Source organism: Pelophylax lessonae (assembly GCF_965119305.1).
Source record: "Pelophylax lessonae genome assembly, chromosome: 10".
Taxonomy (NCBI): domain Eukaryota; kingdom Metazoa; phylum Chordata; class Amphibia; order Anura; family Ranidae; genus Pelophylax; species Pelophylax lessonae.
The window spans coordinates 240481912-240770269 of NC_138777.1; the positions used below are offsets into that span (position 1 = coordinate 240481912).

A 288358-nucleotide genomic window follows, 5' to 3' on the forward strand; every position below is an offset into this window, starting at 1 on the left:
CCATCCTTGGTTTTGACTTGCTGTAAAATATTGCAAAAAACTGGCCGATCGTTTGTCTGATATCTCTTCGTGTTCTCGGCTTTAGACACATCCTGACATTTTTATTCCCAGTTTGTCATTTTCTGTTGCACATCTGAATGTTGCCATCAGGCGATCTTTTTATTCCTTTTATTCCCAGATATAAAGCCTGTGGAATGACAAGCATGTGATGGGAAACAATTGTCCAATCACAGGCGTTTGTAAGGTGGTGTCAAACCTTTCCCTCCTCTGTCACCCAGTTATGTCACCCTCTGAAGTGTGGAGACATTTTAAGAGGGTCAAATATGGGCTTCCTTTTAGTGGTAAGGTAGATACACCCTACCTGCATGCTACAGGTCAGTGCCCATTTCCTGTATACCCAGCATTGTCCCAGGGGGCCATTGGTCAGTAGACCCGGCATTGTCCCAGGGGGCCATTGGTCAGTAGACCCGGCATTGTCCCAGGGGGCCATTGGTCAGTAGACCCGGCATAGTCCCAGGGGGCCATTGGTCAGTAGACCCGGCATAGTCCCAGGGGGCCATTGGTCAGTAGACCCGGCATAGTCCCAGGGGGCCATTGGTCAGTAGACCCGGCATAGTCCCAGGGGGCCATTGGTCAGTAGACCCGGCATAGTCCCAGGGGGCCATTGGTCAGTAGACCCGGCATAGTCCCAGGGGGCCATTGGTCAGTAGACCCGGCATAGTCCCAGGGGGCCATTGGTCAGTAGACCCGGCATAGTCCCAGGGGGCCATTGGTCAGTAGACCCGGCATAGTCCCAGGGGGCCATTGGTCAGTAGACCCGGCATAGTCCCAGGGGGCCATTGGTCAGTAGACCCGGCATAGTCCCAGGGGGCCATTGGTCAGTAGACCCGGCATAGTCCCAGGGGGCCATTGGTCAGTAGACCCGGCATAGTCCCAGGGGGCCATTGGTCAGTAGACCCGGCATAGTCCCAGGGGGCCATTGGTCAGTAGACCCGGCATAGTCCCAGGGGGCCATTGGTCAGTAGACCCGGCATAGTCCCAGGGGGCCATTGGTCAGTAGACCCGGCATAGTCCCGGGGGGGGGGGGGGCATTGGTCAGTAGACCCGGCATAGTCCCGGGGGGGGGGGGGCATTGGTCAGTAGACCCGGCATAGTCCCGGGGGGGGGGCATTGGTCAGTGTACCCGGCATAGTCCCGGGGGGGGGCCATTGGTCAGTGTACCCGGCGTAGTCCCAGGGGGGGGGGGCATTGGTCAGTGTACCCGGCATGGTCCCAGGGGGGGGGCATTGGTCAGTGTACCCGGCATAGTCCCAGGGGGGGGGGGGCATTGGTCAGTATACCCGGCATGGTCCCAGGGGGGGGGCATTGGTCAGTGTACCCGGCGTAGTCCCAGGGGGGGGGGGGCATTGGTCAGTATACCCGGCGTAGTCCCAGGGGGGGGGGGGGCATTGGTCAGTATACCCGGCATGGTCCCAGGGGGCCATTGGCCGTTGGTATGAACATCTGCCCTCCTGGGATGGTGGCAGCGATACACGACGTGATCCAATCCTATCCAGCACTTTGTACTTTCCTGTAACTGTCTACAGTGACGGTCACTTCACTCCTTCATGGCTAAGTGACAGTATTTGTATCTAGAGACCCCGTCACCAGACCATTAATTTCAACAATCTTCCAATGAGTTTTATGTGAATTTTATGTATTTTCTACAGGTTTACCTGTAAAATCTCAGAATTCCCCAAATTTTGCTTCTCGGTGCCACCATCTTGGATGGGATGTTGGCACCCCAGCAGACTCAGAGCTGTCAGAGTGGTACTCTATATAGCATTTCCCTTCACTCCATCCCCCCCAGCTGCTACATAAAGGTTATGTATTTGGTGCTGGCCCAGCTCCTCCGCCCCTAACTAAAGGACATTGGATACAAACAGGTGGAGGAGGGGGCTGTGTGTCGGGATGGAAGGGGGGATCTGTGGCTGTGATTGGAAATTGGCGCTGGAGCATAAATTCAAAGGTACATTATACAAATAGTGGAAGAAAAGGAAAAATATTGGAAGTGTTTAAAATATTTTATTTTCCTGTTTTTCACCTGCAATATTACATTGGTGACCGTGTCTCTTTAAAGCCCACCTTTGGCCGGCCCTTCCTTGTTCACGCTTTACCACCCCCCACCGGGCTGTGGCCCTTCCTTGGGTGCAGCCCTTCTTGACCATGCTCCACCACCACCCACCGGGCTGCGGTCCTTCTCTGACCATGCTCCACCACACCCCACTGCGCTGCGGTCCTTCTCTGACCATGCTCCACCACCACCCACCGGGCTGCGGTCCTTCCTTGACCATGCTCCACCACCACCCACCGGGCTGCGGTCCTTTCTTGACCATGCTCCACCACCACCCACCGGGCTGCGGTCCTTCTCTGACCATGCTCCACCACACCCCACTGCGCTGCGGTCCTTCTCTGACCATGCTCCACCACCACCCACCGGGCTGCGGTCCTTCCTTGACCATGCTCCACCACCACCCACCGGGCTGCGGTCCTTTCTTGACCATGCTCCACCACCACCCACCGGGCTGCGGTCCTTCTCTGACCATGCTCCACCACCACCCCACTGCGCTGCGGTCCTTCCTTGACCATGCTCCACCACCACCCACCGGGCTGCGGTCCTTCTCTGACCATGCTCAACCACCACCCACTGCGCTGCGGTCCTTCCTTGACCATGCTCCACCACCACCCACCGGGCTGCGGTCCTTCTCTGACCATGCGTCACCACCACCCACCGGACTGCGGTCCTTCCTTGACCATGTTCCACCACCACCCACGGGGCTGCGGTCCTTCCTTGACAATGAGTCACCACCCCTCCCTGGGCTGCGGTCCTTCTCTGACCGTGCTCCACCACCACCCACCGGGCTGCGGTCCTTTCTTGACGACGCTTCGCATACACTGAGCGGTGCTAGAGTGACCAGTGCTTTCAGTTTTGAATGGGACCCCTTCCTGAGGTTCAGACAAGGGCCAGATCTGACCTCTATCATGTGAGGAAAATGAGGACCTCCCCAGCCCTCTGTAAGCTCTGACATGGAGCTTTCACAGGTTTGGCTCCCAGGGTGATGGAGGAGCACAGAAGGTCGGATGGTGGTGGCCTTTATAGAGACTGTCAGTTCTCCCTAGATGAGTGATGGCCGGCGTGTTGAATAATTGTGCTGGCAGATTAAATGGAGATAGCGCAGACCATAGATGACGCCAGTCATGGGTGCCCCCCCCATAGTCTCGAGTCAATTAGTAAACACATCTGGACCTGGCATTCAAGGGTTACATTTCCATTTCCTGTGAGTGGACATTACAGGGAACTGTCCGGGGCTTCTGATGACGGGAAGCGGCTTAATGGATTCTCTGCCTCATTAACAGCAAAAATTACCTCTGAAGAAGCTGACGGAACATTCCGGGCTTAATGTTCTCCTGTCTCCTGGAAGCTCCATTCTATTTCTGCTGCCCATTAGATGGATTTTCAGGCTTTGACGCACAATTACAAATTATTGCTGAAGCTATAAAGTAATTTTTCGTCTAATTTGTTTTTGTTGTTTTTCTTTTAAGAACCTGATTGCTGCGGATAACGACCCCACGGCCCCCCCCTACGACTCTCTCCTGGTCTTTGATTATGAAGGCAGCGGGTCAGAGGCCGCCTCCCTCAGCTCACTCAACTCCTCCAATTCCGACCTGGACCACAACTATGACTGCTTGAACGACTGGGGCCCCCGCTTCCGGAAGCTGGCGGATATGTACGGGGGAGAGGATGACTAAAGGTCCCAGGACGGACAGATGGGACTTGTCCAGAAGGAACTCCTAACCAATCGCCTTACACACTCTATGGTCAATTTTTATTTTGTGCTTCGCAAGTACCGAAGAACACATGATGCCTTACTTTGTATATATGGCTGCCGGCATAAAATGTGCTTTTAGCGTTCGACATTCAGTCCTTAGCCAGCGTGATGCCACAAGACTACTAAACCGTACCAACTCCGTGCCTGCCGCCACCTCTGGACTCCATCAGCCTTGTTCATGATTTTCAGAAGAGAACATCAAGACACGTGCCTTCCTCCATCCCTTTATCCTTCCCTCCTTCCCTCCCCCCCCCCCTCCTTCCCTTCCCTTCCCCTCCCTCCCTTCCATCCTTCCCCCTCCCTCCCTTCTATCCTTCCCTTCCCTCCTTCCCTTCCCTCCTTCCCTTCCCTCCCTCCCTTCCCTTCCCTCCCTCCCTTCCCTCCCTCCCTCCCTCCCTTCCCTCCCTCCCTCCTTCCCTTCCCTCCCTTCCTTCCCTTCCCTCCCTCCTTCCCTTCCCTCCCCTCCTTCCCTTCCCTCCTTCCCTTCCCTTCCCTCCTTCCCTTCCCTCCCCTCCTTCCCTTCCCTCCCCTCCTTCCCTTCCCTCCCTTCCCTTCCCTTCCCTCCCTTCCCTTCCCTTCCCTTTCCCTCCCTCCTTCCCTTCCCTCCTTCCCTTCCCTCCCCTCCCTCCTTCCCTTCCCTTCCCTTCCCTCCCTCCTTCCCTTCCCTCCCTCCCTTCTATCCTTCCCTTCCCTCCCTTCTATCCTTCCCTTCCCTCCCTTCTATCCTTCCCTTCCCTCCCTTCCATCCTTCCCTCCCTCCCTCCCATCCTTCCCTCCCATCCCTCCCTCCATCCTACAAAGACTTGATGTTTTAATCTTGGAACTTTTTAAAACTGATCTTCACTCCGCTCCTCCAGGTTTGAATTGCTAGAACTTTGAACAGATATATTTTTTTTTTTTTTGTTTTTAAACCCAACCCCCTCCTCTCCCCCCTCCTTTTTTTGGCGTTTGACCTTCTCTTGGTTTTCTGTAGACTAAACCTTTTTTTACACTGGATGAACAGTTCAACCTGGAAGTTGGTTGTAAGCCTACGTTTCTGATGTTCCCGCGTGCCTTGGGATGTCTGGAGGAGGACGCATTTTGTTTTCCGGTGCTTAGCATTGGGGGGGGGGGGGGGGTGCAGTCACTGGAAATGCTTTGCACCTGTGAAAAATACAGAATCATTCATCAAATTTTCAAACTTACTCTGCTGGTGGACTAAATGAAGAACTGTGGGGCTGATTGACCAAATCGGGAGTGCCGAATCTGACGCAGCATGGGAGCCAATCAGCTTCGAACTTCAACTTGTTCAGTAAAGCTTTGACACTAAAACCTGGAAGCTGATTGGTTTCTGTGCAGAGCTGCGCCAGTTTTTTTGGGTGCTCCAGTATTAGTAAATCCCCCCCCTCCCCTTTGGATTTCCAGCCAAAAAACTTGGTGGTTGACAGTAGGGAAGGATAAGATTTTTGTTGCTGTTTGGCCCCATTAGAGAAATTTCCCTCAACTTCCTGTCCTGATGTCGCTCAGTGGGGAGTGAAAAGCTTTATGGAGATTGGAGCCTCAACCTTACTACAAAGGAACGTTCCCCCCCCCCCCCCCCCACCACTTCCTGTCCTGGCGATGTTACCGGAAGGGAGGAGAAATCTTCCTAACGGACACAAACAGTAGAAAAAGCTTTGGTCTAAACCTTCCCCCAACCGGATTGGCTGAAGTTTTACTTTACGGAATCGCTTTTCTATAAAACAAGTGCTTTTTTGGGGGTCCCTTTGGAAAAGAAACCTCCCCCTCCCCCTCCTCCTCCCTACAGATCACAATTTGGGTTTTATATTTTGATGATTCTTTTTGTTAATGTGTTATTTATAACAATAAATTGTTTTTGTACCTCCCATGTGAAAGGCTAAGAAAAGAGATGATGTAAAATATCCAAATTCATTTTATTAAAGGTTTGTTTTGTTCTATTCCGTGTCCGGAGTTTCTCTTCTCTGCAATAACTTCTACAAGATTCCATCCGACCGGTGAAATGCCACGGAGTGGAGATTCCTGGAAATGTCATTTGTAGAAGATTGTACAGACTGGATTTTCAGATCCGGTGAGCTGCGCTCCTGATGGGACTGGAGAGCGGCTATTGATTGGTTAATGGAATGAGAAGTAATGATGGAGAGGGTGAAATATGTGAGACACCCGGCTTGTATGTGCGTTCTGCCGGCAATTGATGTCAGTTGGATACAATTCAGTGTTCAGACAGGCGCACTTCCCCTGCTAAGGACTATCAGCCTGCTTTAGGCCAGACTTGGGTCCCCCGTCACCCGCTTTGACTTGGGTCCCCCGTCACCCGCTTTGACTTGGGTCCCCCGCCACCCGCTTTGACTTGGGTCCCCCGCCACCCGCTTTGACTTGGGTCCCCCGCCACCCGCTTTGACTTGGGTCCCCCGCCACCCGCTTTGACTTGGGTCCCCCGCCACCCGCTTTGACTTGGGTCCCCCGCCACCCGCTTTGACTTGGGTCCCCCGCCACCCGCTTTGACTTGGGTCCCCCGCCACCCGCTTTGACTTGGGTCCCCCGCCACCCGCTTTGACTTGGGTCCCCCGCCACCCGCTTTGACTTGGGTCCCCCGCCACCCGCTTTGACTTGGGTCCCCCGCCACCCGCTTTGACTTGGGTCCCCCGCCACCCGCTTTGACTTGGGTCCCCCGCCACCCGCTTTGACTTGGGTCCCCCGCCACCCGCTTTGACTTGGGTCCCCCGCCACCCGCTTTGACTTGGGTCCCCCACCACCCTCCCCACCACCCGCTTTGACTTGGGTTCCCCCCCCCTCCCCACCACCCGCTTTGACTTGGGTCCCCCCCCCTCCCCACCACCCGCTTTGACTTGGGTCCCCCCCCCTCCCCACCACCCGCTTTGACTTGGGTCCCCCCCCCTCCCCACCACCCGCTTTGACTTGGGTCCCCCCCCCCCCCTCCCCACCACCCGCTTTGACTTGGGTTCCCCCCCCCCCCCTCCCCACCACCCGCTTTGACTTGGGTTCCCCCCCCCCTCCCCACCACCCGCTTTGACTTGGGTTCCCCCCCCCCTCCCCACCACCCGCTTTGACTTGGGTTCCCCCCCCCCTCCCCACCACCCGCTTTGACTTGGGTTCCCCCCCTCCCCACCACCCGCTTTGACTTGGGTTCCCCCCCTCCCCACCACCCGCTTTGACTTGCATAGAAAACAAGTTTAATCAAACGTTGGCATGTTTTTTTACATTAGGCAAATTAATATTAAAGGTTAAAGTTTAAGGCCAAACCCTTTGCGTTTTAAATAGTGGGGAGCTGTGGGGATGAGCTTGGGGTTTGGTCTGAGCATAGACCAACTTCAACTATGACATTCCCTGCCCTGTAGCTGCACATAAATGGCCATAAATTCCTTTGTAAATGTGCCGCTGTGGGGGTGGCTAACACCCTAGCTGTAGTTGATTGGGTGGAAGTGGCAGCTTATTTCCGGGTTCTCTGTGAACCCAACTTTGGACCAAAACCAATCTCGTCCTTAGTGGGAAGTTGGAACCCCGTTCAGGTCTTATTGCTGTATGTCTTCCCACCAGGACGTTTCTCCTATTGGAGACCATTGTCCCTGGAGCTCAGTGAGGGGGAAATGGTCATTAGAGAATGGTTATGGCTCCTTTCACACTTGTCATGGGACTTTGCAGTCCCCAAGTCACAGGACAAATTGCACAAGTCGTACTCCATGATTTCCAATGAGTACCGTTCATATCTGTGACTAGATAAGTACTCCCTGCACTACTGGTCCCACTTTGATGATTTTTGAGGTCCAAGGACCTCCAGTTTACACAGGGATTGCTTCGTCACAGCAAAATCGTGTGACTTTCAGGTCGCACAAGTGTGAAAGGGGCCTGTGTGTGTGTTACCAAAAGTATTGGGACGCCTCTCTATATACTCTATATTACCAAAAGTATTGGGACGCCTCTCTATATACACTATATCACCAAAAGTATTGGGACGCCTCTCTATATACTCTATATTACCAAAAGTATTGGGACCCCTCTCTATATACTCTATATTACCAAAAGTATTGGGACGCCTCTCTATATACACTATATTACCAAAAGTATTGGGACTCCTCTCTATATACACTATATCACCAAAAGTATTGGGACGCCTCTCTATATACTCTATATTACCAAAAGTATTGGGACCCCTCTCTATATACACTATATTACCAAAAGTATTGGGACGCCTCTCTATATACACTATATTACCAAAAGTATTGGGACGCCTCTCTATATACACTATATCACCAAAAGTATTGGGACGCCTCTCTATATACTCTATATTACCAAAAGTATTGGGACACCTCTCTATATACACTATATCACCAAAAGTATTGGGACGCCTCTCTATATACACTATATTACCAAAAGTATTGGGACGCCTCTCTATATACACTATCACCAAAAGTATTGGGACGCCTCTCTATATACACTATATTACCAAAAGTATTGGGACCCCTCTCTATATACACTATATTACCAAAAGTATTGGGACGCCTCTCTATATACACTATATTACCAAAAGTATTGGGACGCCTCTCTATATACTCTATATTACCAAAAGTATTGGGACGCCTCTCTATATACACTATATTACCAAAAGTATTGGGACGCCTCTCTATATACTCTATATTACCAAAAGTATTGGGACCCCTCTCTATATACACTATATCACCAAAAGTATTGGGACGCCTCTCTGTATACACTATATTACCAAAAGTATTGGGACCCCTCTCTATATACACTATATTACCAAAAGTATTGGGACCCCTCCCTATATACACTATATTACCAAAAGTATTGGGACCCCTCCCTATATACACTATATTACCAAAAGTATTGGGACCCCCCTATATACACTATATTACCAAAAGTATTGGGACCCCCCTATATACACTATATTACCAAAAGTATTGGGACCCCTCTCTATATACACTATATCACCAAAAGTATTGGGACCCCTCTCTATATACACTATATCACCAAAAGTATTGGGACGCCTCTCTATATACTCTATATTACCAAAAGTATTGGGACCCCTCTCTATATACACTATATTACCAAAAGTATTGGGACCCCTCTCTATATACACTATATTACCAAAAGTATTGGGACGCCTCTCTATATACTCTATATTACCAAAAGTATTGGGACCCCTCTCTATATACACTATATCACCAAAAGTATTGGGACGCCTCTCTATATACACTATATCACCAAAAGTATTGGGACGCCTCTCTATATACACTATATTACCAAAAGTATTGGGACCCCTCTCTATATACACTATATCACCAAAAGTATTGGGACGCCTCTCTATATACACTATATTACCAAAAGTATTGGGACCCCTCTCTATATACACTATATCACCAAAAGTATTGGGACACCTCTCTATATACACTATATCACCAAAAGTATTGGGACGCCTCTCTATATACACTATATTACCAAAAGTATTGGGACACCTCTCTATAAACACTATATTACCAAAAGTATTGGGACCCCTCCCTATATACACTATATTACCAAAAGTATTGGGACCCCTCTATATACACTATATTACCAAAAGTATTGGGACCCCTCTCTATATACACTATATTACCAAAAGTATTGGGACGCCTCTCTATATACTCTATATTACCAAAAGTATTGGGACGCCTCTCTATATACACTATATTACCAAAAGTATTGGGACCCCTCTATATACACTATATTACCAAAAGTATTGGGACCCCTCTCTATAAACACTATATTACCAAAAGTATTGGGACCCCTCTATATACACTATATTACCAAAAGTATTGGGACCCCTCTCTATAAACACTATATTACCAAAAGTATTGGGACCCCTCCCTATATACACTATATTACCAAAAGTATTGGGACCCCTCTATATACACTATATTACCAAAAGTATTGGGACCCCTCTCTATATACACTATATTACCAAAAGTATTGGGACGCCTCTCTATATACTCTATATTACCAAAAGTATTGGGACTCCTCTCTATATACACTATATTACCAAAAGTATTGGGACCCCTCTCTATATACACTATATTACCAAAAGTATTGGGACACCTCTCTATAAACACTATATTACCAAAAGTATTGGGACCCCTCCCTATATACACTATATTACCAAAAGTATTGGGACCCCTCTATATACACTATATTACCAAAAGTATTGGGACCCCTCTCTATATACACTATATTACCAAAAGTATTGGGACGCCTCTCTATATACACTATATTACCAAAAGTATTGGGACCCCTCTCTATATACACTATATTACCAAAAGTATTGGGACCCCTCTATATACACTATATTACCAAAAGTATTGGGACCCCTCTCTATATACACTATATTACCAAAAGTATTGGGACCCCTCTCTATATACACTATATTACCAAAAGTATTGGGACCCCTCTCTATATACACTATATTACCAAAAGTATTGGGACGCCTCTCTATATACACTATATTACCAAAAGTATTGGGACCCCTCTATATACACTATATTACCAAAAGTATTGGGACCCCTCTCTATATACACTATATTACCAAAAGTATTGGGACGCCTGCCTTTACACACACATCAACTTTAATGGTATCCCAGCCTTAGTCTGTAGGGTTCAATATGGAGTTGGCTCCGCCCTTTGCAGGAGAGCTGCACAATTCTGGATAAAATGAGAATCGCAATTTTTAGTTTTAAAGTAAAGATTACGATTCTCGGCTGCCTTTTTTTTTCCTTTTTTTTTTTTTTTTTTTCCAAGAACTGTTGAATAGATGTATTGAGGAATATTCAATATGTTCTCTGCAATGTGCATTCTGGGAATGTAATTTATAATTTATATGTAGAAATGTATATAGTGAGGCGCTGCTACTGATTGATGCACCAAAATTGAAATAGAAATAAAACTGCTGAATGTTGCTACATGCAATCCTAAAATTAATAAACCTATTAAGTGCTTGTGCAATTATATATATATATATATATATATATATATATATAATGCAATTATTTATATAATTAATGCAATAAATGCATTAAAAAATTAATGCAATTATTTATATATATATATATATACAATTTCAATCAGTGCTGGATGCAATGTATTCAAGAATAATTGGTGTACCATCAAGGAGGTAATGGAGTGCAATATATACTGATTGTATACATATGATGTGCAATAAATGATTGATAATTAATGTCCATAAACAATTGTGCCAAGTGATGTTTTCTTAGTTTCCACCCTGATGCAAACTTTGGAAGTGATGTCACTCGGAAACCTCCATGCATTTCGCCAGGAAGTGGCGTCATCATTTTTGTGTTTTTGATTGTCTTGTAATGATTTTTCTATTTAAGTAAAAATTAATAATAAAATAAAGAAGTTGTAAAGTCAGAAGGTGTATTCTATGCATTAGACTAAAAAGCCTTCTGTGTGGCCCCCCAATACTTACTGAGCCCCCTCTCTATCTAGTGATGTCCACGAGTCCTTTCACCATCTGGGACTCTCCCTCCTGATTGGCTGAGACACAGCTGCGGTGCCCATTGGCTCTCGTGGCTGTCAGTTAGCCAATCACGAGAGAGCGGGGGAGGGGTTGAACCACAGCTCTGTGTCTGAATGGATACACAGAGCTGGGATTGGGCTCAGGTACCTCCTATAGCCTAGGAGGGAGGGGCCAGGAGCGCTGACAGGGCGAAATGTGTTAAGCTTTTATGTTCCTGTCATACCTGTGATGTGATTTTAATGCTTCAATGAAGTTACCAAGGAGTGCAGCACAATTGGGGATCTTTGGATGTCTCTGAATCGCACAGACGAGCCGTGCAGCACCACACCGGGAGAGTCGCTCACTCACCTGCAGCGCCATTTCTTTGCCGGTTGGTTGGCATGTGCCGACATCCCCAAAGTGGGGAAAGTTCTTGAAGGTCAATCACTGGAGCGCTGTCCATTCCTTATTGCTAACATTTACCCGAAATGCGTCCACTGCACCATCTGTCAACCACTTCTCATACGAAGCTTCAATAAAAAAGATGATTGGAAGCGCAGCCGTCGCAAATCATTTGGGGCCAATTCACACCACATGCAGTCTGGTGCGATTTGTTTCTTCATCAAAAACGCATGGAAAGTAGGTTATATGATTTTCAATGGCCTAGTTTACACCGGTGCAGAGTTCCAGTTTAAAAAAAACATGCTGCATTTTTTTTTTTTTGCAATGCGCTGTACTGGAAAGCAGGAAAAATGCCATGGAACACACGTCCTTATTAATGGTTAAGAAAAAAGAGGGGTAAGAAATGCACTGGACTGCATCAAAAATGCACTGGAACGCACCAAAAAACGCATGCAGAAAAGCACCTGAAACGCATCTGGACTGCGTTTCTATGGTGTGAACCGGCCCCCTATATTACACAGAATGTGAGCCGGGCTTCACCTGATTGGTGTCTGGAGATTTGGGGCCATGTAACACCACATGCAGTCCAGAGGATTTTTTTTTCTGCATTAAAAACGCATGTAAAGTAGGTGATATGGTTTTCAATGGCAAAGTTCACACCAGTGCTTGCAGTTCCAGAAAAAAAAAGATGCTGCATTTTTCCTGCACTGGAACGCTGTAAAACGCACTGGAACACACATGTCCCTATTTAAGGGCCAGTTCACACCATAGAAACGCAGTCTGGATACATTCCAGATTCTTTTCTGCATGTGCATTTTTCCCCCCTCTCTTCTTAACCTTAAATAAGGACATGTGTGTTCCAGTGCGTTTTACAGCATTCCAGTGCAGGAAAAATGCATGTTCTACTTTTTTTTTTCTGGAACTCACTGGTGTGAACTTTGCCATTGGAAACCATAGAACCTATTTTCCATGCGTTTTTGATGCAGAAAAAATATTCACTGGACTGCATGTGGTGTGAACTGGCAGCAAAGGTTAAGAAAAAAGAGGAGGGGAAAAATGCACTGGAACACACCAAAAACGCGCATGCAGAAAAGCATCTGGAACACGTGCGGACTGCGTTTCTATGCTGTGAATCGGCCCTAACTAGAGACTCACCTGGAGTTTTTTTTTTTTTCTATTGAACGTTCTGCACTGCCTGACCGAATATACAATGGCTTCTATTAACCCTTTCTCTGCCAGGTCCGGACATCACACAGACCTGACAGTGGGGGGAGATCACACACAATCCGGGGGGCTGCAGCTCCTCTTCCCCTGGATTGCTCACCCCCCGCCCCCCAGTCTTTTAGACCCTGCATATCATTAGAGAATCTGTCCCCTAAAAAACATCACTTAGAGGACTTTTTGTCCCCCATGACATTAAAAATTGTTACACCCAAGCACATAAAACCCCCCCAAAAAAATTTAAGGCCCCCCTCACTCCCACATAGGAACGTATACACGTGTCAGGGCGCGTGGAAACGTTGGTTGTTACATATGGCCATACACACCAGAGGGAGAGCGATATTTCTGGCAGCAGACCTGTAATACTCACCTGATTCCTGTAGGGGGCTTTTGAGGCGTCGCCTATGAAAAATATCAGGTACTGATATTTGTCGCCATTTCACGATCGCACACAAACTTAATGTTGGACATGTTGGGTATCAATTTACTCGGTGTAACCTCAGCTTTTAATCTTTACCAAAATTTGGGTCATTGTCTAAATTCACATTAGTGTGTTTTTTTTTTTTTTTTATACTGAAATGTTGCGATCCCTGGACCTGTGCAGTAATAATGTGTGACATAAACACTTGGAAGTAGGGATCGACCGATTATTGGCAAAGCCGATATAGCGAGGACCGATATGCACTTTACCCAATATATCGGAATCGGCCCCGGAGGTTACCGATATTGCCGATATATGGAGGGCCGATCTGCACTTTCCCTCGATATATCGGAATCGCCCCGGAGGTTAGTTACCGATATTGCCGATATTTCGGGAAAGTGCTGTACCGGAGTGATGGGTGCAGCTAGAGGCATCACCCCGGTACCGGCATCCATAGCCGACGGTCGGCTGTCTTGTAATGACAACCAATGGGTCTGAGAAGTCGCTCGGCTGTCATTACACTGAGCGGGAGGGGACAGCGGGAGCCTTCCGCGGCTCACCTGGGTCTCCCGTCCCACTGGGAGACCCGGGCAACCATCCTGCACGGCCGCCGAAGACCTTTTCAAAGCCGCATTCAGCTCTGATCGGATCTCCATGTAAAAATCCAGAAGTGATGTTCACAACAGTACCTGTCAAGAAAAAAAAATGTTAAATGTACAAAAATATCGGCCTATATCAGCCAATACCGATATTCAATGGCCAAAATATCGGTATTGGTATTGGCTTTAAAAAAAACGATATCAGTCGATCACTACTTGGAAATACCGCTATTTTATTCTCCAGGGTGTCTGCTTTCCGAATATTTTATGTTTGGGGGTTTTATGTAATCTTCAGGCTAAAAATGATTTATTAAATGTACGCAAAAACGGCTGTGGCAGTGATAGGGACTTCCTTGCAGAATATAGAGATCTGATATAAATGGGCATCTAAGAAGAATAAAGAGGGGGGGGGGGGGGGGATTTGGGACTTAAAATCGGTACGCGAGGACAATGGCACATAATACAGCGTAAGGAAATTCAAATATTTAGGCGGGTCCACAACATAACATTATAAAAAATGGCCAATTGTATCATGTCCTCAGTATCGGTCCCAGGTTGGGGATCTTCTCATGTCCTCAGTATGTGTGATTGTGTGGGTCGCTCTGGGGTCCCATGTATGAGTGATTGTGTGGGTCGCTCTGGGGTCCCATGTATGAGTGATTGTGTGGGTCGCTCTGGGGTCCCATGTATGAGTGATTGTGCGGGTCGGGTCGGGCCGATCATTCCATTGGGCTGCCCTGCCGGTTTCTGCAAAATAAAAGGTGCAAAAAAAAAAAAATGCAGTCACAGGGGAATTGTATCGAGTTTTTGACCATGCGATTTCCCTGCAGTTCCTGCAAGCACACAGTGGGCTGAGATGCGTGGGGGTGCCATCTAGAATGGGGTGCGCTGGGGTCATGGGAGGGGGGGATGCAGGCCTGGTCGCCGGCTGCGGGGGATGTCTTGCCTCTGTGCCTGCCAGTGGGGGTAAGTCATGTTTTGCTTGGGGATCAAATACTTATTTAATTTATAACGATTGTATCGTGTTCTTTCTGGATTGATATTCTGTCTCTGCATTAATGCAAAAAGTGAGCGCCTAGGGCAGGGATGTGCAAACTGGTGGCCCTCCAGATGTTGCAGAACTACAAGTCCCATGCGGTGAGTGTATATATATATATACAGTATATATTCCCCAGGATTTGTATTTCTATCCATCCAGTCCTGCGATTTTCACAGCTCTGCAGTAAATGGTGAGTTCATCTGTCTGTCACTCTGCTGTCTCCTCCAATCAGCATGTTCCTTGTTAGCACATAAACTGATCGGTTCCTTTTGCTTTGACCTGCAAAAAGGCGAAAACCAATCAGAGTTCGGTACTTCCACTGCTTGCCTTTTTATCCAAGATATAAAATGATGAATTCATGAATACAGAGCTGCATTCATTTTTTGTTTATACCCAGCAGGAGTCCAGCTTTACAAATATAATACTTGGTGATCCCGCCATGAAGGACTTTCTTCCGGCACTTCCAGGTATGGGGGACAACGCTCTGTCCCTGTCCCCTAATTGTGCTCCTGTGTTGTCACCTGACACATGGGCTTCTCATGGAGACTACAATGGCTGCCTTTGTGCTCAGACAGTCCACTCTTGTCACCATCAAGAACCCCGCCCTGAAAAATGCCAATCCACCATCCCCGGAGTGTGCCCAGCTTTCTACAGACAGGAAGTGGCAGCAAAGAGGCGGTGGGAGATCAGCAGCACAGTAATGATGAATAAATAGATGGTAATTGTTTGGGACACACGGTGCCATAATAACAAAACACCATTCAGTTGGAGCTTCCACCGGTAATCTGGCCGCTTCCACTTGGGCACATGGGTGATATTTGGTTGTACGATCAAACTAGTAAAATTGCCGGTGATTGATTGCTATTGATTAGGGATTGGTTTCTACACATGGCTGCCTGGGGAGTGCAGACTGTAGTTGCGATTTTTTTTTTTTTGCTTATGCTCAAACACAGGGCTCAAAATCTGAGCGATCAGTTGCTACCACGTGAATCATTGTGTGTTGAGATCGATCGATAACTGCTAAAGATTTCCTGTGTGCCTATCCTGAATCCCCTGAATCTCATATTATTATCACCACTGGCAGAGTGTTGGTCTTGCAGTTCCTCATTAAGGCAGTTTATTGGGCTCCAGAGGGGTTAAGTAGGTTTCAAAGGGGTTCAATGGCTTCCAGAGGAGTTTGGTGGGTTCCAGAGGAGATGAATGGGTTCCAGAGGAGTTTGGTGGCTTCCAGAGGAGTTTGGTGGCTTCCAGAGGAGTTTGGTAGGTTCCAGAAGAGTTTGGTGGGTTCCAGAGGAGTTTGGTGGGTTCCAGAGGAGATGAATGGGTTCCAGAGGAGTTTGGTGGGTTCCAGAGGAGTTTGGTAGGTTCCAGAGGAGTTTGGTGGCTTCCAGAGGAGTTGAATTGGTTCCAGAGGAGTTGAATTGGTTCCAGAGGAGTTTGGGGGGTTCCAGAGATCACCCGTGTGTGCCTATCCTGAATCCCCTGAATCTCATATTATCATCACCACTGGAGTGTTGGTCGTGCAGCTCCTCGGTGAGGCTGCACTCACTCCTGGGTGTTTCTGGAACGTGTGAAAAGCCACAGAAAATGCACTGCAAATGCATGTCACATCCGCAGTGCCAATCATTGTTAATGGCACCCCAAGAGCCAGGAGCAGCCGTGTGTTTTATCATGTGGCAAACATGCCACAAATACGGCAAAACGCGCAATGAAAAAACATGCCACTCCAAAAACGTTGGAGCTTCTTTGGGGTGTTTGTCATGCATAGGGCAACTTATTCAGTAGCCTCCCGAGAAGTTCAGTGGGTTCCTGAAGAGTTCAGTAGGTTCCAGAGGGGTTCAATGAGTTCCACTGGAGTTTTGTGGGTTCCAGTGAAGTTTGGTAGGTTCCAGAGGAGTTTGATGGGTTCCAGAGGCGTTTGGTAGGTTCCAGTGAAGTTATGGAGGAGTTTGGTAGGTTACGGAGGTTTTTGGTAAGTTCTAGAGGAGTTCAATGGGTTCCAGAGGAGTTTGGTGGGTTCCAGAGGAGTTTGATGGGTTCTAATGGAGTTTGGTAGGTTCCAGAGGAGTTCAATGGGTTCCAGAGGAGTTTGGTAGGTTCCAGTGGAGTTACAGAGGAGTTTAGTAGGTTACGGAGGTGTTCGGTAGGTTCTAGAGAAGTTTTGTAGGTTCCAGAGGAGTTTGGTAGGTTCCAGAGGAGTTTGGTGGGTTCCAGAGGAGTTTCATGGGTTCTAATGGAGTTTGGTAGGTTCCAGAGGAGTTCAATGGGTTCCAGAGGAGTTTGGTAGGTTCCAGTGGAGTTATAGAGGAGTTTAGTAGGTTACGGAGGTGTTCGGTAGGTTCTAGAGAAGTTTGGTAGGTTCCAGAGGAGTTTGGTAGGTTCCAGAGGAGTTCAATGGGTTCCAGAGGAGTTTGGTAGGTTCCAGTGGAGTTATAGAGGAGTTTAGTAGGTTACGGAGGTGTTCGGTAGGTTCTAGAGAAGTTTGGTAGGTTCCAGAGGAGTTTGGTAGGTTCCAGAGGAGTTTGGTGGGTTCCAGAGGAGTTCAATGGGTTCCAGAGGAGTTCAATGGGTTCCAGAGGAGTTTGGTGGCTACCGGAGGACTTTGGTAGGTGCCATAGGAGTTGGAAAGGTTTCAGAGGAGTTAGATAGTGTTTAAACTGCTCTGGAGCCCAACAAACTCCTCTGAAACCTATCCAACTTCTCTGGAACCTACCAAGCTCTGCTGGAGCCCACCAAAGTCCTCTGAAACTTTACCAACTCCTCTGCAAGCTACCAAACTTCTCAGGAACCTTCTGAACTCCTTAGGAGGAGTTTAATGGGTTCCAGAGGAGTTCAGTAGGCTCCAGAGGAGTATGGGTAGGTTCCAGAGCAGTGTGATAGGTTCCAGAGGAGTTTGGTAGGTTCCAGAGGAGTCAGATAAAGTTCAGAGGAGTTCAGTGAGCTCCAGAAGAGTTCAGTAGACTCCAGATGAGTTTGGACAGGAAGTATTTTGTGTGATGAACCAATAAAAGAATTATTACCCTACAGGTTTTTTATAGCACCAACAGTTTGCACAACGCTTTACAACATGAGGGCAGACAGTAGAGTTACAATTCAGGAGGAATCCGAGAGCCCGGCTCCTTAGAGCTTACAATCTAAGAGGAAGTGATACAAAAGGTAATAGCTGTGGGGGATGTGCTGATGAAAAATAAAAGTAGGGTTGTTAGGTGAGGGCAGGATAGGCTTCTCTGAAGAGAAACGTTTTTCAGGGATCCCCTAAAGTCGATAGAGTTGGGCATAGCCGGAAAGATTGGGGTAGGGAATTCCAAAGGATGGGAGGAGGTGACGAGGGAGCAAGAGAGCAGGAGGTATTGGGAGGAACGAAGAGAACAATTTGCTTGGTATTTTGAGACTAGGTTGGTGACATAGGGCACACCCTAATCACCCCATGTGGCGCAGATTCCCTGTTTAGACTTCCAATATTTCACTGAAGCCCCCTAACAGGGCTTCTAAAAAAATTGCAAAAAATAGAAAAATAAAATAATAAAAATAAAAACTACTGACACCAATCTCTGCCCTACTGACTATATATATATATATATATATAGGCACACTCATGCATATGTGTTTGAGCTTTGGAGTAGGCTGCGCACACCTATGGTTGGTGATGTAGCTGGGGGAAGAGTTGTGGATGGCTTTGTAAGTTATTGTTAGTATCCTGAATTAAATTCGTTGGGGGAGGGGAAGCCAATGGAAAGACTGGCAAAGGGCGGTAGCAGACGCTCAGTGGTTTGTAAGGTGGATGAGTCTGGCGGAAGCTCCTCAAAAGAATTAGAGAGTCAACAAAGTATCCTCCATCAGGTGTAGGTGAGACTCTGAGCACTAGGTGACGCTCTTCTAATGTCTCTGCACAGGAGCTCATTATTACACCGCCCCGAATTCCCCGTCATGAAACCAAAGGGAACCGGTTTGTTCTTGTCCAGAATTTGCTGAAACCCTCATTACCCAGGAAAAATGTTTGCTTTCATTTTCCATAGGACATGTAAGGACCGGTCTCTCTAGGGTTGGCCATGTGGTGGGACTTCTCTGTAAAGTACTTTGGAGGAGATTTACTAAAACTGGATCTGCAGCTCTACAAAGAAAACAATCGGCTTCCAGGTTTTTTTTTTGTAAGGCCCCTTTCACACTTATACGACGCGAGTTTGCCGCGATTTTGACGTGACTTTGCCGCGATATTGAAAGCAATGGCTTTGGCTCAAAACGCAATCAAATCGTGGCAAAGTAGTGCAGGAACTACTTTGAAGTCGGTGTGACTTCAAAACGCACTGATATGAATGGGGCTCATTGAAAATAATGGAAAACGACTTGTCATGCGATTTTGCGGTCCAAAATCACGGGACAAGTCGCACTAGTGTGAATGGGGCCTTAAAGCTTCATTGAAGAAGCTGAAGTTAGAAGCTGATTGGCTGCCATGCACTATGTACTCCAGTTTTTAGTAAATCTCCCCCAATGTGTCCAGCCAATGATTGAGTCCAAGCACAGGATGGCCAGGAGCTCCCTACTCTGTGCTTGGCTACTCCTGTAGGGTTGGAGATTTAGGCTGGGCACACAGGGGCCCATCAGTGGTTTATCACTATTGATTGCTACATATATGGTTGCATGTGGTATCAATTCATTGCACAAATTTATTCATGTTTTAATTCTTTTTATTTCGATTTTTATAGTGAAATTACAAACGTATAAAATAACAGTCAGCACTACAAAGCATCGGCTCCAGTGAACAGTGCAGCTCCCATACAATAATATGTCACCGCTTTCATCCAAAGAAGTGAACAGAAATCACACTGATCAGCAAAGAATGTATCAATTCTCACCACCCCCAATAATACCAATATTGATTATACCAAATGTGCACCAAGGCCCCGCCCACAACATGTGCTTTCTCTAGCGCTCATCGACAGACGTAGTCCTCGGTGATACACCACCTTCGGGTTATGTTACCTCCGCAGGAGCAGGACTAGACAGGAAATTAAAAAGCTCTGGCCACACCCTAGGGGCAGTCCCAGAGGGTATATCCTCTCTCTCTCTGCCTCAGCAAATCAGTTATTTTCTGTCTAGTTAGGAGTAAGGACCTAGATACCTTGCTGGGATCTTAGGTCCTGGCAAGAAATTTTTTTCTAAAAGGATTTTTGGACAGCTTTTTTTCTCCAGTGTTCCTGTGAGATCTTCAAGCAAGAAAGCTGAACTGGGCGACGGGCTGGATGTTGAGATCCGGTGGTCACCCCAGTTCAGCCTACGAGCGCGTGCAGGCCATAGCTCCGCGCTGAGTCGGCCGCGACAAAGTCCCATTAAAGGACTGAACCCGCGAGTTAAACGTCTCGCTGAAACGCCAAAGACCATGAGTCACGGCGTCTGTATCGGTCGACAGCCCTCCCGCCCCGGTGGAGAGGGGTACTGTCAGGAGTTGGTGCCCGCCTGGTTCCGGTATGGTGAGTAGTATGTTCCCCCTGTTTTCCCTGACGGGTTTTGTGGTGAACGCGGGCCCCTCTCTGTATGGTAAGAAAGAGTTCTTTCTATCCTATAACATGTCACAAATCCTCCTACTTTGAGTGTGATTTTATGTGTGCAAAAGCCAGGAGGCTTGGTTTGGGAGCTAACAATCTATTGTATACATGTTTCAAAGATGTAATCTGTGGCATTCTGGGAATCTTATGGGTTAAGTATAAGCTACCTACCAGTCAGAAGCCATGGACATGTAGACTGCCTTCCAAATCAGATCTCCAGCTAATAGCAGGCCTCCCGAACGGCCATGCGGTCCGCCAGGGCCGGTACCGCCAAACACGCCATATCCCCATGCAGAGAGAGTGTTGTGTGCCTGCAGCACACCGCTAGTCAGCACAGGCCGCCGCCATGTTTTTTGCTGGATCGCACGAGCCGCCATTTTGGCGTAGCCTCGTGTCTCCAGCATGGGGGCGGCCATGTTTTAGGTGATTCTACACCTCGTGGAGCTTGGGGGAGGTGCCGGAAGGCGTACAGAGGGGCGGAGCCGCCTCCTTTCTTCCTGGGCAGCCAGCCAAAAGACTTCCTGTTTGTCTAAGACAGCGCTGTAAGCTGTTGCAGTTTAACTCTGAGCATCAAGTGGTGAGCCTGGGGGTCTATCTCTCTCTCTCTCGATCGATAGGGATCCCTAGCAGGTAACACTAAGGGGTTTTTTGTGGCGCTGAGGGTCAAAAAAAAAAAAAAAAAAAAAAGTTTTTTCTTTACTTTGAATTATATCATCCAGGAAGTAACTGGAGTTATTATGGACCCTGCCACACAGATTCCCCCACCTGTTTCCCTCGAGGGGGCCTCGGGACCCGCCGGTGTACAGAGTATAGAGTCATTTACAGCAATTTTGGAGTCTATGGTGGCTCGGGTGGAGGCGGCCTGTCAGGGACGGGGGTCAAGGAAGCGACCCCCGCCTACCCCTATACTATCTGACACCTCTGACTCTGATTCAGAGATGGTCATTGCAGTTGCAGGTCCCTCTGCAAGGGCTGTTATCCCAGGTAAAGCCCCCTCAGACAGTGAGGAGGACGCTTCTTCTCCTGCTATAATTCAGGAAGAAGCATTGGTGGACGCACTAGTTGTGGCAGTGCAAGAAACCTTAAAACTTGAGGCTTTACCGGCAGAGGCAACTGAAACAGAGATGCCTTTTGGGACTAATAAGCCCATCAAGACGGCGAAGGTTTTTCCTGTACCTAAATGTTTTGGAAATCAGATTAAAGGAGAATGGGAACATTCTAAACGTACCTTTACTATTTCCAAGCATATTGCTAGACGCTATCCGTTTGAGGAATCCATCATTAAGAAATGGACGGTACCACCAGTCGTGGATCCGCCTATTTCCAGGCTGAATAAAGCCACGGTTATCCCAGTGGAGGACACTTCGTCCTTTAAGGATCCGGTGGATCGAAAGATAGAAGCGGAGTCCCGCACTATCTTTTCTCTGATAGGGTCAGCATTTAGACCAGTAATTGTTATTGGTCTAGTTTCCCAGACACTTACAGAATGGGCGAAGATGGTACGCCAAGATCTTAGGGGAAAAGATATTCCCCAGGAGACATCTGATTTGGTAGAACAGATCATACAAGGGCTACGGTTTATCTGTGACGCAGCCTTGGACACTACTCCCTTGTTAGGGCATGCATCTAAGTTAGCAGTGATCCTCAGACGTGTGCTGTGGTTAAAATGCTGGTCAGCTGACCTAGGTTCCAAAAAGACTTTGACCAATCTCCCTTTCCAGGGGAATCGTCTATTTGGAGCCAACCTAGATGAAATCATTAAGGATGCCACCGGGGGCAAGAGTACTTTTTTGCCACAGGCTGCAAAAGCTAAGGAACCTCGCAACAAGCGAGGACCTTTCTTTACCGCCCATAAAGGACGCCCGGCTGGTACTTCCGGGAAAGGCAAGACTCCTCCAGGAGGGTTCAAGAAGGGCTGGTCGGACAAGCAGAGGACCAACCCAGCCAAACCCGAAGTAAAGGAGTACACAGCCTGAAGGTGCGCCCCCACCCAATTTCAGGGTGGGGGGACGTTTTCACCGGTATTCAGGACATTAGATCGAGCATCAACCACTACTACCGGTGCGATTCTTCCCTTCCAACATTTAAGTACAGTAAGCGGTAGTTACCGTTCCCTGTATAGATCTTTTCCTTTACCTTTTCCTAAGATTAGTCCCGATACCTCACAGGAATCGGATCTGATTGACCAGATAGGCCAAGTAGCCTCTAGTCGGGTGACTTCGGTCCCTGAGGTTCAACCAGAAAAGATCACCTTGCCTGATAACTATCAGGTATCTGATAAATGTGTGGGAACAGAAAACGACCAGACTTTCTCGGATGGTCGGGGCCAGATACCTCTAGGGACGCCTGGTTCAGATCCTATCAGCGCCAGTGGTCCTAGAAATTCTAGGCTGGCCTCTTCAAGCCGGCCTGGCCGACTTGGACAGGTTAGTCGCAGACGTTCCGTGGGAACTTCGTCTCAGGGAGTGTCTGTAGTCTCAAGGACCTATTTACCTTCGTGCTTTACAGTCGCTGGTTTTAATGGCCTGGCCATTGAGACCCAAGTACTGAAGGACAGAGGTTTGTCTACTTCTGTCATTCCTACCCTTATTAAAGCAAGGAAAGCGACTTCCAGCAAAGTCTATTATCACACATGGAAGACTTATATTGCGTGGTGCGAATCTTTAGGATTTCCTCCACGTACCTATTCGGTGTCTCGAATATTGGCCTTTTTGCAACAAGGGGTTGAGCAGAAGCTAGCCTTGAGCACCATCAAGGGTCAAGTTTCAGCATTAGCAATCTTCTTTCAGAAACCTTTAGCTACCAAATCCTTGGTGCGGAATTTCATCCAGGGGGTGCGGCACCTGGCTCCTCCAGTCCGCGCGCCCTTACCGCCCTGGGATCTTAATTTGGTTTTGTCGGTTCTACAGAAACCTCCCTTTGAAAACATCAGGGAGATTCCCTTGCTTACTTTATCCCAGAAGGTGGTCTTCTTGGTGGCTATTACTTCTGCTCGCAGGGTGTCAGAACTGGCTGCATTGTCATGCCAGTCCCCATACCTAGTGATTCATAGGGATAAGGTAGTACTTCATCCTAAGCCATCTTTTCTTCCTAAGGTGGTTTCAGATTTTCATCTGAATGAAGATATTGTACTACCTTCCTTGTGTCCTCAGCCCAAGCATCATCGGGAACATGCGTTGCATTCCTTGGATGTGGTTCGGGCAATCAGGGTATACCTGAAAGCTACGGAATCATTCCGTAAGACGGATTCACTTTTTGTGATCACGGATGGCCCCAGAAAGGGTTTGCCTGCATCTGCCGCGACCATTGCCAAATGGATTAGACAAACGGTGGTACAGGCTTATTCTATTAAGGGTCAGAGTCCTCCGTTCCCTGTTAGGGCGCACTCCACTCGAGCGCTCAGTACTTCCTGGGCCTTTCGCCATCAGGCGTCAGTGGTCCAGGTATGTAAGGCGGCCACCTGGTCGTCGGTACATACCTTTACTAAATTCTATAAAATTGATGTGACGGCATCGGCGGATGCCTCATTTGGCCGCAAGGTTTTGCAGGCCGCAATTTGAGGAGACCGGTGGTCTACCTCGAGGGTTTTTTTCTGTTTGAAAAATTTTTTTGTTGAGTCTCATCATTAAGGATGAGCATTGTAAACTTCTAGTTGGCACCGGTTGGGCCTTCTAGATTGGGATTTGATTTCCATTTTCCCACCCCTCAGTTGTGATACTGCTCTGGGACGTCCCGAAGGTGGTGTATCACCGAGGACTACGTCTGTCGATGAGCGCTAGAGAAAAATGGATTTTTGTAAAATCTTACCGTAAAATCCTTTTCTCTTAGCTCATCGACAGACGTAGTCCCCGCCCCTCTGTTTTGGAGTTGGGTTGGGTTAAATTCTCTAAGCACTGCTTTTTCACATAACTGATTTGCTGAGGCAGAGAGAGAGAGGATATACCCTCTGGGACTGCCCCTAGGGTGTGGCCAGAGCTTTTTAATTTCCTGTCTAGTCCTGCTCCTGCGGAGGTAACATAACCCGAAGGTGGTGTATCACCGAGGACTACGTCTGTCGATGAGCTAAGAGAAAAGGATTTTACGGTAAGATTTTACAAAAATCCATTTTTAACCTATAGGCAATCAATCTGAAGCCGTAGAGCCTGCATTATTCCAGCCACCCCACACCTTTTCAAATTTGGATGGAACCCCTCTACTATGATATGTAGCTTTGTACAATGGTAGGGCGTTATTCACTATCGCAGTGATGGCGAACCTTGACACCCCAGATGTTTGGGAACTACATTTCCCATGATGTTCAACTACACTGCAGAGTGCCCAGTATAGGAGGCAAGGAGGATCACCGTCTATGGCCGCTCCAATCACCCACGACGAGTGCCGACCAGGAAGAGGACCCGGACGTGACGTCAGACTCTGGGGGAAGGAGGACCAAAACAAGGCTTGAACCGCTATAGAGCCGCTGGTGGTGAGCGGTATGTGCGGCGACCCAATGCAGGGGAGCGTGAGGAGCGCCGGCTTCTTCTATGGTTGTCCTGACAACTTTTCAATGTTCTTTTTACTACATTGGCATCATTCATGATTATTATTGCTGCCATCAGTAATCATCATCGGTGGGTTCATATAGCGCTTATGTGGTTAACCCTTGGGTGACTGATACTTCCCCCTTGGGTGACTGATGCTTCCCCCTTGGGTGACCCCCCCCGGTGTTATGCCAATTATAATGGAGACGGCGCCGGTCCTGTCATACTAGCGCCGGATTTATTTGTGTTTTTTAGTGCTCCCTAATCAGGCGAAGTCTGAGGCCATATTGAGCAAAGGATATAAAGCTGGCGGTGGCTGGCGGGGGCTGGCGGTGGTGGGCGGTGGCTGGCGGGGGCGGGCAGTGGGTGTTAACAATTGTGTATTCACAAGTAACAGGAAAAGCCGGAATTGGATGCAGCGGGCCGGGAGGGACCATCATTTTGAGTAGAAGTCATTGAAAACAGTAGCATATATAAGAGGATGTATAGGAATAATGGGAAAAGAAGTAATATGGCGTACATGCGGGCCGCGGCATTGAAAGATGCAGAGATCCCAGGGGCCCTGAGCAGCGCTCGGGATTCACAGGGGCCACAACAATCGATTTTTCCAAATGACCTGTGGGGCCGTATTAAAGCGACTTTGGACATGCCTGGCATAGACCCTGTAAGAGAATAGGGGGCCCACACCCACGGAACACTAAACGAGACAATGCCTGATAGGATCCTACGACAGCGACTTCCAATGTTACTGTCGCATCATCCTCAACCACCTATGGGCAAAAACAAATTGTCCGGCCAAGAAGTATCTAGCAAAATTGGGTACCGCCAACAAACCAACCACCCCCCGCCCCCAATCCCCCACGCTGCCAGCCCCTCCCCACCGCCAACCCCCCTTCCCTTCAAGGCTGCTGAAGCACACAGACGGGGGGGGGGGATCCTGGGGGGGGGGGGGTCCCCACACTCCAAAGGAAATCCGAGACTACTTTATCTATGACCTGAATAATAGTCCAGATGGCCGAGTTCCTAAAAATTTATAAAGTGGGGGAGGAATTTCATTTTTGACAGATTAATTTTCCCCATCAGAGAAAGTGGGAAAATTTGGAGCATTATTAGCAAAAAATTCACAATCCCACATTGCTACACTTTACAGGGAACCATGTGAAGCAATCGATTACTAATCAACAACGACCAATCACAGCCTGTAAAGGTCATCCAACCAGAAATCACACGCGTGTCCCTGGATGTCATGGGAGGTTATTCTGTTAATGTTGTCTGATTGAATGACATAAATTATATCAGCAGTGAATATAATACAGTAAATCCTTGGATTGCGAGCATAATTCGTTCTGGAAACATCCTTGTAATCCAGAGCACTCTTATATCAAAGTGAATTTCCCCATAAGAAATAATAGAAACTCCGTCAGATGATTCCTTCCACAACCATTTATTCATAAATCCTTCAGATTATAGTCCATATAGAAAGATTATAGCAATATGATTGGTTGTGTAACCATAAAATGTCCATCCACAAATGGCGCCTCCACAAGGGGATGAGAAGCAAAATCCAGCAGGAGATACAGAGAATAAAAAAGAGAAGAGGCGCCTCTAAGTGTAGCAATATGGTTACATTTAATGAAGGTTCAACATTTAGCAACTCACATGGTTGATGATTAAATGAGGCACATCTATGTATGCTGGCATCCGGGGTAAAGCTGTCCACATAGACCGTCCTCCACACCGCCGGCTCTCACTGCTGTCAGTCTGCAGTCATGACCGGGAAGACTCTCCTGCAGGAGAGCGATCTGAAAGCGAAGCTTGAAGCGCTCGTGGAGTGCAGCATGGAAGGGATGATGTCAATGGTGGTACAGAGGACGGTCTATGTGGACAGCTTCACCCCGGATGCCGGCATACTTAGATGGGCCTCTTTATCATCAACCATGCGAGTTGCTAAATGTTGAACCTTCATAAGATGTAACCATATTGCTACACTTATAGGCGCCCTTCTTCCAACCAATTTTTCAAGAACAAATTTTTGCACAAAGTTTGATTTGCACTTATGGACTTTTGAATTGTATTTATTGGTTTAATTATTTTTATGCATGCTTATCACTGATGTTTTTATTATGATACTAGCACTGTGATTATTAGCATTATTTGCACTCTTTTTATATATTATTTATTTGTATTTAACCACTTGCCGACCGCCGCACGACTATTTACTGCGGCGGTCAGCCCCTCCTGGGAAAAGCGACGTAGATCTACGTCACTCGCCCAGGAGCCTCTAGGGGGCGAGCGCGTGCCGCCGGAAGCGCGCTCCCGCCACGTTCGTTCACTGAGATCCCCGCGCGTGTGACCGGCGACTCCAATGTCCGCCGGTCACTCGCGATCTCCTGCTGGAGAGGGAGAAAGGCAGGCAGCTGATGGAAACAAAGCCGTCTGTCATTCTCCCTGGTGTAACTGCAGAGATCATACGATCCTGCTATGTAGGATCATATGTCTCTGTGGTTACATCACAAACCACGCCCCCCCACAGTTAGAATCCCGCCCCTAGGGACACACTTAACCCCTTGATCACCAATAAAGTTAACCCCTTCCCTGCCAGTGTCATTTTTACAGTAACAGTGCATATTTATAGCAATGATTACTGTAGTAATGTCACTGGTAACCCCAAAAGTGTCAAAAATGTCAGTCAAGGGTCCGATCTGTCCGCTGCAATGTCGCAGTCCCGCAAAAAAATCGCAGATCGCCGCCATTACTAGTTTAAAAAAAAAAGCAATAAAAATGACAAAAATCTTTCCCGTAGTTAGTAAACACAATAACTTTTGTGCAAATCAATCAAAATACGCTTATTGCGATTTTTTTTTACCAAAAATATGTAGCAGAAAACAAATTGGCCTAAAATGTTAAAAATTTTGATTTTTACATTTTTTTGGGAGAATTTCATATAAAAAATGTGAAAAATATTGTTATTTTTTCAGAATTGTCGCTCTTTTTTTGTTTATAGCGCAAAAAATAAAATTGCACAGGTGATCAAATACCACCAAAAGAAAGCTCTGTTTGTGGGAAAAAAAGGACGTCAATTTCATTTGGGTACAGCGTCGCACGACCGCGCAATTGTCAGTTAAAATCACGCAGTGCCGAATCGCAAAATAGGGCCTGGTCTATGAGCAGGAAAATCCTCCAGGGCTTCAGTGGTTAATTGATTGTCATATTATCGGTGTATCCTATGTGGGCGGAGACCTTTATGCGATGATCTATAATTTATCTTTTCCCTGATATTATATGTGGTGACACCGCAGGGATTGGCCGCGGTTTGCTGGGTTTATCATTTGGGATTTTCCTTTTCTATTTGGATTGGTTTTCTATAATAAAATCGCAGGTTTCATTCCCGGGAAACTGTTCTCAGGCCTGGAAGCAATGTCCGCACATCGGCAGGAAGTCATCACCATATAAGGAATTCTCTCATTGTGATGAAACAGAAACCCGACTGAAGTGTCTGAGTGACGTGACTCAGCTTGTGACCAGGAATCCAGGTGTGGGGGAGGGGAGGGGCATTTCTCGCCCCCCAGCTGTTTATTTGTCAGTAGAATTACAGAGACGGAGATTGAAGTGTAATCCCGGCAAATCAGAAATAATCAAACATTCTTCATTTATTTATTTATGTATTACAGGTGCTTCTACAGCGCCGACAATCTACACAGCACTTCACATATACATTCTACATTCCCATCAGTCCCTGCCCTCAGGAGCTTACAATCTAATGTCCCTAACTCACATTCATACATACATATACTAGGGCCAACTTAAACAGAAGCCATATAACCTCCCAGTATGTCTATGGAGTGTGGGAGGAAACCGGAGTATCCGGAGGAAACCCACGCAGGGAGAGCATGCAAACTCCATGCAGGGAGAGCTGTTTGTGTAAAACATGCCAAATGGATGAAACGTTCGTTCGTTCATCAGCCGGAAATCCGAGGAGCTCCGCCCCCTCCTACACCGAAATCCCCAGCAATAGACGTGAGATTTGTTTCATTATGAATTATAATTTGGATGAAATATTCAATATTTGGAAATTCGGATGATAACAATTCACAACAGTAACAAAATTCAACGAATCCAAAATAAATTCTAGCAAAACAACAAATACATTTATTTCATTCAGGATGACAGAAAGCGATCGTTCGGGATTTTTGCTAATGTTTGAAGAATCTGAAATAACGGAACGATATAATAAATGATGGCGGCCAATTCCTCGACTGAAGTGCCCTGTCAGCTTCGCAAACATTGATTTATAAATTGACTGAGCTGGCGGGAAATTATTGGACAGTAACAGCATCCTATCAGATGTCTCCTCAGATGTCTCCTCCTATCAGATGTGTCCTCCTATCAGATGTGTCCTCCTATCAGATGTCTCCTCCTATCAGATGTCTCCTCCTATCAGATGTCTCCTCCTATCACATGTCTCCTCCTATCAGATGTCTCCTCCTATCACATGTCTCCTCCTATCAGATGTCTCCTCCTATCAGATGTCTCCTCCTATCAGATGTATCCTCCTATCACATGTCTCCTCCTATCAGATGTCTCCTCCTATCACATGTCTCCTCCTATCAGATGTCTCCTCCTATCAGATGTATCCTCCTATCAGATGCCTCCTCCTATCAGATATCTCCTCCTATCAGATGTCTCCTCCTATCAGATGTCTCCTCCTATCAGATGCCTCTTCCTATCACATGTCTCCTCCTATCAGATGTCTCCTCCTATCAGATGTCTCCTCCTATCAGATGTCTCCTCCTATCAGATGTCTCCTCCTATCAGATGCCTCCTCCTATCAGATGTCTCCTCCTATCAGATGCCTCTTCCTATCACATGTCTCCTCCTATCAGATGTCTCCTCCTATCAGATGTCTCCTCCTATCAGATGTATCCTCCTATCAGATGTCTCCTCAGATGTCTCCTCCTATCACATGTATCGTCCTATCAGATGTCTCCTCCTATCAGATGTCTCCTCCTATCACATGTATCGTCCTATGACTGCAGACAGAACAATAACTCCAACTTTTCCTGTAGATTTCCTGCTCACAATCCGTTCTAAAAAGACCTTCAATTACAATCTGCCTTGCACATTGCATTCTGCGCCCTGATTGGGCAAAAGCTTTGCCCAATCAGGGTGCAGTGTAAGCTGGTTGCTAAGTAGTGGGGTTGCGAAGCCGGCTGCAGCATTCTTAACAACCGCTGAGTCCTCAGCTGTCATTGGGTTTCCCCGCTGACAGCGAGCGCCCCCCCCCCCTCTCCTGAACCATACCAGGTCACATGCCCTCAACATGGGGGGGGGGCTCTGCACCTTGTTCCTTTGTTGATGGGGGGGGGGGGTCTCTTCCCCACAACCCTGGGCTGTTTTTGACAATTCCTTTATTAAAAAATTAAAACATTGTGTCCCCCGATGTAATATCTATTGTCAGTCATAAAAAATGCTCTGCCTCCTGGGGGGTGGGGGCTCCTGCCTTCTCTGCTGCATGCCCGAATATGGGTCTAGTATGGATTTTGGGGGGGCCCCATGCTGTTTTTTTCCTTTTTTTTCCCAATACCTGGGTGTCAGTATTGTATCCGCGAGTCATTTTAAATGGGATTTGACTCATTTTTTGTTTTCTTTAGAAATGTCATTTTTGCTGCAGCAGGTTCTATACATGCTACAGATGCTCCACTTTACAGGCATCCCCAGACACTATGATTAAAGGAATTTGTTTTTATATTAATTGTTGCACTTTAAGCATCATTACAATTACTGCTCCTGAAGAAAACTATAATTTATTATTTTTTTCTTGATCCATGTCCCCCAGGGCAGTACCCGGACCCCCATACCCCTTTTATGAACAATTAGTTGCATAGAAGCCTTTACAATGGGCACTTTTGATTTTTCCTGTTCGGCTTCCATTGACTTTAATGGGGTTCACCATTCGAGTTAGAACTTTTCCCCTGTTCAGGAGTTCTGCTGCGAACCCAACAGGGGGGGGGGGGGGTGTTCAGCCCCTCCCTACTTCTGAGCGACAACATTTACAGGAAAAAAATGTATAGGTGAACGATGCACACCCCCCTCCCCCGCTGTACTGCCCTCCCGGGTAGCCAAGCGTCCACAACACCCATTCCAGCAGTCTATGGATTTGAATTCCTTCTTCTTCTCCATAAACTGTTCCAAGACAGATTGTGACACCACCGACCAATCAGCATCTATCTGGTCCATCCAGGAAGCAGTGACAGAGAAGAGCGGGAAATTCAAATCCCTGGAACGCTGCAAGGAGAACTTACCATTGAAAGTGTTAAAGGGATTAGACCCCCTGTCAGGTGTTTATTGCAGTCTATGCCCCCCGTTAGTGAGGTTCCTTCTCTCTATTTGTCATGTTTACCTTTCCAGGGCTTTTTTTCTCAGAGAATAGGTGCAGGAACTCCCCCTTTTCAAGTCACCCCTTGTCTCCGCCCCCTACCCACCCCTGAGCACCGTTTCTTGGTTCCACCCATTACCCACCTCCGAAGACCACCCCTTTTAGATAATAATTTGTGGTACTAACTCATTTGTATTGAGCTTGTTAATGATAACAAGAAAAGCAGTAGAATAGATCCCCTGCAGCCAGCAACAATGGACCACTCACAACAAAACACCCCCCTCCCTAGCAGTAACAACAGATCTCCTCGCAGCCAGCATCAGCAGACCCTCTGGAAGAATAGATCCCCCCAGCAACAATGGACCACTCACAACAAAACACCCCCTCCCTAGCAGCAACAAAAGATCTCCCCGCAGCCAGCATCAGCAGACCCTCTGGAAGAATAGATCCTCTGCAGCCAGCAACAATGGACCACTCACAACAAAACACCCCCCTCCCTGGCAGCAACAAAAGATCTCCCCGCAGCCAGCATCAGCAGACCCTCTGGAAGAATAGATCCCCCCCAGCAACAATGGACCACTCACAACAAAACACCCCCCTCCCTAGCAGCAACAACAGATCTCCTCGCAGCCGGCATCAGCAGACCCTCTGGAAGAATAGATCCCCCCAGCAACAATGGACCACTCACAACAAAACACCCCCCTCCCTAGCAGCAACAACAGATCTCCTCGCAGCCAGCATCAGCAGACCCTCTGGAAGAATAGATCCCCCCAGCAACAATGGACCACTCACAACAAAACACCCCCTCCCTAGCAGCAACAAAAGATCTCCTCGCAGCCAGCATCAGCAGACCCTCTGGAAGAATAGATCCCCCCCAGCAACAATGGACCACTCACAACAAAACACCCCCCTCCCTAGCAGCAACAAAAGATCTCCCCGCAGCCAGCATCAGCAGACCCTCTGGAAGAATAGATCCCCCCCAGCAACAATGGACCACTCACAACAAAACACCCCCCTCCCTAGCAGCAACAACAGATCTCCTCGCAGCCAGCATCAGCAGACCCTCTGGAAGAATAGATTCTCAAGCCCCCCCCAGCAACAATGGACCACCTACAAGAAAATACCACCCCCTTCCTCAGCAACAATAGACCCCTGGAAGCAACAACAGATCTTCCAGCAGCCAGCAACAATAGACCTCTTCCTCAACAGTAGATCCCTCCCAGAAATGACTGACACCCCCCTTAGCAACAATAGATCCCCTGCCAGCAACAACAGATCTCCCCAGCAACAGACCCCCCTGCAATAATAGATTCCCTCCAGTGACATTAGATCCCCAGCAGCCAGCATCAACAGACCCTGCAGCACACCTCCAGCACCCCTTCCCATTACATACATTCAGTCCTGGAGGTGCCGGCACTGCGTTCCCCCACGTTCCCGCTGAAAAAAAGCCCTTTATCACCAAAAGTGAAAGAAAATCCCAAATTTTGTGTTGTCACCAGCACAGGAATGGAGGGTAAACCTTACAATGGGGACACAGAGATCGGTTACTGTGGAAAGTTTCTTCCAGTTTCATAGATGAAGTCTGAGAGAAAGTCATGCGGGAGGGTGTCACCGGTCTAAACCTGAAACTCAGCTCTTGTGTTTTCCCTGATAGACTTCCCTCCACCTCCTCCTCTCTGATATCTCTACACACAATGAGGATGGAATTTTCTCCCCCCCCCCCTCTTATCCCCCCCCCAGGCTCTTCCAGCTCCTATTGCCTCCATTCCCCAAATGTGAGTCATAATAACCAAACTCCAATCATTCCCAATGTCTCCGAGGGGTATGAAGACCGCGCTGTCATCCTCCGAGTCCCAAAGGCTCCATTCTCACCATTTCCACAGCGACTTTCATGTGTGTGCGATTCCAATCCAAGTTTTCACTGCCTGGACCTACAGAGCATCCGGAAATATTCACAGCGCTTCACTTCTTCCACATTTTATATTACAGCCAACATGGATTCCATTCATTATTTTCCTCCATCCCCCATAATGACAACGTGAGAGAAGTTTGTATGAAATCTTTGAAAATTTATTAAAAATAAAAAAGGAAAAAAATCCCATGTACATAAGTATTCACCCCCTTTGCCATGTACATAAGTATTCACCCCCTTTGCCATGCACATAAGTATTCACCCCCTTTGCCATGCACATAAGTATTCACACCCTTTGCTCAATACTTTGGTGAAGCTCCTTTGGCACCAATTCCAGCCTCCAGTATTTCTGAGTATGATGCTACAAGCTTGGCACTCCTATTTTTGGGCAGTTTCTCCCATTCTTCTTTGCAGGACCTCTCAAGCTCCATCAGGTTGGATGGGGGAGGGTCGGTGCTCAGCCATTTTCAGATCTCTCCAGAGATGTTCAATCGGGTTCAAGTCTGGGCTCTGGCTGGGCCACTCAAGGACATTCACAGAGTTGTCCCGTAGTCACTCTTTGTTATCTTGGCTGTGTGCTTAGGGTCGTTGTCCTGTTGGAAGATGAACTTTCGCCCCAGTCTGAGGTGCAGAGCGCTCTGGAGGAGGTTTTCATCAAGGATGTCTCTGTACATTGCTGCATTCATCTTTCCCTCCATCCTGACTAGTCTCCCAGTTCCTCCCCACACCATGATGCTGCCACCACCATGCTTCACAGTAGGGATGGTATTGGCCAGGTGATGGGCGGTGCCTGGTTTCCTCCAGACATGATGCTTGACATTCAGGCCAAAGAGTTCAATCTTTGTTTCATCAGAGCAGAGAATTTTGTTTCTCATGGTCTGAGAGTCCTTCAGGTGCCTTTTGGGAAACTCCAGGCGGGCTGTCATGTGACTTTTACTGAGGAGTGGCTTCCGTCTGGCCACACCCATACAGGCATGATTGGTGGAGTGCTGCAGAGATGGTTGTTCTTCTGGAAGGTTCTCCTCTCTCCACAGAGAAATGCTGGAGCTCTGTCAGAGTGACCATTGGGTTCTTGGTCACCTCCCTGACTAAGGTCCTTCTCACCGATCGCTCAGTTTGGCTGGGCGGCCGCTCTAGGAAGAGTCCTGGTGGTTCCAAACTTCTTCCATTTACAGATGATGGAGGCCACTGTGCTCATTGGGACCTTCAATGCTGCAGAAATGTTTCTGTACCCTTCCCCCGATCTGTGCCTCCATACAATCCTGTCTCCGAGGTCTACAGACAATTCCTTGGACTTCATGGCTTGGTTTGTGCTCTGACATGCACTGTTACCTGAAGACTGGGCCACCTCTGGACTGGAGGATCACCGGTTGAGAAAGGTGGATCTATGTGGTGGAATGGGACAAACAGGCAGCATTGCATAGAATTATTTGAATGTTCGATTCAGAAGCACACAAAGAGGCCTGCTGAATGTGGCTGCGAGGGACATAAACTCAGTTCAGAACCAGACTAAAGTAACTTCTTGACTTTAGCACACATGCAGTATTATCGGGATTGTATCGGTATTTATATTGATGTCCCCTATTGCCTGGAGTAGCTCTGTAAATCGAATCTAAATCTAGAATTTTGAAGCAGAGGAGAAGACAGAGGCCTCCGTTCTCTCTGTGCCCACTGACAATAATTCTGCATGACGTCCAGCTTTTCATCTAGACTTAGAAACAATACATGACTGTCACATATTTTTAGTCCCACACCATGAAAAATGTGGCCCTATATAAAAGGGAGACATTGTGTTGAGCCGACATGGACTTTGAAGTTTGCCAGATGAAAGACGGGTAATAGATGGGACCCCCCCCGTCTGTGGTGTCCGGACTCCATCTACAACTAAGATAACTTAGAGAAGTCCAACCGTTACATAATAATCCACCTGCTGATAACCGGAGCAGAAACCTATTCTATCTCCTTCAACCAACCAACCAACCAACCAACCAACCAACCAACCGTCCAACCAACCAACCAACCAACCCACCGTCCATGGTCACCGAGGACAGCAAGAGCCACAGCGCTGTACAAGTCATGTAAGTAAATCACATTATGACCGTAACTGTCAAATGGCTGATTTATAACAATGGCGGAAAGGGTTAAATTATGGCCATACAATTAAATAATAACTCATGTATGTCATTAGAAGACCCTCATAAATCACATCCCTTTCATAGATGATTATCAGAAGATTGTACATTATTCATGGAGAAAAATGTCATAGATTTCAGTGGTTCACAGATTTGATAAGGATTGTATAATAGGGGGGCGGTATTTGTATAAGAGGGGGGCAGTGTTTGTATAATAGGGGGGACAGTATAAAAGGGGGGCAGTATTTGTATAATAGGGGGGCAGTATTTATATAATAGGGGGGCAGTATTTGTATAAGGGGGGGGCAGTGTTTGTATAATAGGGGGGACAGTATAAAAGGGGGGCAGTATTTGTATAATAGGGGGGCAGTATTTGTATAATAGGGGGGCAGTATAAAAGGGGGGCAGTATTTGTATAATAGGGGGACAGTATAAAAGGGGGGCAATATATGTATAATAAGGGGGCAGTATTTGTATAATAGGGGGACAGTATAAAAGGGGGGCAGTATTTGTATAATAGGGGGGACAGTATAAAAGGGGGGCAGTATTTGTGTAATAGGGGGCAGTGTTTGTACAATAGGGGGACAGTATACAGTTGACTTCCTCAGAGAATGTCATCGATCTTCCGCACGGTTGACTTCCTCAGAGAATGTCGCAGATCTTCCGCACAGTTGACTTCCTCAGAGAATGTCGCAGATCTTCCGCACAGTTGACTTCCTCTGTAGAATGTCACCGATCTTTCGCACAGTTGACTTCCTCAGAGAATGTAACCGATCTTCCGCACAGTTGACTTCCTCAGAGAATGTCGCAGATCTTCCGCACAGTTGACTTCCTCAGAGAATGTCACCGATCTTCCGCACAGTTGACTTCCTCAGAGAATGTCATCGATCTTCCGCACAGTTGACTTCCTCAGAGAATGTCGCAGATCTTCCGCACAGTTGACTTCCTCAGAGAATGTAACCGATCTTCCGCACAGTTGACTTCCTCTGTAGAATGTCACCGATCTTCCGCACAGTTGACTTCCTCAGAGAATGTAACCGATCTTCCACACAGTTGACTTCCTCAGAGAATGTAACCGATCTTCCGCACAGTTGACTTCCTCAGAGAATGTCGCCGATCTCCCGCGCAGTTGACTTCCTCAGAGAATGCCACCGATCTTCCGCACAGTTTATACAATTTAACTTTTTGTCTTCATGCGGTGGTCTGTCGGCCAATGGTTAAAGGGGGTTTCTGCTTTCAGGTCAGAGGAAACTCTGATGTCTGATCTCTGGGTGCGATAAATGTAGAACTCTTCCTTAAGCAGCCCATGGATGACTTCCCCCATGGGAGTAAAAAAAACTGGTCCATTCCTGAATCGCGGATACCTCCCGCAGCGCTATTGTGTTCAGAGGGGGAAGGGGCTGGGGGGGGCAGAACACAATGATTACTGCCAGCACCTACAGCAACCCGAAGTAATCGAATGTAAGGAATCCAACAGGCTGCCCATGCATGGATCGAATCTTGGCCCGTCTCTGCTGCACCGCAGGAATTTCGATCCATGTGTGATTGGCTTAACTAATGACCCCACAAAGCTACAATTTATTTCACTCGCCTACTGCAATTCCGTCCTCCTTTACCCCCCTATACACAGGCTGCCCCGCCCCACCCCCCTTTAGTCTGCTAACTCCACCTTCAATCAACTCTCATTACCAGACTACAGCTGCCGTCACTCTCCAGCAGGGCTTTTTTTCAGGGGGAATATGGGGGAACGCACCCGCACCTCTAGTACTGAATGTATGTAATGGTAATGGGCACTGGGGTATGCTGGCAGGAATTTATTTTTGTGTGGGGGGTCTATTGTTGCTGGAAAGGTCTATTGGTGCTTCGGGGGTCAATTGTTGAGGGAGGGGTCTTTTGTTGCTGGCTGCTGGAGGGTCTATTGATGCTGGGAAATCTGTTGTTTTTGCTGCTGGCTGTCTATTGTTGCAGGGATGGATCTATTGTTGCTGGGGTGGTATTTTGTAATGGGCAGTCCACTGTTGCGGGGGGGGGGGCGGGGGGTAATATGTGTGGGGATCTATTGTTGCTGGGGGATCTATTATTGCTTGGGGGTCTATTGTTTCTGGGGGATCTATTGTTGAGGGGGTGGATCTAGTGTTGCTTGGGGTATCTATTATTGCTGGGAGGTCTGTGGTTGCTGGGGGAATCTATTGTTGATGGGGTGGGCCTAGTGTTGCTGGGGATATATTATTGCTGGGGGATATATTGTTGATGGTGGGATCTATTGTCGCTGGGGGATCTATTGTTGTTGGGGTGGGTCTAGTGTTGATGGGGTGGGCCTAGTGTTGATGGGGGTATCTATTATTGCTGGTCGATATATTGTTTTTGGTGGGATCTATTGTTGAGGGGGTGGGTCTAGTGTTGCTTGGGGTATCTATTATTGCTGGGAGGTCTATGGTTGCTGGGGGAATCTATTGTTGATGGGGTGGGCCTAGTGTTGCTGGGGATATATTATTGCTGGGGGATATATTGTTGCTGGTGGGATCTATTGTCACTGGGGGATCTATTGTTGTTGGGGTGGGTCTAGTGTTGATGGGGTGGGCCTAGTGTTGATGGGGGTATCTATTATTGCTGGGGGATATATTGTTTTTGGTGGGATCTATTATTGCTGGGGTATCTGTTATTTCTTAGGGGGGGGTCTATTGTTGCTGGGGGTATCTGTTATTGCTGGGAGATCTATTGTTGCTGGGGTAACTGTTATTTCTTAGGGGGGGTCTATTGTTGCTGGAGGTTCTATTGTTGCTGACTGCAGAGGATCCATTTCACTGCTTTTCTTGTTATCCCTAACAAATACTATACAAATGATTTAGCAACACAAAATATTACCTGGTTCTGTATTCTGTAAAAGGCCCGGTACTGGGAGGTGGGTAGGGGGTGGAACTAAGGGACGTGTTCGGGGGTGGGTAGGGGGAGGAACCAAGGGAGGTGCTTGGGGGCGGGTAGGGGGTGAAACCAAGGGAGGTACTGGGAGGTGGGTAGGGGGTGGCACCAAGGGAGGTGCTTGGGGGCGGGTAGGGGGTGAAACCAAGGGACGTGCTCGGGGGTGGGTAGGGGGCAGAAGCATGTAGTGGCTTAGAAGGGGGGAGCTCCTGCTCCCTGCTCTCCCCTAACCCCTCCACTGCCTTCCACCAGCCCAATGTATAGAATTCAAGAACATACAAAGCCGTCCACAACTCTGCCCCCAGCTGCATCACCAACCTCATCCCATAATATCACCCATACCATCCCCCTCACTCCCTCCAACACCTCCTGATTTCTGGCTCTCTCGTCATTGACTCTCAGGCTCACCTCCAGGACTTCTCCAGAACCTCTCCCATCCTCTGGAACTTCCTACCCCAATCTATCCACCTATCTCCTTCTATGTCCTCTTTTAATTGCTTAACCACTTTACGACCGCCTGCCGCAGTTATACTGCAGCAGGCAGCCGCTCCTGCGTGAACCGCCGTTACTATATTTTGGTCGCATGCAGGAGGCTAGGGGGCGAGTGCGTGCCACCGGCGGCGCACTCCTTCTCCCACTCAGCCTGACACCCGCGATCGCTCCCCGCTGAGAGAGAAGGACGGTCGGATGTTGTAAACACAGCTGACCGTTCTTCTCTCTGGAATGAACACAGTCTTCTATATAGGAACACATGTCTCTATGATCATTTCACAAGCCACGCCCCCCCACAGTTAGAATCACACTCCTAGGCTCACACTTAACCCTTTGATCACCCATAATGTTAACCCCTTCCCTGCCAGTGTCATTAGTACAGTGACAGTGCATATTTTTAGCACTGATTACTGTATTAATGTCACTGGTCCCCCCAAAAGTGTCAAAAATGTCAGTTAGGGGTCCGATCTGTCCGCCGCAATGTCGCAGTCCCGCTAAAAATCGCAGATCGCTGCCATTACTAGTAAAAAACAACAAAACAATAAAAATTACATAAATCTTAACTTTTGCGCAAACCAATCAAAATACGCTTTTTGTGATTTTTTTTTACCAAAAATATGCAGCAGAAAACAAATTGGCCTAAAATGTTAAAAAAAAAAACTAGATTTATCTTATGAAGATGGAATAGTAAATGGATGATTTCTGCGCTCGGCTCTGCAGCCTTCCTCACATCCCAATAGAAGGATATGGAATGAAGGGGGGGGGGGGGGACGGGCAGTGCGACCTGAGAAGCTGAGATGTATCATAACAATATACTAATATATTTGGGCTATAATATGTAATAAACAAATATAAAGTGCTAATATTTTAGGCCCTTAATTTGTAAAAAAGTATCTATATGTATCTATAATGTATCTATAATCTATCTATAGGTATCTATAATTTATCTATAATGTATCTATAATGTATCTATATGTATCTATAATGTATCTATAATCTATCTATAGGTATCTATAATTTATCTATAATGTATCTATAATGTATCTATATCTATCTATAATGTATCTATAATGTATCTATAATGTATCTATAATGTATCTATAATCTATCTATAATGTATCTATAATGTATCTATAATGTATCTATAATGTATCTATATCTATCTATAATGTATCTATAATGTATCTATAATGTATCTATAATGTATCTATATCTATCTATAATGTATCTATAATGTATCTATTATGTGTTAATAAAGTGCTCCGGTTGTCAGGGACATCCTTGGACGGCTCGTTGGTCCTGGCCATGGTGGAGAGATTGGAATCTGATTGATTGATTGATTGATTCTGTGGACAGGTGTCTTCTATACCGATCATTGGAATGAGGAGGATGGTTTGGCTCTGTGAAGGCATTGCTGTTTGGGATAAAGTTTGGTGAATGGACGTGTGATGGAAACTCCCTCGGATCGAGTATATTGAAGTGGAAAGTGAGAGATCGCTGCTTGGTTGGTGTCTGCGACCCCTGCTGGGGGTTTTACCTTCTGTCCCCCTCCCCCGTGATCTGACACGTAGAGGTGGAGAAAGTGATTTACCGTTGGTTGTTGCCTGTGACCCCTGCGGGGGTTCCATATTCTGGTGAGTGTGGACCTTGGAGGGGGGGGGGGTGTACCCACTTTCATGGCTTTCACCAGAGATCCCGATCTACCTGCACTGCTTTCTCACTTTATATGGATTTATGAATTAATATATTGTTTGAGATGAATTTCTATATTGTGTGTTTTGTGTTTCTTCACGGTTTATCCCCAGAGATTGGGATTTCCCTGCACTCCTCACTTTATATGGATCGATGTATTCACCACGTATGGACACCTGCCGCGTATTTACCTCCATACTTTGATGTTAAATACCAGGTTTATGGTAGCAAATATGGAAAGGAAAGTCTCCAATAGGGGGGCCTTAAGCCCCGTACACACGTAGCGATTGTCGGCCGTAAATATTCGGCCACCGACCGATCAGCCGATTGTCGGCTTGTTAGTATGATGCTTCCGACAACCGACTGTGACTTTTCGGCTGAACAGAATCGGGTGTGCAGGCTTTAAAATTTTTGTTGGCCAACACCAGAATGGCCAATTGTTCCTCAGTCAGTACAGAATTCGGCCGACAAACAGCAGATGAGCAAGACTGGGCATGCTCAGAGAAGAAAAAACACACGGAAAGTTAACCATTACATGACATCACTTCTGCAGTCGGCTGTTGTTGGCCGACAAAATTCATGTGCAGTCTTTTGCACTTTTCAACCGACAGGACAGCCCTGGACAAAAGATGGCCGACATTCGGTACGTGTGTACGGGGCTTTACCTCAGCGCTTGCTTTGTGTGTGATTAAGACTTGATTCGCACTGCCGCGACTTCTCAGCCTGACAAGTCGCGGTCCCTCGCGGTCCATTGACTGCTACAGGACTGGTTCTAATAGGATCGACACAAGTCACCCCGACTTAGAAAAAGGGTCCTGTACTACTTCGGGGCGACCTCGGAGCGACTTGCATAGACATTCATTATATGAAGTCCGTGCAAGTCACGCCGAAGTCGCAGTGCGCGCGACTGACAAGTCGCCCCCGAAGTCATAGAGTCGTGCCGCCATAGTGTGAAACGACTCTATGGGCTCAGTTTATTGTTATTTCCTTGTAGTGGATCAATAAATAAATAAATATTATGTTGTGGTGCAGCATAAATATGGAAACAACCGCTGCTGTGCAAAATAAATTCATACATTTATTGTGCATTTCTACCAAAAATACAGAATATCACAATGTGCAGAAGCCAGTCAGTGCATTATAAAATGATTGATTCCACAATTATTGCCAAATATAAGCGCTCTGTGCAGAATTAGAAAATATTAGAAGCCGAGTCTAACCCTGAACAATGTGCTGTGACCCTAATACTGAAATTAGGGCTGAAATGTGCAAAAAAGTTGATGAAGACCGCTCTGCAGATGTCTTGTGTTATAAGGTACAAGTGCTTGTGATGTGCAGGGGATCCTCAGCTGGCTGCTGGGCTGAATGTGAGATCCACACATGAATAGATGAAATCACTCACCAGATATTGTGTGTTATATCGGTCATATGACAGTGCAACCTTTACCAGTAATGTGGTTTCCCCCGCTGGGTGTAGTGAAGCAGATCTGGCCGGTGTCTGCCGGCTTCCTGGCTGTTGGTTCCCGGCTGCCTGAGTTCTGAGTTTGTTGTAGGTGTTTAACCACTTAAGCCCCGGAGGAATTGGCTGCTCAATGACCAGGGCCAATTTTGTGATTCGGCACTGCGTGACTTTAACGGACAATTGCGCAGTCGTGCGACACTGTACCCAAATGAATTTGAAGTCCTTTTCCCCCCACAAACAGAGGTTTCTTTTGGTGGGATTTGATCACCTCTGCGATTTTTACTTTTTGCGCTATAAACAAAAAAAAAAGCAACAATTTTGAAAAAATAACAATATTTTTCACTTATTTTTTTTTTTTATATATGAAATTACCCCCCCCCCCCCCCCCCCCCCCCAAAATGTAAAAATCAAATTTTTTTTTTTTTTTTTTTTTTTTACATTTTGGGCCAATTTGTTTTCTGCTACATATGTTTGGTAAAAAAAATTGCAATAAGTGTATTTTTTGATTGGTTTGCGCAAAAGTTATTGCGTTTACTAACTACGGGAAAGTTTTGTCATTTTTATTTGTTTTTTACTAGTAATGGCGGCGATCAGCGATTTTTTTTTTTTTTTTTTTTTTTTTCTCGACATTGCGGCGGACAGATTGGACCCTTGACTGACATTTTTGACACTTTTGGGGGTACCAGTGACATTACTGCAGTAATCGGTGCTATAAATATGCACTGTTACTGTAAAAATGACACTGGCAGGGAAGGGGTTAACTTTATTGGTGATCAGTGGGTTAAGTGTGTCCCTAGGGGAGTGTTTCTAACTATGGGGGGGGGGGCGTGGCTTGTGATGTAACCACAGAGACATACGATCCTACATAGCAGGATCATACAGTCTCTGCAGTTACATCAGGGAGAATGACAGACGGCTTTGTTTACATCAGCCGCCTGCCTTTCTCCCTCTCCAGCGGGAGATTGTGGTGACCGGAGGACATCGGAGCACGCACTCGCCCCCTAGAGGCTCGTGGGCGAGCGATGAGGTCCTACATCATTTTGCCTGTAGGGGGCTGACTGCTGCAGTAAATAGTCGTGCGGCGGTCGGCAAGCCGTTATACAAAGTCTTCTAAATGACTACGGCAATGCACTGGGATAGAGAACCAATGATTATGATCGCTGCCATAATCCAAGGTTTTTTTCTTTTTTAAACAGTGGGCGGTCCTCTTTAGCATAAGAATGGTCCCAGTGGCAGATTTGCCGCAGTATCACTTTTATGGGTGGCGGGGGCACTTTATATTTCACCCCGTCCTGTCATTTATTCATGAGACGTATTGTTCATTGATATTTTTTTTTCACACTTTATTTGCAGCCAGAGCGCTTTATTTCTACATTATAGATACTTTTTTTTTTTTTTTTCCACAGATTAAGGGCCTAAAATATTAGCACTTTATATTTGTTTATTACATATTATAGGCCCAAATATATTAGTATTTTGTTTTGATACATCTCAGCTTCTCAGGCAGCACCACCCATCCCCCCCCCCCCTTTAACTCCAATTTCAAAGATGAAATAATGCCACCGCCATCAGGTGAGTTGTGCGCTCCGCTCACTCCTGATAATTCCATCTCCTGCCAGTCCGTCTGCAATGAATATTTTTCTCTCCTCTTCCTTGGATCCAATCTCCCATCTGCTTCACTCCTCCTCGCATGATCAACGGGGAATACAAATGCAACTAATAGTGTTCTCCATAAAACAATTTTAGTTTAAAAGCCCCAATTAAAAACACTCACAAGATTAACCACTTTAACACTGCTCACCCAGCCTCTACTGCAGCACAGTGGCTCGTTATCGTCTGGCGACGTAGACCTACTACCCTCACTCGGCGGCGCACGCGCGCCGCCGGAGGCTCGCTCCCGCTGTATTCAGTCACAGCGGTAGTCGGGCCAGGGGAGGAGATGTGATGATCACCGCTGCTCTTCCCCGATCGTCGGGGATCAAGTGAGGAAATCCACCCACTTGTGTAAACACAGCGGGCGGATCTCCTATGTGACAGATTGCAGGGTTCAGCATAGCTGTGCGATTAGAGGAGAAGAGATTTAACCTCAGGCTACTCAGGGGGTTCTTTACTGTTAGAGCTACAAGATTGTGGATCCATAACACAAAAGTGCCCAAAAAAAGGTATATTTAGAGAGAAATGTATAAACAGTATCTCACAAAAGTAAGTACACCCCTCACATTTTTGTAAATATTTTATTCTATCTTTTCATGTGACAACACTGAAGAAATGAGACTTTGCTACAATGTAAAGTAGTGAGTGTACAGCTTGTATAACAGTGTAAATTTACTGTCCCCTCAAAATAACTCAACACACAGCCATTAATGTCTAAACCGCTGGCAACAAAAGTCAGTACACCCCTAAGTGACAATCTCCAAATGGTCCAATTAGCCATTTTCCCTCCCCGGTGTCATGTGACTCGTTAGTGTTACAAGGTCTCAGGTGTGAATGGGGGAGGTGTGTTATATTCGGTGTTATCACTCTCACTCTCTCATACTGGTCACTGGAAGTTCAACATGGCCCCTCATGGCAAAGAACTCTCTGAGGATCTGGAAAAAAGAAATGTTGCTCTACATAAAGATGGCCTAGGCTATAAGAAGATTGCCAAGACCCTGAAACTGAGGTGCAGCACGGTGGCCAAGACCATACAGCGGTTTACCAGGACAGGTTCCACTCAGAACAGGCCTCGCCATGGTCACTTCAATGGGGGGGCAGAGAACACTGCTGGTTGGGAGGGTCCTCTACTTGTTGTGCCCTACCGCCCTTCACATCACCACTCCTACCCCCCCCCCCCCAATGGCAGTGTCCTCTACAACCCTTCACATCAGCCCCCCACAGTAGTGTCCTCTGCCCCCCTTTCTTCCCCTAGCTGTGTCCTCTGCCCCCCCCTTCCTTCCCATGGTCAGGTATTTAAAAAATCTGAATTTCCAGCAAGTGTCTGGGGATTTGGATTTTACCGACCCCCCCCCCCCCCACCCTGGCGATTAGGCAGCCACCTTGGGGCGCCAGGGTAGGGAGGAGGATGGTAAAATCCGAATCTCCAGCCACTTGCTGAGCATTCAGATTTATAAAACACCGTCTTCCAATAATCCTCTTTATTTTCCTCCTGCAGCTCCTTTTTACTCGCCCTCCCACCAGCATAGAGCTGCTGCAGGAGGAAAATCCAGGGGATCGGTTCCAGTAAATGCCCCCCTTGCTACCCACCCCCCCCTCTCCTGTCCTCCTCCTTCCTCCTATATTTTTTTTTTCTGCTGCCCGGGCCCCCCCATGTGCTCCCCTTTTACCAAACCCCCCCAGCAGGGTTCCAAAAAAAAAAAGAAAAATTGGGGAAACCAAATATAATTTGTAAAAAATTATAAAAATAAAAACTACGACACAAACCTCTGCCCTGCTGATATCATCCGCTGCTCTACCTACTGACCCCGCCCACTTTAGGGTACACCGCCCACTTTAGGGTAGGCTAAGTTTGTATTTTTACAGTTTGTTACATTTTGTTTAATTTTATTTTTCTAAGATTTCCTTACTATGTAGTTGGGCCTTGCTAGGTAAAGTGATTGTAAATTCTACTGTGTTTTTTCCTTTTCTATTAAAATAATAAACATGTTACACTTCCTCCTCTGGGCAGTTGGTTTTGCACAAAGCAGCCCGGATCCTCCTCTTCTCTGCTCCTGGCCCCTCCCTCCTGTTGAGCGCCTCCGCAGCAAGCACCATGCTATGGGGGCACCCCGAGCTGTGTCCATTCAGACACGGAGCTGCTGTTCAGCCCCACCCCCTCTCTTCTGATTGGCTAACTGAGTTTAATTGATAGAAGCTGGAGCCAATGGTGCCACTACTGTATCTCAGCAAATCGGGTGAAGGAGTCATGGAAGGCTGAGACACTCGTGGACATAGCTGGATAGAGAGGAGGCTCAGGTAAGTATTGGGGGATGTGGGGGGAGGGGCACACAGAAGGCTTTTTTTCTTAAAGCATAGAATGCACCTACTGCCTTTACAACCACTTTACTTTCTATAAAAATAAACATGGCACTGAATTCCGGAGATCTTTGATTTCTTTCATGTTGTTCAGGTAGATCTCCTCCTCCTCTCACAGGTTGCCTACTTCTGCTTTATGGTTTCCAGGGTCACTGGGGAAGCTGCCACCCCATGTGACTCTGGCAGCCATCTTGGGTCAGGCGGAGCCCATTTAAGGCCCAGGCTCCCAGGCTTGGCATGCATTTCATGTGTGGGTAGTGTAGGGACAGGTCACCCGTGGGACAGTGATTAGCAGTAGGTACGACGAGTTTCGGACGAGTAGAGAGAGAATAGGGACACCCCATTCTTCTTGGAAATCTCCCAATTTGGGATCAGGCCGGCCATGCTGCATTCCGCCCCTCAAGACAGATGCTGCCGGCACCTCGGAGACCTCGTCTGCTACACATTGCTGATATTCTAGTGCAGGGGTCTTCAAACTATGGCCCTCCAGTTGTTCAGGAACTACAATTCCCATCATGCCTAGTCATGTCTGTGCATGGCAGAGTTTTACAATGCCTCATGGGATGTGTAGTTCCGCAACTGCTGGAGGGCCGTAGTTTGAGGATCCCTGTTCTAGTGAGTGTTCCCGGTCCGGTCCTCCCCCCCCCCCCCCCCCCCACCCCCCCGGGGGTGTTGGGAAATACTGGATTCTGCATTAATCCGAGTTCTGTTCTCTGCCATCGGACTTTGTGTGTTTACTGCCCCCCGCACCTTCGTTCCTGGGAAGAGTTCTATCTCTAACAAAATACCCGATTTCCCACTCCTAATTCCGGGGAATCGCTGTCACAATTTATTTAGAGGAAGCTGAGATCAATGATGTGGATGGCGGGCAGACAAGTCCATTCACTGACTGCAAACCCGATATTCCATTCACCGACTGCAAACCCGATATTCCATTCACCGACTGCAAACACGATATTCATGTCATCACAACGTGATATTCATCAAAGATAAAGCGATTTTCTATTTCCTGAAAGGAAGGGGCGGGACTTTCCCCCCAAGGCAAGCAACATTACATCATCAAATCCAGAATATATTAGCAATGAAATAGAAAGTTCTCTTCTGTCACAATCGGAAACTAAAGTCATTGTAAAGTCTTGTTTGTTATTAAAAAAAATAAATCATGTCACACTTCCTCCTCTGTTTGAAGTGGTTTTGCACAGAGCAGCCCGGCTCCTCCTCTTCTCTCCTCCTGGCCCCTCCTTCCTGTTGAGTGCCCCCACAGCAAGCAGCTTGCTATGGGGACACCCAAGCCGAGTCACACCTCCCTGTGTCCTTTCAGATATGGAGCCACGACCTGGCCCCACCCCTCCCTCTCCTGATTGGCTGGTTTGCTGACTTTAATAGCAGCGGGAGCCAATTGTGCTGCTCTGCTGTCTCGGCCAATGAGGAGGGGAGACCTGGGCAACCGAAAAACTCCTGCAAAATCGCTGGATAAAGATGGGGCTCAGGTAACTAAGAGGGGGGGGGGGAGGGGCACACAGAAGGTTTTTTTTTTCTATCTTCATGCACAGAATGCACCTTCTGCCTTTACAATCCCTTAAAGTGGAGTTCCACCCTAAGATACAACTTTTCCCCATCTTCTCTCTCTGTCACCTGTAAAACAATTGGATAATCGAACATTTTTTTTTTTTCTTTACTTGCCTTATTTTAGAAGAAATTATACTCCCCTCACTTCCTGTTCCCCTCACTTCCTGTTCCTCTCTCCGCGGCCCGCGCCGTCACTTCCTGTTCCTCTCTCTGCGCCCGCACCGTCACTTCCTGTTTGCGATGATTCCTGGGAGATGAACGTCATCGCTCCCAGGAATCGATGCACTGCACCGGCCGCGCTCGTCACTTCTCAGAAGCTGTGCAGGAATGACGCGCCCACACCGGAAGTGACGAGTGGGGCCGGTGCAGGGCATTCTGGGACGAAGAGGACACAGAAGAGGATCGCGCTGGCTTCAGCTGCCCACATCTGAGATGGCAGCGCTGGAAAAGATATTTTCAAGGTAAGTATTTCTTCTTACAGGTAAGTGCAACCCGGGACAGTTCAGAGGCTATCCATTGTGGAATGTACCAACCCTGACTGTCCCGGGGGGGATTTTTATTAAAAAAAAAACTTTCCAAGGGTGGAACTCTGCTTTAAGTACAGCTCCAGCCACAAAAATCCCCCCCCCCCTCACTTCCTCTCCGGGTGTCCTTGTAACAATGTTACAATGTCTGGTAGAAAAAAAGAAACAAGTCCATCGAGTTCAACCAATTCAATACCAAGGATGTTCTCTTTCCTCTGTAAACTACTAATATCTCCACCCACTATGCAATGAAGATGAACAAAGACAGGTACAGTATCTTACATAAGTAAGTACACCCCTCACATTTTTGTAAATATTTAATTCTATCTTTTCATGTGACAACACTGAAGAAATGACACTTTGCTACAATGTAAAGTAGTGGCTGCATGAGTGCTCCCGGCACTGGGGAGCTACAGTTCATTGAGGGAACCATGAATGCCAACATGTACTGTGACATACTGAAGCAGAGCATGATCCCCTCCCTTCAGAGACTGGACCGCAGCATGATCCCCTCCCTTCGGAGACTGGACCGCAGCATGATCCCCTCCCTTCGGAGACTGGACCGCAGCATGATCCCCTCCCTTCGGAGACTGGACCGCAGCATGATCCCCTCCCTTCGGAGACTGGACCGCAGCATGATCCCCTCCCTTCGGAGACTGGACCGCAGCATGATCCCCTCCCTTCGGAGACTGGACCGCAGCATGATCCCCTCCCTTCGGAGACTGGACCGCAGCATGATCCCCTCCCTTCGGAGACTGGACCGCAGCATGATCCCCTCCCTTCGGAGACTGGACCGCAGCATGATCCCCCCCCTTCGGAGACTGGACCGCAGCATGATCCCCTCCCTTCGGAGACTGGGCCGCAGCATGATCCCCTCCCTTCGGAGACTGGGCCGCAGCATGATCCCCTCCCTTCGGAGACTGGGCCGCAGCATGATCCCCTCCCTTCGGAGACTGGGCCGCAGCATGATCCCCTCCCTTTGGAGACTGGGCCGCAGCATGATCCCCTCCCTTTGGAGACTGGGCCGCAGCATGATCCCCTCCCTTTGGAGACTGGGCCGCAGCATGATCCCCTCCCTTCGGAGACTGGACCGCAGCATGATCCCCTCCCTTCGGAGACTGGACCGCAGCATGATCCCCTCCCTTCGGAGACTGGACCGCAGCATGATCCCCTCCCTTCGGAGACTGGACCGCAGCATGATCCCCTCCCTTCGGAGACTGGACCGCAGCATGATCCCCTCCCTTCGGAGACTGGGCCGCAGCATGATCCCCTCCCTTCGGAGACTGGACCGCAGCATGATCCCCTCCCTTCGGAGACTGGGCCGCAGCATGATCCCCTCCCTTCGGAGACTGGGCCGCAGGGCAGTATTCCAATATAACGACCCCAAACACCTCCAAGATGGCCAGTGCCTTGGTAAAGAAGCTGAGGGTAAAGGTGATGGACTGGCCAAGCATGTCTCCAGACCTAAACCCTATTGAGCATCTGTGGGGGATACTCAAACAGAAGGTGGAGGAGGGGAAGGTCTCTAACATCCACCAGCTCTGTGATGTCATCATGGAGGAGGGGAAGAGGACTCCAGTGACAACCTGTGAAGCTCTGGTGAACTCCATGCCCAAGAGGGTTAAGGCAGTGCTGGAAAATAATGGCGGCCACACAAAATATTGACACTTTAGGCCCAATTTGGACATTGTCACTTAGGGGTGTACTGACTTTTGTTGCCAGCGGTTTAGACATTAATGGCTGTGTGTTGAGTTATTTTGAGGGGACAGTAAATTTACACTGTTATACAAGCTGTACACTCACTACTTTACATTGTAGCAAAGTCTCATTTCTTCAGTGTTGTCACATGAAAAGATAGAATAATGGGAGGGGTGTACTTACTTTTGTCAGATACTGTAGATCTGCCTGGGGCTCCCTCCATAGATACAGTGGAGGGCTGAGCGTAGCCCCACAGGAACAGAAAGTGTTGTTTTCAGGATTAGCGGGTGAAAATGAAAGGAAAAAGCCTCAAAAAGGGAAAAGGAATGCAGCTACCCCCTCTGGGGACCGGCATGCTGCGATATATTAACCACTTGCAGACCAGTCCTGTACCTGGTTGTATGTCATTGATCTTCCAGGGGTTGTAGCGGGATGATCTGCGGCTGCAGGCGTCACCTCGGCGCTGGTTCTTAGAGTGGACGGTCGGCTTTCTTGTAATGGCAACCGGAGTGGCTAAGCAGCCGCTCAATCACTACTACAAGCAGCTGGAGGAGAACGCCCAATCGGTGATTTCTATGTCGGTCTTCAAGTGGTTACATTGTTGGTTTTGGGTTTGGATACGCTTTAAAGGGGGACTCCACTTTTGGGATAAAAAAAAATAGCAAATAAAGAAAAAATAATCTAAAGTATGCAATCGCTGCAAAAGTCTTATTGTAACTAAATATTAAAAATTACTTTTTTCCTTTTTAACCTCTTCATAAATAACGGGTGCTTCCCCCCCTCCCCCCCCCTCCTCCTGCCCCCTTCCTGTCCAGGCCAATTTTCAGCTTTCAGTGCTGTCACACTTTGAATGACAAATGCGCTGTAATGCAACACTGTAACCATATCAATTTTTTTTTTTTTGGGGGGGGGGGGATGTATTTTTTGCTAAAAAAATAAATAAAATAATGAATAAAGACCAAAATTTTCAGAAAATGATGCAAATAAGTAATTTTTTCTCCTTCGCTGATGTGTGCTGATGAGGCTGCACTGATGGACACTGATATGCTGCACTGATAGATGGCACTGATATGCAGCACTGAGCATTGGTAGGTGGCAGTGATGGACACTGATAGGCGGCACTAATGGGCAATACGCAGCACTGATAGACACTGATAGATGGCACTGATATTCCGCACTGGTAGGTGGCACTAATGGGCAATGATGGGCAGCACTGATTGGCCTCACTGATGGGCACAGACTGGTGTCACTGATGGGCTCAGACTGGTGTCACTGATGGGCTCAGACTGGTGTCACTGATGGGCTCAGACTGGTGTCACTGATGGGCTCAGACTGGTGTCACTGATGGGCTCAGACTAGTGTCACTGATGGGCTCAGACTGGTGTCACTGATGGGCTCAGACTGGTGTCACTGATGGGCACAGACTGGGGTCACTGATGGGCTCAGACTAGTGTCACTGATGGGCACAGACTGGTGTCACTGATGGGCACTGATGACCTGTACATGTATTCCCTTATTATCTCTCCTCACCTCCCGCTCTGTCAGTGTGAGGAGAGGAAATTCGATAAACGGCACTTCCTTGTTTACATCTGATTGGCTGGGATTGGATCACATGGGTGAAGAGCCGCAGCCGCGTCTCTATGCTGATATGTGGGGGGAGGGGGGTGGCACTGAGTCCCAGGAACACGGCTCGCCTGTGATCCCATAAACTGGGCGCTGCCATATGAAGCTGTTCCAGAATGATGGCACTCTGCCAGGCAGGGGGGGGGGGAGTGATTAATCTGCAGCTGCTGTAATTTTCTGAAAATGCAATATGGCCACGAGGCACTCTGTATACAGATGGTTGATTGTGTGATTGGCTCACCGATTTTCCCAGAAGTCTGCACTAAGATACAAGTCAGATTTTTGGCATCCCCTGCAACACAAATGTCATTTTTGGTGAGATCCTCCCAATAGGAACAGATCTAAAGGGATGCAGACCCAGCAGATTTCATCATTAGAGCCCTGCAGGTGCAGCAGCCGCTAGATAATTATGAAACCACTCCCATTAGACTCAGCACAGAGGAACAAACAATGATTTCTTCAGAATAACAAAAGTTAGGAATCTGCAACAAAGTTTGTTACATTCCCTGCAATGTACAGAGATCACCCAGAGGGGGAGGGGGGTTCTTCTCAACAAAAGTGGAGACAGAAATTTTAACCACTTAAGGACCGCCCACCGCAGTTATACTGCAGCAGGTATAAACCGTAACTCACCCCAGCTCCACCGCACTGTGGGAAGATAGAGCGAAGTGTCGGTGCTCAGGCTGAACGTCCAAACCAAATGTTATATGAATAAAGCCGGCACACGAAAAGTCTTCCAAGTAAAATTCTTTATTCCAACATGGATAGCGGTGACAACAACATGAAAAATTCTGACGCGTTTCGGCTTTATGCCTTCCTCATAGCATACTGCAGCAGGCAGCCCCTATTGCACAAACAAACGTAGGTATACGTCAGTCGCGCGCCTGCAGCTATGGGGCGAGCGCAGCAGCGCGCTCCCGCCCTCGCTCGTCAGCGGGGAAGCCGATGCAGCGGCCAGGTGGCTCTGATTCCTGCCTGACACCCGCGATCGCTCCCCGCTGAGAGAGAAGGACGGACGGATGTTGTAAACACAGCTGACCGTTCTTCTCCCTGGAATGATCACAGAGCTCCTCCTTCTATATAGGATCACATGTCTCTATGGTCATTTCACAAGCCCCTCCCCCACAGTTAGAAACACTCCCCTAGGCTCACATTTAACCCCTTGATCACAAACAGTGTTAACCCCTTCCCTGCCAGTGTCATTAGTACAGTGACCGAGCATATTTATATCACTGATTACTGTAGTAATGTCATTGGTCCCCCCCAAAAATGTCAGTCAGGGGTCTGATCTGTCCCCCGCAGATCGCCGCCATTACTAGTAAAAAAAAAAAAATATTCTATTATCTTTACCCGTAGTTTGTAAACGCGATAACTTTTTGTGCAAACCAATCAAAATACACTTATTGCGATTTTTAAAAATATGTAGCAGAAAACAAATTGGCCTAAAATGTTAAATTTTGATTTTTACTTTTTTTTTTTTTTGGGAATGTTCTATAGCAGAATGTGAAAAAAATAATAATATATTAATTATTATAAATAATAATAATAATTATTATTATTTTTTTTTATCAGAATTGTCGCTCTTTTTTTGTTTATAGTTTGTTTGTTTGTGTACAGCGTCGCACGACTGCGCAATTGTCAGTTAAATTAAAGCAGTGCCGAATCGCAAAACAATGGCCTGGTCATTAGGGGGTAAAACTTCCAGTCCAGAAGCGGTTAAAGTAAAATGTGTCTGGGATTACCTTGCATTCTCTCTTATGAGATGATCCAAGTCAAAGGATTGGCCAAGCCCTCGGGGGTCCTGGAATCTCTTCCCCCGCCCAGGTTCAGGTAGCCTGCCAGAGGGTCATTCCTGATTAGAAGGGCGAGGCAGTAGATTGTCAGCTCTTCAGTAGCACGCTATCCCATCTATCCTTTTAAGTGGTTTTGTTGGTCATTTAGCCCCGGTTCACACTTGTGCGTGTGCGGGGTTCGCATGTAATGTCGGAGCGCACTGCTCCGACATTACATGCGATCGGCTGTGCGGTGCGAGTTTAGCCATACAGTTTGTATGGCTAAATTCGCACCGCAGCCGCTCCAAACACGCACAAGACCCTTTTTTCTAGCCGCATCAGGATCGGATCGCACAGCGGTTCACACTTGTGCGATCCGATCCTGTGCGAACTGCACGATCGCACTGCGATATGCGATCAAACTGGGGGTGTCGTTAAGATTACATTGACACCCCCAGCGTATCGCATATGGCAGTGTGAACTGCCGGGGGTGCGTGTGCGATGCGGGAACAGGCTGCGAATTCGCAGCCTTCCCGCATCGCATAAGTGTGAACCGGCACTCACTGCAGAGACAGTTAAAGGGCGAATTCATCCATAGAGTTCCTTACCCAGAATCCTCCGCTGTTCTCCTCCATAATCAACCTCCAGCCGTCCAATCAGAGCCCCGCTATCCGCATTCTGCAAAATATTAAATTTCCAGCTAAACGCATTGGAATCAATCGAGGCGTCAAAACAGAAATGGTTTTAGTGGTTAAGGGTGCGACCGGCTCCAATCACCGGCATTTTACATTTTTCACATACATGCTGCAGAATGACATTAACCCCTTCTGGACCAAAAGGTTTTCCCCCCTTAATGACCAGGCCATTTTTGCAATTCGGCACTGCGTGACTTTAACTGACAATTGCGCGGTCGTGCAACGCTGTACCCAAATGAAATTGACGTCCTTTTTTTCCCCACAAACAGAGCTTTCTTTTGCTGGTATTTGATCACCTGTGCGATTTTTTTTTTTTTTTTTTTTTTTTTTTTTTTTTTTTCCCCCCTCCCCCTATAAACAAAAAAGAGTGACAATTTTGATTATAATAATAAAATTCATAATTTTAGGGCAATTTGTATTCTGCTACATATTTATTTATTTTTATTTTTTAAATCCCAATAAGTGTATATTGATTGGTTTGTGCAAAAGTTATCACGTCTAAAAACTAGGGGAAAGATTTCTGTCATTTTTATTCATTTTATTTTTACTAATAATGGCGGTGATCAGCGATTTTTTTTTTTTTTTTTTTTTTTTTTTATGCGACATTGCAGCGGACAGATCGGACCCCTAACTGACATTTTTAGGGGGACCAGTGACATTACTACAGTAATCAGTGCTAAAAAAATATGCACTGTAATAATGACACTGATCGCCCCTGGGTTAACCCCTTCCCTGCCAAAGGGTTAAATGTGAGCCTATGAAGTGTTTTCGAACTGTGAGGGGGATGGGCTTGTGGAATGTTCCTAAATGGGGGGAGCTTTGTATTAATTCCAGAGAGAACAACGCCTGCGGTGTTTACAACAGCAGACCGCCGTTTTCTCTCTCCACGGGGAGCGATCGCGGGTGCCCGGTGGTAATTATGGCCGCTGGCCCCATGAATTATCTTTCCCGCTGGAACCGGTGCGGTGATTCGTCCAGCCTGCCCCATTATATATGCAGCGGCCCTCCTGTGCAAAATCCCATACCTGTAAGTGATTTCCTGCAGTGGGCCTGCCTGTGACCCACTCCTGCTGTGATTGGACACAGCGGGAGCCAATCAGCGGGTCCGGCAGGTTTGATGTCCACTGGGACCCACCAATCATTCTCAGGAGAGGCAGAACGGCGGTCTGTGTGTGTAAACAAGGCTGACCGCCATTGTGCAAGAGAGGAAGATGGAGATCTTGTGTTTCTGCTCAGCAGGTACACGGATCTCTGTCTTCACCCAGTCAATGCACCTCCCCCACACAGTTGGCAAGCACTACCTAGGAGCACCTTTAACCCTTTAATTGCCCCTGATGTTAACCCCTTCCCTGCCAGTGTCATTAGAAAAGGTGACGTTGCATTTGCTATTAGCACTGATCACTGTAATAATGTCACAGGTCCCCAAAAAGTGTCAGTGTTAGGGGTCTGATTTTTTTTTTTTTCCACTGCAATGTCGCAGTCCCGCTAAAAATCACTGATCGCTGCCATTACTAGTAAAAATAAAAATTCCATAAAAATATCCCATATTTTGTAGAAGTGATAACTTTTGCGCAAAACAATCAATATACATTTATTGGGATTTTGTTGTAGCAGAATACAAATTGGCCTAAATTTTTGAAGAAATTTGATTGTTACATTTTTTTATTGGATATTTTATAGCTCCTTCTTTTTTTTTTTTTTTTTGTTTATAGCACAAAATATAAAAATCGCAGAGGTGATCAAATACCAAAAGAAATCTTTATTTGTGGGGAAAAAAGGACCTCCAATTTGACCGCGCAATTGTCGTAAAGTAACGCAGTGCCATATCGCAAAAAATGACCTGGTCATGAAGGGGGGTAAACTGTCTGGGGCTGAAATGGTTAAACCTTTAACCGATGTTCCATTTTCTGAAAGCGCTGGATAATAAATTGGTGTCCGGTGACGTTTTTTATGTCACATGACAAAGATACTAAAATGAAGCTTTGCTTCCAAACACCATAAAATAATCCTAGAAGAATCGGATCTGCAGAACTCGGACTGTCCCTGATATCATCCAAAGTCCCTCCCTCCTTCCTCCTCATTGGTTTACAATTTCTCTTTTATTATTTTTCAATTTTTAGGTAAAAATCCAGAAATCCCAGAAATAATTTTGTAGAATTGAGTGGCGATTCCCACAATGCGGAACCCTGCGAATCCACTGCGCATCGCACTCGACTCGCAGGAACTTCACACTGCCATATGTGAATTGCTGGGGGTGTCAATACAAAGTTAATGACCCCCCCCCCCCCCCGATCAGTTTGCATATCGCAGTGTGAACTGTCAGTTCGGACGTGAATCAGATCGCTTACCTATGCAATCCAATTCTGGTGCAGACCGAAAAAAGGGTCCTGTGTAGTGATCGACTGATTTCGGTTTTTCATTGCTGATACTGATATTTTGGCCAATGCATATCGGTATCGGCCGATCTTTTTGTACATTTAAAAAAAAATGTATTTTTTATTTTTTTTATTTTTTTTTTTCTTTGACAGGTACTCCTTGTGGAGAGATCTGGAGATCTAAAAGACCCCAAACCCCTCCTCTGAACTTAAAAGCATTAAAAACGCCAAGTTTTGCTGTTTTGAATGCTGTCATTTTTTTTAATTTGGCGCAGAGTACCCGGAAGTGTCAATGACATCACCTCCAGGTTTTTACATGGAGACCCCGGTCAGAGCCGAATGTGGCTTTGATTGGGTCTTCTCTTCAGCGGCGGTGGAGGAGGGATGCCAGAGTCTCCTGGTGGGATGGGAGACCCGGGCGAGCCATGAAAGGCGGCAGGAGGGGGGGGGGACGTCTCCTCCCGCTCCGTGTAATGACAGCCAAGTAGCTTCTCAGCCCCATTGGTTGTCATTACAAGACAGCCGACCATCGGCTATAGACGCCGGTACCGGGGTGATGATTCTAGCTGCAGACATCACTCTGGTACAGCACTTTCCGAAATATCGGTAAATCCAAAGGCCGATTCCGATAGATCGGGGAAAGTGCATAGAGCGGGGATCTGACAGCTCCATCTCTAGACAGTAAGACAGAGCTGTCATCCTCCTGCTCAGCAGGGATCAGCGGATCAATCCCCACTCCGCAAAATGGAATCCATCGGGTGGAAAGCTGTGTGAAAGGATCCTTTGGCTCCATGCACACAGGGCGTCATAAAAACGAGCTCCAAAGCTGTTTACTTGACGCCGGGAAACAGCAGATGTTAAAGGTGCTTTCAGTAGCTTTTTCCATTTGCGTTATTGCACGTTTGGCCACAGTAGCTGTTAGCAGCGTTTTTTCTGCCTCCATTCAAAATCAATGGTTCTCTATGGGAGCCTATTGATTTGAATGGAAGTGGCACCGCAGGTCGGATCAGGATGATCCGACTTGCGGCGCGACTTGCGCTGTGAGAATCTTGAGGGGGAACTCCACGCCAAAATGGGTAAAAAAAACGGCGTGGGGTTCCCCCCCCAGGTTCCAAACCAGGCCCTTCGGGTCTGGTATGGAATTTGAGGGTAGCCCCACGCCGAAAAAACGTCGTGGGGTCCCCCCCAAAATCCATACCAGACCCTTATCCAAGCATGCAGCCCGGCAGGCCAGGAAAGGGGAGGGGACGAGCGAGCGGCCCCACCCCCCCTGGATCATACCAGGCCACACGCCCTCAACATGGGGGGGGGGGTGTGGGTGCTTTGGGGCAGGGGGGGGGTTCTGCAACCCCCACCTCAAAGCACCTTGCCACCATGTTGATGAGGACAAGGGCCTCATCCCCACAACCCTGGCCGGTGGTTGTGGGGGTCTGCAGGCAGGGGGCTCATCGGAATCTGGAAACCCCCTTTAACAAGGGGGCCCCCCAGATCCCGGACCCCCTCCCTATGTGAATGGGTATGGGGTACACTGTACCCCTACTCATTCACCACATAAAAGGCAGTGTATGGAAATAACGACAGGAGACGTTTTGGAAAGTTTATTAAAAATCTTCATCCGGCTCTTCTTGTCTTCTCTCCGGGGGTCTTCTGCTCTTCTGCTGTCCTCTCTTCTTGTCTGCTCCTAAAAGCTCTATGTGTGCATGAGGCCATAGAATAACATGGATGGGCGTTCTGCAGCTGCAAAAAAAAAAACGTCTGACGCTGCTAACAGCAGCTCCAAAAACGTCCAGTGTGCATGAGGCCTTTGGGTTGAATGTCTAAGCCCCGGTTCACACTAGGGCGACCTGTGAGATGACCTGGTCGCCTCACAGGTCGCCGCAGGTCGCCTCCCATAGGGAAGCTGCGGACCCGTTCTAATAGGAGCGACACAAGTCGCTCCGACCTAGAAAAAGGGTCCGGAGCTTCTTTGGGGCGACTAGGAGGCGACCGCCATAGACTTCAATGTTATGAAGTCTGTGGCGGCCGCTCCGAGGTCGCGGCGCGCTGCTCGCACCGCGATCTCGGAGGTCGCCCCTGAAAGTAGCGTTGCGCCAGTGTGAACCGGCGCTAAATATACTATAAATACACATCTAAATATTATACTAACTTTTACTGCTTACAAAATACACAATACCTCAGATCCCATTGGTCATACATAGATCCCGCCCACAATACCTGAGATCCCATTGGTTACACATAGATCCCGCCCACAAGAAACCTTCTATATCCATTTCTGTATGTCTTTTAGAAAGGGATTCTATCCTTCACTCCTATTCTATTCTATCTTATAGATCCATTATACATTATATTGTCAAAAGTATTGGGACGCCGGCCTTTACACACACATGACCTTTAATGGTATCCCAGTCTTAGTCCGCAGGGTTCAATATTGAGTTGGTCCACCAACCAGTTTTTTCCAGCTGTAAACCCTCCATATCTCCAGGGAATTGACCGGCCTCAGGTGAGACAAATCCATAAGTTGTACCTTTTTTTTATCTACATGATTTTCTTCTCTACACCTCTTCACAGTGCAGAATTTGCATTTCTTAGCTCTAGGAGGCAGAGGCAGTGATTGTCATGCACTGCACAGCAGAGAGCTGAGTGTAATCTGAGACCTGAGTGGAGGGAAAGGACAGCCCCCCCCCCTGCTTGACATAGTCTCATAGGGGATCCTGCACAGCTGAAGTTCTCAATCACCTGCTGTGGCTGGGGGGCGTCCCCTGGGATTGCTCAATGCTGGCATAGATCAGGGGTGTCAAACACCATTTCATCGTGGGCCGCATCAGCATTATGGCTGCCCTCAACGGGCCGGTTATATCTTTAAGATTAGATGTCCAGAGCAACCCCCCCCCCCCCTTACACCCTTACATGAGATGTCAAGAGCCCCCCCACCATCGTAAGTCAAGAGTCACCCACACCCTTCCTTACGTCACAATGCACCCCCTTACCTTGTGCTGCTGCCAGGAAGAAGAAAGTGCAGGGTCTGGAGGAGGACCAGAGGAGGGCTGGGGGTCAGCTTACAAAGTCTGTTGAATGCAGAGACAAGGTGGTGTTGTGGCTGCACAGAGAGGTGCAGGATCTGTAGGAGGAGTTCTGCACTCCTCTCTGCTGCAGAATGCTGAGAAGGGCGGGGGACAAAGATGAGCCTTTCTCCAGCAGCACAGAGAAGCGCAGGATCTGGCAAAGGAGTTCTGTCCTCTGTGCTCTGACTGCTGAGACAAGGTGGGGGCAGAGACAAGGGGAGTGCTGCAGCAGCAGGAGATGTCCGAGGGCCACATGGAATGGCCGGGGGGGGGGGGGAGGGGGCCACGGGTCTTGTGTTGACACCTGTGGCATAGACTATCCGGAATGACTGATGCGGATATCAGAGGGAGGAGATAGAAATCACTCGGGGTGCTTTGGATGAAGGTAGGTACACACTAACATGCATGGGTGCTTACCCTGCGGCCCTCCGGCTGTTGTAGAACTACAAGTCCCATCATGCCTCTGCCTTTGGGAGTCATGCTGGTAACTGTCAGCCTTGCAATGCCTCATGGGACTTGTAGTTCGGTAAGATCTGGGGGGGCCGCAGGCTGATCACCTATGGGGCTATGCTTTGTTCATTTGTCATTCCACCCACTTAGAGCCGGCCACGCCCACAGATCTGCATACAAAGTCCTTCCAAATTCTGTCTGTTTTCATCATTTGACTTTGGAATGAAATCCTCATTCGCTGTTAGAAAAGCGTTCGTTCGAGAAAAGATTCCTCATCCCGCCCCTTTAAATTTTCTCTTTACTACAATGGAAAACGATCGTCGATTTGTCCCTACTAATGAAAAGAAAATCGAACAAACGTTCTGAAAATGAATATTTCTGACGATCGTCCTGCAGGTGTACGGCCAGCTTTGTGTTCTCACCTTCCTTCTCCTGATTGTTCGATCGAAGTCCACCAACAGTAAACATCGAGCGTCAGGAGATCTCTACCAATCAGAGAGTTCATAGAAAGCCGAGCCCGGCGGTGACTTCCCATACAGATTACCAGGGATGGGGGGTCACCTGGGACAATGCCTCTACCAGTGGGAGTGGCCTATCCTGGATGTGTAGGCGGTTCCTATATTCAGCTTTGTATAGAACTTCCCATGTTCTCCGAGTGATCGATGGTTCTGATCTCCATGGAGACGCTTTTATCCCGGGGTGAGCGATGAGGAGCGCCCGCTTTTATCCCGGGGTGAGCGATGAGGAGCGCCCGCTTTTATCCCGGGGTGAGGGCTGAGGCGCGCCCACTAGAACACCTCATGGCACTTCAAGAGGTTTAGTACAAATTGTTTATTTGACAAAAAGTATCGAAGCCGACGCGTTTCAGGGGGAATCCCTCCCTCTTCATCAGGGCTCATACATGAAATATGATATCAATGTCATCAACATCAAGGCCATTCCTAGACAGAGAGATACATAGTTTCAGGTAGGTGAGCAGGGAGGGGTCACCCCAGTTTCGGGTAGGTGAGCAGGGCAGGTGAAGGGTCACTCTAGTTTTAGGGAGGGTGAAGGGTCTCTCTAGTTTCGGGTAGGTGAGCGAGGAGGGTGAGGGGTCACCCTAGTTTTGGGTAGGTAAGTGGGGAGAGGCTACCCCAGTTTTGGGGTAGGTGAGTGGGGAGGGGTCACCCTAGTTTTGGGTAGGTGAGTGGGGAGGGGGTCACCCCAGTTTCGGGTAGGTGAGTGGGGAGGGGGTCACCCTAGTTTCAGGTAGGAGAACGGGGAGGAGCTACCCCAGTTTCGGGTAGGTGAGTGGGGAGGGGGTCACCCTAGTTTCATGTAGGGGAGCGGGGAGGAGCTACCCCAATTTTGGGTAGGTGAGCGGAGAGGGGGTCACCCCAGTTTCAGGTAGGTGAGCGGGAGGGGGTCACCCCAGTTTCAGGTAGGTGAGCGGGAGGGGGTCACCCCAGTTTCGGGGAGGTGAGAGGGGAGGGGGTCACCCCAGTTTCGGGTAGGTGAGGGGTGAAGGGTCACCCCAGTTTTGGGTAGGTGAGGGGGGAGGGGTCACCCCAGTTTCGGGTAGGTGAGGGGGGAGGGTGAAGGGTCACCCTAGTTTCAGGTAGGAGAACGGGGAGGAGCTACCCCAGTTTCGGGTAGGTGAGTGGGGAGGGGGTCACCCTAGTTTCATGTAGGGGAGCGGGAGGGGGTCATCCCAGTTTCGGGTAGGTGAGCGGGGAGGGGTCACCCCAGTTTCAGGTAGGTGAGCGGGAGGGGGTCAGCCCAGTTTTGGGTAGGTGAGCGGGAGGGGGTCACCCCAGTTTCGGGTAGGTGAGAGGGGAGGGGGTCACCCTAGTTTTGGGTAGGTGAGGGGTGAAGGGTCACCCCAGTTTTGGGTAGGTGAGGGGGGAGGGGTCACCCTAGTTTCGGGTAGGTGAGGGGTCACCCTAGTTTCGGGTAGGTGAGCGGGGAGGGGGGGTCACCCCAGTTTCAGGTAGGGGAGCAGGAGGGGGTCACCCCAGTTTCAGGTAGGGGAGGGGGAGGGGTCACCCCAGTTTCGGGTAGGTGAGCAAGGAGGGGTAAGAATATCGAATTTACTGATTTCACTGTGAGAGACAATCACACATTTTGAGTTGTCCCCAATACAGCAATAGAGGGGAAATCTTCCCATGGGGGGGGGGGGTTGTGGTGATCTGGGGGGGGGGGTCCCCAGGGGATTCCCTCACTTCCTGTTGTGTCTCTGGGACAGGAAGTGAAGGGAAATCTCCCCAATGAGTTGCCTTTAATTTTCTTTTCAGGATGGAAATCGGCTGATTGGAGGAGATCCGTGTATGGGGGGGACCCCAGAGACCCCACAATTATTCCCCTCTAATAATTCTCTATCTCGGATATACTCAGCACTGCGCACCTCTGACAGTCTCATATTTCACCTCCTCTCCAGGTGACAAAGCTGCAGCCGCCGATACTCCGTGACGTCACCCGGCGGTCACCTCTTCACCTGGACTCCGCCCCTTCTAGGTGCCGCACCTGAGGTGGCCCCGCCCCCCCTGGAGAGAGGAGAAGGAGAGGAGAGCGGAGGAGGGGAAGTCACATCGCTCAGGACTTTGTCCGGGACTGACAATGGGGAGGAAAGAGAGACTGGACTACCTGACACTGCTCTGCCTTCTGATACAGGTGAGTGAGGACCCCCAATGGGGAACAGGGACCCCCCCAACCTGGGGACACCTACCTGACTTCTACACACTTACCTACACATCCTGGACACCTGTATACCCTTCTCTCCTCTGTATACTCTTCTGTATACCCCTCTGTCCTCTGTATACCCCTCTATATACCCCTCTGTCCTCTGTATACCCCTCTGTCCTCTGTATACCCCTCTGTCCTCTGTATACCCCCCTGTCCTCTGTATACCCCTCTGTCCTCTGTATACCCCTCTGTCCTCTGTATACCCCCCTGTCCTCTGTATACCCCTCTGTCCTCTGTATACCCCTCTGTCCTCTGTATACCCCTCTATATACCCCCCTGTCCTCTATATACCCCCCTCTCCTCTGTCTACCCCTCTGTATACCCCTCTGTCCTCTGTATACCCCTCTGTCCTCTATATACCCCCCTCTCCTCTGTATACCCCTCTATATACCCCTCTGTCCTCTGTATACCATTCTGTCCTGTCATCTCCTACCCTTCTCTATATTACCTACTGCCCTATGGACACCTATCTAGGACTGCTTACTAAAAACCTTCCTCACCCTATAGACACTCAGCAGCCAGCACATGGACCCCTCCCTGGTACTTCATAGACACTTACCTAGCATACGGTAATATTTCCCCTCCTCCACTTCCTTCCAAATCCTTCCAAATCCTTCCTTCTCCCACACACTGAACTTCTGATGGCTGTTATTGATCTCCTCCGATATACAATGTATCCCCATTACTGATATCTCCTCAGATATACAATGTATCCCCATTACTGATATCTCCTCAGATATACAATGTATCCCCATTACTGATATCTCCTCCGATATACAATGTATCCCCATTACTGATATCTCCTCCGATATACAATGTATCCCCATTACTGATATCTCCTCCAATATACAATGTATCCCCATTACTGATATCTCCTCAGATATACAATGTATCCCCATTACTGATATCTCCTCCGATATACAATGTATCCCCATTACTGATATCTCCTCCGATATACAATGTATCCCCATTACTGATATCTCCTCCGATATACAATGTATCCCCATTACTGATATCTCCTCCAATATACAATGTATCCCCATTACTGATATCTCCTCCGATATACAATGTATCCCCATTACTGATATCTCCTCCAATATACAATGTATCCCCATTACTGATATCTCCTCAGATATACAATGTATCCCCATTACTGATATCTCCTCCGATATACAATGTATCCCCATTACTGATATCTCCTCCGATATACAATGTATCCCCATTACTGATCTCTCCTCAGATATACAATGTATCCCCATTACTGATATCTCCTCCGATATACAATGTATCCCCATTACTGATATCTCCTCCGATATACAATGTATCCCCATTACTGATATCTCCTCCGATATACAATGTATCCCCATTACTGATATCTCCTCCAATATACAATGTATCCCCATTACTGATATCTCCTCAGATATACAATGTATCCCCATTACTGATATCTCCTCCGATATACAATGTATCCCCATTACTGATCTCTCCTCCAATATACAATGTATCCCCATTACTGATCTCTCCTCCGATATACAATGTATCCCCATTACTGATCTCTCCTCCGATCTACAATGTATCCCCATTACTGATATCTCCTCCGATCTACAATGTATCCCCATTACTGATATCTCCTCAGATATACAATGTATCCCCATTACTGATATCTCCTCCGATATACAATGTATCCCCATTACTGATATCTCCTCCAATATACAATGTATCCCCATTACTGATATCTCCTCCAATATACAATGTATCCCCATTACTGATATTGTGATTGGTGCTCTTCCAGAACTGTATTGTATGCAGTATGCTGAGATATAGAGAGATATACATATATACAGATATAGAGAGATATACAGATATAGAGAGATATACAGATATAGAGAGATATACAGATATAGAGAGATATACAGATATACGAATATAGAGAGATATACAGATATAGAGAGATATACAGATATAGAGAGATATACAGATATAGAGAGATATACAGATATAGAGAGATATACAGATATACAGATATAGAGAGATATACAGATATACAGATATAGAGAGATATACAGATATAGAGAGATATACAGATATAGACTGTCTGTGTCCTAGGAAGTAATCATAAATATATAATATTTGGGAAAATATTGTACTAAACAAAACAAACAAAAACAATCTATATTTATTTATTTATTTATTTATTTATTTTTGTATTTATTTTAGTTTTAAACTTTGAACAATACTTTTGTAGGAGGAAGTGTTTATTGTGAGAATTCCTCATCTCTGCCAGATATATATATATATTAGTATATTAGTATGTAGTATGGTAGTGATAGAAGTCCTCTGATTGGTAGATGAGCTCCTGATATCAGAGGAAAGGTATTTCCATGGTAGGGAGTATTGGGGGAAGTGTTATTGGCTGATTCTTCCAGATAGCGGGGGAATTGTAAGAACCGGCCAATTGGGTGAGAAGTCATAGAAACCAATCAGATGTTCCAGATTCATTTTCAGTTCTTCTCTGTAATATCTATGTACATAAATAGGGTGAGGTGCAAATATTCGGAAATTCCCTAATTCTCCCTGTTGCAGTGAATGGGGGGGGGGGGGGGGGGGGTCCAGGTCGCTCCTCAACCCATCAGAAGTGAAAGTGAATGTTCATCATAGTCTGGAGCCGTCCAGTGAGGAGCGAGGTGTCCTTGCAAAGATCAATGTTCATTTTCCAATCTTTATTTCTTTCACAGTCATTGGTCCAGGCAATTGGCATTTTCAGGGGGTGAAATCTCTCATAGGGCCCCATTTACACTGGAGCTGAGCTCCTTTGATTGTTTTTGTGGGTGATTGTACAGGCAATTTTGCACACATTTTAGTTTTTTTCTTTTTAGCCAATGGAAAGCCAGTTTCGATAAGGACCAGATTAGGATTAGATTGGATTAGACCAGAAAACATGCAAAAATCACACAGATTTCAGGTGTTCTCGTTGGCTTTGTAGCCAGAATTGTCTGAGAACAACCTGGGACGGATCTGAACTCCATAAAATGTCGCCACAAGAATGAGTCAGAGCCTCGACTTATTAATAGACATGGCTCTGACTCATTCTCCTGTGTGTAAGTTTCAGCTTGAGCTATTGAGTTCTGTAAACAACCTGGTTTCATCAACAGAGGTGCAGAGAGATAGAGGAAAGCCCATGTAAAAATCCTCGTGCACATGATGAGAATATTGGACGAATGATCGTCCTTTTTTTTTTTTTTTACACGCTAGTCTCCTATAGAAAATGAAGCGGTTACCGAAATGATGAAAATTCTGGTAGGACAGAACTTCAGTTATGTATTCTTTCACTTCCGAGCATGCGCAGCCTTGCTCTTCCTAATTTTTTATTTTTGTACTTCAATGTTTTTATTAAAGTTTTTAATTTCACAACATAACCATACAGGTGAGCAGTATGAAACAAAGAAGCACATGAACCATGAAATAATTAGAACTGACTTCAGTAACACCGAAGGGGCATACAGGGGTGGGGCCTATTATTATATTTGGATGAATACTGTACTGATTAAACCAAAATTGTTAGTTCTGGTATCTTACGAGAAGAAATGTTTTGTGTTTTTGTCCCTTTTGGATAATTTTCCACAAGAACCGTCCTGATTGGCTCTGGAAAGCTGTGTAGTAAAGATCAGATTATCGTACGATTTCTCTGACCGCGGTATTTTTCCTCCGATTATCTGATGGTGTGTACGAGGCATTAAAGGGTCTAAAGCCACAAACAAGTCGAATTGTGGCCGATTCCTGCTGAATCAACCAAAATTTTGCTGTGGATGGTCCTATTGGATACACCCCCAGATGTCTTGTTAGATGCACCCCCCAGGTGTCTGGTTAGATGCACCCCCAGGTGTCTGGTTGGATGCACCCCCAGGTGTCTGGTTGGATGCACCCCCAGGTGTCTGGTTGGATGCACCCCCAGGTGTCTGGTTGGATGCACCCCCAGGTGTCTGGTTGGATGCACCCCCCGATGTCTGGTTGGATGCACCCCCCGATGTCTGGTTGGATGCACCCCCAGGTGTCTGGTTGGATGCACCCCCAGGTGTCTGGTTGGATGCACCCCCAGGTGTCTGGTTGGATGCACACCCCCAGGTGTCTGGTTGGATGCACCCCCCCCCCGATGTCTGGTTGGATGCACCCCCCCCCCCGATGTCTGGTTGGATGCACCCCCCCCGATGTCTGGTTGGATGCACCCCCCCGATGTCTGGTTGGATGCACCCCCCCGATGTCTGGTTGGATGCACCCCCCCCGATGTCTGGTTGGATGCACCCCCCCCGATGTCTGGTTGGATGCACCCCCCCGATGTCTGGTTGGATGCACCCCCCCGATGTCTGGTTGGATGCACCCCCCCGATGTCTGGTTGGATGCACCCCCCCGATGTCTGGTTGGATGCACCCCCCCCGATGTCTGGTTGGATGCACCCCCCCCGATGTCTGGTTGGATGCACCCCCCCGATGTCTGGTTGGATGCACCCCCCCGATGTCTGGTTAGATACACTCCATCTACATCTAATGATTAATATTCTCTTCTGTAGACCAACCAATGTTTTTTCTCTTTCCCTGACTCCGCAGATTACGGGAGGATTGGCAGACTGGGACATTTGTCGCTATGATTTTGCTGATAAGGAGTACCATTTCTCTGTGCCCAGATCTCTGGAGCCCGGCACCGTGGTGGGTCAAGGTAAGAGTACCGGTCATGGTTTCACTTTGATTTGACCATAATCCAGATGGAGTGATGGCAAGCTCCTGTGACACAGATAATTCTGGGGCAGCTATCCTCCTCCTATCTTTTGTTATCTTGTTGAAAGGCCGTAGAAGGCTATCAGGATGGCTGACTGGGTGGGCTCTATAACCCTTTCAGGTGGTTGGTTTGCATTCTTGAAGATTTGTTTACCTTCTCCTTTGTATGTGAATGTTATCAGTGAAGGAGAGGCTCCTTCTCACACAGAAGTGGCCATAGAAGATTGGAAGGCGGGGGACTTCCAGTATTGGTGAATATTCATGGCGGTTGTTAAAGGAAGACTTCAGAGGAAGGAGTATAAAGTATAACGCCAGCTGTATACTGCTAGAATCTCCTTCATCATTTTTCAATTTAAAATCTTTTGTTCATTTTTTTAATAGTGAGATCAAATCAGTTTTTGACCTCTGGGATGAGAAAATTGGAAAAAAAAATTGTAACAAATTAATTTCTAACAGTTTGTGATTTTTGTTAGTGAAAGTCCATTCATTCCAAAATCGAATGTTAAAAGCAAATGAAATTTTGAAGTACTTTGGAAATAACATTTGTCAGGTCTTTGAATGTACCGAGAACTTTTGTATGAATGTTAATGCAAATTTCTGTAAAAATGTTCGTTCGAAAATCTACAAGTATATGGCCGGCTATGTAATACCGGGCTGTGCAGGGTTGGGGCGGGGGAGGGTTGATGAGGAGGGAAAGGGTGGCAGATTCTTCCAATGCCAACCACGGGACAAACCAAGTTTTATACTAAGGCTCCATTCACATGGGTGGTGCGCCCGACGGACTTCGTTTTGCTCAGCGGGGAGCAGGCGGATGACCAGTCCGACTCTGCTCTGTGTGCAGAGAGGGAGGAGTCAGAGCCCCGCTCTTCTTTATGGGTCCTTTCACATGGGCGATGCGCCCTGACTGACTCCGTTTTGCTCAGTGGGGATCGATCCCCACTGAGCAGGTGGATGACCACTCCGTCCCCTTTCTGTGTGCAGAGACAGAGCTGTCAGATCCCTGCTCTTCTCTAAGGGTCCTTTCACACGGGCGGTGCGGTCCGTTATGCTCAGTGGGGATCGATCCACTGATCCCCGCTGAGCAGGTGGATGACCACTCTGTGTGCAGAGACGGAGCTGTCAGAGTCCCGCTCTTCTATATGGGAGATGGGATAAAAACGGGCCGCTTGTCCTTTTTCATCCAATCTGATCCTTCAGACGGATGGGAAAATAGGGTTTCCATCCGTCCGGATTTCACGGATCGGATAGCGGCGGGTGTCAGTGGAGATGTCTCCACTGACATCCACTGCCCCATAGGGCTGCATAGAGCATCCAATCTGGTCTGCCTGAAAAATTGACAGGGACTGGATCGGAAAGCCCGTGTGAAAGGGGCCTGATAGTTGTCCTCCTAGCATGAATATCGTTGTTCAGAAATTGCAACGTGTCGGATAATATGGACACAATGTTTCCAGCCTTATGAAGCGCATCTTAAAAATTATTATATAGGATTTATGACGCCGACAGTTTACGCAGCACTTTACAACTTGAGGGCGGACAGTACAAATACAATACAAAGTACAAATACACTTCATTACAGTAGGAATCAGAGGGCCCTGATCCCGAGAGCTTACAATCTAAGAGGGAATCGTATTATACACCATTTTGTTAGAGGATGCAAAGTAAATGCTGTGGCAAAGCGTCGTTCTTAGAAGGAGAAAACGCCTGAAAAATGAACTTCCACCAACCATAATATAAATGGGGAATAATATTTATAGGTAAAATTTATCCAGGGAATATCAGATTGCCTCTCGGGGGATCAGGAAGGAATTTTTTCCCCTGCTGTAGTAAATTGGATCATACTTTGCTGGGGTTTTTCACCTTCCTCTGGTTCAACTGTGGGTATAGGATGGTGTATATGGGATTGTATGGTTGGGGAGGGTATAGGATTGTGTATATGGGATTGTATGGTTGGGGTGGGTATAGGATTGTGTATATGGGATTGTATGGTTGGGCGGGTATAGGATTGTGTATATGGGATTGTATGGTTGGGGAGGGTATAGGATTGTGTATATGGGATTGTATGGTTGGGGTGGGTGTAGGATTGTGTATATGGGATTGTATGGTTGGGGTGGGTATAGGATTGTGTACATGGGATTGTATGGTTGGGGTGGGTATAGGATTGTGTATATGGGATTGTATGGTTGGGGAGGGTATAGGATTGTGTATATGGGAATGTATGGTTGGGGCGGGTATAGGATTGTGTATATAGGATTGTATGGTTGGGGAGGGTATAGGATTGTGTATATGGGATTGTATGGTTGGGGTGGGTATAGGATTGTATATATGGGATTGTATGGTTGGGGGGGGGGGTATAGGATTGTGTATATGGGATTGTATGGTTGGGGTGGGTATAGGATTGTGTATATGGGATTGTATGGTTGGGGAGGGTATAGGATTGTGTATATGGGAGTGTATTGTTGGGGCGGGTATAGGATTGTGTATATGGGATTGTATGGTTGGGGAGGGTATAGGATTGTGTATATGGGATTGTATGGTTGGGGAGGGTATAGGGTTGCGTATATGGGATTGTATGGTTGGGGCGGGTATAGGATTGTGTATATGGGATTGTATGGTTGGGGCGGGTATAGGATTGTGTATATGGGATTGTATGGTTGGGGTGGGTATAGGATTGTGTACATGGGATTGTATGGTTGGGGTGGGTATAGGATTGTGTATATGGGATTGTATGGTTGGGGCGGGTATAGGATTGTGTATATAGGATTGTATGGTTGGGGAGGGTATAGGATTGTGTATATGGGATTGTATGGTTGGGGTGGGTATAGGATTGTGTATATGGGATTGTATGGTTGGGGGGGGGTATAGGATTGTGTATATGGGATTGTATTGTTGGGGAGGGTATAGGATTGTGTATATGGGATTGTATGGTTGGGGTGGGTATAGGATTGTGTATATGGGATTGTATTGTTGGGGAGGGTATAGGATTGTGTATATGGGATTGTATGGTTGGGGAGGGTATAGGATTGTGTATATGGGATTGTATGGTTGGGGAGGGTATAGGATTGTGTATATGGGAGTGTATTGTTGGGGCGGGTATAGGATTGTGTATATGGGATTGTATGGTTGGGGTGGGTATAGGATTGTGTATATGGGATTGTATGGTTGGGGGGGGGTATAGGATTGTGTATATGGGATTGTATGGTTGGGGTGGGTATAGGATTGTGTATATGGGATTGTATTGTTGGGGAGGGTATAGGATTGTGTATATGGGATTGTATGGTTGGGGAGGGTATAGGATTGTGTATATGGGAGTGTATTGTTGGGGCGGGTATAGGATTGTGTATATGGGATTGTATGGTTGGGGAGGGTATAGGATTGTGTATATGGGATTGTATGGTTGGGGAGGGTATAGGGTTGCGTATATGGGATTGTATGGTTGGGGCGGGTATAGGATTGTGTATATGGGATTGTATGGTTGGGGCGGGTATAGGATTGTGTATATGGGATTGTATGGTTGGGGAGGGTATAGGATTGTGTATATGGGATTGTATGGTTGGGGCGGGTATAGGATTGTGTATAGGGGATTGTATGACTTCCTTTTTTTTTTTTTTTTTGGTTGAACTGGATGGACTTTTTTCAACCTGACTAACTATATAACTGCTTTTCGTTTGTATTTCTGGAAATATCAACCAGTTGACAATCATTTGACTAAGAACGCGCCATTCTCCTGATTAATTGGCCATCCTGTGCTTTTGAAGACTCTAATAATGTTTGTGGGAAGCCCTATTCTATTCTATTCTCAGAAAGGGTTTGGCTGTCTTTGAGCCATAAACCTGGGAAGACCCCATGCTGGTAGACGATGGGTTGGGCGCTTGGTCTTGTGTTGGTCCCACCTGACCCCAGGGACAAGGCGCGCCTTTTGTTTGTTACTCGGTTGGTTCTTGGTTTCTGTTATCCACATTTTGAGACCGAAGCATTTTTCTAATTGCATTTTACCCACTATAATACGTCGGAGCTGCCGGGCAATTGCACATAATTATATCAATAAAAGTTCTTGAGTGCAGCTCTAAAAGACCTTTCCATGTGATTGACATCCATAATTCAGAGAATGGAAGTGTCGCCTAGACATAATGATCCGACGTATGCTTCCTCATTTTGGTCTAATCTATAGAGTTGTATATAAAATGTACTTTTTATCTTTCAAAAAAGTGTTTCCCAGTACTAAACCTTTCATCCAATAGCCAGTATAAAGGAATAGTAATGGTAAAAAAAAAAACAAAAAAAAAGAAGCTGGTTTTATTCTTTCTTTTTTTGGCGGAGTCCCTCATTCCCATCTCAGAAGGTTGGGAGGTGTGAGAATTGTCAGAGTTCCACTTTAAGGGGTCGTCCTCTCACTGACCCCCCCCCCTAGTACCCCATTCTTTGGAAGGGGATTCCCTGAGACCTGAAAAGGGGCGGCTTTGGAATTAAACGTTTTTTTTTTCTATGTCTGGTGTGTAGATTTAGCCGACCTCTCCACGTACTTTTGTGACATTTGATGGTTGGGTATTGGGTAGAAGGATGAGGAAAGGCTGACATTTGATGGTTGGGTATTGGGTAGAAGGATGAGGAAAGGCTGACATTTGATGGTTGGGTATTGGGTAGAAGGATGAGGAAAGGCTGACATTTGATGGTTGGGTATTGGGTAGAAGGATGAGGAAGGGCTGACATTTGATGGTTGGGTATTGGGTAGAACGATGAGGAAAGGCTGACATTTGATGGTTGGGTATTGGATAGAAGAATGAGGGAAGGCTGACATTTGATGGTTGGGTATTGGGTAGAAGGATGAGGAAAGGCTGATATTTGATGGTTGGGTATTGGGTAGAAGGATGAGGAAGGGCTGACATTTGATGGTTGGGTAGAAGGATGAGGAAGGGCTGACATTTGATGGTTGGGTATTGGGTAGAAGGATGAGGAAAGGCTGACATTTGATGGTTGGGTATTGGATAGAAGGATGAGGAAGGGCTGACATTTGATGGTTGGGTATTGGGTAGAAGGATGAGGAAGGGCTGACATTTGATGGTTGGGTATTGGATAGAAGAATGAGGGAAGGCTGACATTTGATGGTTGGGTATTGGATAGAAGGATGAGGAAGGGCTGACATTTGATGGTTGGGTATTGGGTAGAAGGACGAGGAAAAGCTGACATTTGATGGTTGGGTATTGGGTAGAAGGATGAGGAAGGGCTGACATTTGATGGTTGGGTATTGGGTAGAAGGACGAGGAAGGGCTGACATTTGATGGTTGGGTATTGGGTAGAAGGATGAGGAAAGGCTGACATTTGATGGTTGGGTATTGGGTAGAAGGATGAGGAAAGGCTGACATTTGATGGTTGGGTATTGGGTAGAAGGATGAGGAAGGGCTGACATTTGATGGTTGGGTATTGGGTAGAACGATGAGGAAAGGCTGATATTTGATGGTTGGGTATTGGATAGAAGAATGAGGGAAGGCTGACATTTGATGGTTGGGTATTGGGTAGAAGGATGAGGAAAGGCTGATATTTGATGGTTGGGTATTGGGTAGAAGGATGAGGAAGGGCTGACATTTGATGGTTGGGTAGAAGGATGAGGAAGGGCTGACATTTGATGGTTGGGTATTGGGTAGAAGGATGAGGAAAGGCTGACATTTGATGGTTGGGTATTGGGTAGAAGGATGAGGAAGGGCTGACATTTGATGGTTGGGTATTGGGTAGAAGGATGAGGAAGGGCTGACATTTGATGGTTGGGTAGAAGGATGAGGAAGGGCTGACATTTGATGGTTGGGTATTGGGTAGAAGGATGAGGAAAGGCTGACATTTGATGGTTGGGTATTGGATAGAAGGATGAGGAAGGGCTGACATTTGATGGTTGGGTATTGGATAGAAGGATGAGGAAGGGCTGACATTTGATGGTTGGGTATTGGATAGAAGAATGAGGGAAGGCTGACATTTGATGGTTGGGTATTGGATAGAAGGACGAGGAAGGGCTGACATTTGATGGATGTGTATTGGGTAGAAGGATGAGGGAAGGCTGACATTTGATGGTTGGGTATTGGGTAGAAGGATGAGGAAGGGCTGACATTTGATGGTTGGGTATTGGGTAGAAGGCTGACATTTGATGGTTGGGTATTGGGTAGAAGGATGAGGAAAGGCTGACATTCGATGGTTGGGTATTGGGTAGAAGGATGAGGGAAGGCTGATATTTGATGGTTGGGTATTGGGTAGAAGGATGAGGAAAGGCTGACATTTGATGGTTGGGTATTGGGTAGAAGGATGAGGGAAGGGTGACATTTGATGGTTGGGTATTGGGTAGAAGGACGAGGAAAGGCTGACATTCGATGGTTGGGTATTGGGTAGAAGGATGAGGGAAGGCTGACATTTGATGGTTGGGTATTGGGTAGAAGGATGAGGAAAGGCTGACATTTGATGGTTGGGTATTGGGTAGAAGGATGAGGAAAGGCTGACATTTGATGGTTGGGTATTGGGTAGAAGGATGAGGAAGGGCTGACATTTGATGGTTGGGTATTGGGTAGAAGGATGAGGAAGGGCTGACATTTGATGGTTGGGTAGAAGGATGAGGAAGGGCTGACATTTGATGGTTGGGTATTGGGTAGAAGGATGAGGAAGGGCTGACATTTGATGGTTGGGTATTGGGTAGAAGGCTGACATTTGATGGTTGGGTATTGGGTAGAAGGATGAGGAAAGGCTGACATTCGATGGTTGGGTATTGGGTAGAAGGATGAGGGAAGGCTGATATTTGATGGTTGGGTATTGGGTAGAAGGATGAGGAAGGGCTGACATTTGATGGTTGGGTATTGGGTAGAAGGATGAGGGAAGGCTGACATTTGATGGTTGGGTATTGGGTAGAAGGATGAGGAAAGGCTGACATTTGATGGTTGGGTATTGGGTAGAAGGATGAGGAAAGGCTGACATTTGATGGTTGGGTAGAAGGATGAGGAAAGCCGATCTCTGATCTATAATGGATACAATGTAAATATTTGAAGTGACATTCACTCTGGAGGAGATGACCTCGGATACATTCTGCATGCAGCGTTGTAGCGAAGGAGATTACAATGTTGATTGTCCATTATCCAGCTATTTCTGGATGGGGGAGGGGGGTTAGTACATGGCCTTGGATGTTCCATTATACAAGGCTGCCTGTGCTGTATGGTAACAATCTGTAATTAGGAATTCCACTCGTCAGCAGCTACAAAGCCTCTACAAATGCTGCAACTGCTGACTTTAAAGCCTCAAACCCCACAGCTTCTTCGTCGCTCATCAGATCCCCAGTGCCGCCATCTTGGCTGTGGGGGCCGAATGTGACTTCCTGCTATTTCCAGCCGGCTCCCCACTGCGCATGCATGAGATCATGCTGTGCTTCCAGACTGGTCCTGGGACATGTGACGTCTCCCAGAAGCACAGCTGGACCAAGACATTGTGCTGCCTGGGTCCAAAAATTAAATGCTGCCCCCCCCACCCCCAAAAAAAGAAAATCACGCCCACGAAAAGGCCCACACAATTTTTTATTTTATATCATGATGCATTTAATTTTAGTTTTATATATCAGGAAGTCAGATTTCTATGTCTTGTCTAGATGCACAATTCTATGACCAACCATTAGATTTTTATTTTCAAATCACAAACTCCGGTATTATTTTGTTTGTCTGACGTCATTGTGCACATTACAATCCCATAAGAAACGTTCCCCGGAGGAGAAGCTCCGCCTCCTCATACTCATTAGTTTGCACCACGGACAGCAGTATGAGATGGGGAAATGCCGCCTGTAATGTGCCGCCCCGTAGTGTGCCGCCCCGTAATGTGCCGCCTGTAATGTGCCGCAAACTGATGACACAAAACTGCTGGAAAAAAATCTTGGGCATTTAATTTTCTGCCCCTCTCATCAAAGTGCTGCCTGGGTCCATTGGATCCAGCGGGACCTATGGTAGGGCCAGCCCTGCCCAGGAGGTTGCTGGTAGGAAAGGGGGAGTGGCAAGCATTTCGCCTAAGCAAGAAATGCGGAAGTGGCAGCGGATAACTGTCAGAAAAAAAGGCTCTAATGCAATAGGTGTGGGGGGCGGAGTTCTGCTATCTAGCCAATGTCTGGTATGTGAATTTAGCAGAACTCCGCCCATGCTTTGCACTGTTGGGTTTTTGGGTATTGTATGTGGGGGGGATTTATGTCCTTTGTCTGCAGCGTTCTCTAACCCCCCTCCCCCCGAGCGTCTCGTCTGAAGTCTGCCAGGAAGTATTTTCTCCTTTCTCTGATATTTGCATTTTCTCCTCCATTCTTCCACGAACAATAAAATCGATCTCTTGCACCATAATGTTGGGTTAAGCTGCTGCTGTATTGAAGACTTCGGGGCTTTCATGATTCCAGGTGCAATTACACACAATGCGATTCTGTCCCAGCATGCAGCAGCTAGAGGAGCCCCTGATGGATTCATAGATCCATGAAGCTAGGATGCCGATCGTATTGGGTTCCGTGTGCGTCACATCTGTACACCACTCTACAATCCTTCTACAAGAATATTCCTCAGGGTTTTTTAGTTCAATGCAAATAAATATAAGGAGCCGGCAAATCGAATATCCGTGTTCCAATCTTTATTGGCTACGACAGATGAAAGCAGTTCACACGTAGGGCAGTCTTTAGTATTGATTGGACCCTGGACAAATATTTTCCAAGGCCCTACCAAATGCACTTATCAACTATTTGTGGGCAGTGCGGGCTCAAGGGGCAGCTGCTTTGGATCCCACAACAATGGCTGGGCCCGGGGCAGCTGCCCCTTTTGCCCTGTGTTAAAGACGGCCGTGTTTTGGCCAATGGCCTTAGTCATTGCTATGAATGAAGGTCTGAACATGGACGCTTCGAGTTTCCGGCTCCTGATACTTATTTGCATTCGGTAGAAGTGATGAAGAGGATGCCTGGAGTCGGAGCGCCGATATTTCCACACTCCCTGCGTGGATTTATTGGGGACTGCGGAGGACTACCGGCACTGTCACCTGTTAGTTGTCACATAGGTAACCTCTGACCATGTATAGAACACTCCTCATTCTGCTTGTAATATATTAGTAACAGACTGTGATGTCATCGTCTCAGTTTACAGCTTTCCTCTGAACACTTCAATGGACGCTTCCAATAAAGGGGAACATATAGAATGAATCATGGATAAATCATGGCTGTAATTCCGGTCAGACTGAACACAATGCATGCACCAGCTATACACATTGTACCGGGGGGGGGGGGTTACTAAGACTGGAGAGTGCAGAATCTGGTGCTGCTCTGCATGGGAGCCAATCCGCTTCCAGGATTTATTGTCAAAGCTTCATTGAAGAAACTGAAGTTAGAAGCTGATTGGCTGCAATCAGGGCCATCTTTAACACAGGGCAAAAGGGGCAGCTGCCCCAGGCCCAGTCATTGTTGTGGGGCCAAAAACAGCTGCCCCTTGAGCCCACACTGCCCACAAATAGTTGATAAGTGGATTCAGGAGGGCCCAAGAAAATGTTTGCCCAGGTTCCAATCAAAATTAAAGACGGCCCTGGCTGCAATTCAGAGCTGAACCAAATATTAAACTGCAGTTTTAGTAAATAAATCCCCACCAATCACACGGAAACAATTCTAACAAAGATTTACACCATTTAGGAATCGAATGAAAACCGAGGATAGAAGGATTCTCCATTTACTGCAATGGATAATCCAGTGAAGTTTGGGCACATTGGTTGTTATTTCCTATAGGCGACCTTTTGGAGCAGCAGGTCATTAAAAATTATCAAATTTTATAATCGATTGTTTATCAGCATGTGAATGTTCAGAGATCACGGCGCTCCAACTGTTGGGAACTACAGAGCCCAGCGTGGAGGCACAGAGCCCAGCATGGAGGCACAGAGCCCAGCGGGACCTTCCAGTTTCATAGCTGTATACCGAACGTTCTGTCCTGAGAGTCGGGAGATATCCGGATGTCTGCCCGGCCTTCCACTCCTTCTTTCCTCCTGACTTGTGGTGTCAGCGCTGTGTTATCACAGGCCCGCCGCACTCAGGGGTGTGTCCATGGGCCGCAACCGAAAATTGGGAGAAAACCAGTTCTGTGACATTCCCTTCCATGGGATATAGAGAAGAATCCCCGACCATACACTAATACTGAGAGATCAATGGATAGATACAGGGAGGGGAAAAACTGAGAGATCAATGGATAGATACAGGGAGGGGAAAAAGTATGTGACCCCCCCTGCTGATTTTGTAGGTTTGCTTACTTACAGAGAAATGATCAGTCTGTAATTTTATTGGTCGGTTTATTTTACCAGTGAGAGACAAAATAACAAAAATATCCAGAAACATTATAAATTGATTTGCATTTTAATGAGTGAAATAAGTATTTGACCCCTTAGTAGTTGGTGGGGAAACCCTTGTTGGCAATCAGAGGTCACAGAGGTCAGACGTTTCTTGTAGTTGGGGGTCACAGAGGTCAGACGTTTCTTGTAGTTGGGGGTCTCAGAGGTCAGACGTTTCTTGTAGTTGGCCCCCAGGTTTGCACACATCTCAGGAGGGATTTTCTCCTCTTTGCAGATCCTCTCCAAGTCATTGAGGTTTCCAGGCTGATGTTTGGTAACTCCAACCTTCAGCTCCCTCCACATATTTTCTATGGGATTAAGGTCTGGAGACCTTAATGTGCTTCTTCTTGAGCCACTCCTTTGTTGCCTTGGCCATGTGTTTTGGGTCATTGTCATGCTGAAATTCCCACCCATGACCCATTTTCAATGCCCTGGCTGAGGGAAGGAAGATCTCACCCAGGATTTGATGGTACATGGCCCCGCCCATCGTCCCTTTGATGCAGTGAAGTTGTCCCCTTTAGCAGGAAAAAAAACCCCCCAAAGCATGATGTTTCCACCTCCATGTGTGACGCTGGGGGATGGGGTTCTTGGGGTCATAGGCAGCATTCCTCCTCCTCCAATCATGGTGAGTTGAGTTGATTTTGGTCTCATCTGACCACAACACTTCCCCCCAGTTCTCCTCTGAATCATTCAGATGTTCATTAGTAGACATCAGACGGGCTGTGCCATGGGATTTCCTGAGCAGGGGGACCTTGCGGGTGCTGCAGGATTTCAGTCCTCCATGGGGTAGTGTTACCGATTGTTTTCTTGGTGACGATGGTCCCAGCTGAGATCATTGAGAAGATTCTCCTGTGTAGTTCTGGGCTGATTCCTCATCGTTCTCCATCATCATTGAACCTCCACGAGGTGAGATCTTCCATGGAGCCCCAGACTGAGGGAGACTGACAGTTATTTTCTGTTTCTTCCAACCAACTGTTGTCACCTCTCACCAAGCTGCTTGGCGATGGTCTTGTAGCCATTCCAGCCTTGTGTAGGTCTCCAATCTTCTCCCTGACATCCTTGGACGGCTCTTTGGTCTTGGCCATGGTGGAGAGATTGGAATCTGATTGGTTGATTCTGTGGACAGGTGACTTCTATACAGGTAACAAGCTGAGATTAGGAGCACTCCCTATAAGAGTCCTAATCTCAGCTTGTTACCTGCCTTTTACAGGAGCCAACCAGAAGCAAGGGACTAACCCAGGGCTACAAACCCAGAGAGATCCCATATGAAATATTAATAACAATGTAAATACAAAGATCGAACCGGATCCATACCGTGATAAATATCAGATAGGACCAGAAGATCGGAGCCGTCCTTATGGAGGAGATCGGAGCCGTCCTTGTTATGGAGGAGATCGGAGCCGTCCTTGTTATGGAGGAGATCGGAGCCGTCCTTGTTATGGAGGAGATCGGAGCCGTCCTTTATTATGGAGGAGATCGGAGCCGTCCTTTATTATGGAGGAGATCGGAGCCGTCCTTTATTATGGAGGAGATCGGAGCCGTCCTTTATTATGGAGGAGATCGGAGCCGTCCTTTATTATGGAGGAGATCGGAGCCGTCCTTTATTATGGAGGAGATCGGAGCCGTCCTTTATTATGGAGGAGATCGGAGCCGTCCTTATTATGGAGGAGATCGGAGCCGTCCTTATTATGGAGGAGATCGGAGCCGCCCTTGTTATGGAGGAGATCGGAGCCGTCCTTGTTATGGAGGAGATCGGAGCCGCCCTTGTTATGGAGGAGATCGGAGCCGCCCTTGTTATGGAGGAGATCGGAGCCGCCCTTGTTATGGAGGAGATCGGAGCCGCCCTTGTTATGGAGGAGATCGGAGCCGTCCTTGTTATGGAGGAGATCGGAGCCGTCCTTGTTATGGAGGAGATCGGAGCCGTCGTTATTATTGAGAACGATTTAGAAAGTTTCAAGAGAGCAAAAGCAGGAAAAGAGAAGGGGGACGAGAATATTTATATATTATATTTTGGGTGCAGGGAGGAGGGGTCACTCTCTCACTTATTACATTTTGTGTAAATTTCAGCTTGAGCTACTGAGCTTCATAAACCTGAGGTTTTTTTTTCCAGCCAAACGGGAGAAGCTGGGAAATTTAGGTAACAGAGCCATTCAGCACATGTGAGAATGCGCTGCGTATACCTATAGTGGGGGGCATTAAAAATGAATGAATCCCCCCCCCCCCCCCCCCCATGCATCGCCTAAAGTTCAGCACATTTTTCTGCAGGTTGGGAACATGCGTAATTCCTCTCGCTCGCTCCCCACCTGTAGAAAGGTGAACTGCACCTGCTGGCTGTAAATGAGACTTGTAAAACTTTATGATTTTGTTTTTTACTCTTTGTACATAAAATCTGTTTTTTATATATTGGTTGGAAACCCAGCTGTAGCCTTCTGCCTGCATGAGGATGGGGTGGGGGAGGGTGGAAGGAGCGGCTGCAGCATACAGGTAGTGTCAGGGAGGCATTGGAGTGCGGCTCAGGTTCCTGGGATTGCCGTCATTGACGCGTTTCTCCTTCGATAAGACAAACCAGTATTGTGAGTAATAATTCAAATCTCTCACCCCTACATTTCACTGAGCAAACACCCAATCCCCTCCCTCCGACTGTCACCATTTCCAGGCATTGGAAGGAGGAAGGTGACTCTATGGCCTGTGATGGGGACGGTGCCCCCCTCTGGTTTACTAAGAAAAGGGCAACAGGGGGAATTTATCAAAACCCAGAATCTGGAGAAGCTGTGCGCGGCAGCCAATCAGCTTCTAGTTTTAATTTTCAAGGCTTAACTGAAGAAGCTCTCCATGGGGTGGCCATTGGGATGTGTATACAGGAGACAATTACCTCCCCCCCCCCCCCCCCCCATCTCCTTATTACCCCCCCCCCATCTCCTGAGGGCTGTGTCTGCCCGGACATTCCTGAGCATTAGAAGTGGTGCAGATTGCCTGGAAGGTGGCTGACGTGTCCTCACTTGTATCCCATCTGGAGGACTTTACAAGGAAGAAGAAACATTGCAACCGCCAAAGATATCACCGGCCGGGCAGCAGTGAGAATTCTCTGCGGGGTAAAATTCGGATTCTTAGACATCAATTCTAGACCAGCCAGTGAGAATTGGGCACTGCGTTATTTCAACTGACAATTGCGCGGTCGTCTGACGCTGTACCCAAATAAAATTGCTGTCTTTTTTTTTTTTTCCCCCACAAACAGAGCTTTCTTTTGGTAGTATTTGATCACCTGCGTTTTTTTTTTTTTTTTTGTGCTATAAACAAAAAAAAAAAGAGCGACAATTCTGGGGAAAAAAAAATAATATATATATATATATATATATATATATATATATATATATATAATATATATATATATAATTACTTTCTGCTATATAACATTCCCAAATTGTTTTTTATATATATATATAATATATGGAATGTTATATAGCAGAAACTAATAAATGATATATTTATATATTTTTTTTTTTCCCAGAATTGTCGCTTTTTTTTTTTTTTTTTTTTTTTTTTGTTTATAGCACAAAAAAAAAACTTGATTTTTTAATTTTTTTTTGGGGGATGTTTTATATAGCAGAAAGTAATAAATATATATAATATATAATTTTTTTTTAACTTTCTGCTATATAACATTCCCAAAAAAAAAAAAAAAAAATAGTTTTTTTTTTTTTTTTTCCATAATTTTAGGCCAATTTGTATTCTCCTACATATTTTTGTTAAAACAAAAATCACAATAAGTGTATATTGATTGGTTTGCACAAAAGATATCGCGTCTACAAACTAGGGGAAAGATTTGTCTTTTTTTTTTTTTTTTTTCTAGTAGTGGCGGCGATCTGCAATTTTTAGCAGGATTGGGACAGACAGATCGGACCCCTAACTGCCATTTTTGGGGAGACCAGTAACATTACAGTAATCAGTGCTAAAAATTTGCATGGACCCTAAATGACACTTTTTTTTTTTTTTTTTTCTTTTTTTTTTTTTTGGGGACCAGTGACAGTAATATAGTAATGAGTGCTAAAAAAAATGTGCTAAAAAAAATATGCAGTGTCACTGTACTAATGACACTGGCTTGGAAGGGGCTAAATGTGAGCCTAGGGGGTGTTTTCTAACTGTATTGGGAATGGACTTATGGAATCAACACAGAGACCTGTGTTCCTAAATAGGAGGAGCTCTGCATTAATTCCTGAGAAAACAACGATTGACCGCCGTTCTCTCTTCACGGGGAGCGATCGCAGCCGTGGATTGGCTTCCCCACTGGCGAGCAGGGGCACGCATGCGCCCCCCAGGATCGCTCCTGCGAACCGCTGTACAGGTGCGGGGATTCGCGGGAACCTGCCGCTGTATATAGGTGGCGGCTGGCCGGCAAGTGGGTAAAGGGCCGGCCTGTAGAGCCCCTCCTGGAGTCCGGGGGGTGGACATCCCATGGGCCCACTTTTCAATTCAGATTCCATCTTCATCTTCATCGCTCTGAGCTTCACCTTAGGGCCTCCTACACACCGAACGTTCTAGAAAAGCCAGGAACGTTCCCTGTGGAATGACTTTTTCAGCGTTTTTTAGCAAAACTATACAGTACTCCCATAAAGGTTATGGCTCAGACGCTGAATAGACGCATTTTTCTGCGTTTTTACAGCTCAAAAATTCCTCTTAAACTCGCTAGTTCTGGGTTTTCCAGCCAGAAAACGCCTCTGCCAAAAACTGCTGATAAGATAGTGGAGTTACCCTTTAGGTGGAGATATGTTGAGCTTGGAATGCTGGGAGTTGTAGTTGCTTAGCAGGTGGTGGTTGCCCTGGGGGGTGCTATATATATATATATATTATTTATACACCATTTTGCTGCGTTGAGTATCCTCAGATGATATTGATGTGACAGAAGCAGAAAGGAATGATGCCGGAGGCGCAGGGAGGTCCTTTACCCCGGCCAAGCCCATTGGCAGCCGATCTGCGGTAATCAAAGCGCCCCACATGAAAGGGCGACACTCCCAGCCATTGGAATAATCGCTGTGTTCAAAGCCAGGCAGCCGTCACATGAAAAGGCCGGAGCGTGCGGTTAGACTACAGAGCGTTCCTCACAGCCGTCCTTAATAATTATCACCGGAGGTGTGAAGTCCTCCAGGTGAAATGTTTACTGGGATGTGGACTGGTCGGGGTCACCCCATACTGGTGATCTTATTGGTGGGTTGCCCCTGTGCAGTGCTGGTGCTACCTATAAGCAAGGTAGGTGCCGGCCTAGAGCGCACATCAGTCAGGGGCGCCACACCAGCATGCCGCCTTTTGGTTGCACGGAATCGCATGACAATGGAAATCCCATTGCTTATAATCAGGGTGGATTTGATTTATATCACTAGTAAAAAGGCTGGATTTAACTTTTCTAAAGAGCAACTGTTCTCTGTCCAGCAGCGTCTCCTCCTTCTTCTGTCCTGCAGCGTCTCCTCCTTCTGTCCTGCAGCGTCTCCTCCTCCTTCTGTCCCGCAGCGTCTCCTCCTTCTTCTGTCCCGCAGCGTCTCCTCCTTCTTCTGTCCCGCAGCGTCTCCTCCTTCTTCTGTCCCGCAGCGTCTCCTCCTTCTTCTGTCCCGCAGCGTCTCCTCCTTCTTCTGTCCCGCAGCGTCTCCTCCTTCTGTCCCGCAGCGTCTCCTCCTCCTTCTGTCCCGCAGCGTCTCCTCCTTCTTCTGTCCCGCAGCGTCTCCTCCTTCTTCTGTCCCGCAGCGTCTCCTCCTTCTTCTGTCCCGCAGCGTCTCCTCCTTCTTCTGTCCCGCAGCGTCTCCTCCTCCTTCTGTCCCGCAGCGTCTCCTCCTCCTTCTGTCCCGCAGCGTCTCCTCCTTCTTCTGTCCCGCAGCGTCTCCTCCTTCTTCTGTCCCGCAGCGTCTCCTCCTTCTTCTGTCCCGCAGCGTCTCCTCCTTCTTCTGTCCCGCAGCGTCTCCTCCTTCTTCTGTCCCGCAGCGTCTCCTCCTTCTTCTTCTGTCCCGCAGCGTCTCCTCCTTCTTCTTCTGTCCCGCAGCGTCTCCTCCTTCTTCTGTCCCGCAGCGTCTCCTCCTCCTTCTGTCCCGCAGCGTCTCCTCCTTCTTCTGTCCCGCAGCGTCTCCTCCTTCTTCTTCTGTCCCGCAGCGTCTCCTCCTTCTTCTGTCCCGCAGCGTCTCCTCCTTCTTCTGTCCCGCAGCGTCTCCTCCTTCTTCTGTCCCGCAGCGTCTCCTCCTTCTTCTGTCCCGCAGCGTCTCCTCCTTCTTCTTCTGTCCCGCAGCGTCTCCTCCTTCTTCTTCTGTCCCGCAGCGTCTCCTCCTTCTTCTTCTGTCCCGCAGCGTCTCCTCCTTCTTCTTCTGTCCCGCAGCGTCTCCTCCTTCTTCTTCTGTCCCGCAGCGTCTCCTCCTTCTTCTGTCCCGCAGCGTCTCCTCCTTCTTCTGTCCCGCAGCGTCTCCTCCTTCTTCTGTCCCGCAGCGTCTCCTCCTTCTTCTGTCCCGCAGCGTCTCCTCCTTCTTCTGTCCCGCAGCGTCTCCTCCTTCTTCTGTCCCGCAGCGTCTCCTCCTTCTTCTGTCCCGCAGCGTCTCCTCCTTCTTCTGTCCCGCAGCGTCTCCTCCTTCTTCTGTCCCGCAGCGTCTCCTCCTTCTTCTGTCCCGCAGCGTCTCCTCCTTCTTCTGTCCCGCAGCGTCTCCTCCTTCTTCTGTCCCGCAGCGTCTCCTCCTTCTTCTGTCCCGCAGCGTCTCCTCCTTCTTCTGTCCCGCAGCGTCTCCTCCTTTTTCTGTCCCGCAGCGTCTCCTCCTTTTTCTGTCCCGCAGCGTCTCCTCCTTTTTCTGTCCCGCAGCGTCTCCTCCTTCTTCTGTCCCGCAGCGTCGTCTCCTCCTCCTCTCTCTGTCCCGCAGCGGCGTCTCCTCCTCCTCTCTTCTGTCCCGCAGCTAACAGGCGATGCCATGATGGATCTGAAATGACAGGCGCTCTTTCAATGTAAGAACTTATTATTGCTGGTAGTTAGAATCTTTAATATTGGCAAACAAAATTAAGAGTTTCCTATTTAGAATAATAAGCGGTCAGATTAGTAAAGCAGCGATCTCAGAACCGATCCAGTCATACAGTTTGTAGTGTACATAGAGCTGCGGGATATTCCTGAACTTTTTGTATCTCATGGTTCCTGTGACATCAGTACAGAGCAGAGATTGGATTCATTGAATGTAAATATTGCAGAATATACAGCCTCATAACTAAGCTCCATTTCATGCTGAATAAACTCCATTATTAAAACTATCTTTAGATAGATTTTTACTCCAAAAGCATTTTATCAAAATAAATTTGATAAAAATCAAAAGAATTAAAATGAAAAAAATCTGATTATTTTGATTAAACAAAAAAATAAAATCATTGGTTTTTATCATTGGCAGCTCTCAGCGGGCGGCGTTGTGCGATTTTCCTCAGCTGCTTCCCGGCAATGTTATGGTGTGGCCTTCAATGGCGGCAGAGCCTCAGTGAGGTTTTGGCTCGGCCTGCAATCTTCAGCCTTGTATTCCTATATTCTGATAAACCCGCAGCGCCTGGCGCGCCGCCCCCGCCGCCCTCACCCCCCCCCCCCCCCCCGCCCTCAGCCCGCCGCCCTCGGCTCTGCGCTGCCAAGGTTCCAGTTAAATGTTAACTCGCTTATCTGTAGTAACCAAAAATTCTTCTCTGGATGATTGGGAGACTTTTTTTCTTCCCAGCAGAGAATCGCCCAGCAAAGATCATCAAAATTCTGATTTATCACCGCCTGGCGCCTATCCCAGTCACTTCTAGAGCCAGTTCATGAATGATTCCCTCCCTCCTGCTCATCGCTTTATATTCTACATATATATATATATATATATATAATCAAGATGGCCGCCTGTCAGATTTGTGTTGTTGGAACTTGTCTGACCCCCTGAGACCCCCCCCCAGGGGTCAGGGGTCACCCTTCCATCTAAATGTCCTCTAAAATGCCTTTTTTTTTTTTTTTTTTTTTAAGACTAAATTTACAAAAGTCGGGTGTCATTTTAACAGCGAGAAGTCAGAAGGTGATTGGCTGTGCAGAGTCTGGCACAGGACGGTAGAAATGGTGGACATGACGCTACTGTAGGTGGATACAGCGGGGCGCGACAAATCCGCTTTGAATCTTGGAGCTAAAAAAGAGGAGCCCGTTTTTTTTTTTCCTTACAAATCTAACCGGTGTAACGTGTTACCAAAGGTGAACTTCTCCTTTAGGCCCCTTTCACAAATGTGTCGCAATTTTGCCGCAATTTTTAACGTGACTTGAAGCAATGCCCTCGTAATCTGAGGTCTATAGAGACGATGTGATGCCCCCGCTTAGAGCAGACATGACACCCCCCCCCCACTTAGAGCAGACATGACGCCCCCCCCTCTTAGAGCAGACATGACGCCCCCCCCCCCACTTAGAGCAGACATGACACCCCCCCCTCTTAGAGCAGACATGACACCCCCCCCCCCACTTAGAGCAGACATGACGCCCCCCCCCCCCCCACTTAGAGCAGACATGACACCCCCCCCCCTCTTAGAGCAGACATGACGCCTCCAGTGTCTCTCCATAAATAAATGATGAAGTCGCAGAGATGGGGGTGGTGCGATTTGTCCGCCATGTTTGGCAGTTGGCGGAGGTGTATTGTTGTGTCAGACACATAAATATCTGCAGAGAATGGCTGACAACTTCCTGCATTGTTTATGTCAGAATGTGAGCGAGGAGAGCGAGGAGTGCGAGGAGAGCGAGGAGCTGACTCAGACATCCATTAATAAATAATGGCGGCTCTCTGTATGGGAAGGGAGCGGCTCCTCTTCTTTACTTCTCCTGACAGGACCCGAGCCGTGACTTGTACACAGGGGCCCGCAGATTCGGGGGGCCCTGAGATTCAGGGGGGCCATCAGATTAAGGGGAAAGCAGTGTCAGTGAATCTGACTTTTGCACCACCTTGGTGTTCATTATTTGCCATCACATGTTTTCCTGACTGAACGGTGGCCATTTTGTTTGAGGAGGCTCCATAGAATTTATGGACTTCCTTGTTGGGGGGCCACCGAGGAACAGTTTGAGGAGCCTATGCGGGTGAGGGGCGTCTGCTCAGCGCCAGCTGCAGATCTCCAAATGACATGGCTGGGAAGGGAAAACGATCGGTTGGTTTGGGAAAAGGAATGGTGGACATTTTTGTAGGTTTGTATTAGGTGAGAGATTTTCCCTCCAATTTCTCTTCCAGTCACACAATAAGATGTGAGGAGATCTCCCTACAGGCACAGGAAACCCCCCTTAGGCCTTGTTTACATTTCTGTGATCGCTCTTCAGAGGGAAATTGAGAGACGGTGAGGAGGCGTTGTATATCGCCTAATTTACTGCCAGTGTAAACAAGGCCTCAGACAGTTATCACTTGGAGGCGTCCATATTGGATCTCCCCGGGTTCCAGTCACAACCGTAATGTTTTGTGTTTCCTATCACCGCCCGGCACACATTCCCCGGTGACAAATCACCGCTCTCCATCTCCATCATTGGATCTGTGTCAGATAAAACGATCGTCTCCTCATTGCATTCCCCCCCGGTGACAGATCACCGCTCTCCATCTCCATCATTGGATCTGTGTCAGATGAAACGATCGTCTCCTCATTGCATTCCCCCCCGGTGACAGCTCACCGCTCTCCATCTCCATCATTGGATCTGTGTCAGATGAAACGATCGTCTCCTCATTGCATTCCCCCCCGGTGACAGATAACCGCTCTCCATCTCCATCATTGGATCTGTGTCAGATGAAACGATCGTCTCCTCATTGCATTCCCTGGTGACAGATCACCGCTCTCCATCTCCATCATTGGATCTGTGTCAGATGAAACGATCGTCTCCTCATTGCATTCCCCCCCGGTGACAGATCACCGCTCTCCATCTCCATCATTGGATCGGTGTCAGATGAAACGATCGTCTCCTCATTGCATTCCCCCCCGGTGACAGATCACCGCTCTCCATCTCCATCATTGGATCTGTGTCAGATGAAACGATCGTCTCCTCATTGCATTCCCTGGTGACAGATCACCGCTCTCCATCTCCATCATTGGATCTGTGTCAGATGAAACGATCGTCTCCTCATTGCATTCCCTGGTGACAGATCACCGCTCTCCATCTCCATCATTGGATCTGTGTCAGATGAAACGATCGTCTCCTCATTGCATTCCCCGGAGATTTACATAATAAATGTGATAATGAAATGAAGAAAAGGCTGCAGGGAATTTGCGGCGTCGTTCCAAGTCTGATTGAATGCTCAGTCCGTTTTTATTTATTTATTTTTTTTCAGAATTGTCGCTCTTTTTTTGTTTATAGCGCAAAATAAAAATCGCAGAGGAGATCAAATACCACCAAAGAAAGTTCAATTTGTGGGAAAAAAGGAAATTGATTTTATTCAGGTACAGCGTCGCACAGCCGCGCAATTGTCTGTTAAAATAGCGCAGTGCCGAATCGCAAAAAAATGGCCTGGTCATTAACCACATCTGGACCGGAAGATTTACCCCCCTTCCTGACCAGGCCATATTTTGTGATTCGGCACTGCATTACTTTAACGGTACAATTGCGCGGTCGTGCGACGCTGTACCCAAATACAATTAATGTCCTTTTTTTTCCCCACAAATGGAGATTTCTTTTGGTGGTATTTGAGCTCCTCCTGTGCGATCGACTCGGATTTGCACTATAAAAAATAAAAGGGCGACCATTCTGAAAATAAAAAAACGAATATTTTTCACTTTCTGCTATATAACAAAAAAAAATAAAAATTATCAATTTTTTCATCATTTCAATTTGTTTTCTGCTACATATTTTTCATATTTTTGGTAAAAAAAAATTCCCAATAAGTTTTATTTTGATTGGTTTGCTTAAAAGTTATCGCGTTTACAAACTCGGGGAAAAATTTATAGCATTTTTATTTATTTGTTTTCTTACTGGTAATGGCGGTGATCTGCGATCTTTAGCAGGACTGTGACATTGCGGCGGACAGATCGGACCCCTGACTGACATTTTTGACACTTTTGGGGGTACCAGTGACATTACTGCAGTAATCAGTGCTATACATATGCACTGTTACTGTAATGACGACACTGGCAGGGAAGGGGTTAACCCAGGGGTGATCAAAATGTTAAATGTGAGCCTAGGGGAGTGATTCTAACTGTATGGGGGCGTGGCTTATGGAATGACCATAGAGACATGTGATCCTATATAGAAGGAGCTCTGTGATCATTCCAGAGAGAAGAACGGTCAGCTGTGATTACATCATCCGACCGTCCTCTCCCCGCGGGTGGCCGGTGGCAATCAGAGCCGCCTGCCCCATGCATCGGAGTCCCCGCTGCCTAGTGTGGATCGGAGTGCGCCGCCAGCGGCACGCACTCACTGCCCCCCCCCCCCCCCACCCAAGCACCATGCGTGCAACCGACGTGATACTACATCAGTTTGCGCAGCCGAGCCAGTCTGTTGCAGTAAAAGTGCGGCGGGCGGTTGGCAAGTGGTGAAGGGGGTAAATATTCCGGTCCAGAAGTGGTTAATGAGTACCTGACGGTGACACCGATGACGCCAAACCTTAAAATGAAAAGACGGGGACGCGTTTCGCTCAGTGGATGGGTCAAGCTTCAGCTGGCCATTCATGGCTCACGATTGGGATTTGAAGTGTTGGGGGACCGCCCACATCTCCCCAAACTTTGATGAACAATTTAGAAGTTGCCGGAACAGCGACTCTCCAATCCGATGCACTCGCTGTTGGGGTGTTCAGGCAGCTGCGGGTGCTTGCTGGCAGTGGGAGGTCCTCCATAGATGATGATCAGTGGGGGAGGGGGAATCTTCCCATCTATGGCCAGCCTGAAGCTGGATTCGCATTATTGCGATGCGGGGAATCAGTGCGATTCCTGTGTGGGTTCCCACATCGCATGTCTGATCAATACGAGGTTATTGACACCCCCAGATCGATTCACAGACTCAAGTGTGAAATGGTGCAGGAATCGGATTGGATGAGTGTGAACACCTATGCGATTCGATTCCAGTGCGTACCAAAAAGAGTCCTGCACCATTCCGGTCCAAATTCAGCCATAAAATCTAAAAGACTGGATTCGCATCGCACTGACATCGCATGTCTCTGTCAGGCAGTTCACACTGCTCTATGCGAATTGCATACGGTGTCAATACAAGGTTAATGACCCCCCCCCCCCCAGATTGATTCGCTGACCAAAGTGTGGAATGGTGCAGGAATCGCAGGAGTGTGAACATCCATGCGATTCGATTCCAGTGCAGACCAAAAAAAGGGTCCTGCACCATTTTGGTCCAAAAGTGATGCAAATTCACATCGCATCGCACAGACATCGCATATCATCTGCGCCTCAACGCTGTGTGAATCGCATGCGATGTCTGACTTCCCAATACTGTGAACTCCATTCACATCTGTGCGATTTTACTGCGTTTGCAGATCCGCAGAAACGCACTGCAATCCATGGAACTTTATTTCACATCTACGCGGCTTCCTGCGTTTTCTGGATAGGCGCAGGGACTTTTGTCTGCGTTTTCCTGCATGACCGCCCTGTCTGCACAGCGTCCTTTATGGCGGGATCACCGGGAAGCTGCAGGGGGATAAAGATATGAAATGTTACTTTTCCCTGTGATGGGGCAATAATCTGATATAACATTACAGATCGGAACTGTCACTTTTCTGGGTTGGAACTGTCCCTTTTTTTGCGGCTCGGAACTGTCACTTTTTTGCGGCTGGGAACTGTCACTTTTTTTGCGGCTTGGAACTGTCCCTTTTTTGCGGCTGGGAACTGTCACTTTTCTGGGTTGGAACTGTCACTTTTTTTGTGGCTCGGAACTGTCACTTTTTTTGTGGCTCGGAACTGTCCCTTTTTTTGTGGCTCGGAACTGTCCCTTTTTTTGCGGCGGGGAACTGTCACTTTTTTTGTGGCTGGGAACTGTCACTTTTTTTGCGGCTTGGAACTGTCACTTTTTTGCGGCTGGGAACTGTCACTTTTCTGGGTTGGAACTGTCCCTTTTTTTGCGGCTCGGAACTGTCACTTTTTTTGTGGCTCGGAACTGTCCCTTTTTTTGTGGCTCGGAACTGTCCCTTTTTTTGTGGCTCGGAACTGTCCCTTTTTTTGCGGCGGGGAACTGTCCCTTTTTTTGCGGCGGGGAACTGTCCCTTTTTTTGCGGCTGGGAACTGTCACTTTTTTTGCGGCTGGGAACTGTCACTTTTTTTGCGGCTCGGAACTGTCACTTTTTTTGCGGCTGGGAACTGTCACTTTTTTTGCGGCTGGGAACTGTCACTTTTTTTGCGGCTGGGAACTGTCACTTTTTTTGCGGCTGGGAACTGTCACTTTTTTTGCGGCTGGGAACTGTCACTTTTTTTGCGGCTGGGAACTGTCACTTTTTTTGCGGCTGGGAACTGTCACTTTTTTGCGGCTGGGAACTGTCACTTTTTTGCGGCTGGGAACTGTCACTTTTTTTGCGGCTGGGAACTGTCACTTTTTTTGCGGCTGGGAACTGTCACTTTTTTTGCGGCTGGGAACTGTCACTTTTTTTGCGGCTGGGAACTGTCACTTTTTTTGCGGCTGGGAACTGTCACTTTTTTTGCGGCTGGGAACTGTCACTTTTTTTGCGGCTGGGAACTGTCACTTTTTTTGCGGCTGGGAACTGTCACTTTTTTTGCGGCTGGGAACTGTCACTTTTTTTGCGGCTGGGAACTGTCACTTTTTTGCGGCTGGGAACTGTCACTTTTTTTGCGGCTGGGAACTGTCACTTTTTTTGCGGCTGGGAACTGTCACTTTTTTTGCGGCTGGGAACTGTCACTTTTTTTGCGGCTGGGAACTGTCACTTTTTTTGCGGCTGGGAACTGTCACTTTTTTTGCGGCTGGGAACTGTCACTTTTTTTGCGGCTGGGAACTGTCACTTTTGCAGTGGATTCGCTGGAAGGAAGGAGATTGGCTGTCCGGATCTCCCCCCTCCCCCTCCCCAGGCAGCGGTGTTGGGAGGTGAAGGGGTTAAATGTCTTATCAGGGTGATAGTTGAGTTTCGCCCAGGTGGGGGAGGAAGTGAAATTCCTGCCTGGCAAGGTGAGCGGCTCCCCTCCCCTCCCCCTCCCCCATTGCAGTGACTCACCTTTGCTCAGCGCTGGTGATGATGTCATCCTTTCACCTGAAACAGCGACTGAGCGACCTGAGACATGACAAACATCCTGGAGGCTTCACCAAACCCGAGCAACCGGCCAGCCATGTCCTTGTATGGAGGTCCCGCCGCAGCCGGCCGCCATCTTTAAAGGGCCTCACTGCGTTTTTTCTTTATTATATTTCCAGCAAAAAAAAAAATAAAATTTTGGATTATTTTTGTGACAGAATATTTAATATTTGCTACATTCAGCGTTCTTCACACGGCGCGGTGCGATTCGCTTCTCTGAGGTTACCGGGGAAGAATATCCAACTTTTACCCCTCCGGGATCTCTTCCTGCGTCTCCATCAGACGTCACACGGGATTGGGGAACAAAATCTGGGGTTTGCGTCACGGTAGCCCCCCCAATGTCTGTTTACCCCCCCACCAGATGGCGCAGTTCAGTTTGTGTCGCTCTGTGGTGCGATATTTGTATCTTCACACCGGCCAAACCGCACATTGAAGTCAATGAGACCGACCACAACCGCGTGCAGCGTGCGTTCCCCCGGGGGATGGAAAATCAGGGGTTCAGGGGGGGGGGGGGGGGCAGTATTAGAATCTGAAAAGCGATCCACTGCGCCTGTGTGACAGAAGCTTTATAGTGGATTTATTTTATGTTTTATCATTATTACATTTCCTTACATGAATATATACCGTATACTGTCATGTATACAGCACCATAAAACTTATATTTAACCTGGTAAATCTTCCCCTCACAGTCCAGTTACAGAGAACAAAACTTATATTAATGTCAAAATCCAAGGAGCCCCTGCGGGAAGGCATCCGACCAGGAACACTCGGGGAACGTACCAGCAGGGGGGGTCTCAGAGAAGCCGACGGCATCTGTTTTAAGGGGCGGAATGCAGCCAATGGGGAGGTCTCCAGGATGGATGGCATGTCCCTATCCTTCCCTGCTCATCAGGACTCCATACCGCTATTTACTGTTCCTACCAGACAGGTGACTCATCCCTACACTACCCACACGCAAAATGCACGCCAAGCCTGGGAGCCGGGGCCTTAAATAGGCTCCGCCTGACCCAAGATGGCTGCTAGAGTCACATGGGGCAGCAGCATCCAATCGGTCAACTTCCCCAGTGAAAGAGGAAGTTTGTGGTACCATTCATATCACTGATTGGAGTTTCACTTGAAATATTTTGTTTGTTTCTCCTTCCTTTATTGTAACATTTATTTTGATTCACACAATGATTCCCTCTTTTCTATCGGTGAGATTCACACAATGATTCCCTCTTTTCTATCGGTGAGATTCACACAATGATTCCCTCTTTTCTATCCGTGAGATTCACACAATGATTCCCTCTTTTCTATCCGTGAGATTCACACAATGATTCCCTCTTTTCTCTTTTCTATCGGTGAGATTCACACAATGATTCCCTCTTTTCTATCGGTGAGATTCACACAATGATTCCCTCTTTTCTATCGGTGAGATTCACACAATGATTCCCTCTTTTCTATCCGTGAGATTCACACAATGATTCCCTCTTTTCTATCGGTGAGATTCACACAATGATTCCCTCTTTTCTATCCGTGAGATTCACACAATGATTCCCTCTTTTCTCTTTTCTATCGGTGAGATTCACACAATGATTCCCTCTTTTCTATCAGTGAGATTCACACAATGATTCCCTCTTTTCTATCCGTGAGATTCACACAATGATTCCCTCTTTTCTCTTTTCTATCGGTGAGATTCACACAATGATTCCCTCTTTTCTATCGGTGAGATTCACACAATGATTCCCTCTTTTCTATCCGTGAGATTCACACAATGATTCCCTCTTTTCTATCGGTGACACTTTGCTAGTGGGACAAATGATTTACTGGTCGTTGTTGTGGGAAGGCAATCTGTGGTTGGAGCAGCTAAAGGAATCTTTCATTTATCAGAGGGCCATCGCTCATTAATTGGTCATTTTTTATATAGAGGAACCGTTTTCCTTTTGAATTCCTCTCCCCCGCAATGCCGCTGAGCTGAGCGCCACCTACAGTGGAGGAAGTAGCCTGCACCCTCCTATATGTTACCCCCCCCCCCCCCCCCCACTGCTCTGTGATTCCTTTCTCCTGTGTGCAGTGCCTGCACCCTCCTATATGTTACCCCCCCCCCCCCCACTGCTCTGTGATTCCTTTCTCCTGTGCTCAGTGCCTGCACCCTTCTATATGTTACCCCCCCCCCCCCACTGCTCTGTGATTCCTTTCTCCTGTGTGCAGTGCCTGCACCTTCCTATATGTTACCCCCCCCCCCCCCCCCCCACTGCTCTGTGATTCCTTTCTCCTGTGCTCAGTGCCTGCACCCTCCTATATGTTACCCCCCCCCCCCCCCCACTGCTCTGTGATTCCTTTCTCCTGTGCTCAGTGCCTGCACCCTCCTATATGTTACCCCCCCCCCCCCCCACTGCTCTGTGATTCCTTTCTCCTGTGTGCAGTGCCTGCACCTTCCTATATGTAACCCCCCCCCCCCCACTGCTCTGTGATTCCTTTCTCCTGTGCTCAGTGCCTGCACCCTCCTATATGTAACCCCCCCCCCACTGCTCTGTGATTCCTTTCTCCTGTGCTCAGTGCCTGCACCCTCCTATATGTTACCCCCCCCCCCCCCCACTGCTCTGTGATTCCTTTCTCCTGTGTGCAGTGGAGGACATGGGCAGCCAACGCTCCTGGAAATCTGGAATGCCCGATTGGCCGCACTGATCAGCTGACTGTAATCTTTGGGTCTCTACCAGCGGGAAGGTTCAGCCTTTCCCAGCCTACAATGACCTCCGACTGATTGTCAGCTTCGGTGGTCTCCGGGTCTCTCAAAGCTCGAGGCCTTCCACCTGGAAGTCGGTTCTATGGAGGATGATGGACTGCGATGAAGAACTTCTCTGAGCTCTGACTTCTCCTGCAGTCAGGGTGTGTCTTCTCCTGCAGTCAGGGTGAGTCTTCTCCTGCAGTCAGGGTGTGTCTTCTCCTGCAGTCAGGGTGTGTCTTCTCCTGCAGTCAGGGTGAGTCTTCTCCTGCAGGCAGGGTGAGTCTTCTCCTGCAGTCAGGGTGTGTCTTCTCCTGCAGTCAGGGTGAGTCTTCTCCTGCAGTCAGGGTGAGTCTTCTCCTGCAGGCAGGGTGAGTCTTCTCCTGCAGTCAGGGTGAGTCTTCTCCTGCAGTCAGGGTGTGTCTTCTCCTGCAGTCAGGGTGAGTCTTCTCCTGCAGTCAGGGTGAGTCTTCTCCTGCAGTCAGGGTGTGTCTTCTCCTGCAGTCAGGGTGAGTCTTCTCCTGCAGTCAGGGTGAGTCTTCTCCTGCAGTCAGGGTGAGTCTTCTCCTGCAGTCAGGGTGTGTCTTCTCCTGCAGTCAGGGTGTGTCTTCTCCTGCAGTCAGGGTGAGTCTTCTCCTGCAGTCAGGGTGAGTCTTCTCCTGCAGTCAGGGTGAGTCTTCTCCTGCAGTCAGGGTGAGTCTTCTCCTGCAGTCAGGGTGTGTCTTCTCCTGCAGTCAGGGTGTGTCTTCTCCTGCAGTCAGGGTGTGTCTTCTCCTGCAGTCAGGGTGAGTCTTCTCCTGCAGTCAGGGTGAGTCTTCTTCTGCAGTCAGGGTGAGTCTTCTTCTGCAGTCAGGGTGAGTCTTCTCCTGCAGTCAGGGTGAGTCTTCTCCTGCAGTCAGGGTGAGTCTTCTCCTGCAGTCAGGGTGAGTCTTCTCCTGCAGCTTCATTATCAGGAATGGTACAAATCAAACAGGTTTGTCACCTTGACGGCATTCTACAGCTTGTGTAACTCCGAGCGGGGGAGGGGAGAGCCTGTTCCTGTCTTCCTTTTGAACCACAAATGTCTCACCTGCAACATTGTGACTTTTTTTGATCTGTGCGATTTGCATGGATTTGTTTTATTTCTAAACTTCTGGCATTCCAGCCTGACAGTCCGGGTACAGGGAGACAGAGAAATGTCCTGGGGACTGTGGATGCAGAAGGTCCCCCTGGGGTCACTCGGTGATAGAAGCCCATAGGTTGGGCATGTGAAGAAGAATGCATTGTTCTACGGTAATCCTCCTAAACAGTGGAATGTTCCGGATTTGTGTAAACATAGCTTAGAGGTGGCAGCCAGAGAGGCGGCAGGGGATTGGGGGCAGCCATGGAGGTGGCAGCCAGAGAGGCAGCGGGGGACTGGGGGCGGCCATGGAGGCGGCAGCCAGAGAGGTGGCGGGGGACTGGGGGCGGCCATGGAGGTGGCAGCCATAGAGGCGGCGGGGGACTGGGGGCGGCCATGGAGGTAGCAGCCAGAGAGGCAGGGGGGGATTGGGGGCGGCCATGGAGGTGGCATCCAGAGAATTGGCGGGGGACTGGGGGTGGGCCACGGAGGTGGCAGCTAGAGAGGCGGCGGGGGACTGGGGGCGTCCATGGAGGTGGCAGCCAGAGAGGCGGCGGGGGACTGGGGGTGGCCATGGAGGTGGCGGGGGACTGGGGTGCAGCCATAGAGGAGGCAGCCAGAGAGGCGGCGGGGGATTGGGGGCGGCCATGGAGGTGGCAGCCAGAGAGGCGGCGGGGGACTGGGGGCGGCCATGGAGGTGGCGGGGGACTGGGGTGCAGCCATAGAGGAGGCAGCCAGAGAGGCGGCGGGGGACTGGGGGCGGCCATGGAGGAGGCAGCCAGAGAGGCGGCGGTGGATTGGGGGCGGCCATGGAGGTGGCAGCCAGAGAGGCTGGGGGCGGCTATGGAGGTGGCAGCCAGAGAGGCGGCAGGGACTGGGGGCGGCCATGGAGGTGGCAGCCAGAGAGGCGGCGGGGGACTGGGGGCGGCCATGGAGGTAGCAGCCAGAGAGGCAGGGGGGGATTGGGGGCGGCCATGGAGGTGGCATCCAGAGAATTGGCGGGGGACTGGGGGTGGGCCACGGAGGTGGCAGCTAGAGAGGCGGCGGGGGACTGGGGGCGTCCATGGAGGTGGCAGCCAGAGAGGCGGCGGGGGACTGGGGGTGGCCATGGAGGTGGCGGGGGACTGGGGTGCAGCCATAGAGGAGGCAGCCAGAGAGGCGGCGGGGGATTGGGGGCGGCCATGGAGGTGGCAGCCAGAGAGGCGGCGGGGGACTGGGGGCGGCCATGGAGGTGGCGGGGGACTGGGGTGCAGCCATAGAGGAGGCAGCCAGAGAGGCGGCGGGGGACTGGGGGCGGCCATGGAGGAGGCAGCCAGAGAGGCGGCGGGGGACTGGGGGCGGCCATGGAGGTGGCAGCCAGAGAGGCGGCGGCGGGGGGACTGGGGGCAGCCATAGACATTAGTGAACGCTCGGAGAAGCTCATAGAGTTTTTGTTACAATGATCAGGATCTTTATTCTATCCATGTGACATTAATATTCAAATCTCATTGCCTGAAAATAACTGTCACTGTGGAAAATAAGGGTACTTTTCCTGGGCGTTGGCCTTGTGTTCCGGTTCCTCCTCCTGTAATCCGTGGAAGAAAAAAAAAAAAAAAAAAACGCAGAGGTGATGAAAGAAAAGAAATTTCTATTTGTGGGAAAAGGCCAATAATTGTATTTGGGTGCAGCGTCGCACGACCGCGCAATTGTCAGTTAAAGTAACGCAGTGCCGTATTGTAAAAAATGGCCTGGTGATGGTAAATCTGGAGGTGAAGAGGTTAAAAAAGCACTTTGCTTGCACATAATTGGATGATAGAAGTCAGCAGATCTTCACCTCATTCGCTCAGTTCTGGGGGAAATGATGCAGCTGCTCCTGCAGCCCATACAGTCTATTTGCCTTTAGTTAATCTCCCGCCCCCCATTTGGTGGGACTCTAATGGCACTGACCGATGCGGGGTTGGGTGTGAATGAGCCCCAATAGTGAAAGCAGATGTGTCTGAAGGTCACATGACTCCCCGCTTCCCCCTGTAATGGGTCCGGGAACACGCCGGCCTCTCTTTTCTGTGTCAGACCTCATTCAGAATGGAAGGATTCGGACAATCCGAGGAATTTAATGACCAAGCAGCCGGATAAACAATTGGAATGCCGGATTCCTCCCGATGCCAGGAAATGCGCATTGTCTGATGTGACTCCATGGGAGGATTTCAGGTCTGCCCCGGGCAGAGTTTTCATTACTAAAAAATGTGCATTTCACCTTCAGCCGCCCCCAATACAAACACTCGCTCTTCTCTTATCGAATGTAACAAATAAAAGGTGCTGGGAGGGACGTCACGCTCCGAGCGCGCTGCGCGGCTCCTTCTATGGCTTGTGTACACACGCCGCCGCCCGCTATGTAACAATGAATGGGAGAAGCGGCTGCACACTGCGCCGTGTTATTTCTGCTTCACACGAAAAGACCATTTCATACTTCTGAATATTGTATCCTCCCCACCCCCACTGTACACAGCCTTGTAAAAGTATTCACACCCCTTGAAATTTTCCGCATTTTCTCATGTTACAACCAAAACCATAAATGTATTTTATTGGGATTTTATGTGATAGAACGACACAAAGTGGCCATAATTGTGAAGTGGAAGGAAAATGATAAATGATACAAATAAATCTGTGAAAAGTGTGGCTGCATTTGTATTCACCCCCAGGAGTCAATACTTTGTAGCTCCGCCTTTCCCCCAATTACAGCTGGGAGTCTTTTTGGGGATGTCTCTACCAGCTTTCACATCTAGAGAGGACATTTCTGCCCATTCTTCTCTGCAGAATATCTCATCTCTGTCAGATTGGATGGAGAGCGTCTGTGAACAGCAATTTTCAAGTCTTGCCACAGATTCTCAATGTGATTTAGGTCTGGACTGTGACTGGGCCATTCTAACACATGAAACCATTCCATTGTAGCTCTGGCTGGATGTTTCGGGTCGTTGTCCTGCTGGAAGGTGAACCTCCGCCCCAGTCTCAAGTCTTTTCTTCTAAGATTGTCCTGTATTTGTCTCCATCCATCTTCCCATCAACTCTGACCAGCTTCCCTGTCCCTGCATTATTGGGGGGTGAGCGGGGAGCTGAGTGCATTATTGGGGGGGTGAGGAGCTGAGTGCATTATTGGGGGTTGAGCGGGGAGCTGAGTGCATTATTGGGGGGTGAGCGGGGAGCTGAGTGCATTATTGGGGGGTGAGGAGCTGAGTGCATTATTGGGGGGTGAGGAGCTGAGTGCATTATTGGGGGTTGAGCGGGGAGCTGAGTGCATTATTGAGGGGTGAGCGGGGAGCTGAGTGCATTATTGGGGGGGTGAGCGGGGAGCTGAGTGCATTATTGGGGGGTGAGTGGGGAGCTGAGTGCATTATTGAGGGGTGAGCGGGGAGCTGAGTGCATTATTGGGAGGGTGAGCGGGGAGCTGAGTGCATTATTGGGAGGGTGAGCGGGGAGCTGAGTGCATTATTGGGAGGGTGAGCGGGGAGCTGAGTGCATTATTGGGGGGTGAGCGGGGAGCTGAGTGCATTATTGGGAGGGTGAGCGGGGAGCTGAGTGCATTATTGGGGGGTGAGCGGGGAGCTGAGTGCATTATTGGGGGGTGAGCGGGGAGCTGAGTGCATTATTGGGGGGTGAGCGGGGAGCTGAGTGCATTATTGGGGGGTGAGCGGGGAGCTGAGTGCATTATTGGGGGGGATTTATTTCCATTTTTGTGGGACCCATCCATGGCTGTGTGCCGGTGAGCGGTGCTCTTTATAATCTGTAGCTGGGAAGGATCTCTTCCCTCAGGGGACAATGGGCCGGGGCCGTGTTATAGAAGGACGCGCTCTGCTTACTCCTCACAGCTCCACATACAAGAACGCGCTTCTCTTCACGCTAAAGCGCCCCTCCACCTGGATCTTATTACCTTCTTCTGTGCCGCCTCCAATGCAGCTCTATTGCACCATGGTGTAAGCCTAACAAAGCCAAAACAAGTGGCGTATTGTCAGCCAATGAGCTCCGGTTACAGCGAGAAGCTTCAAGCGTCCCACCGCGGCAGCTTGGATGTGATGGAACGATGGTGGCGGTATCAGATCACCGGATTTCCCACCGTCCTCCACACCTGCGACTAACTCTGAGATTTGTGAGGGAGACGATTACAGCCATGTCTGTGGCTGCACCTGATTCCAGGCCCAGAATGGCAATTTGGCAAAGCCGGCATTTGCTGGAGAGGTTTCTATACTGGCGAGCCATTGTCAGAGGTTCTGTTTATATCAAAAGCATTTCCAGGTGCTGCATCTCTGTGCTTCAGAGGTCGGCTTCTCTGTTCTCGTACCTTCTCACTGCGGCCCTAATCGGTGTGATGTTCCTTTGGTCCCTGGCCTGTCTCCCTGTTCCACCCATACCCTAATCCCCCCTGTTCCCCTGGACTCGGGCCTGTCCCGCTGTTCCCCTGGACTCGGGCCTGTCCCGCTGTTCCCCTGGACTCGGGCCTGTCCCCCTGTTCCCCTGGACTCAGGCCTGTCCCGCTGTTCCCCTGGACTCGGGCCTGTCCCGCTGTTCCCCTGGACTCGGGCCTGTCCCGCTGTTCCCCTGGACTCGGGCCTGTCCCGCTGTTCCCCTGGACTCGGGCCTGTCCCGCTGTTCCCCTGGACTCGGGCCTGTCCCGCTGTTCCCCTGGACTCTGGTCTTTCCCCCTGGACCCTGATCTGCACCCTGGCTTGTTCCCCTGGACTCTGGTTCCCCCCCCCCGGACTCTGGACCTGTTCCCCCTGGTCTGTCTCCCTGGACCCTGTTTGGTCTGGTCCCCTGTTCCCCCTGGACCCTGTCCCTTACTCTGGACCCTGGCCTGTTCCCCCTGGACTCAGGTCTGTCCCCCTGTTCTCCTGATCTCTGGTCGGTCCCCCTGGCCCTGACCTGGTCCCCTGTACCCTGCCCTGTTCCCTTGGTCTGTTCCCCTGAGCCTTGATGCTCAACATAAAAAGCAGACCCCATCCATCATCCAATAGCACACTACGAAAATAATTGCTTGACACAAGGGGCGGAGCTTCTACAAAATGGCGTCACCATCTGAGTGTGCATAGGGCAGCATGGTGTCTCAGTACAGCTCCAGCTTCTTCTACATACCCGCTATGCCCCGCCCTACACGTCACCCTATACTAATCCATACGCTTATATTTTTTTTTTTATTTAAAGTGGTGGTAAACCCACCATATCCCCAGTACAGTGACCGGCCTCAGATAATACACAGGGATGAAACCAATCCTCCTGCATAAGTTGTACCGGTTTATCTGCTGTCTTCTTTCTTCTACATCTGGTTAAAGTCGAGTTTAAAAACCTTGTCTGAGAGTTCAGAAAAAAGGGCGGAGAGCTGAAAAGACATCCTGCAGAGATCAGTGAGAGCTGATTGGAGGGAAGGGGCAAACCCCCCCCCCCCCCACCTTTCACACAGCACACAGAAACAGAGCTGGAGCTCCTCCTCTGTCACCCTGTATCTCTTGGTGTCAAGAAGTGAACTATCACTTATCAGAAGTGACTCATGCACATAGCAGAGGAAGGAGGAGTAGGGGGAAGGGGGGGGTGAGGGGGGAGGAGACTCGTGCGGATAGCAGAGGAAGGAGGCAGCAGAGAGAAATGACACTCAGTGCTCTGGACTGAGAGAAGTACACACTATAGGGGCTTTGTTCATGTCTGAGATTTACAATCACTTTAATTGTTTGTTTTGGGAAGAAGATGCTGAATAGGCTGAAAAAGATACAAAATGTGTTTTCTCTTTGTGTTTATTAGTGATTTGAAGAGTGGGTTTAGGGTGAGCTCAGCTTCTCTTATTTGCTTTCAGCTGTTTGTTATTGACATCTGCATCGGACTTCCCGTTCATGGAGCACAAAGAGCTGAACATTAATATTTCATAGCAGATTATTCCTATACAAAGTGTTCCGAGCCGCTCTCCACAATGCTTTCACCTGTAAACTGGAACATCACAAATTGTAACAGAATAGCGCCCCCTGTGGTTTGGTTGCATTGTTTCCTTTATTTTGTTGTTGTTTAGTTGTATCCGACTTGTCGTGACCTCATGGACCGCAGCGCGCCAGGCTTTTCTGTCCTCCACGAGCTTCCCTAACTTCATGTTCATTGTTTCCATGATACTATGTATCCATCTAGTTTTCTGTCGTCCTTCTCCTTTCCTTCCATGTTTCCCAATGTTTTCCATTGGTCTTCTCCAATGAGTTCTCTCTTCGCATTAGGTTGCCAAAGTATTCGAGTTTCAGGATCTGTCCTTCCAGTGAATATTTAGGGTTAATTTCACACACCTACACAGGGGGAACTGGATGCACTGTTCTCTTTATTCAACCTCCACTACTATGGAACTATGGAACTAGATTTCCTTCAGGATTGACTGGTTTGATCTTCTTGCCCTCCAAGGGACTTTCCAGAGTCTTCTCCAACACCATCGTTCAAAAGCATCCATTCTTCGGGGTTCAGCCTTCCTTATGGTCCAACTTTCACAGCCATAGGTTACTACTGGGAATAGCATAGCTTTGACTATACGGCACTTTGTCTGTAGGGTGAGATCTCTGCTTTTTATAATGTTGTCCAGGTTTGCTGTTGCTTTCCTCCCAAGAAGCGTCTCTTCATTTCATGGCGTCTTGGAGCCTAGGACGATAAAATCTGTCACGGTTTCCATTTCTTCTCCTTCGATTTGCCAAGGAGTGATCTGATTGGTTGCCATGATCTTAGTTTTTTTTTTTTTAATGTTCAGTTTCAGGCCAGCGTTTTGCGCTCTCCTCTTTCACCTTCATTAAGAGACTCCTCATTAGTTCTTCATGTTTTTTTTTTCATCTTCAATGTTTGAAAACGCACAATGTGGCCGGATGTTTGTGGAAACCAGGCCATCACAGCTCTGAGCTTGTTGGAGAACCCATTCCTAAACCATGGGCATTAATGTGAAATTGCCCTCCGCATTCTGATGTTGGATGAAAAACCTGGCTTGCCATCAGCGTTCCATTCCAAAGGTCTTCAGTAGGGTTGAGGTCAGAACTTTAGCAGCCTCCACTCTCTTCGGAAGGCTTTTCTCAAAATGTTGGTGTATCTGTAGCAATTTGTTTTCTCATGCAAATAGAATTTGTGAGGTTAGGTACGGATGTTGGATGAGAACACCTGGCACATTATCGGCATTCCAATTTATGCCAATGGTGATCGGTAGGGTTGAGGTCAGGGCTCTGTGCAGATAACTGAAGTTCCTCCATACCAAACTGGTCACTCCATGTCTTTATGGAGATGTTGGTTGAGCAGACCTGACTCATTGCAGTTCATCCCAAAGGTGTTTAATAGGGTTGGGGTCAGGGCACTCTGTGGAGGCCATTCACAGTCATGGTCCGATTCATTTCAAAGGTGTTCAGGATAGATGAGGTCAGGGCTCTGTGCAGGACACTTGAGTTCCTCCACACCAAACTGGTCACTCCATGTCTTTATGGAGATGTCGGTTGAGAAGACCTGACTCATTGCAGTTCATCCCAAAGGTGTTTAATAGGGTTGGGGACAGGGCTCTCTTGGACTATGACTGTGAATGGCCTCCACATTCATCCCAAAGGTGTTCAGAAGGGTTAAGGGCTGGGCTCTGTGGAGGCTATTCAGTCATCATGGCCCAATTCATCCCAAAGGTGTTCAGAATGGAAGAGTTCGGGGCTCTGTGCTGGACATTTGAGTTCCTCCACACCAACCTGGTCACACCGTGTCTTTATGGAGATGTTTGCTGAGAAGACCTGACTCATTGCAGTTCATCCCAAAGGTGTTCAGTACAATTGAGGACAGGGCTCTCTGTGGAGGCCATTCAGTCACGGTCCAATTTGTCCCAAAGGTATTCAGTAGGGATGAGGTCAGGGCTCTCTGTGGAGGCCAATCACATTCATGGTCTGATTTATCCCAAAGGTATTCAGTAAGGATGAGGTCAGGGCTCTGTGCAGGACACTTGAGATCCTCAGCAACTAATTGGTCACACCATGTCTTTATGGAGTTGGCTTTGGAGGGCTTCTCACATACTTTAGACTATATAGTTAGGTGTGATGGTCATATATCCAAAAACAACTTTGGCCATCGGTAGGAGGAAGGTAATAGATACAAGCGGTCCCCGGGTTACAAACATTCGATTTACAATCGACTCCTACTTACAAATGGAGGGAGACAACAGGAAGTGAGAGGAAATCTCCCCCCTAGGAAGGGAAATTCACTTCTGTAAAAGTTCTCATGGGAAAACGGCATCTCCACTAAAGCTTTATCACCAATCCTGGTTTCCACACTACCCCAAAATTTCCAAAATCCAGTCGTCCTAAGGACAGAAAGTGAGGTGAAATCTTCTGAACAGGGGTACAGACAGCCAAACAATTGGTACCGGGGTGTTAACCCTTCCCTATGCTATCCAAAAAACTTAAAAATTATTCTTTTGACAGAAGCTACACTTAAAAATATACCTGTTCTGATTTACAAACAAATTTGACTTAGGAACAAACCTCCAGTCCCGATCTTGTTCGTAACCCAGGGACCGCCTGTAGTAGGAAAATACATGATGTCCCCGTGTGTGTGTGTGTGTGTGTGTGTGTGTGTATGTATGTATATATATATATATATATATATATAATGTGTATATATATATATATATGGAACTACATTTGTTACAGGTACATAAACCCGTCACTTACAGAAAGTAACAGGAGAACCTATAAAGTTCTTTGTATCTTCCTGAGCGGCTGTAGTCAGAATTGAGCCGTCCCGGATGGATGGGGGATCTCTGTTTTATCTTTGGATGGTGGTTATAGCTTCGCTATAAATTTGCCATAGACCCTCCATGTGCAGAGCTTCCACAGAGAAGATTCATTATAGTGAAACCTCTGGAGCCCCGGAGGGATCGGCCCTGAGAACTCCTTCTTCTCTCTCTTTTCACCTGACCATTAAATATAAATGAAGGATTAGCAGCGAGCAGAAAACACAAACAGCCCTCATAATCCTTTGATTTGAGGGTTTTAGCTGCGGTGCGTAGGTCGATCTCATCAGACGATCGGCTTCTTCTCTAAATTGGTTTCTTTTGTAGATGCCATATGTTGTATTTTGCCTTTTTAACTTCCCAGGTTGTCACTTCAGCTAGAAGAAATGCGATTCTTATCAGAGGAAACGTTTAGTAAGCCCCGAGTTCTCATTTGAGGGTTCCCAATATTCCTTGGAGGCATAATAACCAAATTATGGGAATATTGGATGGGATCTGAATTATAACAAAAAGTTAAATGGGATTCTCGGCATCATTTACACCTTCCTATTGGCATCACACACACATGCAGCACCATAGAAGTGTAGAAGGGGGCTTCCTTCCATGGTGCCACAAATAGGTGGCATGGTTTGGTCCCGAGGGCACCAGGTGACCATGCTACCAGCGCAGTGACAGTCGCCACCATTGGCTCTTGGTCACAGTTTCTGATTGGGAGCCGGGGATGGCTCCTGATCATGTGATTGCTGTCACAGCTGATCACATGATCACTAAGCACACCTCCAGCCTTAACCCCTTAAAGGGGCGGCAGCATGGGTTAAACCTGAGATGAAAGTGAATAGATTGGCATAATGGGTCAGGTGACATGAGGGTAACATTGCCAACATTCCATGTTCTGATTGCACAAAAGTCTTCATAGTTGTAGCTAGTCGGTGTATTTGGGATTTGCCATTATATTTATTATATTTCTTAGCTGCCCTGATGAGAAATAAAATGAAATACAGGCTGACATAGGGGACAGGGGGGTATGGGACATGGGGGACAGGGGGGTATGGGACATGGGGGACAGGGGGGTATGGGACAGGGGGGTATGGGACATGGGGGACAGGGGGGTATGGGACATTGGGGACAGGGGGATAGGGCACAGGGGGGTATGGGACATGGGGGACAGGGGGATAGGGCACAGGGGGGTATGGGACATGGGGGACAGGGGGGTATGGGACAGGGGGGTATGGGACATAATATCAAGCAAAAGGACAGCCAGCAACTCTGTATATCTTCCTATTCTTTGTCACTCAGTGAGAGAAAAGACAAGGTGGCTTGCGCGTTTCAGCGCTGTGCCTTGATCACAGGGGTTAAGGACATCTTGGGCAGTCCATTGGGGGTCAGTAATTGTTGTTCACCCCTGTACGCAACTGTGTTGTGGTCAGCATTTCCTCCTGGCAGCACTGGGGTCACCGGCTTGAGATCCCAACCACGGCACTACCTGCCTGGAGTTTGTATGGTCTCCTTGTGGCTGCGTAGGTTTCCTCTGGCTACTCCGGTTTCCTCCCACTCTACAAAGACATGCTGGGAGGGTAATTGGTTCCTGTGTAAACTGGCCCCTAGTATGTGTGAATGTGAGTTAGGGACCTTAGATTGTAAGCTCCTTGAGGGCAGGGACTGATGTGAATGTACAATATGTACTGACTAAGTAACTATTGGTGTTGAGTTGTTCACTTTAAGTTTAACACAGAGGACAAGGGGGCGCTCTTTACGTCTGGAAGAAAAGAGATTTCATCTCCAAATACAGAAAGGTTTCTTCACAGTAAGAGCTGTGAAAATGTGGAATAGACTCCCTCCAGAGGTGGATCTGGCCAGCTCAGTAGATTGCTTTATAAAAGTCCTGGATTTTTTCCTGGGTGTACATAATATAAATGGGTACTAATATTTATAGGTAAAGTTGATCCAGGGAATATCTGATTTGCCTCTTGGGAATGAATTTTATCCCCTGCTGTAGTAAATTGGATCATACTTTTCTGGGGTTTTTCACCTTCCTCTGGATCATCTGCAGGTATAGGAATGTGTATACTGTACTGTATAGGATTGTGTATATAGGATCAGTGGCAGCTGGTGCTCCATGGGGGGGGGGGGGGGGGGGGGGGCGGGCGGATAGACAGACCGCACCATACACCCCCCCCCCCCCCCCCCCGGACCAGGCTGCACACAGTACACACGGCATTACAGTACAGGACCCACAGTATAGCATAGCAGGACATGGCAGTACAGTAGAGGCCCCCCCCCCCCCCCCCGCTCACTCACCCATCTGCAGCAGGCGAACGGCGACGACGGCTGTGGTGGCTTCTTCCCTATCTTCTGTGTCTCCTCCTCCCTCCTCCTCCATGCCTAATGGCATGGCTTCTCCTTTCGGCCAATCGGGAAATGGGTCTCAGAACCCGCTTCTTGATTGGCCAGGAGGAGGATCCGTCTGACAATAGCGAATTTTCATTCGCTATCGTCACACAACTGGGTGGACACTGTGCCCGAGCCCACCTTTTTTTTTTTTTTTTTTTTTTTTTTGCCTATTCGAGCCTCTGGCTCTAATCACATGGCTAAAAAAAAAAAAAAAAGGTCCATTGAAGTCCATGTGTCTGGCGCCCTGCATGTAGATTAATTAGGGGGGCGGACGCATGGATAGGGGGGGCGGCGCCCCATATGCACCAGCCGCCACTGTATAGGATTGTATGATTTTTTTTTTTTTTTTTTTTTTATTGGTTGAACTGGATGGACTTTTTTTTTTTTTCAACCTGACTAACTATGTAACTATGGGATTTATTTACTAAAGCTGGAGAGTGCAAAATCAGTCTCACTTCTGTATAGAAACCAATCAGCGTCTAACCTCGGCTTGTTTAATGAAGCTTCATCAATAAAACCTGGAATCTGATTGGTTCCTCTGCAGAAGTCAGACGGATTTTCCACTCTCCAGCTTTAGAAATAAAATCCCCAGTGTAACAATGTAACATACGGTTTATGTAAAGTGCGGCATACATTGACAGCGCTATAGAAGTACCTGTAATAAAATATATATATATATCATTGTAGGGGAGATTTTGAAATAGAAGTCCATAAATGTATACACCCAGGCAGGTGAGGATTTAAAGGCATACTACCCATGAATATGTGTGAGAGTCGCACCTCGGCATTAATAACCTTCGTTTCTGCACCTTTGTGAGGAGCTGATAATCAGGCGGACAGGAATTTGGAGGTGTTTGTAATGGACGGGTCTCGGCTTGTGCGTACCTGACACCGGGCGCACCTCTCGCAGAGTCTAATGGAGCTGATTGCACAGAGCGCTCACGTGATTTCCATGTATGATTAACAGGAAGAATTTAAAAAAAAACAGAAATTTCCTTTTTAGTTCACTTTTCTGTTCTTTCAACGGTCCTGAAATAATTTAGGCGATTAGCTGGAATCCATCAAATTATATTGTTTTTTCTTTTTTTTTTTATATATTTGTATTGTAATATTAAGAATAAATAGAAAACCGCAAATAGAAATCCCCTCGTTGGAAAAATAATGAACGGATGGCAGCAGACAAACTTTTTTTTTTTTTCTTTTTTTTTTGTTTTAAACAAATGACTAAGTGCTTTCTCATGCATTCTACCTCCATTCTTTATGCTGTATATCAGAGGTCTGCAGACTACGGCCCCCCCAGTTGTTCAGGAACTACAATTCCCATCATGCCTAGTCATGTGTGTGAATGTCAGATTTGTACAATGCCTCATGGGACGTGTAGTTCACCAATAGCTGGCGGGCCGTAGTTTGAAGATCCCGGCTATATATGAAGAATTTAGTGTAATGGCGCTGACATATACCATAAAACAGATTCTGTTTGTTATAACAAGCTGTGACAGTGACATCTGCAGGAGAGTTGTGGTACTGCAATTAGTGGTTAGTATACTGTAGCTCAGGGGTCTCCAAACCTTTTAAACAAGGGGTCGGTTTACTGTCCTTCAGGCTTTAGGGGGGCCGGACTGTGGCTACTGGGAGTAGAAAATGCCCCATCAATAGTTTTAATGGGAGGAATAGTGCGCCATTGATGGCTTCAGTAAGGGAAATGAATTCAGCTGTTTAAGCATTTCCACCTTCTCACATCCCAGTAGGGGGAATTGTGCCCCATCGCTGGTGTCAGTTGATGTATTAGTGCCCCAGGGGCCAGGTAAAGGCAAGCAAGGGGCCACATCTGGCCCCCGGGCCGCAGTTTGGAGACCACTGCTATAGCGGTTTTATTATACAGTATATGGGTGTGTGCAGGGCCGCTGCTAGAAATCATGGGGCCCCCATACAGCCCTCCTGACAGGGCCCCCCCCAACCATGCCTACACCCTACCTCAGTGCAACAGAAAAGCAGAACTGACTTTATACACCCTGAAACTGAAAAAAAAGTCTCTCCTTTGCTTCCACCTCCTTCGCCCCTCTGTTAAGCTGATGGGGCCTTGGAAATTAAGCCCTGGTAAACCAGTAGGGGTGAGAGTGGGGTCTAGTAGAGTTTTAGGCAGAAATGAACAATAAAGCTGCCCTGGGCCCCCTGAATTAGCTGATGGGGCCTGGGCCCGGTACAACAGGACTGGTTGTACTGACTTATCAGCGGCCCTGGGTGTGTGTACCATATGTAATATATATATATATACTGTATACACACACACTACCCGTACCATGACACTTGGATAAACTATGGTGCATCTATTTTGTAAGGCATTGTATTTATTTAAAGCCAGGGCTGCTTTGCAATTGATATTTTTAGTAAATGGAACTGCGAATTATTCCGCCCTTCCAGTGAACGGCCCTTTGTGTCGGCCTTGTAATTAGAGGCGTGGCTTCATGTGGTGCAATGAATGGGCCCAGTTCTTGGAGAGGGAGGTGCAGGTTTCAGGTGAAAACATTGGGTATTAATAGAAATGCAGCACATGGCTCTGACACGCCTATCACCCGGTTATGGCCCCATTCACACGTGTGCGACTTGTCCTGTGATTTGGGACTGCAAAGTTGCATGAGAAGTCGTACTCCATGATTTCCAATGAGTACCCCATGATTTCCAATGAGTACCGTTCATATCTGTGCGACTTCAAAGAAGACTCTGCACTACTTGGGTATGACTTTGATGCGACTTGAGGTCCATAGACCTGCAGATTACACAGGGATGGCTTCAAAGTCGGGTGACTTTCAGGTGGTAGAAGTGTGCAGGGGACTCGTATCCCACAGATCAGCGCCATTTAATATTTGGTGGTCGAAGATTATTGCACTGATATTTCTCCTCTTACAATACCTTTTGAGACATTGGGGTGGATTTGCTGAGGAGAAATGGACTGTGCGCTATGCAAGTGCAGTAGCTCCAGAGCTTAGTAAATAAGGGGAAGCTCTGCTGACTTCCATCATCCAATCAAGTGCAAGCAAAAATGCTGTTTTTTTTTTTTTTTTACTTTTCTTGTATGTGATTGGGTGTTCTTTGCAAAATGAAGCTTCCACTCATTTACTAATCTCTGGTGCAAATACCCCTGCAGAGAGCAACTGAACTTGCAAAGTGCACAGTCTATTTGTCATTAGTAAATGAACCCCATAAAATTGCAGCTCAATAAAAATAAAGGGTTATAGGAAACAAGTAGTTAAATACTGTATATCAAAAGTTTATTTTTTTTGGGGGGGGGTTGAACTTTTTTTTTTTTTTTTTTCTTGGTCTTGTTGGGGATATTTTTATTAATTTCCTGTTCTGGAGACATGGCAGAAAATGAAAGGAAATCTCCCCAGAGGGAGAGCAGGAAATGAAAGGAAATCTCCCCAGAGTGAGAGCAGGAAATGAAAGGAAATCTACCCAGAGTGAGAGCAGGAAATGAAAGGAAATCTCCCCAGAGGGAGAGCAGGAAATGAAAGGAAATCTCCCCAGAGGGAGAGCAGAGGTCTCCACTGGCCCCCCCCCCCCCAATTGTTCTGATGACAACTGTAATAGTTTGGTTCTCCCCTCATCTTTCTCCGCTCCCGGTGACATACAGGTCGCATACAGGGGGGGTCCCTCCAGCACGGACACAGATAGCAATAAAAACCTGACAGAGGTCCAACCCTTACCCTCTCTATCATAAAGTTAAAAGAAAGTTTTGGCTTTAGATATATTAATTACAACACACACATTTTGTTTTTTATATATCAGTGAATCTCTATCTCTATATATTGGCTTTAGATATACTCTAATGTGAAATCACGATTGCGGTTCTACACAATATTTATTTTAGTGAATATTCGTTTTGAAGAGAAAATAGAGAATTCAATAGACGTGACCGATGCCTCCTGGTGGGATGACCTCAATGATCACACCTCCCCCTCTTTTATCTTTCAGTGGTCTTCATTACCTGCGGCCTGAAATCGAACGTTCGCTATGAATCCAAAGACTCTCATTTTGAAGTTCAGGCTGACGGCTCCATCGTAGTAAAGGAACATCTAAAGCTTCATGGACACAAAGAGTTCGGTGTTGTGGCATTGGAGGGGAATAATGAGTTAACTGAGACCACCGTGATACTGAGAAAGCAACATCCCCACCACAAACAGGTGAGTTCTCCAATATACCGTGCTGTATGAATGATGGGGGTCTTCCTTCCTACAATAATACCATTGGTAGAGGAAGTGCCAGACTGATTAGGGCTTATTGATGCTGAAAATACTCTTCCTGAGCTGTACAAAGTTTGTGGGGGTTGGGGTGTACATAGTCAGGGTAGCTGCAATGGGGCCCAGCAGGGGCGTAACTGCAGGGGTTGCAATCGCAACCGGGCCCCATGCTCCTGTGTGGCTCCCCTATACACCTGGATAGGAGGGGCGGTGGTGGGGGCAGCATGTAGAGAAATCACGGTTCTCCTTTTTCCTCCGGTAGCTGCAGGAGGAAAATGGAGGAGATTGGTTCCTCTGTATTCTGCCCCCGTCACTCCTCCTATCCAATTCACTTGTGTTCTGCTGTCTCTGGGCCCCTGTGTGCACCCCCTCGCTGTGCTCTCTCCCCTCTCCTGCCGGCTGCTGCAGGGGATGTGTCACAATAGCAGGAAGGGGGCCCACTGCAGAACTTGTGAAAGGGTCCCGCTGCGGGACCGTAATAGAGGGCCCCACAACGAGAGTAAAGGGCCCTAGGATCAGTGGGAAGAGCCCCAGGCTTGAAGGGAAGGGTCCCGGCCAGGGGGGCCCTTCATGGTTTCTTGCACCTGGGCCCTGAAGGTTCTAGTTGCGCCTCTGGGGCCCAGGTTAAGATCTACACCAATATACCCTTTACTGTAAACTCTCCCAGAGAGGTGCTGGACTGTCCACAGCAGAACTACACAGAGGAAGTAGTGGGACAGTTTGATACCCCTGCTTTAGATCCATGGGTCCTCTGCACTTGGTCATTTGACTCAGATTCCATGACTGACAACAGGGGACCCATGGAGAATTATCTTTTGCTCTTCCAACCTTTCCACAAGGTTGGAAGAACACAATTGTCTACAATGTCCTTGTATGATGATTACCAGGACCCTTTAGTGGAAACAAGTGAAGTACTGGGCAGGTCCACAGATACTTCTCCATGTGTCCCCTGTGGTCAGTCATGGAATCTGAGTCAAATGACCAAGTGCAGAGGACCCATGGGTCTAAAGCAGGGGTCTCAAACTGGCGGCCCTCCAGCTGTTGCGGAAATATGGGAGTCATGCTTGTGACTGTCAGCCTTGCAATGCCTCATGGGAGTTGTAGTTCTGCAACAGCTGGATGGCCACCAGTTTGAGACCCCTGGTCTAAAGGTATTGTTCTCATCTTCCCTTGTATGGCTATAATGTGGTGGATCCATCCAGTAATGGGAAGAGGCAGCAGCCAAAGAGAAGAGCACAGTGGAGGACTCACTCCGAGCTGTGCCAATGGAAGTGATCGATGAATTGTTCCATGATGTGAGTAGATGAGAACTCATGGAGGTTCATATCTAACTGATGATACCAATAAAACAAAAGGGAAATATGTTTTGTACTTCTCACAGCAGCTTGCATTGATGGTGATACAAAAAGATGGCAACCAGCCTTTGCAGTAAGGTGCACATGGAAGGGCAAGGCACATCCCAAGCAGAAATATTTCCCAGCATGCTTAGCTACCAAACTGCAAAAAAAAAAATGCAAATTGACTGCCTAACAATTTTACATTAAAAACAGAGGTTGTAGTTGCACACATTGGCAAATCTACGGGGAAGCCGCAGTGCCTGGCCTGGTAGCAGGGTAGCTGCTAAGTGTGCTGGGAATTTCGTGTTTACATTGATGGTTAACCTGCTGGCACCTGCAGTCGTTGGATAAATATTCCCGTGGCAAGAGGACATCAACCTACAATCCAGATGTGACAGCTGGGAGAATGCACAAGTTGGGGGCCCCCAGCCATCAAACCAAGCGGTATCTGGCAGCTCGGGACTCCGCTTACTGTCAGAAATCAGTTTGCATTGTTTCCAATCATGTGACCAACATAATAGCCAATAACAGCCATGATCACATGAGGTTTGTTTGTAAACAAACCTTAGATGCTGCAGCTGTGTTTACTCCCGTTTGTCCAAATTTGGTCGGGCAACAAAGAAAAACTGCTTTGTGTTTTACAAACAATTTTTGTCTGGTCATCCCAGGGAGGACTCGTCAAGGGTTTCCAATATTTGTTGGGTGGTCTATTTTTTTTCAAGGTGACAGGTCAGAGATTGGGGAGCTCCAATGGGGAGACCTGGTTGGTCGAATCCCAGGATGATAGAAGTAGAAAGCAGATGATTTGATCTGCCTTCCTTCAATCCGTATGAAATGTCATCCCTGGGTGTCCTTTTTATTTCTAGTTATAAAGTATTTTACTTGACTGATTGTTTTTGTGTCCTCTGCAGGGTAAAAGTTCACATCCATCACATGAGCTTCGGAGACAGAAGAGAGATTGGGTCATTCCACCAATTCAATGTTCTGAAAATGAAAGAGGTCCATTTCCCAAAAGGCTCATTCAGGTACCTACAACACAAACCTTCTCCTTCAGTACAGAATACGTCTTATGTTGGGTATTAGCACAGAGTGCTCAGCATGTCTTCCTTCTGTGCATGGACTATATGGCCCAAATGTTGAGGAGCGTTGACCAGGAAACCTATATAAGTTTGTTCGATGTCCCTTTCCAAAATAATGGGCAATAATCTGGTGTTAGCCCCACTTCACAGCTAGAACAACCCCCACCTTTCTGGGAAGACTATCCAGAAGATTTTGGAGTGTCTTTGGAAAGTTGTGCCTATTCAGTAAAAATAAAATTTGTGAGGTTGGATAAGAAGATTCACAATCTGTGTTCCAATGAATTCCAATGGTGATCAGTAGGGATGAGGTCAGGGCTCTGTGCAGGACACTTGAGTTCCTCCACCCATCACACCTCTATGAGTTGGAAATCCCTTTCTAAAACCATGGCCATTAGTATATTAGTATAGAGTTTCTGCCCTTTGTAGCTACAACTTCCTCCACTCTTCTGGGAAGACTTTCCACAAGATTTTGGAAGATATCTGTGGGAATTTGTGCCCATTTATGAGGCCAGGTACTGATGTTGGATGAGGAGACATGGGTTACATGTTGGGCACCATAAAAAATACCTGGCTCCCAACTGGTACTCCAATTCACTCCAAAGGTGTTCAGTAGGGATGAGGTCAGGGCTCTGTGCAGGACACTCGCGTTCCTCCACACCAAACTGGTCAAACCATGTCTTTATGCAGTCCCCCCCCCCCCTTTCCCTTCCTTTCCTTATGTCTATTAGAGCCTCCACTCTTCTGGGAAGACTTTCTCCCAGATCTTGGAGGGTGTCTGTGGGAATTTGTGCCCATTTATGAGGTCAGGTACTGTTGGATCAGAAGACCTGGCTCACTATTGGTGTTACAATTCCTTCCAAAGGTGATCAGTATGGATGAGGTCAGGGCTTTGCAGGACACTCAAGTTCCTCCACACCAAACTGGTCACATAATGTCTTTATGGAGCTGGCTTTGTACACGGGGATGGGGGGGGGGGGCACAGTCATGTCTTTATGGAGCTGGCTTTGTACATGGGGATGGGGGGGGGGCACAGTCATGTCTTTATGGAGCTGGCTTTGTACACGGGGATGGGGGGGGGGGCACAGTCATGTCTTTATGGAGCTGGCTTTGTACACGGGGATGGGGGGGGGGGGCACAGTCATGTCTTTATGGAGCTGGCTTTGTACACGGGGATGGGGGGGCACAGTCATGTCTTTATGGAGCTGGCTTTGTACACGGGGGGGGGGGGCACAATCATGTCTTTATGGAGCTGGTTTTGTACACGGGGGGGGGGGGGGGGGCACAGTCATGTCTTTATGGAGCTGGCTTTGTAAACGGGGGGGGGGGGGCACAGTCATGTCTTTATGGAGCTGGCTTTGTACACGGGGATGGGGGGGCGCACAGTCATGTCTTTATGGAGCTGGCTTTGTATACGGGGATGGGGGGGCACAGTCATGTCTTTATGGAGCTGGCTTTGCACACGGGGAGCTGGCTTTGTACACGGGGACAGAAAAGGCTCTTCACCAAACTGTTACCACAAGGTTGGTAGAGCACAATTGTCTACAATGTCCTTGTATGATGGATGATTACCAGGACCCTTTAGTGGAAACACCTGAACTCCATCATTTGGAGGGCTGTCCTCATACCTTAGGCCATATAGTGTAGTTATGATTAGATGTCCACATACTTTTGGATAGATGGTGTAGTCAGTATAGGAGCAATCCTACATATCATCCATGGACATCAGAAAAATAGAAAAATGAAAGTGTGAGGGGGTCACAAGGACAGAGCAAAGTTAAGAATCATGAAAATGAAGAAAGCCTCCACCCATATCAAATAAATAATGGGGACTCATGTGTCTTTATGAAAGCGTATCATTCTTCCTATTTCCCATATTGCTTCCTTCTAGGTCAAGTCCAGCCGGGCGTCGGAAATTGCTGTTTTCTACAGCATGACAGGCCAAGGGGCCGACTCTCCGCCCGTGGGGACATTTGTTATAGAGAGGACTACTGGATGGCTTAATGTGACCCGGCCTCTGGACAGAGAGACTATACCCAAATATACGGTAAGAAAAACATTTATTCTGCTATATAATGCAAATTACCTCTGACACCTGCCTGTCTCTGCCCAGTCTAAGTCTGCCGGTAAATCAATTTGTCACGTGACTGGCCATTTTATTTATTTTTTTGCTTTTAAAATATTTATACCATTGTATAACTTTGGAAGTCATCATTTATTACTGCTCACCTATATATACAATATAAATAATAACAATCAAGGACTGTCCGTGTGGTCTCCTGATTGGGTACCTTAAGCTTTAGCCCTGCCTACACGGAGCTGGGATTAATGAAATCCCATGTGCAGAAGCTGCATCACCAGTACCAACCAATCAAGACGACAGAAGAAGCCAGGGATAAAATGTTGGCGGGGGCGACTCACGCATCGCCTTATAAGACAATAGAACAGTTGGTGTGTTACTGGGCTTGGGTCAGTATTACCGGAGGACGGCTTCCGCCAAAGGCCTGTTGGTTTGTGGTGCACTGGGTCGGCCTAATGCTGCTGGGAAGAGCCCCGTGTTACTATTCCGGTTATTGGGATGTTCTCTTTCTGCAGGCGTTCTCCCTGTCTTGACCCTCCTCGCTAAGAACCTTTCCCTCCCCAGCAGGGTCTCTGTCCCTGACCTTCTACTTGCTCCAGGTGCTCCTAAATGATGTGGGTCTCCCCATTATATAGAGTCATTCCCTAACCAAGATGGCCGTTTGAGGTGTCTAGATCACATCATCCAATCAGAGAGACTGATGGCGTCCATAAAAGGACATTTTCCTTAATGGACTCCACTCCACCTGCGACAATGGCACAGCACCACCTACAGGTTGAAGGAAAATCAGCACCTGCCTACAACTGGGGTGTGCTGAGAATCTACCCCATGTTTCACATGCTCAGCTCAGTGTAAACTGTGACTGGGTATAAGTTTGTTTTATTACAAAAGAAGCGCATCCTTCCTACAATAAAGAGCCTGCTTACAATATAAAATTTTTAACTTTAGTTCCACTTTCACGTGGTGCCCATCTCTTGTAGCGCGGTGTCTGTCTCTGGTAGCGCGGTGTCTGTCTCTTGTAGCGCGGTGTCTGTCTCTTGTAGCGCGGTGTCTGTCTCTTGTAGCGCGGTGTCTGTCTCTTGTAGCGCGGTGTCTGTCTCTTGTAGCGCGGTGTCTGTCTCTTGTAGCGCGGTGTCTGTCTCTTGTAGCGCGGTGTCTGTCTCTTGTAGCGCGGTGTCTGTCTCTTGTAGCGCGGTGGCTGTCTCTTGTAGCGCGGTGGCTGTCTCTTGTAGCGCGGTGGCTGTCTCTTGTAGCGCGGTGGCTGTCTCTTGTAGCGTGGTGGCCGTCTCTTGTAGCGTGGTGGCCGTCTCTTGTGCCCGTCTCTTGTAGCGCGGTGGCCGTCTCTTGTGCCCATCTCTTGCAGCGGGGTGGCCGTCTCTTGTGCCCATCTCTTGCAGCGGGGTGGCCGTCTCTTGTGCCCATCTCTTGCAGCGGGGTGGCCATCTCTTGTGCCCATCTCTTGCAGCGCGGAGGCCATCTCTTGTGCCCATCTCTTGCAGTAGTTTCCTATAATGTGACACCTCTCTGTAGCGCAGCGGGTTAGAGCCACAGGGTAAGAGGTAAAAATGGGTTTCCTTTTGGGGCACGTCGTTGGGTTAAAAACAATATTTCCTCCCGGTTTGTGTCATACGTCAGACAAGATGATTCTAAAATAATAGATTGTTGCTTCCTATTTCAGGTCTTGGTCTACGCCGTCTCAGGAAATGGGCAACAAGTGGAGACCCCCATTGAGATTATTATTAAAGTGACCGATCAGAACGACAACCGTCCGACCTTCACACAGCCGGTGTTTGAAGGGACAGTGACCGAGGGGTCCAAACCAGGTAAGTGGTCTTTTTTTTTTTTTTTTGTAGGACTGGAATCTAAATAGATCTTTTAGATCAGGAGTTGGCAGCCTTTGAGAGGAGGAGATCTACCTGAACAACATGAAAGAGATCACCGGGGTTTGGCTTTTTTTTTTTTTTAAGAAATTAACTAGCAACACTAGTTAACAAAACTAAATAATGGAGGTGGAGAATACAGGAGATCGCTTCCTGTAATGCCCCCCCTCCTGTTCAGGTTGTGGGGTCGGTAAGGAAGGAACGCGACATCACCTGCCTGCGATCAATGGGTAGATTGCGATGAAGTTGCGGACCCCCCTTTTTAGAGTGTCGGGTTTTTAGTACGGTTTCTGGTTGCTTTAGAAATGCGGCACCAGGGGTCTGCAGCATTGAAGAGAAGCAGCTGTTGGGTGACAGTGCTGGACTCCAGGGACTGGTAAGTACCTGATGTTTAAAAAAGGTGAAGTTCCTCCTTAAGGTGACCATACACTATACAATCCGATCGTACAATTCACTTTCCATCTACCATCAGCTATGTGGTGCAAGGACCGGCCTGGTTTGATGGAGATTGTACAGTCAGATTGTGTATTTTATGGTCGGCTTTAGACTGGATTGTGCTTTAAAAGAATATTTTATTTCCTCTGCATCATCTTTAGATTGTTGGGGGTTATGGGTGGTGGGGGGAGGTTGGGTTTTTTGGCAGTGGGGGTTGAGCTGGATGTTCATTTTGGCTTTTTTATCAAATAATCTTCCGGGGTTATCATGTAATGAGTTTAGTGAAGCGGCACTCCCTGTGGGCACTCCCTGTGGGCTCTCACTATGGGCACTCCCTGTGGGCTCTCCCTGTGGGCTCTCCCTGTGGGCTCTCCCTGTGGGCACTCCCTGTGGGCTCTCACTGTGGGCACTCCCTGTGGGCTCTCCCTGTGGGCTCTCACTGTGGGCACTCCCTGTGGGCACTCCCTGTGGGCACTCCCTGTGGGCACTCCCTGTGGGCTCTCACTGTGGGCTCTCACTGTGGGCTCTCACTGTGGGCTCTCACTGTGGGCTCTCACTGTGGGCTCTCACTGTGGGCTCTCACTGTGGGCTCTCACTGTGGGCTCTCACTGTGGGCTCTCACTGTGGGCTCTCACTGTGGGCTCTCACTGTGGGCTCTCACTGTGGGCTCTCACTGTGGGCTCTCACTGTGGGCTCTCACTGTGGGCTCTCACTGTGGGCTCTCCCTGTGGGCTCTCCCTCCGGATACTTCCATTGTAACGTCTCTTCTCTTCTCCCTTCTAGGGACTCCTGTGATGAATGTCACGGCAACAGACGCAGATGACACCGAGGACACCAATAACGGCATTCTCGGATACTCTATCATAAGTCAGGATCCCCCTTTACCAACCCCTAACATGTTTGCTATCGATAGCGCCTCCGGACTGATTAGCGTTGTGACCGCTGGATTGGACCGCGAGGTTTGTGATTGAATGAAATCTTCTTGTAGCTTCAGTGGCGAGGAATTCCCCACCACCACTCACAGTCCCGGCTAACCATTCCCATCATTTCACTTGTGGGGTCTTTGTTGCACATATGCTGAAAGTATGGTCAATAATTCCAATGTGCGAAGGGGGCGGGCCGGGTAAAACCAGAAGTGTTTTTATTGAGAAGTCTCTGCAATGACATGAGGTATGACCTTTAGTCTGAGGGACACGGCACAGCAGCTACTATTCTGTTCCCCCAGGAACAAAAGGTCTAACTTTTTAGTTCCTCCCATGCCTTGCTGCAGTTGAACTTTGTGCTGCCATCTACTGGTGATTTAATAGAAATGCCATGAGTTTTTATGGGGTACCTGATTTTGAGATCCCTTACATCTTCCTCCAGTGATGGATTCCCTGTAATGTAGATTCATTGGGAGATACCACCGCTAGAAAGTGGGAGATTCTATTCTGGTGTTTGCAGGAAGGGGTGGAAAGCTGTGACCGCTGTCCAGAACTAACATGATAGGTGAGGATGGAGAAGTCCAATAAGGCCGGGGTTCAAACTTAATACGGATGCGGCTCACAGTCGGGGTGCATCTCTCTCTGTTCCCTTTTCAGGGACGATTTAGGCCTGAATTTTTGTCTGAATTCGGACCTGAAACTGAGCTAAATATGCACCGCACCCCTGTGCAATCCGCTCCGCAGCCGCCCAGCAGATGTGTGAAGCGGCTCTATTGAGTGAAGATATATACCTGGACACCAACTGTCAACCAAGATATCTCTGCGCTTATTGGAGGAGTCAGTTAGTTAACTGCTAAAATACAGACTGCTGCTACTTCACCAAATAACGAGAAATATTTGTAAGTACATATGAATAAAAGAATAGTAGCACAAAAGTCAATATGACATGACTCAGAGTGTAAAATAAGTACAACAGCAAGCACTCAAACATGGTGCTTAATTAACACTGTAAATGAACCGGGTACAAAGTCCTTTTAATGTCCATAAAAACATCCAAAGAATCGTGATGCTGGATCACCTTTCAACCACCACCAAGTGTCACACCGAGGGGGTCAGTGGAAGTGACAACTCACCAAATGTAGTTGCTGAAGTGTTCTCACACAGGAGCAAAACAGGAGGCAGGGTTCAATAGCTGGAATGGCGGGTGCACAAGGAAAACCTGGAATAGTCACCACTGCTGCAAACACACTAAAGACCTCACAGACTCCTGTACCTTCATGTCTGTATTCGCTCTATTGAGTGCCAGCAACACTCGCCTGTCATGTGAATTGGATGTGTGAATTGGATGCAAAGGAAACCCTCATCCATTCACATCAGTGGGAATCCGGCCCAAATAATTATTTTTTGTGATCTCTAACCCCTTCAATACCGGGCACCTTCACCCCTCCCCCTTCCTGCCCAGGCCAATGTTCAGCTTTCAGCACTGTCACACTTTGAATGACAATTACGCAGTCATGCAACACTACACGCATATGACATTTCTATTATTTTCTTCCCACCGATGGAGCTTTCTTTTGGTGATATTTAATCACCACTGGGGGGGGTTGGGGGGGGGGGGGTGTTATCATCATTTTGCTAAACAAACAAAAAAAAGACAGAAAAGTTTGAATTAAAAAAAAAAGGTTTTTCTTTGTTTCTGTCAGTAAATTTTTTAAATAAGTAATTTTTCTCCTTCACTGATGGGCTGCACTGTTTGGCTGCACTGGTGGGCACTGATAGGTGGCACTAATGAGGAGGCCCTGATATGCCACACTATTAGGTGGCACTGGTGGGCTGCACTGGTGGGCACTGATTAGGTGGCACTAAGGAGGCACTCATATACCACACTAATAGGCACTGGTGAGCACTGATAGGTGGCACTGATGAGCTGCACTGGTGGGCACTGATAAGCTGCACTGATGAGGTAGCACTGATTAGGTGGCACTGATGGGCTGCACTGATTAGGTGGCACTAATGAGGAGGCACTGATATGCCACACTAATAGGTGGCACTGGTGGACACTGATAGGTGGCACTGATGGGCTGCAGTGGTGGGCACTAATGAGGCGGCACTGATGAGGCGGCACTGATTAGGTGGCACTAAGGAGGCGCTGATATGCCACACTAATAGGTGGGCACTGATAGGTGGCACTGGTGGGCTGCACTGGTGGGCACTGATTAGGTGGCACTGATAGGCAGCACTAATAGGTGACACTGATAGGCAGCACTAATAGGTGGCACTGGTGGGCACTGATAGGGGGCACTGGTGGGCAGCACTGATGAGCAGGTGCTATTAGGCAGCATTGACTGGCATCACTGATGGGCACTGATTGGTGGCACTGCTGGCACTACATTGATAATCAGGGCACTGATTACCCCTACACAATTTGCTACAAGGAGATTTCACTGATTGGCTCTCCTCACCTCACACTGACAGAGTGTGAAGCAAGAAGAGTCGAAATACAGCACTTCCATGTTTACATGTGATCAGCTTTGATTGGACACAGCCGATCACATGGTTAAAGAGCTGAGTCATTGGCTCTTTACCCCAATTGGGGTGGCACCTTGTCCTAGGAACATGGCATGATCGCTGCGCCGCCTGTTGGTGAGTCCTGGCTGGACATGGAATAGAATAATTGATGATCAGGTAGAATGGAAGGAGGATCTTCAGATGATATTTTGTATTTTCAGGGACACAATGATTGTATTTCAGATACAGAATAATTAATGACTTTTATTGTCATATTCTTTCAGCTGTATCCGGTGTATACTCTGACTGTCAAAGCCGCGGACCAGGAGGGTTTTGGATATGAAACCACCGCCAAAGCTGTGATCACTGTAACAGACGCCAATGACAACGCTCCCGTTTTTGATCCCATTCAGGTGAGTGTGAAACCCGCATTCTGTCATTATGTGACGCCCCGCGTAACACCGGGAAAATGTTATAAAAGCTGCTAAAGTGGAATCTAATATCCCTTATTCGGGGTTTGCACAGCGGCCATTTTGATGTGGTCCTGAAGTGCAGACGTATGACTTCCAGGGGGATATCTGAACCCAACAACAAAATGTCGTCCTATATTGCAGCTTGCCAGTCCTTAGATGTGACGGACGAATTTATTCTGAACGATCAGCAAGAGCAAAAAATTCCTGTTCTCACCAGAAATGTCCTTGTCCCTCCCTGTGAGCTGAACAGAAAGAACCAACAATGTTATCTTCCTTCTGTACGCTTCTGATCCCTCCTTCCCAATGTAATGGACATGAAATGAGGAAGACATGTTTGTAGTCCAGCCTGGGTGACAACCTTGGCTCCTTTCATTGATACAGTGGGGGAGGGAGCGTAGCCACCAGGACAGGGAGTGTGGGGGGGGGAGGGAGCGTAGCCACCAGGACAGGGAGTGTGGGGGGGGGGGGGAGGGAGCGTAGTCACCAGGACAGAGAGTGTGGGGGGGGGGGGAGGGAACGTAGCCACTAGGACAGGGAGTGGGGGGGAGGGAGCGTAGCCACCAGGACAGGGAGTGTGGGGGGGAGGGAGCGTAGCCAAAAGGACAGGGAGTGGGGGGGGGAGGGAGCGTAGCCGCCAGGATAGGGAGTGTGGGGGAGGGAGCGTAGCCACCAGGACAGGGAGTGTGTTTGGGGGGGGGGGGGAGGGAGCGTAGCTACCAGGACAGGGAGTGTGGGGGAGGGAGCGTAGCCACCAGGACAGGGAGTGTGGGGGGGGAGGGAGCGTAGCCACCAGGACAGGGAGTGTGGGGGGAGGGGAGGGAACGTAGCCACCAGGACAGGGAGTGTGGGGGGGGGGGGAGGGAGCGTAGCCACCAGGACAGGGAGTGTGGGGGGAGGGGAGGGAACGTAGCCACCAGGACAGGGAGTGTGGGGGGGGGAGGGAGCGTAGCCACCAGGACAGGGAGTGTGGGGGGAGGGAGCGTAGCCACCAGGACAGGGAGTGTGGGGGGAGGGGAGGGAGCGTAGCCACCAGGACAGGCAGTGTGGGGGGAGGGGAGGGAGCGTAGCCACCAGGACAGGGAGTGTGGGGGGAGGGGAGGGAGCGTAGCCACCAGGACAGGGAGTGTTGGGGGAGGGAGCGTAGCCACCAGGACAGGGAGTGTGGGGGGGGAGGGAGCGTAGCCACCAGGACAGGGAGTGTGGGGGGGGAGGGAGCGTAGCCACCAGGACAGGGAGTGTGGGGGGAGGGAGCGTAGCCACCAGGACAGGGAGTGTGGGGGGAGGGGAGGGAGCATAGCCACCAGGACAGGGAGTGTGGGGGGGGGGGAGGGAGCGTAGCCACCAGGACAGGGAGTGTGGGGGGGGATGGAGCGTAGCCACCAGGACAGGGAGTGTGGGGGGGGGGAGGGAGCGTAGCCACCAGGACAGGGAGTGTGGGGGGGGGGGGGAGGGAGCGTAGCCACCAGGACAGGGAGTGTGTGGGGGGAGGGAGCGTAGCCACCAGGACAGGGAGTGTGTGGGGGGATGGAGCGTAGCCACCAGGACAGGGAGTGTGTGGGGAGGGAGCGTAGCCACCAGGACAGGGAGTGTGGGGGAGGGAGCGTAGCCACCAGGACAGGGAGTGTGGGGGGAGGGAGCGTAGCCACCAGGACAGGGAGTGTTGGGGGGGAGGGAGCGTAGCCACCAGGACAGGGAGTGTGGGGGGAGGGAGCGTAGCCACCAGGACAGGGAGTGTAGGTGAGGGAGCGTAGCCACCAGGACAAGGAGTGTGGGGGGAGGGAGTGTAGCCACCAGGACAGGGAGTTTTTGGGGAGGGAGCGTAGCCACCAGGACAGGGAGTGTGGGGGGGGGGGGAGTGTAGCCACCAGGACAGGGAGTGTGGGGGGGAGGGAGCGTAGCCACCAGGACAGGGAGTGTGGGGGGAGGGAGCGTAGCCACCAGGACAGGGAGTTTTTGGGGAGGGAGCGTAGCCACCAGGACAGGGAGTGTGGGGGGAGGGAGTGTAGCCACCAGGACAGGGAGTGTGGGGGGGGGGGGAGCGTAGCCACCAGGACAGGGAGTGTGGGGGGGGGAGGGAGCGTAGCCACCAGGACAGGGAGTGTGGGGGGGGAGGGAGCGTAGCCACCAGGACAGGGAGTGTGTGGGGGGGGGGGAGGGAGCGTAGCCACCAGGACAGGGAGTGTGGGGGAGGGAGTGTAGCCACCAGGACAGGGAGTGTGGGGGAGGGAGCGTAGCCACCAGGACAAGGAGTGTGTTGGGGGAGGGAGCGTAGCCACCAGGACAGGGAGTGTGTGGGGGGAGGGAGCGTAGCCACCAGGACAGGGAGTGTGTGGGGGGAGGGAGCGTAGCCACCAGGACAGGGAGTGTGTGGGGGGAGGGAGCGTAGCCACCAGGACAGGGAGTGTGTGGGGGGAGGGAGCGTAGCCACCAGGACAGGGAGTGTGTGGGGGGGGGGAGGGAGCGTAGCCACCAGGACAGGGAGTGTGGGGGAGGGAGCGTAGCCACCAGGACAAGGAGTGTGGGGGAGGGAGCATAGCCACCAGGACAAGGAGTGTGGGGGGGGGAGGGAGTGTAGCCACCAGGACAGGGAGTGTGGGGGGAGGGAGCGTAGCCACCAGGACAGGGAGTGTGGGGGGAGGGAGCGTAGCCACCAGGACAGGGAGTGTGGGGGAGGGAGTGTAGCCACCAGGACAGGGAGTGTTGGGGGGGAGGAGGGAGCGTAGCCACCAGGACAGGGAGTGTGGGGGGGGAGCGTAGCCACCAGGACAGGGAGTGTGGGGGGAGGGAGCGTAGCCACCAGGACAGGGAGTGTTGGGGGGGAGGAGGGAGCGTAGCCACCAGGACAGGGAGTGTGGGGGGAGGGAGCGTAGCCACCAGGACAGGGAGTGTTGGGGGGGAGGGAGCGTAGCCACCAGGACAGGGAGTGTGGGGGGAGGGAGCGTAGCCACCAGGACAGGGAGTGTGTGGGGGGGGGGGAGGGAGCGTAGCCACCAGGACAGGGAGTGTGGGGGAGGGAGCGTAGCCACCAGGACAAGGAGTGTGGGGGAGGGAGCGTAGCCACCAGGACAAGGAGTGTGGGGGGGGGAGGGAGTGTAGCCACCAGGACAGGGAGTGTGGGGGAGGGAGCGTAGCCACCAGGACAGGGAGTGTGGGTGGAGGGAGCGTAGCCACCAGGACAGGGAGTGTGGGGGGGGGGGGAGTGTAGCCACCAGGACAGGGAGTGTATTAGCTGCAGAAATACCAGGAGAAAATTAAGGGAAAACCACCTGAAAAATGAACACCAATGCAGCAGCCACACCTGAGAACCGGTAAGCTGCAATATAGGACGGTTTTTGGGGTTTAGATGCACTTTAATTCTTGTAACCAGGGGCCATTTTGTCATAGTCCTGTATACTGTGTCCATTTTGTAGAGCTCTTAGGGCCCATTCCAATTTAGAGGTTCCTGAGATGCTGCCACCTTTCCTCTAGGAGCCCTTTACACAAATACCATTTAATATTCATTTTGTACACAGAAGCAGTTTTGTAGGGTTTGCATAGACAGAGGCCATTTTGTTATGGTCCTATACATGGACGCCATTTTGTTATGGTCCTATAGGCACCGACCATTTTTACATGGTCCTGTGGATGGAGGCCATTTTGTTATAGTCTTGTATGTGGTGGCCATCTTGTTATGGTCCTGTACATGGAAGTCATTTTTTTATGTTCCTGAACATGGAGGCCATTTTGGAGAGTCCCTGACATGTAGTTCTTCATTCAATAATAACTTTATGTTGTAGTTCTGACATGAGATCTCTTATTTTCAGTACTCAGCGAAGGTCCGTGAAAACGCTGTGGGGCTCGAGGTTTCACTCCTGACGGTCACAGATGAGGACACCCCCAACACAGACGCCTGGACAGCCGTGTTTAGGATTATTAAAGGCAACGAAGGAAACCAATTTGGCATAACTACGACCCCGGATAACATGGGCCTGCTGACAACGGTGAAGGTAAGCTCCTTATGTAGAGCCGGACTCCAGGCATCAGAGAAATACAGATTACATTTCTACATGAGAGATACTTTATATTTGTCTCTACTGATTCCTGAGATTTACACAGCACAGCCACCCCAGACACCCGACTATTACTGGGTCTTGTCCCTCCCCCAGCCTGTGATTGGACAGTAAATGAGAAACTGCAGACTGATGCGCTCATCCCTCTGTCATAGCTGGGGTTCCGGTTGGGTAAATTTCCATGGGTATAGTTGAGTATAGAAGGGTTTACTTGGGGTTCTGGTACATTTCCATATGTATATAGTTGGGCATACTTGGGTATAGTTGGGTATAGAAGGGTATAGTTGGGGTTCTGATACATTTCTATATGTATAGTTGGGCATACTTGGGTATAGTTGGATATAGTTGGGCACAGTTGGGTATAGTTCTGGATATCTTAGTATAGTTGGGTATAATTGGGTATAGCTGAGGTCGGGTTGGGTACATTTCCATATGTATAGTGGGGCATACTTGGGTATAGTTGGGCACATTTGGGTATAGTTCAGTATAGCTTAGTATAGTTGGGAATAATTGGGTTATGTTGGGGGTTCCAGTTGGGTACATTTCCATATGTTTATTTCGGTACAGTTGCATATAGTTAGGCACAGTTGGGTATAGCTAAGTATAGTTGGGGGTCCGGTTGGGTACATTTCCATAGGTATAGTGTAGTTGGACATAGTTGAGTATAGTTGGGAATATTTAGATATAATTGGGTATAGTTGGGGGTACAGTTGGGTAAATTTTCCATGGGTATAGTTGGGCATAGGGAGATATAGCTGGGCATAGCTAGGTGTAGTTGGTATTGGGGTTCCAATTGGGTGCATTTCTATAGGTATAATTGGGTATGGTTGGGCATAGTGAGATATAGTTAGGCATACAGTAGCTAGGTATGGTTGTTTACAGTTAAGAGGTCTGGTTCCATAGGTATAGTTGGGCATTGCTGGGTATAGTTGGTTACAGTTGGGTATAGTTGGGGTTCTGTTGACTTGTTTTGATTGCAAAAACAGATAGAAGCCAATAAGGACATGTAGACTTAAATTGGGATATAAAGAATCACTGTGTAGCGCCAAAAAGCAGGAAGCAGAGCCTGTCTATGTAATGAGCAATAAAAATTGTCAATCATTTCCTCCTGATTGCAGGGACTGGACTTTGAAGCGAAGCGACAATACATCCTATTGGTAGCGGCCACCAACAAAGCCCCCTTTTCTGTAACGCTGATAACTTCTACCGCCACTGTCACTGTGGATGTGGAGGATGTGAATGAGGCTCCAATCTTCGCACCGCCAGTGTTGAATGTCACTGTCCCAGAGGATCTCGCAAGTGGCCAAGTGGTGGCAACCTACACGGCTCAGGACCCCGACAAGGCTCAGATCCAAAAGATCACGTGAGTGGTGATTGTAAGATTTCTGTCACTAAAACCCGACAACCTTCTACATCTGCATCCATCACCCTTCATATTTCTACATCTGCATCCATCACCCTTCATATTTCTACATCTGCATCCATCACCCTTCATATTTCTACATCTGCATCCATCACCCTTCATATTTCTACATCCATCACCCTTCATATTTCTACATCTACATCCATCACCCTTCATATTTCTACATCTGCATCCATCACCCTTCATATTTCTACATCTGCATCCATCACCCTTCATATTTCTACATCTGCATCCATCACCCTTCATATTTCTACATCCATCACCCTTCATATTTCTACATCTACATCCATCACCCTTCATATTTCTACATCTGCATCCATCACCCTTCATATTTCTACATCTACATCCATCACCCTTCATATTTCTACATCTGCATCCATCACTCTTCATATTTCTAAATCCATCACCCTTCATATTTCTACATCTACATCCATCACCCTTCATATTTCTACATCTGCATCCATCACCCTTCATATTTCTACATCTACATCCATCACCCTTCATATTTCTACATCCATCACCCTTCATATTTCTACATCCATCACCCTTCATATTTCTACATCCATCACCCTTCATATTTCTACATCCATCACCCTTCATATTTCTACATCCATCACCCTTCATATTTCTACATCCATCACCCTTCATATTTCTACATCCATCACCCTTCATATTTCTACATCCATCACCCTTCATATTTCTACATCCATCACCCTTCATATTTCTACATCCATCACCCTTCATATTTCTACATCCATCACCCTTCATATTTCTACATCTCCATCCATCACCCTTCATATTTCTACATCCATCACCCTTCATATTTCTACATCTACATCCATCACCCTTCATATTTCTACATCTGCATCCATCACCCTTCATATTTCTACATCTGCATCCATCACCCTTCATATTTCTACATCTGCATCCATCACCCTTCATATTTCTACATCCATCACCCTTCATATTTCTACATCTACATCCATCACCCTTCATATTTCTACATCTGCATCCATCACCCTTCATATTTCTACATCTGCATCCATCACTCTTCATATTTCTAAATCCATCACCCTTCATATTTCTACATCTACATCCATCACCCTTCATATTTCTACATCTGCATCCATCACCCTTCATATTTCTACATCTACATCCATCACCCTTCATATTTCTACATCCATCACCCTTCATATTTCTACATCCATCACCCTTCATATTTCTACATCCATCACCCTTCATATTTCTACATCCATCACCCTTCATATTTCTACATCCATCACCCTTCATATTTCTACATCCATCACCCTTCATATTTCTACATCCATCACCCTTCATATTTCTACATCCATCACCCTTCATATTTCTACATCCATCACCCTTCATATTTCTACATCCATCACCCTTCATATTTCTACATCTCCATCCATCACCCTTCATATTTCTACATCCATCACCCTTCATATTTCTACATCTGCATCCATCACCCTTCATATTTCTACATCCATCACCCTTCATATTTCTACATCTCCATCCATCACCCTTCATATTTCTACATCCATCACCCTTCATATTTCTACATCTCCATCCATCACCCTTCATATTTCTACATCTCCATCCATCACCCTTCATATTTCTACATAGTTACATAGTAGGTGAGGTTGAATAAAGACAATAGTCCATCCAGTTCCCCCTGTGTAGGTGTGTGTGGCTGTAATCATCTCTCATATCCCTGAATGTTCTGATCCTTGAGATGTAAGTCTAAGAGTCTTTTGAAAGCCACCATACTTCCCGCAGAAACCACCTCTTGTGGTAGAGAATTCCACAATCTTGTAGCCCTAACAGTAAAGAACCCCCCACGTTGCCTGAGGTTAAAACGCTTCTCCTCTAATCGCATTGTATGCCCTCGAGTCCTCATGCAATCCCTTCGAATGAACAGCTTTTTTTCTAAGCTGGGATCGCCATTAAGATATTTATAAATTGCTATCATGTCCCCTCTCAGGCGTCTCTTCTCCAGGGAGAATAAATCGAGCGATTGTAGACGCTCTTCATAGTCAAGGTCCTCCAATCCCCTAATTAGTTTAGTTGCCCTTCTCTGGACTCTCTCCAGCTCCAACACATCCCTCCTGAGGACTGGTGACCAGAACTGGACAGAATACTCCAGATGCGGTCGGACCAGAGTTTTATAAAGTGGAAGGATTATAGTCTTATCTCTGGAATACATCCCTTTCTTTATGCATGCTAATATTCTGTTGGCTTTGGCAGCTGCCGCTTGACATTGCATGCTGTTGCCTAATCTATCATCAACCAAGACTCCCAGATCTTTCTCCATTTTTGATTCCCCCAAGGGTTCCCCTCCTAACGTGTATTGTGTTTTTATGTTTTTAGTCCCCAAGTGCAAAACCTTACACTTCTCCACATTAAACCTCATTTGCCATGTCGTTGCCCACTCCGTAATTTTGTCCAGGTCATTCTGTAGGATATCTGCTTCATGCTGTGCAGTTATTGCCCTGCCCAATTTTGTGTCATCAGCAAAAACTGATAACGAACTCCTGATCCCGTCCTCAATGCTGTTTATGAATAAATTGAACAAGGTTGGCCCCAGGACTGAGCCTTGGGGGACCCCACTTACAACCTCAGACCAGTCTGAGTATGCGCTGTTTATTACCGCCCTTTAAGCCAATTCCGTATCCAAGAGCAAACTCTGCTGTCGATACCTGCAGACCTTATTTTATAAATTAAACGCTTGTGGGTAACTGTATCAAACGCCTTAGCGAAATCCAAGTACACCACATCCACTGGTCTGCCCCTATCCAGGTACCCCACATCCACTGGTCTGCCCCTATCCAGGTACCCCACATCCACTGGTCTCCCCCTATCCAGGTACACCACATCCACTGGTCTGCCCCTATCTAGGTACACCACATCCACTGGTCTCCCCTATCTAGCTCACCTCCTCGTAGAATGTTAAGAGATTGGTTTGACAAGAACGCCCATTTGTAAACCCGTGCTGAATACTGCTGATGATGTTGTTGTCTTTAGCAAACTCTACGATATAGTCCCTTATCATCCCCTCCAGAAGTTTACATACTATTGATGTCAAACTGACAGGCCTATAATTTCCCGGGATATCCCTCCTACCCTTTTTTGAATATAGGAATCACGTTCGCTTTCTTCCAATCCCCTGGTACATCTCCTGTCCTAATACTGTCAGCAAAGATCAGGAACAGTGTTCTGGATATAACCTTACTGAGTTCCTTGAGTACTCTCGGATGTACGCCATCCGGGCCTGGTGATTTGTTTGTGTTAAGTTTATCCAGCCTTTCCCTGATCTCACCCTCTGTTAGCCATAGTGGCAAGTCCTGTGTATTACTACTAACCATACAGTCATGGTCAGTGTACCCCATACAGTCATGGTCAGTGTACCCCATACAGTCATGGTCAGTGTACCCCATACAGTCATGGTCAGTGTACCCCTCCTTTTCCTGTGTAAAGACTGACGAGAAAAAAGCATTCAGCACGGTTGCTTTTTCAGTATCCTCTGTAACCATCCTCCCATCATCGTTAATTATGTGTGCAATATGCTCTGCCCTAGTTTTTTTTGCTGTTGATATATTTAAAGAATTTCTTTGGGTTTTTTTTACTATCCTCCGCTATTTGTCTCTCAAAGTTGATTTTAGCCATTTTGATTTCGTGTTTACTTTTCTTATTTGCCTCCTTGTATTGCTGGAAGGCCGATACTGTGCCCTCTGACTTTTATTTCTTGAAGGCCAATTTTTTTCCCCTAATAAGTTTTTTAACGCTACGGTTTAGCCAGCCAGGTTTGGCTTTGTCTCTTCTAAATTTATTTCCCATAGGAATGCACTGCAAGATGCCTTTGCCTAATATTGTTCCTAAAGCATTCCCATTTTTCCTCTGTGGTCAGGGATCCCAGGGTTTGGTCCCAGTTTACCCTTTCCATTAATGAGTACAATTTGGGAAAGTTTGCCCTTCTGAAGTTTAGGGTTCTTATGTTCCCCACTTGCCTTGTTATATTGTTATTTATACTAAATGTGATCATCCTGTGATCGCTAGAGCCCAGGTTGTCCTGAACTCCTACCTCTGAGATTAGGTCTGGGTCATTAGTGATCAATAGATCCAGGACTGCGTTTTCTCTAGTAGGAGAATCCACCAACTGTGACATGTAATTATCCTGTAAGGTTTCTGTGAATAGACGGGCCTTCTGTGAGTGTGCAGTCCCCTCATCCCAGTCAATACATCTACATCCATCACCCTTCATATTTCTACATCTACATCCATCACCTTTCATATTTCTACATCCATCACCCTTCATATTTCTACATCTACATCCATCACCCTTCATATTTCTACATCTACATCCATCGCCCTTCATATTTCTACATCTCCATCCATCACCCTTCATATTTCTACATCCATCACCCTTCATATTTCTACATCCATCACCCTTCATATTTCTACATCTCCATCCATCACCCTTCATATTTCTACATCCATCACCCTTCATATTTCTACATCCATCACCCTTCATATTTCTACATCTACATCCATCACCCTTCATATTTCTACATCCATCACCCTTCATATTTCTACATCCATCACCCTTCATATTTCTACATCCATCACCCTTCATATTTCTACATCCATCACCCTTCATATTTCTACATCCATCACCCTTCATATTTCTACATCCATCACCCTTCATATTTCTACATCTACATCCATCACCCTTCATATTTCTACATCTACATCCATCACCCTTCATATTTCTACATCTCCATCCATCACCCTTCATATTTCTACATCTACATCCATCACCCTTCATATTTCTACATCCATCACCCTTCATATTTCTACATCCATCACCCTTCATATTTCTACATCTACATCCATCACCCTTCATATTTCTACATCCATCACCCTTCATATTTCTACATCCATCGCCCTTCATATTTCTACATCCATCGCCCTTCATATTTCTACATCCATCACCCTTCATATTTCTACATCCATCACCCTTCATATTTCTACATCTGCATCCATCACCCTTCATATTTCTACATCCATCACCCTTCATATTTCTACATCCATCACCCTTCATATTTCTACATCCATCGCCCTTCATATATCTACATCTCCATCCATCACCCTTCATATTTCTACATCTTCCCAGTTATAAATTGCCCCGCCACGCAGCTCCACCTAAGGCCTCACCCAAGAGCTCTCAAAAGCCAAAAGCCACAGCTGATGATGTCGGTGGGCGCGGATCTGCCTGCCCAGTAAGGCCAACGCTGACCAACACAGTTTACTTTGTTTTGGATAGAGTGGGAAAGGATTGGAGCCTCTGCTGGGTTTTTATTGCTGTCTGTGTCCCAGTTGAGGAGATCCCCCCCCCCCCCCCACTTCCTCTTCCACAAAACAAAAATTACACTTTTAGTAGAGTGAAGGACTGAAACTCCTGACATTATTTGTATTCCTGTCCTGGTGACAGCCACACTCCCTGATTTTTCTGTATGAGTGTCACAAGGGACCAGAAGTGAAATCATTCCTTGCTTTATCCAATTTATCTATAAAAAAAATGTCTGATGTAAAAGATTTAATCCATTTGACCATCTTACGTCTGATATTTGATGAAGTGATCTGTGAAATGTGTACAACCCTAATGCCTCAACTTAGACGTTGGTCATGACGAACTTTTTAAATGTTTTATTGCAGCTATAGGATAGGAAATGACCCGGCCGGCTGGCTCAGCGTGAACCCGGAGAATGGAATCATCACAGGAAACGGACAATTAGATCGAGAGTCCGTGTTTGTGAGAAACAGCACTTATAGAGCCATCATCTTGGCTGCGGACAATGGTGAGTGTTCCTCAAGTCTCCGATGTCTCTGAGAACATCTGATGGTTTCTGGACGTTGGTTTCTAGATTTGCTTTTCCTGTATGTTATGTGGTTGGGATGACATAGAAGAGAGCACACGGCTTCATGGTAGAAGGGGTGTATGGTAAAGGTGGTGGCACCAAATCATCAGTTTACCCTCTCCATCTGTCTGGGTGGTCATTGTCTCCGGGATAGAAGGTGATGAGTAAAAAAACCACACAATGACATCAGCTATGGAAGGTTCCGGAAATGTATAAAAGGCAGAACTCCTCTGAAGACGCTCTCCTTACTTCACCCTAATTGTTTCCTTTTTAAAGCAGCACTCCAGCCAAACCAAGCATAAAAACCTCCCTTTAGCCCAGTTATGCCGTTATTTATAAATCGTTGTGTATGATAAATACAGATAGCAGTCTAAAATCTGTACATCCCATAATCTACCGTGCAAGAACACTGCGCCAACTAGTCTCTGTTCTACATGTCTAACATATTTCAGGCATTGGAGGCCAGAAGGGCAGCAGTTGTTTAGTCTGGTTAGAGGAAGGAGGGAGCACATGGAGGGTGTCACTGGAGGATGAATTATTATGGTGGTGCTCACTGACCGTCCAGCAGCAGACTGGAGATGGCATGAAGAGCTGCAGGAGCAGAATAGCGGGGTCACTCTCTGACCGTATAGGAATGTACACAGTTACAATGTTGCAGATTCTGTAATCCAATCACCATACAGAATGTGGGTTTTATTATGGAGTTCTTTAATATATATTGTGGTTCTTCCTCCAGGTTCATTCCCTGCCACCGGGACGGGCACCCTTCAGATCACACTTACAGATGTCAATGATAACGGACCGTATTTGGAATATCGAGACGCCGTATACTGCCAGAAGAGTCCAGACCCCGTATCTATTAATATTATTGACAGAGATCTGCCCCCCTTTACATCCCCATACCGGGCACAACTGAGCCGCGAAGGTCGTGACAACTGGACCATCAGTGTGGTAGATGACAGTAAGTTTCTACACATGGGTTATGTCACATTAATCATCAGAGAATTTGTCAGCATGGGAAAATGTTATTGAAAAAAAAAAAATACCTCTTTCTTGTCAGAAGATATGACTTAACAATTAAACCAGGGGCATTATGGGTATTTGGTGTCATTAGAGGCTAGAACCTGTTTTCAGTCAGTCTGGCCTTGAGTCTAAATGATCCCCAGAAATGCAGAGATAGTGTCTGTCCGTGGTGTCCAAACTGTGGCCCAGGGGCCAAATGCGGCCCTTGGCTTGCCTTTATCCAGGCTCTTGGGGCACTATTCCTCCCACTGACACCAAAGATCAGACATTATTCTCACTGACACCATGGATGGGGTTCCATTCTTCCAATCGCAGAGGTGATCAAATACCACCAAAAGGAAGCTCTATTTGTGGGAAAAAAGGACATAAATTCTATTTGGGTACAGCGTTGCACGACCGCGCAATTGCCCGAATCACAAAAAATGGCCTGGTCATTAAGGGGGTAAATCTTCCGGTTCAGAAGTGGTTTTGCTGCTCTCCCTTATTAAATCAATTAAAAGACTATAGTTCACATTTAAATCCAAACTCTGGCTAAAATATAAAGATGAAATAAATAGGAAGCTCTAACTGCAATACCCAATCTGGAGCTGACCTGCGCAGTACTTCCTTTACACCACAAGATGTCCTTGGTCTTCCTGGCTGAATTATGGCCAGTGTCATTTAGCCCACTTCCTGTGGGCCAAGGCTGTCACGGACCCCCCCACAGCCCGGGCTCAGGTAAGTATTGCAGCACACATGCGTATTGATGTCACAGCATGAGTCCTGTTCAGTTCAGCTATAAGGATGGCCCATGCCACCGCTGGAGAAGAGGAGGAGGGCCCGTTACATCAGTCTTGGAAAAAATCTATCTATCTATCTATCTATCTATCTATCTATCTATCTATCTATCTATCTATCTATCTATCTATCTATCTATCTATCTATCTATCTATCTATCTATCTATCTATCTATCTATCGTGTGTGTATGTGTATATATAACAGGGATGGGCACCTTAGCGATCACAATATGCAGGGATATACAATGTACGATTGACATAAACTCACACACTCATCATTGGATGGACTGGAGTCTTTTTTCAACCTTACCATCTATGTAACTGAGGATGGTGATGGGTTCTAACATACTAGAATTTTGCGGTAATTTTATATTAGGCACTGTAGTTTGTATATTGGTTTCCTGTTTTGAGTAATTGTTCCTTTTTTTTGTACAGAATTTCTGATTAAGCCAATCAGGGAAATGGCAGAAGATACCTACATTTTTCCCGTCACCCTCGTCGATGGCGGGGATGTGCAAAACATAACTATGCTGAGTATGCAAGTGTGCCAATGTACAGCCGAGAATAACTGTGACAGTCCAAAGGCATTGGCTGGAGGCCTGGGCATCCCTGTCATCCTGGGCATCCTCGGGGGTATCCTGGCTCTTCTCAGTAAGTAATATTAGTGCTCGGGGGAGGGGCAGCCCACACGGCCTAAATATTTCCCTTCATCTGCTGGCCATAGATATTCACATAGGACTGTGTCACAGTATTGCTGGAATATCTTCTCCTTACTTTTGCATAAATTACTGCATGTGATAAATAAAGTCCAATTCATAAAAAAAAAAAAAAAATAGCGATTTTTCAGTAAACAACAAAAAAAAAATTGTCGGTAACTATGGAAAAAAATTGTGCGCTAATCTGTCCAATTAACAAATTGCGTTATTTAGCATCACCCTTTTAGTGGCGGTAACCAGAAAAGAGGGACCTATTCAAACCCTCAGAAAGGGGCGTTCCACCCATCGAGAGCTTTAGAACACCCACAGAACACCCACAGGAAGGGGTGCAATACTACCCCTGGAGAGGAGTGCAATTCCAACTCCGGAGAGGGGTGCAGTACTGCCTTCAGAGAGGGGTACAGCGCCACCCTCAAAGGGGTGCAGCACCACCCTCGGAGAGGGGTGCAATACTACCCTCGGAGAGGAGTGCAGTACTACCCTCGGAGAGGAGTGCAGTACTACCCTCGGAGAGGAGTGCAGTACTACCCTAAGAGAGGGATCTAATTCGACCAACAGGAAGGGGTGCAATACTACCCCCAGAGAGGGGTCTAATTCTGCCCACAGAACGCCCACACAAAGGAGTGAAATACCCCCCCACACAGACATAGGGAGGCAATACTACCCACAGAGAGGGGGGCAATACCAGAGGGGTCTTATTCCACCCACAGAGGACCTACAGAAAGTTGACACAATTCCACCAGCAGTGGACACACAAATGTGGCATTATACATCCTGAGTACATAAGTATTTTTTTTTTATCAAATAAATGAAAAAGGCACGATGTGCAGTGCAAATTAAATGCAAACATCGGCTAAAATTTAACATAAAGAACTGTAAAAAAAGTAAAAGTTTACAAAAGTGCAACAATGGAATATGTCAGCCATGAAAATGACTCCAACTACACTCTGACCGACCTCTTGAAGTGGCCACTGTAATACTTTGGTTATATTCACCATTACAAGAAGTTAAACATGGATAGGAACATGGAAAATAAATAAAAATGTTTAAAAAATGTATTCCAGTTTTCTTTAGTTTCCATAATATAAACTTAGGCAGCAGCACAGAATTGTGACGAGAAAAGAGCGCTTTCAAAAACTTTAGTAGGTCGTTCATTTGCAAAAAAACATATTTGACTGTGTGAGCTGATGAATTTAGTGAAGGATGGATTTAGTAAAAGGTGGGTTTGGTAAAGGACGGGGGTTTGGTAAAGGACGGGGGTTTGGTAAAGGACGGGGGTTTGGTAAAGGACGGGGGTTTGGTAAAGGACGGGGGTTTGGTAAAGGACGGGGGTTTGGTAAAGGACGGGGGTTTGGTAAAGGACGGGGGTTTGGTAAAGGACGGGGGTTTGGTAAAGGACGGGGGTTTGGTAAAGGACGGGGGTTTGGTAAAGGACTGGGTTTTGGTAAAGGAGTTTGGATCACCAAACCTCAGGAGAGATTGGAGAAGGCCGTTCAATCATCAGTGCCTTCAAATACAGATTACTGTAAAAAATGTTAGAATAAAAAATAGTTTTTTGCAAAAGAGAAAAACCAAACATGCTAAAACGTAAAATATTACAAGGAAATGACATTAAAGAAGCATTAACCCCCGACACCTGCGATAAATTACCCCGTGAGAAAATGCGGTAATTACTGAACAATCAAAAAAATATTGCATTTCTTTTAAAAAAGCTAAATTCTTAGTGAATTGAGCTTTCAGAATCAATAATCGATTTTATTTGCAGTTATTTTACTCTTAGAGATGCAATATGGATGTGCCGAATAAAGTCCTCGGTGATCATAAGGGAACGTCTACTTTAAATTATCTTCCAGGGCTCCAAACACAATTTAGAGCACGGGCAACTTCAAAGTAGGGGCGACTTTGAGTTGGATTAGTGTGAACCGGCTCTTAAAGTGGACGTTCCCTTATGAGCACCGAGGACTTTATTTGGCACATCCATATTGGATTTCGTCCTTCTACATTCATATCACTATTCTTGATTTGATGGACTTTATAATTTGATTATTTATGACCTTATCAGACATATCTTTCATTGCTACATCTGTAGCTGTGTATTTCTTCTTCACTCTTTGTAGTTATATTTGCATTCGCACACATCTTAATTTCAGAAGGCAAATAATTATTTTTTATTTACAGATTGTATGGCTGAATTTGCATTCCGACCAAAGTCTTGCAGGACCCTTTTTTTGGTCCGCACCAGAATCGGATCGCATGGGTGTTCACACCTATGCGATCCGATTCCTCTCCAAATTGACAGTTCCCACTGCGATATGCGAACTGATCTGGGGGTGTCATTAACTTTGTATTGACACTCCCAGCAGTTTGCATATGGCAGTGTGAAGTGCCTGAGAGTCGGGTGCAATGCGGGAACCCACAGTGGATTTGCAGGGTTCCCGCATCACACCAGTGTGAACCGGCACTTAGTCCTGCATGGAATGAAGTTCCTTCTGAATCTCATTAGCTGACTATGTGCATTTACATGGGGGGGGGGGGGAGAGTGGTTATAGTTCTCTGGATCAACTGTGGGTATAGGATTGTGTATTCATTTTTTTTTTCCTTTATGTGACAGTCAGTCACATAGTCACAATGTGACTGTGACTATGTGACACTGACTGACTGTGACTATATAACTATGTGACACTGACTGACTGTGACTATATAACTATGTGACACTGACTATGTGTCTGTGACTATGACTATCTGACTATGTAACTGTGACTATGTGTCTATGTGACTGTGACTTTGTAATTATGTAACTATATCAAGTGTTGAGGTCAAATGAAAGAATTTGCCTCCAGCTGGCCGAGTGTTTGATGTTTGATTCTGTGTGTTTCTCTCTTCATAGTCCTGCTGTTGCTGCTTCTGCTGTTTATGAGGAAGAAGAAGGTGGTGAAGGAGCCATTATTGCCTCCTGATGATGAAGTGCGTGATAATGTCTACTCCTATGATGAAGAAGGCGGCGGGGAGGAGGATCAGGTACGGCACATTTAGGGCTTATTATTATTAAAAGGCCCCTTTAACCAGCAACTGTCCTGGAGATCTATGGCAGATTCCTGGTGGTGCAGTGTTGAACCACTTCAGCTCTCCCTCCTGTACACCCCCCTATGGGTCAGAGCTCTCTCTCTCCAGCCAAGTTCTTTCCCACCCATCAATTTTTAGATCAGCCATTCTTTCTGTAAGCCTGATTTCAGCTTTCAGCTCAGTGGAATTACCAGGTCTTTCCCCTAGCAGAAGTAAAAAAATAAATAATAAAAATCTCACATCTTCTAGATCCCAGGTGTCAGACACCAGACCCGCGGGCTGAATCCCTCGCACCCAGGGCTTTTTTTCAGCTGGAATGTGGTGGAACTCTGTTCCGCTATCTCCGGCTCTTGCAGATCCCTGCCTAACCTGCATGCACTCACAGCAGTGACCAATGATCTTCCTTAAAGTGAGAGACACGGGGCCACCTATACTGCCAGGAGGTACTAGAGGCAGGTAGATCGATGTAAGGAAGCTTTTTTGTGGGGGGGGGGGGGGCACTCTGTACTCCTCACACTCCTGAACTCTGTGCTTCGTACCACGTACTTCTTATCTCTGCACTCTGTACATAGCGCACCCCTGAACCCTGCGCTCTGTATGTCATACACTCATACACTCCAACCCTGCATTCTGTGCATAGCGCACCCATAAACCCTGCACTCTGTATGTCATACACTCCTCAGCCCTGCACTCTGTGCAAAGCGCACCCATAAACTCTGCACTCTGTATGTCATTCCCTCCTCAGCCCTGCTCTCTCTGCATAGCGCACCCATAAACCCTGCACTCTGTATGTCATTCACTCCTCAGCCCTGCTCTCTCTGCATAGCGCACCCATAAACCCTTCACTCTGTATGTCATACACTCCTCAGCCCTGCACTCTGTGCAAAGCGCACCCATAAACTCTGCACTCTGTATGTCATTCACTCCTCAGCCCTGCACTCTGTGCATAGCGCACCCATAAACCCTGCACTCTGTATGTCATACACTCCTCAGCCCTGCACTCTGTGCATAGCGCACCCGTAAACCCTGCACTCTGTATGTCATACACTCCTCAGCCCTGCACTCTGTGCATAGCGCACCCGTAAACCCTGCACTCTGTATGTCATACACTCCTCAGCCCTGCACTCTGTGCATAGCGCACCCGTAAACCCTGCACTCTGTATGTCATACACTCCTCAGCCCTGCACTCTGTGCATAGCGCACCCGTAAACCCTGCACTCTGTATGTCATACACTCCTCAGCCCTGCACTCTGTGCATAGCGCACCCATAAACCCTGCACTCTGTCATACACTCCTCAGCCCCGCACTCTGTGCATAGCGCACCCATAAACCCTGCACTCTGTATGTCATACACTCCTCAGCCCCGCACTCTGTGCATAGCGCACCCATAAACCCTGCACTCTGTATGTCATGCACTCCTCAGCCCCGCACTCTGTGCATAGCGCACCCATAAACCCTGCACTCTGTCATACACTCCTCAGCCCTGCACTCTGTGCATAGCGCACCCATAAACCCTGCACTCTGTATGTCATACACTCCTCAGCCCCGCACTCTGTGCATAGCGCACCCATAAACCCTGCACTCTGTCATACACTCCTCAGCCCCGCACTCTGTGCATAGCGCACCCCTGAACTCTGCAATCTGTACGTAGCGCACTCGTGAACTTTACACTCTGTACACTGCATACTTCTAAGTATCTATCTAAGTAGATGCGTAGTCTTACAGATACAACCGGCCCTTTGAGGACAACACTGATGCGGCCCACAATAAAATTGAGTTTGACACCCCTGTTCTAGATGAACAATAACTGAACTTTGTTTTTACCCTCCAGGATTTTGACCTTGGCCAGCTTCACCGTGGTCTTGATGCCCGCCCTGAGGTCATTCGTAATGATGTCGCTCCAACGCTCATGCCGGCTCCTCAGTACCGGCCAAGACCAGCCAATCCCGATGAGATTGGAAACTTCATTGATGAGGTAAGTATCACCATATTGCCAACTTCATCTGTAGAAGTGCATGGAGAAGCAGTGCAGCCTTGTGTTGGGAATTCTTATAACTTCCTGGGTCAGAGGGCAGGGAGTGGGCAGCCGTGTGATAAGCTGCCCATAGATGACAAGTCCGTCTCCGCTTACTTTGCAGAGATGGAGCTGTCAGATCCCCGCTCTCCTCTATTGGAGATTGGATGAAAACGGACCGCCTGTCCCCATCCGATCCTCCAGATGGATTGCAAATAGGGTTTCCATCCGTCCGGATTTCACAGACCACATCGGATTGGAGAGCAGCGGGTGTCAGCGGAGAGGTCACCACTTGACATTCGCTGCTCCATAGAGGTGCATGGAGGATCCGATCCGGTCCGCCTGAAAAACTGACAGGGATCGGATCGAAAAGCCCTTGTGAAGGGGGTCTAACTGGAGAGTGCAAAATCTGGTGCAGCTGCATATGACAGCCAATCAGCTTCTGACTTCAGCTTGTTCAATGAAGCTTTGATAATAAAACCTGGAAGCTGATTGGTTTCTATGCAGAGCTGCACCAGATTTTGTATGCTTCAGTTTTAGTAAATCAAAAAAGTAACACTTTTTGGGGACCAGTGACACCAATACATTAATCAGTGCTAAAAAAAAAAATTACTGTACTAATGACACTGGCAGGGAAGGGGATAGCATCAGGGGGTGATTAAAGGGATAAGTGTGCTCCTAGGGAGTGCTTTCTAACTGAACCGAATTTAGCAGTTGGCAAGCGCCTGTCGGCCATGCTCTGCTGTCAGGCCAAATTGGGCCAAGGAGGGGGGGGGGGTCACAACTGCAGGAATGCCTGTCTGCCTCCAGGGGAACAGACAGGACAGCCGAGTCTGACTCCCGTCCCGTGTGTGTTCCCCGGACCCAGCCGCCCAACTTGGAAGCTGTCATTAGCCTGGCACTGCTGTACCAATAAATATCGCCTCATCCATAATTTGCTTTTTTATTCTCGTGGGTGATTGTGTAGGCGGGGCCCCAGTGCACTGCATTGCCCGGGGCCCCTTTTTAATGCTCTTAAGATGGCACTGGTACAAGTAAGTGATTTTGCTCTTAAGGGCCGCTCTGCCGCAGTATATGTATGTGGGGGGTCCTTAAAATATGACGAGTCTTAGTAGCTGGCAGTGTGCAGGAGATGGGGGTGGGGGGGGGGGGAATGTACTCAGAATCTGGTGCAGCTGTGCATGGCAGCCAATCAGCTTCTGACTTCAGCTTCTTCAGTGTATTGTTGGTTTCTATGCAGAGCGGCAGCAGATTTTGCACTCTCCAGTTTTAGTAAATAACGTCTGAAAACTTTGTTAGTACATTTGCTGATTATTCTGACCGTTTCTTTCTACCTCCCCAGAATCTGAACGCGGCTGACAACGACCCCACCGCCCCCCCATATGACTCTCTCCTGGTGTTCGACTACGAGGGCAGCGGCTCGGATGCCGCCTCTCTCAGCACCCTGAACTCCTCCAGCTCTGGCGGGGACCAGGATTACAGCGCTCTGAATGACTGGGGGCCGCGCTTCACCAAGCTGGCGGACATGTACGGGGGAGACGAGGACTAATCTGCACCCTGTAACCCTTCAGGAACTGTCAGTGCCGCCATCCCATAGCACTGTGTACAGAGCCAGTATGGAGGACCATCAATTCTTCATTTCCCATCACAGGACTCCAGCTTATTGGGTGTGAACCCCGATTTATGTGACTTCAGATGCGGCCTTCCTTGCTGCAGGAAATGCATTGATTATTATTGTCATTTTTCTATTGATCGCTCCTTTTTAAAGCAGACCTGTCACCCAAAGTCCTTACACCAGACAATCGGTAAAGAATTCAAGAAGTGCTTTATATAAAATCATTCACAGGCCGAGCCAATCAGAGTCGGAGATGTGAATGAATGAAATGAATGGGACCATAGAGAGCAGTGATGGCGAACCTTGGCACCCCAGATGTTTTGGAACTACATTTCCCATGATTCTCATACACTCTGCAGTTGAGCATCATGGGAAATGTAGTTCCAAAACATCTGGGGTACCAAGGTTCACCATCACTGATCTAGAGGGAGAATTTTTTTTAGGTACCTCTTCAGGAACCCATATTAGGGTGTTGTCATCGGAATGTCGAAAACGTCTGCAAATGTAAATCAATAGACTCGTCTGCATTCACTTTTCATAAAGAAAATTTGTTACGTCTTCATTTATTGGTCCTTCAGGGCCTCTGTCTGATCTCCTGGTTGCAGTGTGTAGTCAGTCTGATATGAACATTCCGACAGAGGAATCCATAAAGAGTTCCTTCTCTTTTCTGATACACCACGGCAAGAGCTCCAACACTAAACATCATGTGACCGGTCATCATGTGACACGGCTATTCCCTGCTGCTGAAGCCGAGACAGTGAGCGTGCTCGGAGCCGGTACACAGGCACACTTTCTTGTCCATGTTCCTGGGTGGCAGCTTCACATTATAAGATGGATATAGAAGGAACTCTTCCTCCATCAGTATTGGACACAATTGGCTCTACAATGTGTTTGAAGGAATTCTGCACTGAAGTCAATGCAGGGGGCCGCCATTTCTGCCTTCAGCTACTTCTCCTTTTCTGGTCTGAGGTCCCAGCAAGTAGCCAGGGATGTCAGGACTTACAGTCCGCTTATTTGTTCCACATCAGTCCCTAAGAGAGGACTAAAACCACTGGATAAGTGTGGCAGCCAATGGTGGCCTCCATGTCCGATCTGTGCAGCTTTGGGTTCATGTTCTGTTTGTCCCGGTGACCGGTCTGCTTTAAAGAATGGTTTTTGCCAAAAGAATTCCAGTCTTTTATGTTGTGCTTTATATATGATTTTTATATACATTTTGATTTAATCTTTTCAGAGCTTTTTTTAATTTATGGCTGGGGTATCGGTCGGGTATTTTTGTATATTGACAACTGTGAGGCGAGTCGTAGGAAAGTGCGGGAGAAATTTACATAGATTCAGTGAAATGACAAGAAAACCTCTAAAATCCCAACGCTGGCAGGGGGCGTGTCCATTTTATTTTTTAGTTTTTTGTTGGGAAGAGTGTCATAGAGACCATCTATGGAGGAAACGGAATTCCCAGCTCTTCTATTACCAGAATATAAAATTTATAGAATTTTCACCAAAACCCTGTGCTTGTCTCTTTTTAATGACATATTCGGGAGAGAATATTAAAGCTCAACTCCAGCCAAAAGTTGACTTTTAACTTTGCACAGACAAAGGCATAGAACTCCCATCAGATATTTTATGAAGAGAAGCAGGAGTGCCATGTCCAAAAGTCTGAGTCCAAAAATCAGTTCCATTAAAGTGGAAGTAAACCCTCCTATGGTTTTCAGCCAAGAAAGCCGCCATCTTGGTCTCCGTTTAATCTTCAACTGCCAGAATGCTGCACATGTGATCAGTTATGACACTGGCCATTGGATGGTGTGACCGTCTGGTTGAGGACACAACCACTGTGACAGTTATATTTTCGGCACGTGCCGGGAATGTAACGGTTTTTTGAAACTGTTAAATTGATTTACTTTCGATTTAAAGTGGAAGTAAACCCATCGATTAACAGTTTCCAAAAAGCAGTTATATTCCCGGCATGCCGGTTATGCTAGCTGTCACATTGGTTGTGCTCTCAACCAAACTGTCAAACCATCCAATGGCTGGTGTAAAAACTCATCACATGTGCAGCATCATGGCAGTTGAAGATTAAACAGAGGCCAAGATGGCGGCTTCCTTGACTGAAAACGATAGGAGGGTTTACTTCCACTAACCCAATAACCGTTTTGGAGACTCAAGAATGCCCCTTCACCAGGGCCTAAAGTATTGGTAGGTGTCAGTAGGTGGCAGGAAACCAAGTATTAATGTATTCATCTCAGGCATGTTGTTGCATCAACAATAGATTTTTATTGGGGTCTCTGTCCCTATTGGGCATCTGTGTCCCCATTGTTGAATTTTCCCCTCCCCTTTTTCCTTGTTAGGTCTAGAAGTGATGGGAAATCTCCCCAATGGGGGTCACAGATTATAATTAAAATATGGCAGAAGTATGAACTCTTCCTAAATGTTATAAAAAAAAAAGGATAAAGGTTTTGGCTGGAATTGGGCTTTACATAGAACATTACCTCCTGGAAAGCTTCCCTCAACAACCAATCAGCTTCCAGCTTCCCAGTGCAGTTATAGAGGAAAAATAAGCCAATAACTTGTCTGGAAGATGATATAATTATATTTTTGCATCTGAAGATGAGCCGACGGTTTATCTGCTATCGTGTGCCTATCTGTAAATTGTCTGAGCTGATTGCATATCAAAGTCTCTCTGCTGCGTATTTTATGATCTCCAAAAAAGATGTATTTTTGTATGTTTTCATTACTTCTCTATAAAGGATGTAATGTTCCATGAATTGTGACATTAAAAGGCTGTTTTCATGAAATGTTGGGTGAGGAGTGTTACGGCAGGTGTTCTTTACCATTTATAGAAGCAGAAATGGCGGTCGTGAGGGGGTGGAGCTTAAAGATAAAGAGGAACACCAGGAGAAAAAGGGGCTTCAAGACTCAAGGATGACACAATGTCCGTTAAGAAAATATTGGGTGAGAACCTTATTGGAGGGCAGAGACCTCTAGGGACAGTATGAGGCGAGGACATCCTCTTCACTTTGGCCCCTCCTCTTTCCTGCTGATACCAGTTAGGAAACATTTCCTGGGATGTAGAAGCCAGGCATGGAAGGAACAATCTCAGGATTAATTAAGGTGCTGATATATTGACCAGCAAATATGAACATCCACTCTCCATTATTCCCTCTCCTTCAATTACAGAACTGTCTCTGTAGAGGACTCTGTGATTGGAGGAGAGGTACGGCTGTGTAAATGTACCTCCTAGTGGTGGGTCAGCTTCAGCATTCAGATTGGAGATATCAATGCCCCCATCAAGATGCTCTTCAAGGGTTCCTCAGCTTATAATTGCCTCCTCAGAACCTTGGTGGGACATCTACATCTCGTGTATAAATGCTTCAATCCTTTAAATCCTGACCTCATTGTCTTTTTCTCTGTCAGAGGTATCTTCCATGTCTTTAGAGGTATCTTCTATGTCTATACTATAGAGGTATCTTCCATGTCTATAGAGGTATCTTCTAGAGGTATCTTCCATGTCTATAGAGGTATCTTCCATGTCTATAGAGGTATCTTCCATGTCTATAGAGGTATCTTCCATGTCTATAGAGGTATCTTCCATGTCTATAGAGGTATCTTCCATGTCTATAGAGGTATCTTCCATGTCTATAATACTTCTGCTTGAAGGAACTCTTCCCTGTATCTAGATCTACATCAGACATTATAGTGAAAGCTCCAGATATTTGTTGTGTTTATCATCCTTGTTGTTTTTGTATAAAAGAAAGTTGTTTATATAAAATAAAGATTTTAAAATTATATTTTGTGTTGTATCATATTTTAGTCATCGTAAGTCATTTTTACTCATTAGGGGTTACTTTACTCAAAAAATGGGCAGGTCTGAGAGGGAGGAGCAAGGGGTGGAGAGTCAGTTCTCAGCAGCCCAGCCCCTGAGGAGTCCCATTTTAGACTTTTTTTTTTTTTTTTTTTTAATTGTTCTAGTTTTACTCTTATTTCTGCGCTCTGGTTTTGATTTAGACTGGCAGTGCCGACCCACTTTCTGTGCTATCATGTGTGGCTATTGAACATCCTATTTCTCTGATTAGTCAAGATTTGAAGTTTTGTATTTTGGGGTAAACACACTCTATGAATTGAGATCCTTCAAGTAAAAGTTGCCATATTTCCTGTCACTTTGGAGAAGCCAGCCGATGATTCCTGCGCACATTATCAGAAACACAAATTTGCATTTCACATAACTGGAAAAGTTATAGGACCCATTTGCTTTTGGAAATGTCCATCCAGGGTTGTCTATCGTCTTATCATGGGGACCCTGGGACAGCACTGGTTGGTGGGGACCCTGGGGCAGCACTGGTTGGTGGGGACCCTGGGGCAGCACTAGTTGGTGGGGACCCTGGGGCAGCACTGGTTGGTGGGGACCTGGAAGGGTTTGGTTCCTACATTTACACCCCATCTATATATGTGATCCAGTAAACGGTAAACTAACAGTACAACGGTAAACAGTAAACTAACTTGTCTCTAGCAGAGAAAACAATTTCAGAAGTTATAGAAGTCTGGTATCACACCTCCCAACTTTCTGACATGGGAACAAGGGACACCTATTAGCAAAAGTATGTAGGCGTAGGACACACACCCTGTCACGCCCCCTTAAAGGAGAATTGTAGAAAACAATTCATTGGTAAACTCACAAGTGCTTTTTTTTATCACTATTATTCCTTTTATATTGGCTTTTGGAATTCACAAATGCAGCCATTTAGAAGTTGGATGAAATGTTTAGGAACCTCTTTTTGAAAGATAAGAAGTGTGTTTTATATACAGCTCTATAGATCCGAGCAATATGAGGGACTAATGAGGAGGACAGAGGGACTTTGTTCCTTATCCGGGACAGTTAAGCGCTATGTGGTATATGTAACGATATCCCGCACTGGACACACAAAAAGTTGTAGCAAGCGGCCTTGTTGTTCTGTCATTATAGGTCAGCCATGCCAGTCTTGCAAAACAATTACACACAGCAATATTCTCCCACTTCTCCCATCCTTTAAGTTATGGAATGCGTAGGTTTTACACTTCAAAAGAGCTGTTCTCTCCACTCTGAGACATCAAACCAGCACTTAGGCCTGTGCAGAGCTGTAAACTGCTAATTGAGTCCTGACAGGATGCCTGTCCAGGCCTATAGTAAAACTTTGACCAAATCCATTAAGATTAACCAGCACTAATGGGGATCATAAAAGGCAATCTGAGAGCTCTGCCCAATTCAAAACTTAACAAATACACACACTATTCATAAACTCAGATAGGAACATTACACATTAATAAGTATATATTTGGATGAGAAATGTCTTATTGAACTAATTAAGGTCATACATGACTACACTAGCACATATAGAAGGGAAGATAGCTGCCAGATATTCCCTGGGTGACACGTTTATCTGAGATATCCCGTGTCTAGTATCCCTCGATGTGAAATTACATGCTGAATGATAAACTATCAGTTTAAAGAATGTAACCAATACATATTGGAAGATATGAATAGTGGTATAAAACTGTCCAAAGAGGAGGGTCCTGAAATTGTTATGAACTCAGGACAGCCCATGGCCACTCAGTTTTAATTGGTCAGGAGCATCTGTGATCCCAGAGAAAAAAGGAGACCCTTAACCAGTGATGAGTTCTACTGGTAACATCAAAGCAGGAACATCTATCAAGTTTGAGAACCGATCACACCTTGCTCATTGATTGAACTCTGATAACACCCAGGACATTGACTGCTAGTATTCTTCCTCCTCAATTCTACCTTATTAGTCTAAGTGCTGAATTATGTGTCTATTTCTTTGAAACACCTTTTTTCTGCAAATATTTTATTTGCACCAACTTTGAAGTTTTCATTATTAAAACCTTATTTTGAAAAGTGTTAACTTTGTCCCTAAGCTCTTAATGCAAGCTAACAAAGAACCTGTCTCCTGAAGAGTGATACTGTATAGAATAAATCCTCTGAACATTCCTGTCTGTGGTGACAGTGCATGTTACAGATGATTATTCTAAAATAATAATTGGTATTTCTAAAATTACGAGCTTCCTCCCGCTCAGATCAAATAAAGGTGGTGGAATTGAAAGGGTTAATTGCTTAATTAGCCCAGTGACAATCGCTCTGTCTGCTGGCACCCAGATTGTGGTCCCGCGAGCCAGCGGCTTTATTCCCTCTACATTAAAAGAAAAAAAAAAAAAGGTGCATGTGCAACATTTGGTGCAATGAAAGGGAGGAGTCCGTCTGCATTTGCTGCTCGATCGGTGTTGAGAATTTTGGTTGTTGTGGTTCGCTTTGCCATGCGACTGGTGGGAGGCTTTTTGTGTAAACCTTTAGGTAATATGGGCACAGAAGGTTCGGTGTAGGTACCTGGATGAGGTTGGGACGTGTATCTCTGAGTCAGTAGTTTTGCGGCTGGAGGCTGGATGAGGTGATACGCAGGTATTGTCTTTTATTTGATGCCAAATAGGACCTCGGGCTCCTTTCTTTAATGCACTTTTATGTGATTGTGGTATTTATATTATATTTTCTCTTCATCCCTCCAGGACGGCCAACATACAGTGGGTACGGAAAGTATTCAGACCCCCTTAAATTTTTCACTCTTTGTTATATTGCAGCCATTTGCTAAAATCATTTAGGTTGATTCTTCTTCCTCATGAATGTACACATAGCACCCCATACTGACAGAAAAACACAGAATTGTTGACATTGTTGCAGATTTATTAAAAAAGAAAAACTGAAATATCACATGGTCCTAAGTATTCAGACCCTTTGCTCAGTATTTAGTAGAAGCCCCCTTTTGATCTAATACAGCCAGGAGTCTTTTTGGGAAAGATGCAACAAGTCTTTCACACCTGGATTTGGGGATCCTCTGCCATTCCTCCTTGCAGATCCTCTCCAGTTCTGTCAGGTTGGATGGTAAACGTTGGTGGACAGCCATTTTTAGGTCTCTCCAGAGATGCTCAATTGGGTTTAAGTCAGGGCTCTGGCTGGGCCATTCAAGAACAGTCACGGAGTTGTTGTGAAGCCACTCCTTCTTTATTTTAGCTGTGTGCTTAGGGTCATTGTCTTGTTGGAAGGTAAACCTTTGGCCCAGTCTGAGGTCCAGAGCACTCTGGAGAAGGTTTTTGTCCAGGATATCCCTGTACTTGGCCGCATTCATCTTTCCCTCGATTGCAACCAGTCGTCCTGTCCCTGCAGCTGAAAAACACCCCCACAGCATGATGCTGCCACCACCATGCTTCACTGTTGGGACTGTATTGGACAGGTGATGAGCAGTGCCTGGTTTTCTCCACACATACCGCTTAGAATTAAGGCCAAAAAGTTCTATTTTGGTCTCATCAGACCAGAGAATCTTATTTCTCACCATCTTGGAGTCCTTCAGGTGTTTTTTAGCAAACTCCATGCGGGCTTTCATGTGTCTTACACTGAGGAGAGGCTTCCGTCGGGCCACTCTGCCATAAAGCCCCGACTGGTGGAGGGCTGCAGTGATGGTTGACTTTCTACAACTTTCTCCCATCTCCTGACTGCATCTCTGGAGCTCAGCCACAGTGATCTTTGGGTTCTTCTATACCTCTCTCACCAAGGCTCTTCTCCCCCGATAGCTCAGTTTGGCTGGACGGCCAGCTCTAGGAAGGGTTCTGGTCGTCCCAAACGTCTTCCATTTGAGGATTATGGAGGCCACTGTGCTCTTAGGAACAGCTTAGTGCAGCAGAAATCTTTTTGTAACCTTGGCCAGATCTGTGCCTTGCTACAATTCTGTCTCTGAGCTCTTCAGGCAGTTCCTTTGACCTCATGATTCTCATTTGCTCTGACATGCATTGTGATCTGGAAGGTCTTATATAGACAGGTGTGTGGCTTTCCTAATCAAGTCCAATCAGTATAATCAAACACAGCTGGACTCAAATGAAGGTGTAGAACCATCTCAAGGATGATCAGAAGAAATGGAAAGCACCTGAGTTAAATATATGAGTGTCACAGCAAAGGATCTGAATACTTAGGACCATGTGATATTTCCGTTTTTCTTTTTTAATAAATCTGCAATAATTCTGTGTTTTTCCGTCAATATGTGGAGCTGTGTGTACATTCATGAGGAAGAAGAATGAACTTAAATGATTTTAGCAAATGGCTGCAATATAACAAAGAGTGAAAAATTTAAGGGGGTCTGAATGCTTTCCGTACCCACTGTATGAGAGATGGTAGCTCCTCCCAAACAGGAAACACACTCCCCTTGCTCTTCTGTTAAAAGGCCCCACCCTTCCCCTTGATCCTCTGTTTAGTGTGTGTTTCTCCCACAGCAAAACGTTTATTTTCTCTGACCCGAAACAATGCTGGCTTGGATGGGTCCCCCTGTAAGCCAGGTTCAGGCGGGCCGAGGTTAGGCTTCTCCTTAACTGCCGCCTTCTAGGCTTCTTACAGGTGGCCAAGAAGCCCCAGGCAGGCGTTCCTATGAGGTGGCCTAGCCTGGGCCCTGATGGGGTGCAGGGGTCTCCTCCGCTCTCCCAGAAGATCGCAGCGGCTTGAGGAAATTTTAAAAAGCCGGCTGCAAGTGCGCTCCAAGCCTCGCTTTAGGACTGGAACTTCTGCTGGAAACGGATAGGCGTAGTACAACGCTAGAAGGAAGGGAGACATCCGGAGGAGATGCTCAAACCGCTTGGCGGTAATATGGCAGAGCCTTCAGCCTTTCGGAATGGTAAGGCTGCTAAGGAAAAACCAGTTGCTACTTGCCTTATGGAAGAGGAAAAGTCGCTTAGGGTGGCTACCACAAAAAGCAGACCAGATCCCGGTAAGACCGTAGGTTTCCTTTATCTGCAAGGGGAGAGTTGTGTACCAGTGTCAACTTAGTTCCTGGTGAATCCCGCTTACCCCCGAATTCATGTAGCCTAAAAATGTAAGCCTTCAAACATGAAAAGGGAAGACTACCAAGGAAACAAAACCTGCTGCGACGCGCCTCATGGAAGAGGAAAAGTGGCTACCACTAAAAGCATACCGGATCCTGGTAAGACCGTGTTTTTTCCTCGTCTGCAAGGGGAGGGGTTGTACCGATGTCTGCATTAGGCTCCGATGACCCCCATGTTTCCCCCAGGTAATGTTGCCTATGCATCTGAACATTGCAGGAAGAGTGATCGGTTAGTAATCTTCTCTTCTCTTGCAGAAGTCCCTATCGGGACCCAGGAGGCCTCTATAAGATCACCCTCTAATGCAGCTATCACTAGCTCCCCTAAGAGATGTGTAAAACTGCGGGGATAGATCATATACAAAGCCTCTTTGTTACACCTGTATTAACAAACTGGCAAGTCAAGAGGCCTCAGGGTTGACATAAGAATGCCTCCCTTCCATGTGTTCAGGATTGGAAGCAAACCCTATGGCTATGGTCAGGGCCACCATCAGGGGGGTACAGCCAGTACTCCAGTATGGGGCCCCAGCACATAGGGGGGCCCGGACAGCAGGAAGATCGGTAGGATGACAGCATACCTCCCAACCTGGACAGGACTGTCCCGCTGTCCAGAGGCTTTGTCTGGCATAATTCTGGTGGTAAATGTTACCTTCTAGCTCAGAAGGAACTGCAGCAGTGGGAACATTTAGAACATTCCAAAAGAAGATGAGTGCTATATAGCACCCCCTTTTTTCCTGCGCTCGGAACCTGGTCCTCAGGCTGCCTCAATCCCGGAACTCGTGCTAATATTAGGCATCCATGATGGCTAGGCTTTGCTGCCCCTTACGACCAGGGCGGTCGACCAAACACTGAAAATACAAAGCAAAGAAGAGGGCGCACCAGCCTAGCGCATTATCCTCAGCGAGTTTATTTAAATAAAGATAAAAATCAGCTACTCACAAACAATCGTAAAATTCAGGCACATCAATTCCATACATCTGGCTCTTGCCAGAAGATCAACGTCCTTTACTGGAAGCAGAGGGCTGACGCGTTTCGAGGCCGTGCCTCTTCCTCAGAGCCTGGAGGCCATGGTCAAGTCCGTAGTTTAAGTATGATGTGGAAGGCCAGGCCTCCACATGGCCCTTGGGGATGTGGGAGGAGATATCGCCCAAGTGGGCGTGACTACACAGCTGATTGCCCAAAATTATTGCAGAACACAATTATAATTACAATATCACTTCACTAGCCCTAAGCAACCATTAATTCCACTGGTGAACTGTCCAATCAATCAAAACTTCCCATCTCATCGTAGACTGTACTGCACATATATCATACAGGCCAAATGTTATATTTAAGCTGGTGTAGTGAAACAGACCTGTGCATGTCTCGGTCCAAACCAATCAGAACATCACATCCTCCTCATGCAGTGACACAGGGACAAACCAGCGCATAGTGGAAAACAGACCATTGCTTATGTATATCCAAAGAGATGTGCATGCATACACTCTTTGTAGGTGGATAGTGTATGAAGTTACTATAATCATACACTACAGACTGTTAGGGGTTACTGTGGTAAACTACAACTGTCAAGTGTGATCGGGGAAGGTATTCATACTAGGCACATTACCTGGTGGTCTAGTGGTGTCCACCACTGGCTTGGCTATCCGAATATTGGAAAGAGTTTACATCATAGTAGCGGAGCGGCGGTGGAACGCACGCCGCTCGTCCCGGAACTGGCTTGCGCACCACCGTATGACGTCACTTCCGCCCGTCCAGGCAGTGACGACTTCCGCCCGTCTCACTATCCGGGCAGTGGAACGCAACTTCCGGTTCCGGAAGGTAAGGGGAAGCCATCCAGTCAGACGGCGCCCCCAGCAAGCCGTTCCTACGGTAACCACAAGGAGAGGACGAGTAAATGCTCCGCCCATAATGCATGCAGACTGTACCATACGAGCCAAAATGGAGCAGATCGGTGGACCATATACAGAAGAATTTATATTTAGATACACAGTACAGAGTCTACTCTGGTGGAAATTACTTGGAGAGCTCACCAAAAGTGGAAACAATGGTGGTCACACATACTTGTAGTAATAGAAATATTCATACATAACATCAGATTAGGTAACCTGAACCAGTGAAATTAAAACTAATTAGTAATAACAATAATAACAATAATAATAATAATATCAAAATTATTAGGTACTTGTGCACCAATGATGTGACTTGCTGAGCCAAAATGAAATCACATATATAGATAAATAGGTAAAGAATTGCTCAAAATCCAATTACAATATATACAGTAATGAGTAAAAAATATATATATATATAAAATATTAAATTTATATAGATACTGGACTAAAATAATACATTGTATAAAATCTATATTAAAACCATATATATATGTGTACATATAATGTGACTCGTTGAATATGGCGTGTAGAACCTTCCACGCGAATTTGCGCGTGCTATACCTCCTCTACAAACAGACCTTGGAGAATTTGGGAAACTTAACTCAGTAAGCCTGTACAAAACATTAGGTATGGGACCTATACTAAAGGCTATACACTTCAAACAAATTGAGGGGGGAAAAGAAGATGGAGTATCAATCAGTGTGTGTATGTGTGTGCTTAATGCTGTGCACACACACACACACACACACACATATGGAGAGAGGGAGAGGGGGGCGCACACCTACACATACGCCAGCCTAAACCTGTGCACACCAGCACATGCGTGTGGACCCCGAAAGAAAATGAGAGTAATACGATACTAGGATGGAGCCATAGGAAAGGGGCAGTAGTAGCTAGAACTGGTGCCGGGGGGACAGGAACACATACAGAAAGGAGGGAAAGGAATGCGCTGTAAAGAACTACAGTACGCCCTGGATTTCGAGATCTTCATTCAATCCCCCAGGGGACATAGACCCTAGGGTGAAGATCCAGTATGACTCCCTTCTGCACAACTTCTGAAACCTAGCCCCCTCATCAGGGTCCTTAGCTATTAACTCAATGCCAAAGACCCGTAGGCCCGTTGGATCCCCATCATGATGCTGCTCAAAGTGGCGAGGTATCGAATAGCTATTGCGGTCCTTCGTTCCTGTCTTCGTTTTCCTGTTCAGTATGCTGCACTTATGTTCACCAAACCTTACTCTAAGGGGCCGTATGGTACGGCCTACATAGAGTAGGTTGCACGGGCAGACTATACCGTAGACTACAAAGTTGGTGCCGCAATTAATAAACTGCTTGATACTCCTACTGCGGCCATCCAACCCGAGGACCTCACTCTTTCTATGCCACATATATGAACAGGTTCCACAATTCCTCACTCCGCACCTAAAACTGCCCTTTTGGTCGAACACAGTGAACCACGGGTTACTCGGGGTAATACCACCGCGCTCCTTGATCTTCCTAACTTTACTGGGGGCAATCTGACTCCTAAGATCCCTAGGTTTTCTAAAGACCACCTCTGGGGCCGGGGGGAGGAGGGAACCTAAGACTGGGTCTTGTTTCAAGATGTTCCAATTGCGTTTCAGAGTACGCTGTATGCTAAAGGCTTTGTTGTTATACATAGTGCTAAACCTGGTGATCCTTGTTCCAGATGACTTAGCAAGCAATTTCTTGGGCTTGGCACCTAAGCATGCGTTCCTGGCTTGGATACCACCATCATTGGTACCCTCTCCCCCATAGTTTTGTAAATATTTGTTGTAGGCTTCGTCAATAAGACTAACCTGGTAGCCCTTTTCTAGGAATCTGCTTTTCAGTACCTGGCCCTGCTCTTCATAATCTGCGACCAAAGTACAGGTTCTTTGTAATCTGCAGAATTGGCCAAAAGGAACATTTCTAATCCACCTCGGGTGATGATTACTCTCCGCGTGGAGGTAGGAGTTCCCTCCACTCGGTTTGAAGTGTGTTTTAGAGATTATGCCTCCGTCCTGAGTAGCTCGCAGTTCAAGGTCCAGGAACACCAGATGGTTATCACTTACAACGTGGGTGAAGGATATCTCAAAGGGATTGCTACTGCAATGTGAGATGAACCCGTCCAACTCCTCACTAGTACCGTCCCAGATGATCAATATGTCATCAATATATCTGGAATATAAGGCCAAATGGGCTCTATAGGGATTATTATTCCAGATATACTGGTCCTCCCAGTACCCCATGAATAGATTGGCATAGCTTGGGGCAAATCGAGCTCCCATGGCTGTGCCTCTGGTTTGCCTGTAATATTCATCCAAGTATACGAAGTAATTGTGATTCAACGTGTATTCTATACAGTCAACCACAAACTTCGCTTGGAGGGGGTGTAGATTGCTAGTTTTTAAATAATGCTCAACTGCTTCAAGGCCAAAATCATGTCTAATAGACGTATACAAAGATGATACATCCAATGATACCCATTTATAGTGTTGCACCCATTGTATAGGTGCCAGGTTATCGAGCATGTGTCCTGAATCTCTAACGTATGACGGTAGTGCCATCACTAGATCCTGCAGGAAGGAGTCGATGTAACTACCCAAATTGCTTGTCAAGCTATCAATGCCAGCTATGATCGGTCTACCGGGGGGATTGGTCTCATTCTTATGTATCTTGGGGATATGGTAAAAGTGAGGGGTTCTGGGATGCTGGACATACAGGAAGTGATATTCACTCTTCGTGATGATGAGTTTTGGACCGTGCATCATCGAGAAGGACCTTGAGCAACCTTTTGTAGTCGCTCAAAGGATCCTTCCGGAGCTTTTCATACGTTGCTTCATCGCCCAATAGCCTGAAGGCTTCTGCTAAGTATGCAGACCTATCCTGTATTACCAGGCTGCCCCCCTTATCAGCTTGTCTAATAATGACATCATCCCTGCCCTTCAGTTCTTTAATCACATCCCCCACAGTAGGAGCCTCCTGGGTCAGGATATTACGCCTGAAATTGGACCTACTGTGGTCCCTTTTGGTGCATAATTGTCTAAGTTCCCCAAGGACTACCTCGTAGAAGACGGGAATAAAATTGCCCTTAGCCCAATGGGGAAAAAACGTTGACTTAGGCCTAAAATTAGTGTGGATGATGTCCTCGCCATCTTCAGATACGGGAAGTTCCATCGTAAAATCCTCACACCCCCCTTCCTGGAATAGGTCTTCTAAAATGGCGAGAGCTTCATCGTCTGTCACACAATTCTTAGGGGACTGAGTTGGTACTCTAGCCATTTCATTGCTACAGGGTTCCACCATGTCCTTTTTCATAGCATAATATCTTTGGACTGTTAGTCCACGGATGTACCTGTTCAAGTCTACAAAGAGGTTGAAGAGGTTAGGCTGGCTGTCTGGCGCAAAATTTAGCCCCTTTCGTAACAGGTCTAGTTCAGTCTCGGAAAAGACCGAAGCAGACAAGTTAAAGATCTTTATAGTTGACCTGCCAGCCATCACCTTCTTCCTCCCCTGGGCCTTCTTTCCTCCCCTCGTACCTCTCTTTCTCTTTCCCTTTGTTCCATCTTTCTTACTGACTGTCTTACAGGGAGCGAGTTTTGATATTTTGCTGCCGTGGGCGTGAATCCCCCCACAGCTCCTCTCCCTAAAAAACGGGAATCTGGCTGTTGATCCCCAACTGGTAAGTGGCCAGACTGGCGTACGGGCCCGGGTCTATCACTGGTGTCTACCCTATTGGCCTCCAAACTAGCGAGGGGAGGTTCTGTGATCATATGATCAGGGACACCTCTATCCTCACAAGGGGCTAAATCAGATGTACTCTCTATATTGTTCCTTAGGGGGGCCTGATTACTGGACCCGACACTACCAACTTCTCTAATATCGTTAGGGTTACCATATCCCCCATTATAGACATTATTGTGCCGTTGGTAGTGGCGTTTGTTCTTTTTCTTTTTCCTCTGGGATCTATTGGGCCTAAAGTGATTCGCATTATCACCTGCTCTGAGATCGTTATCTGGGGCCCTATTAATAAATGAATCCCTTTTCCAGTTTAACTCTCTCCCCTCCTGGTAATCAAGTCTGTCCCTCTCGAATTTACCTGATTTGCGACCAATTAATTCTGTTTCAAAATTGACAATCTGGTCATTTACCTTGCCATCCCAACTACTAAAGGATGGCAAATCTACAAAGGGGGCCAGTTCTTCTTGTATGTTTTTCAACTCCTCACGGATGTTGTCCAGATTCCTTTTCCTTTGTGTCACAATAGATTGGAGGAGGATTTTATTGCACTCCCTTAGCTTATTGAGCCAATTGGTTTGTAGGTCCTCGTCTAACCAGAAGCAAGTCTTGGTAAGTCTGAGGCCTCTAGGAATCCTATTAACCTCAAGATACTTTTCTAATAGTAGGATGTCCCACCACTGCGTCATTTCCTTCTCCAAGGAATGTTTGAGTTTGTAAAATAAGGACACCATAGTGTCTTCTCTGTCCACAACCGCTGGAGCTTCTTTGTTCACCGTACTAGGTGCATGCTGCTTTTCGTAGGAATCGATGCTACTGCTGAAACCTCTAGCTAGGGATTGCCTCCTGAGTTCCCTTTCTTCCATTGAGAGGACCATCTTGTAGAGTCCTTTTACAACACAGCCAATCCAATGGATCACCAGAGTGCCTATTCCTCTGCTGCAGGAATCCCACTTGTGTATATTCCAAAAGAAGATGAGTGCTATATAGCACCCCCTTTTTTCCTGCGCTCGGAACCTGGTCCTCAGGCTGCCTCAATCCCGGAACTCGTGCTAATATTAGGCATCCATGATGGCTAGGCTTTGCTGCCCCTTACGACCAGGGCGGTCGACCAAACACTGAAAATACAAAGCAAAGAAGAGGGCGCACCAGCCTAGCGCATTATCCTCAGCGAGTTTATTTAAATAAAGATAAAAATCAGCTACTCACAAACAATCGTAAAATTCAGGCACATCAATTCCATACATCTGGCTCTTGCCAGAAGATCAACGTCCTTTACTGGAAGCAGAGGGCTGACGCGTTTCGAGGCCGTGCCTCTTCCTCAGAGCCTGGAGGCCATGGTCAAGTCCGTAGTTTAAGTATGATGTGGAAGGCCAGGCCTCCACATGGCCCTTGGGGATGTGGGAGGAGATATCGCCCAAGTGGGCGTGACTACACAGCTGATTGCCCAAAATTATTGCAGAACACAATTATAATTACAATATCACTTCACTAGCCCTAAGCAACCATTAATTCCACTGGTGAACTGTCCAATCAATCAAAACTTCCCATCTCATCGTAGACTGTACTGCACATATATCATACAGGCCAAATGTTATATTTAAGCTGGTGTAGTGAAACAGACCTGTGCATGTCTCGGTCCAAACCAATCAGAACATCACATCCTCCTCATGCAGTGACACAGGGACAAACCAGCGCATAGTGGAAAACAGACCATTGCTTATGTATATCCAAAGAGATGTGCATGCATACACTCTTTGTAGGTGGATAGTGTATGAAGTTACTATAATCATACACTACAGACTGTTAGGGGTTACTGTGGTAAACTACAACTGTCAAGTGTGATCGGGGAAGGTATTCATACTAGGCACATTACCTGGTGGTCTAGTGGTGTCCACCACTGGCTTGGCTATCCGAATATTGGAAAGAGTTTACATCATAGTAGCGGAGCGGCGGTGGAACGCACGCCGCTCGTCCCGGAACTGGCTTGCGCACCACCGTATGACGTCACTTCCGCCCGTCCAGGCAGTGACGACTTCCGCCCGTCTCACTATCCGGGCAGTGGAACGCAACTTCCGGTTCCGGAAGGTAAGGGGAAGCCATCCAGTCAGACGGCGCCCCCAGCAAGCCGTTCCTACGGTAACCACAAGGAGAGGACGAGTAAATGCTCCGCCCATAATGCATGCAGACTGTACCATACGAGCCAAAATGGAGCAGATCGGTGGACCATATACAGAAGAATTTATATTTAGATACACAGTACAGAGTCTACTCTGGTGGAAATTACTTGGAGAGCTCACCAAAAGTGGAAACAATGGTGGTCACACATACTTGTAGTAATAGAAATATTCATACATAACATCAGATTAGGTAACCTGAACCAGTGAAATTAAAACTAATTAGTAATAACAATAATAACAATAATAATAATAATATCAAAATTATTAGGTACTTGTGCACCAATGATGTGACTTGCTGAGCCAAAATGAAATCACATATATAGATAAATAGGTAAAGAATTGCTCAAAATCCAATTACAATATATACAGTAATGAGTAAAAAATATATATATATATAAAATATTAAATTTATATAGATACTGGACTAAAATAATACATTGTATAAAATCTATATTAAAACCATATATATATGTGTACATATAATGTGACTCGTTGAATATGGCGTGTAGAACCTTCCACGCGAATTTGCGCGTGCTATACCTCCTCTACAAACAGACCTTGGAGAATTTGGGAAACTTAACTCAGTAAGCCTGTACAAAACATTAGGTATGGGACCTATACTAAAGGCTATACACTTCAAACAAATTGAGGGGGGAAAAGAAGATGGAGTATCAATCAGTGTGTGTATGTGTGTGCTTAATGCTGTGCACACACACACACACACACACACACATATGGAGAGAGGGAGAGGGGGGCGCACACCTACACATACGCCAGCCTAAACCTGTGCACACCAGCACATGCGTGTGGACCCCGAAAGAAAATGAGAGTAATACGATACTAGGATGGAGCCATAGGAAAGGGGCAGTAGTAGCTAGAACTGGTGCCGGGGGGACAGGAACACATACAGAAAGGAGGGAAAGGAATGCGCTGTAAAGAACTACAGTACGCCCTGGATTTCGAGATCTTCATTCAATCCCCCAGGGGACATAGACCCTAGGGTGAAGATCCAGTATGACTCCCTTCTGCACAACTTCTGAAACCTAGCCCCCTCATCAGGGTCCTTAGCTATTAACTCAATGCCAAAGACCCGTAGGCCCGTTGGATCCCCATCATGATGCTGCTCAAAGTGGCGAGGTATCGAATAGCTATTGCGGTCCTTCGTTCCTGTCTTCGTTTTCCTGTTCAGTATGCTGCACTTATGTTCACCAAACCTTACTCTAAGGGGCCGTATGGTACGGCCTACATAGAGTAGGTTGCACGGGCAGACTATACCGTAGACTACAAAGTTGGTGCCGCAATTAATAAACTGCTTGATACTCCTACTGCGGCCATCCAACCCGAGGACCTCACTCTTTCTATGCCACATATATGAACAGGTTCCACAATTCCTCACTCCGCACCTAAAACTGCCCTTTTGGTCGAACACAGTGAACCACGGGTTACTCGGGGTAATACCACCGCGCTCCTTGATCTTCCTAACTTTACTGGGGGCAATCTGACTCCTAAGATCCCTAGGTTTTCTAAAGACCACCTCTGGGGCCGGGGGGAGGAGGGAACCTAAGACTGGGTCTTGTTTCAAGATGTTCCAATTGCGTTTCAGAGTACGCTGTATGCTAAAGGCTTTGTTGTTATACATAGTGCTAAACCTGGTGATCCTTGTTCCAGATGACTTAGCAAGCAATTTCTTGGGCTTGGCACCTAAGCATGCGTTCCTGGCTTGGATACCACCATCATTGGTACCCTCTCCCCCATAGTTTTGTAAATATTTGTTGTAGGCTTCGTCAATAAGACTAACCTGGTAGCCCTTTTCTAGGAATCTGCTTTTCAGTACCTGGCCCTGCTCTTCATAATCTGCGACCAAAGTACAGGTTCTTTGTAATCTGCAGAATTGGCCAAAAGGAACATTTCTAATCCACCTCGGGTGGTGATTACTCTCCGCGTGGAGGTAGGAGTTCCCTCCACTCGGTTTGAAGTGTGTTTTAGAGATTATGCCTCCGTCCTGAGTAGCTCGCAGTTCAAGGTCCAGGAACACCAGTATGTGTAGGTGTGCGCCCCCCTCTCCCTCTCTCCATATGTGTGTGTGTGTGTGTGTGTGTGCACAGCATTAAGCACACACATACACACACTGATTGATACTCCATCTTCTTTTCCCCCCTCAATTTGTTTGAAGTGTATAGCCTTTAGTATAGGTCCTATACCTAATGTTTTGTACAGGCTTACTGAGTTAAGTTTCCCAAATTCTCCAAGGTCTGTTTGTAGAGGAGGTATAGCACGCGCAAATTCGCGTGGAAGGTTCTACACGCCATATTCAACGAGTCACATTATATGTACACATATATATATGGTTTTAATATAGATTTTATACAATGTATTATTTTAGTCCAGTATCTATATAAATTTAATATTTTATATATATATATATATATTTTTTACTCATTACTGTATATATTGTAATTGGATTTTGAGCAATTCTTTACCTATTTATCTATATATGTGATTTCATTTTGGCTCAGCAAGTCACATCATTGGTGCACAAGTACCTAATAATTTTGATATTATTATTATTATTGTTATTATTGTTATTACTAATTAGTTTTAATTTCACTGGTTCAGGTTACCTAATCTGATGTTATGTATGAATATTTCTATTACTACAAGTATGTGTGACCACCATTGTTTCCACTTTTGGTGAGCTCTCCAAGTAATTTCCACCAGAGTAGACTCTGTACTGTGTATCTAAATATAAATTCTTCTGTATATGGTCCACCGATCTGCTCCATTTTGGCTCGTATGGTACAGTCTGCATGCATTATGGGCGGAGCATTTACTCGTCCTCTCCTTGTGGTTACCGTAGGAACGGCTTGCTGGGGGCGCCGTCTGACTGGATGGCTTACCCTTACCTTCCGGAACCGGAAGTTGCGTTCCACCGCCCGGATAGTGAGACGGGCGGAAGTCGTCACTGCCTGGACGGGCGGAAGTGACGTCATACGGTGGTGCGCAAGCCAGTTCCGGGACGAGCGGCGTGCGTTCCACCGCCGCTCCGCTACTATGATGTAAACTCTTTCCAATATTCGGATAGCCAAGCCAGTGGTGGACACCACTAGACCACCAGGTAATGTGCCTAGTATGAATACCTTCCCCGATCACACTTGACAGTTGTAGTTTACCACAGTAACCCCTAACAGTCTGTAGTGTATGATTATAGTAACTTCATACACTATCCACCTACAAAGAGTGTATGCATGCACATCTCTTTGGATATACATAAGCAATGGTCTGTTTTCCACTATGCGCTGGTTTGTCCCTGTGTCACTGCATGAGGAGGATGTGATGTTCTGATTGGTTTGGACCGAGACATGCACAGGTCTGTTTCACTACACCAGCTTAAATATAACATTTGGCCTGTATGATATATGTGCAGTACAGTCTATGATGAGATGGGAAGTTTTGATTGATTGGACAGTTCACCAGTGGAATTAATGGTTGCTTAGGGCTAGTGAAGTGATATTGTAATTATAATTGTGTTCTGCAATAATTTTGGGCAATCAGCTGTGTAGTCACGCCCACTTGGGCGATATCTCCTCCCACATCCCCAAGGGCCATGTGGAGGCCTGGCCTTCCACATCATACTTAAACTACGGACTTGACCATGGCCTCCAGGCTCTGAGGAAGAGGCACGGCCTCGAAACGCGTCAGCCCTCTGCTTCCAGTAAAGGACGTTGATCTTCTGGCAAGAGCCAGATGTATGGAATTGATGTGCCTGAATTTTACGATTGTTTGTGAGTAGCTGATTTTTATCTTTATTTAAATAAACTCGCTTATTTAGAACATTTAGAACAGCCAGGGATTGGCTAACAAACCAGCTGGGTGTGCACTATGCCGCCACAATGAGAGACTGCACCTGTCAAATTCATGCTGTGATGTCGGTAATGGGCGGGACTGCTACTCAGACCCGCTCCCTATGTCAAGCAAACACATGCATAGGGAAGAAGGAGAAGGAAGATATGGCAGCCAGCAACAGAAAGGTATATTAGAAAGGTAATCATGTGGAAGATGGGGGACCTTTGGGGAAGATAAGTGCAGAGGAGAGGTGTGTGTGTTGCAGAGGTTGTAGCAGCTGGGAAGAGGTGCAATACAGAGGCATTTACATACATTCGCTACTATGTACAGCTTGGTATGGCACTACTCCCGATTTTTAACATTGGTCTCAATGGAGAATCTTGGTCACCTTGGTATGGCACTCCTCCCTGCCTAACATTTGCATCTATGGGAAATCTTGGTCAGCTTAGTAAGGCACTACTCCCTATCTAGCACTCTCCTGAACCCTGTGCATAATGCACTCCAGAACCCTGCATTCTGTATCTAGCATTCTCCTGAACATATTCCTGACCCCTGCACTCTGTAGGGGGATGGGGTTGTCAATTTGTGGAGGGATTTGGGGGGTAGCGCTGTGAGGGGTGATTGGGAGAGATTTCTGCTAGGAAGAGGGATTGGGGGAGGGGGTGATAATATAATTTTGATATTTTTGGTGGAGGGGGGGGGGGGGCCCTGTCAGGTAGGGGGCCTGTCAGGTAGGCTGTGGTAAAACAGGAGGAAAAACAGTAGTGGTGCGTACTCCCTTTCTTACCTGGGAAACTTTGCAGCAGTATCCCTGATAGCAGCCAGGTGGGGTTTTGTCTCGTTATAGTACTCCCTCCTTTAATGAGGTTACTACTATCCTTCCCCTTAACACTGGGGTTAAGCAAGCCAAAAAAGCTTCAGCAGACCCAGGTCCACAGCTTTCTTTTATTATCAGGACAGGCTGTGGTCATTGCAACTTTGCCAGTTGCCAGTTCCTCATTATAAACCCTGTCTGCATCAATAAGGGTAATTCTAGTGAAGGGGTGACACCTGTTAGACACAGAGTCTATTGCAGGCTATTTCTGCCATTGAACAGCTTAGACATTCCTAAAAGGTTTTTCAATGGGAATGTAAGGTGAAGTCCAGTAACCTGAAGACTACAGGTGTAAATTCCATAATTGTTTTCCCTGGTCAGCATTACACGACAGATATTTTGAATATACTAGGCCAGCTGCTAGGATTCCACACGCATCTCCAAGATGGGCGATAAGAGCTCTGCATCCAAAAAAAATTGTGCGAAGTGCTGTGCGACTTTGCAGTGTGACTTTGTTGCACCGTTTTTTAGTGCAATTTTTGATCTGATATTGCACTCCCTGACTAGAGGTCTTATCAAGGTAGTGCAGCCACCTTTCGAGAGTCGCTGCAGCCTTCAGTCGCAGAGGACCAGGCAAGGTCGCAGGATAAATCGCACCAGTGAAAACCAAATCTAAGAGTTATTTGGGACCCCTGGTGGTTTGGGCTACTGCCCACCCCGTGAGGAACTAGGTGCAGTATTGTCTGCAACTCTAGTTGATGATATTTTGGGTACAAAAGCCTCTATACAACAGTGTAACAAAGGGTTATTTTCATGTTACATATATTCATTTATTGGCAGGTTCAATATATTTACCCTTTCAGATATGTGGATAAAGTACAATAATTAAGAACACACACAAGTAGTAAAAGCAGTGGCGGCTGGTGCTCAAACTTTTTGGGGGGGCTGTTAAGGAAATTTTCCTAGTCCCCTCTCTTTTCCACTTATTAGTCAATAACCTTTTTTATACAAAAATCTAGCCAATGTTGTTTAGGCTACTACCATTAAAATAAGTAATGAATGATAACTGCTAAAAATAAAGATCTTATTTATTTTACAGAAAATAAACTTTAGATGAATCAATTATGACATAGATAATAAAAATCTTAAGAAACAGTGATCTTTACAAATAGTGTTGCAAATGGACAAAGTTACACAGAACCATACACGGGACAGAGGATACATGACCAGATATAGATTACCCCACACACACAGAATTTCTACGTTACCATCTTGTAGCTTAGTCAGCCTTCAGTGCAACAGAGAGGGATGAGACCCCCAGCTCAGGCTTATATCTACCCCCTCTCAGGGGAAGACCCCCTCCCTTTGCATACCTTGTATGGTCAAGGACTTAAAAAGGTTCAATTACAATTTATGGTCACCTTTACTATATAGTCAAAAAAACCAGATGGTCAGCATCCTTTGTGGTTCATCCAGCCCCCAGCTAGGTTTGACCATGAAAGGAAAGGAATGGGGAAATGACTTGATCAATACATTTTAAACATTCTCCTAGTGAAACCAAAACCCCCCTCCCCCTTAGCATCTCAGTAAAAGAGGAATTGGGACAGCTGTGTATGGCACCCATTTGGTGTATCAGAATGTCCACACAGCCTTTCACTGTCATATTAATAATCAGAATAATGTCCATTTCAGTTAAAAAAAACACTAGAATTCAATATTTCCATTACATTTCCCCCTGAAGTTCATAACTTTGAACTTAAAATGTTTGTACCCACCCACAACAGCCCAGAAGGTCCAACCCCCCCACCACCACCACGGCGGCCTCCACTTCTTTTCTTGAACACGACGAAACTCTTTATCTGTTCTTATGAACACATCAACATAGACTTGAGACTGAAAAGTCATAGAAATCCTGGTGTCTCTGAGAACTCACATCCGGACCATGAGTGCATGTGCAACGATGTTTACTCACTCCTCTGCCTTGGAAGAGTGGAACTCCAACATCGATGGCGGGATCCTGGCATCCTTTAACCCCGTAACAGGGAATGTTGTGCGATGTTTGCAAAGATTGGATCGGACCGCGAGATGGCACTTTTCAACATGGTTAAGGAAAGTTCAGTCTTGCACCTTTGTCTCAAGCTATGGCATGGTGGTAGTTGTTGCTTCTTCAGGTGGTGGTAGGGAAGGCCTCCGGACAGTTGTGCATGAATACAAAAAGAAAGGAGTTTATGTCAGAATACAGTTATGGGGGGGATCAAGATTGTTACAGTTGTGTGGCCAATAAGGATTATTAATGTTAACAGGTAAAGCTAAGGTTACAGCAGTAGGCAGGTCGAGGGATGTAAAATATAAGACCTGGATTTATAGGGATACTCTTTTTTTTTCTCATTGGTTGTTAAATATGGTTCTGTGGGTTCCCACCGGACTCTTGAAGCTGAGTCGGGAATAATGTTATAATTCACAACAAATAATTATATGGCTGGTGCCTTAGTTACATTATCTAAGAGAATAGAAGATAGAAATCAAAAGAACAACTTAGAATATTAAACTAGGAAAGGGAAGAAAGATAGGTAAGTAATGAAAAATTAGTAAAAAGGGATGAAGGGAAGAAAGATAGATAAGTAATAAAAATGAGCAGAAAGGATAATACAAATAAAAATGAAAAGAAAAAAAATTAAAAATATAAAAATTAAAAAAAATATATAAAAACTACAGATTTTATGCTGCTCCAACTAAGATTTTTATTTACCACCTTCAACTTTGGATAGTTACAGAGCATTTAATCTGTATTAAAAGAAAAAAAGAAATTCACTAATACGTAGTTGCCCTGAAATCTATTGTTGACTGCACTGAAAAAGGAGAAAAAAACAAAAAGCGTTGCAGCAACTACTTTACAAAAAGGGCAACTCCTCTCCCGCACTAGTGATCAGCAGTACGAATTTGCAGGTCAGGTACACAGTAAGGAGAGATTAACAAAATCAACAAAAAGTTGATCAAAAAAACTTTTATAATTTAGGTAAACCTGACTGCACTTAATTACTCCAATTTAGAGGCTTCTCCCGAAAAACAAAAATTCAAAAATGTAGTTTGTTTTTCCTGTAACTTTATATTGTTTTAGGGTCCTCTATTAAATTCGCACAATCCCCCACATCGGTCTCCTAATAGTTACCCAAATCAGGACAGCTACAGGGTGGAGTTCACTAAAGCTGTGGCCCTAGGACTGTATACAGTATGCCCATTAAAAAACGTAACCTGAGATATTTGGATTAATCTATTTTGATCTCAAGATATCACCCAAATCATCCACTCTTCTCCTCTTAAGGCATCCTGATCTCCAGCTCACTTGTTACCTCCTCCCAGACTTACTATCAGGACTGCTCCAGAATCTATGGAACTCCATACTCCAGTATGTCCAGCCAGCTCCTACTCCCCATCCACCACTAGGTGATCCCTGAAAACTCATTTATTCAGGGAAGCCTACTCTGCTTCCACCAAGAACTTTACTGTAGCCAACTCCATCAGATCATTTCCCCCTGCAGCTATTATCTTTTTGTACAACCACCTCCCCTTGGATTATTAATCCCTTAAGTAGGGCCCTTTTATTAACGCATGGCAGAAACTGCGGGCGCTATTCAAATCCTGTTGCCCAACGTCTAACTACCAAACTTTTAACTTACCAAACTTTTAACTCTGCCCCAAATCCCAAAGGAAGTTTCTGCAGATGTAAAGGGATGTCATGTTTGATATGAAGTATTTTCTCTGGGGTAATAGGGGTACGTCCCGGTGTTCCTGCTATATCCATGCCAAGGACAAGAGAAGATGTGCAATAGATCCCCGAGGTAGTGTACCCCGCTGAGTACAATTTAACCTGATGCTGAACACAGTGCATCACTAGATATTTGATAGAAGCACCAGTGCCCTGGTCTCAAATAATTTTAACTTTGTTTAGGACAGGTTGGGACAATACCTCGGCATCTATGATACATGACCCCTTCCTTTTCCAGCATTGCTGACTCATGATTCTGTCCGGTTTCCTTTGACATAACACAACACTTTCCTTTCTCTAGCACCCGTCAACATCAATCATCTGAGGTGGTCCAGACTCATAAACCATCAGAACATAATGGACTCTGGGGTGTAACACTGTAGAGTCGGATAGGATAGTACCCAAATTGACCAAGGTATACGCACGATGTTCAGTCCCTGCAATCAGGGATGAGAACAGTGCAAATCTGATTTTGACAGCCATGGAACGGAGTCATCCACCAATCCATATGACTCATAGTAAACCTGGATACTACCCCTACCTGCCTGTCTTTGCGACGTGGAAATTGTCCCACTGAGGAAGAGGCAAACACTTTTCCTGGGTCCTGGAACACCTCTCATTGTACCTGGGTGCTGGACAGAGTAAGTGAGATTTCCTAACCCCTTCACCAACATGTAGCTCCAGACTCCCCAATGTGTTCCTGAGTACCTTCCGGTCAATAGTGTTTAAAGCACCCAGTGCCATGCCTCCAGCTCCTGCAGTCTCCAATAAACCTCTCTTCAACCAAACTATGGGAATAGTCTGAATATCCGGATTGAAATTAACCTTCCAACATGTACACCTGATTCTTTACAAAGGCTGCACACCTTGTGACCCGTTTGTCAATCCGGTAATCAGACAATGTTATCCTTCACCCATACAACATAAACTGCGTACACTATTCCGATAGGACTCACATGGAAGGCAGGACCATAGTACAGCACTGGGGCGCTGGTCTAACTGGCATGCAGGACACAGAATACTAGTTAAGGTACAAAAGGAGTCTAGGACAGGAAGGACAACTATGGGCACCAACTGAGGAGAATACAGCATGTCCACCCATATAACAAAAGTGAGGGTCCTTTGAATGGTCAAGGCACAAAGTCCGAAGCTGGCAACACACCATACAATTCACATACAATTTTCCCATACAATGCTTCTTCAGAGTCATCAAAACCATACAATATGAGGCCAGACCTAAACACTCTCAAATTGGATGCAACCAGGCAGGCCCTTGTACCACATATCTGAAGGACAATCCAAAAGAAATTGAATCAATAAAAAATTGCGTAGTGTGTATCCAGCTCAAGAAAGCTTCTGCTACTGGGCACAGATGGCCAATAATGAATAGCCATGTAAAAACAAACAGGAAACTTTAAGGGCAAATAGTTGTATGGTGTCACTGGGCAGGAAATAAGGATTAAATTACACTTGGGGACACACAGAGAGACTGCTAGGAACAAAGTCACATTAGCCCAACGCCCTGAGGCAATGAGCGAAGTTTGAAAAGACCGGACTGGCTTGGTGTGTAACTAATTCAATTAACAGCAAGGTGTGAACCAGTCGTAAACACAAGTATAACAGCAGACCCTTACAAGTTAGATCCATGGAGCTACAAGTACCATCTGTTACTGAACAGATCTATTCAAACTCTGGACAATTCCAAAATACCCTTACCAATAAATGCAGTAACATTGCCAGAGATTCATAACACTTCTTCAACCTAATATAGGTATTTAGAGTGACAATTATCCACTGCAGTCCTAATCAAATTTTCATCTATAGTACCTAAGTAAGACTGAAGATGACCAATCATATTGTCAGTGGAAATATGGCATAGCAGACTTAAACTAGTTGGTTTTTGCTTACCAGTTTAGGAAAGAAACTCATTAATACCAGGGCTCTACATATGTCGGATCAGAACATACACTACACAAGGTCTAGTACCAAGCACAGCCAAATGGACTGACATCAGAAGCCCCATCCAAATAAACCTAAAAAGGAAAAATTAATTTTATATAAAGTTGTCTCTGAAGGCTGTGATCTCCTTTGGTTCTGAAAGCCATGAAACCCAATTATGGAATCTGAAGGATAAAACACCAATAAATTTAGAACTACAAATAAATATTACATTTTTTTTTTCCTCCTAAAAATAAACCAATGGTTAGGTACATGTGACAAAAAATTAGCATATGAAACACACAATTATACAATACATTACATTCCATAAAGAAAGACTTAAACATTTTTAATTACCACGTGGATTTTGTTTAAGGTATACCATTAATTTCCAAAAAAAAAATTTTCACCATGGTCAAAAATGAGCAGCTCGTAAAAAAATATTTAGGTGTTACCATATATTCACAAATCATAATACCTCACAATGACAATCTTTAGAACTGTCTCTCTGGAAAACAAAACACATGTTAGTGAATACACATCTCAGTTCACTATTAGAGATCTCACCTTTCACTGTAATGAATTACCAGGCAATTTACATGACAATACACTCACAGATCTGACTAGAAAGGAGGGGGGTCGTGGGCTGTCAGCAGCTGTGACAAAAAAACTTCAGAGGACACAACACACAGTTCATGTATTTCACAGACCAAACTTACTCTCACAATTAGCTAGGTTAAAACTCTAGACACCACAAATACCGGCAGGTTTTCTATAATAACCTGTACGTCTTCCTTTCAATTCCTTAAAATCTGTTTTGTAAGTTTGAAATTCTTTCAAAGACCCATCCCGAATCATTTCATCATTCTCATCCTGTATGGACGCGTTCTCTAATTTAGGATTTTGGAATGGGACCCATGATCTAGGCTGTTCATACTTATTACACCTAGGCCATGTTGCAAAGCGTGCGGAGTACACTTCAAAATCACGTCTCGTTGTCCTGTATGGATTTTGTTTCACTACGTTTTCAATGGGACGTGATAGACAGAATCGAGCTATGTGGCCAAATAGTCCACATGCATAACATTTTATCTTATCTAAAGTTGTACAGGATCTCTTAACATGAGGCTTTGTTTTAGATGACTGAGAATGTTCGATGGCTACGACTGGAAAGGTTCCAACTGGATTAGACGCTTTTTCAAATACTTTACAAGATATAGGGGCAATTTTGTGAGAACTCCTACCTTCCATGGATTTATCCCTGTTGGTACAAACATTAGGTGTGGATGTCCCACTGAATTCGGACATAACCAAATCAGTTGCTTTGTTATCCACTCTTTTTGAAGACTGAGCAAGCTGCTCCTGGCAGCTGACAGATAATGATTTTACTTCACTTTCTGCATCCTTCAGTCTTTTTACCAGCTGATGAACTTCTTCCTGTAATCTCTTGTTTTCTATTACTAGGTGACGGTAGCAAGCATCAGAATTTGACTTAGAAACTTCTAAAGTACTGATGTTACTTTTGGCTATATCTAGAGCTTCTTTTAGGGACGTGTTTTGCAATTTCAAATGTTCATACTGTCTACTTATCCACCTGGCTGCAAAGATCAGCGGAGTCTTTCCCGCTCGCTTACTATAACATTTTCCAGTAAAGTTTAATTTCATATCCTCTTCCATCAGAGGAGCCGAAACGGCTCCTTCTGCCTGAAGACTTTCCTCCCTTAATTCCAGCATGGCATCCGTTCCCTGCCTTGCCGTTCTACTTTCCTCTTCCGGTTCCTGTGCCTCACAATCTTCCAGTAATTCACCTTTTACTGGAGTATCAAACTTGTAGCTTTTTTGTTGCTCTCTCTTTTTGTTGAAAGGTGACAATTCAGATCAGCGCTTGAGCATTTTGCTGACAAGGACTGGGCAATTGCAAGACAAGGCCCAAGTCCTGACAATTGCTTATTGTCCCCCTGTTCATAACTGCCACAACTTTGGGGTTGTGACTTGTTGGACAGTTTCTGCTTGTCCCTACTTTGAAGTGTTGCTTAGAAAGATTTCTTCTTAAATCCCAAAGCAAAAGCATTCACTTCCTCTGCCCTGTTCAATGATTCTAGCATCCGTATACTCCAAGCATCTCTTTCATTTGGGCGTGTCATCTTTTTATGATGAGCATACCACAGCTCCTCCCATGCTTTAACCTTAAATGTACCTTTTTTAGAATACTTCTTTCCGGTCCAGCGATCCCAATCACTAATATATCGTACCACCCAGGGTCCATATTAATCAATCATCTCTTCCCTAAGGGGTCAGTTGGTAGGGTTTACCACACTTAGACACCCTCTTTGAAGAGATTTCATTACCCATCCTTACGGATTATGGACCCTGAATTGATTTCCCAACCTTAAGCGGTTGCCCCCCAGAGGTAGCTAATCTCTGGCCAATGATTGGGTTGACAGGTACCGCCCCTGTCACCGTTGCCGAATTTTCACTACTTGTCAGAACAGGAATTTCCCTATCCTGACTATAGTCCTTCAAACCGACCTGGAGACTTCCCGAACTCATTAATAGTTCAATCTCCCCCCGTGGACTTTTCTGAAGTATTCTGAAAGATTTCTCTCTTTTTTTTTTTTTTTTCTTCACAGTGCACAATGGGGTATTAGCTGGTGAACTCACTTTCACCAATATGCTCTATTTCCCTCCAATTGAGCCAATTTCAATGGATACTGAGGTAACCTAGGGAGGATAGTATCTGGTTTTAGTTTTATCTTAACAAGGGGGCAGTGGATCATAATTCCTGTGTTCTCCTCTTTTAGATTTGTGCTTTTGGATAAATCACTGGGCAAGCTCTCTGCAAAACTTGTGTCTGGTTCCAATTTACATAAGGCGATTATGCTGTTTCTACCATTTGGTGCTGGTCAGGATCTGAAGGGATATTTACTTCCACTCCATCCTCAGTAAATTGTATTTGTGCTTTCATTTGGGAGAGCAAATCTTTTCCTAGCAAATTGCAAGGAACTGAATCGCTCAAGAGCAGGAAGGCTTCAGTTTGAAAGGGTCCAATTCAAACTTTTGTGGGAGTGGTTTCCAGTAGGGGGATATGATATACCCCCTAGACCAACTCCCCTAATTGTATTTTGAATGTGAAGATTTACCTCACTGGATTTCAAAACTGAACGAGCTGGCCTGGTGTCTACTAACCAATTTAGGGTCTGATTATTTAATGGAATTTGTACATAAGCACTTCCTTTCTCATTTGTTGAGATTACAGGTAACACCGGGAGCTCTCCACATCACTTAGAGATTCCTCTTACAGATTCCCTTTTAGGTCGTGGTGGCCTAATTTGTCTTGGAGCTCTACACTCCCTCTTGAAGTGTCCTGGTCTGTTGCAGTTGAAGCAGACAGGCTTCCTTTTTGGTTTTAGGCCAAGATCTGCACTGTTCAATTGATCAGTGACAATGCAGATCCTTTGAGGTTTCAGTGACTCCCAATCAGCTATATTTCTTTCAATAGCAGTTGCAAGTGACAACAAAGAGGAGAGGGGCTTATCTCTCCAGTTTGGATCAATTTTTGAGTACTTTGCTAATAAGGCCTGGGCAATTGCATAAGGCCCCAATCCTGACAATTCTGCATCTTCCCCCTGTTCATCACTCTCACTACTCTGGGGATTTGGCTCTAGTAGCTCCTCCTGCTTTTCTCTAATCCTTAGCGGCATTTGGTGTGTTTTCGCCTTAATTCTCACAGTAAAAATATTCACATCATTAGCCCTATTCATGGATTCTACCATCCATGCACTCCAAGCATCTCTTTCATTTGGGCGTATCATCTTCCTGTAGTGACTATACCACAAGGCCTCCCAGGCTTTAGGCTTAAAAGTCCCTCTTTTAGAATACTTCTTCCCAGTCCAGCAATCCCAATCTTGAATATATTTCACAACCCAAGGCCCATATTTATAAATCATCTCTTCCTTCGGGGTCAAGTGGTAGGGTTCACCACGGTTAGATGCCCTCTTTGAAGCAATTTTATTACCCATCCTTACGGATTATGGACCCTGAAATTGATTTCCCAACCTTAAGCGGTTGCCCCCCAGAGGTAGCTAATCTCTGGCCAATGATTGGGTTGACAGGTACCGCCCCTGTCACCGTTGCTGCCTTTTTCACTACTTGTCAATATAGAATTTTTCCTATGCTGACTATAGTCCTTCAAAGTTAGCCTGGAGATTCCTGAACTTTCTGCGAGTTCAAATCCCCCCCCCCCCCCGTGGACTTTTCCAAAGTATTCTAAAAAAAACAATGACTATTACTTCTGTTATCTCAAGAAAGATTAGCACAAACTTGGATGATCAGAGCCCTTTGAGTGCTTGGAGTACAGAAGGCAGTTATAATATAAACAGTGTTCACAGGTCTAATTACAAAGCTTACAATCCCCAATTAGTAGATTACAAAGAAAGATAGTTTCATACACATCAAGATTATTCAGTGCGACTTCGGCCCACAGTTGCATTTCAATCACGAAGATTGGGAAGCGTCTTGACCAAAATCTCTTTCAAGGCTCAACTGAAACTGCTTTTTGGCAGAAAGAACACAGATTGTATAGCCACTGCCTTCAAGCGTCCCAATCTGAACCCTTATCATTCACCCTTGCACCCTCCTGCAATGAGGCGCAACTTAGCAGTTAGGATGTTTTCTCATTCACTCTCAGTACAATTTTATTTTAATTATACTGTTCATATCAGTCTCATCAAGGTATTAGTACAGACAATAGGAGAAAAAGAAAGGCTAAAAAAAAATGAAAGTTCTTTTAAGAGCTTGCTAATCTTGAGACAGAGATGAGTAAAACAAAGACAATTAGCACTTAATAGATCAGCTCTGTCTCAACAAACTCCTCACTTAAGGGGCACCATTTGTTAAGGAAATTTTCCTAGTCCCCTCTCTTTTCCACTTATTAGTCAATAACCTTTTTTATACAAAAATCTAGCCAATGTTGTTTAGGCTACTACCATTAACCGGTTGCCGACCGCCGCACGACTATATACTGCGGCGGTCAGCCCCGGCCAGGCAGAGTGACGTATCGGTACGTCACTCGCCTGTCACTGACTTGCGAGCCTATCGCGGGCGGGCGCGCGCCCGCCGAGGCGCGCGCCCGCCGCGGCTCGTTCACAGGCAAGTCAGTGCGTGTGACCGGCGGACTCGATGTCCGCCAGTCACACTGCGATCGCTCCTGTGAAGGGAGAAAGACAGAGCAGCTTGTGTAAACAAGCTGCCTGTCAGTTCTCCCTGTGTAAAAGTAAAGATCTGACCGTTCTACTATGTAGAACGGTTGATCTTTGCTTTTACACCAATAGGAATGTCCCTACACAGTAGAAAGCACGCCCCTAGGACACACTTAACCCCTCCCTGTCCAATAAAGTTAACCCCTTCCCTGCCAGTGTCATTTTTGCAGTAACAGTGCATATGTATAGCACTGATTACTGCAGTAATGTCACTGGTAACCCCAAAAGTGTCAAAAATGTCAGTCAAGGGTCCGATCTGTCCGCCGCAATGTCGCAGTACCGAAAAAAAAATCGCAGATCGCCGCCATTACGCGTTAAAAAAAAAAACACCAAAAATGGCAAAAATCTTTCTCTTTGTTAGAAAACGCGATAACTTTTGCGCAAACCAATCAAAATACGCTTTTTGCGATTTTTTTTACCAAACATAGGTAGCATAAAACAAATTGGCCGAAAAATGTTAAAAAATTTTGATTTTTACTTTTTTTTTGGGGAATTTCATATAAAAAAATGTGAAAAATATTGTTATTTTTGCAAAATTTACGCTCTTTTTTTGTTTATAGCGCGTGATCAAAAAATCGCACAGGTGATCAAATACCACCAAAAGAAAGCTCTGTTTGTGGGAAAAAAAGGACGTCAAATTCGTTTAGGTACAGCGTCGCACGACCGCGCAATTGTCCGTTAAAGTCACGCAGTAAAAAATCGCAAAAAAACCCCTGGTCCTTTAGCAGCCAAATCCTCCGGGGCTTAAGTGGTTAAAATAAGTAATGAATGATAACTGCTAAAAATAAAGATCTTATTTATTTTACAGAAAATAAACTTTAGATGAATCAATTATGACATAGATAATAAAAATCTTAAGAAACAGTGATCTTTACAAATAGTGTTGCAAATGGACAAAGTTACACAGAACCATACACGGGACAGAGGATACATGACCAGATATAGATTACCCCACACACACAGAATTTCTACGTTACCATCTTGTAGCTTAGTCAGCCTTCAGTGCAACAGAGAGGGATGAGACCCCCAGCTCAGGCTTATATCTACCCCCTCTCAGGGGAAGACCCCCTCCCTTTGCATACCTTGTATGGTCAAGGACTTAAAAAGGTTCAATTACAATTTATGGTCACCTTTACTATATAGTCAAAAAAACCAGATGGTCAGCATCCTTTGTGGTTCATCCAGCCCCCAGCTAGGTTTGACCATGAAAGGAAAGGAATGGGGAAATGACTTGATCAATACATTTTAAACATTCTCCTAGTGAAACCAAAACCCCCCTCCCCCTTAGCATCTCAGTAAAAGAGGAATTGGGACAGCTGTGTATGGCACCCATTTGGTGTATCAGAATGTCCACACAGCCTTTCACTGTCATATTAATAATCAGAATAATGTCCATTTCAGTTAAAAAAAACACTAGAATTCAATATTTCCATTACAGGGGCGCAAACAGAAAAATGTAATGGGCATCGCTTTGCTGCAAAAAACGCTGTAAAAAATTGCGTGACTTTGAGGTCACAAAAGTGTGAAAGGGGCCTTCAGTAATCAAGGTTTGTATGCCCCCTTCAATGCAGAGTGACCAGCGTGCCCCCATTCAATGCAGAATGACCAGCGTGCCCCCATTCAATGCAGAATGACCAGCGTGCCCCCATTCAAAGCAGAATGACCAGCGTGCCCCCTTTCAATGCAGACAGACCAGCGTGCCCCCATTCAATGCAGAATGACCAGCGTGCCCCCATTCAATGCAGACAGACCAGCGTGCCCCCATTCAATGCAGACAGACCAGCATGCCCCCTTCAATGCAGAGAGACCAGCGTGCCCCCTTTTAATGCAGACAGACCAGCGTGCCCCCATTCAATGCAGAATGACCAGCGTGCCCCAATTCAATGCAGACAGACCAGCATGCCCCCTTCAATGCAGAGAGACCAGCGTGCTCCCATTCAATGCAGAATGACCAGCGTGCCCCCATTAAATGCAGAATGACCAGCGTGCCCCCTTTCAATACTGCCTCCTCCTTGGCCAGTGGCATGGGGTTAGCCTTTCGGCCAATCAGGAAGCGGGTCTAGGACCCGCTTCCTGATTGGCCAGGAGGAGGATCCGTGTGACAATAGCGAATTTTCACTTGCTTCATGCGTCCGGCATAGGGGGCGGCGCCTCTGCGCCCCCAACGCATCGGCCGCCACTGAGTAAAATTAATAAAAAGATTTACTTAGCTTTGATTAAAGATGGAATACAGAAGATAATACAGATAATTTCAGTTTCAATCAATCCAGGGAACTCCGCAACTTTTGAAGTCAATCAAAAAGTTCTGGAAATCGACAGGCTATGCTAAGTCCAGGCACATATTCACTGGTATGTCCTGGAAGAAGTTCTGATAAATCTCTTGTGTGTATAGTAAATAGTATAAATAGTAAAAAGGCGCCAATAAGCTGGTTTTATCCAGTTCTAACAAAAGAATAGCCAATGGTTTCCGAGACAATGCACCATCTGTGTGAGGTCAGAAAAGGTCAATGTATGCAGGAATGAGAAAGCCATTCAGTTTAGAGAAATGTGTGTGCACACACACATATATATATATATACACACATACAGAAATGATGACCTTATTAACTATTATAGTTAATAACAGCTGATATGTAAATCAATTATGAATATTATAGACCCATACTCCAAACAGCTACATATATTAACCGGTATTTAATGATTGGTTGTTTAGTCCTTCAGGTGTCTGATTGCCTCCAAGCAAAGATTGTCTCCAAACCTCCCTGAGGCTGATTTAACCACTTAAGCCCCGGAAGATTTTACCCCCATTCCGACCAGGGGGTATTTTGCGATTCGGCACTGCGTGTCTTTAATGGAGAATTGCGCGGTCGTGCGACGCTGTACCTAAACGAATTTGGCGTCCTTTTTTTCCCACAAACAGAGCTTTCTTTTGGCGGTATTTGATCACCTGTGCGATTTTTTGATCACGCGCTATAAACAAAAAAAGAGCGTCCATTTTGCAAAAATAGCAATATTTTTCCCTTTTTTTTATATGAAATTCCCCCCAAAAAAAATGTAAAAATCAAAATTTTTTAAAATTTTCGGCCAATTTGTTTTATGCTACCTATGTTTGGTAAAAAAAATCGCAAAAAGCGTATTTTGATTGGTTTGCGCAAAAGTTATTGCGTTTACTAACTAAGGGAAAGATTTTTGTCATTTTTGTTGTTTTTTTTTTTAACGCGTAATGGCGGCGATCTGCGATTTTTTTTGCGGTACTGCGACATTGCGGCGGACAGATCGGACCCTTGACTGACATTTTTGACACTTTTGGGGTTACCAGTGACATTTCTACAGTAATCAGTGCTATACATATGCACTGTTACTGTAAAAATACACTGGTAGTGAAGGGGTTAACTTTATTTGAGAGGGAGGGGCTGTGTGTGTCCCTAGGGGCGTGATTCTAACTGTGATTGGCTGGGGCTTCAGCTGTATGCAGAGTGATCAACGGATCTACATAGTAGATCCAGATGATCAGCTCTCATACAGCGAGGAGAATGACAGGCAGCTTGTTTACACAAGCTGCCTGACTTTCTCCCTCTCCCCCGCCGATCGCAGAGTGGCCGGCGGACATCGGGTCCGCCGGTCACACGCGCGGGGGGGTCCGTGACCACGCGGGAGCGGGAGCGCGCCTCCGGGGGCGCACGCTCGCTCCCTAGACCCTCACAAGCTAGTGACGTAGCCCTACGTCACTTTGCCTGTGAGGGGCTGACCGCCGACGTAGATAGTCGTGCGGCGGTCGGCAAGTGGTTAAGTGATCTACAGGTCTGTGCTCGGTAAGACCTGAGATGCTGCAAAACTTGGATTCCCACCTGCGTGTGGGACAGCTACACCCACTCATAGTTACATAGTTAGTGAGGTTGAAAAAAGACATCAGTCCATCCAGTTCAACCTACGATGTGTGCGTGTTTGCTTTTAACCGTACATTGTATACCCCCTGTATGTTGTACATTGTATACCCCTGTATGTTGTACATTGTATACCCCTGTATGTTGTACATTGTATACCCCCTGTATGTTGTACATTGTATACCCCTGTATGTTGTACATTGTATACCCCTGTATGTTGTACATTGTATACCCCTGTATGTTGTACATTGTATACCCATGTATGTTGTACATTGTATACCCCTGTATGTTGTACATTGCATACCCCCTGTATGTTGTACATTGTATACCCCTGTATGTTGTACACTGTATACCCCTGTATGTTGTACATTGTATACCCCTGTATGTTGTGGTCTCTAAGGTGCCCATCTAATAGTTTTTTGAAATTATCGATGCTCCCAGCTGATACCACTGCTTGTGGAAGAGAATTCCACATCCTTACCGCTCTTACAGTGAAGAACCCCTTACGCATTTTAAGGTTAAACCGCCTTTCCTCTAGTTTTAGTGAATGGCCACGTGTCTTATTGTATCTCCTCTCTCTGAATAGTTTGTTCCTTATGCTCGGGTCACCAGTACAGTATTTGTAAATTGATATCATATCCCCCCTCAATCGTATCTTCTCCAGAGAGAATAAAGGTAGGGTAACAGCAACTACTACTATGGTGTATGCACCTACCTGAGACTTCCATTATTTGGAGCTACCCGGATTCTCCTCTGGTGGAGGAAGGTTGAGTATGTAGAGTCCACACTATGCTGATATAAAGTTTGCCCTCTACTGACTATTTTTTTCAGTAGAAATCGTCATGATTCTAACTGATGCCGGGGCTGCTGTGTCTCTGAAATACACTATATGGAAGTTTGTGTATGTGGGTACTATGACTAATCAGAAAATACGCAACACTGTTGTCTGTCTTTTTCTGTTTGTTTGCTATATGGTTATTTTTTTCCTTACTAAAAATACTACACATTGAAAGTTGCGGTGTCTGTCTATTTCACTCTTTTCTTCTAGAAATGCACTACATTGAACTGAGGATCAAGGGGAAGGGTGGGGCCTTTTAACAGAAGAGCAAGGGGAGTGTGTTTCCTGTTGGGGAGGAGCTACCATCTGTCATATGTTGGCCATCCTGGAGGGAACTGGAAGAAAACACCGTTACCGGTACACTAACGGTAGGTATTTATATTTGTTAATAAAGGGATGCTATGGCCATTTAAAAGGTATTGTAAAAGCAGAAGGCGCATACTATGCATTAAGATAAAAAAATCTTCTGTGTGCCCCTCCCCCCACCCCCTTAGCCCCCTAATACTTACCTGAGCCCCATGTTTATCCACTCATGTTGCAGGAGTGTCAGTGGCATGCTGATGTCACCCATGTAACCCGGAAGCAGTGGCGTACCTAGAGCATTTGGCACCCGGGGTGGATCCTATATCTGGAACCCCCCCCCCCCCAAACTTCAAAATATAAAAACACCCACCAAAATTTGTAATGTTTTCAAGAATATTTATTGCACAAATTTCACAGCCCCCCATCATAGTGCCCCTTGCAGTCTGCCCCCCCCCTCCTGTCCCTCTAATCACAGTGCCCCCTTTTGCACTCTCTTTCTCCCCTGCACAGTCCTACCTTCAGCATAAATAGATAGCTAATACTATTATCAATGTGTTTAAGTTTGAGTAAGAGATTGGAGACATGCTATAGGAGATGGTCAGAGACTGCAGACATGATACAGGAGATGGTCAGAGACTGCAGACATAATACAGGATATGGTCAGAGACTGCAGACATGATGCAGGAGATGGTCAGAGACTGCAGACATAATACAGGAGATGGTCAGAGACTGCGGACATGATACAAGAGATGGTTAGAGACTGCGGACATGATACAAGAGATGGTCAGAGACTGCAGACATGATACAGGAGACGGTCAGAGACTGCAGACATGATACAGGAGACGGTCAGAGACTGCAGACATGATACAGGAGATGGTCAGAGACTGCAGACATGATACAGGAGAGATGGTCAGAGACTGCAGACAGGATACAGGAGATGGTCAGAGACTGCAGACAGGATACAGGAGACGGTCAGAGACTGCAGACAGGATACAGGAGATGGTCAGAGACTGCAGACATAATACAGGATATGGTCAGAGACTGCAGACATGATGCAGGAGATGGTCAGAGACTGCAGACATAATACAGGATATGGTCAGAGACTGCAGACATGATGCAGGAGATGGTCAGAGACTGCAGACATAATACAGGAGATGGTCAGAGACTGCAGACATGATACAGGAGATGGTCAGAGACTACGGACATGGTATAGGAGATGGTCAGAGACTGCGGACATGGTATAGGAGATGGTCAGAGACTGCAGACATGATACAGGAGATGGTCAGAGACTGCGGACATGATACAGGAGATGGTCAGAGACTGCAGACTATGGGGGCCAGAGAGCACAGGGGAAGCAGAGAGCACTGGAGGAGCTAAAGGGTGGGGGGGGGCTGGAGAGCATAAGGGGGGATTGGGCTTTCATTGTAGGGGGTTGGAGAGCACGGAGGTGGAGAGCACTGGGAGGGCTGGAGAGGGGGGGGGCTAAAGATCACTGGGCGGGCTGGAGAGGGGGGCAAGAGAGGGGGGGCTGAAGAGCACTGGGTGAGCTGGAGAGGGGGGGGGGCAGAGAGGGGGCTGAATAGCACTGGGAGGGCTGGAGAGGGGGGGCTGAAGAGCACTGGGTGGGCTGGAGGGGGGGGGGCTAGAGAGGGGGGGCTGAAGAGCACTGAGCAGGCTGGAGGTGGGGGGGCTAGAGAGGGTGGCTGAAGAGCACTGGGGGGGCTAGAGAGGGGGGCTGAAGAGCACTAGGAGGGCTGGAGAGGGGGGCTAGAGAGGGAGGGGGGCTGAAGAGCACTGGGATGGCTGGAGGGGGGGGCTATAGAGCACTGGGGGGGCTAAAGAGCACTGGGAGGGCTGGAGAGGGGGGCTGAAGAGCACTGGGCGGGCTAGAGAGGGTGGGCTGAAGAGCACTGGGAGGGCTGGAGAGGGGGGGCTGGAGAGGGGGGCTAGACAGGGGGGGCTAGAGAGGAGGGGCTAAAGAGCACTGGGCGGGCTGGGGAGGGGGGCTACCGAGGGGGGCTAAAGAGCACTGGGAGGGTTGGAGAGGGGGGACGGAAGAGCACTGGGAGGGCTGGAGAGGGGGGCTGAAGAGCACTGGGCGGGCTGGAGAGGGGGGGCTGAAGAGCACTGGGAGGGCTGGAGAGGGGGGCTAGAGAGGGGGGGGCTGAAGAGCACTGGGCGGGTTGGAGAGGGGGGGCTAGAGAGGGGGGGCTGAAGAGCACTTGGAGGGCTGGAGAGGGGGGGGGGGTTAGAGAGGGGACGCTGAAGAGCACAGGGGGGCTAGAGAGTTGGGGCTGAAGAGCACTGGGCGGGCTGGAGAGGGAGGCTGAAGAGCACTGGGCGGGCTGGAGAGGGGGGGGGGCTAGAGAGGGGGGACTGAAGAGCACTGGGCGGGCTGAAGAGGGGGGGCTTGAGAGGGGGCTGAAGAGCACTGGGAGGGCTGGAGAGCAATGGGGGGGCTTGAGAAGGGGGGCTGAAGAGCACGGGGGGGGGGCTGAAGAACACTGGGGGGCTGGAGAGGGGGCTGAAGAGCACTTGGAGGGCTGGAGAGTGGGGGGCTAAAGAGCACTGGGCAGGCTGGAGAGGGGGGCTAGAGAAGGGGGGCTGGAGAGGAGGGGGGGCTGAAGAGCACTGGGTGGGCTGGAGAGGGGGTGCTAGAGAGGGGGTGCTGAACAGCACTGGGAGGGCTGGAGGGGGGCTGAAGAGCACTCTGGGGGCTGAAGAACACTGGGAGGGCTGGAGAGGGGGGCTAGAGAGGGGGGGGGGTGCTGAAGAGCACTGAGCGGGCTGGAGAGGGGGGGCTAGAGATGGGGGGCTGAAGAGCACTGGGAGGGCAGAAGAGGGGGGCTAGAGAGGGGGGCTGAAGAGCACTGGGAGGGCTGGAGAGGGGGGCTAGAGAGGGGGGGCTAAAGAGCACTGGGTGGGCTAGAGGTGGGGGGCTGAAGAGTACTGGGAGGGCTGGAGATGGGGGGCTAGAGATGGGGGGCTGAAGAGCACTGGGAGGGCAGGAGAGGGGGGGCTAGAGAGGGGGGCTGAAGAGCACTGGGGGGGCTGAAGAGCACTGGGAGGGCTGGAGAGGGGGGCTAGAGAGGGGGGGCTAAAGAGCACTGGGTGGGCTAGAGGTGGGGGGCTGAAGAGTACTGGGAGGGCTGGAGATGGGGGCTATAGAGGGGGGGGGCTGAAGAGCACTGGGAGGGCTGGAGAGGGGGGGGGGGCTGAAGAGCACTGGGCGGGCTGGAGAGGGGGGCTACAGAGGGGGGCTGAAGAGCACTGGGAGGGCTGGAGAGGGGGGCTGAAGAGCACTGGGCGGGCTGGAGAGGGGGGCTAGAGAGGGGGGGCTGAAGAGCTCTGGGTGGGCTGGAGAGGGAGGGCAAGAGAGGGGGGCTGAAGAGCACTTGGAGGGCTGGAGAGGGGAAGCTAGAGAGTGGGGGCTGAAGAGCACTGGGCGGGCTGGAGAGGGGGGCTGAAGAGCACTGGGAGGGCTGGAGAGGAAATGCAAGCAAGGGGGGGGCTGAAGAGCACTGGGCGGGCTGGAGAGGGGGGGCTAGAGAGGGGGGGCTAAAGAGCACTGGGGGGGCTTGAGAGGGGAAGCTAGAGAGTGGGGGCTGAAGAGCACTGGGCGGGCTGGAGAGGGGGGCTGAAGAGCACTGGGAGGGCTGGAGAGGGGGGGCTGAAGAGCACTGGGCGGGCTAGAGAGGGTGGGCTGAAGAGCACTGGAAGGGCTGGAGAGGGGGGGCTACAGAGGGGGGCTGGAGAGGGGGGCTAGAGAGGGGGGGGCTGAAGAGCACTGGGAGGGCTGGAGAGGGGGGGCTAGAGAGGAGGGGCTAAAGAGCACTGGGCGGGCTGGGGAGGGGGGCTACCGAGGGGGGCTAAAGAGCACTGGGAGGGTTGGAGAGGGGGGCTGAAGCGCCCTGGGGCGGGCTGGAGAAGGGGGGCTGAAGAGCACTGGGAGGGCTGGAGAGGAGGGCTAGAGAGGGGGGGGCTGAAGAGCACTGGGCGGGCTGGAGAGGGGGGGCTAGAGAGGGGGGGGCTGAAGAGCACTTGGAGGGCTGGAGAGGGGGGGGTTAGAGAGGGGACGCTGAAGAGCACAGGGGGGCTAGAGAGTTGGGGCTGAAGAGCACTGGGTGGGCTGGAGAGGGGGGGGGCTGAAGAGCACTGGGCGGGCTGAGGGGGGGCTAGAGAGGGGGGACTGAAGAGCACTGGGCGGGCTGGAGAGGGGGGGCTTGAGAGGGGGGCTGAAGAGCACTGGGAGGGCTGGAGAGCAATGGGGGGGATTGAGAAGGGGGGCTGAAGAGCACTGGGGGGGGGCTGAAGAGCACTAGGGGGCTGGAGAGGGGGCTGAAGAGCACTTGGAGGGCTGGAGAGTGGGGGGCTAAAGAGCACTGGGCAGGCTGGGGAGGGGGGCTAGAGAAGGGGGGCTGGAGGGGGGGGGGGCTGAAGAGCACTCTGGGGGCTGAAGAACACTGGGAGGGCTGGAGAGGGGGGCTAGAGAGGGGGGAGCTGAAGAGCACTGAGTGGGCTGGAGAGGGGGGGCTAGAGAGGGTGGCTGAAGAGCACTGGGGGGGGCTGAAGAGCACTGAGAGGGCTGGAAAGGGAGAGCTAGAGAGCGGGGGCTGAAGAGCACTGGGGGGGCTGAAGAGCACTGGGAGGGCTGGAGAGGGGGGGCTAGAGAGGGGGGCTGAAGAGCACTGGGGGGGCTGAAGAGCACTGGGAGGGCTGGAGAGGGGGGCTAGAGGGGGGGGCTAAAGAGCACTGGGCGGGCTAGATGTGGGGGGCTGAAGAGTACTGGGAGGGCTGGAGAGGGGGGCTATAGAGGGGGGGCTGAAGAGCACTGGGAGGGCTGGAGAGGGGGGGGCTGAAGAGCACTGGGCGGGCTGGAGAGGGGGGCTAAAGAGCACTGGGTGGGCTGGAGAGGGGGGGCTGAAGAGCACTGGGAGGGCTGGAGAGGGGGGCTAGAGAGGGGGGGCTGAATAGCTCTGGGCGGGCTGGAGAGGGAGGGCAAGAGAGGGGGGCTGAAGAGCACTTGGAGGGCTGGAGAGGGGAAGCTAGAGAGTGGGGGCTGAAGAGCACTGGGCGGGCTGAAGAGGGGGGCTGAAGAGCACTGGGAGGACTGGAGAGGGGAGGAAAGCAAGGGGGGGGCTGAAGAGCACTGGGCGAGCTGGAGAGGGGGGCTAGAGAGGGGGGGGGCTGAAGAGCACTGGGGGGGCTTGAGAGGGGGGCTTGAGAGGGGGGCTGAAGATCACGGGGGGCTCAAGAGCACTGGGGTTGGCTGGAGAGGGGGGGTTAGAGAGGGGGGGCACAAGAGCACTGGGAGGGCTGGAGAGGGGGGGGCTGAAGAGCACGGGGGGGCTGAAGAGCACTGGGCAGGCTGGAGAGGGGGGGGCTAGAGAGAGGGGGCTGAAGAGCACTGGGAGGGCTGAAGAGCACTGGGGAGCTGGAGAGCACAGGGGGGCTAGAGAGGGGGGGCTGAAGAGCACTGGGCGGGCTGGAGAGGGGGGGGGCTGAGAAGGGGGCTGAAGAGCACTGGGAGGGCTGGAGATGGAGGCTGAAGAGCACTGGGGGAGCTGGAGAAGGGGGGCTAGAGAGGGGGGCTGAAGAGCACTGGGGGGGCTACAGTAGGGGGGCTGAAGAGCACTGGGAGGGCTCGAGAGGGGGGGGCTGAAGAGCACAGGGGGCTGAAGAGCACTGGGGGGGGCTAGAGAGGGGGGCTAAAGAGCACGGGGGCTGAAGAGCACTGGGGTGGCTAGAGTGTAGGGGGGCTGAAGAGCACTGGGAGGGCTGGAGAGGGGGGGGCTAGAGGGGGGGCTGAAGAGCACTGGGAGGGCTAGAGTGTAGGGGGGGCTGAAGAGCACTGGGAGGGCTGGAGAGGGGGGGCTAGAGGGGGGGCTGAAGAGCACTGGGAGGGCTGGAGAGGGGGGGCTAGAGAGGGGAGGATGAAGAGCAGGGGGGCTGAAGAGCACGGGGGGCTGAAGAGCACGGGGGGGGCTAGAGAGGGGGAGCTGAAGAGCACTGGGAGGGCTGGAGAGGGGGCTAGGAAGGGGGTGCTGAAGAGCACTGGGAGGGCTGGAGAGGGGGGCTAGAGACGGGGGGCTAAAGAGCACTGGGCGGGCTGGAGGGGGGGCTAGAGGGGGGGCTGAAGAGCACTGGGAGGGCTGGAGAGGGGGGGGGCTAGAGGGGGGGCTGAAGAGCACTGGGAGGGCTAGAGTGTAGGGGGGGCTGAAGAGCACTGGGAGGGCTGGAGAGGGGGGGCTAGAGGGGGGGCTGAAGAGCACTGGGAGGGCTGGAGAGGGGGGGCTAGAGAGGGGAGGATGAAGAGCAGGGGGGCTGAAGAGCACGGGGGGCTGAAGAGCACGGGGGGGGGCTAGAGAGGGGGAGCTGAAGAGCACTGGGAGGGCTGGAGAGGGGGCTAGGAAGGGGGTGCTGAAGAGCACTGGGAGGGCTGGAGAGGGGGGCTAGAGACGGGGGGCTAAAGAGCACTGGGCGGGCTGGAGGGGGGGCTAGAGGGGGGGCTGAAGAGCACTGGGAGGGCTGGAGAGGGGGGGGAGCTAGAGGGGGGGCTGAAGAGCACTGGGAGGGCCGGAGAGGGGGGGCTAGAGAGGGGGGGATGAAGAGCATGGGGGGCTGAAGAGCACGGGGGGGGGGCCTGAGAGGGGATGCTGAAGAGCACTGGGAGGGCTGGAGGGGGGGGGCTGAAGAGCACTGGGAGGGCTGAAGAGGGGGGGGCTAGAGGGGGGGCTGAAGAGCACTGGGAGGGCTTGAGAGGGGGGGCTAGAGAGGGGGGCTAAAGAGCACGGGGGGCTGAAGAGCACTGGGGTGGCTAGAGAGGGGGAGCTGAAGAGCACGGGGGGGGGGGCTGGAGAGGGGGGCTAGAGATGGGGGGCTGAAGAGCACTGGGGGGCTGGAGAAGGGGGGTGGGGCGGCTGTATATAGAGGAATTGATCTTTCCATATTCCTGCTCAATCCTCAGCACTCCTCTTCTTCCAGACCGAGGACGGAGGGGCAGCGCTTTCACAGGAGATGAGAGGCTCCAGTACCGGCCTGACACCCCCCCAGTGCCCCCCCGCACCCCCCGGAAGGACGGGCGGATCTGACTTTTATTTAGCGCTTTTACTCTGCATGAATGTGAGTGTTTCCTTTATTTGGATACATTGTATCTTCACTATGGAGCCTCCAACGCTGCTTTGTTTCACGATGGCCGTTCTACCCCGGGGGGTTGGGAAGAATAGAAGAATAGAGGGTGACACCGCGGTCCGCTCATCCTTTGTTGTGGACATCGGACATCCCCTCCCCCCTCCACATTATATTACATTATATTACATTACATTACATTATATTACATTATATTACATTATATTATATTACATTACATTATATTGGCCCATTGAAGTCCTGCGGTTCCTGAATTACATTTATTGGTGCTTTGAATCCTCATTATACCTTATATATCATTATACATTATATATCATTATACATTATATATCATTATTCATTATATATCATTATACATTATATATCATTATTCATTATATATCACTATACATTATATATCATTATACATTATATATCCTTATACATTATATATCATTATTCATTATATATCCTTATACATTATATATCATTATACATTATATATCATTATTCATTATATATCACTATACATTATATATCCTTATACATTATATATCCTTATACATTATATATCCTTATACATTATATATCATTATACATTATATATCACTATACATTATATATCATTATTCATTATATATCACTATACATTATATATCATTATTCATTATATATCATTATTCATTATATATCACTATACATTATATATCCTTATACATTATATATCCTTATACATTATATATCATTATACCTTAGATATCATTATACATTATATATCATTATACCTTATATATCATTATACCTTATATATCATTATTCATTTTATATCCTTATTCATTATATATCACTATACATAATATATCATTATTCATTATATATCATTATACATTATATATCCTTATACATTATATATCCTTATACATTATATATCATTATACATTATATATCCTTATACATTATATATCATTATACATTATATATCCTTATACATTATATATCATTATTCATTATATATCATTATTCATTATATATCCTTATACATTATATATCATTATTCATTATATATCATTATTCATTATATATCCTTATACATTATATATCCTTATACATTATATATCCTTATACATTATATATCATTATTCATTATACATTATATATCCTTATACATTATATATCATTATACACTATATATCATTATTCATTATATATCATTATTCATTATATATCCTTATACATTATATATCATTATTCATTATATATCATTATACATTATATATCATTATTCATTATATATCCTTATACATTATATATCATTATACCTTATATATCATTATTCATTATATATCATTATTCATTATATATCCTTATACATTATATATCATTATTCATTATATATCCTTATACATTATATATCCTTATACATTATATATCATTATACATTATATATCATTATACATTATATATCCTTATACATTATATATCATTATTCATTATATATCCTTATACATTATATATCATTATACATTATATATCCTTATACATTATATATCATTATACCTTATATATCATTATTCATTATATATCCTTATACATTATATATCATTATTCATTATATATCATTATACATTATATATCATTATTCATTATATATCATTATTCATTATATATCATTATACATTATATATCATTATTCATTATATATCATTATACATTATATATCCTTATACATTATATATCATTATTCATTATATATCACTATTCATTATATATCATTATACATTATATATCATTATTCATTATATATCATTATTCATTATATATCCTTATTCATTATATATCACTATACATTATATATCATTATTCATTATATATCATTATTCATTATATATCCTTATACATTATATATCATTATACATTATATATCACTATACCTTATATATCATTATACATTATATATCACTATACATTATATATCATTATATATTATATATCCTTATACATTATATATCATTATTCATTATATATCATTATACATTATATATCCTTATACATTATATATCATTATACCTTATATATCATTATTCATTATATATCATTATTCATTATATATCCTTATACATTATATATCATTATACATTATATATCCTTATACATTATATATCCTTATACATTATATATCATTATTCATTATACATTATTTATCCTTATTCATTATATATCATTATACATTATATATCATTATTCATTATATATCATTATACATTATATATCCTTATACATTATATATCCTTATACATTATATATCATTATACATTATATATCATTATTCATTATATATCATTATACATTATATATCCTTATACATTATATATCATTATTCATTATATATCATTATTCATTATATATCCTTATACATTATATATCCTTATACATTATATATCATTATTTATTATATATCATTATTCATTATACATCATTATACATTATATATCATTATTCATTATATATCATTATACATTATATATCCTTATACATTATATATCATTATTCATTATATATCATTATACATTATATATCCTTATACATTATATATCCTTATACATTATATATCATTATACATTATATATCATTATTCATTATATATCCTTATACATTATATATCATTATACATTATATATCATTATTCATTATATATCCTTATACATTATATATCCTTATACATTATATATCATTATACATTATATATCACTATACCTTATATATCATTATACATTATATATCACTATACATTATATATCATTATACATTATATATCACTATACATTATATATCATTATACATTATATATCATTATTCATTATATATCATTATACATTATATATCATTATTCATTATATATCATTATACATTATATATCCTTATACATTATATATCATTATTCATTATATATCATTATACATTATATATCCTTATACATTATATATCCTTATACATTATATATCATTATACATTATATATCATTATTCATTATATATCATTATACATTATATATCCTTATACATTATATATCATTATTCATTATATATCCTTATACATTATATATCCTTATACATTATATATCATTATTTATTATATATCATTATTCATTATATATCATTATACATTATATATCATTATTCATTATATATCATTATACATTATATATCCTTATACATTATATATCATTATTCATTATATATCCTTATACATTATATATCCTTATACATTATATATCATTATACATTATATATCACTATACCTTATATATCATTATACATTATATATCACTATACATTATATATCCTTATACATTATATATCATTATACATTATATATCACTATACCTTATATATCATTATACATTATATATCATTATACATTATATATCATTATACATTATATATCATTATACATTACATTATATATCACTATACATTATATATCATTATACATTATATATCATTATATATTATATATCACTATACATTATATATCATTATTCATTATATATCATTATACATTATATATCATTATACATTATATATCACTATACATTATATATCCTTATACATTATATATCATTCTTCATTATATATCACTATTAGGGTTGAGCGGACACCTGGATGTCCGTGTTCGACGGGTTCGGCCGAACTTTAAAAAAAAGTCCGGGTCCGTGTCCCGGACTTTTACCGAACTTTTCCCGGACACCGAACCCCATTTAAGTCAATGGGGACCCGAACTTTCAGGCACTAAAATGGCTCTAAAACACCAAAGGAAAGGGCTAGAGTGCTGCAAATGGCAGCAAAACGTAATTAAGAGCATGGCAAGTGCTCTGCAAACAAATGTGGATAGGGAAATAACTTAAAACAACAAAAAAAACAGAAAAATAAAACAATGTTCTTCATCTCTGAAGGACAAGGCCCATATGGAGTAGGAGGGAGGTTGAGGTGGTGGTGGATGTGGCGGTGTCATAGGCGTGCGCACAGGGTGTGCCGGGTGTACCTGGGCACACCCTAATCACCTAGGGCACATAGCATTATCACTCTGTTTGCCAGTGAGGAGATGGGAAAGATCTCCCTCGGACCTGCTCTGCTTTATTTCACTTTGCCAGCAGGGAGAGTAATGTATCGGGGCCATGTACATGTAGGCAAACACATGCATGTGTATTTAAACTTTGGGGTGCACACCCTAATGCAATAGGCTGCGCACACCTATGGGCGGTGTAGGTGGAAGCGGCAGTGGAGGAGGACAAGGGCCGGATTAAGAGCATCATGGGCTTGGTGCTGAGGATTTTGAAGGGCCTTAAGGGCCGTGCCTTGGCATGCACCCAGAGGAGGAAGGGTGCAGCCATGCATGCCTAATTCAACATGGGATGCTGTCTCTGAAGCCCATAAACACATCCATGCATCGGCAACTGTCCCTCCTTGTCAGGCCTTCGTGCTCTGTGGGGAGGTTCTGAGGGAGCTGCCTGGGGAAGCGAGCATAGAAGCCAGACTTCTGTGTTTACAAGTGACAGAAGAGCGGTAACAGTGAATATGGCCAACCCGGGGCCTATATAAAGGTAGGGGCCTGGAGCTGCAGATCCAATAGCCCCTACGTTAATCTGGCCCTGAGGAGGACGAGGTAGCCAACACTGCTTTTTTTCACAAATTTTAAATGAGGGTACACCCCAAAAGAGTGAGAAAGAGCAAAAATAGAACAATGGGTGGGTAAGGTCGGTATCCATCGCTATTCTGCACAAGGTACGGAAAAGTCCCGTGGGATCCATGCCTGGTTCATTTTAATGAACGTGAGCTTGTCCACATTGTCTCTGGACAGGCGGCTGCGCTTGTCTGTGATAACGCCCCCAGCCGTGCTAAATACCCGTTCAGATAATACACTGGCTGCAGGGCACGGCAGCACCTCCAAGGCGTAAAGGGCAAGCTCAGGCCATGTGCCCAATTTGGAGACCCAGAAGTTGAAGGGGGCAGACCCGTCATTCACTACATGTAGGCGTGTGCACACATACTGCTCCACCATGTTGGTGAAATGCTGCCTCCTGCTAAGACGTTCCATCTGAGCTGCTGGTGCTGCTGTTTGTTGTGGCGTGCTGACAAAGCTTTTCCACATTTCGGCCATGCTAACCCTGCCTTCTGAGGTGCTGGCGGTGCCCTGGTTGCGTTGGCGACCTCTTCCTCCTCCTCCTCTGCCTTGTGCTTCCACTGTGGCCCCGCTGTCAGGTGGGAATGCCAGCAGCATCGCGTCTACCAGCGTGCGCTTGTTCTCGCGCATCTTGCGATCGCGTTCCAGTGAGTGAATTAAGGACGGTACGTTGTCCTTGTAACGGGGATCCAGCAGCGTGGCCATCCAGTAATCAGCACAAGTTAGAATGTGGGCAACTCGGCGGTCGTTGTGGAGACACTGCAGCATGTAATCGCTCATGTGTGCCAGGCTGCCCAGAGGCGACGAAAGGCTGTCCTCTGTGGGAGGTGTATCGTCTGTGTCCTCTGTATCCCCCCAGCCACGCACCAGTGATGGCCATGGGCCTGGGTGCCACCCTGCTGTGAACATGGTTCCATCTACTCCTCCGTCTCCTCCTCCTCATCCTCCAGAACTGTGCCCCTGCTGGACAATTGTGTCCCTGGCGTTTGTGTGTGCAGGAACCCACCCTCGGAGCCCCTTGTGAATGACTGCCCTGAAAGCCTTGGAAATGTTACCTCTTCATCCTCCTCCTCCTCCTCCTCATCCTGTGCCACATACTCTTCCATCATCGCCCGAATTGTTTTTTAAAGGAGGCATAGAAGTGGGATAGTTAAGCTGACAACGGCATCATCGGCACTGGCCATGTTGGTGGAGTACTCAAAACAGCGCAACAAGGCACACAGGTCTCGCATGGAGGCCCAGTTATTGGTGGTGAAGTGGTGCTGTTCCGCAGAGCGACTCACGCGTGCGTGCTGCAGCTGAAACTCCACTATGGCCTGCTGCTGCTCGCACAGTCTTTCCAGCATGTGCAAGGTGGAGTTCCACCTTGTGGGCACGTCACATATGAGGCGGTGAGCGGGAAGACCGAAGTTACGCTGCATCGCTGACAGGCGAGCAGCAGCAGGGTGAGAACGCCGAAAGTGCGCACAGACGGCCCGCACTTTCTGCAGCAGCTCTGACATATCGGGGTAGTTTTTAAGAAACCTCTGCACCACCAAATTCAGCACATGCGCCAGGCAAGGGATGTGCGTCAAACCGGCTAGGCCCAGAGCTGCTATGAGATTTCGCCCGTTATCGCACACCACCAGGCCGGGCTTGAGGCTCGCTGGCAGCAACCACTCATTTGTCTGCTGTTTCATTCTCCTCCACAACTCCTGCGCGGGGTGTGTTTTTTTTCCCCCAAACAGGCAGGTTTTAAAACTGCCTGCTGTCGTTTACCCCTGGCTGTGCTGAAGTTGGTGGTGAAGGTGTTACGCTGACCGGATGAGGAGGCGGTAGAGGATGAGGAAGCGGAGTAGGAGGAGTTAGGAACAGGAGGCAAACTGAAGCGCCCTGCAATCCTCGGTGGTGGAAGGACATGCGCCAAATTGCTATCCGCCTCAGGCCCATTCGCCACTGCATTTACCCAGTGTGCCGTTAGGGAGATATAACGCCCCTGACCGTGCTTACTGGTCCACGTATCGGTAGTTAGGTGGACCTTGCCACAGATGGCGTTGCGCAGTGCACACCTGATTTTTTCCCCCACTTGGTTGTGCAGGGAAGGGATGGCTTGCCTGGAAAAGTAGTGTCGGCTGGGCACGACATACTGTGGGACAGCCACCGACATAAGGTTTTTAAAACTGTGCGTCTCCACCAGACGGAATGACAGCATTTCAAAGGCCAATAATTTTGAAATGCTGGCATTCAGGGCCAGGGATCGCGGGTGGGTAGGGGGGTACTTCCTCTTCCTCTCAAGTGTTTGGGAGATGGAAAGCTGAACGCTTCCACGGGACATTGTGGAGATGGTTGGTGACCCAGGTGGTGGTGTTGCTGACAGATCGTCTGTTTGCGGGGTGGCAGGTGCCGGTATCACTACAGATGTGGATGGAGCGGCCGAGACTGCAGCAGAAGAGGAAGCAGGATGAGCCAGAGACGTTTCTTGGTTTTGAAGGTGTCTACTCCACTGCAGCTCGTGCTTTGCACTTAGATGCCTGATCATGCAGGTTGTGCTCAGGTTGAGAAGGTTTATGCCTCGCTTCAGGCTCTGATTGCACAGGGTGCAAACCACTCGTGTCCTGTCATCAGCACATTTTCTAAAGAACTTCCATGCTAGAGAACTCCTTTGAGCTGGCTTTGGTGCGCTCGTTCCCTTGCTGCGTTGGGCAGTAGCAGGCGTAGTGTCTAGGGCACGGCCGCTCCGCTTCTGCACCCTGCTCCCTCTGCTGTGCTGGTGGCTCTGTGCGACCACGGCCTCTTCCTCCAAACTACTCAGGTCACCTACATGACCTTCATTCCATGTGGGGTCGAGGACCTCATCGTCCTCCACATCATCTTCCACCCAGTCTTCACCCCTGCCCTCCTTGTCGGTCTCCACAATTCTGAACGCCGCAGCAGTTGGCACCTGCGTTTCGTCATCATCGGAGATGTGCTGCGATGGTCCTTGCATGTACTCATCTTGAGAAATAAGTGGTTGGGCATCGCTGCACTCAATCTTTTCCACTTCTGGGGCAGGGCTAGGTGGATGGCCCTGGGAAACCCTGCTGACAGAGTCATCAAAAAGAAGAAGAGACTGCTGTATGGTTTGGGGCTCAGACTGCTTGCCTGATTTGCAAGGGGGTGAGGTGAAAGACGGTTGGACATCGGCTGCAGGTGCCAACTCTGACCTTTCTGCAGTAGACTGGGTGGGAGACAATGTGAAGGAACTGGAGGCACTGTCAGCAGCAAACCAATGTACTATCGCCTCTACTTCTTCTGGCCTCATCACTTCTAGAGGCGTATGATGCCCTACCAAATACTGATGCAGGTTCTGTCGCCTACTAACACTTGAGGAATGTGTTTCACTTGTGCGTGTAGCTGGCACAGATCGACCACGTTCTCTCCTTGCAACAGGAGCTCTACCAGCAGCACCACGACCCAGGCCACGGCCCCTATTTGACGGTTTCCTCATATTTCTGTAATTTATGATCTTGCCCTAGAAAGGTGTTTATTGAATAGCGGAACAAAACAACAACAGTATCGCACGGGTGTATCTCACAGTCAAATATGCAAACTATGCCGCAATTTAATGTTTTTTACCCCAAAAGGGTGTATATTGAATAGCGGAATAGGAAAAAGGATAAAAAAACGGTGTATCTCACACGTACAAACACAGACTAGGCCCCGATTAAAATTTTTTGTACCCTAAAGGGAGGATGAGGAAGAGGAGTAGGAGGAGTTGGGAACAGGAGGCAAACTGAAGTGCCCTGCAATCCTCGGCGGTGGAAGGAGATGCGCCAAACAAATTTAAAAGGTGTATCTCACACGTACCGATACAGACTATGCCGTAATTTAATTTTTTACACTCCAAAAGGGTGTATATTGAATAGCGGAATAGGAAAAATGTTATAATACGGTGTATCTCACACGTACAAACACAGACTAGGCCCCGATTACAATTTTTTGTACCCTAAAGGCAGGATGAGGAAGAGGAGTAGGAGGAGTTGGGAACAGGAGGCAAACTGAAGCGCCCTGCAATCCTCGGCGGTAGAAGGAGATTGTAACGTTCATGCGTTTTTGTTTGTGGATGGATTTACAGCTGCAGAATTATTACACTCAGTAGCCTTGTAGAGAATCTGTTGAACAACATATCCAACTCTCAGGACTTCATCACCGTGTACAGCCTGTTATATACTATATATATATATTAATAGATGTTTAATGGAGGGATAGAGTATATGAGGATATATAGATGAGAGACAGGCTATTGTATGGTGAGCACTAGAAGTAGTATTAGGAGAGTTGCAGGTGTTGGTAAAGCAGAGAGGTTCTGATGTCAAGTATAGTGCAGATGGTAAGAGGACACAGATGGAGTATACTTAGACAGAGTAACCTAGTGCAAGGATAGTTCAAGGTAGTCCCAAGAGCTAACAGTCTTATGCAGATGATAGTGAATAGATAGATACAGATAGTCTTGGTAATTGCAGTAGATGACAGTAGGAGATTGGTTAGCAAGAATCCCCTGCGGGGTACTTATCACTTAGATAGGTTTAGGAATAACAGTGTCCATTGGAGAGGGGTGATCCCGTAGCGAGATACGGATCACCAGCGAGGTTTCCGGCTTCAGTTCAGCAAGGGAGGTATGTCAGCAGCTCCGACTTCTCAGGCGTAGGTGCGATGAACATGTGGGTTTGAACGAGCGATGAGTGAGAGCAAACCGGCGATTGAAATAGCCGCTCATAGCGGCGCTCGGCAATGATGTCATCCGGTCTTAAAGGTATATGCGTCTCTTGTTACACAAGATGGGACGCAATTAGGAGAGGAGAAATATGGAGACAAGGGTACCAGAGGAACCAGAACATTACAGTACCCCCCTCTTAAGGCCGGCTCTAGAAGGCCTCTAGAACTGGTTTTTCCGGATATTTCGAGTGGAAATTGCGAATCAGTCTAGGGGCATGTATATCGGAGGTATCCAGCCAGGTGTCATCTTGGGGCCCATAATTCTTCCATCGTACAAGATATTGGAGTCTTCTTCTATTGAAACGGGAATCCAAAATTTCTTTTATCTCAAATTCTTCTCCACCTTCCACTTGTACAGGAGGTGGAGGTGAGATAGTAGGCCTTATTCCTTGGTTAGGAACATGGGGCTTCAGTAGAGACACATGGAAGACAGGATGTATCTTGAGGTCTACTGGCAATGTGAGTTGTACTGCAGCTTTTCCAATAAGCTTCTCTATTGGAAAAGGTCCCAGAAATAGAGGTCCAAGTTTTTTACTAGGGATTTTTAGTCTCAGATTTTTTGTAGAAAGCCAAACAAGATCCCCAATGGCATATTGGGGAGAGGGTTTCCTACGGAGGTTGTAGTACTTTTTTTGTTGGCTATGAGCATGAGATATGGTATTGTTGAGTAATCCCAGAGAATCCTTTATCTGGGCAAGATAATCAGATGCCACTGGATTACTTGATGGTAAGATACGTTGAGGAAGGAGTGTGGGATGAAACCCATAATTCAGGTAAAACGGACTTTGCTTAGTAGTGCTATGAGTAGCGTTGTTATAGGCGAATTCCGCCAGCGGGAGGAGATCTGCCCAATCGTCCTGTAGATACGAAGTATAGCAACGCAGGTACTGTTCAATGCACTGGTTAACTCTCTCTGTCTGTCCGTTGGTCTGAGGGTGGTAGGGAGATGTAAGGTTACGCTCTATTCGCAGTATCTGACATAGAGCTAGCCAAAACTTTGAGATGAATTGTGAACCACGGTCAGACAGCAGTGTTTTTGGAATACCATGTAACTTAAAGACATGTTTCACAAGTAATTCCGCTGTTTGTTTGGATGAAGGTAGTTTTCGGATAGGAGTGAAATGTGCCATCTTGGTCAGATGGTCCACTGACACCAAGATGGTGTTGAATCCTTTGGAAGGTGGTAGTTCCACTATGAAGTCTAAGGATACCACTTCCCACGGAACCTGGGGTATCGGTAAACTACAAAGTAACCCTGATGGTTTCGTGTTGTCAATTTTAGACCTTGCACAGATATCACAAGATGAAACGAACTTTTTTACGGTTGTCTTCATGTCTGGCCACCAAAATTGCCTAGTGAGTAGATTGAGAGTTTTAGTCATACCCATATGTCCTGCCATAGGTACATCATGCGACAATTCTAAGATCTTGGTTCGCATAGTAGGGGGTATGTATAATTTATCGTTGTAGTAGAGGAAGCCTTCTGCGTCAGTAATTAGTTGTGGTGGAGGTGAATCCAACCCTATGCTGTGCAAAATCTCCTCCTTCAGGGAGCGAACGACTCCGATAATACGTTCAAGTGGTATTATAGGAACTGAGGGAACCTCAGTGCAATCTTTCTCGGCTAGTCGTGAGAGTGCATCCGCTTTTTTATTTTTGTCTGCGGGGGTGTAAGTTACTAAAATATTAAATCTCAGAAAGAATAACGACCACCGTACCTGCCGGTGGGAAAGAGTTCTATTAGTCTGAAGGTATCGAAGGTTTTTGTGATCAGTATATATCAGAATTGGCAATTGAGTGCCCTCAAGTAGATGTCGCCAATTCTCTAATGCCAGTTTTATGGCTAATAACTCCTTCTCACCTACTGGGTAGTTCACCTCGGGGCTACTTAATGACTTTGAAAAGAAAGCAACTGGGTGAAGAGGTGAGGTGTTTGTTGGTCGTTGTGAGAGAACTGCTCCTACTGCCATATTAGACGCATCTACCTCCAAGATGTATTGAAGGGATGGGTCTGGATGGCATAGTATGGGGGCAGTAGTAAAGCTTGATTTCAGCAGAGAGAATGCTCCATTTGCTTCTTTTGTCCAATTAAATGGTCTCTTCGTGCTTGTAAGTTGTGTGAGAGGTTTCACAATCGCAGAGAAGTTTTTAATGAATTTCCTGTAGTAATTAGAGAATCCTAGGAACCTTTGTAATGCTTTGCGAGTGGTTGGCACAGGCCAATCCAGAATGCAGGATATTTTGCTCATGTCCATTTTGATTCCACTTTTAGATATAATATATCCTAGGAATAGTACTTCCTCTTTATGAAACAAACATTTCTTTGCTTTAACATATAAGTTATGTGCAAGTAGTCTTGACAACACAAGTCTCACATGTTTTATGTGCTCAGGTAAGGAATGAGAATAGATAAGTATATCGTCCAAATATACTACCACACAAACATCAAGCAAGTCTCGGAATATCTCATTTATAAATCGTTGGAAGGCTGCGGGAGCATTACATAGCCCAAATGGCATTACAAGGTACTCAAACAGTCCGTATCTGGTTCTGAATGGCGTCTTCCATTCATCCCCTTTACGGATTCGAATTAAATTGTATGCCCCTTTTAGGTCCAATTTTGAAAATAAAGAAGCTCCACGCACCTGTTCGATAAGTTCAGGAATAAGAGGTAAAGGATAACGATCCTTTATTGTAATGGCATTTAATTGTCTGAAATCAATGATAGGCCTAAGGCTAGAATCCTTATTGCGGACAAAGAAGAGTCCAGCAGCAGTGGAGGAAGTAGAAGGTCGGATGAATCCTTTTGCCAAGTTCTCATCCAGATACTCCTTAAGGTGAGAGAGTTCATCCTGTGAGAGAGGATATACATGTCCGTAAGGCAACTTGCTATTAGGGAGCAGATCGATACAACAATCATAGTCCCTATGGGGAGGTAGCATTTGAGCGTTTTTCTCGAGGAAAACCTCCGATAAATCTTGATAACACTTAGGAATAATGTCATCCGGCAGTACAGACAGGATCCTATCATGTGTGGGGAGGTTGCACGTCGTCTCACAATAGTGAGAAGAGAAGGCTAACGTTCTTGTCTTCCAATCGATGATTGGTTGATGTGTAACCAGGGAAGTCCCAAAATGCTTGGAAAATGTGGTGAAGTTAATACATCAAAGGTGGTGGTCTCCACATGAGACTCGTCAGCAGTTACAAGAAGTGCCTGTGTCTGACTGGTGATAGGACCAGAGGATAAAGGGGTACCGTTAATAAAACTAACGGAGACAGGTTTGGGTTTTGAAACAATAGGTATTTTATTAAGGGAGACAAAACAAATGTCAATGTAGTTTCCACAAGATCCGGTGTCAATCATAGCCTTGGTGGTGATCCTAGTTTGGTCCCACTGCAATGTTAATTGAACAAAAAGATAAGGATTAGAAAAGGAAGTTGTGAGTCCCCCTAGCAAGACATTTGAACACTCACCCTCTTTTCTGCGGACAAGAGGACAGTCGTTTACCAAATGATTCGGGGATGCGCAGTACATGCAAAGATGTTCGGTTTTCCTCCTGGCACGTTCAGAAAGGGTCAGAGGTGGACGTATCATTCCTACTTCCATAGGAGTAGGGTCAGCAGGCAACATCCGAGAAGGACTGGAAAATGGTGAGCCCATCTTCTCAGCCTTTCTTTCTCGTAGTCGTCTGTCAATATTGATACTGGTCTGGATCAGTCCCTCTAGAGTGCCAGGTAAATCCGCTCGGGAGAGCTCGTCTTTAACGGCCTCAGATAGGCCAAGTCTAAACTGCGTTCGCAAAGATGTGTCGTTCCACCCTGAATCAGGGGACCATCTTTTAAAATTCGCCACGAAATCTTCAACAGGTCTCCTTCCTTGTTTTAAGGCCCGTGATTGGGTGTCAGCGGTACTCTGCTTGTTGGGGTCTTCATATAAAGTAGCAAGTTGTGCTAGAAATAAGGGATAAGAATTAAGGAGTGGATCATCCTTTTCAAAGAGAGCATCTGCCCAGGCCCGGGGTTCACCCGTTAAATAGGAGATGATGGTACAAATCTTAATTTCTCTATCGCTCATTGACAGACGTAGTCCTCGGTGATACAGCACCTTCGGGTTATGTTGCCTCCACAGGAGCAGGACTAGACAGGAAATTAAAATGCTCTGGCCACACCCTAGGGGCAGTCCCAGAGGGTATATCCTCTCTCTCTCTGCCTCAGCAAATCAGTTATTTTCTGTCTAGTTAGGAGTAAGGACCTAGATACCTTGCTGGGATCTTCGGTCCTGGCAAGATTTTTTTCTTAAAAAGATTTTTTAGACAGCTTTTTTCTCCAGTGTTCCTGTGAGATCTTCAAGCAAGAAAGCTGAACTGGGCGACGGGCTGGATGTTGAGATCCGGTGGTCACCCCAGTTCAGCCTACGAGCGCGTGCAGGCCATAGCTCCGCGCTGGGTCGGCCGCGACAAAGTCCCATTAAGGGACTGACCCCGCGAGTTAAACGTCTCGCTGAAACGCCAAAGACCATGAGTCACGGCGTCCGTATTGGTCGACAGCCCTCCCGCCCCGGTGGAGAGGGGTACTGTCAGGAGTTGGTGCCCGCCTGGTTCCGGTATGGTGAGTAGTATGTTCCCCCTTTTCCCCCTGACGGGTCTTGTGGTGAACGCGGGCCCCTCTCTGTATGGTAAGATAGAGTCCCCCTCTATCCTATAATATGGCACAGATCCCCCTACTTTGAGTGTGATTTTATGTGCAAAAAGCCAGGAGGCTTGGTTTGGGAGCTAACAATCTAATTGTATACATGTTTAAAAGATTGTAATCAGTGGCAGTCTGGGAATCTTACTGTGATAAGAATAAGGTACCTACCAGTCAGAAGCCACGGACATGTAGACTGCCTTCCTAGTCAAATCTCCAGCTATAGCAGGCCTTCCGAACGGCCATGCGGTCCGCCAGGGCCGGTACCGCCAACCACGCCAAAAATCCCCATGCAGAGATAGTGTTGTGTGCCCTGCAGCACACCGCTATTCGGTACAGGCCGCCGCCATTTTTTTTGCTGGATTGCACGAGCCGCCATTTTGGCGTAGCCTCGTGTCTCCAGCATGGGGGCGGCCATGTTTGAGGTGATCCAAACACCTCGTGGAGCTAGGGGAGGCGCCGGAAGGCGTGCAGAGGGGCGGAGCCGCCTCCTTTCTTCCTGGGCAGCCAGCCAAAAGACTTCCTGTTTGTCAAGACAGCGCTGTAACCTGTTGCAGTTAAACTCTGAGCATCAAGTGGTGAGCCTGGGGGTCTATCTCTCTCTCTCTCTCTCTCTCGATCGATAGGGATCCCTAGCAGGTAACACTAAGGGGCTTTTGTGGCGCTGGGGGTCTGTGAAAAAAAAAAAAAAAAAAAGTTTTTTATTTTTGAATTATATTATCCGGGAAGTTACTGGAATAATCATGGACCCTGCCACACAAATTCCCCCACCTGTTTCCCTCGAGGGGGCCACGGGACCCGCCGGTGCACAGAGTGTAGAGGCATTTACAGCAATTTTGGAGTCTATGGTGGCTCGGGTGGAGGCGGCCTGTCAGGGACGAGGGTCAAGGAAGCGACCCCCGCCTACCCCTATATTATCTGACACCTCTGACTCAGATTCAGAGATGGTCACTGCAGTTGCAGGTCCCTCTGCAAGGGCTGTTACCTCAGGTAAAGCTCCCTCAGACAGTGAGGAGGACGTTTCTTCTCCCGCTATAATTCAGGAAGAAGCATTGGTGGACGCACTAGTTGTGGCAGTGCAGGAAACCTTAAAACTTGAGGTTTTACCGGCAGAAGCAACTGATACAGAGATTCCTTTTGGTACTAACAAGCCCATCAAAACGGTGAAGGTTTTTCCTGTACCCAAGTGTTTTGGTAATAAGATTAAAGGAGAATGGGAGCATTCTAAACGTACCTTTACTATTTCCAAGCGTATTGCTAGACGCTATCCGTTTGAGGAATCCATCATTAAGAAATGGATGGTACCACCAGTGGTGGATCCACCTATTTCCAGGCTGAATAAAGCCACGGTTATCCCAGTGGAGGACACTTCGTCCTTTAAGGATCCGGTGGATCGAAAGATGGAAGCAGAGTCCCGCACCATCTTCTCTCTGATAGGGTCAGCATTTAGACCAGTAATTGTTATTGGTCTAGTTTCCCAGACACTTACGGAATGGGCGAGTATGGTACGCCAAGACCTTAGGGGAAAAGATATTCCCCAGGAAACATCTGATTTGATGGAACAGATTATACAAGGGCTACAGTTTATCTGTGACGCAGCCTTGGACACTACTCCCCTATTAGGGCATGCATCTATGTCAGCGGTAATCCTCAGACGTGTGCTGTGGTTAAAATGCTGGTCAGCTGACCTAGGTTCCAAAAAGACCTTGACGAATCTCCCCTTTCAGGGGAATCGTCTATTTGGGGCCACCCTAGATGAAATCATTAAGGATGCCACTGGGGGCAAGAGCACTTTTTTGCCACAGGCTGCTAAAGCTAAGGGACCTCGCAACAAGCGAGGACCTTTCTTTACCGCCCATAAAGGGTTCGCACGCCCGGCTGGAACAAGCGGGAAAGGCAAAACTCCTCCAGGAGGGTTCAAGAAAGGCTGGTCGGACAAACAGAGGACCGACTCAGCCAAACCCAAAGCAAAGGAGTACACAGCCTGAAGGTGCGCCCCCACCCGGTTTGAGGGTGGGGGGACGTTTTCACCGGTATTCAGGACATTAGATCGAGCATCAACTACTACTACCGGTGCGATTCTTCCCTTCCAACATTTAAGTACTACAGGGAGCGGTAGTCACCGTTCCCTGAATAGATCTTTTCCTTTACCTTTTCCTAAGATTAGTCTCTATTCCCCACAGGAATCGGATCTGGTTGACCAGACAGGCCAAGAAGCCTCTAGCCGGGTGACTTCGGTCCCTGAGGTTCAACCAGAAAAGATCACCCTTCCTGATAGCAATCAGGTATCTGATAGATGTGTGGGAACAGAAAACGACCAGACTTTCTCGGATGGTCGGGGCCAGATAGCTCTAGGGACGCCTGGTTCAGATCCAGTCAGCACCAGTGGTCCTAGAAATTCTAGGCTGGCCTCGTCAAGCCGGCCTGGCCGACTTGGACAGGCTAGTCGCAGACGTTCCGTGGGAACTTCGTCTCAGGGAGTGTCTGTGGTCTCAAGGACCAATTTACCATCGTGCTTTACAGTCGCTGGTTTTAATGGCCTGGCCATTGAGACCCAAGTACTGAAGGACAGAGGTTTGTCAGCTTCAGTCATTCCTACCCTTATTAAAGCAAGGAAAGCGACTTCCAGCAAGGTCTATTATCACACATGGAAGACTTATATTGCGTGGTGCGAATCTTTAGGATTTCCTCCACGTACCTATTCGGTGACTCGAATATTGGCTTTTTTGCAACAAGGGGTTGAGCAGAAGCTAGCCTTGAGCACCATCAAGGGTCAAGTTTCAGCATTAGCAATCTTCTTTCAGAAACCTTTAGCTACCAAGTCCTTGGTGCGGAATTTCATTCAGGGGGTGCGGCACCTGGCTCCACCAGTCCGCGCGCCTTTACCGCCCTGGGATCTTAATTTAGTTTTGTCGGTTCTACAGAAACCTCCCTTTGAAAACATCAGGGAGATTCCCTTGTTTACTTTATCCCAGAAGGTGGCCTTCTTGGTGGCTATCACTTCTGCTCGCAGGGTGTCAGAACTGGCTGCATTATCATGCCAGTCCCCATACCTAGTGATTCATAGGGATAAGGTAGTACTTCATCCTAAGCCATCCTTTCTTCCTAAGGTGGTTTCAGATTTTCATCTGAATGAAGATATTGTACTACCTTCCTTGTGTCCTCAGCCCAAGCATCATCGGGAACATGCGTTGCATTCCTTGGATGTGGTTCGGGCAATCAGGGTATACCTGAAAGCTACGGAATCATTCCGTAAGACGGATTCACTTTTTGTGATCACGGATGGCCCCAGAAAGGGTTTGCCTGCATCTGCCGCGACCATTGCCAAATGGATTAGACAGACGGTGGTACAGGCTTATTCTATTAAGGGTCAGAGTCCTCCGTTCCCTGTTAGGGTGCATTCCACTCGAGCGCTCAGTACTTCCTGGGCCTTTCGCCATCAGGCGTCAGTGGTCCAGGTATGTAAGGCGGCCACCTGGTCGTCGGTACATACCTTTACAAAATTCTATAAAATTGATGTGACGGCATCGGCGGATGCCTCATTTGGCCGCAAGGTTTTGCAGGCCGCAATTTGAGGAGACCGGTGGTCTACCTCGAGGGTTTTTTTCTGTTTGAAAAATTTCTTTTTTGTTGAGTCTCATCATTAAGGATGAGCATTGTAAACTTCTAGTTGGCACCGGTTGGGCCTTCTAGATTGGGATTTGATTTCCATTTTCCCACCCCTCATTTGTGATACTGCTCTGGGACGTCCCGAAGGTGCTGTATCACCGAGGACTACGTCTGTCAATGAGCGATAGAGAAAAATGGATTTTTGTAAAATCTTACCGTAAAATCCTTTTCTCTTAGCTCATTGACAGACGTAGTCCCCGCCCCTCTGTTTTGGAGTTGGGTTGGGTTAAAATTTCTAAAGACTGCTTTTGACATAACTGATTTGCTGAGGCAGAGAGAGAGAGGATATACCCTCTGGGACTGCCCCTAGGGTGTGGCCAGAGCATTTTAATTTCCTGTCTAGTCCTGCTCCTGTGGAGGCAACATAACCCGAAGGTGCTGTATCACCGAGGACTACGTCTGTCAATGAGCTAAGAGAAAAGGATTTTACGGTAAGATTTTACAAAAATCCATTTTTGGTCAGTGGTGTAGGTTAGAGGTTTTAACAAAAAAAAACAATCGACATGCGTTTTTAAATTCACGGAATTTGCTCCGATCACCAGAAAACACTATAGGAGGGTTTATCTTAGGCTCACGGGGCTGAGCAGCAGGAGGCTGTGTGAGACGGCCAAGCTGCTGTCTCAAGGTTTGATTGTCATTTTTTACCTCTGTAAGCGCAAGGATCAATGCATCTACTTGCTGTTTTAATTGTAGTACATGAGTGGATAATTCTGCTGAATCCATATTTTTTTTAATGGCTCGTTCAATCTGTAACGTTCATGCGTTTTTGTTTGTGGATGGATTTACAGCTGCAGAATTATTACACTCAGTAGCCTTGTAGAGAATCTGTTGAACAACATATCCAACTCTCAGGACTTCATCACCGTGTACAGCCTGTTATATACTATATATATATTAATAGATGTTTAATGGAGGGATAGAGTATATGAGGATATATAGATGAGAGACAGGCTATTGTATGGTGAGCACTAGAAGTAGTATTAGGAGAGTTGCAGGTGTTGGTAAAGCAGAGAGGTTCTGATGTCAAGTATAGTGCAGATGGTAAGAGGACACAGATGGAGTATACTTAGACAGAGTAACCTAGTGCAAGGATAGTTCAAGGTAGTCCCAAGAGCTAACAGTCTTATGCAGATGATAGTGAATAGATAGATACAGATAGTCTTGGTAATTGCAGTAGATGACAGTAGGAGATTGGTTAGCAAGAATCCCCTGCGGGGTACTTATCACTTAGATAGGTTTAGGAATAACAGTGTCCATTGGAGAGGGGTGATCCCGTAGCGAGATACGGATCACCAGCGAGGTTTCCGGCTTCAGTTCAGCAAGGGAGGTATGTCAGCAGCTCCGGCTTCTCAGGCGTAGGTGCGATGAACATGTGGGTTTGAACGAGCGATGAGTGAGAGCAAACCGGCGATTGAAATAGCCGCTCATAGCGGCGCTCGGCAATGATGTCATCCGGTCTTAAAGGTATATGCGTCTCTTGTTACACAAGATGGGACGCAATTAGGAGAGGAGAAATATGGAGACAAGGGTACCAGAGGTACCGGAACATTACAGAGATGCGCCAAACAAATTTAAAAAGGTGTATCTCACATGTACCGATACAGACTATCCCGCAATGTAATTTTTTACACTCAAACAGGGTGTATATTGAATAGCGGAATAGGACAAATTTTACAAAACGGTGTATCTCACACGTACAAACACAAACTAGGCCCCGATTACAATTTTTTGTACCCTAAAGGCAGGATGAGGAAGAGGAGTAGGAGGAGTTGGGAACAGGAGGCAAACTGAAGCGCCCTGCAATCCTCAGCGGTAGAAGGAGATGCGCCAAACAAATTTAAAAAGGTGTATCTCACATGTACCGATACAGACTATCCCGCAATTTAATTTTTTACACTCAAACAGGGTGTATATTGAATAGCGGAATAGGACAAATTTTACAAAACAGTGTATCTCACACATACAAACACAAACTAGGCCCCGATTACAATTTTTTGTACCCTAAAGGCAGGATGAGGAGTAGGAGGAGTTCGGAACAGGCAGGAGGCAGACTGAAGCACCCTCAAATCCTCGGCAGTATGAGATGCGCCCCAAAAATTGGAAAGGTGTATCTCACACGTACCGACACAGACTATCCCGCAATTTAATTGTTTTTACCCAAAGGTGTAGATTGAATAGCGGAATAGAAAATATGATATCAAAAGGTGTATGTATCTCACACGTACCGACACAGACTATCCCGCAATTTAATTGTTTATACCCAAAGGTTTTGATTAAATAGCGGAATAGAAAATATTATCAAAAAAAGGTGTATGTATCTCACACGTACAGAACCAGACTAGGCCCCAATTACTATTTTTTGCACCCCCAAAGGCAGGATGAGGAGTAGGAGGAGATCGGAACAGGCAGCACCCTCAAATCTTCAGAAGTATGAGATGCGCCCCAAAAAATGGAAAGGTGTATCTCACACGTACCAACACAGACTATCCCGCAATTTAATTGTTTATACCCAAAGGTTTTTATTGAATAGCGGAATAGAAAATATTACCAAAAAAAGGTGTATGTATCTCACACGTACAGAACCAGACTAGGCCCCAATTACTATTTTTTGTACCCCCAAAGGCAGGATGAGGAGTAGGAGAAGTACGGAACAGGCAGCACCCTCAAATCTTCAGAAGTATGAGATGAACCCCAAAAATTGGAAAGGTGTATCTCACACGTACCAACACAGACTATCCCTCAATTTAATTGTTTATACCCAAAGGTTTTTATTGAATAGCGGAATAGAAAATATGATATAAAATTGGTGTGATTTATCAATAGCACATGTGAACAGCAGTGTCTTATATCATTCAGCTCTGCTGCAGGCTATGGAGGGGGAAAAAAAAATCCCCTTTTAAGTTTGTAATTTTTAACTAGATTAGTACAGACTATGCCACAATTTAATTTTTTTAACCCAAGGGTGTATATTGAATAGTGGATTGGAAAAAAGTGTATAATTTTTTAAATCACTCAATAATAGCACATGTGAACACAGCAGTGTATTATCACAGTCAGCACAGCAGCACTGAAGGAAAAACGCTGCACACAGTGACTGATAGAAAAAGACTTTTCTCCCTCCTCCTCAGTGGGCAAAAAAGATTGTTTTCACTGCACCCCACACACAGCAAAATCGATGTGGACCACTGACACCTGCCTATCTCCAGCCTCTCCCTAAAAGGATTGATAAGATCGGTCACTGCAAACCCCCCCCCCCCCCCCACACAGCAAGATCGATTGTAGAACACTGACCCTAAAAATCAGCTGCCTCGCCCTAAAATGCCCTACAACTCGCCCTGTCCCTCAATTCTATCCGGACACAAATGATTTTTGCCTGTCTGTCCCTAATCAGCAGCCAGCACGTATGATGTGTGCTCTGTCCCTGAACTACACAGCAGAATGACGCAGCGGCGCTGGCTCGAACTTATAAAGACTTGGTCACATGCTTCAGATGGCCAATCACAGCTACTAATACATTTGTAGGCATGGCTGGGATGGCTTAAGGCACACCAGTTAAACACTTGTTGATTGGCTGTTGAAAGCCCGCCATGAAAAGCGCGCCAATGCATACAAAACCCGGTAACAAAAATCCAATTATTCGGTACAAACACGAATAATACAGTCCGCGTTCGCTCAACACTAATCACTATACATTATATATCATTATACCTTATATATCATTATACATTATATATCATAGGCTGTCCCTGTATCTATTCCTGTCAATGTCTCTGTCCCTGTCCCTGTATCTGTCTCTGTCCCTGTCTCTGTACCTGTCCCTGTCCCTGTATCTATCCCTGTCCCTGTACCTGTCCCTGTACCTGTCGCTATCCCTGTATCTATCCCTGTCCCTGTACCTGTCCCTATCCCTGTACCTGTCTCTGTCCCTGTCCTTCGGCTCGGAGAAGTGGTTGTAGCGGATGATCTGCAGCTGCAGGCGTCACCCCGGTACCGTTTTTTAGAGCCAGCGGTCAGATTTCAGAAGATAGCAGCTGATGCGGCTCAGCTTTTAAAAAAAAATACAGTGTTAAAATAAAAAAAATGAATAAAACAGATAGGAATTTTTTTTTTAAAGCACCCCCGTCCCGTGAGCTCATGCACAAAATAAATACGTAAGTCGCGCCCGCAAATAAAAACGGTGTTCAAATCACACATGTGAGATATCGCTACGCTATCGCTATTGCCAGAGTGAGAGCAATAATTCTAGCCATAGACCTCCTCTGAAACTCTAAACTGGTAACCATTAATAATCTTTAAAGAGTCACCTACAGAGATTTTTAAGTACCGTAGTTTGTCCCCATTCCACAAGTGTGCGCAATTTTAAACTGTAACATGTAACTCGGCGTCACTTCATCTTTCACAATGTACAAAAAAAGTTGGCTGACTTTACGGTTTCCTTTTTTTTTTTTTAATTCAGTCAAATGTATTTTTTCCTAAAAACATTGTGTTTGAAAGACCGCTGCGCAAATACTACGTGACAAAAAAATGTTGCAACGACTGCCATTTTATTCTCCAGAGTCTTTGCTAAAAAATTATATATAATGTTTGGGGGTTCTAAGTAATTTTCTAGCTAAAAATGCAGATTTTTAACTTGAAAACAACAAATGTCAGAAATAGGCCCGGTCCTTAAAGTGTAACTCCACTTTAGTTGAGAAAAAAAAAATATTAAAATTAAATAAAAAAAAAAAAAATCATTCAATTCTGGGTGATCTCTGTACGTTGCAGGGATTTTAACAAACTTTGTTGCAGATTCCTTCCTTTTATTAATCTGAAGAAATCTCCTCTGTGCTGAGTGGCTCTAATGGGAGTGGTTTCATAATTATCTATCAGCTGTGGCAGCTGCAGGGCTCTAATGAGGAAATCTGCTGGGCCTGCATCCCTTTAGACGTGTTCCTATTGGGAGTAGATATGGGCTTGGGCAGGTTCCAATCCATACGTGCGGATCCCGCCAGGAAGCCGACACTGCACTCCACTAATCACAGGCAGTGAGACATTTCCTGACCTGTGCAGCTGCGGATCGGGAAATGTTTCACTGCCTGTGATTAGCGGAGTGCAGGGTCGGCTCCCTGGCGGGATCAGGCACGTACGGACTCAAACACGCCCGAGCTCATATCTGATTGGGGGTATCTCACCAAAAATGAAATTTTTGTTGCAGGGGATGCCAGAAATCTGACTTGTATCTTAGTGCAGACTTCTGGGAAAATTTGTGAGCCAATCACACAAGCAGGAAATTATGTTTCTGGGGTGTGGTCAGTATATATTCTGTGCACAGAACACCTCCAGACAGCCATATTGCATTTTCAGAAAATTACAGCAGCTGCAGATTGAAAAGGAAAGATAATTTTTAATAACATTCAATTACAATATACTTTGTGTCGCAATTGTATACGCTATATTGTTTTTTTCTTTATTTGCTGATTCCCCCCCCCCCCCCCCCCCCCACGAAAGTGGAGTTACTCTGCCTTCTCCCTCCTTTGTGATTAAGTATAGAGAGAAAATGAAGAAAGCACTAACCATCTAAGGACGCTGTCCTCCTCTCTGCTTTATCTAAATGCAACCCCTCGAGGCTAAAATCTAAAAAATAATCTGAGACTTTATCACCCCCGAGTCTTATTCAAGGAAGAAGCGTACTTTGCAAATTCTTTAGCAAGAGACTCCCACTTATCTCTTGCCAAGATAAGCAGGGTGCACACCTCCTTCTGACCACCAGAAACCTCTGCAGCCTTGCTTTTCCTGAACAGCTTACACAGCATATTTACTTTGCACAAGCTACACAACACACAGCAGAAAACAGGTCTGCTTCAGTTGAACTTTAGCGCAAATCCCGGACGAGCCCCCAGTTGCTTTGCTTTGGTGTCTAGTAAGGTCACGTGTAATAAAGCAAGGAAGCTCAGAACTCTGCAGTGTATTAATGTGCTTTTACTAAATGAAAAATACTGTACATACAAAACTATTACAATTATAGGTATATCTGTCAGTCTTGTATTGTATTCCTATAATTATAACCGTAATTGTAATAGTTTTCTATGTACAGCATTTAGTAAAAGAACAATATTACACTGCAGAAGTCTAAGCTTCCTTGCTTTATTGCAACGTGACCTTACTAGACACCAAAGCAAAACATTGACCTAAAGCAGAAAAATAATAACTGAACATTAATTTCTTTTTTTTTTTTCAATTCTAACCCTAATAAAGAAAGAAATGATGTAGCTGTTTGCTCCATCTGCTTATCAGGGGAGCCTGATCAGTAGTTTTGCCTGTTACATGTGTCCATGTGGGATTCACTTGGTCTGAGGGAGTGTCTCCACTGTATCCAATAGGGGAGCCTGTTGGAAAGTGGAGGAAACCTAGCCAGTGACACACAGGCTTTGTAACTGTTCCAGTGGGTTGGCACAGAGAGTGGTGCATCCTGGGATAGGTTATAAAAGCCAAGTGCACATGTGACAGGGAGTCTTTGGGTGGGAAGCCAGGTCCCAGAAGGAGGGTAATGGTTGGTCTCTAGTCCTGTCAGCAAGGAAGGTGGTCACAGGCAGTCGACATAGTGGACCAAGAGTGTGGTGCTGAGCCAGGATGTCCAGAATACTGACAAGCGGAGCTGAAGGCAGAGCAACCCAGGGAAAAACAGTGTCCGTGAGTACCGGGAAGCTTGCCAGGGGTCTTCTCAAGAAGGGGACCACACCGGTGGAGAGTCAGTGGACAAGGGGCTAGCATGCAGGGGAAGTGAGAAAGGGGGTGCCAAGTCAGGACCCTGAGAGGAAATTCAGTCAGGAACCTATTTTTTACTTCACTTCAGTGGCAAGGTGAAGCAGCGGCCTTGCCGCACTCTTTACAGATAGTGTCCTCAGCACTTGTGCATAGTTCAAGTTGGAGTATCCCACTCATCCCTTCTCCCATCCAAGTTCCAAAATAAAATACAAAACCCAAATCCCCTGGACTTTTCATTGTCTGAGCCAAGTCTTAAAGTGATAAGTTTTACGGACTGTTGCTATGGGTAACCCAGGGGAATCCACACTTAGCAGCTCCCAAGGGGGCAGTGCTACATACAAAACAATTATACATTTCCTTTAACATTGTAGGAGGATGTCACGTCTCTGTGGCATTGGTGTGGCTAGATACACCCCAGATGCCTGGTTAGATACACTCCATGTACATCTAATGATTAAAGTTCTCTTTTGTATTCTATATTCTCTAACCAATGTTTTCTTTCTCTTTCCCTGCGGCAGATTACGGGAGGATTGGCAGACTGGGACATTTGTCGCTATGATTTTGCCCATAAGGAGTACCATTTCTCTGTGCCCAGATCTCTGGAGCCCGGCACCGTGGTGGGTCAAGGTAAGAGTACCGGTCATGGTTTCACTTTGATTTGACTATAATCCAGATGGAGTGATGAGAAGCTTCTGTGACACAGATAATTCAGGGCAGCTTTCCTCCTTCTATCTTTTGCTATCTAAGGCTGTAGAAGGCTATCAGGAGGATGGCTGGGTGGGATCTTCAGGTGGATGGTTTGCATTCTTGAAGCTACAGATTTGTCTACCTTCTACATTGAAAGTGAATGTTATCAATGAATGAGAAGGCTACAGAGTGGCCGTACAGGAATTTAACAGCCAGGGGCTTCGGTCTTCCAGTAGTAGTACATATTCACTGACAGTTGTTAAGAAATTTTTTAAAAATGCCTTTACAGAGGATAAAGAATAAACTATAAGAAAAGAAAAGAAACAGCAGTGCCTCCCCATAGTGCAGCATTAAAAAGTAAATGACAATTTATTGAAAGATAAAAATGCACTCACAAAAATACACCTGTGTACGTCATGGCATAAGGGTGACATGGGAGCCAGAAATGTCCAAGGGGCAGCCAGAGAACCACCAGCCTTGGCCACTGGCTGGGAATGAAGCGTGCTGAAGATAGAAGAAGCCGCTGTCACTGCAATCAGTGTTCAACCCGGGACTGGAATTCCCAACATCACTGTAGACATGTACTATAGAAATGGGCCGGGTTTCAAAGCCGGTCAGCTTCTTCATCAGCCAAAGTGGCTACTTATGTGAGAGGCAGAAATTGCCTGCTGCTGAAGGACTCCCTGAGAACCTCCGAAGGAATGTTAGGGTTCTGTTGAACTCTGGTTGGGGAAGGTTTCTCTATAGCATGGGTGTCCAACCTTTTGTCTTCTCTGGGCCACATTGAGTGTAGAGAAATTTTCTCGGGCCGCATATAAAATATATACTATAGTTAAGGTATATAAGTAATAAAATGCTGCCGTGCCCTTCCCACGCCGCCGGGCCCCTCCCTCCCCCAGCACTAATTTAACACAACTAGAGGATGATCAAATGAAATGGAATCAGTATACAGAGGTTTACTTCTTCTGAGAGATATTAAAGGAACACTCTAACCACCATGGCCACTTCAGTGATTTGAAGTGGTCATGGTGGTAGGAGTCAGAAACACTGCACATGCTCCCCTCCCCTCTGAGGCAGCCTCTGCCTACCGTTAGTTGGAAGCTGCTGTGGCAATGCCCCCGACCAGACTTCCTTCCTCCCCAGCAAAAAAAAAAAAAATTGTCAGGGGCAGTGGGCCGAATTGCCTGCGGTTCCGGGCTGCAGGTTGGACATGCCTGCTCTATATATATATAAAATAGATAAATTAATTCAATTAAATATTTACAATATATCTCTGGAGGAGATGACTCTGGATACAATCTGCATGCAGTGTTGAAGGTAATTATCCAGGTTTCTGTATGGGGGGGGACTTTCTAGTACATAGCCTTGGATGTTTCATTATACAGCGCTGCTTGAGTTGTATAGGAAAAGCCTGCAAAGTATAAGTCTGGCATCTGAATTTACCACAACTGAGCTCGTGCTTTGTGGTGTTGGATGGTCAGTATTGTGCGTGGAAGAATAATGTTATATGTCTGCAACCATTGTGCAACTTCCCCCAGCGTCTAGCCTGCTAGGAATTACTTCCTTTTCTTTCTCATTAGTTACTCTAAAGGGAAATTTCCACTTTTGTAAGGAAAAAAATAGCAACAAAAATATATATGATATAGTTTATACAATTGCAGCACAAATCAGATTGAATGTTTTTTTAAAAATGATCTTTCCTTTTCAATCTGCAGCCCCTGTCATTTTCTGTAAAATGCAATATGGCCGCCTGGAGACCCCCCCCTGAAAATGTAATTTCCTGTTTATGTGATTGACTGACTGATTTTCCCAGAAGCCTGCACTAAGATACAAGTCATATTTTGGGCATCCCCTGCTACAAAATTGTCATTTTTGGTGAGATCCTCCCAAGGGGTTAATCACCTCTAAAGGGATATGAAGAAACAATAAAGACGGGAGGATTCAATGAGCTAATGTGTTACCAACATCCTTTCATTTCTTTCAAAAACTCGATGTATGTTTAGCTCCTATGGGCAACAATCTATAACACTTTGTTATAAAAATCAGAATAATCTTTATTTATACATCATAAAACGCATTTCCAATAAAAAAATACATGGCTGACATATCAAACATCCTAACAGGCAGCTCTATATTACAGCAATACCCAGATAATATCTGATGTGTCAATACTTCAATTTATGTCCTATAATCAGGGGAACCAAACTCAGTTCAATTTTTGTATCTTCCTTGGGGGTCGGAGTATGCCAGTCTGGAACAGAATTGTAACAAAATGTAAGACAATTGTATTCCAATATCATATCTACAGTATATCCGTATACAATCATCAGTTTGCAGCTGCAGAAAAATAAAGGCTCATAGGAAATAACTAGTTAAACTATTTCAAAGGGTTTTTTTGCTTTGTTTTGTATTTTTTGGTCCTGTTGGGGAGATTTATCTTTATTTCCTGTCCTGCAGACATGAATAAAATGGAAGAGAGTCTCCCCAGAGTGAAGATGCCCTCCTGGTTGCCCCCCCCCCCCCTCTGCCCCTGTGACATACAGGTCAAATACTGTACAGGGGGAGGGGGGGTCTCTCCAGCTGAGGCATAGAGAGCAATAAAAACCTGATAGGGGGTTTAACCCTTACCCTCTCTCTCCCTTACCCCTTGGCATTAGATACAGTGCCTTGCAAAAGTATTTGGCCCCCTTGAACTTTTGCCACATTTCAGGCTTCAAACATAAAGATATAAAACTGTAATTTTTTGTGAAGAATCAACAACAAGTGGGACACAATCATGAAGTGGAACGAAATTTATTGGATATTTCAAACTTTTTTACCAAATAAAAAACTGAAAAATTGGGCGTGCAAAATTATTCAGCCCCCTTAAGTTAATACTTTGTAGCGCCACCTTTTGCTGCGATTACAGCTGTAAGTCACTTGGGGTATGTCTCTATCAGTTTTGCACATCGAGAGAATTTTTTACCCATTCCTCCTTGCAAAACAGCTCGAGCTCAGTGAGGTTGGATGGAGAGCGTTTGTGAACAGCAGGTTTCAGTTCTTTCCACAGATTCTCGATTGGATTCAGGTCTGGACTGTGACTTGGCCATTCTAACACCTGGATATGTTTATTTGTGAACCATTCCATTGTAGATTTTGCTTTATGTTTTGGATCATTGTCTTGTTGGAAGACAAATCTCCGTTCCAGTCTCAGGTCTTTTGCAGACTCCATCAGGTTTTCTTCCAGAATGGTCCTGTATTTGGCTCCATCCATCTTCCCATCAATTTTAACCATCTTCCCTGTCCCTGCTGAAGAAAAGCAGCCCAAACCATGATGCTGCCACCACCATGTTTCACAGTGGGGATGGTGTGTTCAGGGTGATGAGCTGTGTTGCTTTTACACCAAACATAACATTTTGCATTGTTGCCAAAAAGTTTGATTTTGGTTTCATCTGAGCAGAGCCCCTTCTTCCACATGTTTGGTGTCTCCCAGGTGGCTTGTGGCAAACTTTAAACAACACTTTTTATGGATATCTTTAAGAAATGGCTTTCTTCTTGCCACTCTTCCATAAAGGCCAGATTTGTGCAGTATACGACTGATTGTTGTCCTATGGACAGAGTCTCCCCCCTCAGCTGTAGATCTCTGCAGTTCATCCAGAGTGATCATGGGCCTCTTGGCTGCATCTCTGATCAGTCTTCTCCTTGTATGAGCTGAAAGTTTAGAGGGACGGCCAGGTCTTCGTAGATTTGCAGTGGTCTGATACTCCTTCCATTTCAATATTATCGCTTGCACAGTGCTCCTTGGGATGTTTAAAGCTTGGGAAATCTTTTTGTATCCAAATCTGGCTTTAAACTTCTCCATAACAGTATCTCGGATCTGCCTGGTGTGTTCCTTTGTTCTTCATGATGCTCTCTGCGCTTTAAACGGACCTCTGAGACTATCACAGTGCAGGTGCATTTATACGGAGACTTGATTACACACAGGTGGATTCTATTTATCATCATTAGTCATTTAGGTCAACATTGGATCATTCAGAGTTCCTCACTGAACTTCTGGAGAGAGTTTGCTGCACTGAAAGTAAAGGGGCTGAATAATTTTGCACACCCAATTTTTAAGTTTTTTATTTGTTAACAAAGTTTGAAATATCCAATAAATTTCGTTCCACTTCATGATTGTGTCCCACTTGTTGTTGATTCTTCACAAAAAATTACAGTTTTATATCTTTATGTTTGAAGCCTGAAATGTGGCAAAAGGTCGCAAAGTTCAAGGGGGCCGAATACTTTCGCAAGGCACTGTATATCATTCTACACAATATTTATTTTAGTGAATATTCATTTTGAAGAGAAAATAGAGAATTCAATAGATGTGACCGATGCCTCCTGGTGGGATGACCTCAATGATCACACCTCCCCCTCTTTTATCTTTCAGTGGTCTTCATTACCTGCGGCCTGAAATCGAACGTTCGCTATGAATCCAAAGACTCTCATTTTGAAGTTCAGGCTGACGGCTCCATCGTTGTAAAGGAACCTCTAAAGCTTCATGGACACAAAGAGTTCGGTGTTGTGGCATTGGAGGGGAATAATGTTTCAACTGAGACCACCGTGATACTGAGAAAGCAACATCCCCACCACAAACAGGTGAGTCTCCTATATACCGTGCTGTATGAATGATGGGGGTCTTCCTTATATGGTGTCACCTGCATCCCTCCCTGCCTATAATATTACCATTGGTAGAGGAAGTGCCAGACTGAACAGGGCTTATTGATGCTGAAGGTATTCTTCCTTAGCTGTGTCCAACTTCTGTGAGATTGGATTGCAAATAGAGTCAGGGCAGCTTCAATGGGGCCCGGGTTCATTTATACACCAATATACCCTTTACTGTTAACCTACTGTATGGCAGAGCTGACCCAGAGAAGTGCTGGACTCTCCACACAGAACCACACAGGGGGAAGTACCGGACAGGTCCAGAGATACTTCTCCATGTGTCCCCTGTGGTCATTAATGCAATCCAAGTCAGAGGACCCATGGTTGTTGAGTAGTTGTACTCAGGATCCTTTGTACAGCTATACTGGGGAGGATCCATCCAGCCAAGGGAAGAGGTGGCAGCAAAGGATCAATATGGAGGACTTACTCTGAGGTCCCCATTGTCTGTAGCTGTGCCAATGGAAGTGATCTATGAATTATTCCATGATGTGAGTAGATGAGAACTCATGGAAGTTCATATCTAACTGATGATACCAATAAAGCAAAAGGGAAATATGCTTTTGTACTTCTTACAGTGATTTGTAATGACGGTGAACCAGCTGGCATCTGTAATCTGTAGATTATCCTTCCCAGATACGATGCCCCCTGCCAAGGGACATTCATTTACATTCCAGATTTACCAGCTGGGGGAAAATACAAGTTGTGGATTTCAGCCATTAAACCACGCGGTGTCTGACAGCTGAGGACTCAACTAACCTCCACTAACCTTACTAGAATCACGGTGATTGTTCTCCTTCTATGTGCCACATCCCTGCATCTATGAACCATAGGAAATTCCCCTTGGGGTTGGGACTTTTTAGGCACTAAAATAATTTACCACAGTACTATATAAAAAGTTTCATTTTATTGTATCACAAAGAATAAAAGCATTTACAAATTAAAAAAAAAACATTACGTCGATTTGCCCAGGATCGACTGCCTGCTGCAGTAAAACTGTGATGGGCGGTCGTTATGTGGTTAACATCAAAGGTTTATTAAAAAATATAGCAACTCACATTAAAAACCACAGCATCCAGTATGAATAGGTGACCGCGGGGTCCCCACACAGTACAGAATATCTCAATCCTCTACTTCCGGTCTCAGCCAAAAACCGGAAGTGACGTCAACCGGCTCCTCCCGACACGTTGCGTCACATACATGTGACTTTATCAAGGGGTGGTTGGAGTGTTGCATTCGGTCTCAACAATCTTTTACCACTGAGGCCGAGATAGACAGGCCCTGTCTGTAATGCAAGCAAACATAAAATAGACTCAGGTGGGTGTTCATATGCTGGATGGGCGGGCGGGTGGGTGGTTGTTCATATGCTGGGTGGGTGGTTGTTTGTTACTATGCTGGGTGGGTGTTCTGACTGATTCTGTCTGGAATCAGTCAGAATTTTTCCCAATCATGTGATCAATATAACAGCCATGATGCGGTGATCACATGAGGTTTGTTTATAAACAAACCTTGGAGGCGACAGAGATCACTGTATGTCAAATTTAGGGCACCAATGGTCATGAAGGGGTTACATGCTCATTCCACCCAGTACTGCTTTGTGTTGTACAGAATTTAAAAAAAACAAAAACGCTTCCGCTAAAGTGTCACTGAAACAAAACCGTACAATTATATCAATTGTGAATGGTAGCGGCACTCACTATATCACCACATATGATACACTAGAGAAATATGTTACTAATCATATTGCGCTACCATAAATATATTAAAGTGAGGGTGCCTAACCACAAATCAATCATTTATAGTACAGAATAAATATATTTAAAATATACAAATCAATCAATAATTTGTGTACTATATAGAAAAGTCCCAAATCCATATATAAGTCCAATAAATCTTATATGTAAATAAAGTGCTGAAAACAAGACCTAGATGAAAAAGTGTATCCGTATGCCAAGGGAACAACCCAAGTGATCCTACGCATCAGCAAACTACCAACACACCAAGACCACTTACTGGACCCTCAGACCTCAGAGTATAGGAGGTCTGACCACGTTTTAGGGAAAAATCCAAAAATAGATGGATGGATGGTCACTTCCTAACACACCGAGCGCTCTCTGATGGAATGGATGGATGAATGAACAACAATAAAAACCAAAAAGTGCAGCGCTGAAATCAGTATACAATTATATAGCTGAAAAGCTCATATAAAGAAAACAAAAAAGGAGAGGGGATAATGTCCAAATGAATAGTCCCAATATTAAGTGCAGAGATGTGAATCCACGTGCAAAATAACTTTCTTCCAGTGACACCAGGGAAAAGTGTAGGAAGGGGACACCCTTGTGCTCAGGTATAACAAGCAGCTTACCGAAATTCCGTGGCTGCTCAATTTAATGAGACAGCCTCTCCCAGCTAGTAGTAAACCAGTAGGTCAACCGATATCAAGCTCAGGTGCTTCGAAAGACTCCAAAAGCCGAAAGCCGTTTCCGGTGTGTTGTTAAACCGATCACATTAATATGTGGCACACTTGGAACTTCTCATATACTCCATTGAACGTAAAGCCATATGTAGAAAGAAACAGAGGCCCATAGCGTAATCCCGTAAACCAATAGGTAAATTTATTAAAAAAACTACTTACAATTTAAAAGACAAAAACAGGCATGTAGTATGTGCCGGTCATGGATCTAACCGCGGCGTCCCGTTCAGGTCGCAGTCTCCTCTGGAGGCGTGGGTTCGCATCCCACTTCTGACACCATCGGGACGCCGCGGTTAGATCCATGACTGGCACATACTACATGCCTGTTTTTGTCTTTTAAATTGTAAGTAGTTTTTTTAATAAATTTACCTATTGGTTTACGGGATTACGCTATGGGCCTCTGTTTCTTTCTACATATGGCTTTACGTTCAATGGAGTATATGAGAAGTTCCAAGTGTGCCACATATTAATGTGATCGGTTTAACAACACACCGGAAACGGCTTTCGGCTTTTGGAGTCTTTCGAAGCACCTGAGCTTGATATCGGTTGACCTACTGGTTTACTACTAGCTGGGAGAGGCTGTCTCATTAAATTGAGCAGCCACGGAATTTCGGTAAGCTGCTTGTTATACCTGAGCACAAGGGTGTCCCCTTCCTACACTTTTCCCTGGTGTCACTGGAAGAAAGTTATTTTGCACGTGGATTCACATCTCTGCACTTAATATTGGGACTATTCATTTGGACATTATCCCCTCTCCTTTTTTGTTTTCTTTATATGAGCTTTTCAGCTATATAATTGTATACTGATTTCAGCGCTGCACTTTTTGGTTTTTATTGTATTTTTTGAATCACTGTTAGTTGATTTTGTGCCAGCTGCTCACTATTGTTCTTAATCATTTGGTTTTCTGTCACATCTAGCGCGGAAATTTTTCTTCTATTTATATGAATGAACAACACTCCGACCTAATGAATGGGTGGATGGAGAGTCTGCTCTCACTATCTCCACATCTGCATACTGCTTACAGCTGTTGAGCAAGGAATGGATCCCCTGAAGCCACACATCAATGCAGACCCTCTAGTATTGGAATGAATAGAAGTCTCAGGCCAGGCTCCCACCACTGCCATTCATTCCAATACCAGTGGGTCTGCATCGATGTGCGGCTTCATGGGATCCATTCCCTGCTCAGTTGTTTGGAGACGAAGCAAGCTCCTTCCCTCACCTGCACTCACAGTGGTGGACACAGGATTGCGTTCCCTTGTAGCCTTAGCAGCACACAATTTCCATTAATGGTTCACACCGCTTATACCACCGTCCACACTGATCCATCACAGATCAAGCCAGCCATTGGTCATATCAGAGTAACGCATGCAAGAGGAAGGAGATCTCTGATGGTGCAGTATAACAGTAAGGGTTTATTACAACTAGGCATCTACTCACATAAAAAGATGGTAACAAAGCATAACATACAGATTGTGCATGACACCCTGGCAGACGTGATGACATCACTGCTGTAGCTCCGCACAAAATGTTTTGTTCTAATGGACGTTGTCAATGGGGCAAAAAAGGTTTTACAGAATTTGTTTAAGTGACTTCAAAAACAAGTTCCTAGCACTGGACATCCCAAAGAGGACTTGCCACTATCACTGTTGGCTGTTCATTTATTTCAAGGTGGCAGGTCAGAGATTAGGGAGCTCCATTGGAGAGATCTGGTTGCTCAAGTCACAGAATGATATAAGAAGAAAGCAGATGATTTCCCCCTCCTTTATTCAATCAAAATGAAATGTCATCTTTAGATGGAGTTTTTATTTCTAGTTATCAGGTATTTTATTTTGCTGCATGTGATTGTGATAATTGTTTGTGTCCTCTGCAGGCTGAACATTCACATCCATCACATGAGCTTCGGAGACAAAGGAGAGATTGGGACATTCCACCAATTCAATGCTCTGAAAATGAAAGAGGTCCATTTCCCAAAAGGCTCGTTCAGGTACCTACAACACAAACCTTTCTCCTTCAGTACAGAATACGTCATATGTTGGTTATTCGCACAGAGCATTCGGCATGTCTTCCTTGTGAGTCCGCAGAGCAGAACATAAAGAAGAAAAACCTTCATGCATTCAATGCTTCTCTTCTGACATTGCACCACACTGTTTATGATTGGCACATTTTATGGTCCACATTTTGGGTAGAGTTGGCCCTGATGCCGCTATAAGTTTGTTGGATGTCCTTTTCCAAAAGCATGAGAAATAATATGGAGTTAGCCCCACTTAACAAACTTTACCTTTCTGGGAAGGATTTCCACAAGATTTTGGAGTATTTGTGTAAACTTGTATCTATTCAGTAAAAATACGATTTGTAAGGTGTCCACAAACTTTTTTCCACAAACTTTTGATGTCACAGTTTAGGCGCAATCCTACCTACAATCCATGGGCATCAGAAAAATAGGAAAATAAAAGTAGATGGGGTCACAAGGATAGAGCAAAGTTAATGTGACGCTACCTCCGGCAGCTGAGTAAGATGGGTCCTTTGTTCTCCTTCCCAAGGTCCTCAGCCCCTCTGACACACCAGGCTGAGTGTAAAGGCAAGCAAACACAGCAAATAATCCTCATACCATATTAGCACCCAGTAATGCTGAAATCCAAGCAACTAAAAATAAGTTGACAACTAATTGGCACAGTTTAGCATAAGGGATGCTATGAAGGCTAAATATAGGAGACATGGGCCACCCAGACCAACATAAACACCAGCGATGCTAATTCCAAATGTAACGATGGGCTACAATGAGACTAGATCTACCAATATCGGGGTTATACCGAGTGGCTAATCATGAGGGCTAAATGTAAGAGACATGGGCCACACAGACCACCCAGAGTAGCATAAACACCAGCAATGCCATCCAAAATGTAATGATGGGCAGAAAAAGATCTACCAACATGCACAAATGGTGGCAGAGGGAGGCCTAAACTGAATAGGTGAGCATGGTAACGTTTGAACAATATAAACCAAATGCAGGGATATAAGGGAAGCCTGTAGGGTTCATATTTGGGGCAGGTAATCTTCTGCCGACTTACGTTGGGGCCCTTTTTCATCTGAGATAGTTCTTCAACCCTGCATGCAGTAAGATAATAATAGTTGCAGCTCAGTTTAGTGTAGAATATAAGTAAGCCAAAGGCAAGAAATAACAATGTACTATGACTGCAACCCTGAGTTGGTAATGGCACGGTATTTGCTTAAGTGATAGAATACCTGTTTGCTAAAGATGGATACAATAATTGTCCAGCTCTCAGGGACTTGTCTACTGCTAACAGTTCAAGATGGACCATCAGTCCTCTCACCAACTCCCTAATGTGATGATAAAAAAAAATGAAAAAAGAAAAATTATTGCGCTAACTATGAAAAAGCTGCTACACAAAACAACTGACAAGAAAAATTGTAGAAACCAAGATAAGGTGAAAAAGTGCAGCGCTAGTAGACAAATTTAGAATAAATTGCAATATAAAAGTGAATAAACAAAATATATGAACAAATGTGATAAGTCCAAATAAATTGAAAAAATTGCAAAAAAATTAGAGTGAACATAAAATCAACAATCCCATATGTGAGGTGACATGACTGTCCACTACGGTGATAAATCAGGTGCTCACTGGATCCCAACACCAACAAGATATGAAGATATTATATGCTAACCAGAACCGTAGGACTCGGAATGCCATATAGCACCTGAGTCAAACCAGCTTAATAAACAGTGGATGGATAATCCGAAAAGGTAGGAAAAACACGGATGTTGTGGTGAAGATGTATTAGCAGAAGTATAACGTCACACCAGGAAGGCTCCCACTCCGTCAAAAGGTCATAAACCAAAAAACAAGGGAGCACAAATAGTGTAATACTGCTAAAAATTTATTAAATAAAAATACACCAAATTGCACTTACAAATATCTTGTGATAAAGAGCGTATACAGATGCAAAGTAGGCTGTCAGCAACGTGGCCTTGACGCGTTTCAGCATAAATGCTTTTCTCAAAAGGCAGTGCCAGCCAAATACCCACAGAGACCCTCTATTTATAATAAAAGATGTATTAACTTCTAAAACAATGAGAATGGTGCCTGCTATGTGAAAAGCCAAGCTCAAAATGGCGTCGGGGTGTGTTCCAAGCCTCGTTTTCTCAGCGGCCGAAAGATGCAACGTCACTTCCGGGATAAACCGGAAGCGCGTCAGATGCGGAAGAGCGGCCGCGCCGTACAGATGCACAGAGTGCATTGGAACCGGAGAAGACACCATTTTTAATCAGGGAGGAGATCCAGAAACTTTCTATAAAGGGGCCAAATTGTATTGCACAATAAATAGAACAATATACCGGCATATAAATAGACAATAATAAATTAAGTATATTATTGCACCATATGTCAATTATATCGGTATATACGTATAAAATAGATAAGACACATGGACATATATATATAATCATGATCTTATAAAATGTCACAATATATAAATGGATAAATCAATAAAATAACATCAATAACTGCCATAAGAAATTATTTAAAAGTAAATTAAAGCAGCAAAAAAATTTTAATAATATAAATGAGATATCAATAAAAGATGCCAATTAATTAAAAAAAAAAATTAAACCTGCATTCCACACAATCTGGGGTTTGAAGCAGTGGAACACTTTTTAAAGACTGATTTATCTTTACCATCATTGCAACGTGATTTCATATTAGAGTTGATATTGTTCGCTACTGGGCATAACTACGTTTGGTTCAATAATCAGTTTTATTTGCAGCAAAGAGGTGTGGCCATAGGGGCAAAATTTGCCCCAAGCCTGGCCAACCTCTTTATGGCCAAATGGGAGGAGGATGTCGTCTATCCACTAAATAGGCCAGAGTTGGTACTGTGGATACGCTACATAGACGACATCCTCCTCCTATGGCATGGGGACTCTGTATCCTTGGACTCCTTTATGTCCCTTTTGAATTCTAATGAAAGGGGTATCCATCTGTCATATGAGTCTAGCAATAATATTATCCATTTTCTAGACCTGAACATCAGAATGGTCAATAACCAATTTGTCACGAGTACATTTTTCAAAGATACTGACCGCAATTCCTATCTACCTGTAGATAGTTGTCACCATAGAGCTTGGCTCAATGGTGTACCAAAAAGCCAATTCATCAGGCTGAGGCGAAATTGTACTCGTGACGATGAATTCTTTGAACAGTCAGAGGTCCTCAAAGAGAGATTCCTGACCAAAGGTTATGACCAGGTTTCATTGGAGTCTACTATCAGAGAAGTATCACAAACTGATAGCTCCCAACTATTAAATGGTTCCACTGCTAAAAAAGATGATCCAGGTTTTACAAAATGGTCCTTATTCACAGAACACTGCACCCAACATAAATCTATCAAAAACACTGGGGTGTCCTTAAAAATGATCGTGTGTTAAATTCTGTACTTCCCGATTAAACCTATTGTCACATTTAGAGGTGCCTCATCTTTTAGAAATAAATTGGCCCCTAATGTTTTAGATGAACCAACGAGACCCAAGTTCTTTCAGGACCTTGTCGGTTACTATCCCTGTCGCATATGCAGGGTGTGCATGTTTAATTGTAATCATAACAAGAGAATCCTGTCATTTCATTCTACAGTGACTAACTGTTTATATCAGATAACATTTTTTGCTACATGCACCACTGCTCATGTTGTTTACTTACTCACATGCCCCTGTCGTAAACAATACGTAGGTCGGACTATTAGGCCTTTTATGTTAGAGTAAATTAACATATTACTAACATAATTAAAGGGAAGGACAAACACAATGTATCCAAACACTATTTCTTACATCATCAAAAAAGTCCCAAAGGGACACTTTTTCAAGTAATCAATCGTTTTACTGCCCCTTGGAGAGGTGGCTCCAAGATCCGTAGGGTTTCACAACGTGAGACCTATTGGATCTACACGTTACAATCTTACCATCCCCACGGCCTTAACATAGAGGCCTTAACATAGAGTGGGGCATTAAAACTTTTATTAATATATCTTAATTGATTGTATTAGTGTCCCCTTTATTGGTTTTATATTCCTCTTTTAGTTGTCATTTCTAGTCCTCTAGGGGTTAATTTATCCTTTTTCTCAGTATTATATATGTATATATATATATATATATATATATATATATATATATATATATATATATAAATTGTTTTAATATTTTTTTTTAAATTAATTATTAATTGGCATCTTTTATTGATATCTCATTTAGGCTGACAGCCTACTTTGCATCTGTATACGCTCTTTATCACGAGATGTTTGCAAGTGCAATTTGGTGTATTTTTATTTAATACATTTTTAGCGGTATTACACTATTTGTGCTCCCTTGTTTTTTGGTTTATTTATGACCTTTTGACGGAGTGGGAGCCTTCCTGGTGTGACGTTCTACTTCTGCTAATACATCTTCACCACAACATCCGTGTTTTTCCTACCTTTTCGGATTATCCATCCACTGTTTATTAAGCTGGTTTGACTCAGGTGCTATATGGCATTCCGAGTCCTACGGTTCTGGTTAGCATATAATATCTTCATATCTTGTTGGTGTTGGGATCCAGTGAGCACCTGATTTATCACCGTTGTGGTGCAGGAGCAGAGGGTCTGTCAAATGCTCTGGTCTCTTGGTGGCAAACCCACAAGATGGACCAGACTGACAGAGTTGCTGATCCCCAGCAATCTCCTCTCCAATGCCAGGCTTTCTTGGTCTACTTTGTTTTCTCCGCCGATACAGACAGATCTTCCTGCATGGATGGGCGATTCAATAAAAACTCTCTTTTCCCGCTCACACAGGGTCTGGGTGGACCTGTAGGTCAGAAAACTGACGAGTTCAATGCATGGTTGCAGCTTTAAAACTGCCACTCCCAGGGTTCCAGGCGTGCCACATTGCAGTCTATGAGTTCTCTGGACTTGGATCTCCCCCTACTGGCCGGAGGAGTGTTTTCTAGGTCAAAATTAAAGCGGAGTTCTGGGCACAGATGTCATTTTTTAATAAACATACCCCCGGGAAAGTCAGGGCTAGCACATTCCACAATGGCTAGCCTCTGATCTGTCCCGGTTCGCACTTACCTTTTAGAAGAAATACTCACTTATAAAATTTCTTCCACAGCGTTTCCATCTCTCTTGTGGGCAGCTGAAGCCGGCGCGGTCCTCTTCTGTGTCTTCTTCCGCGTCTTCTTGTCCCAGAATGCGCCTGCACCGGCCCCTCTCGTCACTTCCGGTGCGGCGCCGCATTCCTAAACAGCTTCTGGGCATGCCCAGAAGCTGTTTAGCAGGGGAATGCGGCGTCGCCCGGAAGTGACGAGCGGGGCCGGTGCCGTCGCATTGATTCCTGGGAGCGATGACGTTCAGCTCCTAGGAATCATAGCGAGACAGGAAGTGACGGGGTGAGCCGCGGCTCCGAGGGAGGAAGTACTCTGAGGTGAGTATTTACAATCTTCAATTAAAAGGTGAGTAAACAAAAAAAAAAAAATAACTATCCAATTCCTTTTCAGGTGATCTCGAACTAGCGGAGGGGCACAAAAAAAAATATAGTTTTTGTGCCCGGAACTCCGCTTTAACAACACAAATGTGGGGGAAATTTATTGTCGTAGTCCACCAATATAAAATAAATAATCAGGACTCTTGTGCCTTTATGAAAGAATCCCATTTCCCATATTTCTTCATTATAGGCCAAATCCAGCCGGGCATCGGAAATGTCTGTGTTCTACAGCATCACAGGCCAAGGGGCCGACTCTCCGCCCGTGGGGACTTTTCTCATAGAGAGGACCACTGGATGGCTTTATGTGACCCTGCCTCTGGACAGAGAGACTATACCCCAATATACGGTAAGAAAACATTATCTCCTAATATTAATTACCTCTGAGACCCGCCCCAATTCTTCCCGCACACATCAATGTGTCATGTGACCGATCCTTTCATTCCTTTTTTTTATTACATTTTTTTTATTAAATTCCTTTTTTACTTTTTGCCTTTAAAATATTTATACAAATATCTTACTTTTATATATTAATTAATAACATCATTTTTGTCAGAGGAAGATGGCTCTGAAGTCTAAAAGCCAACTCCAGCCAGGATACACCCTCACCGCCCACTTTATTAGGTCCCCCTTGCTAGTAGCGGGTTGGACCCCCTTTTGCCCTCATTCCTGGTGGCATAAATACAACAAGGTGCGGGAAACTTTCCTCAGAGATTTTGCTCCATAGTGACATGATAACATCACACTGTTGCTGCAGATTTGTCAGCTGCACATCCATGATGCCAATCTCCCGTTCCACCACCAAAGGTGCTCTAATTGCCTCCACACTCACCACATCTCATCCAATAGAGGACGGTGACCTCATTGTCATGGTGAAGAAACCAGTGGTGAGATGATTGGAGCTTTGTGACATGGTGCATTATCCTGCTGGGAGGAGCCATCAGAAGATGGGGACACTGTAGTCATAAAGGGATGGACATGGTCAGCAACAATACTCAGGTAGGCTGTGGGGGGTAAACAATGCTCAGTTGGTACTAAGGGGTCCAAAGTGTGCCAGAAAATATCCCCCACACGGTTACACCATCATCACCAGCCTGAACCATTACCCCCCCCTTCTCCACACCATTACACCACTACCACCAGCCTGAACCATTACCCCCCTCCCCCCACACCATTACACCACTACCACCAGCCTGAACCATTACCCCCCCCCTCCTCCACACCATTACACCCCACCACCAGCCTGAACCATTACCCCCCCCTCCTCCACACCATTACACCACTACCACCAGCCTGAACCATTACCCCCCCCCCTCCTCCACACCATTACACCACTACCACCAGCCTGAACCATTACCCCCCCCCTCCTCCACACCATTACACCACTACCACCAGCCTGAACCATTACCCCCCCCCCTCCTCCACACCATTACACCACTACCACCAGCCTGAACCATTACCCCCCCCTCCTCCACACCATTACACCACTACCACCAGCCTGAACCATTACCCCCCCCTCCTCCACACCATTACACCACTACCACCAGCCTGAACCATTACCCCCCCCCCTCCTCCACACCATTACACCACTACCACCAGCCTGAACCATTACCCCCCCCCCCTCCTCCACACCATTACACCACTACCACCAGCCTGAACCATTCCCCCCCCTCCTCCACACCATTACACCACTACCACCAGCCTGAACCATTCCCCCCCCTCCTCCACACCATTACACCACCACCACCAGCCTGAACCATTACCTCCCCCTCCCCCACACCATTACACCACCAGCCTGAACCATTAACCCCCCCCCTCCTCCACACCATTATACCACCACCACCAGCCTGAACCATTCCCCCCCCTCCACACCATTACACTATCACCACCAGCCTGAACCATCCCCCCCCCCCTCCTTCACACCATTACACTATCACCACCAGCCTGAACCATTCCCCCCCCCCTCCACACCATTACACCACCACCACCAGCCTGAACCATTCACCCCCCTCCTTCACACCATTATACTATCACCACCAGCGTGAACTGTTTCCCCCCCCCTCCTCCACACCATTATACCACCACCACCAGCCTGAACCATTCCCCCCCTCCACACCATTACACCGCCACCACCAGCCTGAACCATCCCCCCCCCCCTTCACACCATTACACTATCACCACAAGCCTGAACCATTACCCCCCCTCCTCCACACCATTACACCACCACCACCAGCCTGAACCATTCCCCCCCCCCCCTCCTCCACACCATTACACCACCACCAGCAGCCTGAACCATTACCCCCCCTCCTCCACACCATTACACCACCACCACCAGCCTGAACCATCCCCCCCCTCCTCCACACCATTACACCACTACCACCAGCCTGAACCATTACCCCCCCCCTCCTCCACACCATTACACCACTACCACCAGCCTGAACCATTACCCCCCCCCCCCTCCTCCACACCATTACACCACTACCACCAGCCTGAACCATTCCCCCCCCTCCTCCACACCATTACACCACTACCACCAGCCTGAACCATTCCCCCCCCCCTCCTCCACACCATTACACCACTACCACCAGCCTGAACCATTCCCCCCCCTCCTCCACACCATTACACCACCACCACCAGCCTGAACCATTACCTCCCCCTCCCCCACACCATTACACCACCAGCCTGAACCATTAACCCCCCCCCCTCCTCCACACCATTATACCACCACCACCAGCCTGAACCATTCCCCCCCCCTCCACACCATTACACTATCACCACCAGCCTGAACCATAACCCCCCCCCCCCTCCACACCATTACACCACTACCACCAGCCTGAACCATTCCCCCCCCTCCTCCACACCATTACACCACCACCACCAGCCTGAACCATTACCTCCCCCTCCCCCACACCATTACACCACCAGCCTGAACCATTAACCCCCCCCCCTCCTCCACACCATTATACCACCACCACCAGCCTGAACCATTCCCCCCCCTCCACACCATTACACCGCCACCACCAGCCTGAACCATTAACCCCCCCCCCCTCCTCCACACCATTATACCACCACCACCAGCCTGAACCATTCCCCCCCCTCCACACCATTACACCGCCACCACCAGCCTGAACCATTAACCCCCCCCCCCTCCTCCACACCATTATACCACCACCACCAGCCTGAACCATTCCCCCCCCTCCACACCATTACACTATCACCACCAGCCTGAACCATTCACCCCCCTCCTTCACACCATTATACTATCACCACCAGCGTGAACTGTTTCCCCCCCCCCTCCTCCACACCATTATACCACCACCACCAGCCTGAACCATTCCCCCCCTCCACACCATTACACCGCCACCACCAGCCTGAACCATCCCCCCCCCCTTCACACCATTACACTATCACCACAAGCCTGAACCATTACCCCCCCCCCTCCACACCATTACACCACCACCACCAGCCTGAACCATCCCCCCCCCCTCCTCCACACCATTACACCACCACCACCAGCCTGAACCATCCCCCCCCTCCTCTATACCATTACACCATCACCACCAGCCTGAGCCATTACCCCCCCTCCTCCATACCATTACACCACCACCACCAGCCGCCCCCACACACACACCATTACACCACCACCACCAGCCTGAACCATTACCCCCCCCCTCCTCCACACCATTACACCACCACCAGCCGCCCCCACACACACACACACACCATTACACCACCAGCCTGACCGCTGTAGCCCATCTGCTTCAAGGTTCAATGTGTTGTACTTTCAGAGATGGTATTCTGCATACCTTAGGTGTAACGAGTGATTATTTGAGTCACTGTTGCCTTTCTATCATCTGGAACCAGTCTGCCCATTCTCCTCTGACCTCAACAAGGCATTTTCCTCCAGACAACTGCCGCTCACTGGATATTTTCTCTTTTCCCACCATTCTCTGTAATCCCGAGAGATTGTTGTGTGTGAAAATACTCAGACCGGCCCGTCTGCCACCAACAACCATGGCACATTCAAAGTCACTTCAATCCCCTTTCTTCCCCATTCTGATGCTCGGTTTGAACTTCAGCAAGTCGTCTTCCCCACATCTAGATGCCTAAATGCATTGAGTTGCTGCCATTTGATTGGCTGATTGGCAGTTTGTGTTACCGAGCAACTGAACAGATGTACCTAATAAAGTGGCTGGTGAGTGTATATATTGGATGGAGTGGTGAGCGGCTGCGCCCTCTAGTGCTCAGAAAAAACATAGAAATCTCTAGCAGTCTCCTGTAACATTTTCTTGCAGTCTCCTGTGATTTGAAATAGTTGTTTGTAGCCTGTTGTACCATGGCAGCATTTTCCTCCATAAGAGCTGCCCAGAACATGCGTTTTTCTCTAACATTGAAGCAGAACGTCTGCAAATACCCCCGCTCCATCGATGTAAAGACGCCCCCCCCCCCTCTTCCTGCACAGCAACATCTTCTCCCTGGCTTCTTTCTGGTGCAGCTTCTTCTGCTGTCTTCATTGTCTGTAACTGGGGATGCGACTCTTGCACATGAGAGTTCATTATTCCCGGCACCGGGGTGTGCGCATGCGCAGCTCAGTGTATATTCTATAGAAGACTGTGAGCGGGTGTAAGTTTGTTGTATTACAGAAGAAGAAGTTTATCCTTTCTACAACGAGGAGCCGGCTCACAATATATTAATGTTAGTTCCTCTTGGTATCACGGTCTTGCTTGTAGTACAGTAAGTTCCTATAATGTGACATCTCTCTGGGAGTGACACAGCGGGATGACGTCACAGGGAGAGAGGTAAAAACGGGATTCAGTTGGGGGTGAGGTTTGGGGCAAATTGTTGAGCCAGCAACAAGATTTCCTCCCAGTTTGTGTTATACAGTCCGGTCCATAAATATTGGGACATGGACACAATTCTAATATTTTTGGCTCTATACACCACCAAAATGGATCTGAAATGAAACAAACAAGATGTGCCTTAACTGCAGACTTTCAGCTTTAATTTGATGGTATTTACATCCAAATCAGGTGAACGGTGTAGGAATTACAACAGTTTGTATATGTGCCTCCCACTTTTTAAGGGACCAAAAGTAATGGGACAGATTAACAATCATAAATCAAACTTTCACTTTTTAATACTTGGTTGCAAATCCTTTGCAGTCAATTACAGCCTGAAGTGTGGAACGCATAGACATCACCAGACGCTGGGTTTCATCCCTGGTGATGCTCTGCCAGGCCTCTACTGCAACTGTCTTCAGTTCCTGCTTGTTCTTGGGGCATTTTCCCTTCAGTTTTGTCTACAGCAAGTGAAATGCATGCTCAATCCGATTCAGGTCAGGTGATTGACTTGGTCATTGCATAACATTCCACTTCTTTCCCTTAGAAAACTCTTTGGTTGCTTTCGCAGTATGCTTCGTGTCATTGTCCATCTGCACTGTGAAGCGCCGTCCAATGAGTCCTGAAGCATTTGGCTGAATATGAGCAGATAATATTCCCCGAAACACTTCAGAATTCATCCTGCTGCTTCTGTCAGCAGTCACATCATCAATAAATACAAGAGAACCAGTTCCATTGGCAGCCATACATGCCCACGCCATGACACTACCACCACCATGCTTAACTGATGAGGTGGTATGCTTTGTATCATGAGCAGTTCCTTTCCTTCTCCATACTCTTCTCTTCCCATCACTCTGCTACAAGTTGATCTTGGTCTCATCTGTCTATAGGATGTTCCAGAACTGTGAAGGATTTTTTAGATGTTGTTCGGCAAACTCTAATCTGGCCTTCCTGTTTTTGAGGCTCACCAATGGTTTACATCTTGTGGTGAACCCTCTGTATTCACTCTGGTGAAGTCTTCTCTTGATTGTTGACTTTGACACACATACACCTACCTCCCGGAGAGTGTTCTTGATCTGGCACACATACACCTACCTCCTGGAGAGTGTTCCTGATCTGACACACATACACCTACCTCCTGGAGAGTGTTCCTGATCTGACACACATACACCTACCTCCTGGAGAGTGTTCTTGATCTGACACACATACACCTACCTCCTGGAGAGTGTTCCTGATCTGACACACATACACCTACCTCCTGGAGAGTGTTCCTGATCTGACACACATACACCTACCTCCTGGAGAGTGTTCTTGATCTGGCCCACTGTTGTGAAGGTGACACACATACACCTACCTCCTGGAGAGTGATCTTGATCTGGCCAACTGTTGTGAAGGGTGTTTTCTTCACCAGGGAAAGAATTCTTCGGTCATCCACCACAGTTGTTTTCCGTGGTCTTCCGGGTCTTTTGGTGTTGCTGAGCTCACCGGTGCGTTCTTTCTTTTTAAGGATGTTCCAAACAGTTGATTTGGCCACACCTAATGTTTTTGCTATCTCTCTGATGGGTTTGTTTTGTTTTTTCAGCCTAATGATGGCTTGCTTCACTGATAGTGACAGCTCTTTGGATCTCATATTGAGAGTTGACAGCAACAGATTCCAAATGCAAATAGCACACTTGAAATTAACTCTGGACCTTTTATATGCTCCTTGTAAATGGGATAATGAGGGAATAACACACACCTGGCCATGGAACAGCTGAGCAGCCTATTGTCCCATTTCTTTTGGTCCCTTAAAAAGTGGGAGGCACATATACAAACTGTTGTAATTTCAAATCCATTGTGGTGGTGTATAGAGCCAAAAAGATTAGAACTGTGTCCATGTCCCAATATTTATGGTCCAAAAAAGAAAAATGCGATGCTTAGCACCTGGCTCCTGCGCTCAGAATCTGGTTCTCAGACTGCCTCTTTCCCGGGACTCTCCCTTGGCATCCACAATGGCTAAACCTTGCTGCCCTCTACGACCGGGTTGGTCGACAAAACACTGTAGGCATAAACACAAAAAAAGGGCGCACCAGCCTAGCGCATTATCCTCAGTAGGCTTTAATTAATAAATTATTAAATGTCTACTCACAAACAAGCGATGTAAACCAGCATATCAACTCCGACTAACAATGTCCTCAGAGCCTCAAGGAGGCTCTAAGGAAGAGGCATTGCCTCGAAAACGCGTCAGCCGTTCACCTTGATAGGATATTGGACTCAAACATTACGGACATTGTTAGTCGGAGTTGATATGCTGGTTTACATTGCTTGTTTGTTAGTAGACATTTTAATAATTTATTAATTAAAGCCTACTGAGGATAATGCGCTAGGCTGGTGCGCCCTTTTTTTGTGTTTATGCCCCCAATATTTATGGACCTGACTGTATGTCAGACAAGATGATTCTATTGTAGCGCTGTCCCCGTAGGGCTTGCTGGTTGATGACTTGTTGGGTCTCCTCTGATTACCATCAAACAGTCACTAGGGGGCAGTTCACTCATCCATCCTATTACTCCCTATGGCTCGTCACTCAATAAACAGTCCGGGGGATTTGGTTTTTTGGTATTTATTGTGGAACCTGGATGGGGGAAGGGAATAGTGGGATACTTCACCTGGAACTATATAAAGTAGATGAGGAAAACTCTCACTTGGCCTCACCCAGTTATTTGTCAAAGCAAAAATTGTATCCTGTATAGACAGGAAAAAAAGAGGCTGTTATGTTGACAAAATAGTGGTGAAAGGATACTGTTATAAAAAGGTATTTAAATGTTACTTTATTGTACACAATGGAAACATTTCTAGATTGATTACATAACCATCAAAATACCCCGGATAGGAGAATAGCCAGCCCCCACCTTGGTACATAGCCAGCCCCACCTTGTTACATAGCCAGCCCCCACCTTGGTACATAGTCAGCCCCCACCTTGGTACATAGCCAGCCCCCACCTTGGTACATAGCCAGCCCCCACCTTGTTACATAGCCAGCCCCCATCTTGGTACATAGTCAGCCCCCACCTTGGTACATAGCCAGCCCCCACCTTGGTACATAGCCAGCCCCACCTTGGTACATAGCCAGCCCCACCTTGGTACATAGCCAGCCCCCACCTTGGTACATAGCCAGCCCCCACCTTGGTACATAGCCAGCCCCCACCTTGGTACATAGCCAGCCCCCACCTTGGTACATAGCCAGCCCCCACCTTGGTACATAGCCCGACCGCCCTTGGTACATAGCCCAACCCACCTTGGTACTTAGCCAGCCCCACCTTGGTACATAGCTAGCCCCACCTTGGTACATAGCCAGCCCCACCTTGCTACATAGCCCGACCCACCTTGGTACATAGCCCGACCCACCTTGGTACATAGTCAGCCCCACCTTGGTACATAGCCCGACCCACCTTGGTACATAGTCAGCCCCACCTTGGTACATAGCCCGACCCACCTTGGTACATAGCCAGACCCACCTTGGCACATAGCCAGACCCACCTTGGTACATAGCCCGACCCACCTTGGTACATAGTCAGCCCCACCTTGGTACATAGCCCGCCCCACCTTGGTACATAGCCCGACCCACCTTGGTACATAGCCAGCCCCACCTTGGTACATAGCCAGCCCCACCTTGGTACATAGCCCGACCCACCTTGGTACATAGCCCGACCCACCTTGGTACATAGCCAGCCCCACCTTGGTACATAGCCCGACCCACCTTGGTACATAGCCCGACCCACCTTGGTACATAGCCCAACCCACCTTGGTACATAGCCAGCCCCACCTTGGTACATAGCCCAACCCACCTTGGTACATAGCCAGCCCCACCTTGGTACATAGCCAGCCCCACCTTGGTACATAGCCAGCCCCACCTTGGTACATAGCCCGACCCACCTTGGTACATAGCCAGCCCCACCTTGGTACATAGCCAGCCCCACCTTGGTACTTAGCCAGCCCCACCTTGGTACATAGCCAGCCCCACCTTGGTACATAGCCAGCCCCCACCTTGGTACATAGCCAGCCCCCACCCTGGTACATAGCCAGCCCCCACCCTGGTACATAGCCAGCCCCCACCTTGGTACATAGCCAGCCCCCACCTTGGTACATAGCCAGCCCCCACCTTGGTACATAGCCAGCCCCCACCTTGGTACATAGCCAGCCCCCACCTTGGTACATAGCCAGCCCCACCTTGGTACATAGCCAGCCCCACCTTGGTACATAGCCCAACCCACCTTGGTACATAGCCAGCCCCACCTTGGTACGAGTGACCAAAAACAAGACCCTGAACAAAACAAAAACAAAAAGACCATCCAGACGCCAGAGATGAAACCACACAGGAGGATTTCCAAATCCTATCAATAATATAATAAATGTGGAATTTCCCTGTGTGGACCCCTGGGAGCTCGAGCTGGGAGAGCCAGTGGCTGATCAAAAAGGTGAATACTGTATGGGACCAAAAATAAGGTCGGGGACAGGGGAAGGCAGGACTGGATAGATTAATAATACTTTTAGCCTTATCTTTAGTTTGTTGTATTTGTGGAAGCAGTCACACAATCATGCTGCCACTTGTATGGAAGGGGTTAAGTCATGTTGCTCTCTCCAGCAGCAGACTTGATGCAACTACATCCTCTTCAGGACAATCTCAGCGTCCCCTTTACTGACACCCATCCACTGTCTCTTCTAGCTGCAGGGGTGGCCCCCCTCAGGTCAGGTCACATGACACCGATCTGTACTCACTGTATGCAGAATCAGATCCTCCAGTGTCTCCCTTCCAGTCAGTTCTGCAGGACATCCAGGTTCAGCTCCTCTCTAGCTCTTTAGGCCCTCAGGTCAACCACCCGAGGCTGCATGGCACTTCTAAAGAGGAGGGGCAGCTGCCCCCTTCCTCCGGGACTCTCCAGCTGAAAGACCTCGAAAACATGTGCTCTTGGCGTTTATACAGTATCCCAGCATGCATTGCAGCACTTTTCCTCGCCAAATCACCAGGGCTATACTAAATGCCTGTGCACTTATTTGTCAGGTTTCCTCCCACTCTCCAAAATGCCTCCCTATTGGTGTGAAACACTCTGCAGACAGAATGAGCTGCACATGAGCACCATGAGCAGACCTCACTAGCAGATCCTGGTCTCTGGTAGGCAGAGAACAATATAGATTTACCTGCAATCCCTTCGGTAAGCAGAAAAGATCCAGATCTCTCTCTCTAGCACCTACCTAGGAGGGTCCTACACTAAAATAATGGATTCCTAATTCTTATTTCAGGTCTTCGTCTTCGCCGTCTCATCAAATGGACAGCAAGTGGAGACCCCCATTGAGATTATTATTAAAGTGACCGATCAGAACGACAACCGTCCAGCCTTCACACAGCCGGTGTTTGAAGGGACAGTGACCGAGGGGTCCACACCAGGTAAGTTGTCTTTTTTTTTTGTTTTGTTTTAGGATTTGACTCTAAACTGATTGTAAAGATTTCAATTTTATTTTTTTTAAATAACAAACACGTCATACTTACCGGCTCGGTAATGGTTTTGCACAGAACAGCCCGGATCCTCCTCTTCTGGGGTCTCCCGCTGGTGCTCCTGGCTCCTCCTCTCACTGAGTGCCCCTATAGCAAGGGGCACTTGTGTGGGCTCGCTCTCAAGCTGCCTCAGTGTGTTCTTATGACACACAGAGTGGGGCTAAGCCCCACCCCCCCCCCTCCACCTATGCAGAGGAAGGAAGAAACATGCAGAGCTGTGCTGTGAATAGACCAGCTCTCTGTTAATCTATCTCTAAGCATCCTTCCCTACACAAATTTCCAGCTGTCGGGTTTTTAGTCATGTGTGTGTCACCAGGCTTTGTTTGCTTTAGAACGGCTTCTTTCCACATACAAGGAATGATGCCGGCCCTGAACCTGCAATGAACTCTGAATGATCTCACAATCATCTCAATCTGATGATAACGCACATTTCATTTGTCCATCAAAGCCTGTTGGTCCTTACAGCGGACATTCGCTTAAAAGTAAAAGCACCACATACCCTCCTCCCCACCCCCACCCCACCAATAATGCTTTTCAATGTTGTTAATTTATGGGGAGCAGGTACCTTTTCTGACAGATACCCATCCCCCCACTTCCTTTTTTCTCACCTAGATGAGAATTAACATCACTTGCCCCACCAATCCCTCCCTTTCACATGCCCCGCCCTCCCTCCCCTTCATAGTTACATAGTTTGTGAGGTTGAAAAAAGACAAAGTAAATTGTATACCCCCTGTATGTTGTACATTGTATACCCCCTGTATGTTGTACATTGTATACCCCTGTATGTTGTACATTATATACCCCTGTATGTTGTACATTGTATACCCCTGTATGTTGTGCATTATATACCCCTGTATGTTGTACATTGTATACCCCTGTATGTTGTACATTGTATACCCCTATATGTTGTGCATTATATACCCCTGTATGTTGTGCGTTGTATACCCCCTGCATGTTGTACATTGTATACCCCTGTATGTTGTACATTATATACCCCTGTATGTTGTGCGTTGTATACCCCCTGTATGTTGTACATTGTATACCCCTGTATGTTGTACATTGTATACCCCTGTATGTTGTATATTGTATACCCCCTGTATGTTGTATATTGTATACCCCCTGTATGTTGTATATTGTATACCCCCTGTATGTTGTACATTGTATACCCCTGTATGTTGTACATTGTATACCCCCTGTATATTGTACATTGTATACCCCTGTATGTTGTACATTGTATACCCCCTGTATGTTGTACATTGTATACCCCCTGTATGTTGTACATTGTATACCCCTGTATGTTGTACATTGTATACCCCTGTATGTTGTACATTGTATACCCCCTGTATGTTGTACATTGTATACCCCTGTATGTTGTACATTGTATACCCCTGTATGTTGTACATTGTATACCCCTGTATGTTGTACATTGTATATCCCTGTATGTTGTACATTGTATACCCCTGTATGTTGTACATTATATACTCCTGTATGTTGTACATTGTATATCCCTGTATGTTGTACATTGTATACCCCTGTATGTTGTACATTGTATACCCCTGTATGTTGTACATTGTATACCCCTGTATGTTGTACATTGTATACCCCTGTATGTTGTACATTGTATACCTCTGTATGTTGTACATTGTATACCCCTGTATGTTGTACATTGTATACCCCTGTATGTTGTACATTGTATACCCCCTGTATGTTTTACATTGTATACCCCCTGTATGTTGTACATTGTATACCCCTGTATGTTGTACATTGTATATCCCTGTATGTTGTACATTGTATACTCCTGTATGTTGTACATTGTATACCCCTGTATGTTGTACAGTGTATATCCCTGTATGTTGTACATTGTATACTCCTGCATGTTGTACATTGTATACTCCTGCATGTTGTACATTGTATACCCCTGTATGTTGTACATTGTATACCTCTGTATGTTGTACATTGTATACCCCTGTATGTTGTACATTGTATATCCCTGTATGTTGTACATTGTATACCCCTGTATGTTGTACATTATATACTCCTGTATGTTGTATATTGTATATCCCTGTATGTTGTACATTGTATACTCCTGTATGTTGTACATTGTATACCCCTGTATGTTGTACATTGTATACCCCTGTATGTTGTACATTGTATACCTCTGTATGTTGTACATTGTATACCCCCTGTATGTTGTGCATTGTATACCTCTGTATGTTGTACATTGTATACCCCCTGTATGTTGTGCATTGTATACTCCTGTATGTTGTACATTGTATACCCCTGTATGTTGTACATTGTATATCCCTGTATGTTGTACATTGTATACCCCTGTATGTTGTACATTGTATACCCCTGTATGTTGTACATTGTATACCCCCTGTATGTTGTACATTGTATACCCCCTGTATGTTGTACATTGTATACCCCCTGTATGTTGTTCATTGTATACCACCTGTATGTTGTACATTGTATACCCCTGTATGTTGTACATTGTATACCCCCTGTATATTGTACATTGTATACCCCCTGTATGGTGTACATTATATACCCCTGTATATTGTACATTGTATACCCCTGTATGTTGTACATTGTATACCCCTGTATGTTGTACATTGTATACCCCTGTATGTTGTACATTGTATACCTCTGTATGTTGTACATTGTATATCCCTGTATGTTGTACATTGTATATCCCTGTATGTTGTACATTGTATACCCCTGTATGTTGTACATTGTATACCCCCTGTATGTTGTACATTGTATACCCCCTGTATGTTGTACATTGTATACCCTTGTATATTGTACATTGTATACCCCTGTATATTGTACATTGTATACCCCTGTATGTTGTACATTGTATACCTCTGTATGTTGTACATTGTATATCCCTGTATGTTGTACATTGTATATCCCTGTATGTTGTACATTGTATACCCCTGTATGTTGTACATTGTATACCTCTGTATGTTGTACATTGTATAACCCCTGTATGTTGTGCATTGTATACCCCTGTATGTTGTACATTGTATACCCCCTGTATGTTGTACATTGTATACCCCCTGTATGTTGTACATTATATATCCCTGTATGTTGCACATTGTATACCCCTGTATTTTGTACATTGTATATCCCTGTATGTTGTACATTGTATACCCCCTGTATGTTGTACACTGTATACCCCTGTATGTTGTACATTGTATACCCCCTGTATGTTGTACACTGTATACCCCCTGTATGTTGTACATTGTATATCCCTGTATGTTGTACATTGTATACCCCCTGTATGTTGTACATTGTATACCTCTGTATGTTGTACATTGTATACCTCTGTATGTTGTACATTGTATACCTCTGTATGTTGTACATTGTATACCCCCTGTATGTTGTGCATTATATACCCCTGTATGTTGTACATTGTATACCCCCTGTATGTTATACATTGTATACCCCTCTATGTTGTAATGTTGTGGTCTTTAAGGTGCCCATCTAATAGTTTTTTTAAACTATCAATGCTCCCCGCTGATACAACTGCTTGTGGAAGAGAATTCCACATCCTTACCGCTCTAACAGTGAAGAACCCCCTGCGTATTTTAATGTTAAACCGCCTTTCCTCTAGTTTTAGTGAGTGGCCACGTGTCTTATTGTATCTCCTTTCTCTGAATAGTTTATTCCTTATGCTAGGGTCGCCAGTACAGTATTTGTACATTGATATCATATCCCCCCTCAATCGTCTCTTCTCCAGAGAGAATAGGTTCAGTGCTTGTAGTCTTTCCTCATAGCTGATGTCCTCCATTCCACTAATTATTTTTGTTGCCCTTCTCTGGACTTTCTCCAGTTCCAGCACATCCTTCCTGAGGACCGGTGCCCAGAACTGGACAGAATACTCCAGATGTGGCCGGACCAGAGTCTTGTAGAGAAGGAGAATAATCTCTTTATTTCTGGAGTGAATCCCCTTTTTTATACATGCCAGTATGCCCCACCCTCCCTCCCGGTCACTTGCCCCACCCTCCCTCCCTGTCACTTGCCCCACCCAACCTCCCTGTCACTTGCCCCACCCTCCCTCCCGGTCACTTGTCCCACCCTCCCTCCCACTTGCCCCACCCTCCCTCCCACTTGCCCCACCCTCCCTCCCGGGCACTTGCCCCACCCTTCCTCCCTTCCCTCCCCGTCACTTGCCCCACCTCCCCTCCCCGTCACTTGCCTCACCCTTCCTCCCTGTCACTTGCCTCACCCTCCCTTCCCGTCACTTGCCCCACCCAACCTCCCTGTCACTTGCCCCACCCTCCCTCCCGGTCACTTGCCCCACCTTCCCTCCCCATCACTTGCCCCACCCTTCCTCCCTGTAACTTGCCCCACCTTCCTTCCCTGTCACTTGCCCCACCCAACCTCCCTGTCACTTGCCCCACCCTCCCTCCCCGTCACTTGCCCCACCCTCCCTCCCCATCACTTGCCACACCCTCTCTCCCCGTCACTTGCCCCACCTTCCCTTCCCGTCACTTGCCCCACCCTTCCTCCCTGTCACTTGCGCCTTCCCTCCCTCCCTCCCCACAGACTCCTGGGGAATATCACACGGCTCAGGAGGCTGCAGGATGAGTCTCCATGCATTGTACGATCTCAGGCATGCAAATGGGAAGCTGGTTGTGGTTCCTAAAGGAAGTCACAACTGGCTCTAAAATTCCAAGATGGCGGCACCAGGGGCTTGCAGTGGTGAGAAGAACCGGCTTCGGGAAGACAGCGCTGGGCTCCAGAGACTGCTCAGTACCTCAGTCATGCAGCTGCAGTATTTCCATCTGCTGACTTTTAATATTTTTTAGAAAAAGGATGAACTTCCTTTTCAAGGTGACCATACACTCTACAATCAGATTGTGTGTTTTATGGCCGGCATTAGATTCAATTGTGCTTTATAAGATTATTTTCTGTACTCTGCATCATTTGCAGGTTGTTGGGGGTTCTGGGGCGGGGGGGGGGGGGGGGGTGTTGGGATTTTTTGGAGATGGGGGTGGAGCTGGATGATTGTTTGGCTTTTTCATCAAATAATCTTCTGGGGTTCTCATGTGAAGCGGCACTCCCTATGGGCACTCCTCCTTTTAAATATCTAAATGGGGATCTAGGCTTAGAAAAAAAGCTGTTCAGTCGAAGGAATTGCATGAGAACTCGGGGGCATACAATGCGATTAGAGGAGAAGCGTTTTAACCTCAGGCAACGTGGGGGGTTCTTTACTGTTAGGGCTACAAGATTGTGGAATTCTCTACCACAAGAGGTGGTTTCTGCGGGAAGTATGGTGGCTTTCAAAAGACTCTTAGACGTACATCTCAAGGATCAGAACATTCAGGGGTATGAGAGATGATTACAGCCACACACATCTACACAGGTTGAACTGGATGGACTTTTGTCTTTATTCAACCTCACCAACTATGTAACTATGGGCACTCCCTATGGGCACTCTTCCCTATGGGCACTCCTCACTATGGGCACTCCTCACTATGGGCACTCCTCACTATGGGCACTCCTCACTATGGGCACTCCTCCTTATGGCCACTCACTATGGGCACTCCTCCCTATGGAGATATTGTATATCCCTGTATGTTGTACATTGTATATCCCTGTATGTTGTACATTGTATACCCCTGTATGTTGTACATTGTATACCCCTGTATGTTGTACATTGTATATCCCTGTATGTTGTACATTGTATATTCCTGTATGTTGTACATTGTATACCCCTGTATGTTGTACATTGTATACCCCTGTATGTTGTACATTGTATATCCCTGTATGTTGTACATTGTATACCCCTGTATGTTGTACATTGTATACCCCCTGTATGTTGTACATTGTATACCCCTGTATGTTGTACATTGTATATCCCTGTATGTTGTACATTGTATACCCCTGTATGTTGTACATTGTATATTCCTGTATGTTGTACATTGTATACCCCCTGTATGTTGTACATTGTATATCCCTGTATGTTGTACATTGTATACCCCTGTATGTTGTACATTGTATACCCCTGTATGTTGTACATTGTATACCCCTGTATGTTGTACATTGTATACCCCTGTATGTTGTACATTGTATACCCCCGTATGTTGTACATTGTATACCCCCTGTATGTTGTACATTGTATACCCCCGTATGTTGTACATTGTATACCCCCTGTATGTTGTACATTGTATACCCCCTGTATGTTGTACATTGTATACCCCTGTATATTGTACATTGTATCCCCCAGTATATTGTACATTGTATACCCCCTGTATGTTGTACATTGTATACCCCTGTATATTGTACATTGTATACCCCTGTATATTGTACATTGTATACCCCTGTATATTGTACATTGTATACCCCTATGGCCCATATGGCCACACACTATGGGCACTCCTCCCTATGGCCACTCACTATGGGCACTCCTCCCTATGGCCACTCACTATGGGCACTCCTCCCTATGGGCACTCCTCCCTATGGGCACTGCTCCCTATGGGCACTCACTATGGGCACTCCTCCCTATGGGCCCTCACTATGGGCACTCACTATGGGCACTCACTATGGGCACTCCTCCCTATGGGCACTCACTATGGGCACTCACTATGGGCACTCCTCCCTATGGGCACTCACTATGAGCACTCCACAACTTTGAAAACGTCATCTGTGACGAAACGACATAAGGACACGGCGTTCTGATGTCATCTTACTGCAACTAGGAAGTGCGGATGTGCGGAGCCGTCTGGCCGGCGGCTTATACACAAACGAATGCATTGTACTTCAAAATTGTGAGTTTTATTCCCTTTCTTTTAAAATAAAGTTTATGCGGTTTTACACTATGGAACCTCTCTTTTCTTTATGGCGGTGATTATCTTGGCATTCTTTGGAGTTATCTGGGTTGGAACCTGTCTTAATAAGAAGTTCTAGATACAAGTGTTTTCATCATTGGAGTTTGAGTTACCTACAAGCGTTTTTACTACTTTTGTTTGGTAAGAGGCGAATTCATCTGGTGAAGGACAGCACTGTTATTTGGGTGTTCATGCGATTGCAATCTTTACTTTGGTAAGGAGTACCTTAAGGTGTCTTTCTATAAGGGATTCTCCATTCCTCTGTTTTTTTTGTGCACGCCCATTTATCCTGTTTCAAGCAGTGTATAAGATTGGTGTTGGTTACACTTTTTTCACCATTTTTGAGCACTCTTTTCTGTTTGAAATCACTGAAAATCACATTGGTGATAATAGTCACATTGTACCATATTTTGTTGGGTTTTACGCTATTGCGTTTTCTCTTCACGTTTTTTATGACCCAACGATCACATTTCTATCACGAGTCTTCTGGTTCCTGCCTTCTGGATATGATCCTGGTTTAAAGAACCTGCATCAATTTTTTACCTTTCTGGTTAGCGTATATCCATGAGGAGCCTGGTTTGAGAATCACTGATTACATCATTTACATTTATGGACTTTATATGGACTTCATTTGTTCCATTCTTATTGTTTTAGCGCGACTTGATTTATAATTTGTTTCACTGGGGTATGGTCACACTTGAAGTTGTAGCTTTTCATAATTTCCATTAGCGCGGTTATTATTTCCATTATACACTCCTCCCTCTGGGCACTCATTATGGGCACTCCTCCCTCTGGGCACTCCCTCTGGGCACTCATTATGGGCACTCCTCCCTCTGGGCACTCATTATGGGCACTCCTCCCTATGGCCACTCACTATGGGCACTCCTCCCTATGGGCACTCCTCCCTATGGCCACTCCCTATGGGCACTCCTCCCTATGGCCACTCACTATGGGCACTCCTCCCTATGGCCACTCACTATGGGCACTCCCTATGGGCACTCCTCCCTATGGCCACTCACTATGGGCACTCCTCCCTATGGGCAGAGTTGTATAAAGTACTCAAAACCCATACTTGAGTAAAAGTACAAGTGCTCGATCAAAAAGTGACTTGAGTAGAAGTACTAAAGTATTCAACATTTTTTGTACTTAAGTATTGCAAGTAGTTTATTTTAAATGTTGCTACTCAAGTACTGAAAGTAAAAGTACAAGTACTGTGTTATGTAGTTATTAAAGAAAGAAGTCAAAAGTTTATTAAAGTTAAAGTTATTAAAGTTAAAATTATTAAAGAAAGAAGTCAAAAGTACACATGACATTATACACATTTTTTTGAGCTTCATGAAACTTCCATCTACTGTTCTGGCAGTGGTAATTTTTATAATTGTAACGAGTAACGATGCAGCACAAAAAAAAATATCGGAGTAGAAGTATTGAAATCATCGAAAAAATGTAGTGAAGTAAAAGTGGAAGTAGGAGAAAAAAATTCTACTCTAGGAAAGTACAGATACCGCCTTTCCGTACTTAGTACAGTAGTGAAGTAGTTCTACTTAGTTACTATACATCTCTGCCTATGGGCACTCACTATGGGCACTCCTCCCTATGGGCACTCCTCCCTATGGGCACTCACTATGGGCACTCCTCCCTATGGGCACTCACTATGGGCACTCCTCCCTATGGGCACTCACTATGGGCACTCCTCCCTATGGGCACTCACTATGGGCACTCCTCCCTATGGGCACTCCTCCCTATGGGCACTCACTATGGGCACTCACTATGGGCACTCACTATGGGCACTCCTCCCTATGGGCACTCCCTCCGGATCAGTGTTGCGAACCTCCCGCAGCATTTTTTACTTACAAAACATGGACAATTTACTGACAGATCACATGTTTTACTGACCACCTAAAAAAAGACAGAACTACTAAAAACTAAGACAATCGATATTTAAACTCAATATGGAAACACTGACAATCCCATAACAAGCGATTTGTCGGGTTTACACCTAAAAAGTCAACACAAATTATCAGCTCCTGATATTTACTGACAGTTATAAAAGTTACTGATTTCTACAAACTGTCTGTAAATTTCCTGACGGTTGGCAGCCGTGTTCCGGATACTTCCATTGTAACGTCTCTTCTCTTCTCCCTTTAGGGACTCCTGTGATGAATGTCACAGCAACAGACGCCGATGACACCGAGGACACCAATAACGGCATTCTCGGATACTCTATCATAAGTCAGGATCCCCCTTTACCAACCCCTAACATGTTTGCTATCGATAGCGCCTCTGGACTGATTAGCGTTGTGACCGCTGGATTGGACCGCAAGGTTTGTGATTGAATGAAATCTTCTTATATCTTCTTGTAGCTTCAGTGGTGAGGAATTCCCCACCACCACTCACAGTCCCGGCTAACCGTTCCCATCATTTCACAGCTTGTGGTGTCTTCCTCCAGTGATGGATTCCCTGTAATGTAGAATCATTGGGAGATACCACCGCTAGAAAGTGGGAGATTCTATTCTGGTGTTTGCAGGAAGGGGTGGAAAGCTGTGACCGCTGTCCAGAACTAACATGATAGGTGAGGATGGAGAAGTCCAACAAAGAGTAGCGGTCATGGTTGGGCAAGAACATGTTTTTTTTATGACTATCTGTTCAGGATTTAGGAGACAACCCATAATTATTTCTTACTTTGAAAACAAAGCTTGAACTGTGAGGCATTCCTCCCCACTGTCACAGCTGCTTCCTTGTCAGGTTCAGGAGCTGATGCTGATTGCACTTGCTGTCTTTTGGCACCTGAGCGTCACTGACAGTAATAGAAGAATTTTAGGTATATACACGATATAAGTAGAAAGCTGTGCTCTGTGGTAATGTTATGCACACACCGGAGCTGGAAGACATTTGGGGGAATTCAATGAAGCTGCTGCGCCTCTTTTCTGGCGGTAATCCCTCCTCTCAATGTATTGCACCAAATTCATGAAGCATCTGCAACACTTTAGGTCCTGACAGCGACTCTTACACCAAATTCTGGTGGTTCTGTAATGCGTCACTTTTATAATGTCCCAAATTCATAAAATACTTCATACCTTACAAATGTAGTGCTACCCCCATAGGAGCCGCTGGATAGGACGGGTCCTCTATACTTTACCTCAACCTCCTCCAGAATCTCAGCCCCTCTGACACCCAGGGGAGTGGAGAAACATGAAATACCACAGGAAATCACTGGAAGTAACTGTCACAAGTTAGCCTATAGTTTTGTCTGTATATTCTTACCTCCTTGCTGCAGTGCTTCTGTTTTGCCTCCCTTCACATGTGGTGTTTGGGCTTCTATGGGCGTCGCCTGCTCCACTGTGGGTTATATCCTGTTCCTGTCAATTACTTCCTGGGTCACCTCCCTGTTTGCTTCCCTATATATACAGTGGGTACGGAAAGTATTCAGACCCCCTTAGATTTTTCACTCTTTGTTATATTGCAGCCATTTGATAAAATCATTTAAGTTCATTCTTCTTCCTCATGAATGTACACATAGCACCCCATACTGACAGAAAAACACAGAATTGTTGACATTGTTGCAGATTTATTAAAAAAGAAAGACTGAAATATCACATGGTCCTAAGTATTCAGACCCTTTGCTGTGACACTCATATATTTAACTCAGGTGCTTTCCATTTCTTCTGATCATCCTTGAGATGGTTCTACACCTTCATTTGAGTCCAGCTGTGTTTGATTATACTGATTGGACTTGATTAGGAAAGCCACACACCTGTCTATATAAGACCTTCCAGATCACAATGCATGTCAGAGCAAATGAGAATCATGAGGTCAAAGGAACTGCCTGAAGAGCTCAGAGACAGAATTGTGGCAAGGCACAGATCTGGCCAAGGTTACAAAAAGATTTCTGCTGCACTTAAGGTTCCTAAGAGCACAGTGGCCTCCATAATCCTCAAATGGAAGACGTTTGGGATGACCAGAACCCTTCCTAGAGCTGGCCGTCCGGCCAAACTGAGCTATCGGGGGAGAAGAGCCTTGGTGAGAGAGGTAAAGAAGAACCCAAAGATCACTGTGGCTGAGCTCCAGAGATGCAGTCAGGAGATGGGAGAAAGTTGTAGAAAGTCAACCATCACTGCAGCCCTCCACCAGTAGGAGCTTTATGGCAGAGTGGCCCGACGGAAGCCTCTCCTCAGTGTAAGACACATGAAAGCCTGCATGGAGTTTGCTAAAAAACACCTGAAGGACTCCAAGATGGTGAGAAATAAGATTCTCTGGTCTGAGGAGACCAAAATAGAACTTTTTGGCCTTAATTCTAAGCGGTATGTGTGGAGAAAACCAGGCACTGCTCATCACCTGTCCAATACAGTCCCAACAGTGAAGCATGGTGGTGGCAGCATCATGCTGTGGGGGTGTTTTTCAGCTGCAGGGACAGGACGACTGGTTGCAATCGAGGGAAAGATGAATGCGGCCAAGTACAGGGATATCCTGGACAAAAACCTTCTCCAGAGTGCTCTGGACCTCAGACTGGGCCGAAGGTTTACCTTCCAACAAGACAATGACCCTAAGCACACAGCTAAAATAACGAAGGAGTGGCTTCACAACAACTCCGTGACTGTTCTTGAATGGCCCAGCCAGAGCCCTGACTTAAACCCAATTGAGCATCTCTGGAGAGACCTAAAAATGGCTGTCCACCAACGTTTACCATCCAACCTGACAGAACTGGAGAGGATCTGCAAGGAGGAATGGCAGAGGATCCCCAAATCCAGGTGTGAAAGACTTGTTGCATCTTTCCCAAAAAGACTCCTGGCTGTATTAGATCAAAAGGGGGCTTCTACTAAATACTGAGCAAAGGGTCTGAATACTTAGGACCATGTGATATTTCAGTTTTTCTTTTTTAATAAATCTGCAACAATGTCAACAATTCTGTGTTTTTCTGTCAGTATGGGGTGCTATGTGTACATTCATGAGGAAGAAGAATGAACGCAATATAACAAAGAGTGAAAAATTTAAGGGGGTCTGAATACTTTCCGTACCCACTGTACACATGCTCAGTGCACTGTTCCTTGCTTGAGCAACTTCGCTGTTCTCTGAGCTCCCATCCGTGTATCCCTTGGCTATTGTATCGGACCTCCTGTGTACCGACCCGGCTTTGTTTCTCCATCTACGTTTGTCTGCTGCCTGTCCTGACCTCGGCTTGTCTCTTGGATCTCCTTATAGTCTCCTGTTTACCCTGCACACGCCAGCGGTCTCCACATTCTCAGCTGGGCCTACCTGATGGCCGCGACCTGGTCCCAGTCTGCTGCAAGTCCATCCCCACCATCAGGGGCCCTGGTGAAGAAGCAGGCTGGGGCTTAGACTCCGCACCCTGGGGAATCCTGAGCTGGGGATCTATAAGGGCTCACTACCACAGACCCCTTGACAGTAACACTTTGTACCCAATAGTAGCGATATAGCAAAGAAAACTGGCACCAAAGCAGGTAGTAAAGGCAAACTTGTGATTAGCAGTAAGGAAAGGATGACATTTGGTGTCCAGATCAACATAAACAGTAGCAAGGTCACCTCAGTGCAGCAGTGAGGAGTAGTAAAGTTTAATCCACCGAGTGCTGGAACTATACTGCACATTTATTGCAGCGATGCTGGCCCTAATCTGACTGGGTATGCACTATCCAAAAGAAAAGGAGGATTGGAAGCAGGGGGGGGGGGGGGAACAAAGGGGGCTTGCAGAATAACAACACAGGTAGGCTTTTGGGGTGTTCTTCTGCGGGGTATCATTGGGGCCCTTTAAAGAGCATCAATCCACTCCATGATTGTCCCAGTTAACCTGCATGCAGTATAGGTACAGTATAGGTAAGATATAGGTGCAGTATAGGTGCAGTATAGGTACAGTATAGGTAAGATATAGGTGCAGTATAGGTGCAGTATAGGTAAGATATAGGTGCAGTATAGGTGCAGTATAGGTAAGATATAGGTGCAGTATAGGTAAGATATAGGTGCAGTATAGGTACAGTATAGGTAAGATATAGGTAAGATATAGGTGCAGTATAGGTACAGTATAGGTAAGATATAGGTGCAGTATAGAGAAGAAAACAGGCGCCGCTGAGTGTAGCATAAAATTCTTTTACATGACAATATGTAGCAACTCACATGGGGATTGCCTTTAGTCCATGTTCCTGGATCGCTTCCTGTGTTCAGTATATCCGCATTCCGACTGGCCGTGGCCGGGTAATGACGATGCAGGAAGGACCGTGGAGGAGGAAGGAGCATAGTGCGCATGCTCCGAAACGCGTTACGTCATTTCCGGAAGGCTTGCGGTTCACCGCTGCCTTCGCCTAATCCAGCTCCTCCACGGTCCTTCCTGCATCGTCATTACCCGGCTGCGGGCCAGTCGGAATGCGGATATACTGAACACAGGAAGCGATCCAGGAACATGGACTAAAGGCAATCCCCATGTGAGTTGCTACATATTGTCATGTAAATAAATGTTATGCTACACTCAGCTGCGCCTGTTTTCTTCTCTTGTTGTCAGCGGGATTTCCGTCTTTTGCCTGCCAGAGCTGCCCTGAGTTACATCAGCACCTGTAGAGCATAGCCTCCAACAGTCCCTGATTGTCTCAACTAATCAACTGTTGCTGCACTGGGGTCCTTTCTCCTTGGCACAAGTGCCCAACATCCCTCTTGCCATAGGTACGGTATAGATGCAGTATAGGTACGGTATAGGTGCAGTATAGGTACGGTATAGGTGCAGTATAGGTGCGGTATAGGTACGGTATAGATGCAGTATAGGTACGGTATAGGTGCAGTATAGGTACGGTATAGGTGCAGTATAGGTGCGGTATAGGTGCGGTATAGGTGCAGTATAGGTACGGTATAGGTACGGTATAGGTGCGGTATAGGTGCAGTATAGGTACGGTATAGGTGCGGTATAGGTACGCTATAGGTGTGGTATAGGTACGGTATAGGTGCAGTATAGGTACGGTATAGGTGCGGTATAAGTGCAGTATAGGTGCAGTATAGGTACGGTATAGGTGCAGTATAGGTGCGGTATAGGTGTGGTATAGGTACGGTATAGGTGCAGTATAGGTACGGTATAGGTGCGGTATAGGTACGGTATAGGTACGGTATAGGTGTGGTATAGGTACGCTATAGGTGTGGTATAGGTACGGTATAGGTGCAGTATAGGTACGGTATAGGTGCGGTATAAGTGCAGTATAGGTGCAGTATAGGTACGGTATAGGTGCAGTATAGGTGCGGTATAGGTGTGGTATAGGTACGGTATAGGTGCAGTATAGGTACGGTATAGGTGCGGTATAGGTACGGTATAGGTACGGTATAGGTGTGGTATAGGTGCGGTATAGGTGCAGTATAGGTACGGTATAGGTGCGGTATAGGTACGGTATAAGTGCAGTTTAGGTGCAGTATAGGTACGGTATAGGTGCGGTATAGGTGTGGTATAGGTGCGGTATAGGTGTGGTATAGGTACGGTATAGGTGCGGTATAGGTGCGGTATAGATACAGTATAGGTGCAGTATAGGTACGGTATAGGTGTGGTATAAGTGTGGTATAGGTATGGTATAGGTGCAATGTAGGTACATTATAGGTGCAGTATAGGTACGGTATAGGTGCAATGTAGGTACATTATAGGTGTGGTATAGGTACGGTATAGGTGCAATGTAGGTACATTATAGATGTGGTATAGGTACGGTATAGGTGCAATGTAGGTACATTATAGGTGTGGTATAGGTACGGTATAGGTGCAATGTAGGTACGGTATAGGTGCAGTATAGGTGCAGTATAGGTACGGTATAGGTACGCTATAGGTGTGGTATAGGTACGGTATAGGTGCAGTATAGGTACGGTATAGGTACGCTATAGGTGTGGTATAGGTGCGGTATAGGTGCAGTATAGGTGCAGTATAGGTGCAGTATAGGTACGGTATAGGTGTGGTATAGGTGTGGTATAGGTGCAGTATAGGTACGGTATAGGTGCGGTATAGATACAATATAGGTGCAGTATAGGAACGGTATAGGTACGCTATAGGTGTGGTATAGGTACGGTATAGGTGCAGTATAGGTACGGTATAGGTACGCTATAGGTGTGGTATAGGTACGGTATAGGTGATGTATAGTCTCAGCACAGGTGCAAGGTAGATGTAGCTCAGATGTGGTGAAGGTTTGGTATAATGTGGTATGGGGTTGGTATAGGTGCAGTCTAGGTTTGGAAGAAGTGCAGTATAGAGTGCAGTGTGGATTGAGTACAGTTGGTATCCTGCTTGGAGTGGCTCAGTCCCTGCTAGCAGTATCAGCAATGAATGAAAAGCCCTCTCACCAGTCATTGAGGTGCTGCAGTGACCTCTTGATGTTGAAGGGGGACCCCTTAGTCTCTCTCCCATACCCTCCAGTGATCCCAAGCAGAGGGTAAGTGGATGTTGTAGTCTCCCTGTGGCAGTGGTGCAGATGCTGTGGGTGGCGCTGTACTGCCCCCAGGTGTACCTATCCCCCGGGTATAAGCTCAGATCTCTGTTGGTAAGGTCTCCAGATAGCAGAAGAATATCCAGACAGAGGCACTCTCTCTCTAACTCTCTCTGTATCAACTAGAAGAACTTTCCTGTGCAGTTTATTACAAATCCTCTCTCACTCCTCCTACTGCTCAGAGCCTATTGGGATCTGTAGTGTAAGAAGTCCATTCGTCCCATTATTTGGCTGCTGTCTCAATTTCCCAGGATTCTCTGCACTCCGAATAGAGGTCTATGGGCTTGCTTGGCTGTAGCTATCCCCCTGCAGGCTGGAGGAGGATGGTGCAGCATAATATCAGTATCTCAGTAGAGGGAGAGAGGAATAAAGGGCAATTTCTCCTCCTCCATATGGACATTGTTAGTACGCCCGCTAGTTGTCACCGCCTCGGAGGCGGCCATGTTGTTGGTTATTAGCGTGTGGATTTACAATGTCCACTCATTATAGGGTGTACGGGAGTGTATACGCTGCCGGTGTTCTGTGCAAACACCAACTGCTTGAAATCTTCAATAATTGCTGCTGGAGAGTCACGGGGTTGGAGATTTTGGCGAGTTGGAATTTTCAGACAGAACCCTGGGAGCCAATGGAAATATCTGGTACTGCTGGAATTGGAGGAGCATGTGACCCCAGGGCACTCAGTGCTTTCACATGGCCAGTCCATAGTCCTATGTATAGCCGGCCATACACTAGATTTCAGGAATGTTGTTTATCACACAGATAATCAGCTCAAATCAATGGATGATTCCACCACAGCAACAAGAAGATTCAAAGAAGCAACATGGAAATTTGTTTTCAAACAAATCTGAAACGGTGAATGTGGTTTTCACTCCAAAATTGAATGATAAAAGCAGATGAGGCTTTGAAGTACTTTTAAACAACATTCCTAAAGTCATCGAATGTACAGATGAGAATTTTCTTATGAACATTCATGCAAAGATCTACTAGTGTATGGCCAACTAAGGAGGCTGAAGAGAACCACAAATGAGAGAAAAGGGAGGTGTGTGGAGGTCTGCAGTAAAGTGAACCTGTTCCTTTCCCTTGCATGTGTAGCACCCTCTAGCTGTATATAGTGTTTGCTAGTGTAGGTAAATTTGGCTTGGCTGGCAGCCGGCTGAATCTGGGTCAGGGCTGAGTGACTCAGGGAGGCTGGATGACTCATCAAGCAGCACCTCTGGAACCTCCCCCTACTTGCTGGAACCCCAGAGAAGCTTCCAGAAGAATAGGAGGGAGGTTACAAGGGGGTGCTTGGAGTATTATTGAGGGCCCCAGCCAATCCTCGGCCAAATTGGCTGGCAGGGGGCTGGCCAGGGGCAGTGTGAGTACGGGTGGAGGCTGGAGATGGAGTGCTGAGGAGACTGTCGGTGGCTTGAGGGTGACCCCTAGTCTGGCAGGTGGGGGGTAGAGGGCTTGGGTGCTGGAGGGATGCTCTACAACACATGGAATCCTGTCCTTCCTGGATGCATGGGAGCAGGTGTGAGGACAGCAGAAGAGAGTCAGCATGTTTAGGAGGTCTCCATGAGAAGCCAACCAGGTGGGCTGGCGAGTGTCAGTCTGGAGGACTGGGGGAAGTAGTCAGGAGGGCTAATGAAAGGGGCAACTACAGCCAGGAGGGTTGGTAGTGCCTGAAGAGGTGGTACTGGGATTAGTAGCCACAGGGATATATGCTGGAAACTGAACTTTGCTACACAACCAAAGAGGCCCAGGTGCCCTGCCTGTAAAGGGCTTCTGCTTAATCTGGCTGAGTGCCTTGCCAGATTCATCAAACAACCGGGTCTGTGTGATCTGCAGGAGGAAGAGGAGTGTATATAGGGGTGATGTGCAGGAGGAAGAGGAGTGTATATAGGTGTGATGTGCAGGAGGAAGAGGAGTGTATATAGGTGTGATGTGCAGGAGGAAGAGGAGTGTATATAGGTGTGATGTGCAGGAGGAAGAGGAGTGTATATAGGGGTGATGTGCAGATGGAAGAGGAGTGTATATAGGGGTGATGTGCAGGAGGAAGAGGAGTGTATATAGGGGTGATGTGCAGGAGGAAGAGGAGTGTATATAGGTGTGATGTGCAGGAGGAAGAGGAGTGTATATAGGGGTGATGTGCAGATGGAAGAGGAGTGTATATAGGTGTGATGTGCAGGAGGAAGAGGAGTGTATATAGGGGTGATGTGCAGATGGAAGAGGAGTGTATATAGGGGCGATGTGCAGGAGGAGGGGAGTGTATATAGGTGTGATGTGCAGGAGGAAGAGGAGTGTATATAGGGGTGATGGGCAGGAGGAAGAGGAGTGTATATAGATGTGATGTGCAGGAGGAAGAGGAGTGTATATAGGGGTGATGGGCAGGAGGAAGAGGAGTGTATATAGATGTGATGTGCAGGAGGAAGAGGAGTGTATATAGGGGTGATGGGCAGGAGGAAGAGGAGTGTATATAGGTGTGATGTGCAGGAGGAAGAGGAGTGTATACAGGGGTGATGTGCAGGAGGAAGAGGAGTGTATATAGGGGTGATGTGCAGGAGGAAGAGGAGTGTATATAGGTGTGATGTGCAGGAGGAAGAGGAGTGTATACAGGGGTGATGTGCAGGAGGAAGAGGAGTGTATATAGGGGTGATGTGCAGGAGGAAGAGGAGTGTATATAGGGGTGATGTGCAGGAGGAAGAGGAGGAGTGTATATAGGTGTGATGTGCAGGAGGAAGAGAAGTGTATATAGGTGTGATGTGCAGGAGGAAGAGGAGTGTATATAGGTCTGATGTGCAGGAGGAAGAGGAGGAGTGTATATAGGTGTGATGTGCAGGAGGAAGAGGAGTGTATATAGGTGTGATGTGCAGGAGGAAGAGGAGTGTATATAGATGTGATGGGCAGGAGGAAGAGGAGTGTATATAGGGGTGATGTGCAGATGGAAGAGGAGTGTATATAGGGGTGATGTGCAGGAGGAAGAGGAGTGTATAGACTGTAAATAGCTACGTTGCTCCTGAAGAGTTCCAAGGTAAAGTGGGCATCCCATAATTTTCCCTCTACCTTTTTCAGGTTTTATCCCCCCAACAATACAAAGTAGCGGACTGTTTCTTGTCTCTGGGACGCTGCGGGGGGTTTAGTGCTCCTGGCTGTGCAGGTTGGGGGTCCTTTTTCACTAGCGGCTCCTATGTGGGGTGCCCTACACATGGACAAAGCACAGGTTCTCTTTCAGGGGGCCGTACCCAGGGGGGGTCATATTTGTCATTATGCTGAGGATTACAATATCTGTTATGGCTGCCAGGTGATATTTAAAGCTTCATTGTTGCTGAGATCTTTCCTCAGCTGTCAGATGCCCTTTAGATCAGCCTGCAAGGGCCAATGAAGCCATTGCTCTTTACTGCCGCCTGTTGGTGAGTCCTGGCTGGACATGGAATAGAATAATTGATGATCAGGTAGAATGGAAGGAGGATCTTCTGATGATATTTTGTATTTTCAGGGACACAATGATTGTATTTCAGATACATAATATACTAAAATTGGAGCACTCAGAATCTGGTGCAGCTCTGCATAGGAACCAATCAGCTTCTAACTTCAGCTTCTTCAATGAAGCTTTGACAATAAATCCTGGAAGCTGATTGGCTCCCATGCACAGCTGCACCAGATTTGCACTCTCCAGTTTTAGTAAATCTCCCCCTTTTATTGTCATATTCTTTCAGCTGTATCCGGTGTATACTCTGACTGTCAAAGCCGCGGACCAGGAGGGTTTTGGATATGAAACCACCGCCAAAGCTGTGATCACTGTAACAGACGCCAATGACAACGCTCCCGTTTTTGATCCCATTCAGGTGAGTGTGAAACCCGCATTCTGTCATTATATAGCGCTTCGTGTAACACCGGGATAATGTTGTAGTAGCTGCTCTCCCTGGAAATCAGTATCCCTAAGGGCGGCCATACATGGGCAGCGATCCATGTATGGGCAGTGATCCATGTATGGGCAGCGATCCATGTATGGGCAGCGATCAATGTATGGGCAGTGATCCATGTATGGCCAGTGATCCATGTATGGGCAGTGATCCATGTATGGGCAGTGATCCATGTATGGGAGTGATCCATGTATAGGCAGTGATCCATGTATGGGGAGTGATCCATGTATGGGCAGTGATCCATGTATAGGCAGTGATCCATGTATGGGAGTAATCCATGTATAGGCAGTGATCCATGTATGGGCAGTGATCCATGTATGGGCAGTGATCCATGTATGGGAGTGATCCATGTATAGGCAGTGATCCATGTATGGGGAGTGATCCATGTATGGGGAGTGATCCATGTATAGGCAGTGATCCATGTATGGGAGTAATCCATGTATAGGCAGTGATCCATGTATGGGCAGTGATCCATGTATAGGCAGTGATCCATGTATGGGCGGCGATCCATGTATAGGCAGTGATCCATGTATGGGGAGTGATCCATGTATGGGCAGTGATCCATGTATGGGCAGCTAATACTGTCCCCGACAGACTGCTGACCTGTCCCTACACTATCCATGAGCGAATGCGTGCCCAACCTTAGAGGCGATGCCTCGAAACGCGTAAGCGTGTACAGCTTCTGGGGAAGGATCCAATCTTGATCTCGATGCTGAGGACTCTATATTTTGTCTGATATGCTTTTATAAAGAACTCGTTTGTGTATTTTTATTCCATTATTTTAATAAACCTTTTAAAGATAATGCACTAGGCCAGTGCGCCCTTGTGTTTGTTTGTTTGTCGTTTTTAGTGGTCCCAGACTACCCTGGTCTTGAAAGGGACTGCGTGGCCGAAGCTTTCCAGATTTGCCGTGTCAATATTTCTCAACATTTGCAAGTTTGTAGCCGAGGTGGATAGAGGATTGCACCACTCAGAGCGCATGGGACAGGTGCATTGCACCAAATTTTTACTTGTTTCCTTAAATAGGCTCTGCCTGACCTAAGATGGCTGCTAGAGTCACAAGGGGGGGCAGCATTGAATCGGATAGCTTCCCCAGTGACTAAGAAAGTAGGGGGGGAGTGTAGCCACCAGGGACAGGGAGTGTAATACTTGCAGTATTGCCAAGGGAAAATAAAGGGAAAAAAGCCTGAAATATTAAAATGAATGCAGCCACCGTATCTAAGGAATGGTAAGCTGCAATAAGACAAGAAGTTCTGGATTGCTGCCCTTGCAAAAAATCCTTTATTGAAGACCAAATGACAGATGAAGTGGGGGACAAGCAGGTAGACTTGTTTTGTGTCAGCGCTTATTCATTACCCTTGGGTCTTGTCACCACATACAGCCGTGGCCAAAGGTTTTGCGAATGATACAAAAAATAATTTTCACAAAGTCTGCTGCCTCAGTTGTTATGATGGAATTTGCATATATTCCAGAATGTTATGAAGAGCGATCAGATGAATGAAGTCGCTCTTTGCTATAAAAATGAACCTAATCCCATTAAAACATTTCCACTGCATTTGTGAAGAAGGCACCCAAGAAAGTCCAGCAAATTCCAGTTGAGATGCTCCTGATTCAGCTATGGATGATTGAGCTGCGGGATCGGGGCACCACCAGTGCAGAGAGGAGGAAGATGGGGGCACCACCAGACCACCAGTGCTGAGGGGGGGATTGGGGCACCACCAGAGCAGAGATTGCTCAGGAATGGCAGCAGGCAGGTGTGAGTGCGTCGGCACGCACAGTGAGGAGAAGACTTTTGGAGGATGGGCTGGTGTCAAGAAGGGCAGCAAAGAAGCCGCTTCTCTCCAGGAAAAACATCCGGGACTAACTGATATTCTGCAGAAGGTCCAGGGATTGGACTTTGCATGTGCTCTCATTGTAGAGACTCTTTAAATTGTAGAGTTAGGGACTGCAGATATCAGCGTGCCTTGCCGTGGCCTGCAGCTTACGCATGTATTTGCAAATGTGTGCAAGCGAACCCCTGCTTTTAACGCATACTGTTAGACAGGTCAATTTGGTTGTGTTACGGAACAGGGCACCCCTGAGTAGGTACCTCCGTTGACAGAAGCTCCTAGTGCTTCCCGAGGGCTCCAAGCACTCCACCAGACACCGTAAGCACTTCAGACTCCACGAACCGCCGCAGCTTGGTTAGGGTCTTGGCATCTCCTACCCACCCTGGACCAACGACAAGGCCCCAGGTTCCTGTGGGTGAACCTCTCTTTCCCTTGAGAGTGCAGCAGAACAAGCTCTTACACAAGCTCTTAAAAGAGCTTAGTGATTCTCTAAGGGAGTGTGGAAGACCATAGCAATCCCTGCAGCAGATTCCCCCAATAACGAGACAAAGCTCCGAGATGAGGGTAAAACAGGAACAACATTTATTGGAAGAACAGAGCACTCTTTTATACAGAAATTGGAACATCCTTCCCCCAACAACCGCTTTCCCATTGGTCAATTGTAAAGTACTTGCAGTTCTCACTAAGGTCCTCTCCAGCATATGCAAATGAGGGCTTGAAAATGAGTCAACAGGGATTGGTCAGATAGCTTTGACCAATGCAAGGAGACAGAAGCCCCAGGGGGCAATCCATGTACACAATAGTCAGACACAGAACAATGGTTCCCTAACGAGCCCTCAATACACATTACTCTGAGTGTCAATAGACCGCCCGTCTCCTCAGAACTTCCTGTAATGCCCATATTAGGAGTTGGCTTCCTGTTCCTTACAGTTTACAGGAATACGTTTTAGCTTCCAGGAGAGGCAAGGCTCCATTAGCCACATGATTAAAGAAACACAAAAAGACACAAAAATGCATAACTCCCAGTCTACTGAACAGAACCCCTACATTCAACCCATCCCAAGATAGCCTGGATCTGAGCGCTCAACATATCCAAACAGCGCTCAGATGCCACAAACACAGTCAAATTGCCATAGGGTTTACGTTTAGCCTGGGCTGATGAGAGGGTCCATAGTCCCATTGCAGGAGGCGAGCAACCAGGCTTCTCCAACGCCCAGTGGCGAGATTGGTCTCGTCACAGGTTGGTCGCTGGCTGGTTGGTAAAATGTGACTGGAAATCTCTTCGTTTTTTTGATCTGCGTCCGCCCTTCCAGTGCTCCTTACCATTAAGACCGGTTATAGGTGGAGGCGGTGACCACTTTGTGCACCAGGGATTGGACTGCCGAGGACTGAGGGAAAGTCATTTTCTCTGATCAATCCCCTTTTCCATTGTTTGAGGCATCCGGAGAAGAAAAGGTGAGCACCACCAACAGTCCTGAGACCATTCATGTGTGTGTGTGGGGGGGGGGGCTTCTCAGCCAAGGGAGGGTCTCACTCACAATTTGCCATGAATAAAGATTGGTACAAAAAACTTCCTCCGAGAGCAACTTCTCCCAACCATCCAAGAAGAGTTTGGTGAGGAACGATGCCTTCTCCAGCATGATGGAACTCCTTGTCATGAGGCAAAAGTCATAACTAAGTGGCTTTGGGAACAAAACATGGAAATTTGGGTCCATGGCCAGGAAACTCCCCAGATCTTAGTCCCATTGAGAACTTGTGGTCAATCCTCAAGAGGCGGGTGAACAAAAACCCCACAAATTCTGACAAACTCCAAGCATTGATTATGGAGGAACGGGGGGCGGCCATCAGTCAGGATGTGGCCCAGAAGTTAATAAACAGCATGCCGGGGAGAGGCGACTGACATCCTTCATATGAACTGATGATGCCATTGGTCGTTCGAATGCTGGCAGCTAAAAGTTTTCAATGGTGCACAATGAAAACCTGAGGCTTTGTGTAATAAAAGGCAGAATTCATCCACATGCTGGCTTGTATACAATTTTTGGCCAATTTTTAGGCATTTTGCCAAGACACCCCCAAAGAAACCTCAAGGCACCCTGGTTAAAAAAGTCTGATCTATTGAACGTATGTTGGCACTGTTCCTCAGTTGTTCAACACTTTGATTTTAAAATAATTTGTATTTATGTACAGTATATGCCGGTTTTTTTCTAGTGTTTGGAACATGCTGTTGGTAATATACAATAATGGTGTGCTGTAGCTTCCTGATGACGCACTATTCATGCAAAACGCGTTGATGCCTAGTGGTGCATTGCATACATAATTTCCTGTCCCTTTATATCACCACATCCGAGGATTGGAACACACGCCGGCTTCCCTGAATGGATCGCCGTGACAGCTATGGATACGGATTGCTGGATAGACTTAGTGCCCGGCGGAGGGCACCTTTTACATTTGGATGTTTTTATCAATTAAATAAATAAGTTGCTCAATGATGACATTTTCCTATTACATGGATTGGGTAAGAGGGGGGATGATAACAGTGGATACAGGATTCCTGGTGGATTGGATGATCACACTTATATTTGATGGCTATCTGGTGAGTTAAGAATTTTGGATGGTGGAGGATTATACACCATACTTGTGGTGGACATCATGCATGGCACAGAACTGGATAATAATATACAGTAAAACCTTGGATTGTGAGAATAATTTGTTCCGGAAACATGTTTGTAATCCAAAGTACTTTTATATGAAAGCAAATTTCCCCATAAGAAATAATGGAAACTCAGATGATTCGTTCTACAACCATTTATTCAGAAGTCCTTCAGTTTATAGTCCATATAAAAGATTCTAGCAATTTGATTGGTTGTGTAACCATAAAATGTTCATCCACAAATGGCGCCTCCACAAGGGGATTAGGACAAAATCCAGCAGGAGCTACAGAGTATACAAGAAAAGAGAGGGGCTTCTAAGTGTAGAAATATGCAGTGGCAACTCTAGGAACAAAATATAGGGGGGGGCACATAAGATGCCACAGTCAAAACTGGGGGGAGAAGACAAGTTTTCAATAGTTTTCCTTTCTTCCTCAGGTATTGCATCATACCTGAAAACTCTTGAAGGCTATTCTTTATAGTTTAAAGCAATTTCAGCAAACAGCTTACACAGTAATAGCCCCTAGTATTGGTGCCAGTTTATGCTGTAATAACCCCTAGTATTGGTGCCAGTTTATGCAGTAATAACCCCTAGTATTGGTGCCAGTTTACGAAGTAATAACTCCTAGTATTGGTGCAAGTTTACAACGTAATAACCCCTAGTATTGGTGCAAGTTTACAACGTAATAACCCCTAGTATTGGTGCCAGTTTATGCAGTAATAACCCCTAGTATTGGTGCCAGTTTATGCAGTAATAACCCCTAGTATTGGTGCCAGTTTACGTAGTAATAGCCCCCAGTAATGGTGCCAGTTTACGCAGTAATAACCCCTATTATTAGTGTCCGTTTATGCAATACTAAAGCCTAGTATTGGGGCCAGTTTACACATTAATAACCCCTAGTATTGGTGCCAGTTTACACAGTAATAACCCCTAGTATTGGTGCCAGTTTACGCAGTAATAACCCCTAGTATTGGTGCCAGTTTACACAGTATTAACTCCTAGTATTGGTGCCAGTTTACGCAGTAATAGCCCCTAGTATTTTTGCCAGTTTATGCAGTAATAACCCCTAGTATTGGTGCAAGTTTACGCCGTAATAACCCCTAGTATTGGTGCCAGTTTGCAAAGTAATAACCCCTAGTATTGGTGCAAGTTTACAACGTAATAACCCCTAGTATTGGTGCCAGTTTATGCAGTAATAACCCCTAGTATTGGTGCAAGTTTACGCCGTAATAACCCCTAGTATTGGTGCCAGTTTATGCAGTAATAACCCCTAGTACTGGTGCCAGTTTGCAAAGTAATAACCCCTAGTATTGGTGCAAGTTTACAACGTAATAACCCCTAGTATTGGTGCCAGTTTATGCAGTAATAACCCCTAGTATTGGTGCCAGTTTATGCAGTAATAACCCCTAGTATTGGTGCCAGTTTACGTAGTAATCACTCCTAGTATTGGTGAAAGTTTACAACGTAATAACCCCTAGTATTGGTGCCAGTTTACGTAGTAATAGCCCCTAGTATTGGTGCCAGTTTATGCAGTACTAAAGCCTAGTATTGGTGCCAGTTTACAAAGTAATAACCCCCTAGTATTGGTGCCAGAGGTAAAAGTGTGAAAGGGGGTAAAAGTGTGAAAGGGGCCTTCAGTAATCAAAGTATAGTGTGCCCCCATCAATGCAGAGTTACTAAAGCATGCCCCCATTCAATGCAGAGTTACTGCAGCGTGCCCCCATTCAATGCAGAGTTACTACAGCATGCCCCCATTCAATGCAGAGTTACTACAGCGTGCCCCCATTCAATGCAGAGTTACTACAGCGTGCCCCCATTCAATGCAAAGTTACTACAGCATGTCCCCATTCAAAACAGAGTTACTACAGCGTGCCCCCATTCAATGCAGAGTTACTACAGCGTGCCCCCATTCAATGCAGAGTTACCACAGTGTGCCCCCATTCAATGCAGAGTTACCACAGCGTGCCCCCATTCAATGCAGAGTTAACACAGCGTGCCCCCATTCAATGCAGAGTTACCACAGCATTCCCCCATTCAATGCAGAGTTACCACAGCATGCCCCATTCAATGCAGTGATCAGCATGTCCCCCATCAATGCAGTGACCAGCGTGCCATTCCCCCTTCAATGCAGTAACCAGCGTGCCGTGCCACCTTCAATGCAGTGACCAGCGAGCCGTACCCCCATCAATACAGTGACCAGCGTGCCTTGCCCCATCAATGCAGTGACCAGCGTGCTGTGCCCCCATCAATGCAGTGACCAGTGTGCTGTGCCCCCATCAATGCAGTGACCAGCATGCCGTGCCCCCTTCAATGCAGTGACCAACATGCCATGCCCCCATCAATGCAGTGACCAGCGTGCCATGCCCCCATCAATGCAGTGACCAGCGTGCCGTACCCCCATCTATGCAGTGAGCAGCGTGCCGTGCCCCCTTCAATGCAGTGACCAACGTGCCGTGCCCCTTTCAATGCAGTGACCAGCGTGCCCCCATCAATGCCTCGACCAGCGTGCCGTGCCCCCATCAATCAATGCCTCGACCAGCGTGCCGTGCCCCTATCAATGCAGTGACCAGTGTGCCGTGCCCCCTTCAATGCAGTGACCAGCGTGCTGTGCCCCCATCAATGCAGTGACCAGCGTGCCGTGCCCCCTTCAATGCAGTGATCAGCGTGCCGTGCCCCCTTCAATGCAGTGAACAGCGTGCTGTGCCCCCTTCAATGCAGTGACCAGCGTGCCGTGCCCCCATCAATGCAGTGACCAGCATGATATGCCCCCATCAATGCAGTGACCAGCATGCCGTGCCCCCATCAATGCAGTGACCAGCGTGCCGTGCCCCCTTCAGTGCAGTGACCAGTGTGCCGTGCCCCCATCAATGACGTGACCAGTGTGCCGTACCCCCATCAATGCCTCAACCAGTGTGCCGTGCCCCCTTCAATGCAGTGACCAGCGTGCCATGCCCCCATCAATGCAGTGACCAGCGTGCCGTGCCCCCTTCAATGCAGTGACCAGCATGCTGTGCCCCCATCAGTGCAGTAACCAGCGTGCCGTGCTCCCTTCAATGCAGTGACCATCATGCCGTGCCCCCATCAATGCAGTAACCAGCGTGCCGTGCCCCCTTCAATGCTGTGACCAGCGTGCCGTGCCCCCTTAAATGCAGTGACCAGCGTGCTGTGCCCCCATCAATGCAGTGACCAGCATGCCGTGCCCACATCAATGCCTCGACCAGCGTGCCGTGCCCCCATCAATGCAGTGACCAGCATGCCGTGCCCCCATCAATGCAGTGACCAGCGTGCCGTGCCCCCTTCAATGCAGTGACCAGCATGCTGTGCCCCCATCAGTGCAGTAACCAGCGTGCCGTGCTCCCTTCAACGCAGTGACCATCATGCCGTGCCCCCATCAATGCAGTAACCAGCGTGCCGTGCCCCCTTCAATGCTGTGACCAGCGTGCCGTGCCCCCTTAAATGCAGTGATCAGCGTGCTGTGCCCCCATCAATGCAGTGACCAGCATGCCGTGCCCACATCAATGCCTCGACCAGCGTGCCGTGCCCCCATCAATGCAGTGACCAGCGTGCCGTGCCCCCATCAGTGCAGTGACCAGCATGCCGTGCCCCCATCAATGCAGTGACCAGCGTGCCGTGCCCCCATCAGTGCAGTGACCAGCGTGCCGTGCCCCCTTCAATGCAGTGACCAGTGTGCCGTGCCCCCATCAATGCAGTGACCAGCGTGCCGTGCCCCATCAATGCAGTGACCAGCGTGCCGTGCCCCCTTCAATGCAGTGACCAGCGTGCCATGCCCCCTTCAATGCAGTGACCAGTGTGCCGTGCCCCCATCAATGCAGTGACCAGCATGCCATGCCCCCATCAATGCAGTGACTAGCGTGCCGTGCCCCCATCAATGCAGTGACCAGCGTGCCGTGCCCCCTTCAGTGCAGTGACCAGTGTGCCGTGCCCCCATCAATGCAGTGACCAGTGTGCCATACCCCCATCAATGCCTCAACTAGCGTGTCGTGCCCCCTTCAATGCAGTGACCAGCGTGCCATGCCCCCTTCAATGCAGTGACCAGCGTGCCGTACCCCCATCAATGCCTCGACCAGCGTGCCGTGCCCCCATCAATGCAGTGACCAGCGTGCCGTGCCCCCATCAATGCAGTGACCAGCGGGCCGTGCCCCCTTCAATGCAGTGACCAGCGTGCCGTGCCCCCTTCAATGCAGTGACTAGTGTGCTGTGCCCCCATCAGTGCAGTAACCAGCGTGCCGTGCCCCCTTCAATGCAGTGACCATCATGCCGTGCCCCCATCAATGCAGTAACCAGCGTGCCGTGCCCCCTTCAATGCTGTGACCAGCGTGCCCTGCCCCCTTAAATGCAGTGACCAGCGTGCTGTGCCCCCATCAATGCAGTGACCAGCATGCCGTGCCCACATCAATGCCTCGACCAGCGTGCCGTGCCCCCATCAATGCACTGACCAGCGTGCCGTGCCCCCATCAGTGCAGTGACCAGCGTGCCGTGCCCCCATCAGTGCAGTGACCAGCGTGCCGTGCCCCCTTCAATGCAGTGACCAGCGTACATGCCCCCTTCAATGCAGTGACCAGCGTACATGCCCCCTTCAATGCAGTGACCAGCGTGAGTGTCCCCTTCAATGCAGTGACCAGAGTGCCGTGCCCCCATCAATGCCTCGACCAGCGAGCCGTGCCCCATCAATGCAGTGACCAACGTACATGCCCCCTTCAATGCAGTGACCAGCGTACATGCCCCCTTCAGTGCAGTAACCAGCGTGCAGTGCCCCCTTCAATGCAGTGACCAGCGTACATGCCCACTTCAATGCAGTGACCAGCATGCATGCCCCCTTAAATGCAGTGACCAACGTGCTGTGCCCCCATCAATGCAGTGACCAGTGTGCCGTGCCCCATCAATGGAGTGACCATCGTGCCATGCCCCCATCAATGCAGTGACCAGCGTGCTGTGCCCCCATCAATGCAGTGACCAGTGTGCCGTGCCCCCATCAATGCAGTGACCATCGTGCCGTGCCCCCATCAATGCAGTGACCAGTGTGCCATGCCCCATCAATGCAGTGACCAGTGTGCCTTGCCCCCATCAATGCAGTGACCAGCTTGCTGTGCCCCCATCAATGCAGTGACCAGTGTGCCGTGCCCCCATCAATGCAGTGATCAGCGTGCCGTGCCCCCATCAATGCAGTGACTAGCGTGCCGTACCCCCATCAATGCAGTGACCAGCGTTCCGTGCCTCCATCAAAGCAGAGAGACTTACCTGCAGCGGCGGCTTCTCCTCAGTCCCCCGGAGTCTCCTCGAGTCCTCCCGCCTCCTCCTCGGCCAATGGCATGCGTTCGCCTTTTGGCCAATCAGGAGCGGGTCTCGGACCTGCTTTCTGATTGGCCAGGAGGAGGATCTGTGTGACAATAGCGAATTTTCATTCGCTATTGTCACACAATGGGTGGTCTCGGGGCGCACTGCGCTGCGCCCCGGGTCCACCCTCTTCTGAAGCCTATTAGAGCCTATGGCTCTAATAAGGTGACTAAAAAAAAAAAAATCTCATTGAACTCCATGTCCCCTGCGCCCCCAACACACTGGCCGCCACTGGTAAAGATCATGTGTATGGTCTCTGACTGGTCACTCCCTTCAATGCTCGTATCCTGCTGTATATTCATGTTATTTTATATGGATAAAAAGCTGCACTCAGATTCCAAAATTGAAGTGTCTTCATCTGTACTGCGGGAGTGGGTATAGGACAAATTCAAAATGGAATAGATGCAAACTCACGCTAGCTCTGCCGCATAGTGAAATGAATGTTGGTGCTCAGGCTGCAGCGTCCAGATGCATGCAAGTGCTTCCAAGTAGCAAGAAATGCCGACACACGAATGCTTAGTTTTGATGCGATTTATTCCAGCATGACAGCAGTGTACAACATGGTAAAATGCTGACGCATTTCGGCCATAGCCTTACTCATAGAATACAAAAATATATTAAAATCAGACTTATATAGGTACAAAACAGCCCTGCCAAATGGGGGTGGGGGGGAGGGGGGGTATATTCTTAAAAGCAATTAAGATAATTGAAAAACACACAAGTGGGATGTTGAGGCCAGTTTGAAGAGAGGAAAGAAAAGAAAAAGCAAAAATACACACAATGGATACAGAGAAATCATTAACCATAGACATATCTTAATCATGTGATCATATCGAAAATAAGGTTAATATCCAATCTAGTGTTCCTTCCACTTGGTGCTCTACTATTGAGCCCCCGGGGTCACCCCCACACCTCACATTGTAGTAATATGCGGTGTGTGTCACCTCCTCTGGCTGCGTTTTTTAACCTGTTCCAAACCACAGAAAGAAAAAGATTTAGGATTCCCTGCATGTATCTCCCTAAAATGTTTGGCATTTACATTGGTTGTATCATCAACATGTTCCGATATTCTTATTTTCAAATTTCATCACAGTGATGAAAGTGTTAAGGCCAGCCGCGACAGTGGCGGCGGTCCTAACACTTTATCAACTTCATGGGAGATCCTTAGGATTTCCCTGCGGGTCTCCTGATGCGTTACAGCACAGCGCACCTCTCCATCCAGGACTCCTTCCCTCCCCCACACACCGCGGTGAAATGAAGGGGGACGGCTGCTACAGCGCACCTCTCCATCCGGGACTCCTTCCCTCCCCCACACACCGCGGTGAAATGAAGGGGGACGGCTGCTACAGCGCACCTCTCCATCCGGGACTCCTTCCCTCCCCCACACACCGCGGTGAAATGAAGGGGGACGGCTGCTACAGCGCACCTCTCCATCCGGGACTCCTTCCCTCCCCCACACACCGCGGTGAAACGAAGGGGGAAGGCTGCTACAGCGCACCTCTTCATCCGGGACTCCTTCCCTCCCCCACACACCGCGGTGAAATGAAGGGGGACGGCTGCTACAGCGCACCTCTCCATCCGGGACTCCTTCCCTCCCCCACACACCGCGGTGAAACGAAGGGGGAAGGCTGCTACAGCGCACCTCTCCATCCGGGACTCCTTCCCTCCCCCACACACCGCGGTGAAACGAAGGGTGACGGCTGCTACAGCGCACCTCTCCATCCGGGACTCCTTCCCTCCCCCACACACCGCGGTGAAACGAAGGGTGACGGCTGCTACAGCGCACCTCTCCATCCGGGACTCCTTCCCTCCCCCACACACCGCGGTGAAACGAAGGGTGATGGCTGCTACAGCGCACCTCTCCATCCGGGACTCCTTCCCTCCCCCACACACCGCGGTGAAACGAAGGGTGATGGCTGCTACAGCGCACCTCTCCATCCAGAACTCCTTCCTTCCCCCACACACCGCGGTGAAATGAAGGGGGAAGGCTGCTACAGCGCACCTCTCCATCCGGGACTCCTTCCCTCCTCCACACACCGCGGTGAAACGAAGGGTGACGGCTGCTACAGCGCACCTCTCCATCCGGGACTCCTTCCCTCCCCCACACCGCGGTGAAATGAAGGGGGAAGGCTGCTACAGCGCACCTCTCCATCCGGGACTCATGCCCCTACAGCAGGCAGGGGTGCCAAACCTTTTGAGGAGAGAGGGCCAGTTTAGTGATTTGACAACCGGTTGCGGCAGGGGCGTAACTACAGGGGTTGCGATTGCAACTGGGCCCCATCCTCCAGGGCCTGTGCGGCTCCCCTGTACACCTGGATAGGAGGGGCGGCGGGGGCAGCATGTAGAGAAATCACTGTCCTCCTTTTTCCTCCTATAGTTGCAGGAGGAAAATGGAGGAGATTGGTTCCTCTGAATGCTGCCCCCGCCACTCCTCCTATCCAGTTTCACTTGTTTTCTGCTGTCTCTGGGCCCCTGTGTGCTCCACTGGAACATGGAGGCCATCATGTTATGGTCCTGCACATAGAGGCTATTTTGTTATGGTCCTGTAGATGGAAGCCATTTACAGCCAGGTCCATAAATATTGGGACATGGACACAATTCTAATCTTTTTGGCTCTATACACCACCACAATGGATTTGAAATGAAACAAACAAGATGTACTTTACCTGCAGACTTTCAGCTTTAATTTGAGGGTATTTACATCCAAATCAGGTGAAAGGTGTAGGAATTACAACAGTTTGTATTTGTGCCTCCCACTTTTTAAGGGACCAAAAGTAATGGGACAATTGGCTGCTCAGCTGTTCCATGGCCAGGTGTGTGTTATTCCCTCATTATCCCATTTACAAGGAGCAGATAAAAGGTCCAGAGTTAATTTCAAGTGTGCTATTTGCATTTGCAATCTGTTGCTGTCAACCCTCAATATGAGATCCAAAGAGCTGTCACTATCAGTGAAGCTATCATTAGGCTGAAAAAACAAAACAAACCCATCAGAGAGATAGCAAAAACATTGGGTGTGGCCAAATCTACTGTTTGGAACATCCTTAAAAAGAAAGAACGCACCGGTGAGCTCAGCAACACCAAAAGACCCGGAAGACCACGGAAAACAACTGTGGTGGATGACCGAAGAATTCTTTCCCTGGTGAAGAAAACACCCTTCACAACAGTTGGCCAGATCAAGATCACTCTCCAGGAGGTAGGTGTATGTGTGCCAGATCAGGAACACTCTCCAGGAGGTAGGTGTATGTGTGTCAGATCAGGAACACTCTCCAGGAGGTAGGTGTATGTGTGTCAGATCAAGAACACTCTCCAGGAGGTAGGTGTATGTGTGTCAGATCAGGAACACTCTCCAGGAGGTAGGTGTAGGTGTGTCAAATGAAGAACACTCTCCAGGAGGTAGGTGTATGTGTGTCAGATCAAGAACACTCTCCAGGAGGTAGGTGTATGTGTGTCAGATCAGGAACACTCTCCAGGAGGTAGGTGTATGTGTGTCAGATCAAGAACACTCTCCAGGAGGTAGGTGTATGTGTGTCAAAGTCAACAATCAAGAGAAGACTTCACCAGAGTGAATACAGAGGGTTCACCACAAGATGTAAGCCATTGGTGAGCCTCAAAAACAGGAAGGCCAGATTAGAGTTTGCCAAACAACATCTAAAAAAAGCAACAACATCCTATGAACAGAGGAGACTAAGATCAACTTGTAGCAGAGTGATGGGAAGAGAAGAGTATGGAGAAGGAAAGGAACTGCTCATGATACAAAGCATACCACCTCATCAGTGAAGCATGGTGGTGGTAGTGTCATGGCGTGGGCATGTATGGCTGCCAATGGAACTGGTTCTCTTGTATTTATTGATGATGTGACTGCTGTCAGAAGCAGCAGGATGAATTCTGAAGTGTTTCGGGGAATATCATCTGCTCATATTCAGCCAAATGCTTCAGATCTCATTGGACGGCGCTTCACAGTGCAGATGGGCAATGACCCGAAGCATACTGCGAAAGCAACCAAAGAGTTTTTTAAGGGAAAGAAGTGGAATGTTATGCAATGGCCAAGTCAATCACCTGACCTGAATCGGATTGAGCATGCATTTCACTTGCTGAAGACAAAACTGAAGGGAAAATGCCCCAAGAACAAGCAGGAACTGAAGACAGTTGCAGTAGAGGCCTGGCAGAGCATCACCAGGGATGAAACCCAGCGTCTGGTGATGTCTATGCGTTCCAGACTTCAGGCTGTAATTGACTGCAAAGGATTTGCAACCAAGTATTAAAAAGTGAAAGTTTGATTTATGATTGGTAATCTGTCCCATTACTTTTGGTCCCTTAAAAAGTGGGAGACACATATACAAACTGTTGTAATTCCTACACCGGTCACCTGATTTGGATGTAAATACCATCAAATTAAAGCTGAAAGTCTGCAGGTAAAGCACATCTTGTTTGTTTTATTTCAAATCCATTGTGGTGGTGTATAGAGCCAAAAAGATTAGAATTGTGTCCATGTCCCAATATTTATGGACCTGACTTTAGTTATGGTCCTGTACATGGAAGCCATTTTGTTATGGTCTTGTACATGGAGGCCATTTTGGTACTGTCCTGTAGGCAGAGGCCATTTTGGAGAGGCCCTGACATATAGTTCTACATTCAATAATAAATTTATGTTGTAGTTCTGACATGAGATCTCTTCTTTTCAGTACTCAGCACAGGTCCCTGAAAACGCTGTGGGGTTCGAGGTTTCACTCCTGACGGTCACAGATGAGGACACCCCCAACACAGACGCCTGGACAGCCGTGTTTAGGATTATTAAAGGCAACGAAGGAAACCAATTTGGCATAACTACGACCCCGGATAACATGGGCCTGCTGACAACGGTGAAGGTAAGCTCCTTATGTAGAGCCGGGCTCCAGGCATCAGAGAAATACAGATTACATTTCTACATGAGAGATACTTTATATTTGTCTCTACTGATTCCTGAGATATACACAGCACAGCCACCCCAGACACCCGACTATTACTGGGTCTTGTCCCTCCCCCAGCCTGTGATTGGACAGTGAAAGAGAAGCAGCAGACTGATGAGCTCATCCCTCTGTCACTCTGCTCTCTCTGCATGCTGCTTGTGAGCAGATCAGCACTACAACACTACAGACTGGCTCCTTGTGCTGCTTCTCCCTCTCCTAGTCTGAGCTCTGCTAAAAAGGAACTGCAAGTGGCTGATATTGGGTGACATATTACCTTAATTACATTTAAATACAGGTCATTTTTTTGCCGGAAGTTCGGTTTTCATAAACAACTGCAGAGTATTATTCAGAAATGATAGCATTATTCCATGACTTTACTCCTTCTACTTTACATGCGATTTTACTTTTCTCGTGCTTTCTGTACCATATTTCATCCGTTGTATTATATTAACATATTTCACCGTAATCCCCGAGCCGCCCTGCTCAAATAGAAAACCTCACTCTTATAGGACCCCTTTATATGTGCGGTTGGGTGGTAGTAAAACCATGCAGATGAGCCACAGTATTACCTGCCTTTACCTGAAGAGGCCGCGGCTGAGTTGTACACCTGCTGTGGCCACGCCCACAATTCTATGGTTTGCAGGTGTGGCAGGAATGAAACCCTCATTGCATTCGGCAGCTTTGCTGCTTTCCAAACATGACCTATTCAAGGGAAAAGGGTGGTGCAGTGGTCCAGCATGTAGGGGGTCCAAACCTTCTCTTTGCCTGTAAAATCCATCTGAAAAGCGATCTATGGTGGTCCTTGCCACACATCTCAACAGGCTCATAGACTACCTTGTTTTTAGTTAAAACCATGGTGTGGTGGATTTCCCAGTATAGTCGGGGTTCTGGTTGGGTACATTTCCATAGATATAGTTGGGGTTCTGGTTGGGTACATTTCCATAGGTATAGTTGGGGTTCTGGTTGGGTACATTTCCATAGGTATAGTTGGGGTTCTGGTTGGGTACATTTCCATAGGTATAGTTGGATATAGTTGGGCTTTCGGTTGGGTACATTTCTTTATGAATATTTGGGTAAAGTTGGGGTTCTGGTTGGGTATAGTTGAGCATATTTGGGTATAGTTGGGTATAATTGGGCATAATTGGGCATAGTTTGGTATAGTTGGGGTTCTGGTTGGGTACATTTCCATTGGTATAGTTGGGTATAGTTGGGCATAGTTAGACATATTTTGATATAGTTTGGTATAGTTGGGCATAGTTGGGTATAGTTGGGGTTCTGGTTGGGTACATTTCCATTGGTATAGTTGGGTATATTTGGGTATATTTGGGTTTAGATGGGTATAGTTGGGTTTAGATGGGTATAGTTGGGTTTAGATGGGTATAGTTGGGTATAGTTCCACAAGCAGCTCTCTAATGTACAGGAGCCTCAGCAGGATTTTTGTAGACAGGTGGAGGGAGAGTTACGGATTTCATCAAAAGTATGTTGTGGACCTGGGAGAATGCAGTGAAGGCCAATTAGTAAGGGGCATGAAAATACCCCCTCCATTAAGCTACAATGGCGGTTGGACAGGTTTGTTTCACATGCCATAGCAGTGAAGCTTTACTTCTCGGCAGGGGAAAAAAATATATAGTTGCATAGTAGTTGAGGTTGAAAAAAGACAACAGTCCATCCAATTCAACTTGTGTGGTGTGTGTGTATGTATTAATTTCCTATAACCCCTAACGTTCTGAACCTTGAGATGTACGTCCAAGAGTCTTTTAAAAGTAGCCATACTTCCTGCACTTACCACCATTTGTGGAAGAAAGTTCCACACTCATATTGCTCTTACTGTAAAAAACCCCTTATGTAGCCTGAGGTTAAATCGCTTCTCCTCTAATCGCATTGTATGCCCTCGAGTCCTCTTACACTCCTTGCGACTGAACAGTTTTTTTCTATGCTGATATCACCATTGAGGTATTTGTAAATTGCTATCATGTCCCCTCTCAGGCGTCTCTACTCCAGGGAGAATAAATCCAGTGCTTGTAATTGCTCCTCATAATTTAGGTCCTCCAATCCCCTAATAAGCTTAGTTGCCCTTCTTTAAACCCACTCCAATTCCAGCACATCCCTTCTGAGGACTGGCAACCAGAATTGGACAGAATACTCCAGATGCGGTCGGACCAGAGTTTTATACAGTGGCAGGATTATAGATTTATCTCTGGAATACATCCCTTTCTGGGTACTCGGCGCCAAATTCAAAAAAATGACAGCATTCCAAACAGCCAAACTTGGCGTTTTGAATGCTTTTAAGTGCAGAGGAGGGGTTTGGGGTCTTTTAGCCCCCAGATCCCTCCACAACAGTACCTGTGGAAAAAAAAATGTTTTAAATGTCCGAAAATATCGGCCGATACCGATATCCAATGACCAAAATATCGGTATCGGCATTAAAAAACGATATCGGTCGATCACTAATGTGAAGTTATTGCCCTGCTTAATTTTGTGTCATCTCCAAAAACTGATATCGAACTACTGATCCCGTCCTCAATGCTGTTTATGAATAAATTGAACAATATTGGTCCCAGGACTGAGCCTTGGGGGACCCCACTTACCACCTCAGACCAGTCTGAGTATGCGCTATTTATTACCACCCTTTGCACACGCCCCTTTAACCAGTTTTCTATCCAAGAGCAAACCTTGTGATCTATTCCTGCAGACCTTATTTTGTAAATTAAGCGTTTGTGGGGGACTGTATCGAATGCCTTGGCAAAGTTCAGGTACACCACATCCACAGGTCTCCCCCTATCTAGCTCACAGCTCACCTCCTCGTAGAATGTTAACAGATTGGTCTGACAAGAACATCCTTTTGAAAACTTGTGCTGATTACTGCTGATGATACTGTTGACTTTAGCAAATTCTTGGATATAGTCCCTTATCATCCCTTCCAGTAATTTACATACTATTGATGTCAGGCTGCCCAGCCTATAATTTCCCGGGACATGCCTCTGCCCTTTTTTGAATATTGGTATCACGTTAGCTTTCCTCCAATCCCCTGGTACATTTCCTGTCAAAATACTATCTGAAATGTCAAAATATACCTCATGTTACATTCGGTGGGCAGTAGTACCACCGAACACATCCCATTCAAGTGAATGGGGCCACTCCGAAACCGCAAACCAAACTTTAGGGCTCATTTAGCAGACCTTGGCAACCCTCAAAAAAAAAGATCCATGGTACATCATGTTTTGACATTGCGGTGGACAAATCTGACACTAAGTGACACTTTTTGGGGAATAGTGACATTACTACAGTAATCTGTGCTCAATAATATGGGGTCGTTATCATGTTGGAATACTGCCCTGCAGCTCAGTCTCTGAAGGGAGGGGCTCATGCTCTGCTTCAGTATGTCACAGTACATGTTGGCATTCATGGTTCCCTCAATGATCTGTAGCTCCCCAGTGCCGGCAGCACTCATGCAGCCCCAGACCATGACACCCCCACCACCATGCTGGACTGTAGGAAGACACACTTGTCTTTGTACTCCTCATCTGGTTGCCCCCACACACGCCTGACACCATCTGACAACAAATAAGTTTATCTTGGTCTCATCAGAGCACAGGAGATGGTTCCAGTAATCCATGTCCTTAGTCTGCTTGTCTTCAGCAAACTGACATAGTGACATAGTTTGTGAGGTTGAAAAAGACATCAGTCCATCCAGTTCAACCTATGATGTGTGTTTGCTGTTAACCGTACATTGTCTGGTGGTGCCTGCTGAGAGTTTGTGGGCTTTCTTGTGCATTATCTTTAGAAGAGGCTTCCTTCTGGGATGACAGCCATGCAGACCAATTTGATGCAGTGTGCGGCGTATGGTCTGAGCACTGACAGGCTGACCCCCCACCCCTTCAACCTCTGCAGCAATGCTGGCAGCACTCATATGTCTATTTCCCAAAGACAACCTCTGGATATGACGCTGAGCATGTGCATTCAACTTCTTTGGTGGACCATGGCGAGGTCTGTTCTGAGTGGAACCTGTCCTGTTAAATTGCTGTATGGTCTTGGCCACCGTGCTGCAGCTCAGTTTCAGGGTCTTGGCCATCTTCTTATAGCCTAGGTCATCGTTATATAGAGCAACAATTATTTTTTCAGATCCTCAGAGAGTTCTTTGCCATGAGGTGCCATGTTGAACTTCCAGTGACCAGTATGAGAGAGTGAGAGCGATAACACCAAATTTAACACACCTCCCCCATTCACACCTGAGACCTTGTAACACTAACGAGTCACATGACACCGGGGAGGGAAAATGGCTAATTGGGCCCTTTATGGAGATTGTCACTTAGGGGTGTACTGACTTTTGTTGCCAGCGGTTTAGACATTAATGGCTGTGTGTTGAGTTATTTTGAGGGGACAGTAAATTTACACTGTTATACAAGCTGTACACTCACTACTTTACATTGTAGCAAAGTCTCATTTCTTCAGTGTTCGGTGTACTTACTTCTGTCAGATACTGTATGTTGGTATTGGTTAAATATGTGTAATCATTTTTAGAATAATATTTTGAGAAAGTGGTGCAATATTTACATTTTGTAGTTTGATTTTCTGTTATTTTTTAATCAATATTATTCTATGTAGTGTTTTATTAGGATGGTATTTGTATTACATTATAGTGCAACTTTGGATTTAATTTGTTTATTTTAATTCATGGTTGTTGTATAATAATTTGCTGTTTCTTGGTAATTTTATTGGTTGCTATTGTGATTTTGTGTTGTCTTCCTTGAATGTAATTGTATTTTAATAATTTTCCTTTTGGGATTAATAAACTATTCTAAATCTAAGAATTGGATGCAACAACAGCAACAGCCAACCCGGACGTACAGCTTTGGACGCTTTACCTTTTTGGTTCTAGTTAGTCCTCACTTGTAGACTTGCATTGGGATATGAAAGAAAATAAAAAAATCACTGTGCAGCTCCTCCAAGCAGGAAGCAGAGCCTTCCTATGTAATGAGCAATAATAATAATCGATGCACTAGATCGAGCTGCTATAATATTCCGGTGTATAACTGTCAACCAATCATTTCCTCCTGATTGCAGGGACTGGACTTTGAAACCAAGCGACAATACATCCTATCGGTAGTGGCCACCAACAAAGCCGACTTTTCTGTACATCTGATAACTTCTACCGCCACTGTCACGGTGTATATGGAGGATGTGAATGAGGCTCCAATCTTCGTACCGCCAGTGTTGAATGTCACTGCCCCGGAGGATCTCCAGAGCGGCCAAGTGGTGGCGACCTACACGGCTCAGGACCCCGACAAGGCTCAGATTCAAAAGATCACGTGAGTGGTGATTGTAAGATTTCTGTCACTAAAACCCGACAACCTTCTACATCTGCATCCATCACCCTTCATATTTCTACATCTGCATCCATCACCCTTCATATTTCTACATCCATCACCCTTCATATTTCTACATCTACCACCATCACCCTTCATATTTCTACATCCATCACCCTTCATATTTCTACACCCATCACCCTTCATATTTCTACACCCATCACCCTTCATATTTCTACACCCATCACCCTTCATATTTCTACATCCATCACCCTTCATATTTCTACATCTACATCCATCACCCTTCATATTTCTACATCTGCATCCATCACCCTTCATATTTCTACATCTGCATCCATCACCCTTCATATTTCTACATCCATCACCCTTCATATTTCTACATCCATCACCCTTCATATTTCTACATCCATCACCCTTCATATTTCTACATCTACATCCATCACCCTTCATATTTCTACATCCATCACTCTTCATATTTCTACATCCATCACCCTTCATATTTCTACATCTACATCCATCACCCTTCATATTTCTACATCCATCACTCTTCATATTTCTACATCCATCACCCTTCATATTTCTACATCTACATCCATCACCCTTCATATTTCTACATCCATCACCCTTCATATTTCTACATCCATCACCCTTCATATTTCTACATCCATCACCCTTCATATTTCTACATCCATCACCCTTCATATTTCTACATCCATCACCCTTCATATTTCTCCATCCATCACCCTTCATATTTCTCCATCCATCACCCTTCATATTTCTCCATCCATCACCCTTCATATTTCTACATCTGCATCCATCACCCTTCATATTTCTACATCCATCACCCTTCATATTTCTACATCCATCACCCTTCATATTTCTACATCTACATCCATCACCCTTCATATTTCTACATCCATCACCCCTTCATATTTCTACATCCATCACCCTTCATATTTCTACATCCATCACCCTTCATATTTCTACATCCATCACCCTTCATATTTCTACATCTTCATCCATCACCCTTCATATTTCTACATCTTCCCAGTTATAAATTGCCCCGCCACGCAGCAAAGGCCTCACCCAAGAGCGCGACAAACCCACAGCTGGTGATGTCGGTGGGCGTGGATCTGCCAGCCCAGTAAGGCCAACGCCGGCCAAAATGGTTTACTTTATTTTGGATAAAGCGGGAATGGATTGCAGCCTCTGTCAGGCTTTTATTGCTGTCTGTGTCTCGGTTAAGGGGATTTCCCCTCACTTCCAGCCAGGACAAGAAATAAGAAATCTCCTCAATGGGGCTACAAAACCAAAAACTCATGTAGCGTTACCCCCGTAGGAGCCGCTGGATAGGACGGGTCTTCTGTTCCTTGCCTCAACCTTCTCTAGAACCTCACCCACTCTGACACACCAGGCTGAATGTATAGACATACAATATCACAGGAAATAACACTCGGCACTCAGCAATAACACTTTGTCAAAAAAACAGGCACTAAGCAGGTTATTAAATGCAAATCTAATAGATTGTCACTAATCAAAGTTCGTAACAAAGTATAAAACTGAATGAACAATGGTGGTAACACACTTTGGCACACAGGATAAGGAGTACTAAGGAGGACCCAGCATAAGATGATACTTGGTGGCCAGATCAACATAAACAGTAGCAAGGTCATCTCAAGTGCAGCACTGAGCAGTAACAAAGTTTAATCCATTGAGTGCTGGAACTATACCGCCATGAGTGCATAAATGGCGGCTATTCTAGGTCTAGACTGACTGCTATGCACTGTCCGTAGAGAAAAATTGTAGAACAGGAAAAATGAGAACAAAAAGAGGCTTGTAGAATGCTTTAATGGGAGGTGCAGTACTTTTAAGTTGTTCTTCTGCCGGCTATCATTGGGGCCCTTGAAGAAGCTTTGGTGCACCTAAGAACAGTCTTAATAAACCAGCAGGCAGTATGGTGTAATATAGATATGGCATAGGTGCAGTATCAATGGGGTATAGGTGAAGATTGGGTAAGGCACAGGTCTAGTATAGATGTGGCATAATTAATGTCATTCCTCCCATGACTCATTTCCTGCTAACAGTGGGAATGAGGGGTAATGAGCCGTCTCACCGGTGTAGTACCCTCCTAGTATAGAGCAGGCAACTAGGTAAATTTAGTCTGGTTCCACTGTAATCAGAGGAGCAAGGGGTTGATTATTTAGGGCTGCTCAGTGTTTCACAGGCTGCTGCTCTGTCACTTTCCCCTGTCTTCTAGAACAGGGGTCGCCAACCTTTTGGACCTCACAGACCACTAAACTCACAATTTTGAATCCCGCAAACTACTAACATGAATTTTACATGCCTTATATACACACAATGCTCTGGCTTCTGCTCCCTCCTCTTGGATCACACTGCTGCCTTTTACACACAATGCTCTGGCTCCCTGCCCCCTTCCTCCCCGCACTCTGCATCACACCTCTGCCTTACAAAAACTCCTCATTGAATCTCACCTCCTTATTCAGCAATGTGCTCGAGCTCCGTGCTTCCCCCCACAGTGTGTGAACAGCGCTGCCATTGGAAGTCCCCTCTATCCTCACCTCCTGCTCTCTACACTACTCCCGGCCCCACCCTCTGAGTTCTGTATTGACTGACGTGCGTTGAGAACAACATTATAAAACAACATTGGGTGGTATACATCTGCTACAATGTTGATTTGTGGCAGAATCCCTGGGGACCACCAAACTTTTTTCACTCTGACCTCTAGTTCGCAACCACTGTTCTAAAGAATTTTATAATCATAGTGGAAATATGAACAGTGCAAGCAGCCTGAATATTGTTGGGACTCCAGCTCCTCAGAGCTTCTTGGGAACTGTAGTGTAATGAGTTCATTGGCCCCCCATTGTATGCCTGCCATCTCAAACTACAACTCCCATGCTTCTCAGTACTCTGTATAGAAAGTCTATGAGCTGGTTTCTCTTTGGCTCTCCCCCTGCTGGCTGTAGGGGATAGTGCAGCATAACATCAGCATCACAGTAGAGAGTGGAGCGACAAAGGACATCGTCTCCTTCTCCATATTGTTGTAGCCCAGCACCTGGCTACACACACTTTTAGTAGAGTGAAGGATTGAAACTCCTTATATTTTTATTGCTGCCCTTCCTGTCCTGGTGACACCTCCACTCCCTTATTTTTTGTATCAGTGGCAAAGGGACTGGAAGTGAGTGAAATGTTTCCTTGCTTTACCCAAAGCTTCAAAGAAAGCTGCTGAATTTGTTAATGTTTTGCGGTTCTAGATTGTCCAATGTGACAGATTTGACCATCTTACATCTGATATTTGATAAAGAGATCACGGAAACATGTACAGCCCCAGTGCATCAAGTCAGACGTTGGTCATGACTAGTGATGGACGAAAATCGGCCGGGGCGGTTCGCAAAAGTCTTCGAACCGCGAGTTCGCGGCTGGCCCCATTGACTTTAATGGGAACTTTAAAAACCTTTAGGTCATATTTGCAGCCACAAAAGACGTACTAGCTGTGCACAAATAGTCCCAGCACATGGACAATGTCATAACAGAAGTATTGCAATTGGAAAAGTTGCCCTAAATTCTTTTTATTTTTTTACAGCAAAAAATTTTTTTTTTTTTTATAAATCAGCCAGAACTGACAGCAGCCGGTAAATACATGTCTAATACATATAGGGTCCATTCACACATCTGTAAAATGGGTCCGCACCCATTCCACAATTTAGCGGAACCTTTACAGACCCATTGTTTTTCATTTCCAGTCTGAAAAATTAGGCATTCACAGGATAAAGAAGTAAGTGTCGGCCATTCCAGGCCCCAAAAATTAGCCCACATGCGTTTACCTGACAGCTAAGAACGTAGTATTCTGTGGCTGAAGGTACATTAAGCATTCACATGATACAGAAGTAAGTGTCGGCCATAAAAGGCCGCAGAAATTAGCCCACATGGGTTGATCTGATAGCAAAGAACTTTGTTTTTGATGGCTAGAGGTACAGTAGGCGTTCACAGGATACATAAAGAAGTGTGGGCCTGTATAGGCTCCAAAAATTAGCTCACATGGTTTGAACTGACAGCAAAGAACGTAGTATATGATGGCTAGAGGTACAGTAGGCAGTCACAGTACACAGAACAGTAAGTGTTGGCCTGTATAGGCGGCAAAAATGAGCACACATGGGTTGAACTGACAGCAAAGAACTTAGTTTTTGATGGCTAGAGGTACAGTAGGCAGTCACAGTACACAGAACAGTAAGTGTCGGCCTGTATAGGCGGCAAAAATTAGCTCACATGGGTTGAACTGACAGCAAACAACGTTGTATATGATGGCTAGAGGTACAGTAGGCATTCACAGTACACAGAACAGTAAGTGTCAGCCTGTATAGGCAGCAAAAATTATCTCACATGGGTTTAACTGACAGCAAAGAACTTAGGTTTTGATGGCTAGAGGTACAGTAGGCGTTCACGGTATACAGAAGTTGGTGGCGGGCTGTATAGACGGCAAAAATGAGCTCACATGGGTTGAACTGACAGCAAAGAACTTAGTTTTTGATGGCTAGAGGTACAGTAGGTGTTCACAGTATACAGAAGTAAATGGCGGCCTGTATAGGCTGCAAAAATTAGCCATTCAATGGACATGAAATGCCTTTTATGCCACTGTATTTAGCGAAGACAAGGACCAGGAATTGTTGTGGGTGGATGGCGGTCTGGCAGATATTTGTGGCCTGTGATGAGGAATTTCAATGAAACATGGTCTACTGGTGGTCAGATGTGTTGAATTCCTCAGAGATCCATGCCTCATTTATTTTTATAAATGTGAGGTAGTCTACACTGTCATGAGCTAGGCGAGTGCGCTTATCGGTCACGATTCCCCCTGCTGCGCTGAACGTCCTTTTCGGACAGGACACTGGACTGGGGACAAGCCAACAGTTCCATTGCAAATTGTGCAAGCTCTGGCCAGAGGCGAGCCTGCCCACCCAGTAGTCCAGGGGTTCATCACTCCTCAGAGCATCCACATCGGCCGTTAACCCGATGTAGTCGGACACCTGTCAGACATCTTTTTTTACGCTCCAACATTTGAGCAACAGAAGCCTGCCTTTTTCCAGAACAACGTGACGACGGCATCATGGAAGGTGGAGTGTTGGACAACTGTGAGGAGACAGGAGAAGGAGAAGAAGAGGCTGGACAGTGAAATCATGGAGTGTGGCTTTGTGGGTTCTGACGGTGGTTGTCCCTAGGTGAGTGTTGGGCTTACCACGACTTATGCGTTTACTGCAAAGGCTGCAGATGGCAACACTGGTGTCAGCAACGGACACATTAAAAAAGCCCACACTGCGGAGCCATGTTCCGGCGTCTTGGGAGCGCCAGATGTGACTGTACATGGTTGATGGCTCACTCCTGATACATTTGCAGTGTGCTTTGTACCTCTTGTGCAATGCAAGTTCTGCCTGCCTCTCCTCCCTATCTGCCGGCCCGTCAGTCCGCCAGTTCTACAAATAATTGCCCAGTAACTGTTGTCACCGAGTGTAGCACAGTTAACACAGCAAAAGAGGCCAAATTTTTGCAGGACTAAATCACACTCTTAGAAAATTATACTGTTAAATAACACCCCACTTCAATATGTGGTATTGGGGGGGCATTGGTGTATCACACCAGTTCCAAAAATTGGCCAGTGAGTTTGGCGCTGTGTGTACCAGACTTCACTCAGCAAACGAGGCAATATTGTTGCATGACACAAATACACTTGAAAAAGTTTACTCAGATAACACCCCACTTCAATGTGTGGTATTGGGGGGACACAGGTTTATTACACCAGTTCTACAAATAATTGCCCAGTAACTGTTGTAACTGTGTGTAGCACTGTTTACACCGCAAAAGAGGCCAAATTTTTGCAGGACTAAAATACACTCTTAGAAAATTATACTGTTAAATAACACCCCACTTCAATATGTGGTATTGGGGGGGCCACATGTTTATCACACTATTCTACAAATAATTGGCCAGTAACTGTTGTCACTGTGTGTAGCACTGTTTACACTGCAAAAGAGGCCAAATTTTTGCAGGACTAAATCACACTCTTAGAAAATTATACTGTTAAATAGTACCCCACTTCAATATGTGGTATTGGGGGGACACAAGTTTATTACACCAGTTCTAGAAATAATTGGCCAGTAACTGTTGTCACTGTGTATAGCACTGTTTACACAGCAAGAGGCCAAATTTTTGCAGGACTAAAATACACTCTTAGAAAATTATACTGTTAAATAACACCCCACTTCAATATGTGGTATTGGGGGGCATTGGTGTATCCCACCAGTTTAAAAAATTGGCCAGTGAGTTTGGCGCTGTGTGTACCAGACTTCACTCAGCAAACGAGGCAATATTGTTGTAGGACACAAATACACTTGAAAAAGTTTACTCAGATAACACCCCACTTCAATATGTGGTATTGGGTGGGTCAATTGGTCTATCACACCAGTTATAATACATTATAAGTGCTTTTGTCACTGTGTGTAGTGTTGCTGCAGAAACGCTCAGTCTCACCACCACACCTGTCACAATGCTGCACAGTGCACAATAATACTACAAATCCACTATAATATGCTTTCTACAAAGTATATTATACTGTGGATTAACCCCCTCCCCCACCCCCCTTTTTAGTGCACAGCAATACCAAAAAATTTGCAGCCCTTTAAATGACTTTTGTGGACATTAACAGAGCGATTTGTGTCACTGTTGACGATCTCTAACTGCCCCTAAAGCAACCACTGGATACCTCTCCCTATAGTAAAGAGACTGTACTAGACCCTAGAACGACATTGCAGCACTTTAAATGACTTTTGTGGACATTAACAGAGCGATTTGTGTCACAGAAGATGCCGATTTCTAACTGCCCCTAAAGCACAGACTGGATACCTGTCCCTATAATGAAGAGAGACTGGACCTATACCGATATACCAGCCCTGAAAAGGACTTTTGTGGACATTGACAGAGCGATTTGTGACTGCAGCCGATCTCTAACTGCCCCTAAAGCAACCATTGGATACCTCTCCCTAAACTCAAAAGATACTAATAGACTATACGGAAATACCAGCCCTGAAAAGGACTTTTGTGGATCTTCACAGCGCTATATATGTCTAGCAAACTCTCCCTGATGAGCACAGCAGACCTCTCCCTACACTGGCAGAAAGCGGAATGTGAAATGGCCGCCAGGTCAGGTCTATTTATAGGGTAGGGGGTGTGTCCATGTGCTGGAATGTTTCAATTGGCTGTCCTGTTCCACCTGACGGCTGTGTCACGGGTCAAAGTTCTCCCCAATGTAAACAAATATGGCCGCCGTGAACGACGCCATGTGTTTGCAAATTTGACGGGTAGCGAACAAGCAAAATTTGCCGTGAACTGACCGCCGGGCGAACCGCAAGGCCATCTCTATTCTTGACAAACTTTTTAAATGTTTTTCTGCAGCTATAGGATAGGCAATGACCCGGCCGGGTGGCTCAGCGTGAACCCGGAGAATGGAATCATCACAGGAAATGGACAATTAGATCGAGAGTCCGTATTTGTGAGAAACAGCACTTATAGAGCCATCGTCTTGGCTGCGGACAATGGTGAGTTTTCCTCAAGTCTCCGATGTCTCTGAGAACATCTGATGGTTTCTGGATGTTGGTTTCTAGATTTGCTTTTCCTGTATGTTATGTGGTTGGGATGACATAGAAGAGAGCACACGGCTTCATGGTAGAAGGGGTGTATGGTAAAGGTGGTGGCACCAAATCATCAGTTGTAGGTACATTCACCCTCTCCATCTGTCTGGGTGGTCATTGTCTCCGGGATAGAAGGTGATGGGACCATGGAAGGACGTATCAGTTTGGCATTCTCAGCTCCACAGAGCCTGGGGCCATTTACCCCAGAACTGAGAACAAGTCCCCTTTTTACACATTTCATTCACTTTATCAACATTTATAAAACTCCAGAAATAAATGTATAAAAGGCAGAACTCCTCTGAAGACGCTCTCCTTACTTCACCCTAATGGTTCCTTAAAGCAGCACTCCAGCCAAACTCAGCATAAAAAACTCCCGTTTGCCCAGTTTTGCTGTTATTTAGAAATCATTATGTGTATGATAAATTCATAGAGCAGAATTGGATAGAATCAATCTGTACATCCCATACATGTGCCAACAACTAGTCTCTGTTCTACATGTCTAACATATTTCAGGCATTGGAGGCTAGAAGGGCAGCAGTTGTTTAGTCTGGTTAGAGGAAGGAGGGAGCACATGGAGGGTGTCACTGGACGATGAATTATTATGGTGGTGCTCACTGACCGTCCAGCAGCAGACTGGAGATGGCATGAAGAGCTGCAGGAGCAGAATAGCGGGGTCACTCTCTGACCATATAGGAATGTACAGTGCCTTGTAAAAGTATTCACACCCCTTGAAATTTCCCACATTTTCTCATGTTACACCCAGAAATATAAATGTATTTTATTGGGATTTTATGTGATAGACCGACACAAAGTGGCCATAATTGTGAAGTGGGAGGAAAATGATAAATGATACAAATAAATCTGTGAAAAGTGTGGCTGCATTTGTATTCACCCCCCGGAGTCAATACTTTGTAGCTCCGCCTTTCCCTACAATTACAGCTGGGAGTCTTTTTGGGGATGTCTCTACCAGCTTTGCACATCTAGAGAGGACATTTCTGCCCATTCTTCTTTGCAGAATATCTCAAGCTCTGTCAGATTGGATGGAGAGCGTCTGTGAGCAGCAATTTTCAAGTCTTGCCACAGATTCTCAATGTGATTTAGGTCTGGACTGTGACTGGGCCATTCTAACACATGAAACCAATTTCATTGTAGCTCTGGCTGGATGTTTCCGGTCGTTGTCCTGCTGGAAGGTGAACCTCCGCCCCAGTCTCAAGTCTTTTCTTCTAAGATTGTCCTGTATTTGGCTCCATCCATCTTCCCATCAACTCTGACCAGCTTCCCTGTCCCTGCTGAAGAAAACCATCCCCACACCATGAAGCTGCCACCACCATGTTTCACAGTGGGGATGGTGTGATCAGGGTGATGTGCAGTGTTAGTTTTCCCCCACACATAGCTTTTTACTTTTAGGCCAAACAGTTGAATTTTGGTCCCCTCTGAGCAGAGCTCCTCCCCCACATGTTTGCTGTGTCCCCCACATGGCTTCTCCCAAACTGCAAACAGGACTTCTTATGGCTTTCTTCCACCAATGGCTTTCTTCTTCTCACTCTTCCATAAAGGGCAGATTTGTGGAGCGCACGACTAATAGTTGTCCTGTGGACAGATTCTCCCACCTGAGCTGTGGATCTCTGCAGCTCCTCCAGAGTTCCCATGGGCCTCTTGGCTGCTTCTCTGATAAATGCTCTCCTTGCCCGGCCGGTCAGTTTAGGTGGACGGCCATGTCTTGGTAGGGGCCCGGCCGGTCAGTTTAGGTGGATGGCCATGTCTTGGTAGGAGCCCGGCCGGTAACTTTTTAGGTGGACGGCCATGTCTTGGTAGGGGCCCGGCTGGTCAGTTTAGGTGGACGGCCATGTCTTGGTAGGGGCCCGGGCCGGTCAGTTTAGGTGGACGGCCATGTCTTGGTAGGAGCCCAGCCGGTCAGTTTAGGTGGATGGCCATGTCTTGGTAGGAGCCCGGCCGGTAACTTTTTAGGTGGACGGCCATGTCTTGGTAGGGGCCCGGCTGGTCAGTTTAGGTGGACGGTCATGTCTTGGTAGGGGCCCGGGCCGGTCAGTTTAGGTGGACGGTCATGTCTTGGTAGGGGCCCGGCCGGTCAGTTTAGGTGGATGGCCATGTCTTGGTAGGGTTGCAGTTGTGCCATACTCTTTCCATTTTCCCATGATGGATTGAACAGCACTCCGTGAGATGGTCAAAGCTTGGGAGATTTTTTTTATAACCTAACCCTGCTTTACACTTCTCCACAACTTTATCCCTGGCCTGTCTGGGGGTTCCTTGGCCTTCTCAGGGCTGTCTTTAACAGAGCAAAATAGACAGCTGCCCGGGGCCAGGTCATTGTTGTGGGGCCCAAAGAAGCTGCCCCTTGTGCCCGCAAATTTTTGATAAATGACTTTGGGAGGGCCCTTGAAAATGTTTGCCCAGGGTCCAAATAATATTAAAGATGGCCCATGATGCTGTTTGTTCACTAAGGTTCTCTAACAAACCTCTGAGGGCTACACAGAACAGCTGTATTTATACTGAGATTAAATGACACACAGGTGGACTCAGGTGACTTCTGAAGGAAATTGGTTCCTCTAGATTTTAGTTAGGGGTATTAGAGTAAAGGGGGTGAAAACAAATGCCCCCCCCCCACACTTTTCACAGATTTATTTGTATCATTTATAATTTTCCTTCCACTTCACAATTATGGCCACTTTGTGTCGTCTATCACATAAAATCCCAATAAAATACATTTATGTTTTTGGGTGTAACATGAGAAAATGTGGAACATTTCATGGGGTATGAATACTTTTTCAAGGCACTGTACACAGTTACAGACAATGTTGCAGATTCTGTAATCCAATCATCATACAGAATGTGGGTTTTATTATGGAGTCCTTTAAAGTGGTAGTATCCCGCTTTTTTACACTTTTACCTACAGGTAAGCCTATAATAAGGCTTACCTGTAGGTACAAATAATATCTCCTAAACCGGCACGGTTTAGAAGATATTTGCAGCCGCTCACGCGAGCAGCGCATGCGCTCTGAAGGTCCGGGGGGACCTTCAGTTTTGCTTGCCGGGAGCATGCGCGGGAGTGATGTCATCGCGGCTCCGGCCAATCACAGCGCCGGAGCCGCCGAACCCGGAAGAGACGCAGAGGGATCATGGCAGCGCCCGCAGTGATGTCCGGGGGTCCGTGTCGGGGCTTCGTTCTAAGGTAAGTAATACATAATGGGCTAGTATGCGATGCATACTAGCTCATTATGCCTTTTGTCTTGCAGGTTTTTTTGTTTTTTTTTACATTTTGGGTTTACAACCGCTTTAATATATATTGTGGTTCTTCCTCCAGGTTCACCCCCTGCCACTGGGACAGGCACCCTTCAGATCACACTTGATGTCAATAATAACGGACCGTATTTGGAATATGGAGAGGCCGTATACTGCCAGAAGAGTCCAGACCCCGTATCTATTAATATTATTGACAGAGATCTGCCCCCCTTTACATCCCCATACCGGGCACAACTGAGCCGCGAAGGTCGTGACAACTGGACCATCAGTGTGGTAGATGACAGTAAGTTTCTACACATGGGTTCCTCGTATTTGTGTGTGCGCATGTGCAGGGATCTCATGGCTGGTGGAACATTCTAGATGCATCACATTGCTATCTTTACCAGGTTTTATATGACATTTAATTTAAAAAGCTTTTCATGAACCACTTGCCGATCGTCGCACAACTATTTACTGCGGCGGTCAGCCCCTACTGGGCAAAGTGACGTAGGGGTACGTCACTCGCTCAGGAGCCTGTAAGGGGCAATCGCGTGCTGCTGGAGGCGTGCTCCCGCCCCCGCTTGTTCACTAACATCCCTGCGTGAGTGACCGGCGGTTCCGATGTCCACTGGCGCCTCTGATGTCCACTGGCGGCTCCGATGTCCACCGGCGGCTCCAATGTCAGCTGGTCATTTGCGATCTCCCGCTGGAGAGGGAGAAAGGCAGGCGGATGATGTAAACAAAGCCGCCTGTCATTCTCCCCGGTGTAACTGCAGAGATCATACGATCCTGATATGTAGGATCGTATGTCTCTGTGGTTACATCACAAGCCACGCCCCCCCCACAGTTAGAATCACGCCCCTAGGGATACATTTAACCCACTGTTTACCAATAAAGTTAACCCCTTCCCTGCCAGTGTCATTTTTACAGTGACAGTGCATAGTTATAGCACTGATTACTGCAGTAATGTCACTGGTACCCCCAAAAGTGT

At 46.7% G+C, this 288358-nt stretch overlaps 3 protein-coding genes and 1 long non-coding RNA gene across 4 annotated transcripts in view; all 4 read left to right on the top strand.

Moving 5' to 3' along the window:
* LOC309566040 (EP-cadherin-like) overlaps positions 1-3789 on the top strand; it is a gene marked incomplete at both ends in the record, with an annotated part of 37826 nt that extends 34037 nt beyond the window's left edge. Inside the window, one exon of the mRNA XM_082271063.1 lies at positions 3583-3789. Coding sequence (XP_082127189.1) covers positions 3583-3789 — 207 coding nt within the window. The remainder of the gene's footprint in view (positions 1-3582) is intronic.
* An 11832-nt stretch (positions 3790-15621) lies between these two features.
* LOC309566041 (cadherin-1-like) lies at positions 15622-142702 on the top strand (the record flags this gene model as incomplete). Its single annotated transcript, XM_082271064.1, has 16 exons — positions 15622-15767; positions 67183-67328; positions 110827-111035; positions 113341-113454; positions 115397-115552; positions 117264-117408; positions 118684-118859; positions 121616-121744; positions 125608-125790; positions 126972-127216; positions 133010-133152; positions 133949-134173; positions 135448-135663; positions 138616-138746; positions 140623-140766; positions 142148-142702. 16 exons carry the CDS (start codon positions 15622-15624, stop codon positions 142352-142354), a joined length of 2715 nt encoding a protein of 904 aa, XP_082127190.1. The 3' UTR covers positions 142355-142702.
* Positions 142703-145566: 2864 nt separating this feature from the next.
* Positions 145567-146197, top strand: LOC309565302. The gene is made up of 2 exons (XR_014225800.1): positions 145567-145830; positions 146038-146197. It is a non-coding gene; the product is annotated as an uncharacterized lncRNA (long non-coding RNA).
* Positions 146198-179469: 33272 nt separating this feature from the next.
* LOC309566042 (cadherin-1-like) overlaps positions 179470-288358 on the top strand; it is a gene marked incomplete at both ends in the record, with an annotated part of 135172 nt that continues 26283 nt past the window's right edge. The window contains 12 exons of the mRNA XM_082271065.1: positions 179470-179528; positions 211870-212036; positions 216505-216713; positions 221120-221233; positions 226962-227117; positions 236884-237028; positions 246121-246296; positions 256121-256249; positions 270843-271025; positions 276171-276415; positions 283892-284034; positions 287450-287671. Coding sequence (XP_082127191.1) covers positions 179470-179528; positions 211870-212036; positions 216505-216713; positions 221120-221233; positions 226962-227117; positions 236884-237028; positions 246121-246296; positions 256121-256249; positions 270843-271025; positions 276171-276415; positions 283892-284034; positions 287450-287671 — 1948 coding nt within the window. The remainder of the gene's footprint in view (positions 179529-211869; positions 212037-216504; positions 216714-221119; positions 221234-226961; positions 227118-236883; positions 237029-246120; positions 246297-256120; positions 256250-270842; positions 271026-276170; positions 276416-283891; positions 284035-287449; positions 287672-288358) is intronic.